This window comes from Salvelinus fontinalis, chromosome 25, assembly GCF_029448725.1.
Source record: "Salvelinus fontinalis isolate EN_2023a chromosome 25, ASM2944872v1, whole genome shotgun sequence".
NCBI classification, from domain to species: Eukaryota; Metazoa; Chordata; class Actinopteri; order Salmoniformes; family Salmonidae; genus Salvelinus; species Salvelinus fontinalis.
In genome coordinates this window covers 1,014,846-1,303,203 of record NC_074689.1, presented here as the reverse complement: position 1 = coordinate 1,303,203, position 288,358 = coordinate 1,014,846, and the positions used below count along the sequence as shown (strand labels likewise).

At 43.2% G+C, this 288,358-nt stretch overlaps 6 protein-coding genes, 3 long non-coding RNA genes and 1 pseudogene across 16 annotated transcripts in view; 5 read left to right on the top strand and 5 right to left on the bottom strand.

Annotated features, from left to right (window-relative positions):
• The window catches only part of LOC129822729 (zinc finger protein OZF-like), a 19,904-nt gene extending 14,285 nt beyond the window's left edge, over positions 1–5,619 (top strand). The window contains exon 2 of the mRNA XM_055881071.1: positions 1–5,619. This exon is cut by the window's left edge and continues 1,113 nt beyond it. Within this exon, the coding sequence (XP_055737046.1) occupies positions 1–176 (176 nt within the window). The 3' untranslated portion in view covers positions 177–5,619.
• Positions 5,620–8,741: 3,122 nt separating this feature from the next.
• On the top strand, positions 8,742–9,777 carry LOC129823357 (uncharacterized). The gene is made up of 3 exons (XR_008754621.1): positions 8,742–8,850; positions 9,389–9,451; positions 9,555–9,777. It is a non-coding gene; the product is annotated as an uncharacterized LOC129823357 (long non-coding RNA).
• Positions 9,778–32,032: 22,255 nt separating this feature from the next.
• Positions 32,033–44,443, bottom strand: LOC129822728 (protein CDV3 homolog). Of its 2 annotated transcripts, none has more exons than XM_055881068.1 (5): positions 43,994–44,443; positions 42,708–42,784; positions 42,451–42,581; positions 42,111–42,273; positions 32,033–35,416 (listed from the first exon to the last, which is right to left on the bottom strand). In XM_055881068.1, exons 1-5 carry the CDS (start codon positions 44,198–44,200, stop codon positions 35,287–35,289), a joined length of 708 nt encoding a protein of 235 aa, XP_055737043.1. In that variant the 5' UTR covers positions 44,201–44,443; the 3' UTR covers positions 32,033–35,286. The 2 variants fall into 2 exon arrangements, with proteins under 2 accessions (XP_055737043.1, XP_055737045.1); XM_055881070.1 differs by lacking the exon at positions 32,033–35,416 and adding an exon at positions 40,905–41,052.
• A 17,347-nt stretch (positions 44,444–61,790) lies between these two features.
• On the bottom strand, positions 61,791–152,211 carry LOC129822726 (transmembrane protein 108-like). Of its 5 annotated transcripts, none has more exons than XM_055881066.1 (6): positions 151,815–152,211; positions 147,265–147,365; positions 100,913–100,996; positions 67,447–68,661; positions 66,937–67,091; positions 61,791–63,529 (listed from the first exon to the last, which is right to left on the bottom strand). In XM_055881066.1, exons 3-6 carry the CDS (start codon positions 100,950–100,952, stop codon positions 63,413–63,415), a joined length of 1,527 nt encoding a protein of 508 aa, XP_055737041.1. In that variant the 5' UTR covers positions 100,953–100,996; positions 147,265–147,365; positions 151,815–152,211; the 3' UTR covers positions 61,791–63,412. The 5 variants fall into 5 exon arrangements, with proteins under 5 accessions (XP_055737041.1, XP_055737039.1, XP_055737040.1 ...); XM_055881067.1 differs by lacking the exons at positions 147,265–147,365; positions 151,815–152,211 and adding exons at positions 64,343–64,393; positions 121,243–121,422 and having other exon boundaries at positions 63,452–63,529; XM_055881064.1 differs by lacking the exon at positions 147,265–147,365 and having other exon boundaries at positions 151,815–152,210.
• LOC129822727 (uncharacterized) lies at positions 79,945–86,322 on the top strand. The gene is made up of 3 exons (XR_008754521.1): positions 79,945–84,333; positions 84,445–84,550; positions 84,690–86,322. It is a non-coding gene; the product is annotated as an uncharacterized LOC129822727 (long non-coding RNA).
• Positions 152,212–154,181: 1,970 nt separating the features above from the next.
• Positions 154,182–196,564, bottom strand: LOC129822724 (DNA topoisomerase 2-binding protein 1-A-like). Its single transcript, XM_055881062.1, has 27 exons — positions 196,086–196,564; positions 195,674–195,764; positions 187,215–187,349; positions 186,933–187,076; positions 186,488–186,669; positions 176,953–177,146; positions 176,359–176,499; positions 176,027–176,187; positions 175,520–175,683; positions 174,933–175,177; positions 174,304–174,650; positions 173,968–174,140; positions 171,731–171,942; positions 171,197–171,519; positions 170,873–171,055; positions 170,396–170,511; positions 170,152–170,275; positions 169,777–169,941; positions 167,916–168,012; positions 164,171–164,378; positions 163,647–163,876; positions 156,638–156,780; positions 156,445–156,547; positions 155,870–156,033; positions 155,443–155,661; positions 155,060–155,221; positions 154,182–154,462 (listed from the first exon to the last, which is right to left on the bottom strand). The coding sequence occupies exons 2-27, from the start codon at positions 195,755–195,757 to the stop codon at positions 154,316–154,318; spliced, it is 4,566 nt and encodes a 1,521-aa protein (XP_055737037.1). The 5' UTR covers positions 195,758–195,764; positions 196,086–196,564; the 3' UTR covers positions 154,182–154,315.
• On the top strand, positions 194,724–211,412 carry LOC129822725 (uncharacterized). Its single transcript, XR_008754520.1, has 3 exons — positions 194,724–194,931; positions 197,921–198,078; positions 209,356–211,412. It is a non-coding gene; the product is annotated as an uncharacterized LOC129822725 (long non-coding RNA).
• Positions 196,798–259,469, bottom strand: LOC129822723 (dnaJ homolog subfamily C member 13-like). Its single transcript, XM_055881060.1, is given in 57 exon segments — positions 196,798–197,986; positions 198,797–198,896; positions 199,070–199,213; positions 199,491–199,631; positions 199,947–200,126; positions 200,340–200,513; positions 200,711–200,753; positions 200,842–201,011; positions 201,169–201,281; positions 203,151–203,225; positions 203,315–203,414; positions 203,509–203,600; positions 203,698–203,875; positions 211,069–211,095; positions 211,098–211,121; positions 211,646–211,762; positions 211,950–212,063; positions 212,235–212,627; positions 212,810–212,929; positions 213,309–213,383; positions 213,639–213,823; positions 214,138–214,273; positions 215,553–215,631; positions 215,769–215,884; positions 216,083–216,284; positions 216,493–216,693; positions 219,132–219,286; positions 219,655–219,739; positions 219,949–220,151; positions 220,366–220,470; positions 220,678–220,842; positions 224,614–224,773; positions 224,954–225,057; positions 225,166–225,319; positions 225,545–225,627; positions 228,801–228,818; positions 229,600–229,740; positions 229,870–229,965; positions 230,055–230,130; positions 230,290–230,411; positions 230,502–230,558; positions 230,833–230,988; positions 231,133–231,240; positions 231,409–231,508; positions 232,137–232,169; positions 232,448–232,617; positions 232,698–232,777; positions 235,497–235,663; positions 235,889–235,980; positions 236,630–236,725; positions 236,917–237,123; positions 237,376–237,576; positions 238,611–238,652; positions 239,713–239,862; positions 240,057–240,132; positions 254,460–254,540; positions 259,315–259,469. Coding segments are annotated over 56 exon segments (6,867 nt in total). The 5' UTR covers positions 254,528–254,540; positions 259,315–259,469; the 3' UTR covers positions 196,798–197,888.
• Positions 259,470–262,463: 2,994 nt separating this feature from the next.
• On the bottom strand, positions 262,464–267,614 carry LOC129823297 (cytochrome P450 2F3-like; annotated as a pseudogene).
• Positions 267,615–275,538: 7,924 nt separating this feature from the next.
• Positions 275,539–283,337, top strand: LOC129822722 (leucine zipper transcription factor-like protein 1). 3 transcript variants are annotated; one of them, XR_008754519.1, is made up of 10 exons: positions 275,539–275,750; positions 276,715–276,839; positions 277,011–277,205; positions 278,299–278,356; positions 278,621–278,692; positions 278,807–278,872; positions 279,606–279,683; positions 280,139–280,315; positions 281,918–282,035; positions 282,178–283,337. XR_008754519.1 is itself a non-coding variant. In XM_055881059.1 (10 exons), the coding sequence occupies exons 1-10, from the start codon at positions 275,748–275,750 to the stop codon at positions 282,194–282,196; spliced, it is 879 nt and encodes a 292-aa protein (XP_055737034.1). In that variant the 5' UTR covers positions 275,541–275,747; the 3' UTR covers positions 282,197–283,337. The 3 variants fall into 3 exon arrangements, 2 of the variants coding, with proteins under 2 accessions (XP_055737034.1, XP_055737033.1); XM_055881059.1 differs by having other exon boundaries at positions 275,541–275,750; positions 280,157–280,315; positions 281,932–282,035; XM_055881058.1 differs by having other exon boundaries at positions 275,541–275,750; positions 281,932–282,035.
• The last annotated feature ends 5,021 nt before the right edge of the window (positions 283,338–288,358 follow it).

Sequence of the window (288,358 nt, the reverse complement as noted above, 5' to 3'; positions counted from 1 at the left end):
CACATCGCTGCAACGAATGTGGCAAATGCTTCAGTCTGAAGGGAAGCCTGACTGCGCATATGAAGGTTCATACAGGGGAGGGAGTTCAATGTCATTTGTGTGGAACTCACTTGAAGTTAGCATCAAGTCTGAAAAGACATCTGCGAACTCACAGAATAAATATTCACAATGACTAAGAACAAGAAACAATGCCCCTTGTGTAAAATGTGTTAGATGGAAGAGACTACTAAGAGGACATACCACTCAGGTATGCTCTTGGTAAAAAGTACACTCCGCTATCTTGGAATCTGTTCAATGGTCATTTTAATTCATATAACTTACTCATTGATTGTTGAAGATTTTTATTTTGGGGGAAAATGTATTTATTTAAATGTACTGTATTTAGGTACATTTTCCCATTCTATATACACTAATATGGCAGCTTAATTACTTTAAATCATTTTGATAATTAAGTGTGCCACCAGCAGGAGTAGTAACACCAATGATACATTTTAGGTCAATGAGGAGTTTCTGAAATTGAGGCCACAGATTCGAAATTCTAAGATCATTAACCCTTTAAAAATAATACATGTGATATGATTAATCATTTTTCTCACAATGTAATTTCCTTTAAATTAAATTGAGTTACACCAAGTGACACTGGATTTAGACACCAAATGATCAATGGAATCCTCAAAATATATTAAATTCTAAAAGGATGTGATTGGCTAATAATTTTGTTTAATATAGACCCCTCCCCCGATAACAATGGAGGGAATGCTCAAAGTCCTTGTATATACTAGTATTGAGTGATTTCCAAGATGTTCACACCAATTACAAAAACCTGAGGGACACATGTTATATTGGTAAAAAAATATATTATTGATCTACAGTGCCTTGTGGTGATTAATTTCTGTATTATCAAATGAGGAGAGACAGACTTATCACACAAGTCAGAGTTATACTTAAACTACATCTTTATTGGTGAGAGCTCTGCAATAGCGGTGGCTTGTCGACGAACCACCCTCAGCTGATTCGTTGAGAGCCACGACACAAAGGCTACTGAAATCTTTTATAGCAAAGATCCACCCCCTAGTCTACATATCAAACAACAGATGTGTGGAACGGGTCATAAGGTGAGACTTGATAAATGAGAATGGAGTATCCCACAGCCAGATAGCATTTGCTATAAATTCTGTTCTTATCGTTCAGTTTGGCCCCTAAGACGAGGCTCCGATCTCATTCTTGGTACTTCATAGCACAAAAACACCAACTCATTCTATGGCATAAATCAATTGTCAACTCCAGATACCCGCATCTCAAGTAAAACCTCTTCTTGACCACACGCCTGGACAAGCTCACTGAGAGAACTGAGCCTCTAGGTCATACACTATCCCAGGATAGGTGCAACATCAGAGATGTCATACAATGGTTCCAGACACTACCCCACAACACTACCCCACACATCTGTTGTCTCAAACCTTATCTCCCCCAAGGCCAAAGGAGGGAGTGACTGGCACACAGACATTGTGGAGACAAGTAATTGGTTCCCCATTAGTCACGCCATCCCTTCACATGGTTTAAGAATAGGTAAAGACACATTCACATATGAAGACAATGTTCCCTCCTGTCCTCTTTCTGATATTCTGCATAGCACCAGGGACATGTGAAAGACAAGTCTGACTTTTCCTCTCTCTGGGTACCAGGTGACTGAGCCCCAGTTGAGGGAAGAAGTGCAACTACCAACACCAGAGTCCAAAGGGATACATTCTAATAACAAGTATATCACATAAGCATATTATGCAGATAAGACAGCTTAATTATCTATGTTACCTAACTAATTCTGATTCTTCCGCCACAGCCTTCAGAAAGTATTCATACCCCTTGACTTTTTCCACATTTTGTTGTGTTACAGCTTGAATAAAAAAAAAAATTAAATGTAACTTTTTTTGTCACACAATACCCCATAATGTCAAAGTGGATTTAAAAGCTGCAAATGTCTTGAGTCAATAAGTATTCAGCCTCTTTGTTATGGCAAGCCTAAATTAAATTCAGGAGTAAAAATGGAAGCCTGTACAAAACAAAAGTATTCCAAAACATGTATCTTGTTTGCAACAAGGCATTAAAGTAATACTGCAAAAAAAATGGCAAGCAATTCACTTTTTGTACTGAATACTCATTTTTATGTTTGGACACATCCAATACAACACAGCACATTACTACCACTCTCCATATTTGCAAACATAGTGGTGGATGCATCATGTTATGGGTATAAATAAAGATATTTAGTATAAAAAATAAACTGAATGGAGCTAAGCACAGGCAAAAACGTAGAGGAAAACCTGGTTCAGTCTGCTTTCCACCTGACACTGGGAAATGAATTCACATTTCAGCAGGACAATAACCTAAAACACAAGGTCAAATCTAACCTGGAGTTGCTTGCCAAGAAGATAGTGAATGTTCCCGCGTGGATAATTTCCAGTTTTGACAAATCTGCTTGAAAATCTATGGCAAGACCTGAAAATGATTGTCAAGCAATGATCCACAACCAATTTGACAGAGGTTTAAGAATAATTTTTGAAAGAATATTGGGCAAACAAACGGTGCACAATCCAGGTGTGGAAGCTCTTAGAGACTTACCCAGAAAAACTGACAGCTGTAATCACTGCCAAAGGTGACTCTAACATGTATTGACTCAGGGGGTTGAATACTTATCTAATGAAGATATATTAGTGTTTTATTTGTCATACTTTCTTCCACTTTGACATTGGAGTATTTTGTGTTGTTATTTAACAAACAATGACAATTAAATCAATTTTAATCCCACTTTGTAACACAACAAAATGTGGATAAAGTCAATGGGTGTGAATACTTTCTGAAGGCACTATATAAATATATGAAATACTTTTGTTTACTTTCTAGCATTCAAAATAATAGATATCTCTAAATCCCCAAAACATGTTACTACTGAGACAAGCCAAGTACTTTAAACAATGCATAATCCTATAGTGTTGCAGTATAAATGACTTGCATTGTGTTTTATCATTGATAAACAGTTCAATATAAACAAAAACATGTATGATGTGTGACTATTTGTCATTTTATATTATTTTTCATGGTTACAAAGGTGAGGGGTGCAAATGCCCAGGAATTCATTAATGACCCAACTTATGAATGCACAACTATCTTACGCTATCATATTCCAAAATATAAGGTATTATTACTCAGGTGTATAGAAACAACAAAAATGAAAACAAACACTGAATAGCTTCAAAATATGTTAAAAATTATCATGTGGATGTCAGTCTTTGTATCTATAGTGCTGCCTAGGTATTTGAGAGGAGCTAGCCAACATTTTTCTAGCCCCATCACTCAGCTGTTTACTAAAACATGGAACGGGAACCACATTTTGTCGTTTTTCGAATTGCAGTCTAAAGCTTTAAGGTGGGTATTAATATATTCCTAAACCTGCTGAACCAGGTAGTAAATCAAAGTTTGTCTGACATTTGAAGACCTTTTAAGTAAGTGTAGTGTCAAGATGAAACCACGTCCCGCAACATTGCTTGTGTAGTTCCAGCTACATTTGTCCATCTCAAACGCATGGAAAAGAAAGCGCTGAGTAAAACCATTACAACTTTATAGAAGGGTCTCAAAGCGCTTCAAAAGCAATGTCATTTTGATGATATGGTTTGATGACTGGCTAGGTTATTTTCTTTTCGCAACATATACAATAAGGAGAATTATGACAATGGTTATGATATGATAATGATTATCATGATGTTTAGTAATGTTATGATAATATGCAGTATGCAATGATCAATGAAAATGATGTTAAACTATGTACTGTACCTGGAACCCTGACTGAATATGAAATAATAGGGTCATTCTATATGAATTCAAACACCTTTTTTACCACGTCCCTTTTGATTTGAACAAAAGCCCTATGGCACTATAAAGGCAGCATCACTCCTGTAAACGTTTTTTGTTTTGTTCTACTCAGTGACCAGTTTATTAGGTACACCACCCCGTTCACGAAAATGCTACGCTCCTACAGACAGTGAGTCACGTGGACGTGGCTTGCTATATAAAGCAGGCAGACAGGCATCAAGGCATTCAGTTACCGTTCGATTGAATGCTAGAATGGGAAAAACTAGTGACCTAAGGGACTTTGAGCGTGGTATGATCGTCGGTGCCAGGCGCGCCGGTTCCAGTTTTTCAGAAACAGCCAGCCTCCTAGGCTTTTCACGTACAACAGTGCCTAGGGATTACTGAGAATGGTGCGACAAACATACAATCCTGTGGGTGAAAACAGCTCGTTGATGAGAGAGGTCGAAGGAGAATGGCAAGAATCGTGCAAGCGAGGCGGGCCACAAACAGGAAATTAACGGCGCAGTACAACAGTGGTGTGCAGAAGGGCATCTCAGAACGTACAACTTGTCGGTCCCTGTCACGGATTGGCTATTGCAGCAGATGACCACACCAGTTTCCACTCCTATCAGCTAAAAGAAGAAGCGGTTCCAGTGAGTACGCGATCAACAACACTGGGAAATTGAGGAGTGGAGAAACATTGCCTGTTCCATCGAATCCCGGTTCTTGTTGTGTAATGCTGATGGCAGAGTCAGGCTTTGGCATAAGCAGCATGAGTCCATGGCCCCATTCTGCCTGATGTCAACAGTACAGGCTGGTGGTGGTGTTGTAATGGTGTGGGGAGTAATTTCCCTGGCACATGTTCACTCCCTTGGTACCAATTGAGCAACGTGTATCTGAACATTGTTGCTGACCAGGTGCATCCCTTCATGGTTACGGGGGTCTCATCCGGTACTAGATGTGTACCTAAAAAACTGGCCACTGACTGTATATAATTATAAAATATTAAAGCCACCATGGCATATTAAAGCTGTCAAGCAAGTCAGATGGATGGTTGGTTTGGCAAGCTAGCTAACTGGCTAGCATGTTATGTTTTGATTTGAATGTTGGAGGTTGAGCGGACAAGGCCAAAGCAAGGGTACAAGCAGAGATGGCAGAGGTATGCGCAAATGCTCGGGAAGGCTACTTTGGACTAGCGCCAACATGCGGTGAGCCTTCCGCTGCCAGGGCATCACCCACGTGTGTGCTAAGTGATCAGTGGTGGTCGAGGAGTAGCTGGCTAGCTACCGGCTACAGAGACCAGACTTTGCACTGTTTAACGGCTCTGGATAACAGTCATCATTGCTTCGAGACCGAACCCGTCTGACCGAGGCTTACCCCTGCCTATGACTGTGATGCATCCACTCTCTCCCTCCTCACATGTACATTTCCCTTACAAAAAAACTCACCTGAATTTCATGTGATAACATGTGTTTCAAATGTGATCTCACATGATCGCATGTGATCTTATGTGAAGTTAATGTAATAACGTGACATGTAAATGCAACATGTGATAACATGAAACTACACATGTGAAAACATGATCTCATGCTAAATAAATGTGACAACATGGGATGCAAAATTACAACCATCTGAGTTCGTTTTTCACATGTGGAAGTGCAAATTCGATTTTCACAGACATTCCACATCCCACTGGGCACACCACGTCACTTAAATGTGCATAATTGGGTCATATTTGGTTAAGATGATGATCAAAGCACAACCAAATTCCAATGGAAAAACAATGTGTGATTTTTGGTTTATACAACAGATTAATGTATTATGACTGTGCTTCACCTAATAGCAGAACCAAATGACCTGGATTGCAGTTGAGATTACATTAAAGGTATCCTTGAATATGCACACTTTATATAATTGCATAAGAAGACATATATAGTTACAGTCACCTCAAAATGTGGTCATGGATGTGTTACTCATTTGAAGGTTGAATGTTACATTCGTTTGTAAGACAGCCTTAACTGTATGCTATTTAATGTATTACAAAAGTAATATTGAATTGTGTTTGGTTGTCAACACAACCAAATATCAACAATTAGTAAACGAGATGTATCTTCTGCTTGGATAGATCCATCTGTGCCACTGACTCAGTCTGGCTTTAATTCCAGTTTGTCTACAAATTAATAATTGATATGTTGGATTCACATCTCCATCTCAACCAGACATCTAAGTTAAAGAATAGCACTACATCAAATCTAATTGTAAGGCCCGACGCCGGAGATGAGAAGCAGGTACGTGGGGTCAACGTTTAATCAGGAACAAACAGGTAACAAGACAGGCACAGCTTCGGCACACAGGTAAATAAGGACATACGACAATCAATGCTGAAGCAGGGAACAGAGCGGGGAAACAGACATATAGGGAAGGTAATGACAGAGGTGATAGAGTCCACGTGAGTCCAATAATCACTGATGCGCGGGACGGGGGAAAGGCAGGTGTGCGTAATGATGGTGGCAGGAGTGCGCAATGCTGGGGAGCCTGGTGCCCTCGAGCGCCAGGGGGGAAGAGCGGGAGCAGGCGTGACATTAATCAAATTTTAATTAAAGTTTGATTTGATTTAGTCCTATTTAACTTAGATTTTTGGTTGAGATTGAGACGAAACCAACATATTAATGATTAACTTGAATCCCAGCGGAGAGAGGGGAGCCGGCCAGGCAAAGACAGCAAGGGTGCCGTTCACCTTTGCACCACTGAGCCAGACTACACTCAATCATAGGACCTACTGAAGAGATGAGTCTTCAGTAAAGACTTAAAGGTCGAGTCTGCGTCTGTCACATGGATAGGCAGACCATTCCATAAAAATGGAGCTCTATAAGAGAAAGCCCTGCCTCCAGCTGTTTGCTTAGAAACTCAGGGACAATAAGGAGCCCTGAGTCTTGTGACCGTAGAGTACGTGTAGGTATGTACGGCAGGACCAAATGGGAGAGATAGGTAGGAGCAAGCCCATGTAATTCTTTGTAGGTTAGCAGTAAAACATTGAAATCAGCCCTAGCCTTATTAACAGGAAGCCAGTGTAGAGTCTAGCACTGGAGTGATATGATCACATTTGTGGGTTCTAGTCAAGATTCTAAGAGTTATAGATCTTTCATTCTCATTGAAAGTAAGTCTAAGAAGCGCTAGTTCTATGTTCTATGTGCGCTATTTCTATGCTTCCCGATTTTAAGTTTTGTTTGTGGATCTTTTAATTTCGGTTCTGTACACGAACCTCAAACAGCTGAAAATACAATGTTTTTGGTTATGGAAAATATATTTCCCAGCAGTTTAGATGGTACAATAATTCTCAACACAATGACTACTTGTTTTGTTACATAAACCTAAATTAGGCTAACCATTATGATTATAGCAACCAGGAATTGGCAGAGCGATTTTGGCATAGTGCATCTTTAATACACTGAACAAAAATATAAACGCAACATGTAAAGTGTTGGTCCCATGTTTCATGAGCTGAAATAAAAGACCTCAGAAGTTTTCCATACGCACAAAAAACGTATTTTTCTAAAATGTTGTGCACAAATTCGTTTACATCCCTGTTAGTGAGCACTTCTCCTTAGCCAAAATAATCCATCCACCTGACAGGTGTGGCATATCAAGAAGCTGATATGCATGAATATTTGGGGCCTCCCGAGTGGCACAGCGGTCTTAGGCACTGCATCACTACAGATCCGGGTTCGATCCCGGGCCGTGTCGCAGCCGGCCTCGACCGGGAGACGCATGAGGCGGCGCACAATTTGCCCAGCGTCGTCCAGGTTAGGGGAGGGCTTGGCCAGCAGGGATGTCCTTGTCCCATCGTGCTCTAGCGACTCCTGTGGCGGTCCAGGCGCAGTGCACACTGACACGGTGGCCAGTTGTACAGTGTTTACTCCGACACATTGGTGCGGTTGGCTTCCGGCTTAAGCAAGCAGTGTGTCAAGAAGCAGTCCGGCTTGGCAGGGTCGTGTTTCGGAGGATTCATTGCTCTGAACCTTCGCATCTCCCGAGTCCTTGCGGGGATTGCAGTGATGGAACAAGACTGTAACTACCAATTGGATATCACGAAGTTGGGGAGAAAAAAGGGGGTAAAAAGTACCAACAAAAAAAAGACAGCATGATCATTACACAGGTGCACCTTGTGCAGGGGACAATAAAAGGCCACTCTAAAATGTGCAATTTTGTCACACAACACAATGCCACAGATGTCTCATGTTTTGAGGGAGCGTGCAATTGGCATGCTGACTGCAGGAATGTCCACCAGAACTATTGCCAGAGAATATTATGCTAATTTCTCTACCATAAACCGCCTTTGTCGTTTTAGAGAATTTGTCAGCACGTCCAACCGGCCTCACAACCACAGACTGCGTGTGTGGACGAATACCCAATGGTGGCGGTGGGGTTATGGTATGGGCAGGCATAAACTACGGACAACGAACACAATTGCATTTTATCGATGGCAATTTGAATGCACAGAGATACCGTGACGATATCCTGAGGCACACTTTACATGTTGCGTTTTATATTTTTGTTCAGTGTAATTTTTCCTCTGTGCAGAATAAAGTGAACATCTGCACTGTCATTTGTGATAAATGCTAAAATACATGTATTCATTTTTGGGGGGACATTACACTCTCAGAACTATGGCATGGGGCAGTGATTCAATTAACTGAGATTAATTTGTGACAAAGCCAAAATATAGGAAGACGGCAGTGTATACCAATGCGCTTATGCTATGTCCAATGGAACTATTGGACTTGGAAGTCACTTTCGCCATCATTGATGTAAAGGTTTAAAAATTGACAGCCCATTTTGAACACGCCCTCTATGAGGCATGTGACATCCCCATCGCCATAAAACTGAAAAGTGCTGTGGTCTCTCTGAATAAAGCACAAAGTGAAGATGAGAGGAATAATACTACTCAGTCTCCTGGGTGTTGTCCTGGCTCTGCCTAAACCTCAACCACAAACTAAACAGCGGGTAAGAAATAATTTTCTTTGAGTGAATACTAATATAGGCTGAAAGAACTCATATAGGAACTCTACATAGAACTTTGATTTTCGACTGTTTTGAATAAACTTGGGGGTGAAATGGAGTCAAAAAAATTTGAACAGCGAATTCCTATGTTTAGTTGCTTCAACAAGATACTTCCGTAAAGATCATAATGGACACTGCAAAAATGGAAACGTCATAAATTAATTAATTTGGAATTGGGATTATGGAGAGGATAAAGGCATAATTTCATATCATAGAATGTTCAACGGGTTTTGTTAGAGAACACAGCAAAGTGTATTTGGAGTCATTTGATATTTGCTTTGGTGTCAATGGCCTTCCTGAAACAGGGTAAACACACAGTTACGGGAATTCATACTCTTATACAAATAAAAATCTGCGGTTTACGGGTGTTGATTAACCCGAGTCAAAGGAGCTATGTTTACCACGTTGTGTTAGTTAAAATACAAAGACACTGAGAAGAGATGAATGGGCTAATATTAACATTTATAATGCGTTATTTCAGTGGCCAAAAGGTTCCAGGTTTCCCCTTGAAAATGTAGAGGGGTTTGGAGAACAGGAACCACAAGTGAGTAACTTTTTTGCGTGTGTGAGTGTAACTGTGCGTTGTAGATTAAAGGACTTGACATTTGTGTTTTTATATTTACGACTGTCACGTCTTTTACTCCCAGGAGACGTCCCATGGTTTGGTATACACAGGTACTCAGCCCATTATGGAGCCCACTCCTAGACCCTTTGCAAACACGGAGAAGACAACCCTATCAGCAGCTGTAAACGCTTTAATAGCAGCAGTTGTAAACGCTATTCAGAGTTTGGGAGAATTTTAAAGGACTGTATTGCTGGTTTGAGTTGGGGCTATCGTGGTGGTGTGTCCAATAAACCAGTGGTGTTCAACTTGTGGTCTGCAAATGATTTTTAAAATTGTTTCTCTTCCAAAAATAGTATATTATGATTATTGGTTGAACACATTCATTTATGGTAAAGGGTGATTAACTAGGAAACATGGGGGAAAAAATACACGGCAGTGATTTTATATAAAATGTGAAACCAAATGCATATAAATCAAATGTGCTCATGAATCGCAATACAACATATCAATATTACATTTCAAAGGAATAAATACTATGGGGTCAATAGATTCAAACAAGAGTAAAACAAATGCATCTAAATATGACACAATAAATGTTCACATCAAAAAGGAACAACATAAAAGGGATACAAACTAACATTGTCATCAATGCGTTCAAAACACACAGAAAAAGTTTACAAGAACAAAACGTCTTGCAACAAACACTCATGTAACTGAAAGGTGTATATAGACCGCATTCCTCTGCCCAGGCGTTGCTGACACATGCCAGCTCTTACAACGCCTGGATAGGTGTTTTACGTATCAGCTAACCAAATCATTTTGTTATAGCAATCTGGTGCCCGACGGCACAGTCGATAACGTGGCATGCAACGCAACCATTGGTTGAAGCATGCAACGCCTGAGCAGGGGAATGCTGCCACATTGATTAGCTGCAAGTGTGTGCATTTATGGTTAGTGAGCTGAAGTCCCGCTTCTGCTGGAGGGGGAATGGACAGGAGAATTTATTATTTTATTTTTTTACCGTTATTTTACCAGGTAAGTTGACTGAGAACACGTTCTCATTTGCAGCAACGACCTGGGGAATAGTTACAGGGGAGAGGAGGGGGATGAATGAGCCAATTGTGAACTGGGGATTATTAGGTGACCATGATGGTTTGAGGGCCAGATTGGGAATTTAGCCAGGACACCGGGGTTAACACCCCTACTCTTACGATAAGTGCCATGGGATCTTTAATGACCTCAGAGAGTCAGGACACCCGTTTAACGTCCCATCCGAAAGACGGCACCCTACACAGGGCAGTGTCCCCAATCACTGCCCTGGGGCATTGGGAACTAGTTTTTAGACCAGAGGAAAGAGTGCCTCCTACTGGCCCTCCAACACCACTTCCAGCAGCATCTGGTCTCCCATCCAGGGCCTGACCAGGACCAACCCTGCTTAGCTTCAGAAGCAAGCCAGTAGTGGTATGCAGGGTGGTATGCGGATTGGGGTTAGTTAGATGAATAGCGGATTGGGGTTAGTTAGATGAAGTGACTGTCAGTTTTGGGTAGGGAAAATGTGACAGCAATAGTCACTAAGGGCTCGATTAAATCTGTAGCGCTGAAGATCTGCGCTATACCGCGGTTGAAATGTAAAGGTCCTTTCCAATAGAGCGTTTACCTATGCATTGTTTACTGTGAATGCAGTGTCCGCGAACCGGGAACATTGCTTTTACATTTCAATCTCTCTGTAACACGGAGCTTCAGCGCTACGGATTGAATCGAGCACTAAGTTTTGCACAGAGTCAGATTCTCAAATGGGCAAAAGTCTGTCCTCCACAACTGTTGCGTGTTTCTGTGCACATTCTCTTCGCTACGAGCTATAAACGGGACACACAAAAGCAGTTCACGGATGGGAGTGCATCAGGCTGTAAAGTAGATGACTCAACTGTTGACTCATTTATACTTGCGTGTGTCCCAGTGTCCTTTAGCAGTAATTTATACTTGCATGTGAATCCTTTATCTTATCACTTTTTTACAACGAAGATGACATTTTTAGTAAAGCAATGACCCGTTGGAACCGAAACATGGGATCGACATTTAGCCTACAAAAGGTTTAAACTTTCGGTCCAGTAGAATATTCGATCAGTGCAATTAGTGATAATATAATACAGTGCACTGGCTGGCTCGTGTGTGTAGGTGTGTATGGGTCTGGGAGGAGGGGTGTGTGTGTGGCAATGCACTGCCATTTGGGACGCACTATGTTGGCAGTGCTTGCTAGGACCTGTAGTGCTGCGCGTCGCAGGCATTATGGAAGCGGGCCAAAATTAATTGATAACACAAATCACTGCACGGGGAAGATTTAAATGTGTCACTGGATGGATTTGGACCGCGGGCCTTGTGTTTGACACGTGAACTACATCCTCTGTCAATTCATGATAAGGGGACAATGGCTCCTGACAGACAGAGCAGTCCCGTTAGTTCTCTTATATACTGCTTACACAGACAAGTTATATTTGCATGATTCAGCTTATTCATTATTTATAATGAATTCATCATTAACGTTTGGTTCATGCATGTGACCGACTAATACTGGTTCATGCATGTGACAGACCAATACCTTACGAGGCTTCTCCTCTCTAAGCTGAGACCTTGGAACTGAGATATCCTTTTGTTCTCAAAAGAAGGTTCTGAGTGTACTGCCAAATTGCAGATACTGATAGGGAGGATTCGTTCAATCAGTCACTTGCATGAACACAGACATTGGTTATTAGAAAAGCACAAACATAGAACACAGACATTGGTTATTAGAAAAGCACAAACATAAAATGTTCCATCACAAGATCTTTGGCAGGTGTGTCAAACTGAAAAAACACAATGAATTCACGGGCCAGACATTGACTACTATGTTTGTTTTTAGGGGAAAAAACTGCATACAACTGTGACCCGTTTTTATGTTGTACTTTTGTACATAGGATGCTGTATATAGCATTTTAACATATTAAAAGAAAAAAGAGATTGGGTTAATAACGTTTGTCCAGCTCTAATGCCAGCGCACCAGGCTGTCATTTCTTAAAGTAGATGACTCAACTCCCTTGTGTATCCTATTGTCCCTTAGTTGTAATTTATAATTTAATCCTTTACCTTATAACTTTTTGACAACCAGGATGACATTTTCTGTAGGCTTCAGCAATGACCAGTTGGAACCGTAACTTGGCATGGTCATTTAGGCTACAACACATTTAAACTTTCGGTCTGGTAGAAGATCCGGTCACTGCCATTAGTGATGATATGATACAGTACACTAGCTTGCATGTGCGTGGGTGTGCGTGTGGTTCTGGGAGGAGGGATGTGTGTATGGCAATATGCACTGCCATTTGGCATGCAGCACATTTGAAACGCTTGCTGTAACTTGATGTGCAGCGCATCCCGTGCACATCTATGGGGTTGATCACAAGGTCAGCAATCAGTCAGCTTTACATCAGACCAAAAATAATTATCACCACTTCTACATTATAAGACAAATCATTTGATCTCAGCCACCAGGGTGGTGAAAGTGCATGGTATTGAGCTTGATGCTCCTTTCCAATAAATATTGAGGGTCTTATGCTTGTGACATGACGATCGATGCTTGGCTGCCGTTTGACAAATAAAAATTATCTCGCTCTTTTGTCCATAATAATCTCATCCTGTAGGCTATACCCACACGGTACCTGTAAGCTGTTGGCTAGAGCAAATTTGCCAATCAAGTGTGCACATTTACTATATAACGCAACACTTTTAGTGTCAAAACCATCAGCGGAGTTGAAAATCAAATGGAAACCCATTTTTTATTCAGTACATGGAAATGTAATATGCAAAAGTTATTTTTATGTACATCTACGTCATTACGCACAGCCTTTTATCCGCAACAAGTCAACTTAACGGAAACACATCTCGGGTGGGAAAACACTCATATAGTTTTTAGAATATTTTCATAAAAAACATCTGTTGACAAGTGGATGGAAACCTAGCTATTGTAAGGACTTGTAATTCAGGTATGAGATCAGTCTATGGCAGCGTTTCCTAAACTCAGTCCTCAGCACCCCAAGGGGTGCACGTTTTGGTTTTGCCCTAACACTAAACAGCTGATTCAAATAATCAAATATTCATCAAGCTTTGACAATTTGAATCAGCTGTGTAGTGTTTGGGAAACTCTGGTCAATGGGGTTGATCAGAAGGTCAGCAATCAGTCAGCTTTACATCAGACCAAAAATCATTTCCACATTATAAGACACATCATTTTATCTCTGCCACCAAACTTCTATCATTCACACCCTTGACGGCATTCACCATCACAGCAAACGTTGCATGAACCTTCAAGGCCAGTCTGGTAGAAAAGTTAATACCTGGAAAGAGAAAATGTGATTTTCATATACATATTAGGTGTCAGTCCAATATTTATATTTCTAGGCAGACAATGGAATGGTAGCATTGCAATGGTAACATTTTCACATAAATAATTTACTAAATTGTAGTGCATTAAGGTAACTCTGATTTTTTGTAATGATCAGGTGGACATGAGATATATGAGACTGGTTTATAGAAACAGGGATGGGCAAAATGGCCTAAAAATTATATCTAGATTTTTTTTAAATTTATGGGCGATTCACGTTATACAGTACCAGTCAAAAGTTTGGACACACCTATTAATTCAAGGGTTTATCTTTATGTTTACTATATTCTACATTGTAGAATAATAGTGAAGATATCAGAATTATGAAATTACACATATGGAATCATGTAGTAACCAAAAAAGTGTTAAACAAATCAAAAACAAATTAAATTTGACATTCTTCAAATATATGTTTTGATGACAACTTTGCACACTCTTGGCATTCTCTCATCCAGCTTCACCTGGAATGCTTTTCCAACAGTCTTGAAGGAGTTCCCAAATATGATGATTATGGAGGCCAGGTCATCTGATGCAGCACTCCATCACTCTCCTTCTTGGTCAAGTAGCCCTTACACAGCCTGGAGGTGTGTTGGGTCGTTGTCCTGTTGAAAAACAAATGATAGTCCCACTAAGTGCAAACCAGATGGGATGGCGTATCACTGCAGAATGCTGTGGTAGCCATGCTGGTTAAGTGTGCCTTGAATTCTAAATAAATCACTGACAGTGTCACTAGCAAAGCACCCCCACCCAATCACACCTCCTCCTCCATGCTTCACGGTGGGAACTACACATGGAGATCATCCGTTCACCTACTCTGCGTCTCACAAAGACACGTCAGTTGGAACCAAAAATCTAAAATTTGGACTCATCAGACCAAAGGACCGATTTCCACCAGTCTAATGACCATTGCTCGTGTTTCTTGGCCAAAGCAAGTCTCTTCTTCTTATCGGTGTCCTTTAGTGGTGGTTTCTTTGCAGCAATTCGACCATGAAGGCCTGATTCACGCAGTCTCCTCTGAACAGTTCATGTTGAGATGTGTCTGTTTCTTGAACTCTGTGAAGTATTTATTTTTACCCCCAATTTTGTGGTATCCAATTGGTAGTTACAGTCTTATCTCATCGCTGCCACTCCCATACGGACTCGGTAGAGGCGAAGGTCGAGAGCCGTACGTCCTCCGAAACACTACCCAACAAAGCCGCACTGCTTCTTTTGACACAATGCCCACTTAACCCGGAAGCCAGCCGCACCAATGTGTCGGAGGAAACACCGTACACCTGGCGACCGAGTCAGCGTGCACTGCGCCCAGACCGCCACAGGAGTCGCTAGTGTGCCTTGGGACAAGGACATCCCTGCTGGCCAAGCCCTCTCCTAACCTGGACGACGCTGGGCCAATTGTGCGCCGCCCAATGGGTCTCCCAGTCGCGGCTGGCTGCGACAGAGCCTGGACTCGAACCCAAAATCTCAAGTAGCACAGCTAGCACTGCGATTCAGTGCCTTAAACAACTGCGCCACTCGGGAGGCCTGGGCTGCAATTTCTGAGGCTGGTATCTCTAATGAACTTATCATCTGCAGCAGATGTAACTCTGGGTCTTCCTTTCCTGTGGCTTTCCTCATGAGAGCTTGATGGTTTTAGCGACTGCACTTGAAGAAACTTTCTTGAAATTGTCCCGATTGACTGACCTTCATGTCTTACAGTTTTTGACAATTGCTTATGTAACAGTATAACTTTACAGCGTCCCCTCGCCCCGACACGGGCGCGAACCAGGGAACCTCTGCACACATCAACAACGGTTGCCCACGAAGCATCGTTACCCATCGCTCCACAAAGGCCGCGGCCCTTGCAGAGCAAGGGGCAACCCTACTTAATGTCTCAGAGCAAGTGACGTAACTGATTGAAATGCTACTAGCGCGCACCCGCTAACTAGCTAGCCATTTCACATCCGTTACACATGATTTCTGAAACTATGGCTCTATGAAACTATGACTCTACACACAAAACCCCCAAATCAAACACATCTCTTGCAAAACCAAACACTTCATTCAAAACTATTTTAGCTCTTCTCAAAATTGTGTTTTTGCATCAAAACTCTACACACAAACCATCAATGATTAGCTCTTATACACGCCAAGTACACACGGATGTGACAAATGTAAAACACTACTATCCTGTGTCTTTTGCATGTTCAGTGTGCAGTGGAGTCCACGGCAGCTTGTCGTAGCACTCACACATACATGTATGTGCACAAATATATACAGTATGTATGCATATTCAGTATATATTTACACTATAAACAGAAATGCAAAGGGGAAAAAATAAAATGTCTTTCTTTCTCAAAAGATTGTATTTTCATCCAGATTTCGGGATGAACAGTAACAGACAAAACAAATACAGTAGAAGATAAACAAATAGGCTTGATACTATAAAGAAAAAAAACTATTAGGGTGCATCCTGTCACCTATTTGGGTCTGGCCACAGCACCTCACCAACATCACAAGCGATGTTCTCTCTGGCTAAACAGCAGGGGAAGTAGCGTCTGGAGTAGCGTATCCAGCCTTGTCATGCCCCCTCGTCTATGTCACCACAGGCCTCCTCCTTGTCCTCGTCCCCCTCTTACCCTCTCTACTCTTCCTCTCTCTAAAATTGTCCTCCAATGTTGTCCACTCCAAGAATGACAACCTGAATCCTATTTATAGTGCTCAAGCTCAGATTTCTAGGTGAAGAAATTAACTAGAAGTGTTTTCACACGTCAGCACTGGGTGTAGGTAATCGGTAAATGAGCGGGGCATTTTGAATGGCAGTGGTTTCCAAACGAAGCACAAGACCTGTTAGTTTTGAATGATGTGTCTAATGTAGAGAACTGTGTTTAGTGTTTTGAAAAAAGTGTGTTTTACAATTGCAAAACTGAGTGTAAAGCAGATAATGTGCTTGCAGTTATGCAGACTTGGTCTGAAGATTAGGCACATGAGTTAATGGTTTCACTGAGTGTGCCTCAACTACACCTTTTAGTGTGTAAGCGATTGTAAAAAACTGTAAAGTAATGATGGACTGTTGTTTCTCTTTGCTTATTTGAGCTGTTCTTGCCATAATATGGACTTGGTCTATTACCAAATAGGAGTATCTTCTGTATACCACCCCGACCTTGTCACAACACAACTGATTGGCTCAAACGCATTAAGAAGGAAAGAAATTCCACAAATTAACTTTTAACAAGGCACACCTGTTAATTGAAATGCCTTCCAGGTGAAGCTGGTTGAGAGAATGCCAAGAGCGTGCAAAGCTGTCATCAAGGCAAAGGGTGGCTACTTTGAAGAATCTCAATATATTTTGATTTGTTTAACACTTTTTTGGTTACTACAAGATTCCATATGTGTTATTTCATAGTTTTGATGTCTTCACTATTATTCTACAATGTAGAAAATAGTAAAAAAATAAAGAAAACCCCTTGAATGAGTAGGTGTGTCCAAACATTTGACTGGTACTGTATATCTACATTTTAAAAATACGTTTTCTCAAAATAAGCTTTGTTGCACAATTAAATGTCAATACACCGCATTTCAAAACTTCAGGAACAATCAAATGAATTACAAAACATGCTCTTTCCATGACATAGACTGAACAAGTGAATCCAGGTGAAAGCTATGATCCCTTACTGAAATCACCTGTTAAATCCACTTCAATCAGTGTACATGAAGGGGATACATGAAGGGGAGGAGACAGGTTATCTTGAAACAATTGAGACATGGATTGTGTATGTGCCATTCAGAGGGTGAATGAGCAAAACAAAATATGTAAGAGCCTTTGAACATGGTATGGTAGCAGGTGCCAGGCGCACCGGTTTGAGTGTGTCAAACTGAAATGGTCCACCCACACAGACAGTGTAGTGAAGAAGAACCTCAAGGGGCTGAAGAAATTTGGCTTGTCACCTAAAACCCTCACAAACTTTTACAGATGTGCAATTGAGAGCATCCTGTCGGGCTGTATCACCACCTGGTACAGCAACTGCACCGCCCACAACCGCAGGGCTCTCAAGAGGGTGGTGCGGTCTGCACAACGCATCACCGGGGTCAAACTAACCGCCCTCCAGGACATCTACAGCACCCGATGTCACAGGAAGGCCAAAAAGATAATCAAGGACAACAACCACCCGAGGTCAGTACAGGTGCATCAAAGCTGGGACCAAGAGACTGAAAAATAGCTTCTATCTCAAGGCCATCAGACTGTTAAACAGCCATCACTATCACAGAGAGGCTGCTGCCTACATGCAGACTTGAAATCATTGGCCACTTTAATAAATGGATCACTAGTCACTTTAATAATGCCACTTAATAATGATGTTTACATATCTTGCATTACTCATCCCATACATGTATGTATATACTGTATTTTATACCATCTATTGCATCTTGCCTATGCCGCTCGGTCATTGCTCATCCATATACTTATATGTACATATTCTTATTCCATCCCTTTACTTAGATTTGTGTGTATTAGCTGGTTGTTGTGGAATTGTTAGATTACTTGTGTTGGACATTTCTCATTCTTAAAATAAAGTGGTGGTCCTAACTGACCTAAGACAGGGAATGTTTACTAGGATTAAATGTCAGGAATTGTGAAAAACTGAGTTTTAATGTATTTGGCTAAAGTGTATGTGAACTTATGACTTCAACTGTATGTATACACGGGCGGAGAAGCACAGGGCAGTTATCTTTCCAAGGAAATGTACTTCCTAAATAGGCCTATGATTAGGTTATAGTTTACTACATTGCCTAGAAATAGGCCTAAATATTGATCACTCGTATTTCTCAGTCTGAAAATCTTCCCACTCCTAAAAGTTAGGCTATAAAAATCGCTCAAGAGAAAGTGCAAGTCCCTCCAACTCTGCTCTCCTCAAACTACATCTAGCATTTTGGTATACCCCAGTAATACAATGTAAGGGCAATGTGAGAATCTCTGGTAATTTAAGTTATTTTTGCGCATTTGATATTGCCTATAGGGCGCAAAATTGCTGCGACCATGGCTGGCAAGTGAGCTGCATCACATACACCTAAAATAACATTGCAGGACTGCGGTTTGGTTTGGGACCAGTTCTTTCGGTAGCTGGTGGTTGCCTGACCAGCAGGTGTGGGTGGGAGCGGGATGAAGAAATCCATCCTGCGCAGACCTCTACTGTGCACCACGACAGTGAAGCCTGTAACGTTAGAGCTGTTTATTACTGTAGGTGTGAAAGATATGGAATTAGCTAGCGAAACTGACAGATCAATAACATTACATTGCCATACTGACTAATACAACTCACAATGCACTGAAAAAACGTCAGAATATCAATCTTCAATCGTTTGGCCGATTGTTTCACCATTTGATTCAGGTCTAGTTTATTGAGGCAAAAATAATAGCTAATGTAAGCAAACTTTTGACCAGCTATCTCTTGCTTGCCAAGTTCACTTACTTCTGAAACTGGACAAAACAAAGGCTATAAACATTTCCATTCAAACAACTGCTGTTAGATAGTAATAATAGCCTCCTCATATCGCTATCTGACAGGTAACTAGAGGCTAGAGCTCACCTGGCTGTGGTAGCTACTCACTAGGGTAGCTTATTCATTCACCTCAGTCGAGAGGGGATGAAGCATTAGCCAATGTTATATGTCAGTTACAATACTAGCTCAGCACAGCGAATAAACACTAGTTTTTTTTCTTTCTGTTAAGTTAAACAGAAGTTACATTGCCAGCTACATCAGTCAACTAAAGAGTAGCCGTTTTCTGTTCTGCTTCCTTTTACATTTCATGAAAGAACTTAACGCGTACACATTGAACTATGCTCAACTCTCCCATGCTGATCCGGCCAGCCTTCCAGAAGCTTTGCCCTCACACAGCCTCCCGACCTCTCGGAGGCTAAAGCACACCGTTACTGTGTTTTGTATCACATTCCAATGATAAAACTGGGGGGGACAAAATGGAATTTCAGCAGTACATGTCCCTGTCCCCAAAGAAAGTTACGCCCCTTGACACAGCCATTTAATGCTACTCAACCACTAATAAAAGAGGTTATTTTGACTCTCCCATGTCAATTCACACCAGTTTGTAATCGAAAACCGTTATAGTGAGAGTGGTCAACCAGTTCACTGCTTCCAAGTGATGGTTCGTTTCCCTTCCGAATCTGTACTCCATAATGTCTGTTGATTGATAGAATAGAAAGGTTTAGCTGTAAAGTATGGCAATTCAACATCCTGCAGAAGGCTAGCTACAGGTTCATATCGTTTCTCATCGGCTCTAAATCCCAGATTCAATTCGTCATTTGGACTGTAGCTAGGTTGTATTAGTGGCCATTACAACTAGCTGGCTGTAATTTCAAGAAGCAATAACAGTAGTCAGACAAAAGTGTATTTTCTTTTACATCTTGACCAAACCTGATTTTCACCAGGTTTCCACCTACAGAAGGAAGCACAACACTTTAGTTGTAGTTTGGCTTAGAAGAGAGAATGAGTCCATGTTGTTTGATCAGCGCTTTGGTGACAAGTTCGCCATTTGGCAAAAAATCGCCACTAAGTTCCTCATTTGAAACAACGACTTAGCCAAAGGCTATGTCTGTACCTGTACTGTATAATGTTAGCTAGCACATTTGGTTCTGTTTTCAGTCACGTCAGTATATTCTATTCGCCTTTCACCCAAAGCATGGTAGAGCACAACTGGAAACTAATGTTAGCTTGAGGGGCTAACGTAATCTCCTAAAAAAAATCATAACTGACGTTAATCCAGTTTAGCTAGTTTTTGCTCGCTAACATTAGCTAGCTAACATTAGCTTGCTAACGTTAGCAATGAACGGTACTATAACGTTACATCCACCCAAATTGAGTCGAAACACTTTCTTTGATTCATTTATAGCTAATTATCCCACATCTGTATTTACAGTGGAATACAATATAACGGTATACATGCGCTACTACAATGTTATTATTAGCTATAATTTTATGAGCACTGTGAGTGAAGCGAACTAGCTAATTAGCCAACACAGCTAACGTTAGCTAGCATGACTCACAGGAAAATTCCACTCACCAATAGCTCGACAAAAACAAGTTAAAGAATGAACCCCCAGTGGACAAAATCCTCCTCGCCCCCGTCATATTTAAGTAAAAAGTTAACAGTGTAGACTTAAAAATAAATAAATAATGATCTATTTTCAGAGTTAAAATTCAAAGCTCAGCGATGGAGAAAGAGAAACTATTAATGTTATGCATGTGCGTAGGAATGTATTTATTTTATTTTATTTCACCTTTATTTAACCAGGTAGGCAAGTTGAGAACAAGTTCTCATTTACAATTGCAACTTGGCCAAGATAAAGCAAAGCAGTTCGACATATACAACAACACAGAGTTACACATGGAGTAAAACAAACATACAGTCAATAATACAGTAGAAAAATAAGTCTATATACAATGTGAGCAAATGAGGTGAGATAAGGGAGGTAAAGGCAAAAAAAGGCCATGGTGGCAAAGTAAATACAATATATTAAGTAAAACACTGGAATGGTAGATTTGCAGTGGAAGAAAGTGCAAAGTAGAGATAGAAATAATGGGGTGCAAAGGAGCAAAATAAATAAATAAGCTGGGAGGAGGTGTTCTTATTCTCCATGGACTTTACAGTGTCCCAGAACTTTTTTGAGTTTGTGTTGCAGGAAGCACATTTCTGCTTGAAAAAGCTAGCCTTGGCTTTTCTAACTGCCTGTGTATATTGGTTTCTAACTTCCCTGAAAAGTTGCATATCACGGGGGCTGTTCGATGCTAATGCAGAACGCCATAGGATGTTTTTGTGTTGGTTAAGGGCAGTCAGGTCTGGAGAGAACCAAGGGCTATATCTGTTCCTGGTTCTACATTTCTTGAATGGGGCCTAACAGGAAGGCCTTCGCTGAGAGGGGAAAACGGCTGAAACAAACGCAAACTGGAGACTTTAATCGGAGACACCGTGCTAAGGAGAGGCCAGAGCTGACCGAAGGTCAACGTGTGTGGATTACAAACTCAAAGACACCAGCAATAGTGCTGAGGAAAGCGGATGCCCCACGCTCCTATGTGGTGGACACAGGCTCAGAAGAGGTACGAAGGAACAAAACACACCTCAGAGCTCTTCCAGATCTACCAGCCGCACCGACTGAGGCCACAGAAAATGCACAAAAAGAGGGTGAAGGAGAGGGAATGCTCACAGAGCCACAAGCTCGTCCAAAAAGGGATGTGAAGCCACCAGAGTGGCTGAAAGACTATGTTACGTGAAGAGAAAACATACTGTTGGGGACCATACCCAGCAAAAAGAGACTGTACCTAAGTTAATGTTCCTACTGTGTGATTTAATGCTTTCATACTGTTTCAGGATGTGAAGTAGCATGTTAGAGAATAACACTGGTTTCCAAATTGCATCTCAGTTATGCTTCAGTGGTTATGCATGTTGAGTTCTTGTTCATGGGAGAGGGGAAGATGTAGTAGGATGTCCCTTGGGGGTATCCGTACCTATGTATGACATGCGAGGGTTAGGTTAATAAACCAAGCTGGAGCTAGAACCTCGTTGTCGCGCGTCCTTATTTTAGATCATACAATCGGGCTAGAAGGTCGAGGGTTCGAGACCTGCTCCCTGCTGTTTCATTACATTGGTGTCAGAAGTGATCGGACCTTGCATCCACGACACATTTGTGGCCTGCTGGAGGTCATTTTGCAGGGCTCTGGCAGTGCTCCTCCTTGCACAAAGGCGGAGGAAGCGGTCCTGCTGCTGGGTTGTTGCCCTCCTACGGCCTCCTCCACGTCTCCTGATGTACTGGCCTGTCTCCTGGTAGCGCCTCCATACTCTGGACACTACGCTGACAGACACAGCAAACCTTCTTGCCACAGCTCGCATTGATGTGCCATCCTGGATGAGCTGCACTACCTGAGCCACTTGTGTGGGTTGTAGACTCCGTCTCATGCTACCACTGGAGTGAAAGCACCGCCAGCATTCAAAAGTGACCAAAACATCAGCCAGGAAGCATTGGAACTGAGAAGTGGTCTGTGGTCACCACCTGCAGAACCACTCCTTTATTGGGGGTGTCTTGCTAATTGCCTATAATTTCCACCTTTTGTCTATTCCATTTGCACAACAGCATGTGAAATTTATTGTCAATCAGTGTTGCTTCCTAAGTGGACAGTGTGATTTCACAGAAGTGTGATTGACTTGGAGTTACATTGTGTTGTTTAAGTGTTCCCTTTATTTTTTTGAGCAGTGTATATTTTCTCAGAAAACTTGGGGGGCCAAATAAAACTACCCGCGGGCCAAATTCGGGCGGCGATCCGCCAGTTGAAGAAGCCTGATTAGGGTGTATTCACTTAGAATCACTACATCCAAAAGGTGGTAGCAACACACTTTTTTGGGGTTGTAGGCGCCATAACACCCCACCGAAGTAGACAAAGCGAAAACAAACAGGACTTACCAGTAAGTGAATCCATGCAATAGAAACTCTCGTTTTCGTTGCAAAAAAACCCCTATTATGATACCTACTGATTATGCCAGCAGCATACCACCCTGCATACCACTGCTGGCTTGCTTCTGAAGCTAAGCAGGGTTGGTCCTGGTCAGTCCCTGGATGGGAGACCAGATGCTGCTGGAAGGGGTATTGGAGGGCCAGTAGGAGGCACTCTTTCCTCTGGTCTAATAAAATATCCCAATGCCCCAGGGCAGTGATTGGGGACACTGCCCTGTGTGTAGGGTGCTGTCTTTCGGATGGGACGTTAAACGGGTGTCCTGACTCTCTGAGGTCATTAAAGATCCCATGGCACTTATCGTAAGAGTAGGGGTGTTAACCCCGGTGTCCTGGCTAAATTCCCAATCTGGCCCTCAAACCATTTATTTATTTAACCTTTATTTAACCAGGTAGGCAAATTGAGAACACGTTCTCATTTACAATTGCGACCTGGCCAAGATAAAGCAAAGCAGTTCGACACATACAACAACACAGAGTTACACATGGAGTAAAACAAACATACAGTCAATAATACAGTGAAAAATAAGTCTATATACAATATGAGCAAGTGAGGTGAGATAAGGGAGGTGAAGGCAAACAAAATATATATATAAATAAATAAAAATATAAAAAGGCTATGGTGGCGAAGTAAATACAATATAGCAAGTAAAAAAAACACTGGAATGGTTGGTTTGCAGTGGAAGAAGGTGCAAAGTAGAGATAGAAATAATGGGGTGCAAAGGAGCAAAATAAATAAATACAGTAGGTAAAGAGGTAGTTGTTTGGGCTAAATTATAGATGGGCTATGTACAGGTGCAGTAATCTATGAGCTGCTCTGACAGCTGGTGCTTAAAGCTAGTGAGGGAGATAAGTGTTTCCAGTTTCAGAGATTTTTGTAGTTCGTTCCAGTCATTGGCAGCAGAGAACTGGAAGGAGAGGCGGCCAAAGGAAGAATTGGTTTTGGGGGTGACCAGAGAGATATACCTGCTGGAGCGCGTGCTACGGTTGGGCGTTGCTATGGTGACCAGCGAGCTGAGATAAGGGGGGACTTTACCTAGCAGGGTCTTGTAGATGACCTGGAGCCAGTGGGTTTGGCGACGAGTGTGAAGCGAGGGCCAGCCAACGAGAGCGTGGTGGTGGTGGGTAGTATATGGGGCTTTGGTGACAAAACGGATGGCACTGTGATAGACTGCATCCAATTTATTGAGTAGGGTTTTGGAGTCTATTTTGTAAATGACATCACCGAAGTCGAGGATTGGTAGGATGGTCAGTTTTACAAGGGTATGTTTGGCAGCATGAGTGAAGGATGCTTTGTTGCGGAATAGGAAGCCGATTCTAGATTTAACTTTGGATTGGAGATGCTTGATGTGAGTCTGGAAGGAGAGTTTACAGTCTAACCAGACACCTAGGTATTTGTAGTTGTTCACATATTCTAAGTCAGAGCCGTCCAGAGTAGTGATGTTGGACAGGCGGGCAGGTGCAGGCAGCAAGCGGTTGAAGAGCATGCATTTAGTTTTACTTGTATTTAAGAGCAATTGGAGGCCACGGAAGGAGAGTTGTATGGCATTGAAGCTTGCCTGGAGGGTTGTTAACACAGTGTCAAAAGAAGGGCCAGAAGTATACAGAATAGTGCCGTCTGCGTAGAGGTGGATCAGAGACTCACCAGCAGCAAGAGCGACATCATTGATGTATACAGAGAAGAGAGTCGGTCCAAGAATTGAACCCTGTGGCACCCCCATAGAGACTGCCAGAGGTCCGGACAACAGACCCTCCGATTTGACACACTGAACTCGATCAGAGAAGTAGTTGGTGAACCAGGCGAGGCAATCATTAGAGAAACCAAGGCTGTCGAGTCTGCCGATGAGGATGTGGTGATTGACAGAGTCAAAAGCCTTGGCCAGGTCAATGAATATGGCTGCACAGTACTGTTTCCTATCGATAGCGGTTAAGATATCGTTTATGACCTTGAGCCTGGCTGAGGTGCACCCATGACCAGCTCTGAAACCAGATTGCATAGCGGAGAAGGTATGGTGGGATTCGAGATGGTCGGTAATCTGTTTGTTGACTTGGCTTTCGAAGACCTTAGAAAGGCAGGGTAGGATAGATATAGGTCTGTAGCTGTTTGGGTCAAGAGTGTCCCCCCCTTTGAAGAGGGGGATAACCGCAGCTGCTTTCCAATCTTTGGGAATCTCAGACGACACGAAAGAGAGGTTGAAAAGGCTGGTAATAGGGGTGGCAACAATTTCAGCAGATAGTTTTAGAAAGAAAGGGTCCAGATTATCTAGCCCGGCTGATTTGTAAGGGTCCAGATTTTGCAGCTCTTTCAGAACATCAGCTGACTGTATTTGGGAGAAAGAGAAATGGGGAAGGCGTGGGCGAGTAGCAGAGGGGAGGCCAGTGCTGTTGACCGGGGTAGGGGTAGCCAGGTGGAAAGCATGGCCAGCCGTAGAAAAATGCTTGTTGAAATTCTCAATTATAGTGGATTTGTCGGTGGTGACAGTGTTTCCTATCTTCAGTGCAGTTGGAAGCTGGGTGGAGGTGTTCTTATTCTCCATGGACTTTACAGTGTCCCAGAACTTTTTTTAGTTTGTGTTGCAGGAAGCAAATTTCTGCTTGAAAAAGCTAGCCTTGGCTTTTCTAACTGCCTGTGTATACTGGTTTCTAGCTTCCCTGAAAAGTTGCATATCACGGGGGCTGTTCGATGCTAATGCAGAACGCCATAGGATGTTTTTCTGTTGGTTAAGGGCAGTTAGGTCAGGAGAGAACCAAGGGCTATATCTGTTCCTGGTTCTAAATTTCTTGAATGGGGCATGCTTATTCAAGATGGTGAGGAAGGCATTTAAAAAAAATATCCAGGCATCCTCTACTGACGGGATGAGATCAATATCCTTCCAGGATACCTCGGCCAGGTCGATTAGAAAGGCCTGCTCGCTGAAGTGTTTCAGGGAGCGTTTGACAGTGATGAGGGGAGGTCGTTTGATTGCTGACCCATTACGGATACAGGCAATGAGGCAGTGATCGCTGAGATCTTGGTTGAAAACAGCAGAGGTGTATTTGGAGGGCAAGTTGGTTAGGATGATGTCTATGAGGGTACCCGTGTTTACGGAATTGGGGTGATACCTGGTAGGTTCATTGATAATTTGTGTGAGATTGAGGGCATCAAGCTTAGATTGTAGGATGGCTGGGGTGTTAAGCATGTTCCAATTTAGGTCGCCTAGCAGCACAAGCTCTGAAGATAGATGGGGGGCAATCAGTTCACATATGGTGTCCAGAGCACAGCTGGGGGCAGAGGGTGGTCTATAGCAGGCGGCAACAGTGAGAGACTTCTTTTTAGAGAGGTGGATTTTTAAAAGTAGAAGTTCAAATTGTTTCGGAACAGACCTGGATAGTAAAACAGAACTCTGCAGGCAATCCTTGCAGTAGATTGCAACACCGCCCCCTTTGGCCGTTCTATCTTGTCTGAAAATCTTGTAGTTAGGGATGAAAATGTCAGAATTTTTGGTGGTCTTCCTAAGCCAGGATTCAGACACGGCTAAAACATCTGGGTTGGCAGAGTGTGCTAAAGCAGTGAACAAAACAAACTTAGGGAGGAGGCTTCTAATGTTAACATGCATGAAACCAAGGCTATTACGGTTACAGAAGTCATCAAAAGAGAGCGCCTGGGGAATAGGAGTGGAGCTAGGTACTGCAGGGCCTGGATTCACCTCTACATCACCAGAGGAACAGAGGAAGAGTAGGATAAGGGTACGGCTAAAAGCTATGCGAATTGGTCGTTTAGAACGTCTAGAACAGAGAGTAAAAGGAAGTTTCTGGGGGCGATAAAATAGCTTCAAGGAATAATGTAACCATCATGGTCACCTAATAATCCCCAGTTTACAATTGGCTCATTCATCCCCCTCCTCTCCCCTGTAACTATTCCCCAGGTCGTTGCTGCAAATGAGAACGTGTTCTCAGTCAACTTACCTGGTAAAATAACGGTAAAATAAAAAAATAAAAAATTATAAATACATCCCAACACCTTACCCCATGTCGCCAATACAGCAAATGGAAGCCTAGTAATGTAAATTGGTGGGGCAGCTAACACGCTTGCTCTACACTGCTACTGGTGAGAAAGGACAATTTACCGAAAAATGAACATGCAGTCTCCGTCTTAGTTGAAAATGTTTAAAATCACTATTCAAAGGTAACGCGTACCACACATGTGGCGTGTGGGATACCACATTCACCATATGAATGGTGAGATTGGTAAGATTTTTCCACATTTTAATGGCTAATCGGGTGGATATGTACAAATGTGCCATGAATACTAAGCTAGTTTCTTTGCAGCAAAAAAGAAACTAGCCATCTAACGTTACCTAGATGATATTAGGAACATACCCTTCCTTATTTGACCAGATCCTCTTCTCCTTCAGCCAGTGGACTTCTACAGTATATTTAATCACTTATCATTTCTCCCAACTACATGAACACGGCGAAATCAATTTCAATTCATGGTGTCAGAATGCACTGCAATTCATAACTTAACTTGTTGACACAATTTCACATCCAGATTTACTCATTGCAGAATGTATCCATAATCATGAATGAATAAGCATATGTATTTGACAAGAATGCACCTAGTCACCAATCAAACACCTGAACTCCAACAATTTCATTGCTTTAATAAAGAAAGCACATTAGTAAACAATGCATACATACATTTTATACATAACATATATATTTATACATCTGACTTGAAGTAAACATTCAATTATTTATCAATGCTACAAACCTGGGACAGTGAATTATTTTATGTCACCTTTATTTAACTAGGCGAGTCAGTTAAGAACAAATTCTTATTTACAGTGACGGCCTACACCGGCCAAACCCGGACGACGCTTGGCAAATTGTGCACCGCCCTATGGGACTTCCGGTTGTAATACAGCCTGGATCTAGTGAAGAGCACTATATGAACTATTATTACTATCCGAGAGCGCAAGGTTTCTTCTGCTTTTCCTTTTTAAGAATTAGACTAGCACAAATAACACACAAATGTAAAAACAGCATATTGTGATCTTTGGTGGGTGAGTTACAATTGGAAAAACTGGATGCGTGAGGTAGGTTTAATATAAAAAATACTAGGCCATTTACCACTGCATTCAGTCTGAACCCCATCATATGCAGGAGGAGAGCATTACACAGGTGATCCCAAAGGGTAGCAACAACAGTAGTCTAGATGTTATCAAATCAGGAGAAGAACAAGTGAAGGAAGAAGCATAGGAAAAATGAGTGAAGGTAGGGTTGGGTATAGTGTGGAATAAGGGGTAGCTAGAGGGTTGGCCCTAGAATAAACATAACATTGGGTACTGGTGTGCTTCTGCATCCCTTTTAAGTCGTCACAAATATCCTTCCCATGTCCAGCACAGGAGGTTGGTGGTACCTTCATTGGTGAGGACGGGCTTGAGTTAATGGCTGGAGCGGCATTTGTGGAATGGTAATACAAACACACATTTTCCATGTTTTTGATGCCATTCCATTTGCCCCGTACCAGCCATTATTATGAACCGTCCTCCCTTCAGAAACCTCCACTGATGTCCAGTCATACTCGGAGTCTCATGCTGCGTTCAAAACAACTGGGAACTCGGAAATCGCAAACTTCTGTGCATTCAAGACAACTGGGAACAAAACCCCCCAGCTCAGACAGTGAAAAATCATCTTTGTAAAGTTCTGACTGTGACCTGAAGATCACCGACGTCATGTTTTGACTTGCCTTGACATCATTCCGCCTCAGTTGCAGCATTCAAATCGTGGTCATCATGTGTCTGTGAATCACAACATTAAAGACGATGAGTGATCACAGCATTTCCACAAATTGAGTCAGACACAATACAACATAAGCATTGAGGATAGCATTTTGTTGACAACATGGTGCTTTACACCATGTCTATCTCCTGTGTGTGAATGATGGAATCTTACCCAAGCTGTAGGTCCATTTGAGTGTGTGGTCACTTAGGCCTGCACATCAGATTTCAGCACCCCAAAAAAATCATGCTTTTACAAGACAAAAAAACAGTGCCTTAGGAAAGTATTCAGACACCTTGCCTTTTTTCACATTTTGTAATGTTACAGCCTTATTCTAAAATGTATTCAATTGTTTTCCACCCCGATTGTAGATCTACACCTAATACCCCATAATGACAAAGCAAAAACAGGATGTTAGAATGTTTTACTAGTTTATTTTTATTTTTAATAAATTAGCATCACATTTACATAAGTATTCAGACCCTTTACTCAGTACTTTGTTGAAGCACCTTTGGCAGCGATTACAGCCTCGAGTCTTCTTTGGTATGACGCTACAAGCTTGGCACAGCTGTATTTGGGGAGTTTCTCATTCTTCTCTGCAGATCTTCTCAAGCTCTGTCAGGTTGGATGGCAAGCGTCCCTCCAGAGATGTTCGATCTGGTTCAAGTTGAGCTCTGGCTGGGACACAAGGACATTGAGACTTGTCCTGAAAACACACCAGCATTGTCTTGGCTGTGTGCTTAGGGTCGTTGTCCTGTTGAAAGGTGAACATTCGCCCCAGTCTGAGGTCCTGAGCGCTCTGGAGGTTTTCATCAAGGATGTCTCTATTCTTTGCTCCGTTCATCTTTCCCTCAATCCTGATTAGTCTCCCAGTCCCTGCCACTGAAAAACAACCCCACAGCATGATGCTGCCTCCACAATGCTTCACCGTAGGGATGGTGCCAGATTTTCTCCAGGCGTGTCGCTTGGCATTCAGGCCAAACTGATCAATCTTGGTTTCATCAAACCAGAGAATCTTGTTTCTCATGGTCTGAGAGTCTTAAGGTGCCTTTTGGCAAACTCCAAGTGGACTGTCATGTACCTTTTACTGAGGAGTGGCTTCCATCTGGCCACTCTACCATAAAGGACTGATTGGTGGAGTTCTGCAGAGATGGTTGTCCTTCTGGAAGGTTCTCCCATCTCCACAGAGAAACTATGGCGCTCTGTCAGAGTGACCATCGGGTCCTTGGTCACCTCCCTGACAAAGGCCCTTCTCCCACGATTGCTCAGTTTGCCCGGGCGGCCAGCTCTAGGAAGAGTCCAGGTGGTTCCAAACTTCTTCCATTTAAGAATGATGGCCACTGTGTTCTTGGGGACCTTCAAGACCGCGGACAATTTTTGGTACCCTTCCCCCAGATCTGTGCCTCTACACCACAGGTGTCAAACTCATTCCACGGGGGGCCGAGTGTCTGCGGGTTTTCGCTCCTCCCTTGTACTTGATTGATGAATTAACATCACTAATTAGTTAGGAACTCCCCACACCTGGTTGTCTAGGGCTTTATTGAAAGGAAAAACCAAAAACCTGCAGACACTAGGCCCTCCGTGGAATGAGTTTGACACCCCTGCTCTACACAATACTGTCTCAGAGCTCTACGGACAATTCCTTCGATTTCACGGCTTGGTTTTTGCTCTGACATGCACCCACAACTGCGGTACCTTATATAGACAGGTGTGTGCCTTTCCAAATCATGTCCAATCAATTGAATTTACCACAGGTGGACTCCAATCAAGTTGTAGAAACATCAAGGATGATCAATGGAAACAGGATGCACCTGAGCTCAATTTCAAATGTCATAGCAAAAGGTCTGAATACTTATTTACACAAGGTATTTCTGTTTTTAATTTTAATACATTTGCAAAAATTTCCCTAAACTATTTTAGCTTTTGCGATTATGGGGTTGTGTGTGTAGATTGCTGAGGATTTATTTATTTAATCCATTTTAGAATAAGACTGTAAAGTAACAAAATGTGGGAAAGGTCAAGAGGTCTGAATACTTTCAGAAGGCACTGTACATGGAAAGCATTAATGAAATGGACATTTTGCCAAATATTTACTGACAGCGATTCAAAGTAGTCGGAAGTACAGTCGGTCCACACTCGTCACCACTCAACTCCATTGTATATTTTTTGGGCCATATACCACAAACCCCCGAGGTGCCTTATCACTATTATAAACTGCTTATCAAAGTAATTAGTAGAGTAGAAATAAGGGTTTTGTCATACCCGTGGTATATCACAGCTTTGATATATGTAAGTCTCTGACCCGAAACACCAAGTTTATAATGTGGAGTTGAGTAATGTCTGCTAATATTTAAAAAGCGTTTGCACCTGATGAAAGCCAGAGACTTACATATTGTTTGCACCTGTAGCAGTCTTTGGCTAAGTCCCGGTACTCCTGAGTCCAATTGGCTTCTTCTCTTTGCCTCTTCTTTATGACTACTGATGTTTATGACTAGTTCTTTGTGGTCAGTAGTCATGAAGTTGTGGCAACAGAGACAACGACAGGAAGCCAATGAAGTGTTGGGACAAAATAAAATCTGTGGTCTCTGACAGATGTCATAAAATGTGCCTAGTCCACTACCTACTTTACCAAAGATTTGTCCCAAAAAATAACTCCTGAGCATAAAGTGTTTGAACTTCATCCGATTTTAAATTATAATAACATGTAAGGCTCAACCCAAAATGGTGATCTAAAATATAATTTATTGGACCACGTGCATTATTGTGCTTTCTGAAATACTACTTACCAGCTGCCAATACTCATGCAGACTGGTTTCTCAGTGTGGCCTTTTATTTGAACACCTAGCTTACCTGTAAAACAGTTACTTTCAGGTTAAGAACTCACAGGACACCCTTCACAAGGATCACTGTTTATTTTTTGTTAAACTGTTCTTTGATTAAGAGTCCTCTGACATTTTCACTACTTCCACCCACATTGTTTTGGCAGAGGACCACAGGCTGCGTAACGTGTTACAGTGCCCTCCACAAATCTCTACATCTCAGTTCGATTGGCTTTGACAGAAATGAACACAACTCCAGCTCTTTTTAGTTCTAACCCTCTGTTCAACCTAAGGAAATGCAAGCATGCTTATTCTTATCTAAACCCCCTGACCTTTGAGATAACCTCATTGGTTCGTTAGAGGAGACAGATCAGGTGGTTTGGAGCCCAAAAATAAAAAGTCAGACAGCAGCCACTGACTCTCCAGGACCACAATTACATGTCATAGACCTGCTCTACAAACATTTCAATAAGTGCTGAAATAATATACTTCATATTTTTTTGGAACAACCTTTGAGGGCATCGATCTCTACAGGGAGGAGGGAGAAAGATGGGTGAGTTCCATGCTGCAGAACAAGGCAAACTTCAATGCCTTGGACTGAAGCAATGCAATGAGTATAAGAGAACGCAAATGGATGCAGTGCATTCAGCGGATATGGGGAGGGAGACTCCTTGACTTTTCCCACATTTTGTTACATTACAGCCTTATTCTAAAATGGATTCATTTGTTTTTTCCCATCAATCTACATACAATGCCCCATAATGACAAAGCAAATACAGATTATTTTTTTGTTGCAAAAAGAAATCACATTTACATAAGTATTCAGACCCTTTACTCAGTACTTTGTTGAAGCACCTTTGGCAGCGATTACAGCCTTGAGTCTTCTTGGTTATGACACTACAATCTTGGCACACCTGTATTTGGGGAGTTTCTCCCAGTATTCCCTGCAGATCCTCTCAAGCTCTGTCAGGTTGGATGGTGAGCGTCGCTGCACAGCTATTTTCAGGTCTCCCCAGAGACATTCGATGGGGTTCAAGTCCGGGCTCTGACTGGGCCACTCAAGGACATTCAGAGACTTGTCCCGAAGCCACTCCTGTATTGTCTTGGCTGTGTGCTTTGAGTCGTTGTCCTGTTGGAAGGTGAACCTTCGCTCCAGTCTGAGTGCTCTGGAGTAGGTGTTCATCAAGGATCTCTCTATACTTTGCTCCATTCATCTTTCGCTCGATCCTGACTAGTCTCCCAGTCCCCACCGCTGAAAAACATCATTTTACTGAGGAGTGGCTTCCGTCTGACCACTCTACCATAAAGGCCTGATTGGTGGAGGGCTGCAGAGATGGTTGTCCTTCTGGAAGGTTCTCCCATCTCCACAGATGAACTCTGAAGCTCTATCAGTGACCATCGGGTTCTTGGTTACCTCCCTGACCTTCTCCCCCAATTTTTCAGTTTGGCTGAACGGCCAGCTCTAAGAAGAGTCTTGGTGGTTCCAAACTTCTTCCTTTTAAGAATGATGGAGGCCACTGTGTTCTTGTACAGTCAGTGGTGCAGAAATGTTTTGGTACCCTTCGACACAATCCTGTCTCGGAGCTCCACAGACAATTTCTTCAACCTCCTTGGCTTGGTTTTTACTCTGACATGCACTGTCAACTGTGGGACCTTATATAGACAGGTGTGTGCACCTTTCCAAATCCTGTCCAATCAAGTGAATTTACTACAGGTGGACTCCAATCAAGTTGTAGAAACATCTCAAGGATGATCAATAGAAACAGGATGCACCTAAGCTCAATTTCAAATCTCATAGCAAAGGGTCTGAATATTTATGTAAATACATTTACTACAATTTCTAAAAACACGTTTTCGCTTTGCCATTATGGGGCATTGTGTGTAGACTGATGAGAATATTTAATCCATTTTAGAATATGGCTGTAACGTATCAAAATGTGGATAAAGTCAAAGGATCTGAACTCTCTCCAAATGAAATAAGTAATCAAAAATGGACAGCAGTATGACAAGCCATACTTACTAAGGTCAATTACAGGCATTGAGTACAGAAGGGTCATTTTTGGGACGCTGTAGCCAATGTCTTTGCACCTGTAACAATGTCAGTCTACTTCCCCTCTGTCCCACCTATACACAATGGTGTAAGTACATAAACACTATGGTGAAGAAACAGCCCTCCAAGTAAAACATAACAAAAAAACTCAAACTAATCCTCAGAATGCTTTAAAAAAAGTCATCTACCAAAGTAATGACTTCAGATTAGAAAAGAGCTTAAATAATGGTTTGCCAATGTTAATAATCAAAAAAAGGGTGAGCAAGTCTAACAGTAGATATGAAGGACAGTCGGTGTAATCTGACAAACTACAACTTAGCACTACATTTAACTTGGGAGGTTGGTTTCCTTTTAAGTGGTGCGATCCAGGAGGCAGGCAACAGCCCATGAGACAACCAGCAAGTTTCTCTCCAGAGGACGAGGCAGTTTCTCTCTTTACACTAAGGCCACTTTTAAATAGTCATTCTGAATGAGGACCATAACTTCTCTCCAGTGTTCACAGATCTTTGTAGGAGTCCCTTTTTTGAGGAAAACAAAGTTTAAGGTGGTTCTCTCTTCTGCAGGGCTGGTGTTTGCCCCACTTACCACCAATAAGAGCAAAGTCCCCGCTCAACATGGTCACCAGTCACGCGACCGAGTCTCCGCTCGTGTGCCCAAACCATAACTCACCCCAACAATTACAAACCATGTGCAGTTCAGGTTATAACGATCTCACAAAAAATATATCCATTCTCAACAGTCCATAAATTCATCTTGCCCAATTTTGTGTCTTCTTTGATCCTCTGTGGCTTTATCAAAGAAAGTTGAAGTCCAGAGAGAAGTTGTACCATACAACTACTACTCTGACTACAATCCACAAAAGACAACCTAAAGTTGCCTTTGCTGTTGTTGTTGCTGCTGCAGTGTCATATGGGTGTATCATATAGATTTGACATTTGTTTCAGTTGATCCCCGTTGCCACAGCCCTTTTTGGATGTAGTCCTTCAGTTTTGCCAACCAGGTGCTTTGTGTAAGTACTGTATATACACGTGAATGTATTGACATAGTGGGAGTGTCTGTGTAGATGTAAAGTGTGTGTCAGTGTATATGGTTGACTGTGTGAGGTGTTTGTATGTATACTGTATTTTTGTACTGTGGTGTGTAAGAAGGAGAGAAGGTCCAGTGTGGTGGTGGCAGCAACACCAGTGTTTGTTGTCAGGACTGCACTGTAGTTAGGTACACAGCTGTAGTTCAGCTCCCTCTGGCAGCTGGGTAAGACCACGCTGGCTGTGCAGGGCACTACTTGTCCCCCAGGATGGCGTACTGATTACCAAGCTCCAACTGCTGCAGGGAAGCGCCACTGCCGCCCTCCTCTCGGCCACGGTTTTTGTGCTTCACCACCTCAAAGGTCTTCTCCAGCTCTCTGTCCCTGAAACCCAAGCATTGGACATATTAAACAAAGTTCCTACACTGTGTGTCTAAAGGAGTTCGCATACATAGGTTCGGTTCGCTCCTAGCAGAACTCAGCTAGGCAAAACGACATCTGCGTGTATACCCCTTAAAGACCGTCGCTTGAAAAACAAGAAAATAATATTACTGTCGTTTGTCCCTCGAGCCACCGAAGCAACAGCCAGAAACACTTCCTCAATTGTCAGAACTAATCCAAGATAAATCAAGAAATGTGTCATTAAGTTAGATGTTTTGGCCAAGGAAGTCTTAGTCGCATAATTTTACATTTACCTAAGATGTTTGGTGCAGTGAACAACGTTGCATAAAAATTTGTCGTCGCTCGCTGAGACTACGCTTCATGTTCCCACTCATACTAAGAGTAGTACTGATGACCAATCACCAACGAAGGGGCGTTGACGTCGGCTATCGAACTTCAACTTACACCAAGAAAAATGTTGAGCGCACTAGGGTTGACCCCAGTTAGTCAACTGAATGATTGTTTGGTTGTTAGGCTGTTGGTCGACGGAGATTGTTTTAGTCGATCAGTAACATTCAGAAAGTATTCAGACCCCTTGACTTTATCCACTTATTTTTTTACGTTACAGCCTTATTCTAAAATTTATTAAATTGTTTCCCCCCCTGATCAATCTACACACAAACACCAAAATGACAAAGGAAAAACAGGTTTAGAAATATTTGCAAATGTGTATATATATATAAAGAAAAAAAAACTGAAACATGTACATACTTTGTTAAAGCACCGTTGGCAGCGATTATAGCCTCGAGTCTTTGGTACAAGCTTGGCACACCTGTATTTAGGAAGTTTCTCCCAGTCTTCTCTGCAGATCCTCTCAAGCTGTCAGGTTGTTTTCCAGAAATGTTAGATCGGGTTCAAGTCCTGGCTCTGGCTGGGACACTCAAGGATATTGAGACTTGGCCCAAAAACACACTTAAATTGTCTTGGCTGTGTGCTTAGGGTTGTTGTCCTGTTGGAAGGTGAACCTCGCCCCAGTCTAAGCGCTCTGGAGGAGGTTTTCACCAAAGTTCTCTCTATACTTTGCTCCGTTCATCTTTCCCTTGATCCTGACTAGTTTCCCAGTCCCTGCCGCTAAAAAACAACCCCACAGCATGATGCTGCCACCGCCAAGCTTCACCGTAGGGATGGTGCCAGATTTCCTCCAGACGTGTCGCTTGGCATTCAGGCCAAACTGTTCAATCTTGGTTGCATCAGACCAGAGAATCTTGTTTCTCATGGTCTGAGAGTCTTTAGGTGCCTTTTGGCAAACTCCAAGTGGACTGTCATGTACCTTTTACTGAGGAATGGCTTCCGTCTGGCCACTCTACCATAAAGGCATGATTGGCGGAGTTCTGCAGAGATGGTTGTCCTTCTGGAAGGTTCTTTACTCTCCAAAGAGGAACTCTGGAGCGCTGTCAGAGAGTACATCGAGTTCTTGGTCACCTCCCTGACCAAGGCCCTTCTCCCCCGACTGCTCAGTTTGGCCGGGAGGCCAGCTGTAGGAAGAGTCCTGGTGGTTCCAAACTTCTTCCATTTATGGAGGCCACTGTGTTCTTGGGGACCTTCAATTCTGCAAAAATGTTTTGGTACCCTTCCCCAGATGTGCCTCGACACAATCCTGTCTCAGAGCTCTACAGACAACTCCTACAACCTCACGGCTTGGTTTTTTGCTCTGACAGGCACTATCAACTGTGGGACCTTACAGTTGAAGTTGGAAGTCTACATACACCTTAGCCAAATACATTTAAACTCCTTTTCACAATTCCTGACAATTAATCCTAGTAAAAAGTCCCTGTCTTAGGTCAGTTAGGATCACCACTTTATTTTAATAATGTGAAATGTCAGAATAGTAAGGAGAATGATTTATTTCAGCTTTTATTTCTTTCATCACATTCCCAGTGAGTCAGAAGTTTACATACACTCAATTAGTATTTGGTAGCATTGCCTTTAAATTGTTTACCATGGGTCAAACGTTTCGGGTAGCCTTCCACAAGCTTCCCACAATAAGTTGGGTGAATTTTGGCCCATTCCTCCTGACAGAGCTGGTGGAACTGAGTCAGGTTTGTAGGCCTCCTTGCTCGCACACGCTTTTTCAGTTCTGCCCACAAATTTTTCTATAGGATTGAGGTCAGGGCTTTGTGATGACCACTCCAATACCTTGACTTTGTTGTCCTTAAGCTATTTTGCCACAACTTTGGAAGTATGCTTGGGGTCAATGTCCACTTGGAAGACCCATTTGTGACCAAGCTTTAACTTCCTGACTGATGTCTTGAGATGTGGATATATTGAAGCAACATCATTTCCCCCCCTCATGATGCCATCTATTTTGTGTGCACCAGTCCCTCCTGAAGCAAAGCACCCCCACAACATGATTCTGCCACCCCCATGCTTCACAGTTGGGATGGTGTTCTTCGGCTTGCAAGCATCCCCCTTTTTCCTCCAAGGATAACGATGGTCATTATGGCCAAAAAGATCTGTTTGTTTCATCAGACCAGAGGACATTTCTCCGAAAAGTACAATCTTTGTCCCCATGTACAGTTGCAAACGGTAGTCTGGATTTGTTATGGCGGCTTTGGAGCAGTGGCTTTTTCCTTGCTGAGCGGCATTTCAGGTTATGTTGATATAGGACTCGTTTTACTGTGGATATAGATATTTTTGTACCCGTTTCCTCCAGTATCTTCACAAGGTCCTTTGCTGTTGTTCTAGGATTGATTTGCCCTTTTTGCACCAAAGTACGTTCATGTCTAGGAGACAGAACGTGTCTCCTTCCTGAGCGGTATGACGGCTGTGTGGTCCCATGGTGTTTTTACTTGCGTACTATTGTTTGTACAGATGAACATGGTACCTCCAGGCGTTTGGAAATTGCTCCCAAGGATGAACCAGACTTGTGGAGGTCTACAATTTTTTTTTCTGAGGTCTTGGCTGATTTCTTTTGATTTTCTCATGATGTCAAGCAAAGAGGCACTGAGTTTGAAGGTTGGCCTTGAAATGCATCCACAGGTACACCTCCAATTGACTCAAATGATGTCAATTAGCCTATCAGAAGCTTCTAAAGCCATGACATCATTTTCTGGAATTTTCCAAGCGGTTTAAAGGCACAGTCAACTTAGTGCATGTAAACTTCTGACCCACTGGAATTGTGATAAAGTGGATTATACGTCATGCACAAAGTAGATGCCCTAACCGACTTGCCAAAACTATAGTTTGTTAACAAGAAATGTGTGGAGTGGTTGAAAAACGAGTTAATGACTCCAACCTAAAGTGTATGTAAACTTCCAACTTCAACTGGCACAACTGTGTGCCTTTCCAAATCATGTCCAATCAATTGAATTTACCACAGGTGGACTCCAATCAAGTTGTAGTAACATCTCAAGGATGATCAATGGAAACAGCTTGCATTTGAGCTCAATTTCAAGTGTCATAGCAAAGGTTCTGAATACTTAACTAAATAAGGCATGTGTTTTTTTATTCTAAAAACCTGTTTTCACTGTCATTATGAGGTACTGTGTGTAGATTGATGAGGAAAAACATGAATTTAATTCATTTTAGAATAAGGCTGCAATGTAAAAAAAAAAAAAAAAAAAAAAGTGGAAATAGTCAAGGTGTCTGAATACTTTCCGAATGCAGTGTACACACACACACACACACCTCATTGAACTAATCCATCGCGGAGACCTGGACTAAAAGCTAATTTATGCTTGATCTGAAAATGTGGTTGGAGACTCCATATGGAGGGTGTGAAGCAATTGCGTAGCCTCCAGAGGCATAGAGGCCAAATAAAGCTCCGTACTGCACTCCCATCCCAAACGTTGTAACAATGCAGAGGGCTCTGTACAGCTCCGCATTTACATGATTGGTTGACGGTAGGTGGGGTCGGTACATCCTGTAGGAAACACAAACTCACTTCCTTGACAACAGCTCTGCACTTTTCCACGAAGCGCAGGTATGAATGCCCTGACTTCTGCTGAGGCCGTATCACCACAAATTCTGCATGGCCAATGCAGACTTCCAATTGACTATGCACCCAGACGTACAATGCACTTCTCTCTACAGAATGCGCTCTCTCCCGCCAATTTGTGCACATTCATTGTTTGCGTTAGATTGTTAGTGTATATCAATTCCACATTACATATAACACCAGTAGTACATTTACCGTTAAGTCATAATCTACAATGTTTGTTACTTTGGTTACAGTAAATTACATTAATGCATCAAATATTATTATTCCATCTTCCTGTTATCATTGTCGGAGTGGACACATTGTAGCATAAGTTGTGCACTCTGCAAACACTTGTGAGAAACAAGTTGTCCTTCATTTACAAGTTGTCAATTTAGTCAGTCTTTTGTTTGGAGTGCTTCTGTCAATGTTGAGTAAGCCTATAGGCTACATGGCCTGCGCGCAAATGCAGGCATATAAAATGTGCACATTTGGGGATCTGATCGTATTTCTTATTGGCCTTAACGCACCACCACTAATGAGCTTCTCAAAGTAATGTTCTCACTTCAAACAGCAAGCAAATTAAGTCTTTTTCACATCCATTGAGAATTACAATAGTTCCTCAATGTATTTGAATATCTTTCCAGCTGTCTACCTTTTGATAAGCACTCAGTGTGAAAGGGAGAAATGTAATTCTCTGACCCAATGGAAAAGTTGTAAAATAGGCCTACCTGATTACTTCTTATTAGTGCTTGACTTGGACTGAAATGGGTTCCTGTACTAATTTTGGTATTGTTCATATTTAGGTGCAGGAGCTCCACAATACTTTGAGCTAATATTCTATAAAAGGAACAGGAGCTCAAGCAGTAGAAAATTTGAGGTGCCATTACTCTGCTCTGGTGAGCTCCTGCCCAAGTCAAGCACTGCTTCTTATCCCTTGCACAAATAGCCTACTGCTGTGTCTATCCTGAGCTCACTGGCAGAGGAAACTGAGGGCAGTCCGGACCCAAGTTAATACAATGTTTCAAGTTAGTTGCAGACAGGCCATGTGTAGCTAATGTGATTTATAGGATTTTTTATTATTATTATTATAATATCAGGAAATGTTCTACCTGCAGGCTGCAAAGTTTATTTGTTGGCTTTATGTAGGCTATTTTTACATAGTTGGCAACAGCAATAGGTGTTACGTTTGTATCTTTTTTATTTGGATTGAGTTTTTATTAAAACACATGACAATGATTGAGATGTGAAGAGGTTATTATAAATTAAATTAAACTGTCGCACAACTGCCACGCAGGTAAGATAAATTGGCATTCCACATGAGAAAGGTTGCCAACTCATCACGTAGCGTAGCCTATGACCAGCAACTTCAGGAGAGTAATGGCAGAACCTGCAAAAGCCAGCAGGAGCGGGAGGAGAAAAGTTTCTCTCTTCTGGATATCTAGGTCTCTGGCGCCCTCTTGAGGCATTTGTCTTATTTCATCAAACTGTAATCTTAAAAAGCATCAGACAAGCTCAATGCATATAGTTGATTTTATTAAAACACATAGGATGTGTCTATATGGAAAAATACACTTTTAAACATTTAGACCAATCGATAACAGACTACTTTCGGTCAACCAAGAATTGTTCAGTTGGGGACAGCCTTAGTGTGCACGAACAGCTGAAAAAACATGCCGAACAGCAAAATGAACAAAAACGTCACAAAATTGTCATAATACACTGCTCAAAAAAATAAAGGGAACACTTAAACAACACAATGTAACTCCAAGTCAATCACACTTCTGTGAAATCAAACTGTCCACTTAGGAAGCAACACTGATTGACAATAAATTTCACATGCTGTTGTGCAAATGGAATAGACAAAAGGTGGAAATTATAGGCAATTAGCAAGACACCCCCAATAAAGGAGTGCTTCTGCAGGTGGTGACCACAGACCACTTCTCAGTTCCTATGCTTCCTGGCTGATGTTTTGATCACTTTTGAATGCTGGCGGTGCTTTCACTCTAGTGGTAGCATGAGACGGAGTCTACAACCCACACAAGTGGCTCAGGTATGCCAGCAGCATACCACTGCTGGTTTGCTTCTGAAGCTAAGCAGGGTTGGTCCTGGTCAGTCCCTGGATGGGAGACCAGATGCTGCTGGAAGTGGTGTTGGAGGGCCAGTAGGAGGCACTCTTTCCTCTGGTCTAAAAAACATCCCAATGCCCCAGGGCAGTGATTGGGGACACTGCCCTGTGTAGGGTGCCGTCTTTCGGATGGGACGTTAAACGGGTGTCCTGACTCTCTGAGGTCATTAAAGATCCCATGGCACTTATCGTAAGAGTAGGGGTGTTAACCCCGGTGTCCTGGCTAAATTCCCAATCTGGCCCTCAAACCATCATGGTCACCTAATAATCCCCAGTTTACAATTGGCTCATTCATCCCCCTCCTCTCCCCTGTAACTATTCCCCAGGTCGTTGCTGCAAATGAGAACGTGTTCTCAGTCAACTTACCTGGTAAAATAACGGTAAAATAAAAATAAATGTGAAATTTATTGTCAATCAGTGTTGCTTCTTAAGTGGACAGTTTGATTTCACAGAAGTGTGATTGACTTGGAGTTACATTGTGTTGTTTAAGTGTTCCTTTTCTTTTTTTGAGCAGTGTATATGCGCAAACTTTTCACCTGGGAAGCATGCAACAGGCGTAAGATGAGTGAAATCTGAAGTTGAGGTTCGCTCACCTGCGTGTCTCCACATGTTTGGAGCCGGCCATGAGTGAGGGGAACTGTGTGTCGCTGAAGATCTCAGGGGGCCCCTGGTTGTGGCCACGCTTTGTGGTAGTCAGTCGGGCCCCTGGGGGGCGGTACACCCCAGAAGGCTTGGACTCAGGCACCTCTTCCACCTCTGTAGAGACAAAAGCAGAGATGAAGCAAACCAGTCAGTGAAAACAAAGGGCAAGGCTCATTATTAGTAAAATCGGCAAAATATCTATTGGAGTAACCCACATACATGTACACATACATACACACTACAATAAGACAATGTGGAAGTGATACATAGAGTGGAGAGAAGTATACCCACCAACAGGGGCAGCGGCTGGGGGCGGGGCACCAGATTTGTTCCAGGGTCCAGACATTTTGTCTCCACTGACCAGGATTATCTCTCCATCCTCACCGACCTCCTCCTCATACTCATCTTCCTCCTTCTCATCACTGCCACAATCGCCAGAGAAAACCCAATCAACAAAAAATGTGCCACTAGTACAGACATTTAACATGTCATTTGGGTAGTGCCTACTGAATGAATGTGACCCTGTCCCCCCTTATGTTCAGTTTTACCTTATCTGCAGAGCCTGCAGTCTGAGTCCACTGTAGTCCACCTCCTTTGCCTCAAACTCCTTCCACTCCTCGTCGTCCTGCAGACAGAGCACACAGTTTATCAGTTACACACCCCACTAACTGACGGTTTAGCAATCCAAGGCTTCATAGTTCATACATTTGCATTGTCATCATGTCAATCTCAATTTAGGATGTAAAATTTGACCATGCAAAGGAACGTATGTCAAAGGGCCAAATAACTAGAAACTAGGATCTGGATACAGGCCACGCCCTGACATGGGACAGTCATCACACCATGTCACACTGCCTCTGGAATAAGTGTCACAACCTCTGCACAGAACCACACCAGGGTGGCACCCTGATATCAATTAGCTAAGGTATCCCAGAGAGGGGACAGGTTGACAGTTAACGTTAGACCGGCACTATCGGCTGCCTAGGCTTGTTGTGCGGTTATCAGAATCATAATAAAATGTGCATTTAGTAACTAGCTAACGTTATCTGCTGCAAATGTCACTAATATTACCACCAGTAAGTTATGCTCTCAGTGCATTTTCCGCACAAAGGTTCTGAGTCGAACCGCAGCAGTCCCCATATCTCAGGCTAACCATCTGTAAATTCTGAGTAGATTAGAGGCCTAAGCATCTACCTTTGCGAATCGTGCCAACTAGCTAGCAACATTACTAATCTTCCAAATGAATTAAGTTAACGTTAACTGGCAAGCAAGTTATATTCACATAAGTCACGGGCCATAATATGTTGCTGGCTATATTCACCAATAATAGTATTACAAGTCGTCACGAGGTCATGATTACTAACTAACGTTAGTTAGCTAACGTTACGCCCTAGCCTAGACTCAATCCAATGGGTGACCGTTTTCACCTTTGAAAACATGCTAGCCACTTGTCAGTTAACTTAGTTATCTAGCTGATTAACGTTGATCAATCGAGAAAGTTGACACTGTCGCGGCCTAAAGTTATCTAGACATGTCTGCTCACCGTCTGGAATAAGTATTGAGTTTGCTGGCTTATCTAGCAGCGAACTACATTATTGTATTGCTGTTTGAGGCACTAGTTAACAAACGTAAGGTAGCTAACCTTAAATATGTATCTCCAGAAGTCCTGTGTTAGGCCAGTATAATAACTAGCCAGCCATGGTTAATTACTAAACAGCCACGAGTCATCCCTGTTAGCAGGCAAACTAGCTAGCTAGCAACAGATTGATTTGGCTAGTAGCAGCGGTATGTGCCAACCGCTAACAGTTACTGGCGCGGCGCTAGCCAACGTTACCTTCTCCGGCTGCGCATCTTGATTTTCATTTTTCGTGCCGAACTTCTCCTTTTCTTTCTTGTTCTTTTTCAATACAATTGGTGTGGGCCCAGATGGGACTTCCTTTCCCTTGCCTCCCTTTTCTTTCTTCTTTTTTTTATCCCTCTTGGCAAAGAAATCATCCAGGCTCTTCTCCGGTGCAGCACCACCAGTCTCTACATCCGCCATTTTCTTTCAGAAATTAATGCTATGCAATGACAAATGTCAAAACGTCTCTTTAAATCAGTTGATAGGGAGGGTTTAAATTCCTATTCGAGCAGAGCAATCAAACAACTCCCCTTCTATCGTGAGCAAGAAAATGTACCTACTGTCTGACTGCCTGTCTTTCAATGTGCCACAATATTATAGGGGTGTGCGACTCGCTCGCTGCTATTTGACAGGCGAACCGGATTTGCAGTCAATACTCTCCAAAATTCCCCGGATTAAGTTGAAGAGAAACATAATGAACATGCTGAAGAACCAATTATATTGAATGTCTTTTTTTGATCACCCTATCATATTAGCCCGGTAATAATAATGTACCACACCATGAGGTCTACTGTAGGTGTCTTCACGGATCAATTTATTGTGTTGATCATTGACTAGTTGATCATGGAACAATAGAGAATCACAAAAATATATATTTAATGTATTTATGAGTTTACTTGTTTTCTCAAAGCCAGCATTCGAAGTATTTACAGTACAGGCACTGTGGTAGTCTACACTCTGGATGTGACCTTAGATGAAAACATAGGTATTTCTGCTCCCCATTCAATGACAGTTCACACTTAAAAACATGTATATTGTGTGTTGCTGGTTTCCACTAAAGGAACACATGTGGGATGCCACCGTGTGAAACTATGGGCATAGCATGGGACTGGGCTGCCCATAAAGCGGTTTATTAGGCCTACTATTGGGCTGGGGTACACCAGCATATGTTGTGTGTTGAGGACCTACACGGTCACCTCACACAAAGTTATGGATATACTGACAAGACACTACATGTCTCTCCATCCTAACAAAGGGATGCTGTCAAAAAGTGACTGAATTCAAATGTATTTACCCTAAAGTAAATTTGATGACACCATAATGATGACAAAAAGTTGTCAATCTTTTTTCTCCTACTAATTATTTGCCTACGTTAGGAATTTCATCATATTTACATGCCACTATAGTGTAATTTAGACTGAACAATCATTAACCCTTGTTAAAATGACTGGACACCGCTCAACGTTTTGGAGCCACTATGGCTGAGGAATCAATAGAATGCTCATAACAACGGTGTGACACGAGACAGAGGTGACAGAGATGCAACCCATGTATTCAAGAATGCATTAGAATGAGGAAAATGACCTTGCTCTCCCAAGTGTTAAACCACTACTAGGCTATCCTTTTTCAATGTAACATTCAACAACAGAATATAGATATTATGGTTAAGTGTTTAAGATGATCATGTTATCATGTATTTAAAGCTTAAAAATTAAGAAGAAAAAAGAAGAAGAAGAAGAAGAAAAACTACAATCCATGGATGTCGGGTGATGAAAAGGCTTGAAATAAAGGTTGAAATCCTGGCTTGTCACATCATCATGCAAACAGGTGGTATGAACAGGTGGTTCAGAACACACATTGAAATCTGAGTTATATACACACATTCTCCATTTACAAATTCACCAGGAACACAGAACACAACCATAATGAATTAGTTTATAATCACAGTACTTTACTGTCTGTTTGGCCATATCGCTTAATTCTATCACGTGTGCAATGAGGTCAGAGGGGAAAAAAACAGCCTTTATGTCATATGAACTTCTTTGCTGTTGTATTACCCAAAACCACATGCGGCCAGTGGCACCTTAATTGGGGAGGACAAGCTGAATAAATGGGTTTCATGTGTTTGATACCATTCCAGTTCATTCATTCTATTCTAGACATTATTCTGAGCCGTCCTCCCCGCAGTAGCCTCCTGTGAGTCCAAAAGACGGATCATAGCTTTAATTCATATTGTTTGAATACATTAAATGGCATGAACCTATGTAGGAGTTAGCATAGCTAATATGAGTAAATGTTAAATAAATTGACAGTTATATTTTTAGCACCTTTGAGGGGTTTTTGCAAGGAACTGGCCCCATCCTTCTCCCTGTTACAGTTGAAGTCGGAAGTTTACATACACTTAGACTGGAGTCATTAAAACTATTTTTTCAACCACTCCACGAATTTATTGTTAACAAAGTATCATTTTGGCAAGTCGGTTAGGACATCTAATTTGTGCATGACACAAGTAATTTTTCCAACAATTGTTTACAGACAGCTTATTTCACTTATAATTCACTGTATCACAATTCCAGTGGGTCAGAAGTTTACATACACTAAGTTGACTGTGCCTTTAAACAGCTTGGAAAGTTCCAGAAAATGATGACATGGCTTTAGAAGCTTCTGATAGGCTAATTGACATAATTTGAGTCAATTGGAGGTGTACCTGTGGATGTATTTCAAGGCCTATCTTCAAACTCAGTGTCTCTTTGCTTGACATCATGGGAAAATCAAAATTTCCAAACGCCTGAAGGTACCACGTTCATCTGTACAAACAAAGCACCCAAGTATAAACACCATGGGACCACACAACCGTCATACCGCTCAGGAAGGAGACGCGTTCTGTCTCCTAGAGATTAACGTACTTTGGTGCGAAAAGTGAAAATCAATTCCAGAACAACAGCAAAGGACCTTGTGAAGATGCTGGAGGAAACAGGTACAAAAGTATCTATATCCACAGTAAAATGAGTCCTATATTGACAAAAACCGCCATAAAAAAGCCAGACTACGGTTTGCAACTGCACATGGGGACAAAGATCGTACTTTTTGGAGAAATGTCCTCTGGTCTGATGAAACAAAAATAGAACCGTTTGGCCGTAATGACCATTGTTATGTTGGAGGAAAAAGGGGGATGCTTGCAAGCCGAAGAACACCATCCCGACCGTGAAGCATGGGGGTGGCAGCATCATGTTGTGGGGGTGCTTTGCTGCAGGAGGGACTGGTGCACTTCACAAAATAGATGGCATCATGAGGTAGGAAAATTATGTGGATATATTGAAGCAACATCTCAAGACATCAGTCAGGAAGTTAAAGCTTGGTCGCAAATGGGTCTTCCAAATGGACAATGACCCCAAGCATAATTCCAAAGTTGTGGCAAAATAGCTTAAGGACAACAAAGTCAAGGTATTGGAGTAGCCATCACAAAGCCCTGACCTCATACCTATAGACAATTTCTGGGCAGAACTAAAAAAGTGTGTGCGAGTAAGGAGGCCTACAAACCTGACTCAGTTCCACCAGCTCTGTCAGGAGGAATGGGCCAAAATTCACCCAAATTATTGTGGGAAGCTTGTGGAAGGCTACCCGAAACGTTTGACCCAAGTTAAATGCTACCAAATACTAATTGAGTGTATGTAAACTTCTGACCCACTGGGAATGTGGTGAAAGTAATAAAATATGAAATAAATCATTCTCGCTACTATTATTCAGACATTTTACATTCTTGAAATAAAGTGGTGATCCTAACTGACCTAAAACAGGACATTTTTACTCGGATTAAATGTCAGGAATTGTGAAAAACGGAGTTTAAATGTATTTGGCTAAGGTGTATGTAAACTTCAAGTGTATATCCCTGTTATATTCCTCAACCTCATTTTGAAGCTGCTGATTCTCCGCCTCGACTCTTTGCAGTTTGCTTTTCAGCTGTTCAAATTTCTTTGGAGACTGAAGGTGGATACTTTTTTTAAGGACCTGCTTTCAATGTGCCTTTAAATGGTTTGATAGTGGAAAAAACACATTTTATACTTTTGTCTTAGCGCTGTCTTTTCCTTTTTGGGGGGGCTGAGAAGCTGTGCCACTATGCTCATCCCAGCTGCAGGCAGCTTCTCAGGCTTGTTTTTCTTGCTTTTGCTACACTCTAAATATTAGGGGTTCAACAAGGGTTATTCTCAGGCTTGTTTACTTGCTTTTGCTACACCCTAAATATTAGGGGTTCAACAAGGGTTCTTCTAAGATCCTTAAAGTTCTTAGAAGAACCTTAGGGTTCTTGGCACTGAAAATGGCCCACAAAAGATTCTTCCAAGAACCCCATAGGAGGTGGGGTTCATCGAGGAACCTCCTTAGTTGGTGGAAGCAGGAACCTAACTGCAGAACCTAACTGCAGGAACCTAACTGCCGAACTGAAAGGTGCAGGCACTTAACTGTCAAATGTAAAGATCTCAATTTAAGGTAAGGTTTGTCCCTTTTATATGATCTAAATTGATATCGTTTTATGATTACACTATCTATCTTTTCATATTTGTGCAAATCCTTCTAAAACAGAAAATGGACACAGTTCAATGGATATCAATCAACAAAAAGGTAACAATATGTAGGCTATAAGAATATGTTCATGGCTAGCTGTATTTGGGAGCAGATGACTGATCTGCTCACTTTTGTGTCTGTAGGTATACAGACAATGAGACATACAAAGGTATTTCAATTGGTATTGGTATGTTATGCAGATCTCATGTACCATCCTCCTTCCTTACATCTTCAATGAATAGCCCATAAGGCCTCTACATTATGGACAAGGTAAGTGTATGAAAACTATTATCAAAGCAGGTTCTTTTATTCACATTCACTACAAAGACCATGGTATGAATACTGTTGTGTGCATATTTTGTTAATCATCTGTATAATGACTATTTTGGGGATTTACAGACTTCACCCTCCCTACACCTCTGATGAATAAAACAGTAAACCTGTTCGATCACCATACACTGCAAAATTATTATGGCTATTGATACGGAGAACATTCAACACATTAACAAGCCATAGGATATACCTATTGGACTTTAGGCTCTGCTGGGAGTTTAACTCATATTTAGATTGTTTTATTCTGCTTTGCCACTAAAATCATAATAAACACTGAGAACTAAAATATTGTGTTATTGTTGTTATGCGTATTATTAATAATAACAGGGGTGGGGGGGTAGCTCAAAAAGGAACCCCAAAAGGTTCTTTGAGGATCCTTAAAAAAAGGTTATTTGAAGAACCCTTTTAAAGGGTTATTGGAAAAACTTATAGTGGTTCCCCCACAGTTTCAATATGAAGAACCCCTAAAGGATACTCCAGGAAGCTGAGTGTAGTGTGTATCACTTGCAAATGCTTCACAATTTATTTGTTTGTAGGCTATAACCTTGAAATAATTGAAATAATAGGCTAATAATAGGCTATAGCCTAAATAATACATTTTCCTTTCTTCTTAGGCTACCTGTCTGGCTCCTGACCTATTTACAGTGTTTATGTGCTGTTTAATACCACATGTAGCCTATTTGAAATGATGAGCACTTGGGAAACCCTGCTCTAAATCATGAGAGGAAAACAATATTTGCATCTCTGTAGGCATTCACCTGGACAAGCAAAAAATGACGTCCATACCCTAACCGTTTTAAATTTCAACGTCAAGGCACTGACATCAGAGCCGGGACGTCACAAGGACACCGTTTAGAAAATATCAGACTACAATCCACGAACAGAGGTGAGTTCACTAATGTTCCTAAAACCACTGGTTTGACTTTAGATTGGAATCGCACAGATTTTTGTTGATGATATATTGTATTATATCCTCTTAGGTATAATATGACCTGTACATAATTATTTAGTTAGCCAGAATTCAACAGGTGCTGTAGCCTAGACATCCATGCTTTAATTAACCTGCACATTTAATTTGAGTCTTCATGCCAGGGCCAGCGTTTTGGGCGGGCCTATGGAGCATGGCCCACCCTACCGCGCCTCATTGCCCGTCCAAATAAAATATTGATCATTTATTTGACCGAGACGCGCGCCGACAGAAAGACGCATCGATCTCATAAAGCATCCGAGGGAACGAAACATCACCCCTCTGTCTCTATGTATCTGATGCTGTCTGGAGTGGACAACGGAGTATGGCATGTCATACTTTTTGGGTTACATATAGTAAGACAGAGGAGCCCTGTTTCGCTCGCTAGTTTTAGCAGAGAGGAAGAGGCGAAGCGAGAGGGCTCACTCTTCTCCAAATATCAGTCCTGAATAAGCCAAATGCATTTCTATGGGCATAATATGTTGCCTGCATTCCCGCAACGACTCGCTTTGTTAGGGCAGAGACATGATCATCTCGTCATTATATGCTGGTTTCCCCTAAAGTACATCGATGTTTTGCCAAAATTATATAATTACTCCTGTCTAAATACAATAATTAAAATTACTTTATCAGAGAGCTTGACTTAGCCACAGAGGATCATTCGCGTCTTTGTGACAATAGGCCTAGCTGATTATTGAGCTGAGTATTGAGTTGCGGTTGTCAATGAAAAGCATCGAAAATGTGTGAAGATAATGTGTCTTGAATATAATTTAAAATGTTGACAGGAAAGGGGAGGGGTGTGTGGCGAAGATGTGGGCGTCTCTCTCCAGAATGCATGCACTCAGGTCTCCAGAATGTGCCCCGCTGTCTCCAGACACATCTTGCACATTCATTGTTTCATTGTGTGAATTGATTGCCCCATGATTGTTTATTTTTTAATAAATTTCCCATTACACATGTAACCAGTATGCCTAGTAAATGTACCGTTAATCGCCATCATTTGGTTATATTAATTTATGTAAATGCATGGATTACAGTAATTTACCGTTCTCATTCTCGGAGTGGAAACGTTGTTTGCAGAGTTCACAACCTGCTACACTTGTGAGAAACAAGTTTTGCTTTATTTTGTAACAATCATTAAGGAATTTTGTCATTTTTTTCATTGTCTTTTGTTTGGAGTGCTCAGTGTGAGCAATGAGCATGGTGTGGCTTCTCTGTCCATGGAGCGCAAGCACCAGAACATGCCAACCTGCTGAGTTGATACGTTGCTCTTCACTAGTGATAGTTCAAGTTGCGTGTTGGTGTCGCAAGTCAAGACAGATAGAAAGGGCGGCAGACAGGCGGAGTAGAGAGATCAATGCGATTGAAAGAACCAGTATTTTCATCATCATATTTTCTATTGTTTTTATGTATTGTTTTTATTTGTCGGCTTTAATGCTATGTGTTTTACTTAGTTGATGGAAGTTATAGGCCTAGGCTACTGCTGCATTAGCCTACAGGCTATCTTTGAGTTCCATACGCGAATTTCTTTAGCCGCCAACGTGTCCATATGGCAAAGGCTGGTGCTCTTGCATTAGTTAAATTTGAACTTTCAGTTATTTATCGTTTTAATTCCGATTTTTATGATTAAACACGTCTGTCATGTAAATGGGGATGTTGACCTTAGGATGTTTAAAGGGACTATAGTCCGGTGCCGACAGAGATGGCCGCCTCGCTTCGCGTTCCTAGGAAACTATGCAGTATTTTGTTTTTTTCATGTGTTATTTCTTACATTGTTACCTCGGGAAATCTTAGGTTTTATTACATACAGTCGAGAGGAACTATTGGATATAAGAGCAACGTCAACTCACCAACATTACGACTAGGAATACGACTTTCCCAAAGCGGATCCTCTGTTTGGCCCACCACCCAGGACAATGGATTGGATCCCAGCCGGCGACCCAAAACAGCGGCGCCGTAGAAGGGGCAGACGGAGCGGTCTTCTGGTCAGGCTCCGTAGACGGGCACATTGTGCACCGCTCCCGAGCAAACTACTCGCCAATGTCCAGTCTCTTGACAACAAGGTAGACTAAATCCGAGCAAGGGTTGCCTTCCAGAGAAACATCAGAGACTGTAACGTTCTTTTTTTCACTGAAACATGGCTCACTCGAGACACGATATCGGAGTCGGTACAGCCACCTGGTTTCTTCACGCATCGCGCCGACAGAAACAAGCATCTCTCTGGTAAGAAGAAGGGCGTGGGTGTATACCTTATGATTAACGAGACGTGGTGTGATCATAACAACATACAGGAACTCAAGTCCTTTTGTTCACCTGGCTTAGAATTCCTCACAATCAAATGCTGACCGCATTATCTACCAAGAGAATTCTCTTTGATCAAAATCACAGTTGTGTATATTCCACCCCAAGCAGACACATCGACAGCCCTGAAAGAACTTCATTCGACTCTATGTAAACTGGAAACCACATATCCTGAGGCTGAATTTATTGTAGCTGGGGATTTTAACAAGGCTAATCTGAAAACAAGGCTCCCTAAATTCTATCAGCATATCGATTGCGCAACCCGGGCTCGCAAAACCCTGGATCATTGTTATTCTAACTTCCGCGACGTATAGAGACAAAGTAGAGTCGCAATTCAACGGCTCAGACACGAGAGGTATGTGGCAGGGTCTACAGTCAATCACGGACTACAAAAGAAAAAACAGCCCTGTCGCGGACCACGATGTCTTGCTCCCAGACAGACTAAACAACTTCTTTGCTCGCTTTGAGGACAATACAGTGCCACAACCAAAACCTGCGGGCTCTCCTTCACTGCAGCCAACGTGAGTAAAACTTTAAACGTGTTAACCCTCGCAAGGCTGCCGGCCCAAACGGCATCCCTAGCCGCGTCCTCAGAGCGTGCACAGACCAGCTGGCTGGTGTGTTTACAGACATATTCAATCTCTCCCTATTCCCAGTCTGCTGTCCTCACATGCTTCAAGATGGCCACCATTGTTCCTGTATCCTAGAAGGCAAAGGTAACTGAACTAAATGACTATCGCCCCGTAGCACTCACTTCTGCCATCATGAAGTGCTTTGAGAGACTATATCACCTCGACCTTACCTGTCACCCTAGACCCACTTCAATTTGCGTACCGCCCCAATAGGTCCACAGACAATGCAAATTCCATCACACTGCACACTGCCCACTGCCATATCCCATCTGGACAAGAGAAATACCTATGTAAGAATGCTGTTCATTGACTACAGCTCAGCATTCAACACCATATTACCCTCCAAGCTCATCATTAAGCTTGATTCCCTGGGTCTCAACCTCGCCCTGTGCAACTGGGTCCTGGACTTCCTGACCGCCCCCAGGTGATGAAGGTAGGAAACAACATCTCTACTTCGCTGCTCCTCAACACTGGGGCCCCACAAGGGTGCGTGCTCAGCACCCTCCTGTGCTCCCTGTTCACCTATGACTGCCATGCACGCCTCCAACTCAATCATCAAGTTTGCAGATGATACAACAGTAGTAGGCTTGATTACCAACAACGACGAGACGGCCTATAGGGAGGAGGTGAGGGCACTCGGAGTGTGGTGTCAGGAAATCAACCTCTCACTCAATGTCAACAAAACAAAGGAGATGATCGTGGACTTCAGGATGGAGCAGAGGGAGCATCCCCCTATCCACATCGACGGGACAGCAGTGGAGAAGGTGGAAAGTTCCTCATCGCACACATCACGGACAAACTGAAATGGTCCACCCACACAGACAGCGTGGTGAAGAAGGCGCAATAGCGCCTCTTCAACCTCAGGAGGCTGAAAAATTTGGGCTTGTCACCTAAAACCATCACAAACCTTTACAGATGCACATATGAGAGCATCCTGTCGGGCTGTATCACTGCCTGGTACAGCAACTGCACCGCCCACAACAGCAAGGCTCTCCAGAGGGAGGTGCGGTCCGCACAACGCATCACCGGGGGCAAACTCCCCGCCCTCCAGGACACCTACAGCACCCGATGTCACAGGAAGGCCAAAAAGATCATCAAGGACAACAACCACCACAGCCACTGCCTGTTCACCCCGCTACCATCCAGAAGGCGAGGTCAGTACAGGTGCATCAAAGCTGGGACCGAGAGGCTGAAAAACAGCTTCTATCTCAAGGCCATCAGACTGTTAAAAAGCCATCACTAACACAGAGAGGCTGCTGCCTACATACAGACTTGAAATCATTGGCCACTTTAATAAATGGATCACTAGTCACTTTATTAATGTCACTTTAATAATGTTTACATGTCTTGCATTACTCATCTCATATGTATATACTGTATTTTATACCATCTGTTACATCTTGTCGATGCTGCTCCTCGGCCATTGCTCATCCATATATTTATATGTATATATTCTTATTCCATTCCTTTACTTAGATTTGTGTGTATTAGGTAGATGTTGTGGAATTGTTAGATTACTAGATATTGCCGCACTGTCGGAACTAGAAGCACAATAATTTTGCTATACTCACAATAACATCTGCCAACCATGTGTATGTGACCAATAAAATTTGATTTGAATTTTGAGGGTCTTATTCTGGTGACCCGATGATCGATGCTTGGCTGCCGTTTGACCAATAAAAATATTATCTTTCTTATCGATAATAATCTTGTCATGTAGACTAGCCAACAAGCACAGCCTATCCACACTGTATTTGTGAGCTGTTGGCTAGAGCGCATGTGCCAAAACCAGAATAGGCGCATTAGCTATTTAAAGCAACAGTTTTTGTGACAAAACTATCGAATGGGTTTTAAATGCAATGGAAACACATTGAACTTTAGATTTCTATTTGGTACATGACAATTTAAGCGAAAAAGTATATTTTGTGTGCCCTAGTCATCATGCACTGATTTTTATCCACAACAATTCAGTTTGGTGGAAACACACCACTGGTGGGAAAATCCGCATATTTTCTTTATGCGTATTTTAGAATATTTGCATGAAAATCTGTCGCCAATTGGATGGAAATGTAGATGTTGTAAATGTTATTTTTCTCTGCACTCTTCTGAATAGGAATTTAGAAAGTACATTGAAACTCATTATTGGCACAGAAACTATACACTCTGTGGCATACAGCAGGTTAGCCACCAGGGAAGACTCATCAAGGCCTGGTGACAGATGGAGTCTATATCACGCGGTGATGGCTCCCTCTGCTGAATGTGCCAGGTCTCGACAGGCTCTCCAGCCAGGACTAATTGGGGCTGATTGTTGTTTGTGAGTAATCTAGGGACTGATTGCTTACCAGCTGGATGAGTCCCATAAAGCTGCCAGAAGGGCAGCACACAGGGGTGGTGACTGGGGGAAGAGAGGTTACTACAGTATAGTCGTGCTCAGTACCAGAGATAACGGCGGGAGCTTGGTTTTGTTCCCCACAGGACACATCAAGACAGCGGAGCACAGAAGACGGTGTCCCGGAGGAGGCCTCCTGAAGGAGACCTATTATTTTCCCCTTGTTTGTAAACACCCTTGAAACCGAGCTAATACAATTCTGTCTAATCAGTCTAATCTGTGTAAATGTCTTGACCAGACCCCCTGATCTGCCACAACTCTTAGAAAATAAGGTGCTATCTAGAACCTAAAATGGTTCCTCGGCTGTTGAATAACCAATTTTGGTTCCATCTAGAACCCTTTTGGGTTCCATGACAAACCCACAGAGCATTCTACATGGAACCCAAAAAAGTTCTACCGGGAACCAAAAGGGGTCCTCCTATGGGGACAGCTGAAGAACCCTTTTGGAACCCTTTTTTCGAAGAGTGTACTTGTAGTGTAGTTGATCACTCAGAGTTTCATTCAAAAAAATCTATTTTGTATTTATTGCCAAGGCAGCAGCTACTCTTCCTGGTATCCAATTGTAATTTTCTTTTTTGTGGCACCTGACCACACAACTGAACAGTAGTCAAGGTGCGACAAAACTAGGGCCTGTAGGACCTGCCTTGTTGATAGTATTGTTAAGAAGGCAGAGCAGCGCTTTATAATGGACATACTTCTTCCAATCTTAGCTACTATAGTATCAATATGTTTTGACCATGACAGTTTACAATCTAGGGTAACTCCAAGAAGTTTAGTCATCTCAACTTGCTCAATTTCCACATTATTTATTACAAGATTTAGTTGAGGTTAAGGGTTTAGTGAATGTTTTGTCCCAAATACAATGCTTTTAGTTTTTGAAATATTTAGAACTAACTTATTCCTTGCCACCCATTCTGAAAATAACTGCAGATCTTTGTTAAGTCACGTGGACTGGGATATGTTCCGCATAGCGTTGGACAACAACATTGATGAATACGCTGATTCGGTGAGCGAGTATATTAGCAAGTGCATCGGTGATGTTGCACCCACAGCAACTATTAAAACCTTCCCCAACCAGAAACCGTGGATTGATGGCAGCATTCGTGCAAAACTGAAAGCGCGAACCCCTGCTTTTAATCAGTGGAGAGGGTGGAAAGTTTTAAGTTCCTCGGCGTACACATCACGGACAAACTCAATCTCTAGCTGCTTTAATAATAAAAAATTGGATGCAATAAATGTATCACTAGTCACTTTGAACTATGCCACTTTATTTAATGTTTACATACCCTACACTACTCATCTCAAATGTATATACTGTACTCTACCATCTACTGCATCTTGCCTATGCCGTTCGGCCATCGCTCATCCATACAGTGGGGCAAAAAAGTATTTAGTCAGCCACCAATTGTGCAAGTTCTCCCACTTAAAAAGATGAGAGAGGCCTGTAATTTTCATCATAGGTACACTTCAACTATGACAGACAAAATGAGAAAAAAAATCCAGAAAATCACATTTGTAGGATTTTTAATGAATTTATTTGCAAATTATGGTGGAAAATAAGTATTTGGTCAATAACAAAAATAGTTTTTTGTTATTGCACTAAATACTTTTTTGCCCCACTGTATATATTTTTTATGTACATATTCTTATTCATTCCTTTACACTTGTGTGTATAAGGTAGTTGTTGTGAAATTGTTAGATTACTTGTTAGATATTACTGCATGGTCGGAACTAGAAGCACGAGCATTTCGCTACACTCGCATTAACATCTGCTAACCATGTAACCAAAACCAAATAACATTTGATTTTAAGTTTTTCCGGGATTTCACTCCCTGTAGTAGATGACGTGTATAGTGTTGAGTCATCCGCATACATAAACACACTGGCTTTACTCAATCTTTACATATTGTTAGTAAAGATTGAAAAAGGTAAGGGCCCTAGACAGCTGCCCTGGGGACGCCCTGATTCTACCCGGATTATGTTGGAGAGGCTGGAGACCCTCTGGGTTCTGGTAGACAGGTAATTCTTTATCCACATTATAGCAGGGGGTGTAAAGCCAAAACACATACGTTTTTCCAGCAGCAGACTATGATCGATAATGTCAAAAGCTACACTGAAGTCTAACAAGATAGCCCCCACAATAATTTTATCATCAATTTCTCTCAGCCAAATCAAATCAAATTTGATCAGTCACATGCGCCGAATACAACAGGGTTAGACCTTAGTGAAATGCTTACTTACGAGCCCCTAACCAACAATGCAATTTAAAAAATACGGATAAGAATAAGAAATAAAAGTAACAAGTAATTAAAGAGCAGCAGTAAAATAACAATAGCGAGACTATATACAGGAGGGTACAGGTACAGAGTCAATGTGCGGGGGCACCGGTTAGTTGAGGTAATATGTACATGTAGGTAGAGTTATTAAAGTGACTATGCATAGATGATAACAACAGAGAGTAGCAGCGGTGTAAAAGAGGGGGGCAATGCAAGTATTCTGGGTAGCCATTTGATTAGATGTTCACGAGTCTTATGGCTTGGTGTTAGAAGCTGTTTAGAAGCCTTTTGGACCTAGACTTGGCGCTCCGGTACCGCTTGCCGTGCGGTAGCAGAGAGAACAGTCTATGACTAGGGTGGCTGTAGTCTTTGACAATTTTTAGGGCCTTCCTCTGACACCGCCTGGTATAGAGGTCCTGGATGGCAGGTAGCTTGGCCCCAGTGATGTACTGGGCCGTTCTCCCTACCCTCTGTAGTGCTTTGCGGTCGGAGGCCGAGCAGTTGCCATACCAGGCAGTGATGCAACCAGTCAGGATGCTCTCGATGTTGCAGCTGTAGAACCTTTTGAGGATCTGAGGACCCATAGCAAGTCTTTTCAGTCTCCTGATGGGGAATAGGTTTTGTTGTGCCCTCTTCATGACTGTCTTGGTGTGCTTGGACCATGTTAGTTTGTTGGTGATGTGGACACCAAGGAACTTGAAGCTCTCAACCTGCTCCACTACAGCCCCGTCGATGAGAATGGGTGTGTGCTCGGTCCTCTTTTTCCTGTAGTCCACAATCATCTCCTCAGTTATTTGTGTAAGTGCTGTGTTTGTTGAGTGTCCTTCCTTATAAGCGTGCTGAAAGTCTGTTGTCAATTTGTTTACTGTGAAATAACATTGTATCTGGTCAAACACTATTTTTTCCAGAAGTTACAAAGGGTTGGTAACAGGCTGATTGGTTGGCTGTTTGAGCCAGTAAAGGGGGCCTTCCTATTCTTGGGTAGCGGAATGACTTTAGCTTCCCTCCAGGCCTGAGGGCACACACTTTCTAGTAGGCTTAAATTGAAGATGTGGCAAATAGGAGTGGCAATATCGTCTGCTATTATTCTCAATAAATTTCCATCTAGATTGTCAGACCCTGGTGGCTTGTCATTGTTCATAGACAACAATACTTTCTTCACCTCTTCCACACTGACTTTACAGAATTCAAAAGTACAATTCTTGTCTTTCATAATTTGGTCCGATATACTTGGATGTGTAGTGTCAGCGTTTGTTGCTGGTATGTCATCCCTAAGTTTGCTTATCTTGCCAATGAAAAAGACATTCAAGTAGTTGGCAGTATCAGTGGGCTTTGTGATGAATAAGCCATCTGATTCAAATGTCATTTAAGGTGACACAAAGCTTTTTACTATCATTCTTTATATAATTTAACTTTGTTTCATAGCACAGTTTATTTTTATTGAGTTTAGTCACATTATTTCTTAATTTGCAGTACGTTTACCAATCAGTTGGGCTGCCAGACTTATTTGCCATACCTTCTGCCTCATCCCTATCAACCATACAATTTTTCAATTCCTCATCAATCCAAGGGGATTTACCAGTTTTTACAGTCATTTTCCTAATGAGTGCGTGCTTATTAGTAACTGGAATAAGCAATTTCATAAATGTGTCAAGTGCAGCGTCTGGTTGCTCCTCATTACACACCACAGATCAGCAAATATTCATCAACATATGAATCACTACAAAGCTTATTATATGACCTCTTATACACTATGTTAGGCCCAGCTTTTGGAACTTTGGTTTTCCTAGATATGGCTATTATATTGTGATCACTACATCCTATGGATTTGGATACTGCTTTAAAGCCAAGTTCTGCTGCATTAGTAAAAATGTGATCAATACATGTTGATTTAATTCCTGTGCTGTTTGTAATTACTCTGGTAGGTTGACTGACAGCCTGATCCAGGTTGCAGGCACTGGTTACAGTTTGAAGTTATTTCTTGAGTGGGCAGCTTGATGATAGCCAGTCAATATTTAAATCACCCAGAAAATATACTTCTCTGTTGATATCACATACATTATCAAGCATTTCACACATATTATCCAGATACTGACTGTTAGCACTTGGTCTATAGCAGCTTCCCACAAGAATGGGCTTTAGGTGAGGCAGATGAACCTGTAGCCATATTACTTCAACAGTATTTAACATTAGATTGTCTCTAAGCTTTACAGGAATGTGGTTCTGAACACCGCCCCTGTTGCATTTCCGTCTTTTCGGTAGATGTTATAACCATGTATTGCTACCACTGTATCATCAAAGGTATTATCTAAGTGAGTTTCAGAGATACGCATGTCATCTGTTACAAGCAAGTTATTGACTTCATGGACCTTATTTCTCAGGCTGCATATGTTAATATGGGCTATTTTTAGCACTTTTCTGGGTTGCTTGATTGTTTTAATGCTTTACTGGGAATGCCTCAACTTAAAAACAATTACAAGTGTATTTTGAATTAATATACTCTATTACAATTGAAGCATATGAAATTGAAGTACTCTTTTAATACGTGTGCTTAAGTGTTATGATAGTGAGCTCCAAAAGTATTGGGACAGTGACACATTTTTTGTTGTTTTGGCTCAGTACTCCAGAACTTTGAAAGTATACAATGACTTTGAGGTTAAAGTGCTGACTGTCAGCTTTAATTTGAGGGTATTTCAATCCATATTGGGTTTCAAAATTGCAGCACTTTTTGGGCATAGTAACACCGTTCTACTGGACTAAAAGTATTGGGACAAGTTCACTTATGTGTATTAAAGTGGTAAAAAGTTAAGTATTTGGTCCCTAGTGTTGTAAAGATACTTTAAAGTACTACTTACATATTGTAGTTTTTTGGGGTATCTGTACTTAACTATTTATCTTTTCTTTCACTTCACTACATTCCTAAAGAAAATAATGTACTTTTTACTCCATACATTTTTCCTGACACCACAAAGTACTCATTACATTTTGAATGCTTAGCAGGACAGGAACATGGTCCAATTCGCACACTTATCAAGAGAACATCCCTGGTCATCCCTACTACCTCTGATCTGGCAGACTCACTAAACACAAATGTGTGCCCCTGGCTATCTGTAAATAAAAATAAAGAAAGAAATGGTGCCGTTTGGATTGCTTAATATAAGGACTTTGAAATATTTATACTTTTACTTTTAATACCTAAGTATAGTTTAGAAATTACATTTACTTTGATACTTAAGTACATTTAAAACCAAATACTTTTAGACTTTTACTCAAGTAGTATTTTACTGGGTGACCTTCACTTTTACTTGAGTAATTTTCTATTAAGGTATCTTTACTTTTACTCAAGTATGACAGTTGGGTACTTTTTCCACCACTGTTGGTCCCATATTCATAGCACGCAATGACTACATCAAGCTTGTGACTATATATTTGTTGGATGCGTTTGCTGTTTGTTTTGGTTGTGTCCAGATTGTTATTGTAATGGTGAAAGGTTAGTATGTCTTGGGGGTATGATATTTGTGCGTCTGTAACTTTCTCACTCATCATTATTCACGATTCATTCAGGATTATCCGTAGTCATGGTAGCATCCACATTCATGTAAAAGTGTTAACAAACATATTATATTCTGATTTACAATAAAGGTGACTCCAACATATCACAATACATTATTTACCGTTCATTTCTATTGGGCACAAAATAATCTGAAAGAACCAAAACAAACAGCAAATGCATCCAACCTCATGGTCATTGCATCATTTCAAATCCAAAGTGCTGGAGTACAGAGCCGAAACAACAACACATTTATCACTGTCTCAATACTTTTGGAGCTCACTGTAGTATACTACAACATTGAAAAACAATTCATTTAAAGTACACATTTAATAAGTGTGTTTAAGTTAAATGATAGTATATGTATAGTGTACTGAAGCTGTACGTGCCGAACCAGTTCACATAGAAATGGGTTATCAATCTGTCTTCTCGTTGAAAGTCAGTCTGAGAAGCAGTATATCTGTTCTATGTGCACTATTTCTATGCTTCCCATTCTTATGTTTTAGTTTTTGCATCTTTTACTTTTAGTTTTGTACACCAGCTTCAAATAGCTGTAAATACAATATTGTTGGTTATGGAAAATATATTTCACAGCGGTTGAGATGGTACAATCTCCACACAATGACTGCTTGTTTTGTCACATGAATTGAAATTGTGAACTATAAAAATTTTAGTAACCAGAAAATGATGGAGAGATTTCTGCATATTGAACCTTTTAAGATATACTAGAAAAGTATATCTCGTATTTGAATTTGTAATATATTGAAGTGGTTTTTTGGAGCTTGGGAGGAGAAAGTGACAGCTCATTAATGGACTCCAAGTAGTGAAGCTCTCTAGATAAGCATTAGCAAAGTGTAGGCTTTTTCCATTGACAGTGAGACCATGTGTATAGAATGGCATAGATGAACTGTTAATATGCAACAAGTAACAAGCGTCATTACAGTCTTCATTGGTGAGTGGAAGGAGTAAAACACATGTATAGTCAGTAAAACACAGAGAACGTTAAAAGCTTTTGTCTTTTATTGCTCAGCTGTAAAAAGTACTGCGTTATGCTACGATACAAAAAAGACATGACGGTGGACCAAAGATACTGCCCCTCCTCTCCATTCTACATGTAGCAAAATACCCTTTGTCTGGTATGGCACCACATGCCCATTGCAGCGACATACATCCAGTAGTTTGACACCATATTCAACAAAAAGATAATTCAACAAAATCTTCAAACACAGGGAAGTATGATTTAACAGATCAGCGTTTCACAATGTGACAAACAGACGCCGTAACAGAGGCAGCATTTAGCAAATATAAATATGTGACAAAGCAAAAGTAAAGCATGACAAACTGAAATTGATTTGATAATGAAACAAAATACGTATGTTCGATTAAACTGCCACTGTATGAGCTCACAGTAAATATTCAGGATAAAATATTATCATTGGTCATGATTTCTACTGACTTTTTAATTTCTACAACCAGAAATTAAATAGAATATCATTCAATATCTATACATTACAGTAATAAACATAGTTTACGCTCCGGGACAAATACTGTACTTATGGAGGGAGGTTACAATACGGTTGGTCTCAAAATATTTAGTAAAGGTTAGACGTTAAACAAACCTCATTGAGTGCCAAAACCAGAATCTACTCCATAACACAAATAGAGAGAGAGAGGCAGAGAGAGAGAGAGAGGCAGAGAGAGAGAGAGAGAGGCAAAGAGAGAGAGAGAGAGACAAAGAGGCAGAGAGAGAGAGGCAAAGAGAGAGAGAGAGAGGCAGAGGCAGAGAGAGAGAGAGGCAGAGGCAGAGAGAGAGAGAGAGGCAAAGAGGCAAAGAGGCAGAGAGAGAGAGAGGCAAAGAGGCAGAGAGAGAGAGAGAGGCAGAGGCAGAGAGAGAGGCAAAGAGGCAGAGAGAGAGAGAGAGAGGCAAAGAGGCAGAGAGAGAGAGGCAAAGAGGCAGAGAGAGAGAGAGGCAAAGAGGCAGAGAGAGAGAGAGGCAAAGAGGCAGAGAGAGAGAGAGGCAAAGAGAGAGACACAGACAGACAGTCCCCTTACTACAGAGGCAGTTCAAATTATAACACCTCCATTGCCTCTACTAAAACCTGGTCTCACAAACATTGCCCTAAATCTCGTAGGTACAGAATTCAAGTTCAACAGGATTTTCAGTGATTATCTGGGGTTTGATTAAAAAGAAAATGAAACACAACGCTCTTACAGAATATCTTCTCTCTAAAGCAGAATTCAAGTGGCCACGTCCACAATGTTCTCACCATCAAGCCACTGTAACAAAATGGAAATCACACACACTCAGTGGTTTATAAAGACATAAAAACCCTTATCACAATTAAGCATTTGTAGAAAATGTACATCAGAAAAATATGCAGGCGCACCCTCATAGTAAATACTGTCTGTTATTAGCTCTTCTCTTAGTCTTGTCTATATATTCATAATGTACAGTATAAAGTGGGAGTCTCTGAAGATTTACCACATATATAAAAATGACAGTGGAGGGAGAATAGGGAGAAAGCAGTGGCGGGGGACTTTAATTTTGAAAGTCAAACTTTTATTTTTGACAGTCTTGTATTGGTGGTTTCAGGACATGGCCACAAGACCAGCGTCCCTCCTCTCTAGATGTAGCAGGACTTCTCTCTGTTGATGAACAAGGTCTCCTGGCAGAAAGGGTTAACCAGCACCACCCCGCTGTCGCTGTAGTCCCCGTTAGGGGGTAGACACGTCTCCTGCTCCTGGAACACACACAGGAGCACGCATGTACACACACACACACACACACACACACACACACACACACACACACACACACACACACACACACACACACACACACACACACACACACACACACATTAGCATGACACTACATCACATAAATGGGCATGATTCATGCCAGGTACACACTATAGAAGAAAAATACTTGCTGATTCTAAAGGCTAGTGAGATTCAGGGCAGAGTGTTTTGTGACTTGGCAGACACAAACCATTCCCATGAGGACAAAAGATGGCTGAATGATTACGCTAGCAGAGAGAACACACAGAGAGAAAAATAGAGGGAAGGAGAGACGGTAGATGAACAGGCGCCAATGACAGAGAAAAGAAAGAAAGAAGGGCAAAGGAGGGGTGACTCAGCAGAAAACGCAACACAGCAGAGGGAGAGAGAAAGAAGAGAGAGAAATAGTGACGGTTGCTCAGCTAAGACAGAACATGGGGTGGGGGGTGGCGGAGAAAAAGCTGAAAAACTCAACACAGGGATTCAGAGGTACGAGCCCTACAGAAAGAGAGGAGAAAAAGAGAGGTACATTCTAACTGGCCATACCCCAAACCCTAACAGAAACAAATGACTATATATAGTACAATATATAGATATTCTAGGTTGCACTGGAAAAACGGCCATAGAGATAAATCTATTCACAATTCATCCCTACGGTAACAGCACCAGACAAGCTAGAGGCACTTTAGGAAAGAACAATATGGATGGAAGGAGGAAGGGATGAGGCAAAGCTCCAGTGAGAGGAGGAATAAAACAGGGACGCCACACAACACCTGTGTGTCACCACGAGCATCCTAAACATGTTCCAACCTCGGCATCCACTCCTGCACCACCAGAGGAGAGATGGACGGAGAGAGAAAGCGATGGAGGGAACAAGAAAAGGAGGACAAACCAGAAATAGAGGTGTGGTCAGTATGCAGATGAGAAGATCGCCCGATAAGACTTACTGATTTCATAGCAACACAAATATGTCAATAGAGTGAACTGAAATGTGATGGACTAAATAAAGGATAAGCTAAAAAGGTCTAAAAATGACACCAAAATGATTCGTCGAAGTGGAACATTTTAGCTTTACCATTAATCTTACAGCAGATGGCACTATAGTCCACATATATACAGCACCAGTCAAAAGTTTGGACACATCTACTCATTCAAGGGTTTTTCTTTATTTGTACTATTTTCTACATTGCAGAATAATAGTGAAGAAATCAAAACTATGAAATAACACATATGGAATCATGTAGTAACCAAAAAAAGTGTTAAACAAATCAAAATCTATTTTATATTTGAGATTCTTCAAAGATATTATTTTCCAACAGTCTTGAAGGAGTTCCCACATATGCTGAGCACTTGTTGGCTGCTTTTCCATCACTCTGCGGCCCAACTCATCCCAAACCATCTCAATTGGGTTGAGGTCGGGTGATTGCGGAGGCCAGGTCATCTAATGCAGCACTCCATCACTCTCCTTGGTCAAATAGCCCTTACACAGCCTGGAGGTGTGTTTTGGGTCATTGTCCTGTTGAAAAACAAATGATAGTCCCACTAAGCGCAAACCAGATGGGCTGGCGTATTGCTGCAGAATGCTGTGGTAGACATGCTGGTTAAGTGTGCCTTGAATTCTAAATAAATCACAGTGTCACCAGCAAAGCACCCCACACCATCACACCTTCTCCTCCATGCTTCACGGTGGGAACCACACATGCGGAGATTATCCGTTCACCTACTCTGCGTCTCACAAAGATGTCCATTGCTCATGTTTCTTGGCCCAAGCAAGTCTCTTCTTCATATTGGTGTCCTTTAGTAGTGGTTTCTTTGCAGCAATTTGACCATGAAGGCCTGATTCACGCATTCTCCTCTGAACAGTTGATGTTGAGATGTGTTTGTTACTTGAACTCTGTGAAGCATTTCAAAGTTCTTGAAATTTTCCAGATTGATGGACTGTTGTTTCTCTTTGCTTATTTGAACTGTTCTTGCAATAATATGGACTTGTTCTTTTAATAAATAGGGCTATCTTCTGTATACCACCCCTACTTTGTCACAACACAACTGATTGGCTCAAACGCATTTTTATTTTTTTATTTTTTTATTTTTATTTTACCGTTATTTTACCAGGTAAGTTGACTGAGAACACGTTCTCATTTGCAGCAACGACCTGGGGAATAGTTACAGGGGAGAGGAGGGGGATGAATGAGCCAATTGTAAACTGGGGATTATTAGGTGACCATGATGGTTTGCGGGCCAGATTGGGAATTTAGCCAGGACACCGGGGTTAACACCCCTACTCTTACGATAAGTGCCATGGGATCTTTAATGACCTCAGAGAGTCAGGACACCCGTTTAACGTCCCATCCGAAAGACGGCACCCTACACAGGGCAGTGTCCCCAATCACTGCCCTGGGGCATTGGGATATTTTTTAGACCAGAGGAAAGAGTGCCTCCTACTGGCCCTCCAACACCACTTCCAGCAGCATCTGGTCTCCCATCCAGGGCCTGACCAGGACCAGCCCTGCTTAGCTTCAGAAGCAAGCCAGTAGTGATATGCAGGGTGGCATTAAGAAGGAAAGAAATTCCACAAATGAACTTTTAACAAGGCCCACCTGTTAATTGAAATGCATTCCAGGTGAATACCTCATGAAGCTGGTTGAGAGAATGCCAAGAGTGTGCAAAGCTATCATCAAGGCAAAGGGTGGCTACTTTGAAGAATCTCAAATATATTTTGATTTGTTTAACACTTTTTTGGTTACTACATGATTCTATTTAGCACTATATATGAGTGCTATTTTATAGATTTGATGTCCTAACTATTATTCTAAAATCTAGAACATAAAATAAAACCCTGGAATGAGTAGGTGTGTGCAAACTTTTGACTGATACTGTGTATATATATATATAAATATATATATATAGTCCACTGTAACCACATGTTGACCTAATGTCTACTAAAGTACTCTAGCTACTTGGCAACAACACTTGGTTCGCTGATTGACATTTTCTGTATCATCACTGATATCATGTCAAGTTGAACAAAGCCCAACATTGTGATGCCTGTATGAATATAGGTTCCATATTCATTAAATCCCTTGGTATTTCTAAACTCTAATCTATGCCATCACACAGCTTATATCAATTGGACTAAATATCCATTATACCATGCTGAATCAAGGCTTCACAACAACATTACATATAAGCCCTTTCACTTAAATAATAAGTCCTCTCTAAAGCAATTGAGTACCAGACTCGGGGCTGTAACTTAGCAATAACATTATATACAGGCCCTTCCCCTCAAGTGTAACATTTCTCATATCCTACAGGAAGTCCTCTTTGGTCTAATAATACAAGTGGCAGTCAGTCTCAGGACTGTGTGTACCTCAGCATTGTCAAGGGACGTGATTTCCCGGGGCAGCTCCACAGCGTGCCTGTTGAAGTAGTCCATGGTGATGGCATTGTTCCAGTAGCTCAGGTTGTTCTCCTGATTTGAAGACTTCTTCTTCCTCCTCATACAGCACATGGTCAGCAGCACAGCTGAAGGGGGGGAGGAAGGGAGGGAGGATGGAGGAAGGAGGGAGGCAAAGTCAGTACAGCCTCTAAAACGATAGAACCTCAGTCCAGCTCTTTCATTATGTATCACATTGTCTCAGTGGACAGGTTGGATGGTGTGAACGTGATCTCAGCCTCCTACTGACTCAAACACAATTTCTCTAACCTCTTTGCCTTTGATATGGTTCTCTAAGAGGCTTTGAGTTTATACTTAAATTGTACAATATATATTCATCCCATATAGAGGGAAATGGACATTTGATATAAAGGGCTTTGTTGTCAACAAAAAACAACATGTTTCAGCATCAAAGCATTCATCAGGTTCCTATTTGATACTCACAGCACGAGGACACAGGCACACTGATGGCCAACACGATCCACACAATGTCTATCTTGCTCAGGCAGATGGTGGCGCTGGACAGCGGTGAGTCCAGAGCGGGGCCGGAGCCATTACCAGGACCCCAGGGGTCTGCAGTGGTGGCGGGGACCAGTCGGTTCAGAAAGTTCCCACTGGCCGTGGAGGGGGGCTCCGTAGCGGACGAGCTGTTCCACTGGGAGGAGGGGTCCTCGCCATGGATGCCCTCCACACTGCCGCTATGAAAAGTGACATTGCCATCTGTTTTGAGCTCCAGGGTGGGGTCCTCGTTGACCAGTGGGTGCACCTCCCGTAGGGTGATGGTGTGGGGTCGGGAAAGCTCAGGCGTGGCTTCAACATGCTCCCTGAGGGTCTGATCTAGAGCAGCATCCTCTGAGGAGGAGGAGAGAGAGGAAGGCTGCAGCTCCGTGGTGAAGTCCTGCTGACTGGGGTCTGTGGGCTCCTTGACATTCCCCCCCTGAGGCTCCTGGGTGTGTGTGGGGGCCGGGGGACCACCAAGCTCCGGGCCCAGAGTATCCTCTCTCTCTGTGAGCGGGCTGGGCAAAGAAGGAGCCAGGGCAGACCCAGAGTCTGGAGCCCCCTCCACTGCAGCTGGAGCTACCTCACTCTGTTGGCCCCCAGAGCTTGGAGGTCTAGGACGGCTGTTGCCCTGGTTAACATTAGCATTATCTGGGCTATGGGCTTGATTGACTGAGTTGGGCAAGAGGCCCTGGTCTGCACTGGGAGAATTGGAGCTGTGGCCTGGGTTGAGAGCACCAGAGCTGGGGGAATGGGCCTGCTTGACTGGACTGGGGCTGACAGAGCTAGGGCCAGGGTCTTGGTTGACTCTCACAGAGTTCACAGTGTTAGGACTGAAAGTAGCTGCAGCATGAATGAGGCTGTCTTTACTGGGTGGTGTCACAGTGTGTGCCAGGCTGGTGTGGTGGGTTAGATGCCAGCCCCAGGAGCTGAGGGCTGTGGTGGGCTTGATGATGCCTGTGGGCAACGCCCCTCCCTGGGGGGACCAAGGGTCCCCGCTGCTGGAGTCCTCCTGCTGCCAGTCTGGGAGAGGCAGGAGCGGGTTAGGGGGGCTGCTGTGGGGCGCTGACATGGAGACAGGGTCCTCGGGGGTCCAGCTGGGGTACAGCTCCTGGGTAGAGAACACCACTCCCACTGGCACAGCTAGGATCGCTAGAACACCTACAGAGAGAGAGAGAATTATTATAAAGAATGTGTGTGTGTACTTGCGTGCAGGTGTGCGCGTGCGTGCGTGCATGTGTAGGTCAGTCTACCCTTTCTCCTGAGGTTCCCTGCTTGGAATATTGAGGCACCAACACTGATCCCCAGAAGCGGCAAAAAGGCTGTTTATGAGTCCTGGAGGAACCTTACAACCGTGGGCTGGATTCAATCGAGCAGAAAGACGATGGCCAGAGCTTACCCATGATGTTGCACAACAATTTAAGTCAATAAGTCATCGTTTTAGTCAAAGTATAATATACAGTATTTGGGCTTGAAGTGACAAGTCAGAAGTACCCACTTAGTGCAAATCCGTGTGATCCAGGTTTTATTAGTTTTTTTCCTTTGATATGATGTACAACTTATTTTCAGCCTAGGTTTCATTTCAGAGCTGGGTTATATTTGAATGTTACCACCCACCAGCATGGCATTATTTATTCATCAGAAACAGCTGCAAAGTTATTGCTTTTTGCCACTGAGATGAGCCAACCAGCCTTGTGTCCACTTGGTCGCCTGAGCCAAGGAGCACATTAAAATAGGGGGTGCAAACTTATGCTTTTGCACCTCCGCTATAAATAAATCATAATCCAGTGGATAATTTGTGAATTTTCACTTATTTTTTGAGATAGTCTGTATTAAACACACACACACACACGGCCAAAAGTATGTGGACACATGCTCGTCGAACATCTCATTCCAAAATCATGGGAATCTTCCGGGAAGGAAGGCCAAAAAGATCATCAAGGACAACAACCACACGAGCCACTGCCTGTTCACCCCGCTATCATCCAGAGGACGAGGTCCGTTCAGGTGCATCAAAGCTGGGACCGAGAGACTGAAAAACAGCTTCTATCTCAAGGCCATCAGACTTTTAAACAGCCATCACTAACATAGAGTGGCTGCTGCCAACATACAGACTCAACTCTCTTGTCACTTATAAATGTAATAAATGGATTTAATAAAAAAGGTATCACTAGTCACTTTAAAGAACACCACTTTAATAATGTCTAGATATCCTACATTACTCATCTCATATGTATATACTGTATTCTATACCATCTACTGCATCTTGCCAATGCCGCACGGCCATCGCTCATCAATATATTTACAGTTGAAGTCGGAAGTTTACATACACTTAGGTCATTAAAACTTGTTTTTCAACCACTCCACAAATTTCTTGTTAACAAACTATAGTTTTGGCAAGTCGGTTAGGACATCTACTTTGTGCATGACACAAGTAATTTTCCCAACAATTGTTAACAGACAGATTATTTCACTTATAACTCACTGTATCATAATTTCAGTGGGTCAGAAGTTTACATACACTAAGTTTTAAACAGCTTGGAAAATTCCAGAAAATGATGTCATGGCTTTAGAAGCTTCTGATAGGCTAATTGACATAATTTGAGTCAATTGGAGGTGTACCTGTGGATGTATTTCAAGGCCTTTCTTCAAACTCAGTGCCTCTTTGCTTGACATCATGGGAAAATCAAAAGAAATCAGCCAAGACCTCAGAAAAAAAATCGTAGACCTCCACAAGTCTGGTTCATCCTTGGGAGCAATTTCCAACGTCTGAAGGTACCACGTTCATCTGTACAAACAATAGTACGCAAGTATAAACACCATGGGACCATCATACCGCTCAGGAAGGAGACACGTTCTGTCTTCTAGAGATGAACGTACTTTGGTGCGAAAAGTGCAAAACAATCCCAGAACAACAGCAAAGGCCCTTGTGAAGATGCTGGTGGAAACAGGTACAAAAGTATCTATATCCACAGTAAAACGAGTCCTATATCGACATAACCTGAAAGGCCGCTCAGCAAGGAAGAAGCCACTGCTCCAAAAGCCAGACTATGGTTTGCAACTGCACATGGGGACAAAAATCTTACTTTTTGGAGAAATGTCCTCTGGTCTGATGAAACAAAAATAGAACCGTTTGGCCATAATGACCATCGTTATGTTTGGAGGAAAAAGGGGGCCGCTTGCAAGCCGAAGAACACCATCCCAACCGTGAAGCACGGGGGTGGCAACATCATGTTGTGGGGGTGCTTTGCTGCAGGAGGGACTGTTGCACTTCACAAAATAGATGGCATCATGAGGGAGGAAAATTATGTGGATATATTGAAGCAACATCTCAAGACATCAGTCAGGAAGTTAAAGCTTGGTCACAAATGGGACTTCCAAATGGACAATGACTTCAAGCAAACTTCCAAAGTTGTGGCAAAATGGCTTAAGGACAACAAAGTCAAGGTATTGGAGTGGCCATCACAAAGCCCTGACCTCAATCATATAGAACATTTCTGGGCAGAACTGAAAAAGCGTGTGCGAGCAAGGAGGCCTACAAACATGACTCAGTAACACCAGCGCAGTCAGGAGGAATGGGCAAAAACTCGCCCAACTTATTGTGGGAAGGCTACCAGAAACATTTGACCCAAGTTAAGCAATTTAAAAGCAATGCTACCAAATACTAATTGAGTGCATGTAAACTTCTGACCTACTGGGAATGTGATGAAAGTAATAAAAGCTGAAATAAATCATTCTATCTACTATTATTCTGATATTTCACATTCTTAAAATAAAGTGGTGATCCTAATTGACTTAAAACTAGAAAACTAATTTTTACTCTGATTAAATGTCAGGAATTGTGAAAAACTGAGTTTAAATGTATTTGGCTAAGGTGTATATAAACTTCCGACTTCAAGTGTATTGGTACATATTCTTATTCATCCCTTTATATTTGTGTGTATAAGGTAGTCGTTGTGAATTTGTTAGATTACTAGTTAGATATTACTGCACTGTCGGAACTAGAAGCACAAGCATTTCGCTACACTCGCATTAACATCTGCTAACCATGTGTATGTGACCAATAAGATTTGATTTGGAAGGCTTTCCACTAGATGTTGGAACATTGCTGTGAGGACTTGCTTCCATTGAGCCACAAGAGCATTAGTGAGGTTAGGCACTGATGTTGGGCGTTTAGACCTGGCTCGCAGTCGGCGTTCCAATTCATCACAAAAGTGTTCGATGGGGTTGTGGTCAGGGCTCTGGGCAGGCCAGTCAAGTTCTTCCACACCGATCTCGACAAACTATTTCTGTATGGACCTCGCTTTGTGCATGGGGGAATTGTCATGCTGAAACAGGAAAGGGCCTACCCCAAAACGTTGCCACAAAGTTGGAAGCACAGAATCGTCTAGAATGTCATTGTATGCTGTAGCGTTAAGATTTCCCGTTACTGGAACTAAGGGGCCTGAACCATGTAAAACAGCCCCAGATCGTTATTCCTCCTCCATCAAACTTTACAGTTGGCACTATGCATTGGGGTAGGTAGCGTTCTACTGGCATCCCCCAAACCCAGATTAATCCATTGGATTGCTAGATTGGGAAGCGTGATTCATCACTCCAGAGAACTCCAGAGTTTCCACTGCTCCAAAGTCCATTGGCGGCAAGCTTTACACCACTCCAGCTGACGCTTGGCATTGCTCATTGGTGATCTTAGGCTTGTGTGCGGCTGCTCGGCCATGGAAACCCATTTAATGAAGCTCCCGAAGAACAGTTATTGTGCTGACGTTGCGTCCAGAGACAGTTTGGAACTCGGTAGTGAGTGTTGCAACCGAGGACAGATGATTCAACTTCACAATAACAGCATTACAGTTGACTGGGGCAGCATTAGCAGGGCATACATTTGACGATAAGAGCGTCTGCTAAATGACTAAAATGGAAAATGGAAATGGACCTGACTTTTTGGAAAATCCTATGATGGTGCCACGTTGAAAGTGACTGAGCTCTTCAGTATGGGCCATTCTACTGCCAATGTTTGTCTACGGAGATTGCACGGCTGTGTGCTCGATTTTATACACCTGTCAGCAACGGGTGTGGTTGAAATGGCCAAATCCACTAACTTGAATGGATCTCCACATACTTTCGGCCATGTAGTGTATATGTACAGATGGAGAAAATAAAATATATAAATAAATTAAATAAGATAAGAATGATAAAGAAAAGGAAAGAAAAGAGAGTATAAGGACAAAGAAGGGTAATAAAGAGGGTGAAATACCACAAAAAACAGTCACACCAGCACATGTCCACAATCTCAAACACTGTACTGATTACCCATCTTAACTCAGTCATCTACCAGTATTCAGCATCACACATTCCTATACACTCATTTCCCCCAGTCCAATAGGCGTTTAAACACAGCCTTCAACTCATAAATCATATTCCTCCCGATATGTGCGTGTCCTAAATTACATCCTATTCAAAAGTGGTGCACATGGGGAATAGGGTGCCATTTAGGACACAGGTGCTCTGGCTCGCTAGGTACTGTATGAGAGGGTCCTCTCTCCTCTGCTTTCCATTTACCAAGCCTGTCACATCCCTAATGCATAGAGGAGCCTACTCCAGACACTCCAGAGTGACCAATGACTGGGAGATAACACAGACAGGATAGTTTGATTTATGAATGGTGGTCTCAGAGAGATGGCCGTAAGGCAGGGAGACCATATGGTGTCACAGAAATAGTCTAACCCACCCCAGGAATATTTGCCTCATATTTTGGCCCATTGTTGATCTCTGGTGGTGGTACGTTCCACCCCGGTCTCCTCAACACATTATTACTGTATTGCATCCTCCAGCATGCACAAACATACTAATACATATATACATGTCTCTCAGTCACATATAGGCCATCTATGGTTCCATTCACACAGTAGAATTGATTACTATATTATGTTGTCCTTTGTGGGGGCTGTTAGTAAAACATAGCTACTATGTTGCTGCTATAGACTAACAGTAGCAGTTGTTCCGGAGCATTGTACTTCAGGAGTGTGATAGTGTGCAGCACTGTTTGTCATGCAGTAGTCTGGCCTCAATCAAACCCTCAATCAGGATCTAATCCCCGCTATCACAACACTACCTGGCAACCCGGCCCTCGGTCGGTCGGGAAAAGCCTGGAAAACACATGCGCTCCGGCTCGGCGGACAACAAAATGGCAACAGAGTTTACATCCGTCGTACATACTTACACATGCGCCAGCAATACACTCCGCAGACACACACAACTCTGCACACGCCCATACATGCACCCACGCTCGCTCGCACACTGGTCCTCCTCATCTGCAACAAACATACTTATTAATATTCATCTGGCAACCCGCTGATCATCATGTTTTATTGAGTAGCTCATAAAATCTTAAAGGAGGCAAAACACCTTTTAAGTTTGGTAGCATCAAAACATGTTGCATGATGTTCGTTGTCGGTCCGGCGAATAGTCAATATTTTGAAAAGTGTCTTCATTACTTGTGTGGTAGGCTATGTGTGGTTGAGTAAATCAGTTGAAAGTCATCTAATCTCTCTTGAGAAGCACATGCACACGCATGCACTCACACACAAACACAGATTATATGGTGTGATATAGATACGGATTCATGCAGATCCTCTACAATAGTCTCACGAATCTCAAACTCCCACTCTCCCTCCCTCCTCCTTTTCCTATAGCAGTGTGTTCAATTTTCCGTCCCAGACAATAAAGATCTATTGAATTGAATTGTGTGAGTGTTCCATACAGTAATGTGAATGTAAGTATGCCTACTGGTGACTACAAACAGTGCGGAGGGTTAGTGAATCCTAAGGACGACGAGGAGGCATCTCAAGCTACAGTATTTCTCCAGCTCAACTCGTCATTTTCATCAAAGGTTATGTTTCTTTTTTTCTGGCAGTGAGTCACCCACTCCTGGTCTGGCAGTGACATTAGATTAGAGCTACTGCTGTTGCTCATCGACTCCATTACCTCACTTATTACCTCCCCTATATCTGGCACTCTTAGGTTCCTTCCCCAGTCAGTATTGTTTATGTGTTTCATGTCTATACGCCACTCGTGTTTGTTATATTGTTCGATGGTCCGTTTATTATTAGACTCCCATTGTATACGTTACAATAAGACAGACACTCGCAATGACTCACAGGCTGTCCCAAATGGTACCCTATTCCCTACATAGCGCACTACTTTAAGTCAAAAGTACTGCACTATGTAGGGAATGGGATGCAGCCCCAGACACAGGATAGCTCCAGGGGTTCATTGGGGGGGAATGAGGGAGTCCTTCATCCCCTATAGGCAGTTTCCTGCCCCTAAGCCTCCCTGTAAAGACTCTGAGTAAGTGTCCTAACTAAGCAACACTCTTGGCCTCCAATGCCCTCTGAGATTGTACACAACACTATAATGTTGTTTATGTAATGCAAAGGAGGTACCATGAGGCATGAACCTAATACACACAATACACAGTAGTACAGAATGGAATAAAGTAGCTCCCCAGACGTGCCTGTGGGTGGGCAGGCGCATACATTGGAACTAGTGGATATGTGGAGGCTTAAATATCCTGACCGAGTGAGATACAGAGTGCATTCGGGAAGTATTCAGACCACGTGACTTTCTCCACATTTTGTTACATTACAGCCTTATTCTAAAATGTATTAAATTATTTTTTTACCCCCTCATCAATCTATACACATTCAGTGGTGTAAAGTAGTGAAGTAAAAATACTTTAAAACACTACTTAAGTCGTTTTTTGGAGGGTATCTGTATGTACTTTACTATTTATATTCATGGCAACTTAACCTTCAACTACATTCGTAAAGAAAATAATGTACTTTTTACTCCATACATTTTCCCTGACACCCAAAAGTACTCCCAAAAGGAAAATGGTCCAATTCACACACTTATCAAGAGAACATCCCTGATCATCCCTACTGCCTCTGATCTGGCGGACTCACTAAACACAAATGCTTCGTTTGTAAATGATGTCTGAGTGTTGGAGTACTCCTGGCTATCCGTTAAAAAAAAAATTAAGAAAATTGTGCGGTATGGTTTCCTTAATATAAGGAAGTTAAAATGATTTATACTTTGTTTTACTATTGATTCTTAAGTACATTTTAGCAATTCCATTTACTTTTGATAGTTACGTATTTAAAACCAAATACTTTTAGACATTTACTCGAGTAGTACTTGACTGGGTGACTTTCACTTTTACTTGAGTAATTTCCTACTAAAGGTATCTTTGCTTTTACTCAAATATGACAATTGAGTACTTTTTCCACCACTGCACACAATACCCCACTGCACACAATACCCCAACTGTGGGACCTTATATAGACAGGCAAATACCTGTCTATATAAGGTCCCACAGTTGGGGTTGACAGTGCATGTCAGAGCAAAAACCAAGCCACGAGGTCAAAGGAATTGTCCATAGAGCTCCGAGACAGGATTGTGTTAAGGCACAGATCTGGGGAAGGGTACCATAACATTTCTGCAGCATTGAAGGTCCCCAAGAACACAGTGGCCTCAATCATTCTTAAATGGAAGAAGTTTGGAACCACCAAGACCGCTATGCAAACTGAGCAATCGGGGGAGAAGGGCCTTCGTCACCGAGGTGACCAAGAACCTGATGATCACTCTGACAGAGCTCCAGAGTTCCTCTGTGGAGACGGGAGAACCTTCCAGAAGAACAACCATCTCTGCAGCACTCAATCAGGACTTTATGGTAGAGTGACCAGACGGAAGCCATTCCTCAGTAAAAAGGCACATGACAGCCCGCTTGGAGTTTGCCCCAAGGTCACCTAAAGGACTCTCAAAAGGACTCTGAAAGGGCTTGTAAACACCAAACCCACTGGGCACAGACGTCAGTTCAACATTTAGTTTTTATTTGCATTTGGTTGAGTTGTCAACTAACGTGAATTCAACAAAAAAAGGTCACCATGTCATTGGATTTAGGTTAAAAGTTGGGTTTTACAAATCCAATCAGTTTTCCCCGTTGATTCAACCTGTTAGCTTCGCTCACTATCTGACACCCACCTGATCATACCACTCACTATTCTGGGAGGGAGGAAAAACAAGGACGAGGTCACTATTACTGTTAAATTAGATCCTGATTTATTTCTGTTATATCAGCCAAAAACCTATTTCAATTAACCCAGCCAAGAGATTTATCATGGGGAAGGGCAATTTATGCAGTAAACTTACTGAATTCGAGGCTGTTTGGAATGCATAAGAAGCGAGTGACATTCATGTATAAGTGCTCTATTGATGCCATGGAGGGGAATGGGACATTAGTAGATCATAGGGCTGGCTGCTGTGTCTTGTGCACTTGATCCAATGACTTTTGCCCCATCTCTCTGTCCCTTTCACATCACTCAGTATTAAAGTCAATGTCAGGGCCATAGAAAGCCAAATTGGCCGCCCAGTGGCATTGAGTTTGAGACCTAGTGAAATTAAAGCATCATAATGGTGAAAATGATCAAATCCTCAACATTCAGCTATAACCTCATTGGTCAGTATTTACTTAAACTACCAATACTACCAACTACTGCAGTGGGGTAATAGTGTGAGATGGTAGCCTATACTACTACATCCTATATCCACCACACCAATCATAGCAGAGAATCAACTTAGTGTGTGTAGTAGAGAGCAGCTCTACAATATCCGTAGAGTAGGATCCTACCTCACACAGGAAGCGGGGCAAGTCCTAATCCAGGCACTTGTCCTCTACCTTCTGGACTACTGCGATTCACTGTTGGCTGGGCTACCCGCTTGTGCCATCAAACCCCTGCAACTTATCCAGAATGCTGCAGCCCGCCTGGTTTTCAACCTTCCCATGTTCTCTCATGTCACCCCGCTCCTCCGCTTCATGTCAGAGCTCGCATCCACTACAAGACCATGGTGCTTACCTACGGAACAGCAAGAGGAAAATAACCTCACACTCAACGTCAACAAAACAAAGGAGATGATTGTGTACTTCAGGAAACAGCAGAGGGAGCACCCCCCTATCCACATCGACGGGACAGTAGTGGAGAAGGTGGAAAGTTTTAAGTTCCTCGGTGTACACATCACGGACAAACTGAATTGGTCCACCCACACAGACAGCATTGTGAAGAAGGCGCAGCAGCGCCTCTTCAACCTCAGGAGGCTGAAGAAATTTGGCTTGTCACCAAAAGCACTCACAAACTTCTACAGATGCACAATCGAGAGCATCCTGTCGGGCTGTATCGCCGCCTGGTACGGCAACTGCTCCGCCCACAACCGTAAGGCTCTCCAGAGGGTAGTGAGGTCTGCACAACGCATCACCGGGGGAAAACTACCCGCCCTCCAGGACACCTACACTACCCGATGTCACAGGAAGGCCATAAAGATCATCAAGGACAACAACCACCCAAGCCACTGCCTGTTCACCCCGCTATCATCCAGAAGGCGAGGTCAGTACAGGTGCATCAAAGCAGGGACCGAGAGACTGAAAAACAGCTTCTATCTCAAGGCCATCAGACTGTTAAACAGCCACCACTAACATTTAGTGGCCGCTGCCAACATACTGACTCAACTCCAGCCACTTTAATAATGGGAATTTATGGAAATTATGTAAAAATGTACCACTAGCCACTTTAAACAATGCCACTTAATATAATGTTTACATACCCATCTCATATGTATATGTATATACTGTACTCTATATCATCTACTGCATCTTGCCATCTTTATGTAATACATGTATCACTAGCCACTTTAAACTATGCCACTTTATGTTAACATACCCTACATTACTCATCTCATATGTATATACTGTACTCTATACCATCTACTGCATCTTGCCTATGCCGTTCTGTACCATCACTCATTCATATATCTTTATGTACATATTCTTTATCCCTTTACACTTGTGTGTATAAGGTAGTAGTTGTGGAATTGTTAGGTTAGATTACTTGTTGGTTATTACTGCATTGTCGGAACTAGAAGCACAAGCATTTCGCTACACTCGCATTAACATCTGCTAACCATGTGTATGTGACAAATAAAATTTGATTTGAAATGCCCCTCCCTACCTTTAGGTTATGCTCAAACCCTACACCCCATACGGAAGTGCAGCTCACGCTCAGTCCAGTCCAAGCTCTTCTCTGTCCTGGCACCCCAATGGTGGAGCCAGCTTCCCCATGAAGCTAGGACAGTAGAGTCCCTGCCCATTTTCCATAAACATCTGAAACTCTACCTTCAAACAGTATCTTAAATAATCCTCCTACCTGCACCACTTGCACTTGCACTTGACCCTCCACCCCCCCCCCCCTTCTAGCTCGGACTCTACTGATGATAGATCCATTATTTGGGGAAAATATACTTTCTATGCCTGTGATGTGGTTGTCCCACCTAGGTATGCAGAACCCTCCTCTAGCTGCTCAGTCTGCATTTCAGGTACCTTCCAGCAAAACACACTCTCAGGGGGTAGAAGTTGCCCTTAGGCACAGATCACAGCACAGTTTATCCTCCCTAAATCATCACCTTCACCATTAGTAGGTAAAATCACCAAATTGACCTTAGATCAGTGTCTAAGGGGCAACTTCTCCAAGCTTAACACACACATCATTCACTGTGGTGCCACAGGGACAGATAATTATAGTATCACATCATTAGCGGTTAGCGTACAGGCTAAACATGCATGACTGTTACTGTATTGTTAGCAATGTGGGCACTGAAGCATACCAGTTTGCGATTAAGGAGGCCCTCACCGTGCAGTCCTCTATGGACTATGTTAAGGCAGGCAGATGCTAACTCAGTGGGATCGTCCACAAATCTACACGGGAGGTGGGAAGGCTGTTTACAGCATCGATCAGAATACCAATGGGCTTCTATCTCAAATTTCACAACACCCAAACAACACAGACACACAGACACACATGTGCATGCGGTACAGATGTGCTCTGAGATATGAGACAAAGAGAGAGTCTATGGTTGTGTCCCAAATCGTACCCTATTCCTTACATAGTTCACTAGTTTTGACCAGAGCCATATGGGTCCTAAAAGTCTTGCACTATGTAGGGCAGGGATTGGCAATTTTGCCACAAAAAAAATCTGAACTCATCATGACGCGTCATAGTGGATAGCGGGTCTGCGTACCCACATCCATATCCACAAATGCAGTCAGCATTTTGGAGGCCTGTCATGCCAAATAGTGTCCCCCTCTACGTCACAATGGGATTCGATGTGTTCTAGCTTCTTTTGCTAGGGCTGTTTCTAGAACTTGCAACATTCTGACCTGATTACGTAATGAACCCTAGACAGTTTTATTTAGTTAACGTTAGCTAGCTAGCAAGCAAGCTACTGTAACTTAATTTTAATTTTATTATGAACATACACAAAAATACAGAAATATACAAACAAGAGTACATAAACCTAACAGACAGGGGTATTACATATCAAGATTAATTTTAAATTTGCTAAATACTTTTATGGTGCGTATTGCTTTTTTGTTTTTACATTTACTGATCATTTAAAAATAATATTTCAATTCGATCTTAAATAAAGTGAAAAGGGGTTTGTTCTCTGCCCACATCATTTTATGGATAAATAATCTTCTATGAAAGATAAACAAATGAACAATGAAAGTTAAATCAGGGTCAATATCATTTGGATCAAAATAAAAAAATATCAGAGTCTCTCAGATTAACATTAATAGTCGTTTCTTTTCAAATAGAATCTTCTAACTCACTCCAAAATCTTCTGACATAAGAACAGTCCCAAAATAAATGGTCACGAGTTTCTGGGTCACAACCACAAAATACACATTTGTTATCAATATCTATTTTAAATCTGTGTATAATAAAAGGTCTTTACAGGGTAGATTCTATGAATGAGTTTGTATGATACTTCTTTCACCTTATTAGATATACAATATTTACCAGATAACAACGAAACTTTGTTCCAGTTCACTTGTCCTAGGGCTGCATTCCAGTACATTTTAGCAGAGGGAATAGTAACATATTGACATAGTTTCCTTATATAGATGTTATTACATGTATAGTTTAAAATGTCAATTCCTAGTTGTATTGAGGCTACAAAATCCTCAACAGTTGCACTTGGAGTACTGTTACATTCTCCTAAAAGAAGAATAGCACCTTTAGGGACAGCTCTAACAACATTTTACTCCTCAGGAGTGAATGTAACATTGTGTGTTCTCATAAATTCTGGATAATGATACAGTTGTCCATCATTATTCAATAATTGTTTAACCCAAATAAGGTTGTTGTCAAACCAGTTCTGGAAAAATAAAGACTTGTTTTTGTATTTTATGTCTTTAGGTTGTATACCTATGTGGGGACAAATTGTGTTTGTACATGAGGTTCCAAGTTAGAAGTACTTGTTTATGAAAGTTTGCAAGCTTAATAGGGATTTTACCCATATCAAAGTTGCATTTGAGTAAGAATTCTAGACCACCAATCTGTTGGAATATTAAATTAGGGATGATATTCCAAATGCAATCCTTATTTCTTAAATAGTTTTGCATCCATTTAATCTTAAATATTATATTAGAGGTTTTAAAATCCAGAGCGTTCAACCCTCCCTCACTTTGGGTTCTACATATTACCGCTTTTCTTAAATTATGAGGTTTATTCCTCCATATGAAGTTAAATCATTTAGTATCAACCATTTTAGTTACTGACAGAGGAACATCCAAGGCAAGGGAGGTATAAACTAATCTGGACAGACCTTCAGATTTTGACAAAAGTACACATCCAGATAAAGAAAGATCTCTCAATAACCATGAGTTAAGTCTCTTTCCAATTTTTTCTACAATAGGAGAGAAATTTAAGTTGGCCCTTTCTTTCTGATCTTTGCTAACTTTAATACCAAGATATGTGATCATATCTTTTACAGGGATATTACATTCTGAGTTTAAGTCACATCTTTTCAACGCAAATAATTCACATTTCCTAATATTCAGAGATAAACCTGATACACGTGAGAAGGCATTAAAACACTCAATAGCTTTCCTGACGTCATTATGATCTTTCTAAAAAATGGTGGTGTCGTCAGCCAATTGTGAACATTTTATCTCTTTGTCTTGTATCTGAATACCTCTAAAACTATCCTTATTTATATGAAGTGCCATAACTCGTGTGACCAATAAAAATAAGAAAGAAGAAATTGGGCATCCTTGTTAAATTCCACGTCTAATGTGGAATCTCTGTGAAGTTCCATGGGATAATTTAACAGAGCTTTTATTGTTATTGTAAAGTGTCTTAATTCCACTTTGAAAATATTGACCGAAACGAAAAAAATCGAAGAGTCTCAAAAACTGTATCAAAAGCCTTGTAAATGTCTACAAATAAAATAAAGCTATCTTCCATAATGTGCTCATTGTAGTCTATCAAGTTCAATACTAATCGAATATTATTACATATATGTATGCCCTTCATAAAACCAGACTGGGTATCATCAATGATTTGGTCAATACCTTTTTTAAGTCTTTCTATAAAGATGGATGCAAGTAGCTTTCCATCATTGTTCATTAATGTGATTGGTCTCCAATTTTCTAACATCATAGAATCTTTGTTTGGTTTGGGTATTACAGAAATGAGGCCTTGTGTCATAGAAACAGGCAGGACCCCTAAATCAATTGCCTCCTTATAAACATGAAATATAAATTCAATAATATCCTCCTGAAAATATTTATAGAATTCACTGATAATGCCATCATTCCCTGTAGATGTGTAACTTGCTGATAATTTTTAAAAATTTCATCACAAGACTTTTGGAAGTCTTCATCTTCATCATGAATTTTGCATAGTCTTTGACAGAGTCTAGAAAGGCAGATATGTCACTAGTAGGACAGGCATTACTGGTATAAAGGTTACCATAGAATTCTGAAACATATTTTGAAATATCTTTGGGGTTTTCATTTTTTTTGCCATCTATATTAAGCTTATGAATAGATGTAAATTCAGAATTTTTTCTTTCTAAATTGTAAAAGTATTTTGTATTTTTTTTCACCTTCCTCCAACCATCTCCTTCTTGATCTTACAAATGCCCCTTTCGCTCTCTCGTCATACATTCGGTCCATTTCTAGTTGTAAAGAGAATAACTGAGCCTTTCTTTCTTCGTCTCTAACCCTCCATAGAGATTAGAGCAAGTATTTCCTTAACAAGTTCATCTTCCCTCAATCTTTTAAGTTCAGCAATTTCTTTACCTCTCTTCATGACTGTTTGTCTTATTTCATACTTCATTCATTCCCAATATTTCCCATAAGACTTAAATAGTTGGGCGTTCCACAAATTGTCTTGTATAATATCTTTGGCATCCATCTTGAAATTATCATCTTCCAACAGTCTACTATTGAGTTTTCAATAACTCCGATTCGGTTTAATTTCAGATCCATTCACATTTAAAGATATGCTACTGTAACTGTTATTGCCGCTTTCTGTTTGTATGTAGCTTGCACTTCAATGGCATTCCTCGAGGACATTTTCTTTTATCTTTCCAACCAGGCAAAGTACTATGAAGACACCACTGATCTCGACAAGAGGCACAACATTCAGAGAAACGTATAGCAGTTAACTTCAACTAGATGGACGGATTTAGCTATGCACAACCACTTTTCAACAACCATTTTCCATCTAACAGTAGGCTAGTTGCTAACTATACATATAGTACAGCGGAGTGGCTGCTGACGGGAGGATGGCTCATAATAATGTCTGGAATGGAGTATATGGGATGGTATCAAACACGTGGTTTCCATGTGGTTGATACCATTCAATTGACTCCATTCCAGCCATTATTATGAGCCGTCCTCTCCTCAGCAGCGTCCACTGATATAGCTATATGTCTGTCATATTGAGGTGTCTAGCTATACGTTAAACCTGATCAATCAAATGGATATGTGTAAACTACAGCAGGTGTCTTTGCTAGAGAGACACAGAGGGGGGGGGAGAAAATGAGAAAGGATGAACGTGAGAGAGGGAGAGAGAGGTGGGAAGAGAGTGTAAGACAGACAGAGAGAGATGGAAAGCAAAAAACAGAGAGAGAAAGACAGCAGTGCAAATATACTTAGACTTGAGTATTTCAACAAGTTAGGCAATCATATCTACCTACGGGGGAAGGATGGCCAGCCACTCAGGAGGGTGATTTTTACTAAGGAGGAGGAGGCCGTGCTGACTGAGATGAATGCTGGCAATTTCGGAATGAAGCCTATGCTTCTTCTGACGGGAAATTGTCAAGGTGGACAGCTGGGTAAGTGAAACAACCTTTAGTTTATCAATCACATTCCATTATATCTGAAATGATTATGATTTCAATTAATGTCATATCAGAGAGCACACAATGTTTCAATTTGTCCCTTTTTGCTTAAAGGTCATTACACCCACGGTTCTCCTGAGGTCATCTTGAGTGACCGAGATTTACATTTACATTTAACATTTACATTTAAGTCTTTTAGCAGACGCTCTTATCCAGAGCGACTTACAAATTGGAAAGTTCATACATATTCATCCTGGTCCCCCCGTGGGTCATGAACGCTGGAACAAGGTACAGATGTTACAGGTTATATTCTGTCACCAATGGTTTGTTTTACTTATTTTTTACAATTTGTTTTTCTGTGCTACATAATTAGACATATTTCAAAATCTAACATTGTCAATAGATATCGCTTTCTTACCCCCTCCTCCAGGTTTGGTAAATGGACCAACCAGACCCCTCAAGACTGCCATGGGCAAGTCCCTTGATGGGTACCAGGAAGGTTGAGAGAACAACCTGAAGGTAATTCTCTTTACACACAACAGCAGCATCCAGGCCTCCACCGAGTACGGACGGGAGCCGCAGTTGTTGACTGAGGTAAACAATGCAATTGTATATACAATTATTGCATATACTGTAGTCTTTCAAATTTGCGATTGACTTAGTGTTGTTGTATGTCTATTGTTATTTTTGTATAAATACTTTCAGATCACTGAAACCCCACCTGATGTGGTGGAAGTTGTCGAACCAGATGAGAACGTCTTCGAGTACTACCTTCAGGCACGGACTGAGAAGGATGGAGGTTTTTGACCAGGTAAATATGATTGCCCGCTGTTCATTTATTTTAGAACACTGCACTAATCCATCAAATTGTCTCACAGTAAAGTGTAACCTGTGAGTTTGCTTGTTTACATCTCTGTCTCCTTCCCTTTAACTCTGCTCCTGTTCTCCAGGACCTAGGGGGTTCTGCCCAGCACCCAGACGTGGGTCCAGGACCTGCCCAACACACAGACGTGGGTCCAGGACCTGCCCAACACCCAGACGTGGGTCCAGGACCTGCCCAACACCCAGACGTGGGTCCAGGACCTGCCCAACACCCAGACGTGGGTCCAGGACCTGCCCAACAGCCAGACGTGGGTCCAGGACCTGCCCAACACCCAGACGTGGGTCCACCTGATGTCCTCCATTACCCACCACCCTCCAACTTTTCATTACATCATCTACAGCTACTGTTATTGTCATTATCTGCTAAGAAAGTGTTCTTGCTCTGTCACACATAATATGTGAGATACACAGATGAACTCAAAACACTCGCACTGCAAACACTCAGAACAAAGAAAGCAGCCGTGCCTGGACTTTCCAGTCTCCCTCTTCAAGTCCCCCTTCTGAGACTGGCTGCCTGTTGAGAACAAGTGACAGGCAGAATTCCACACACCAGAATTCCATATTTTAATCTACGATTGCCATGTGAGTGCACAAAAAATCTGTGAAAATAAATGAATGGCACAACTGCACCAAAAACGATCAACGTTGATGCATTCAAATCTTAAATATTGCCAGGTTGGTTTTCACAGCTGTTTCACAAGGTGTTCACAAGGTGTAAGTTGTAAGGTGTCCTTTGATGGTGTTTATTTCTTCCACATTATTCATTGTTGATCCTAGTACCTTCAATAGATACATATATGAGCCAAGCGAGATAGAAAAAAAATCATAATAGAGGACTACTGAAATGATATTATTTCAGTGTAGACAAGGGAAGGGCAGGTTAAAATAAAAACATGACAGCCAGACAAGCCGGTGTATGAATCAAACGGATTTGCAAATGAATGGAGTGGAAATTAGCTGACTTTGTGATCTGTAAGGTGAGTAACTTAAATGTGTCAAGCAGATTACACGTTTTCTTTGCCATTTCCGAAACGTAGCAATGTTTAAGACATGGACTTCATGTTCTAATGTTAACAAGGTACCCACAAGTAGTTCGAATGAATGTTTCCATTTTATTAGCTGAACAAAACTTGTTTAAACAGCGAAATTGTCGCAGAAATCAGCCTTGTTATAACGACACAGGGCGAGACCCACATGCATACACAGGAGGCAGATTGTTCGAGTCTGATATTTATTAAAATACAAGGGGCAAGCAATAGGTAGGTCGAGGACAGACCGAAGTTCATTAACCAGGTCAGAGTCCGAAAGGTACAGGGGGGCAGGCAGGCTCGAGGACAGGGCAGGATGAATGGTCAGGGCAGGCAGAACAGGTCGGAAACGGGAGGGCTAGAAAACAGACTTGGAAAAACAGGAGCAGGGAAAAACATGCTGGCAGGCTTGACAAGACAAGACGAACTGGCAACAGACAAACATAGCAATGACGAAAATAACGTAATTTAGGCTGTAACGATCTCCAAAATTCGAATACTTAGGTCATCACACCGTTGATATAGCAACGGAAGGTAATAGTTTATCGAATCCCATTGTGACCTATAGGGGGACACTAATTGGCCAGGGGATATTATTTAGCATGACAGGCCCTACGTGACATTTTGTTGCGAACAGAACATTTTAGTGGCCCCCCCCTCTTGACAACGCAGAGAGAAGAATAGGTAATTTCCTGCAATTCTGCACATTTTCCCATGAGACAGTTTTAAAGCAAGTTTGTTGCAATCAATTATTATATATTTATTTACTTTTTACCCCTTTTTCTTCCCAATTGGTAGTTATAGTCTTGTCTCAGCGCTGCAACTCCTGTATGGACTCGGGAGAGCCATGCGTCCTCCGAAACAAGATCCTGCCAAGCCGCACTGCTTCTTGACACGCTGCTCGCTTAACCCGGAAGGCAGCCGCACCAACGTGTCGGAGGAAAGACCGTGTAACTGGTGACCGTGTCAGCGTGCACTGCGCCCGGCCCGCCACAGGAGTCGCTAGAGCGCGATGGGACAAGGACATCCCGGACGGCCAAACCCTCCCCCTAACCCGGACAACGCTGGGCCAATTGTGCACCGCCTCATGGGTCTCCCGGTCGCGACACAGCCCAGGATCGAACCCGGGTCTGTAGTGACGCCTCAAGCACTGCGATGCAGTGCCTTAGACCACTGCACCACTTGGGAGGCCAAGTTGGCTGCAATTCTACACAATTTGCCAAAGGGCGGAGAGAAGATTTTGACATTTTACAAGGGATTGTAAATGATTTATAATGAGGGATCCCTGGAGAAAATGGATGGCTCTCACTTCAGTAAAATATATTTTTACAAGGCCCCTCCTGAATGCTTGAAAAATGCATATTTTAATACCACAACAGAGCATGACAACAAATGAACGCATGCTGCAGCACCGGAGAGGTTTTGATTTCTGTACAGACTATTGTTAAAAAATTGAATAGTCTAAGTTTGGAACAGTACTAAAAATGTCTATCAACTGTATCAAGAAAAATACATTTGTTTTTTTGAACACAGCAGCTGTATATCATCAGGTAGGCCTATATGCACTTATACACCTTTATTTAATTCAAGAAATTATAATTTTGTAATTTATTCTATTTTATTCCATGATATTGTTGTTAAATAGATTTGTGTTGACTGTGATTAGGGCATGGGAATATAAGAGCATCTGCTAGGCTAAATTAACAAACTAGGTATGCATAGCTCACCCCATGATCTTCAAACCACACTGACCAAACTTGTGTTTCTTAAAGTGAATTCAATGGCTGTTAGCCTAATAAGTCATTTTCCATTTCATTATTATTTAATTCTAAGTAATAATTGTTTTAAATTTCATTTTATTAAGCCTAAATGCAAAACGTATAGGCATGTTGTTGAAGTGCTGTTGTCGATGTGTTGTCGAAATGCTGAGCGCTCCTGCCAGCCTGTAGCGTGTCATGATTGCTTCACAATGTATTTCTTAAATCGAATACTATAGCCTTGAAATTATAATAATAATAATAATAATAATAATAATAATATAGCCTAAATAATTCATTTTCATTCCATCCTAGACTACCTGGCTTGCTCCTGGCTGATTTAGAGTTAGTATGTTGTTTAATAGCCTGTTGAAATGCTGAACGTCAATTGATAGTGACAGAATCACACATTAATTCCCAAGCAAAGTAGATGTTGTGTCTCCTTTGCTATAGAAGGCTGCAGAGCAGCCTCTGAATGTTATAGAGACAAACCAAAGATATCCCATATGCATCGGAGACACATCTTTCCCCGGCATTTTACAGGTTGTTTCTAGCATAAAGCATTTGCAGGACTAAAGTGTTGTTATAAATCATTTGAAATAACCATGTCCATCATAATTTTTTTTTTTAAATCTCAAGATAACAAGTGCTAGGCATATGCTTTTAGCCACTTTCCTTAACAAAAGCCACAATACCGTCACATATCCACTCAATTCGAGCACTGGTTTTAACTTAACACACCAAGCCCTTCACTCACTGACACGGAGACATTTAAAGGAGTGCATGGTGAGTGAAGGAATTGGCTGATAAAATCTATGGAAAGTAGACCAATTTCGTCTGTCAAACAGGTAGGCCTGCCTCTTTCTTGAATAGGAAGAAATAAACTCCAACACAAAGCCCTCTTGCTGTTAGTAGCCTAAAGTTACATTTAAATGAAGCCTGTTTAAATGAATCAGGACTTCTCGAAGTAGCCTACTTTCAGCACCCATACCATGTCCATATCCACGGCTGCCGCTTCATAGTAATATAACATACAGTTGAAGTCGGAAGATTACATACACTTAGGTTGGAGTCATTAAAACTTGTTTTTCAACCACTCCACACATTTCTTGTTAAACTATTGTTTTGGCAAGTCGGTTAGGACATCTACTTTTTACATGACACAAGTCATTTTTACAACAATTGTTTACAGATTATTTCACTAATAATTCACTGTATCACAAATCCAGTGGGTCAGAAGTTCACATACACTAAGTTGACGGTGCCTTTAAACAGCTTGGAAAATTCCAGAAAATGATGTCATGGGTTTAGAAGCTTCTGATAGGCTAATTGACATCATTTGAGTCAATTGGAGGTGTACCTGTGGATGTAAATACACAACTTGAAACAACCACATATTTAACCATGGACCACGTTCTATTTGGCCAGTGAGGGGCCAAGCCTTGACACACCAACAACTGGTTTATTCGTCAAAACCCAACCCTTTCTCGCCACCGCCAGTGTAACAGTTTTGTAACAGTCCCACTCCTTGACCCCGCCTGGGCTCGAACCAGGGACCCTCTGCACACATCAACAACTGACACCCACGAAGCATCGTTACCCATCGCTCCACAAAAGCCGCGGCAGAGCAAGGGAAACAACTACTTCAAGGTCTCAGAGCAAGTGACGTCACAGATTAAAACGTTACTAGGGCTCACCCCGCTAACTAGCTATCCGCTTCACACTGGTTACACCAGCACTGTGCCGATAATGTTTGGTTGTGAAAATAGCAACAAAAAAATCTGACACAACCCTAAAACTATAGCACTACTGCCAGTGCTTAGATTTACCATTACATTAGGTTTGTTAATTGATTACATGACCCTACCATGGGAAATTTTTTAAATACTAAACCCTCCCCCTGACTGAAATTGAAAAATCCTGACTCTCCCCCATTTTCCTACAGGTAACAATTGTGTAAATTTCTATCACTCCCTAACAAATATCATGCATTCTACTCATTATGCCATGGGCGGAGAGAAAAATGTGTAGCTTTCCAGCAATTCTACTCATATTTCCATTGGGTGGAGAGAAATGTTTACCGTATTAAATATGATATCTGAGTGAGTGAGAGTGACTAGCAAAATCAATGGGGGCCCCACGGTCAGTAATTTGACCATGATTACTATAAGCTTAGATAGATGGCTAGACTAACTTACCAATTAAAAAAATGTTAGCTGACATGGGCTAATTGAGTGATTGTCAGTTGTGCTGATGCACAACCAAATGTATAAACTGCACCTTGTATATTCTTCCTCTCAATATGAAGTTGAGACCGACTGTTTCTGTTGTTGTTGGAAATTGATCCGCGGGCCTATTTGGTACGCATCCTATCACACAGTGGGATGCATCCTATCACACAGTGATATACAGATATATATATAGATATACAATATCTTCCTGTTTGAATGCTCTGCAATGCTCGTCATATTAGGCTCCTGCCCCACTTTCAACACGGACATGTTTATCCCAGAACCCATATCCATGGTGTCAGAACTTAATATTGAGAGTTAGAATGAGGAATGAGAGACGAGGAGGAAAGAAAGGTCTTCTGGGATAATGATTTAGCGGGACACTCGTTGCCTGGTTGATTGGGGTTGTGACAACGACTGGGCCGCAGGGCTGGCTCCGGTCGGTTCAAACAGGAAGGGCCAGACATAAACTAGGAAGTTTTCCGAGCTCTGGGGAGAACACTGAGCCATGAAGGCTGTGAAAAACAATGCCATAAAGTAGACCGCCAGCTCTCTCACTAAATGAAATAAGTTATTCACAACATTACAGCGGTGTTATGACGGTCTTACAAGCATAATCATTTGCCATAATAGACCCCTACGGAGAGGCGAGAAGTGCGGCCCTGCAACTCAGATTAGGGTGATTTCTCATAGCGTGCAATCATTCCCACTTTCTACTAAACGCTCTCACAGATAAGCATTTTATGAGATGACTTTACAATGCAATTTGCACTTGAGGCATACTTGAAATGAATTGACTTATTTGGAAGGAATTGGTTTGAGGAAAAAGGGCAAAACAGCATTTTCTTAAAACAAACGAGGAGTCCTCCCTGTAGCGTCGGGTGGGTCTGTACAGACAACCATGTTGAGCCAGACAGACATGGAAGGTTAGAGAGAACAGAGAAGAAAAGAGACCATTAGAGAAAACCATAGGAAAGGAGGAGTGCGACCAAAGGTAATAATGGGAAGGGAAAAGAGAAACTTCCTGTGCTAACGAGTGTTTGATCATATCATGAGATGATATCATCCCTCTCTCTGTGCATTCTCACTGAAACCCCTCTCCACAGCCAAAGCTATAGATCTACATTAGAGTTGGGTCAACTCATCAGATTGATTGAAATTCATTCCAAGAATTTGTCACACCCTGATCTGTTTCACCCGTCTTTGTGCTCGTCTCCACCCCCTCCAGGTGTCGCCCATTATCCCCAGTGTATTTATACCTGTGTTCTCTATTTGTCTGTTGCCAGTTTGTTTTGTTTCATCAAGCCTACCAGCATTTTCCCCCATGCTCCTGTCTTTCTAGTTTTCCCGGTGTTGACCCTTCTGCGTGCCCTGACCCTGAGCCTGCCTGCCGTTCTGTACCTTTCAGACTCTGCTCTGGACTACTGACCTCCGCCTGCCCTTGACCTGTCGTTTGCCTGCCCCCCTGTTTTTGTAATACACTTTTGTTACTTCAAAACTGTCTGCATCTGGGTTTTCTCCTGAGCCTTGACAGAATTGAAACGTTGCCTGTAATCCAGAAACCATGGATTACAGCCAACATCCGCACTGAGCTAAAGGGTAGAGCTGCCACTTTCAAGGAGCGGGACTCCGACGATCCATCAAACAGGCAAAGCATCAATACAGGACTAAGATTGAATCGTACTACACCGGCTCAGATGCTCGTATTACAGACTATAAAGGGAAGCACAGCCGTGAGCTGCCCAGTGACATGAGCCTTCCAGACAAGCTAAATTACTTCTATGCTTGCTTCAAAGCAAGTAACACTGAAGCAAGCATGAGAGCATCAGCTGTTCCAGATGACTGTGTGATCACGCTCTCCGTAGCCGATGTGAGTAAGACCTTTAAACAGGTCAACATTCACAAGGCCGAAGGGCCAGACAGATTACCAGGACGTGCACTCCGAGCGCTGACCAACTGGCAAGTGTCTTCACTGACATTTTCAACCTGTCCCTGACTGAGTCTGTAATACCAACATGTTTCAAGCAAGAACACTAAGGTGACCTGCCTAAATGACTACTGACCCATAGCACTCACATCTGTAGCCATGAAGTGCTTTGAAAGGCTGGTCATGGCTCACATCAACACCATTATCCCAGAAAACCTAAACTCACTCCAATTTGCATACCACCCCAACAGATCCACAGATGATGCAATCTCTATTGCACTCAACACTGCCCTTTCCCAACTGGACAAAAGGAACACCTACAGTGACAAGAAAAATTATGTGAACCCTTTGGAATTACCTGGATTTCTGCATAAATTGGTCATCAAATTTGATCTGATCTTCATCAAGTCACAACAATAGACAGACATAGTGTGCTTAAACTAATAACACACAAATGATTGTATTTTTATTGTCTATATTGAATAGTCTATTGAATTGTCTATATTGAAACATTGAATTGTCTATATTGAAACATTCACAGTGTAAGTTGGAAAAAGTATGTGAACCCCTAGGCTAATGACTTCTCCTAAAGCTAATTGGAGTCAGGAGTCAGCTAACCTGGAGCACAATCAATGAGACAAGATTGGAGATGTTGGTTAGAGCGGCCCTGCCCTATAAAAAACTGTTTGCTATTCACAAGAAGCATTGCCTTATGTGAACCATGCCTCGAACAAAAGAGATATCAGAAGACCTAAGACTAAGAATTGTTGACTTGCATAAAGCTGGAATAGGTTACAAAAGTATCTCTAAATGCCTTGATGTTCATCATTCCACGGTAAGACAAATTGTCTATTAACGGAGAAAGTTCAGCACTGTTGCTACTCTTCCTAGGAGTGGCCGTCCTGCAAAGATGACTGCAAGAACACAACGCAGAATGCTCAATGAGGTTAAGAAGAATCCTAAAGTGTCAGCTACAGACTTACAGAAATCTCTGGAACATGTTAACATCTCTGTTGACGAGTCTACGATACGTAAAACACCAAACAAGAATGGTGTTCATGGGAGGACACCATGTAAGAAGCAACTGCTGTCCAAAAAAATACATTGCTGCATGTCTGAAGTTTGCATAAGTGCAACTGGAGGTTCCACAGCGCTACTGGCAAAATATTCTGTGGACAGATGAAACTACAATTGAGTTGTTTGGAAGGAACACACGACACTATGTGTGGAGAAAAAAAGGCAGAGCACACCAACATCAAAACCTCAGCCCAACTGTAAAGTATCGTGGAGGGAGCATCATAGTTTGGGGCTGCTTTGTTGCCTCAGGGCCTGGACAGCTTGCTGTCATCGACAGAAAAATTTATTTACAAGAGAATGTTAGGCTATCTGTCCGCCAATTGAAGCTCAAAAGAAGTTGCGTGATGCAACAGGACAACGACCCAAAACACAGAAGTAAATAAACAGAATGGCTTCAACAGAAGAAAATACGCCTTCTGGAGTGGCCCAGTCAGAGTCCTGACCTCAACCTGATTGAGATACTGTGGCATGACCTCGAGAGCAGTTCACACCAGACATCCCAAGAATATTGCTGAACTGAAACAGTTTTGTAAAGAGGAATGGTCCAAAATTCCTCCTGACCGTTGTACAGGTCTGATCCACAACTACAGAAAATGTTTGGTTGAAGTTATTGCTGCCAAAGTAAGGTCAACCAGTTATTAAATCCAAGGGTTCACATACTTTTCCCACCCTGCACTGTGAATGTTTACACGGTGTGTTCAATAAAGACATGAAAACTTATAATTGTTTGTGTGTTATTAGTTTAAGCAGACTGTGTTTGCCTTTTGTTATAACCAATTTATGCAGAAATCCAGGTATTTCCAAAGGGTTCACATACTTATTCTTGCCACTGTATGTGAGAATGCCATTCATTGACTACAGCTCAGCGTTCAACACCATAGTGCCCTCAATGCTCATCACTAAGCTAAGGACCCTGGGACTGAACACCTCCCTCTGCAACTGGATCCTGGACTTCCTGACGGACCGCCCCCAGGTGGTAAGGATAAGTACAGTGCCTTGCAAAAGTATTCACCCCCTTGGCGTTTTTCCTATTTTGTTAAATTACAACCTATAATTTAAATAGATTTTTATTTTGATGTAATGGAAATACACAAAATGGTCCAAATTCATCTAGTGAAATGTAAAAAAAATAGCTTGTTTCAAAAAATAAAATAAAAACGGAAATGTGGTGCGTGCATATGCATTCATAAGATCTGGTGCAACCAATTACCTTCAGAAGTCACATAATTTGTTAAATAAAGTCCACCTGTGTGCAAACTAAGTGTCACATGATCTAACCACTAGGCTACCTGGGGCGGCAGGTACCTTGGGCGGCAGGTAGCCTAGTGGTTAGAGTGTTGGACTAGTAACTGAAAGGTTGCAAGACCGAATCCCCGAGCTGACAAGGTAAAAATATGTTGTTCTGCCCCTGAACAAGGCAGTTAACCCAATGTTCCTAGGCCGTCATTGAAAATAAGAACTTGTTCTTAACTGACTTGTCAAGTTAAATAAAAGTATATATACACACATAGACCTGTTCTGAAAGGCCCCAGAGTCTGCAACACCACTAAGCAAGGGGCACCACCAAGTAAGCGGCACCGTGAAGACCAAGGAGCTCTCAAAAACAGGTCATGGACAAAGTTGTGGAGAAGGACAGATCAGGTTTGGGTTATAAAAAATTATCAGAAACTTTGAACATCCCAGGGAGCACCACTAAATCCATTATTAAAAAAATTGATAGAATATGGCACCACAACAAACCTGCCAAGAGAGGGCCGCCCACCAAAACTCACGGACCAGGCAAGGAGGGCATTAATCAGAGGCAACAAAGAGACCAAAGATAACCCTGCAAAGCTCCACAGCGGAGAGTGGAGTATCTGTCCATAGGACCACTTTAAGCCATTCAAACCACAGAGCTGGGCTTTATAGAAGTGGCCAGAAAAAAGGCATTACTTAAAGAAAAAAATAAGACATGTGGGAGACACCCCAAACATATGGAAGAAGGTACTCTGGACAGATGAGACTAAAATTGAGCTATTTGGCCATCAAGGAAAATGCTATGTCTACCGCAAACCCAACACCTCTCATCACCCCTCGAACACCAATGAAAAACATTGGCAGTGACTGGGAAACTGGTTAGAATTGAAGGAATGATGGATGGCGCTAAATACAGGGAAATTATTGTTTCAGTCTTCTAGAGATTTGAGACTGGGACGGAGGTTCACCTTCCAGCAAGACAATGACCCTAAGCATACTGCTAAAGCAACACTTGAGTGGTTTAAGAGGAACCATTTAAATGTCTTGGAATGGCCTAATCAAGGCACAGACCTCAATCCAATTGAGAATCTGTGGTATGACTTAAAATTGCTGTACACCAACGGAACCCATCCAAATTGAAGGAGCTGGAGCAGTTTGCATTAAAGAATGGGCAAAAATCCCAGTGGCTAGATGTGCCAAACTTAAAGAGACATACCCCAAGAGACCGGCAGCTGTAATTGCTGCAAAAGGTTGTAATTGCTACAAAGTATTGACTTTCCTTTTTTGGGGGGGGCACTGTGAATAGTTATGCATGCTCAAGTTTTCTTGTCTTAATTCTTGTTTGTTTCACAAAAAAAAATATGTTGCATCTTCAAAGTGGTAGGCATGTTGTGTAAATCAAATTATACAAACCCCCTCAAAAAGCTATTTTAATTCGAGGTTGTAAGGCAACAAAATAGGAAAAATACCAAGGGGATGAATACTTTCGCAAGCCACTGTAACAACACAGCTGATCTTCAACACGGTGGCCCCTCAGGGGTGTGTGCTAAGTCCCCTCCTGTACTCCCTGTTCACTCATGACTGCATGGCCAAGCACGACTCCAACACCGTCAAGTTTTCCGATGACACAACAGTGGTAGGCCTGATCACCAACAACGACGAGACAGCCTATAGGGAGGAGGTCAGAGACCTGGCCGTGTGGTGCCAGGACAACAACCTGTCGCTCAACATGATTAAGACTAAGGAGATGATTGTGGACTACAGGAAAAGGAGTACCGAGCACGCCCCCATTCTCATCGACAGGGCCGCAGTGGAGCAGGTTGAGAGCTTCAAGTTCCTTGGCATCCACATCAACATCAAACTATCATTTAAAAAAAATGTGTTTCACCTTTATTTAACCAGGTAGGCCAGATGAGGACACTGCAACCTGGCCAATATAAAGCAAAGCATTTCGACAAAAACAACAGAGTTACACATGGTCCAAACACACTAAGACAGTCATGAAGAGGGCACGACAAAGCCTATTTCCCCTCAGGAGACCGAAAAGATTTGGCATGCGTTCAGATCCTCAAAAGGTTCTACAGCTGCACCATCGAGAGCATCCTGACTGGTTGCATCACTGCTTGGTATGGCAACTGCTCGGCCTCCAACCGCAAGGCACTACAGAGTGTAGTGCATCCGGCCCAGTATATCACTGGGGCCAAGCTTCCTGCCATCCAAGACCTCTATACCAGGCGGTGTCAGAGGAAGGCCCATGGACTGTTCTCTCTGCTACCGCACAGCAAGTGGCTCCGGAGCGCCAAGTCTAGATCCAAAAGGCTTCTTAACAGCTTCTACCCCAAGCCATAAGACTCCTGAACAGGTAATGAAAGGGCTACCCAGACCCCTCTTTTACGCTGCTGCTACTCTGTTTATTATCTATGCATAGTCACTTTAACTCTACCTACATGTACATATTACCTCGACTAACCGGTGTTCCCCCACACATTGACTTTGTACCGGTACCCCCTGTATGTAGCCTCGCTATTGTTATTTTGCTGCTGCTGTTTAATTATTTGTTACTTTTATTTTCTATTTTTTACTTAACACTTTTCTTTCTTAAAACTTCTTAAAGCATTTTTGGTTTAGGGCTTGTAAGCATTTCACTGTCTACACCTGTTGTATTCGGCGCATGTGACAAATACAATTTGATTTGATTTTGTAAGTGTAATGTATTTTTTATGAGGATTGTTCAATTAACTAAATGAATTTCCATCCAGTAAAATTTTTATTGGGGATACGATGTCACATATCAAACATTTCTGAGCCACAGAATGATAAGAATTTCCTTTCTAAAGGTTCCATTATTTCAGTGGCTGTACCCTCTTCTCAGCTGTATTACAGTCAGTGGTTCAGCCTGACCCCATGTTCCACATTCTGTTCTGGACACCTGCCAGACACTCACACCAGCTCCCCCCTGGCCCCACTAATATGCTGAGAATGTTAAACACGCTAACAGCATACTGTATGATATGATTAAGGAACACAGAGGTAGATATGGACGAGTAACACACTGCAAATACAAAACTGTTCTCGCTCTACCTGGAATCGTCCGAGACTGTGCTTTGTAGCTGTTATCGTCACTGTTATGGTGCTCTCACTTTAGCTGTGTACTCTGTCTTACTGGACTGCGGAGCCCCACCTGTTTTGAGCCCCACCCTTTAAATCAAAACATTTTTATAAAATAAGAAAATTAAAATAAAATTGGGGGTTGCCTGTTTTTTATGTTATTTGGGCATTAATACGTCACACATATCAGTTTGCAAACAATGTAATTTAAAAATATATATTTTTGAATTTATAAAGCTGCATATACATTTGGTCACTTTTTTGCTTTCTTGAGTAAGGCAGTTCCAAAATGCAGGTGTTTCAGCCTAGCTCAGTGCATTCTGTGGTGGTGGGGCAGCCAGTGGAAATACAGAGCGTAGGGCTTGGTAATGTTCTCTAGTTGCGCTGTGATTGGCTCAGTGTTCTGTCACTCATGGGGACACTACGTCACTGCCAAATCTAAGGGTAGAGAGTCAAAGCCAGTTATATCTACAGTAGCTTTGATTGGACTGCTACTTTCAAAATCTTAGCTAGCAGTCATCATCATGAATCAACTCGACAATCTACTGGCAAATCCTTTTTAATACTTGTCATATGAAGAGAAATAATGAAGAGAAATTATAGATAAAACGTATGTGTTCATCGGCCATAAACATTACACAACAAGTTGGAAATCGCAAATTCAACAATGAGTGGTTTGGAAGGAATCAGTGGCTAACTGCAAGCATTGCAAAGCAATCACTAGCCTGCTATTCAGTGGAGTGGGTGTGTGATCCCAAGTCTGGGTTTAAGGGTCTCTTTTCCAAGCTTAAAAGGATACATATTTAACATTGGCCATGCTGTCAATCCAGCATGACTATTGCCATGCTCAAAACAACTGGATACTCGGAACTGGGAAATCGGACTTCAGTGAGTTCAAGACAACTGGAAACTTGGGGAAAAAACGAGCTCCGACTGGGAAAATATGTTTTGAACAGTCATCCAACTTGGAATTGTAAGTCGGGAACTCGGGCCTCTTTCTAGAGCTCCGACCTGAAGATCACTGACGTCATGATTCAACCTTGTTTTTTCCCCCAGAGTTCCCAGTCATGAAAGCACCATAAATCCAGAGAATGCCAGACTTTGATGACAAAATTTGCCCACGAAGGCACCTTCCTGTGGTGAGTCCAAACATGTCTTGTATGCTGCTGCATAAATTATGTAATATGCCAGGGAGATATGTATACTGTAGCTAAGAAAGTAATACTAAGTGTATGTAGTGTAGTAAGTTGTTAGTAGCCCATGTGCCTCACCCTAATAATTTGGTTCCTTTTCCCCTTTTAATTTCCCCTACTGTTTTGACTTGGTGGTGCACATGTAGCCTATAACCTGTTTAGAGAAATGTAATCATCAAATATTGTAAGAGCTTTCATTGTCTGCTTATATGCCCCCTTCACTTATCCTATGGTTCTGACTTGGTGTACAGGGAGAATACTGTAAGAACGGCCGATGTTCTGAATTCTGTCGCTGTACATTTAAAAAGTGCTGAACAAATAGTTATATTGACTACATCCGTCCTAGCTTGCTCATTAATGTCTTAATCAAAATTATGGATTGCTTCTTATCCACTTGTTGTCCCCTTATGCCACAGTTTGTACATCTCAATTGTCAGTAGAAACCACATTTGTTTAAGCAAGTCAGCCATATCAGCTATGTTTTTTTAAAAGGCAGTAAATGAGGCTGAATGTACTGTTTCGCTGCCAGACAAGGCTCCGCTGATAGACAGGTGTAGCAGTGGTACGTTGACTGTGCCTTTAAACAGCTTGGAAAATTCCAGAAAATTATGTCATGGCTTTAGAAGCTTCTGATAGCTAATTGACATCATTTGAGTCAATTGGAGGTGTACCTGTGGATCTAATTCAAGGGCTACCTTCAAACGCAGTGCCTCTTTGCATGACATCATGGGAAAATCAAAAGAAATCAGCCAAGACCTCAGAAAAAAAAAATTGTAGACCTCCACAAGTCTGGTTCATCCTTGGGAGCAATTTCTAAATGCCTGAAGGTACCACGTTCATCTGTACAAACAATATTACACAAGTATAAACCCCATCGGACCATACAGCTGTCATACCACTCAGGAAAGAGACGCGTTCTTTCTCCTAGAGATAAACGTACTTTGGTGCGAAAAGTGCAAATCAATCCCAGAACAACAGCAAATTACCTTGTGAAGATGCTGGAGGAAACAGATACAAAAGTATCTATATCCACAGTAAAACGAGTCCTATATCGACATAACCTGAAAGGCCGCTCAGCAAGGAAGAAGTCACTGCTCCAAAACCTCCATAAAAAAGCGAGACTACGGTTTGCAACTGCACATGGGGACAAAGATCGTACTTTTTGGAGAAATGTTTGGTCTGATGAAACAAAAATAGAACCGTTTGGCCGTAATGACCATCGTTGTGTTTGGAGGAAAAAGGGGGATGCTTGCAAGCCGAAGAACACCATCCCAACCGTGAAGCACGGGGGTGGCAGCATCATGTTGTGTAGGTTCTTTGCTGCAGGAGGGACTGGTGCACTTCACAAAATAGATGACATCATTAGGTAGGAAAATTATGTGGATATATTGAAGCAACATCTCAAGACATCAGTCAGGAAGTTAAAGCTTGGTCCCAAATGGGTCTTCAAAATGGACGACCTCAAGCATACTTCCAAAGTTGTGGCAAAATGGCTTAAGGACAACAAAGTCAAGGTATTGGAGTGGCCATCCCAAAGCCCTGACCTCAATCCTATAGAAAATTTGTGGGCAGAACTGAAAAAGCGTGTGCGAGCAAGGAGGCCTACAAACACTGACTCAGTTACACCAGCTCTGTCAGGAGAAATGGACCAAAATTCACCCAACATATTGTGGGAAGCTTGTGGAAGGCTACCCAAAATGCTTGACCCAAGGTAAACAATTTAAAGGCAATGCTACCAAATACTAGTTGAGTGTATGTAAACTTCTGACCCACTGGGAATGTGATGAAAGTAATAAAAGCTGAAATAAATAATTCTCTCTACTATTATTCTGACATTTCACATTCTTAAAATAAATTGGTGATCCTAACTGACCTAAGACAGGAAATTTGTACTAGGATTAAATGTCAGGAATTGTGAAAAACTGAGTTTAAATGTATTTGGCTAAGGTGTATGTAAACTTCCGACTTCAAATGTACATGCTAAAATTGCCACTGAACATATGGAATTGTTCTAAGATGGTCATACCATGGACCATTTAGCTATTTAATTTTGAATTTTAGGACCCTTTCAGCTATCAAATTATTATTATTTTTAAATTATTTGATAAAATATTGAATTTGGCCTTTACTACTATAGCCCATAGAAAAGCATTGAATAAAATATTCATAAATGGAAAAAAAGTTATCATAAGGAATAAGGTTTTGAAATGTCTGTCCTAGAACTAGGAGGTATAAGAAACCTCAGTGAATTTTTTAGTTTTTTTGGACACATTATCTTTGTTGGCACAAAACTACCTCCATACTTCCATTTGTTTGTATGGGTTACCTTCAGACGAGTCCTTTGACACTTCGTAGAGCAAAAATGCAGTCTCCCCTTTCCATAGTGGGGACATATTAGTTTGTAGCTCAAACGGTTCGGACACTACAGACAGAATATGGCACATCAGCGTTACCAACTTCAGACGAGTCCTGTGACACTTGTGGGGGTCGTAGAGCAAAACGGAGAACACCATCATGTTGATTTTTGGGATGTCCCATGGTCTGTCAAACACTGCTATAGTTCTGTCACCTTTCACCGCAGATGCGGAAGTGTTACATAGGCGGATGCGGTGGATTGAGACACTCGTATTGATCTGTATTTATCTCACTGTGCTATGAGTCTCACTAATGTACAGTATATTATTTGACTGTATTCTATCTCAGTTAGTATGAGGACCCAGTCTTGTCTACTCACTCAGCAGCTGGCGGCGCAGGACCTGCAGGCTTCTCTTCATGGTATCATGTGGTCCGAGTCCACTACCACAGTGCTCATGGTTCTCTGTGGAACACAACCACACCAGAGAGAGAGAGATTAAGATACTGCACTGTCAGGTAGCACGGTTAGCTCAGGTAACTCAGTCAGATACTGGTGTGATTAAGTGAGGACATAGCGGAAAAAGAGAGTGAGAGAGCGAGAGATTGAGATGGGAGATAGAGAGGATGGACAGAGAGACAGACAGAAAGAGACAGACAGATAGGAATAAAGATTAAAAAAAACTGTCAGATAAAGACCAGGGCAGACTAGTCTGTGTTTACAATTGCTAATCAGTTCAGCCAAAAACAGAAAGAACTCAAAATGTATTTAAAAATAAACGCCCTCTAACAATAAAGAAATATTCACTGCGACAGGCATTAATACTTATCCATGGAAAAGCAACTTAAATCAGGGTTGGGTTAGACCTTAAATGTAAAGACTTGGCTCCTTAACACTGGCTAGGCATTATTTTATATACAGTACCAGTCAAAAGTTTGGACACACAAACTCAAAGGTTTTTCTTTATTTTTACTATTTTCTACATTGTAGAATAATAGTGAAGACATCAAAACTATGAAATAACACATATGGAATTATGTAGTAACCAAAAAAGTGTTAAACAAATCAAAATATATTTTATATTTGAGATTCTTCAAAGTAGCCACCCTTTGCCTTGATGACAGCTTTGCACACTCTTGGCATTATCTCAACCAGCTTCACCTGGAATGCTTTTCCAACAGTCTTGAAGGAGTTCCCATATATCCTGAGCACTTGTTAGCTCTTTTCCTTTACTCTGCGATCCAACTCATCCCAAACCATCTCAATTGGGTTGAGGTTGGGAGAAAAACCCTTGAATGAGTAGGTGTGTCCAAACTTTTGACTGGTACTGTACATAGACTTGGAATCACTGGCCACTTTAATAAATGTTTAACTAATGTTTACATACTGCTTTACTAATCTCATATGTATATACTGTATTCTATTCTACTGTATTTTTGTCAATGCCACTACATTGCTCAATCTAATATTTATATATTTCTTAATTCCCTTCTTTTACTTTTAGATGTGTGTGTATTGTTGTTAATCGTTTTTAGACACTACTGCACTGTTAGATACTACTGCACTGTTGGAGCTAGGAACACAAGCATTTCGCTACACCCACAATAACATCTGCTAAATATGTGTATGTGACCATTACAATTTGATTTGAGCTTGGTGTGATGTCATGGTTGTACTTTGATTGCATTATAAGAGTTATGATTTTCTAAGAGTATTCCCTTCAGAGTAGAGAGTTGGTCATCTTGAACCTGCTTCTAGATATATCCTCCCACCACTTGGAATATTACTATTTGCAGCTCGTCTTCCCAATTGGTTACCGCTTTAAAATTCTCATCTTTTAATTCTTCGATAATTCTGTATAGGTACCCTATTACATTCTTGGCATACTTTGTTATATTTCTGAAGCTATACTGTATATCTAATGTACGTTGTTGAGAGTTTTATACGGTCCCACTGCTTCAGTAAGATAGCTTCTTTCTTGGGAATGCAGTACTTTGGGGCCAGCCTCCAAGTTCAATTAATAAACTACAGCTCATCCAAAACAGTGCTGACAAAAAGGTCTGCCACACATCACCCCCATCCTTGCTGATCTCCATTGGCTACTTGTTCCTCAAAGAATTGACTATACAATTCTCATCCTTGTCTACAAAGCCCTATATGGCATCGGACCCACCTACACTCCCCCTATGAACTTCCACGTACCCTATGTTCAAGCCACGCCAAACTCCTACATGCCCCCAGGACAAGGCTCCGCCCAATTGGGGGCCGTGCCTTTTCCTCCCACACACCACACCTATGGAACTCCCTTCCTGATAATCTCTGTGCTGTTCAGACTGTTGTGGTTTTTAAAGCAGGCCTGAAGACTCATCTCTCAGGTGACCTACCATTACGTCCCCCTTCCTAGACTTTGATTGTTGCTTTCATGATATGGTTAGATATTGTCTTGCCCTCTCCGTTGTGATTAATGAGCTAGCCTAGATTACCCCCACTTTAGGCCTATTACCTACGTGTGTTGCACGTCCAGCCCAGTCCCGATCCCAGCGACCCACTGATACCAACTGCGGTACTGGATTAGCAGTTGGCGGCCGACAGCTGAGGTGGGAGAAACCTTTTCCAAAAACCACCCATCGGGACATCCAGCTCAGGGGTAGGGCAACCCGTAGTTCATCAGGCTCTCTTAGTGCTATAATACCAGGGGAACTTGAGTGGTGAATACACTTCCTCCGCTTGGCAACTTGTTATTATTAAATAAATATTCGTTTTACACCCACAAGGGCCCGCCACAAACCCTTCACCTCAACCATAGACAATGGCATTCCACAGCAGGCCTATAGGGACAAATGACCATTGTTAGCACATCGACACACTTTCCCTGTTTGTGTATCCACTCAGTTGCTTTAAATACATTTAACCTCTCCCAAGGTCCAGAGCCTGAATGGATCCCAAGGGGTGTGGGTGGCTTCCACTTCTCTATCCCAGCCGGGTAGGTGGGTTAGGCCTAAATTCCCTTATTTTCCTACGGTAAACTATTTCCACCTCAAGGACCCATTGTGCCAGGTTCCTGACCAATAGCTTGTTCCCTTCCCTAATCACAGTTAAATAGATATACCCGCGTGTTTAAAAACACCTTACACAGACCCTGGCCACTTAATATCGGCCACTTTCCTGGCCGAAAACAGCATATACAACTGTTCCTAACGTCCCTGGGAGGGAAACCAGCGGAGATCTTCACCACACCTCCACGTTTCGTCCACATTACCTGTAATTTAAAAACGGCTAAATCCTCTCACTTTCTCCGGTTAGTTAGAATCACAGGAACCTATCCACATTCCTGCCCCCCAAGTACACATTAGCTAACAAAAACCTACTCAGACTTATGGCGCCCTCTCACACCCCTTGTCTTGTTCCCGGGGTCCTCTCTAAGGGACCAGCTCAGGTCCCATAATACAGTGCTCATCCTGTCTTTCCACCAGGCAACCTCCCTAGAAAGAGACCAAGAGGCCAGAGCCAATCCAGTGCCACTCCATTGGTATTCCATTGCCTGGTTCCCCCACTGGTCCCAATTGGGCGCCCTGCCTCATCAAGACCCGTACAACCTTCTTCCTGACAGGACCTCTAGATCAACCTTAGCAGTGCCCAATTTGCTCGATCGAGGGTGCTTTCAGAGAGGCCACGGACCTCTCCTTGAACCGCTCATCCAGACGGTCCTCTATATTGCCCCTGATCATACCTGTCATACCTCGTCGAGTTTCGGCAGACCAGACAACTATACCTGGTGTGCAGCCACTCTCGAAAGCATCCAATTTGGAACTCATGGTTACACCTCAACCTGGTAGCCATTACCCTGCCTCATGTCTCTCTAAACAGATAGCACATAATACATATGCATCTCCATGTTTCTGGTATCTGATACTCTCCATACCTTACCCCTGGAGAGGGGTTGACCTCCGGAGCGGTAGCTCGGGCTTCACACGGCTCCGGTATCTCTTGGTCATCACTATGACCCACTAGGTCTACCGGTTCCATTAGGCTCACCACCACTACTTCCACCATTTCACCCTCACTCGAACTACCAAATGATTACCCCTGAGGACGACCCTGAACGTCTGAGGAGCCTGGATCCCTTATCCATTCCGTAGGTTCTCCTTGTAGCACAACGGGCACCCTGTGACCCCTCACTAGCCATGGAGCCTGTATTATATCCTTATACCCCCCCACCAGGACCTCCACTCATTCTTTCGCTGGCTGACACATGCACCAGGTTCCACCCTTCTGGCCCCTAACGGGTGTTCAGGGTGGGATTAGGCGTATCGGACCCTGACCATACACGATATCCTTCCACCCATCAGCATATAACACCTTGCTCATCCTCCCTATCCTCAGGTCGTCCAAAGGCCCCTGTTACCCTCAACGGTAACACATTCCATGGCCCTAAGTGTCCCAAGTTCCACCCCTGCAGGTCCTCTACCCACCTAGTGGCATGTGCTGCAGATTGCTATTATGGCCCCTCTAATCACCCCTCCCTGTTCCTCATTCGTCACTCGTTTACACTTGTGACATGGCAAGGGCATCGAGGGACCCCAATTGGGGTACCCGAGGACCCATGGAACGCTGACTCGCTTGTTGTGTAAAGAGGATACCGTACATTATGAACCATCGGACAGCCAGGCCATTCTTTTAAACTATAATCTAGTCTAATGTGGTTGTAATGGGAATTTTAATGTTTGTGCTTAGAACTAATTCATGTGTTCTATTTATGCACTGTTCTATAAACCAATTTCTGTGTTCATGCAAGTGGCTGACTGTACAAATCACACCTATCAGTAGCTGCAATTTGGCAGTACGCCCAGACGTTGTTTTGAGAACAAACAAAAGATATCTCAGTTTCAAGGTCTGAGCTTAGAGAGGAGAAGCCTCGTGAGGTGTTGGTCTGTCACATGTTATGAAACAGTATTGGTCGTCACATGAATGAAACAAAATGGTAATGATGAATGAATTATGCTAAATCATGCAAATATAACTTGTCTGTGTATAGCCGTATATAAGACAATTGTTGGGACTGCCCCAGCAGAGCTCCTGATTGACATGTGTACTATGGTGCATTGAGTTGGTTGGAACCTCTCCAGCAGTGTCAATAAACAATGATTAATTTAAGATTGACTTTGAGTGTCCCTGTGTAAGAATCTTTCCACAACACGGTGAATACTCCCAAACAGCAGCAGCCACCCTGACATCTTACACGCGACACAGTAGTATCAGTCATCACAGATACACTCCACTCTGCAGCACTTCCCATCCTTGCGTGCTGCTCCCATGTTCATACACATCCCCAGATATAGTTCTAAGTATACTCCTATCAGTGCTTACCCATAACAGAGGCCTCTGGGTATCACACCATTCTACACATACATCCACTGCTTGCCACACCAAGACTCCCCATTTGCAGTACTTGGCCTTTCCTGGTTCTATTGGGCTTCTCCCCAATAGGTAGGCCACAAACCAACTACATGGGTACCTCCAGGATGCTCCCAACCAGATCTGCCATGCCAGCTTGATGGTTCCTCCTAGAAAAATAATTGCCCTAATCACCCAACCTTCCTTCCATGAGCCCTGTACACTGTATTCCAACCATACTAGTGTATGTAACGGTGTAATCTATTCCATTCACCCAGGACCCATTCAGGTGTGCTTCATTTTTGGTGAAATTGCCTGCAGTGTAGTTGGGGAGGTGGCTCGCCATCTTGTTCCTTGGTTCCTGTCCTCTCAAGTGGAGCCCCCACCCTCAAGACTTGGCTTATATCCCATCTTTAGCCTTCAACCGGAAGTGAAACTGCTCTGCCTCTACTTCCCCTTTTTGTTTGCACCTCTTAATGCTGACTTGGAGGGCTTCCCATCCTGCTGACACAGCGTCGGGCCAGTAACCGAAAGGTTTCTGGTTCGAATACCGGAGCCGGCAAGGTGCAGGAAAACATTTCTGTAGCTGTGCCCTTGAGTAGGGCACTTAACCTTAATTGATCCAGGGCACTGTACAATGGTGACCCTGGTCGTGACCCCACTCCCTGCAGGTGTCTCAGGTGGAGTTGGGATTTGCAAAAAAAAACACATTTCCATTACACACCTGTGTGCAACAGGACAAATATAAGCACCCCCTAAATTATAAACCCGCTGCGGCCCCTCCCAAGGCTATTAAAGGAAAAGTTAACCTATTTTAAATGTTATATTGAGCGGGCCGGTCCTGAGCACAAGCCAGGGGCGAGCTGAATTGCTTCGAACTAAAGAACGCTAGAGGGAAGCTTATAAAGGAATGGGCACCTGAAGAAACCGGGTGGAAGAAGTTACCAGGTGGAAGCTATCATGTCGAGGCTACGTGAGTGGCAGACTGATGGGTGAAAGGTTCACACAAGAATGGGTGAACGAGTGGTTAAATAGCTGGAGTTAAGCGTTGAGGCGGAAATGGAGATACCAACCCCCAGCTCTACACGTTGCAACCCCCCTGCTCTATGGCAACAGAGTCCAACAGTGGAAACAGGATGTGACCGTTACATCACGAGCAGGGCTGGTCTGGGCCATTCTGATGCCCTAGACGAGACAAAAAAAATTGCCGCCAGGGCCTCCTGAGTGGCACAGTGGTCTAAGGAACTGCATCGCAGTGCTTGATGCGTCACTACAGACCCGGGTTCAATCCCAGGCTGTGTCACTCAAGAGGCCCTGGCGGCAATTGTCTTGTCTCACCTAGGGCATCAGAATGGCACGGACCGGCCCTGCTCGTGATGTAACCGTAACGTCCTTCTCCTGGTTCATCACCCAGGGAGATGGTCCTACGATAGGAACATAGGTTGTCTTAATCACCTGGGTGTCCCATGTGTCATCTGTCAAATAAACTGTGGCCAGATACTGGTAACTTGTCCAGTTATTGTTGCTCCAGTCCAGTTTATTCAAGCAAGGTTTCACACAGTTCAACACCTCCCTAGTTTGCAGACCCCACCATACCCGGGCCTTAACAATGGTAAAAACCTTTGTATAGGATTTCAATGTACTTTTCACCGTGTCTGATCTCCGGAGTCCCATACAGTTGTACCACCAGTAGCCCTTCTCACTAACTCCCACCTGACGTATAGGGGGCATAGGGGTTCCCCAGGGATTCCTATCCTCATCCATGATGAAGTCCTGCTCGTCTAGGGCCTCCGCCATCGCCTTACTCACACACTTATCCAGTTCCGCAAAGTGAGATCGATTCACCCCTCCAAATCCCCAGGGGTGGGCTGACGTTGTACCCACATATCCACCTGCACTTTTTCCCACTTTACTATGGGGGTCGTTCACACCTAGTATAAACAGTGTGACTGGCCTGCTCCACACCCAAGGCAGTGTTTTATTGATCAATCTATGTACTCCGACCTCAGTTATACTGAGACAGGGCCATCGTGCACAGGAGCCACTGCCGGAGTCATAACTGGTCACCGTGACCAGGGCCCAACATCCCCGTCTTGGGCATGGCCTCCCGTCTATGTGCATACCCAGGACCATTTCTAGTATCTTTGTCACACACCGTTTATAAAACATTTAAAGCCCAAGGTCTTTCCCAACCTGCCTCTGGGCCCATGATCTCGGGTCTACCACAGGCCCCAGGCCCCAGGTTCTGAATGCACCATCCTCTCAAATCTCTAATCCAGTTCAACTGCATAGATCGGTCCTCAGTTCGGACCTTGACACCATAACGAAATACAAAAACTGAGGTCCCAGATCCTGTCCAAAACTAGAAAGCCAGGCTTATGATTCAGGTTGTCCTCAGCTACCCAATTAAACAGCCCTTGGGTGCAGTTGGCAACGGTGTCATTCAACTCCTTTCCCATCGCTTTATTGAACCCATTCAATATTTTGGTCATATTCCAGTGCCTGAATAACCTACTACAAGCTCTGGGGCCCCAGCATTTTCTCCATTCAAGTTGGAAGTTCACATACTGTCACGTTCCTGACCTGTTTTCTCTTGTTTTTGTATGTGTTTAGTTGGTCAGGGCGTGAGTTGGGGTGGGCATTCTATGTTATGTGTTTCTATGTTTAGGTTCATTGTCATTTAGCCTGATATGGTTCTCAATCAGGGACAGGTGTTTTACGTTTCCTCTGATTGAGAACCATATTAAGGTAGGTTGTTCACACTGTTTGTTTGTGGGTGATTGTCGTCCGTGTTTGTGTCTGTGCACCACACGGGACTGTTTCGTTTGTTCGTTCGTTTGTGTAGTCTGTACCTGTTCATGCGTTCTTCGTGTTTATGTAAGTTCTCTAGTTCAGGTCTGTCTACATCGTTTATTTGTTTTGTAGTTTGTTGAAGTATTTTCGTGTTTCGTTTTTACTTTAATAAATATCATTATGTCATATAACAACGCTGCGCTTTGGTCCAATCCCTACTCCTCTTCGGACGAAGAGGAGGAGGACAACCGTTACAGAACCACCCACCTAACAAGGATCAAGCAGCGTGAGAGGAACCAGCAGCAGCGGCCAAAAAAACAGGACTCGTGGACTTGGGAGGAAATATTGTCTGGAAAAGGACCCTGGGCTCAGACAGGGGAATATCGCCGCTCTTTTGAAGAGAGGGAGGCAGCTAAAGCCCAGGAGCGGTGGTATGAGGAGGCAGCAAGGAGACGTGGCTGGAAACCCGAGAAGAAACCCCAAAAATTTCTTGGGGCTAAAAGGGAGTGTGGCGAAGTCAGGTAGGAGACCTGCGCCTACTCCCTGTACTTACCGTGGAGAGCGAGAGTACGGGCAGACACCGTGTTACGCAGTAGAGCGCATGGTGTCTCCTGTACGTGTGCATAGCCCGGTGCGGTACATACCAGCTCCTCGTATCGGCCGGGCCAGATTGAGGATTGAGCCGGATGTCATGAAGCCGGCCCAACGCATCTGGCCACCAGTGCGTCTCCTCGGGCCGGCTTACATGGCACCAGCCTTACGCATGGTGTCCCCGGTTCGCCTACATAGCCCGGTGCGGGTTATTCCACCTCCCCGCACTGGTCGGGCGACAGGGAGCATACAACCAGGTAAGGTTGGGCAGGCTCAGTGCTCAAGGGAGCCAGTACGCCTGCACGGTCCGGTATTTCCGGCGCCAACTCCCCGCTCCAGTCCAGTACCACCAGTGCCTACACCACGCACCAGGCTTCCAGTGCGTCTCCAGAGCCCTGTTCCTCCTCCACGCACTCTCCCTGTGGTGCGTGTCTCCAGTCCAGTGCCTCCAGTTCCGGCACCACGCATCAAGCCTCCTGTGCGTCTCCAGAGCCCTGTACGCACTGTTCCTTCTCCCCGTACTCGCCCTGATGTGCATGCCCTCAGCCCGGTACCACCAGTGCCGGTACCACGCACCAGGCCTATAGTACGCCTTGAGAGTCCAGTGTGCCCTGTTGTTGTTCCCCGCACTAGCCTGAAGGTGCGTGTCCTTAGCCCGGTACCTCCAGTTCCGGCACCACGCACCAGGCCTACAGTGCGTCTCAGCCGGTCAGAGTCTGCCGTCTGCCCAGCGGCGCCTGAACTGCCCGTCTGCCCAGCGGCGCCTGAACTGCCCGTCTGCCCAACGCCGTCTGAACTGCCCGTCTGCCCAACGGCGCCTAAACTGCCCGTCTGCCCAACGGCGCCTAAACTGCCCGTCTGCCCAACGCCGTCTGAACTGTCCGTCTGCCAAGCGCCGCATGAACTGCCCGTCTGTACTGAGCCTTCAAAGCCACCCGTCTGTACTGAGCCTGCAAAGCCGCCCGTCTGCCATCAGCCTTCAGAGCCGTCCGCCAGACAGGAGCCGCCAGAGCCTTCCGCCAGACAGGAGCCGCCAAAGCCTTCCGCCAGACAGGATCAGCCAGAGCCTTCCGCCAGACAGGATCAGCCAGAGCCTTCCGCCAGACAGGATCAGCCAGAGCCTTCCGCCAGACAGGATCAGCCAGAGCCTTCCGCCAGACAGGATCAGCCAGAGCCTTCCGCCAGACAGGACCAGCCAGAGCCGTCAGCGAGCCAGGACCAGCCAGAGCCGTCAGCGAGCCATGACCAGCCAGAGCCGTCAGCCAGCCATGACCAGCCAGAGCCGTCAGCCAGCCATGACCAGCCAGAGCCGTCAGCCAGCCATGACCAGCCAGAGCCGTCAGCCAGCCATGACCAGCCAGAGCCGTCAGCCAGCCATGACCAGTCAGAGCCGTCAGCCAGCCATGACCAGCCAGAGCCGTCAGCCAGCCATGACCAGCCAGAGCCGTCAGCCAGCCAGAGCCGTCAGCCAGCCATGACCAGCCAGAGCCGTCAGCCAGCCATGACCAGCCAGAGCCGTCAGCCAGTCCGGAGCTGCCCCTCAGTCCGGAGCTGCCCCTCAGTCCGGAGCTGCCCCTCAGTCCGGAGCTGCCCCTCAGTCCGGTGTTGCCCCTCAGTCCGGTGTTGCCCCTCAGTCTGGTGCTGCCCCTCAGTCCGGTGCTGCCCCTCAGTCCGGTGCTGCCCCTTAGTCCATTGGGGTTAATTTGGAGGGTGGTCATTGGGAGGAGGCTACAAAAGCGGGGATTGACTATGGTGGGATGGGGACCACGCCCAGAGCCTGAGCCGCCACCGTGGACAGATGCCCACCCAGACCCTCCCCTAGACTTTTGGTGGTGCGTCCGGAGTTCGCACCTTGAGGGGGGGGGGGGGGGGGGGGGGGGTTATGTCACGTTCCTGACCTGTTTTCTCTTGTTTTTGTATGTGTTTAGTTGGTCAGGGCGTGAGTTGGGGTGGGCCTTCTATGTTATATGTTTCTATGTTTAGGTTCATTGTCATTTAGCCTGATATGGTTCTCAATCAGGGACAGGTGTTTTACGTTTCCTCTGATTGAGAACCATATTAAGGTAGGTTGTTCACACTGTTTGTTTGTGGGTGATTGTCTTCCGTGTCTGTATGTATGTTCGTACCACACGGGACTGTAGCGTTGGTTTGTAGTCTGTACCTGTTCGTGCGTTCTTCGTGTATTTGTAAGTTCTCATGTTTTAGGTCAGTCTACGTCGTTTTGTTGTTTTGTAATTTTCAAAGTGTTTTTCGTGTTCGTGTTCGTCTTTAAATAAATTCATTATGTATTCACAACCCGCTGCATTTTGGTCTGATCCCTACTCCTCCTCTTCAGACGAAGAGGAGGAGAGAAACCGTTACACATACACTTAGGTTGGAGTCATTAAAACTCGTTTTTCAACCACTCCACACATTTCTTATTAACAAACTATAGTTTTGGCAAGTCAGTTAAGACATCTACTTTGTGCATGACACAAGTAATTTTTCCATCAATTGTTTAAAGACAGATTATTTCACTGTATCACAATTCCAATGGGTCAGAAGTTTACTTTCACTAAATTGAGTGTGCCTTTAAACAGCTTGGAAAATTCCAGAAAATGATGTCATGGCTTTAGAAGCTTCTGATAGTCTAATTGACATAATTTGAGTCAATTGGAGGTGTACCTGTGGTTGTATTTCAAGGCCTATCTTCAAACTCGGTGCCTCTTTGCTTGACATCATGGGAAAATCAAAAGAAATCAGCCAAGACCTCAGAAGAAAATTTGTAGACCTCCACAAGTCTGGTTCATTTACATTTACATTTAAGGTTCATCCTTGGTTCATCCTTCGGAGCAATTTCCAAACGCCTGAAGGTGTGACTGTTTGAGGTTGTGGACAGGTGTCTTTTATACTGATAACAAGTTCAAACAGGTGCCATTAATACAGGTAACGAGTGGAGGACAGAGGAGCCTCTTAAAGAAGAAGTTACAGGTCTGTGAGAGCCAGAAATCTTGCTTGTTTGTAGGTGACCAAATACTTATTTTCCACCATAATTTGCAAATAAATTCATTAAAAATCGTACAATGTGATTTTCTGGATTTTCTTTTCTCATTTTGTCTGTCATAGTCGAAGTGTACCTATGATGAAAATTACAGGCCTCCCTAATCTTTTTAAGTGGGAGAACTTGCACAATTGGGGGGGGGGGGGGGGTTATGTCACGTTCCTGACCTGTTTTCTCTTGTTTTTGTATGTGTTTAGTTGGTCAGGGCGTGAGTTGGGGTGGGCCTTCTATGTTATATGTTTCTATGTTTAGGTTCATTGTCATTTAGCCTGATATGGTTCTCAATCAGGGACAGGTGTTTTACGTTTCCTCTGATTGAGAACCATATTAAGGTAGGTTGTTCACACTGTTTGTTTGTGGGTGATTGTCTTCCGTGTCTGTATGTATGTTCGTACCACACGGGACTGTAGCGTTGGTTTGTAGTCTGTACCTGTTCGTGCGTTCTTCGTGTATTTGTAAGTTCTCATGTTTTAGGTCAGTCTACGTCGTTTTGTTGTTTTGTAATTTTCAAAGTGTTTTTCGTGTTCGTGTTCGTCTTTAAATAAATTCATTATGTATTCACAACCCGCTGCATTTTGGTCTGATCCCTACTCCTCCTCTTCAGACGAAGAGGAGGAGAGAAACCGTTACACATACACTTAGGTTGGAGTCATTAAAACTCGTTTTTCAACCACTCCACACATTTCTTATTAACAAACTATAGTTTTGGAAAGTCAGTTAAGACATCTACTTTGTGCATGACACAAGTAATTTTTCCATCAATTGTTTAAAGACAGATTATTTCACTGTATCACAATTCCAATGGGTCAGAAGTTTACTTTCACTAAATTGAGTGTGCCTTTAAACAGCTTGGAAAATTCCAGAAAATGATGTCATGGCTTTAGAAGCTTCTGATAGTCTAATTGACATAATTTGAGTCAATTGGAGGTGTACCTGTGGATGTATTTCAAGGCCTATCTTCAAACTCGGTGCCTCTTTGCTTGACATCATGGGAAAATCAAAAGAAATCAGCCAAGACCTCAGAAGAAAATTTGTAGACCTCCACAAGTCTGGTTCATTTACATTTACATTTAAGGTTCATCCTTGGTTCATCCTTCGGAGCAATTTCCAAACGCCTGAAGGTGTGACTGTTTGAGGTTGTGGACAGGTGTCTTTTATACTGATAACAAGTTCAAACAGGTGCCATTAATACAGGTAACGAGTGGAGGACAGAGGAGCCTCTTAAAGAAGAAGTTACAGGTCTGTGAGAGCCAGAAATCTTGCTTGTTTGTAGGTGACCAAATACTTATTTTCCACCATAATTTGCAAATAAATTCATTAAAAATCGTACAATGTGATTTTCTGGATTTTCTTTTCTCATTTTGTCTGTCATAGTCGAAGTGTACCTATGATGAAAATTACAGGCCTCCCTCATCTTTTTAAGTGGGAGAACTTGCACAATTGGTGGCTGACTAAATACTTTTTTGCCCCACTGTAGGTTTCAAACAGGATTGTACGCCGTTCCCTTAAATCGTCTAGTCGGCCTTATTCCTACCATAACATGTGTCCGCTCCCAACCAAGCACCCCAATCGTGTACAGAGCTACCATGAGCAAAGCCCCGAACAACATGCTCATACCCACTTCGTACCATCGTTTACACCAATTCCTTCTTGGCTTTCCTTCGGGCCCAGATGGTGGGACGGCACCATCTCCTTTGCTTCCCTTTACCTCAATTTTTACCCTTTCTAGATGCTGGCTCGAGGGCGTCTTTTTACCAGGCCGGTTCCAGCTCCTACCACTCTCACAAATGTAGAAAGGGAGTAGAAACCCTTTAGCGGCACATAGACCGTCCTGAGTTTCACCCCGATCTGCACAGGCTCCTTCCCGCCAGTGGGCCGGGCGCTCTGACAGCCTGACCCCCAGAAACCTGTAGCACACCCTGTCTAACCGGGTCCTCTGCGACTGCTGTCAGAGTAGCTTCCTTGCAACATATCCGGGCTTCTTCCCTCCCCCAGCCATTTAATCTGGTCAGGACGTAGTGCAGCCTAGTACGATTCCCTTTTCCTCCTAAGGGATTTGGAAATCCATCAATTTCCTTTATTAACTGGTTCCAATGGTATAGTTTCCATAGGCCCGTCAAACCCTTAGCTATATCCTGATTACCCACGGGTAGCTGACTAAACTCCCCTCTGGCCCATAGACCCTTATCTAGCCTTACCTATCCCAAGGGGATCTGATTTACCTTAAACACATTTCTCACTGCTGGCCAGCAGCCATTTATGGCCTATATCCAGTCAGTCAATTGGGTGACCCCTCCCTTGGCACAGGGGTTCAAGCACTCCACTTTGACGACCCCTGGCCCACTAGGATACACTTCCCTTTGAGTTTCTCTCAAGCCTGTGCTCAAAAGGGGTCTTGTTAATTTTTCCTAACCTGGTAACCATAAACCACCACGGCTGAGATTAGCAGGGCTGCCCTTTTTAGATCACTGCACTCGTCACATCTCCCCAGTCCTGGGGCCCTTTCAACAGCCCCTCAGTGCCACCCTGTCCTACCCATTGGGTGTACACTCTAAGTCCTGGGAGAAACAGTGGTGACAGAATATGTGATCCATCACTTTTACCCGTCCTCGTGGAACCCCATCTAACCCCTAGGCCACATCGCGCTCCACAGGCATGACTGGAGGCCTCTTACTCCCTGGTCCTTCCCACACCTTGGGCAGGGTATATTCCAGGCAAACGGAACATTCCCCGACAGCCAAAGGACCCCACCTGATCACTTCCTTATCCCTGGATATCAATACATTCTATGCCCCAACCCTCTACCAAACCATGCTTGGGTATACCCTCGTCTCAACACTACGATTCACTGCACATTGGCCACCCCGGAGCAGGGAGGTAGTGCTCCAGTTTTCGCTGCCATAAGGTCTTCACCCAGATCTCCTGCCCTACAAACAGAGAGCATACCGGTTTAGAACTCTCGAGGGACGGGAACGGGCGAGAGTTGAGTTCCCTAGCCGGAGTGCCTCTAACACGTTCCCTGTCGTTTAGTACTCCTCCCATCCTTAGCAGCTGCTTACTCCAACAACAATTACACCACTAATTTGGGCCAACATGTCAACCTCTCTATTACCTACATAATACTTCCCTTCAGTGGTGTGACTTTTTGTTGAGCAACCTCAATTTCCATTTTTTGTAATGAGTATTGCAATTTTTTCACATGACCTTCTGTTGGCCACTTCTTCACCCTTACCACCTTCATTACAGTACTTTTATTTGGATCTCTTTTAGTCCCCATTTGGACTAATCTTCCAAGAGTCCTTAAACATTAAAATACAAGTTATAATATGAACACATTTTCACATATAACACACTATTACAAACATACATAATATACTAACATAATGACCCGATAAATACTAAATCTAAAAAATATTGATTCTTCATCTACTATAGTCCCACAACATTGTTATGTATTATATTTAAATCGTTTTAAAATAATGTTTACATTTATATATTGAAAGGTTTCTGGTCTGCTCAGTTAATTTATTCCATTTCTTTATTGCTCTAAATCGAAATGTTCTTTTGCCTATTTCTCTTTTCTGTCTGGACAACGCATAGATGGTGGACAATCTATTCCTAGTATTTACGGAATGTCTGTCTCTTACCAACTGAATACCGTTGTGAATAGAACTTGGCCGTTTTAAATGATGTATATTATGAAATAAAATAAGCATGTTTTTTTCAATTATCTTGTCGATTGATGACCAACCAAGAACACTGCGCATGACTGCAACAGAAGAACCATATCTCCACCTTAAAACAATCCTTGCTGCTTTGTTCTGTGCATTCTGCATCCTCCTAACTTCACTTGATGTATTTCCCCAGTAATCACTATCCATTATTACCGCAACCGCTTTATCCTACCCTTCTATGCCTCCAACAGTCCTTCCAGTATCGCTCCTACCTCGCGTGCCCTGGCTGAGCCAATGGTGGTACCTTGCCTTTGCGTCACCGCTTTCCCTTGACACTTTAATACGTAGGCCCAATAGGCCCATGTATCGGTTCCCCTTTAGGAGCCATCAGTGTACAGTTCCCACTCTCTCAGGCTCCTATGCCTTCTTAGCCTGCTTCCATCACCGTACACAAACTGTAACTGTGGGTTCAACAAGATATTTTCCCATCGACACCATCGCGCATTTGTGTCTCTGGTGCCCACCCACCCAAGGACACCAAAAATGTCTTGCCCAACTCGCGCCTCTCCCTTGAGATTAATGAGCTAGACTAGATTACCCCTGCTTTAAGACTATTACCAACGGGCGTTGCCCTTCCAGCGACCTGCTGATACCAACCGCGCCGCCGGCTTAGCACTCGGCGGCTGACAGCTGGGGTGGGAGAAAACTTTTCCAAAAACCACTCAGCAGGACGTCCAGCTCAGGGGTAGGGCGACCCGTAATCCATCAGGCTCACCTAGGGTTATAAGACCAGGGGAACTTCAGTGGTGAGTATACTTTCTTCGCTCTGCAACTGTTATTATTAAATAAGTATTTGTTTCACACCCCACGGGTGTGCGGCACAAACCCTTCACCTGTGGACCTGGAATTACTCACCGCAATAGGGCCTAGTCTCCCACGAGACGAGATGTATAGTCACCGTGTCAGCCTTAGCCTAACATTCTATAGACACCCCAAGCATGGACCCCACACGGAAATCCACTGCAAAAACCCTTTACAATGAGTCTACTATCCTATGAATACCCTAGCTCCCTAGCTCCCAACCTTGAAACCCAATACAATTATATGACCCTATGACCCCTGGGTGTAAAGAACCGAGGCTTACCTCTAACTGATGTCCAGAAGAATTCAGAAAAAGTAAAACTTCAACCATTACAAAAATGTTCCAAAAAGTGGAACTTAAAAACAGCAGTAAAAAAATTGTTAGATACCCCAAAAAGAGAACCCTCTTTAACCCGCAAACAATGACTCATATACTGTCAAGCCTCCATTACACACTACTCCCTTAAAACCGGTTACATCTGCTTAATTCCCCTTGTTCAACCACTCCTTAAGCGGTTATATCTGGTCCATATTGGACTCACCCCCCCTTATGGACCTCCAGCAGTAAGTCAAATGAGAGGGTTGAAGGAAGTTCATGTTGGATGGCCCATCCTTCGATCACTCCCTCTGGTACTTCCCATGGCCCCGTCTCTGGCTCTGCTGATGCTGTTCGGCGGTGAAGGTGCTGACGTTGGTAGTGTGTGGGGCTGGCATTATGATCGTCTGGTGGCTGTGGAGTAATTCAGATCTCCCCTTCTGTTCTTCTTCCCCTCATGTCAAATCTCAGCTTTTCTGGCTTTCTGCTCTCTCCCTCCCAGAATCAGTTGTAGCTCAGTAGGGGTGAGCGTTACATCCATCCCATGGTTCATAATTATTATAAAGTTTATGTTTCTATTTTATGCACTTCGAGATTATTCTTGTATAATGAAAAGTGCTTTACAAATGTAATTTATTATTATAATAAGTAATTGTAAAACTGAAAGTTCTGGAGGTTATATCTTTAATAGATTCTCAGATGCATCTATCACCTTGTCGGTGAACATCTGGTGGTACCTGGTCAGTCCTTTATCAGCCCATTTTTAAATGTATTATCAATTATACTGTACTTGGTTTAAGGTCGGCGTCCATTCCAATTTCTCGCAGGTGGATAATGTCTGTTTGGATAAGTTTTGTTTTGGTGACTTTTATGGTGTAATTTATACAGGTAAGTTCTATCTGCTTCTGATTTCCCAGTATTTAGTCTGTACCCAGATACAGCACTGTTTTGTTTTATTTCATCCATCGAGGCGGGAACTGACTGAGGTATGTTGTTAAATAGAGATTCACGTTGTTTGCTAATTTGTGTTCTTCCTATCCGATCTGCAGACCTTGTATTTTCAGAAGGTTTCTTAGAGGATCTCCCTGTCGTGTCCCCCTTAGAATGTCAAAAGAGCGCAATAATGTACCATTTACCATTATTCTGGCATTTGGTGTTACGTACATCATTTGCAACCTGTTCAAGAAAGTTTTACAAAAGTAAAAAAAAATGTTGACCATGACACAAAGGTTCTCTCTGCATCTAGAGCTACCATAAGCTGTTTATATTTTGTCAGGAGTCTGCTGGACATTATATTACTTAATATATTAGCAATAATTGATGTAAGCAAGTTTTGGTCATCGTTCAGTAACGATATTGGTCAATACGATGCACATTCTGCTGGATCTTTACCTTCTTTATGGATAACGGTAATAATAGATGAGTTGGTGCGTACTCTCTATTGTCGAGGGCCCAGTTGAGGGCTTCCAGCTTTACATAAGAAAGTTACTACTTCTTGTTTGAATTCCTTATAGAATTAATTTGTGCATCCGTCACTTCCTGGGCATTGCTCTCTTTTTTTTTTTTTAAAGTAGCTGTCAGTTCTTCAGTTATTGGTTTGATTAACTTAGCATTTTGTTTATCACTTTATCACTATTTTTTCTAAGTATGTTTGTATTTTCTCTATGTTAGATGATTGTGCCGCTGTAGTATAGAGTTAGAATTTGACAAATTCATTAGCTATTTCAGTTCTTTTTGGTGAGGATTCTGAGTTGTTATCTTCAATTCCTGGTAGGCAGCTATGAAATTCAGTCCACTGCACTCACTACCTGGGCTGGTCAGTAAAAACAATGATGGGTCACTAAACATTGAAGAGTAGGGCCTGTAGTGTACTGAGCTAGAACCCTATGGGCCCTGGTCAAAAGCAGTGCACTATAAAAGGGAATTGGGTGCAACTTGGGATGCAAACAGTGTTTCTTTGTGATCATGCAATGAGAGGGAGAGGATAAGCAACACAAGCACAGCAGCATTGACCATTTAATAATTTATTGTTCCTTGTAAATATAATCACTTTTATAATAGACTGGATGGAGATACGCACGCTGCAGGCTAGAGGTCTTCAAGGGTCCAAAAAGCTGGACCTGTTCCGAAAGGGACCAGGGGCTTTCCTACCTGGACCCGATATGCATAAAAACATTTTTTAAATATAGAAACCCGCTCCAAACGGACCCGTGGACAACTAGACCCGTTCCGTATAGACCTGATCAGATCCAGACCAGGTCTAATCCGAGTAAAGGAAGCAGCTTTATTAACTGGAGCTGGTAAAGCTCGAGAGGAGGGAGAGAGGTGACGCTCTAGCTGTGCGACTGACACAGGGAGACCGGCGCGAGAGACAGCATCCAGACAAGTTGACTTGCGCTCTAGTAGACTAATAGCTGTTATAGCTAGGTTATTTATCACCAAATATGATTACGTAGTACCTGTCTTGACTGCATCAAACCGGGAGAAGCTAGTTAAACTAGCTAGCTAGGCTAATTGAGGCTACAGTGCATGCACTTTCTAATCCTACAGTTACAACAATACTGAACAAAAAATGAAACGCAACATGCAACAATTTCAAAGATTTTATTGAGCTACAGTTCATATGAGGAAATCAGTGAATTTAAATAAATGAATTACGCCTTACTCTATGGATTTCACATGACTGGGAATACAGATACGCATCTGTTGGTCAAAGATACCTTACAAAAAATGGGCCTCACAATAGGCCTCAGGATCTCGTCACGGAATTTCTGTGCATTCAAGTTGCCATCGATAAAATGCAATTGTGTATGTTGTCCGTAGCTTATGCCTGCCCATACCATAACCCCATCACCACCATGGGGCACTCTGTTCACAACGTTGACATCAGCAAACCGTTTATACACACGGTCTATGGATGTGGGGCCAGTTGAACGTACTGCCAAATTCTCTAAAACGACATTGGAGGTGGCTTATGGTAAAGAAATTAACTTTCAATTCTCTGAAAGGAACATTAAATTATCTGGCAACAGCTCTGGTGGACATTCCTGCAGTCAGCCTGCCAAATTGCACACTACCTCAAAACTTGAGACATGGTGGCATTGTGTTGTGTGACAAAACTGCACATTTTATTAGAGTGGCCTTTTATTGAAGACCTCTACTGCAGGCTGCAACTCAACCAACCTACTACCAGTCATATTTGCATTTGGATGTATTTTCCAACCACCTGAAAAGATCAGCTAGCTGAGTGGCTGTGTTTTTGAGATGTACAATTGTGGCATTCCTTTCATTAGAGAAAAAACAGGTGCGTATCATGACTCTAGTCCATAGAGAGAGAAAGAGAGTGGAGAGGCTGTGGATTTAACTTGCGGAGACAGAAGAACGCATCAGGCTGTTCCTACATTGGGAGCTGTCATAGAAATAGAATTACTACCATGGGTAAAGCCACTCAGACCACTGCACAGATTACAGCTGGACACAGAGTCAGAGAGAGATAATGTGTTATGGCAGGCCGTGTCATGGTCCTTAAAGTCTAGGAGCTGGAAGGAACAATACTCCTAAAACAGAGCATTATGTCAGGGTATGTGTTTGAAATATGTTGCTTAGAAGAAGAATCAAAATACCCACTTCTATAGGATATAATAAGACAGAATATACATCCATCCAAAGATGCAAACATGGGGAATAATTCACAAATCCACACAGAGGTAGACCCACAAAGATCCTGTAAATCAGTTCTATATGAAACTGTATTGGAATACCCTCCATCTGTGTATTTTCTGGACAGCTAGCAGCTCCATGACATTCCAGCCTTTTACAGGAGAATAACAAATCAACAGCTACATGGCAACTGACACACACACACACACACACACACACACAGAGAGAGAGAGACTGTGGCCATTGCCATGGCAACTCTAATAGTAGGCCTACATTATATATTCAAATCTCCTTGGCGAGGACAAACGCGGGTCTCCATCAGAGACAAAAAAAAACACAGCCCCCAAATTTCTAAAAGAGAAAGACAAAATAAAGCACTCACCATTGGGAATGAGAGAATAAGACTTTTCAGAAACCATTCCCTTCCTAATAGCAGCTCAGCCTTTGTGTTTGGGCTCATGTTGACAGCCCTTTGGGTCCCCAAAATGCCTTTGCTGCTGCTACTTGGAGAACGCAGCTCTGAATAGTGAGTCTGGAGGGGGGCACAGAGTTTACGCCCCAGCCAAGGTCGCTCGAGATGGGGTTGTGAAATATAAACCTGTCAATCCGTCTCCCCCGGGGTACAAGCCCGCAAGGATAACAATGCCTTTTCATTTTGAACTTCTATTTTACTTTAGGGGTCTAGCGTCTAAGGGTCTGGCTATATGCTTACACGAAGCTGCACTTTCCATTACAAGAGAGTAAAGAGAGCGAGGTGGGAGGGAGTGAGGGAGTCACTGAAAGAGTGGACAGGGTTCTGCTCTGACAACAACCCACAGATGACCCAAAGCCCTAATCCCACACTTTTATGGAAGTTGAGCTGATATTTTCTTCACTCCAATACATGGTTCTCAAGACTAGGTTTATCGGCTTGTTCCAGGTGCATTGAATGAACACACTGCTTGTGTCTCAAATAGCAACCTATTCTATTCCCTATAAACTGTAGTCCACTACTTTTGACCATTGGGTTCGGTCAAAAGTAGTGCACTATGTAGGGGATAGGGTGCCACTTAGGACGCAGCGTTGTCTATCTGTGAGGGCGGTCGGTAAATAGAGACAGAGAAATTAGGAGAGACGTGCTTCTGAATTCATTACACAGATTTATGGAGTCAAACCTCAGTCAGAAAGTATTACGGAAACAAATCAGAGAAAATATGGCCGCCGGAGGTGTTACATGGACTTTTGTTTCCTTAACTTTCTATCAGATAATGTGCGCATGTTTGCTTTTCAGCTGTCACGATGTAGGTTGCCCCATATAGGCTGCCCACATTGTCACGATGTAGGTTGCCCCATATAGGCTGCCCACATTGTCACGATGTAGGTTGCCCCATATAGGCTGCCCACATTGTCACGATGTAGGTTGCCCCATATAGGCTGCCCACATTGTCACGATGTAGGTTGCCCCATATAGGCTGCCCACATTGTCACGATGTAGGTTGCCCCATATAGGCTGCCCACATTGTCACGATGTAGGTTGCCCCATGTAGGCTGCCCACATTGTCACGATGTAGGTTGCCCCATATAGGCTGCCCACATTGTCACGATGTAGGTTGCCCCATGTAGGCTGCCCACATTGTCACGATGTAGGTTGCCCCATATAGGCTGCCCACATTGTCACGATGTAGGTTGCCCCATATAGGCTGCCCACATTGTCACGATGTAGGTTGCCCCATGTAGGCTGCCCACATTGTCACGATGTAGGTTGCCCCATATAGGCTGCTCACATTGTCACGATGTAGGTTGCCCCATGTAGGCTGCCCACATTGTCACGATGTAGGTTGCCCCATATAGGCTGCCCACATTGTCACGATGTAGGTTGCCCCATATAGGCTGCCCACATTGTCACGATGTAGGTTGCCCCATATAGGCTGCTCACATTGTCACGATGTAGGTTGCCCCATATAGGCTGCCCACATTGTCACGATGTAGGTTGCCCCATATAGGCTGCCCACATTGTCACGATGTAGGTTGCCCCATATAGGCTGCCCACATTGTCACGATGTAGGTTGCCCCATATAGGCTGCCCACATTGTCACGATGTAGGTTGCCCCATGTAGGCTGCCCACATTGGCAGATGCGCATTTGCTATTTCATAGGAATTTATTTATTTATAATTTATGACATTTAAAATCGAATGCATTAATTGCATAATATTCTAAACATGTTACACTGTATCAGAAAGAACAAACCAAAAACTAAAACGCATATATTGGGCATCACACAACAGAACAGTTACACTCTCAATAACTGTTGTACGAAAAGAACTGGGTGCAAACCACACCACCAAATATTCTAATGTGCCCGCCACTAGCTGTGCTTGGTATGGCCTAGCCTGTGCTGGGCTTGTTGTCGGCTATCCCCTGTTGGGCTCGGTGTGGGCTGGCCCGTGCTGGGCTGTGGTGGGCTAGCTTGTGTTGGGCTGGAGTGGGATTGGTGTGGACTAGCCTGTGTTGGGCTTGTTGTGAGCTCGCCCGTGTCGGGCTGGTGTTGGCTTGGTGTGGGCTAGCCCGTGATGGTCTGATGTGGGATTGCTGGGAAAACCTGTGCTCGGCTAGCCCCTTTTTGGGCTGGTGTGGGCTTGGTGTGAACTTTCTGTGGGCTTTCCCATGCCCACCTTGGGCACCGCATACCCACATGGGGCCAATGGGTGTCATGTTTGCTAGGATAGATTTAGCAACTTTTTGCATAAACCACATATTTCTCCATCATTGTAAACATTTTAATATTCTAATTTGAAATGTAGAAATAGGTACATTTACAGTAAGGCCACCAAGGCAGCCCCAGAGGATAAACAATGTGTAAGTACCAAAAGGCATCCTATTCACTATATAGTGCGCTCTCTACATAGTGCACTACCCATAGGGTAGAAAATAAAATAGGTGCCATTTTGGAAAATAAAAGCAAATAGGTGCCATTTTGGAAACAGACCGGTTACATTAGATTAGAAAAGTGGATTTCCAGTGGACCTCATTGGCGTGGTCTCAAGGGGTTCCATGTGATTGCGACAAGACAATGATGCCCATCTCCACCCCATCCTCCCAGAGGACCAGCGAAAAGTGATGTTTCTTTCCCCCCTTCGATGGGAATCAGTAAACAGTTCCTGATAACATGGCCTCCCTCCTGACGCACAGGGCCTCGTTCTCTCCATGTGTTTCCTGTGCTGCTGTTTGTGGGGAGGATGAGTCTCAGAGGGCCATGACTCAGAGGTGCTGATGTCTCAAGACCCCTCCCCCTTGCGCTCTTAGTGACCTCACAGTAGACCCAGGGCTGGACTACTGCATTTGGGGCCATTTTGCCATGGAGCTGAGAGAAAAATCAATGAGTAGTTTGGCTATCCGGCCCTGAGCAGACCAAGGGTAGTTGGGCTTTCATAACAGGAATTCACGTAAAACCCTGCTGAGGCTGATCCCTCCCCCCTCCCCCCCGGCAATAGATGACGAGCCTGATTACAATGAACAATTCCATTATGAAACAAATAACACTTCTTCTTCAAGCATGTGCCACAGCAATAGCTAAGAGCCAGTAAGCGGTGTCTCAACCACAGAGTAGCCGATTGGTTGATGGTGCCACTGGAGTGCTGCTGTGATCACTTAATTGGCCGGCCAGCCAGCCAGCGAAAACAAATTGAATGTTTACTACAGTATCGATTTGCTCCAATAACGGTCCCTGATGAAATAGCACCAGGTATTTACCACAAGCTCTATAGAAAGGAATGCTTGGTTCTTCAGCATCCCATTCCTCCTCTCTACCACGCCAAATGTGTATCTGCAGGATGCTATGGTGCTGAGTCACTGGCAGTGCTGTGCTGTGATTGAGCGCTGTCGACGTCATCGGCCATGGCCCTGACGCCAGGATGAGTTGCGGTTGCTATGTCATGCAGGCTTGAGGCGGTTGGCGCTGGCTGCACGGGTCATCAATCAGCGCAGCCTGCCACCACTCCCCCCGCCAACCAGCTAGTAAATGCCAGGCCATTAAAAGGACATTAGACTCCCAGCATGCCATTCACCCCGATGCGGTATGAGGTGGGGACATATCATCACTTCCTATCAACCCTCACTGACTAACTGGTCTGGCTACCTGAGTCTCTTGCCACTTACATAATCATGGGGGATTCTCACATACTGTACTGCCTGCCTGACGCCCTGTCTGTCTGTACATCTCAACAACCAGTCTAAACCCTTTAGAGTAAATGGATAGAAATAGCTGATTTATAACGTTGCTATCGTCCCCTCGTAAGTGGCTCGTAAGTAGCAATTCTGTTCTATTTGTACAAGAAGAGTATCGTAACGGACACAGTAATTAGTTCACAAAATGCCTCTCCAAGAACATTAATCACCAAAAAGAGACACACCACTGGCATAAAATACAACCGTACTGTCTTGTCTACCCCCGCTCCCCCTCAACGTCGCCGGTCTACTAAACGCTGGTCCTGGCAACCCTTATTATGCACACCTGTGCCACATCATGCACACCTGGACCTTCCTGATTACTCCCCATATATATATATTGCAGTCTGTTGTTATTTCCCATCGGTCAAGATGCTAATCCTGTTGCTGTATTGCTTATTGTTCATCTTCTATTAAACTCTCCAACTGCACCTGCTTCCTGACTCCCAGAGTCTACGTTACACATACAACCCTCTTCCACGTTCACGGAGCTGTGGATGTCAATTCCTATTTCTCTCTGGTTTAGAAGCTAGGTTAACATCAGTAATGCAAGGCAGAACAGTGTAGTAGCAGGGATGATACAGTTGAAGTCGGACGTTTACATACACTTAGGTTGGAGTCATTAAAACTCGTTTTTCAACCACTCCACAAATTTCTTGTTCACAAACTGTAGTTTTGGCAAGTCGGTTAAGACATCTACTTTGTGCATGACACAAGTAATTTTTCCAACAATTGTTTACAGATAGATGATTTCACTTATAATTCAATGTATCACAATTCCAGTGGGTCAGGAATTTACATACACTAAGTTGTCTGTGCCTTTTAACAGCTTGGAAAATTCCAGAAAATTATGTCATGGCTTTAGAAGCTTCTGATAGGCTAATTGACATCATTTGAGTCAATTGGAGGTGTACCTGTGGATGTATTTCAAGGCCTACCTTCAAACTCAGTGCCTTTTTGCTTGACATCATGGGAAAATCAAAAGAAATCTGCCAAGACCTCCGAAAAAAATTGGAGACCTCCACAAGTCTGGTTCATCCTTGGGAGTAATTTCCAAACGCCTGAAGGTACCACGTACCACTGTACAAACAATAGTAAGCAAGTATAAACACCATGGGACGACACAGCCGTCATACCGCTCAGGAAGGAGACGCATTGTCTCCTAGAGATGAACGTACTTTGGTTCGAAAAGTGCAAATCAATCCCAGAACAACAGCAAAGGACCTTGTGAAGATGTTGGAGGAAACAGGTACAAAAGTATCTATAGCCACAGTAAAACGAGTCCTATATCGACATAACCTGAAAGGCCACAAGGAAGAAGCCACTGTCCCAAAATGCCACAAAAAAAGCCAGACTACGGTTTGCAACTGCACATGGGGACAAAGATCGTACTTTTTGGGGAAATGTCCTCTGGTCTGATGAAACAAAAACAGAACCACTTGGCCATAATGACCATCGTTATGTTTGGAGGAAAAAGGGGGAGGCCTGCAAGCCGAAGAACACCATCCCAACCGTGAAGCACGGGGGTGGCAGCATCATGCTGTTGTAACGGATGTGAAATGGCTAGCTAGTTAACGGGTACACGCTAGTAGCATTTCAATCAGTTACGTCACTTGCTCTGAGACTTAAGTAGTGTTGCCCCTTGCTTTGCAAGGGCCGCGGCTTTTGTGGAGCGATGGGTAACGACTGTGCTTCGTGGGCGACCGTTGTTGATGTGTGCAGAGGGTCCCTGGTTCGCGCCCGTGTCGGGGCGAGGGGACGGTTTAAAGTTATACTGTTACACTGTGTCGGGTGCTTTGCTGCAGGAGGGACTGGTGCACTTCACAAAATAGACGTCATCATAAGGGAGGAAAATTATGTGGATATATTGAAGCAACATCTCAAGACATCAGTCAGGAAGTTAAAGCTTGGTCACAAATGGGTCTTCCAAATGGACAATGACCCCAAGCATACTTCCAAAGTTGTGGCAAACTAGCTTAAGGACAACAAAGTCAAGGTATTGGAGTGGCCATCACAAAGCTCTGACCTCAATCCTATAGAAAATTTGTGGGCAGAACTGAAAAAGCGTGTGCAAGCAAGGAGGCCTACAAACCTGACTCAGTTACACCAGCGCTGTCAGGAGGAATGTTTCCCACTTATTGTGGGAAGCTTGTGGAAGGCTACCCGAAACATTTGACCCAAGTTAAACAATTTAAAGGCAATGCCTTTAAAATTGAGTGTATGTAAACTTCTGACCCACTGGGAATGCGATGAAAGAAATAAAAGCTGAAATAAATCATTCTCTCTATTATTATTCTGACATTTCACATTATTAAAATAAAGTGGTGATCCTAACTGACCCAAGAGAGGTAATTTTTACTAGGATTAAATTCAGGAATTGTGAAAAACTGAGTTTAAATGTATTTGGTAAACTTACGACTTCAACTGTACACCTGCCAATAGCAGTTTGTGTAGGAGTGACATGGAGCGCAGCAGCATAGTGAGTGGGCACCTGTTTAGTGTGTGTGTGCGTCACAGGCTGACTGCCAGTTCAGCGCGCACACACACACACACACACACACACACACACACACACACACACACACACACACACACACACACACACACACACACACACACACACACACCTCAACCGGAATGAGTATCTTACTCATTTACTTGAGTGCTTCCACTCAGTAAAAACCACAGCAGCACCTGCCTGCAGTAGAAAGGAGAGTTACGGGAAGTCCAACAACACCTCCATCGTCCCCATTACTCACTAGCCAAGCCTGCCCCCGGACGAAGACCATTCATCAGAGCAGCTGTGACCAAGGTCCTGTGTGTGCATGTGTTTGTGTATGTGTGTGTGTGAGCGCGCACATGGGTCTGATTCATCATTGACAAAAGGTACAGCTCGCATAGACTTCAAATAGTATTATGGTCAGCAACAAACAAAATAACAGACTAACTGACTGCATGCCACAGAATGGAAAACAATCCTATAACTGTCTGCAGGCAAACTGTCAACACAAATACTGGGACATATAGTTGACGTGGGTTGAAGACAGATCTGGTTGTCTGATGGATAGCTCAAGGGTGCACACACACACACACACGCATGCACAACAATCACACACACACACACTCAAAGTGCTAGCCCTTTATCAATCTGATATGCCTAACATCTAGCCATTGCATAGCTGTCACACATGCCTTATGTCCCTTTAGAGTTATTGGGACGAGCAGTGAAGACAGAGATATTGGGATGCAGCTCGTCTCTCTTTGGCAGCGTCCCTGTTGTAAACACTGTATATCTCTCCTCTCCCCCCCCCCCCCTCTCTATATCTATATCCTACCTTATCGGAGTTGCACAGCGGTCTAAGGCACTGCATCGCAGTGCTGGAGGCCTCACTACAGACCCGGGTTTGATCTCAGGCTGTATCACAACCGGCCGTGATTGCGAGTCCCATAGGGCGGCGCACATTTGGCCCAGCGTCGTCCGGGTTAGGGGAGGGTTTAAATAAAGTTTCAATATATAAAAATATCTCTGTCCTTGTGTGACCCTGCAGACAGTAATAATATGATTGACTGCTGCCGTGTTGTGTGGTGTTGCTGATTAACGGTCACGTCCTGCTACGCCTGTCACAATCACTAAGAAAATAATACAGCCGGAAAACAGAGAGCGTGGGTTGTGATTGACACCTAAATTCACCACACTTTACACAAAGCCTGATGATGATGCCTGTCAGAATTGCCTGGCAAGACAGGGTGCATCCCAAATCTTCCAGGAGAATGCTGTGCTGTGGTTACTGTAAGATCCTTTTTTACTGCGGTTTACTGCTTTTCCATTGATCATGCTGTATCTGTCTCCTACTGATGAAGTGGAAAAGTATTGTGTTGATAATTTAATATTGTAACGGCTTTCCTCTTCCTCTTCATCAGAAGAGGAGGAACATGGATTGAACCAAGGCGCAGCGGAGTTTGTCGACATGATTTATTAAAGAAAAAACACGAACTCGACTAATACACTAACAAAACAAATAAACGGTGTAGACAGACATAGATGACGAACTTACATAAAACATGAAGAACGCACGAATAGAGAAAATAGGCTACACAAAATGAACGATGAACAAACAAACCGAAAACAGTCCCGTGTGGCGCAACGACATACACAAACACAGGAGACAATCACCCACAACGAACACTGTGAAAACACCTACCTAAATATGACTCTTAATTAGAGGAACGCCAAACACCTGCCTCTAATTAAGAGCCATACCAGGCAACCCATAAACCAACATAGAAACAGAAAACATAGAATGCCCACCCAAACTCACGTCCTGACCAACTAACACATAACAAACTAACAGAAATAGGTCAGGAATGTGACATAACCCCCCCCATAAGGTGCAAACTCCGGGCGCACCAGCACAAAGTCTAGGGGAGGGTCTGGGTGGGCATCTAACCACGGTGGTGGCTCAGGCTCCGGGCGTGGTCCCCACCCCACCATAGTCAATCCCAGCTTCCATCTCCCCCTATGAATGTCCACCCTCATCTTACCCCCACAAAATCCTTTTGGTGACATCGACAATAGGGGCAGCACCGGGACAGAGGGATAGATCAAGACAGAGGGATAGATCAGGATAGAGAGGTAGCTCAGGATAGAGAGGTAAATCAGGATAGAGGGGCAACTCTGGACTGAAAGGCAGCTCCGGACAGAGAGACAGCTCTGGACTGAGGGGCAGTTCTGGGTAAATAGCCGCTCCGGGCTAAGGGACAGCTCATGACTGGCTGACGGCTCTGGACGCTCATGGCTGGCTGACGGCTCTCGACGCACATGGCTGGCTGACGGCTCTCGACGCACATGGCGCGCTGACGGCTCTCGACGCTCATGGCTCGCTGACGGCTCTCGACGCTCATGGCTCGCTGACGGCTCTGGCAGATCCTGTCTGGTTGGCGGCTCTGGCAGATCCTGTCTGGTTGGCGGCTCTGGCAGATCCTGTCTGGTTGGCGGCTCTGGCAGATCCTGACTGATGACTGGCTCTAGCGGCTCCTGACTGACTATCGGCTCTGACGGCTCGGGACAGACGGGCGGCTCTAATGGCTCAGGACAGACGTATGGCTCAGACGGCGCTGGGGAGACGGATGGCTCAGACGGCGCTGGGGAGACGGATGGCTCAGACGGCGCTGGGGAGACGGATGGCTCAGACGGCGCTGGGGAGACGGATGGCTCAGACGGCGCTGGGGAGACGGATGGCTCAGACGGCGCTGGGGAGACGGATGGCTCAGACGGCGCTGGGGAGACGGATGGCTCAGACGGCGCTGGGGAGACGGATGGCTCAGATGGCGCTGCGGAGACGGATGGCTCAGACTGCACCTGTCTGGCGGAAGGCTCTGGCTGCTCCTGTCTGGCAGAAGGCTCTGGCTGCTCCTGTCTGGCAGAAGGCTCTGTAGGCTCATGGCAGACGGGCAGCTTTGCAGGCTCATGGCAGACAGGCAGTTCATGCGCCGTTGGGCAGACGGCAGACTCTGGCCGACAGACGCACTGTAGGCTTGGTGCGTGGTGCCGGAACTGGAGGCACCTGACTGAGGACACGCACTTCAAGCCTAGTGCGGGGAGCAGGGACACACTGACCTCTCGAAGCGCACTATATTCCTGGTGCGTGGTACCGGCACTGGTGGCACCGGGCTGAGTGCACGCACATCAGGACGAGTACGGGGAGAAACAACAGTGTGCACAGGACTTAGGAGACGCACATGTGGCTTAGTGCGCGGTGCCGGAACTGGAGGCACTGGGGTTACTGGGCTGGGGCGGGGAGGTAGTGCCGGAAATACCGGACCGTGAAGGCGTACTGGCTCCCTTGAGCACCGAGCCTGCCCAACCTTACCTGGTTGAATGCTCCCCGTCGCCCGACCAGTGCGGGGAGGTGGAATAACCCGCACCGGGCTATGTAGGCGAACCGGGGACACCATGCGTAAGGCTGGTGCCATGTAAGCCGGCCCGAGGAGACGCACTGGAGACCAGAGCGTTGAGCCGGCCTCATGACACCTGGCTCAATGCCCAATCTAGCCCTACCAGTGCGGGGAGGTGGAATAACCCGCACTGGGCTATGCACTCGTACAGGAGACACCGTGCGCTCTACTGCGTAACACGGCGCCTGCCCGTACTCCCGCTCTCCACGGTAAGCCTGGGAAGTGGGCGCAGGTCTCCTACCTTTCCTTGGCCCACTACCTCTTAGCCCCCCCCCAAGAAATTTTTGGGGTCTCCTCTCGGACTTACAGCCACGTCTCCTAGCTGCCTCCTCATACCACCGCCTCTCTGCTTTCGCTGCCTCCAGCTCAGCTTTGGGACGGCGATATTCTCCCGGCTGTGCCCATGGACCTTTCCCGTCCAATATTTCCTCCCAAGTCCATGATACCTGTGTAGAATCCTGCTCGACTTCGCGCCGCTTGGTTCTGGATCGGTGGGTGATTCTGTAACGGCTTTCCTCTTCCTCTTCATCAGAAGAGGAGGAACATGGATTGAACCAAGGCGCTGCGGAGTTTGTCGACATGATTTATTAAAGAAAAAAACACGAACTCGACTAATACACTAACAAAACAAATAAACGGTGTAGACAGACCTAGACGACGAACTTACATAAAACATGAAGAACGCACGAATAGAGAAAATAGGCTACACAAAATGAACGATGAACAAGCAAACCGAAAACAGTCCCGTGTGGGGCAATGACATACACAAACACAGGAGACAATCACCCACAACGAACACTGTGAAAACACCTACCTAAATATGACTCTTAATTAGAGGAACGCCAAACACCTGCCTCTAATTAAGAGCCATACCAGGCAACCCATAAACCAACATAGAAACAGAAAACATAGAATGCCCACCCAAACTCACGTCCTGACCAACTAACACATAACAAACTAACAGAAATAGGTCAGGAACGTGACAAATATACTTCATTTCTCCAATCCAAGTGAAAGATGAGAAAGTTCCAGAGAGAAAAGAGGAGAGAAAATAATTCAAATATCTAGAAGAATAACTCAAGGATTAAAGATCTCTGTCATTTAACAAATGCATCAACATGAGATTAGAGCAGAGTCCCTTGTGCAAAAATCTGACGCAAAGGGCAGACGTTTCAGCTCTAGTCTAGTTCAAGACAAGCCCCCTTTACATCAACATCGTCTAATCGTTACAGTTTAAAAATTGTTGGCTGGATCTGCCAGATAGACACGTCAACTCAGCCACTCCTGAGTGAAGCACATTGATTATTGGACTAGGAGATCAATGAGACCTTAGTAGCAGATAACGAGCATGTAGCCTTTTACCCTTGATCCATCCAATGCCTTGCTGTCTAGTGGGCGGGGGCTACTCAGCTGTGAAAGCTGCTTGATTGGCACTTTGAATTCCTTGATAAAACATTAGTTTGGTTTTGTAGGTGTTGTACTTGGGTGACTTAGTATGCAACCGTTGGCTGACTGTGTCGGGTGCTCAGCTTGCGCTAGTGTTGATATTTGAGGCTTGGTTAACCACATGAGCAGGTAGTCAGTCGATATGGTGCCGTGTTTCTCAAGCTTGGCTCTTTGCGTAGTGGGTGGGCGGGGATGTGTGTGATGCAGTGGACTGCTTTAGTCTGTTGATTGCCCACTGTGGGAGTGGGAGAGGCTGCGATAGCTGTGCCCTCCGATCTCATCTCATAGCCTCATACACAACTTGACCCGCCCTACTCCCGTCGAACACTCCCTTATCTCCCATGTACCCTTGGTCTTCTCTCCTCATTTACTTGCGTCCCTCTCGCTCTTCTTTCCCTCTCTCATCTTTCCTTAGACGAGCTTGATCCCTTCCATGTCCTAACTCTCTGTTGCATTGACTTCAGAAACGACTTGTATTGATGCTCGGAAAGAATCATCAGCTGACATGTACAGTTGCAATGCTTAAAAATAATCATAGTAGGACATGCAACACTTCTGGGACATTAACATCACAGCACCAAAGCATCGAAGAAATATCCTCTTTGAAATGAGCAGTTGACACTGTCTGGCAATACCAGACGCATGGATTCACAGGAATGTTCTAAAGAGGGAACATATGTACTCTTCTGACCTTTTCAGGCTGATAGTGTCAGTGTGACTCACGTCAATAGGTGTGTGTGTGTGTGTGTGTGTGTTTGTGTGTGTGTACGTGCATGTGTGTGTGATGGAAAGGGGGATCCTGTAAGACCATGGACGTGTGTGTCTTCGACCGATCTGACAATCAATCTGCAGTGGGGCCTGACATCTGCCACTCCTCCCTGTCTCCGTCTGCGTGTGACGCTAACCCCTACGGTCACACTGTGTCTGTGCACCGTCTGACAGGCTCTGTGAACAGGCGTTAGTCGGGTAAAGTAATCTCCAACTGCAAGGGAACATTACGGAAGGTCCACACCACAAACAAGCATGCAGGAGGCTAGGAACTACTTTACTGTGCTCAATGTTTTAGTACAAGGTTCAATTGGGAGTTCCATATGGCGGCGCACAATTGGCCCAGCGTCGTCCGGGTTTGGCCGGAGTAGGCCGTCATTGTAAATAAGAATTTGTTCCTAACTGACTTGCCTAGTTATAAAGAAAAGGTTAAATAAAAAAATGTAAAGCATGGAATGAGTTTAGCACAATGAAAAGTAAGGAATGTATTATAAGTAATGGTAAAACTTGCTGGCTCACCATTCAAAATTGACTTTAAAGCAGACGAGGGGTTGAAAGAAAAACAAAATGTCAAACAAATGTTCTGGAGGTCGTATTAATGAGGGAATTAAAACTCTCAGATTCAGCTGTTCTAGATTCAGCTGAGCTCCCATTGTTCCATGCTGTGGGGACAGACAGTGGTTAGTCAGAGAGCGCCACGGGAGGGACAATGTCCTGTCCAACGAGACCTCACCGTTCAACCCTTTCTTAACTCTGATTGGTCAGACAACGCAGGGATATTTTTAGCCCCGGAGACACAGCAGTATCAGATGCGTCTCCTCACCAGTGATTTGAAATGGAGACAAACAGCCCAGCGTCCCACAGCCCATTCTGTAGTGTAGGATGACACAGCAGCGGCTAGAGCTGCAACGCCAGGGGAGCTGTCAACGACTATCAATCCTCCCCACAACCCAGCAGGCATTGCAGTTACCTGGTGAACCTCCTCCGGTGCACCTTGCCCTGTTGCTGCACACTGTTCTACAGAGCCTGACACAGCCGGCCGTGATACATGGGGAGAGGTAGTAGAAGGAAAAAGAACGCTTTCCCCCGACAAAATAAAATGAAAACTGATGCTCGAGAACCGCAGTACAGGCATCTGAAAGCATGTAATTGAGGAGGAAGGTTTGTCAAGGTGTTTGTCAATTGGATGTTTTTATGAGCTACCAATGGTAACCTTTAAGGAAAGTTAGTGCCATGTCGGTCCAATTAAGTCCCTGAGGTCCTTTTGCACATCCCTCAAGGAGTGGCGAGTCATGCAGCAGAGTACAGTGGTTAGGGAGTTGGAAAGATTAAAGTTTAAGTGGGACACACAATGAGAATTCCTCTAAGCTTGAGAGAGGACACACAGTCCTACTGCTTGTCTAAATCATTCACGTAATAATAAGGTATCATGCATAAAAATTAAAGCAATTTTAGTGGCCCTTAGGGCATCTACCTCTATGAGATATTAATCATGTAATGGTGTAATATCATACATTAGGGCTGTATCCTGCGGCCACAGAAGTGAGGTATGTCACGCCTTCTCCTTGGGTTGCGTTTGATGATTCTCCATAAAAGATCTAATGGACACCAATAGAGTGGGCGTAATAAGACAAACAGAATTAATCTCTCAGATAAACTGATGACAAAGTGCCACCGTTCCGAAAATATAGAGACCCGTTCCAAACGGACCCGAGGACAACTAGACCCTTTCCGAATAGACCTGGTCAGATCTGAGTGATGGAAACAGCTGAAAATATTTTAAGACACTTTATTAAATCGGCACTGATAAAGCACGAGAGGAGGGAAAGAGAGGTGCCACTCTTGCTGGTGGGGGAGGGGTTGTACTGTGAGCAAGGAGGGAGAGACATCAACCAACCAACAAGCCGACTTGCACTATAGTAGACTAACGTTGGGTAGCTAGGCTAATTGAGGCTGCAATGCAGCTCTTTCTCATCCTACAGTTACAAATAGTAACAACTCCATTCAGAATATTAAATAGCAGCCTACCTGTTGACTCTTGGTCGTTGTAGCCTATCCTTCTCCTTTAAATTTTAATTCCGTAATTTGAATTCCATCATCCATTGATTAGATATCTCCTAACTTTTGCCACACACGGAGCGAGGCTCTATGACTGTAGCCTATTGCCGCTTTGATGACTTATGATTGGCCAACAACAAGCTACATGCGCCACGCTCCATTTTCATGAAAAGCAAGAGCAGCAGCATAAAAAATGTAATGTCTCTCTCTCTACTGCAGCAGTCATGTTTGGATCTGTACGAGCTCTTCCAGACAAGTCAGTTAAAATAACACCAACTCAGACCCATGATAATCATATACGATCCGGCCCAGACTCGTGTCATTATTTTGAATATTGGATCCGGACCCGCTCATGTCCCAGATCGGGTCTCGGGTATTCCTGTATTGGTGGACCTGTGAAGACCTCTAGTTTAGACATTCACATGGCAATTGTCATTATCTCAAAGGGTGTGTCCTCTCAAAACCAGTCTCATGGACGAATGCCTTCTTTTACAAGGCATCAGGAGTGGCACACAGCACACAAAGATTCGGCTCAGTTAAACGCCTCTGTGAAGACATACAGCAACCATGTTTGTTACTAATGTTCTTATACGCCTACATTACTGGTATGAGTGAAAAAACATGGTATCCAAGAAGGTTGGAGAAACAAGAACGATAAGCTATGGTATTTACCTTTTTGGAGAGATTTGTTCTGGATATGATCTCTATTCTCTATTTATGTCTGAAACTTTGACTCACTCCAATGTCCGGTAAAGATAGAGTACAAAACCTTCTGAAAAGTCCAAGTATTTCCATGAGGTAGCCTTAGCAAGCCGGTCTATGGAGATACACAATAACCTGCATTGCGAGGAAATAACTTCTCTCCAATGCATCTACATTTCCTCTCTCCTCTTTTCTTTCATTAACGGCTGCACGCGCACAACGCACAGCTCAGTAACGCAAAAATGCAGTCCAGGAAGGTCCATACTCTACACACACACATCTAATTTTACCTCTTGACGCATTCCAGGCTTGTCACGGTGACAATGGCAGGAAGAGGGTAGTGAGGAAGGATGGTGAGGGGGGGGAATGTGCTGGGCTTCCTTGAGTGTCTACACAGGGAGCCCTCAGAAACAGCTGTGAGACGAGTGGGAGAACCAGCATCCTTGGGGAGATGCTGCATTGTTCTCCCTCTCCCACCCCCCCTCTCCCATCCCCCCGCTATTAGTGAGACGGATTAAATCCGAGAAAGCGGCTGGGACTGGAAGCGTGTCTGCCTTCAGCGCTGTGCTCAAACACACACATACACACCACAGGAGGTTGGTGGTACCTTAATTGGGGAGGACGGGCTTGTGGTAATGGCTGGAGCTAAATTAGTGGAATGGTATCAAATACATGGTTTCCATGCGTTTTATGCCCTTCCATTTTCTCCATTCCAGACATTATTATGAGCTGTCCTCCCCTCAGCAGCCTCATGTGATACACAAGGGTGCACTCCAACAAACTCCCACCCACATCCATGGGGAAGCGCAATATTTCAAACATGCACACAATCAGCCACTGTAAGCTTAGTTAATTACACCATCATTAGGACTGACAGTTAAAAGCAGACGCTCGATAGTCTGCGTATGAGAACAAGAGAGGATTTTAATGACTGACGATCCCTTACTCATGGAAGCAGTGTCATTGTCTGGTTGGTGGTTGCATTGTACTATATTTACATCCTACTGGTCCTTCATCCTTCTGAAACTCCCCACACAGAGGGGTATAGGTCAGAGTTCTGAGTGGAGTGCTTTGACCAACAGTGGGTGTTCATGATTGACACCCACTGAGAGTAATTCACTAACGCTGGAACTGGCAGGCCTACGAGTCTTATATCCCCCAAAGCCGTATCTACTGCTGGGTAACTAGAGGTGACCTTTTCCCACAGCCACTCAAGGATGCCCATGATTAAAGCAGTGACATTTTGTGGAGAACCCTGGGTGTACAAGTTGATGAAAAAGGAATTGGAACAGGACAGCCAAAGCCATAATGGAGCTAGTAAAAGAGCTAGTCCCTGTGGGTTGGTTTACCTGCCCTGACAGACAGCAGATATGAGGACATATAGGGTGTGGACTCTGTCTAGAGACGTTGGTTATTGGAAGAGATGTGGTTCTGACTGGGAGTTTAGTTTAGTATGAGAGTTGTTGGATGGGCTCAGGACAGACATATTAGAAGCTATAACCCAGCCCAGAGACAATCCAAGGGTGGAACATGATTATTGGAAAATGAATAATCCCAGAGTGTCACAGAGTGAAACCACACAGTGATTGCTCAATCAGAGCATGCCTAGTAGTGATGGGCCTCACCTGTCTGTCAGTGCCTGAAGCGACACAAAGCGTCTGCAGTGGTGTACTTTAGAAATTCATTTACGCCCTTTAGAGCGTATCAGCAGAGATGACTTGGCTGGATCCGACGAGCACTTCCTATCAATTGACATTGCAGATCGTATCTCAACCTCATCGTCCCTCATCTCAACTGCTCCCTGGCCATGTTAAAGAGATTCTCTGGTACTTTTGTATACTTTTTAGCCAGTAGTTCTGAAAGTAGCATTCACGAGTCAAAAGTGGCCCCTGAAAAGTGAGTAATATGACACGTGCAGATATGTGCACCACGTCTCGCTCTGCTGTGTGTGCATCTTGCAAGCTGTATTTCGAATGGCGAGGGGCCGAAGGTCATTGGCACAAACTCAAATTGCTAGGGGGCTGGCCCACGTGGGGGAAAATGTAGGCAAAATGGCGCAGCACAGCTTCCAGAAAAAAAGTTGTTTTCAAACTAGAGATTTCGTGGCTAATTGAGGTAAAACAGTAATTCTGCTCATAGATTATACACGCATGAACTACACATTGACACATCTTGCCCAAAGAGGGAGCTTTAGAAAATACCTGCTAGTCGCCAAAGTTCCGGAGCATCTCTTTAATGTGAGCATTGATGCCATGCTATTTCAGAAGTTTATTTGCGGCTTATTTGCACGCACATGTTGTTTACTGCTCATTAGTTCCATTATCCACCGTGGAAACTTTCATTTCAAAGTCAAGCAATTACAAGATGTTGTCCAGTGTGTATCATCCGGTTTAGCTAGCTATGGGCAAACACGCCAATTACTTTAGGTGAAGTCCTTTGAAGTGAACTGTCTTAACTAACCAATAGCGGGTCTGAGACATAATGCACCCTTCAAACCCTTTCCTTTCATGCCTCCCAACCAGGTTCCTATCTGAGAATTCTCCTATGCTGTAATGGGATTCCGGCTTTAAATGGGGATGTTATCGTCGCCATGACTGTCGGGTGATTACGCCAAAGCTCTTTGAGAGCCGGCTAATTGAGTTCAGCCATGGTGTAAGCAGACCAGATGGATATTTCATCAAAAGAGACAGGCTAAAGTCCTCGCTACTGTAGCCTAGCCTATTCGCGGTAAACAACTTTCCGCTAGGTGTTCACCAACCCCCTGTTCTCGACAGAGCTGTGTTAATAATAATAATAATAATAATAATAAGGGTCTTTAGCATGGATTACTGTCAAACCCAAAGCATCAATCAACTGCCTCACACAGATGCTTATCTGGGAAATAATGAAGCAATCAACGCAACCACTCCGCACGCTAATTACCAAACACCAGCCTGCTCTCCCGGGACAAGCCGTTTCTGCCGGCGCCGCGCTCAGCGAGTGCGTGTTCTTGGAGTGGTTTCAAGGCCAAAAAACGACTGACAGATGTTTCATTTACCAGAAGACGGAGAGCTGTCCCACTGAGCACACACTGGTTGAATCACCGTTGTTTCCACGCCATTTCAATCCGATTACATTCAACCAACGTGGAATAGACATTGAATTGACGTCTAAGCCCAGTGGGGTGGTTGGCCTGTGCCATCAGTCATGGCTGAATAAATGAATATGTAAACAGTGACGGAGGTAGCTAGCATAACAGCATGGTCAGGGAGGATCAGCGGCTCGGGAACAACATGAGCGATCACACACACACACACACACACACACACACAGTCAGCACCGTTTATTAACATGGAACGGTCCAGAGCTAGGCTGGAGGCGAAGCTGGGTTGAAGACCTGGAGCGCTTTGTGCAAAGTGTAGTATTCCCCATCTTTAGCTTATGATGAAGTGACAACATTACTTGTTTGGTGATAGGTGATAATACGCTTGCTGTTCTACTTGGAAGGCCGAGGGACTATTTTGAACAAATGACGATTGTGTCCCATCGGCGCAAGTTCACCTGTACACTTACGCCATAATATTCACAATGTTAACGAAAACCCTTAAATTGAGTGAAGAATTGGTGAATTTCCTCTAATACACCTTCTGTTGGTGAATGATGGGCCCCAACAATGTGTGCACTAGAATGTGTCCTAAGCCGTGATGGTTGATCTTGGTTGAGTAGGGTACGGAGACAAAACACACCCAGTGAGAGACCGTGCCAGACAGAATTAATGTCAATGACAATCCAGGGCCCTGTTTATGGCTTTGGTAGTTAAATGCCAAACGCTTGGCACAGGGAAGAGTTTGCGGCTGCAGCACACACACACACACACAGAGAGAAACTCGCAAGTCTCGCTCTCTTTTTTTTATTACTCTCTCATGCGAGGTGTTGTGCTGCTGACAATGAGGTGGGGTGATCAGCAGGATCTATTATTAGCGAAAGAGTGAAAAACGGAGTGAGTGGGGTAGGGGATGTTGGAGGAATGGAGCCAAGCCTCCTCAATATTATTTTAAGAGTTGCTGTGGTGACAGTTTCCCTAGGAGATGACTGCAGCACTGCGGACAACAGAGCAGTGTGTGTTTGCGTGTGTAAAAGATGGAAAGAGAAGAAGAGGGAGATAATACCTAATACCTTTAGTTTAAAAGTAGCATCACACACACACACACACACACACACACACACACACACACACACACACACACACACACACACACACACACACACACACACACACACACACACACACACACACACACACACACACACACACACACACACACACACACAATTGCATGTGTGTGTGTGTGTATACTGTACACACTCAGCCTATACCACACAAGCACACATACAGTGCCTTCGGAAAGTATTCAGACCCCTTGACTTTTCCCACTTTGTTAGGTTTCAGACTAAAATTTATGAGGGGAAAAAAAACATCTACACACAATACCCCATAATAACAATGCAAAAACAGGTTTAGACATTTCTGCTAATTTATATATATAAAAAAATCTCTCTCTATATATATATATATATATATATCACATTTACATAAGTTTCCAGACCCTTAAATTAGTACTTTGTTGAAGCACCTTTGGCAGGGAGTCTTCTTTGATATGACGCTACAAGCTTGTATTTGGGGTGTTTTTCCCATTATTCACAGCAGATCCTCTCAAGCTCTGTCAGGTTGGATGGGGAGCGTTGCTGCACAGATATTTTAAGGTCTCTCAGGAGATGTTCGATCGGGTTCAAGTCCAGGCTCTGGCTGGGCCACTCAAGGACATTCAGAGACTTGTCCCAAAACCACTCCTGCGCTGTCTTGGCTGTGAGCTTAGGGTCGTTGTCCTGTTGGAAGGCGAACCTTCGACCCAGTCTGAGGTCCTGAGCGCTCTGGAGCAGGTTTTCATCAAGTATCTCTCTGTACTTTGCTCCGTTCATCTTTACCTCGATCCCGACTAGTCTTCCAATCCCTGCCGCTGAAATACATGCCCACAGCATGATGCTGCCGCCACCATGCTTCACCGTAGGAATGGTGCCAGGTTTGCTCCAGATGTGACGCTTGCCGAAGAGTAAAATCTTGGTTTCATCAGACCAGGTCTGAGTCTTTAGGTGCCTTTTGGCAAACTCCAAGTGGGCTGTCATATGCCTTTTGCTGAGCAGTGGCTTCCGTCCAGCCACTCCACCATAAAGACCTGATTGGTGGAGTGCTGCAGAGATTGTTGTCCTTCTGGAACATTCTCCCATCTCCACAGATGAACTCTGGAGCTCTGTCAGAGTGACCATTGGGTTCTTGGTCTCCTCCCCGACCAAGGCCCTTCTCCCCCGATTGCTCAGTTTGGCCGGGCGGCCAGCTCTAGGAAGAGTCTTGGTGGTTCTAAACTTCTTCCATTTAAGAATGATGGAGGCCACTGTGTTCTTGGGGACTTTCAATGCTGCAGAAATGTTTTGGTACCCTTCCCCAGATCTGTGCCTCGACACAATCCTGTCTCGGAGCTCTACGGACAATTCCTTCGACCTCACGGCTTGGTTTTTGCTCTGACATGCACTGTCAACTGTGGGACCTTATATAGACAGGTGTGTGGTCATGATTTGGAAAGGCAATCTGAATACGTAAATAAGGTATCTGTTTTTTATTTTTAATAAATGTGCAAAAAAAAATCAAAAACCTGTTTTTACTTTGCTATTATGGGGTATCGTGTGTAGATTCCTGAAGATTTTCACACAGGGTAATTGGGTGTTGCATAACTTTAAATAAAATAAGTATATATATATTTTTTCAAACCATCACACTACCACCACCAAGCTTGACCGTTGGTATGAGGTTCTTACTGTGGAATGCGGTGTTTGGTTTTCACCAAACATAAATGGGACCCATCTCGTCCAAAAAGTTGACTCAAGTTTGCCAAAAAAGCCTCTGGAAGCACCTGGATGATCATCGAGACTCTTGTAAGAATGTTCTATGGACAGATGAGTCAAAAGTACACTGTAACTTTTTGGACTACATGGGTCCCATTATGCCTGTTGATAACCAAATACTGCATTCCACAGTAAGGACCTTATACCAACAGTCAAGCATTGTGGTGGTAGTGTGATGGTTTGGGGATGCTTTGCTGCCTCAGGACCTCCACGACTTGCCTTATTGGAAGGAACCATGAATTCTGCTCTGTATCAGAGAATTCTACAGGAGAATGTCAGGCCATCCGTCTGTGAGCTGAAGCGCAGCTGGATCATGCAGGAAGACAATGATCTAAAACACACACTTAGGTCTACATGAAAATGGCAAAAAAAGCAACAAATTTGACGTTTTGGAATGGCCTAATCAAAGTCCAGACCTAATCCCAATTGAGATGTTGTGGCAGGACTTGAAACGAGCAGTCCATGCTTGAAAACCCACAAATGTCGCTGAGTTATAGCAGTGCTGCATGCAAGAGTGGGCCAAAATTCCTCCACAGCGATGTGAGAGACTGATCAACAACTACAGGAAGCGTTTGGTTGCAGTCATTGCAGCTAAAGGTGGCACAACCAGTTATTGAGTGTAAGGGGGCAATTACTTTTTCACACAGAGGCATTGGGTGTTGCATAACTTTGTGATGAAATAAATGAAATAAGTATGTAATTATTGTGTTATTTGTTCACTCAGGTTCCCTTGATCTAATATTAGGTTGGTTGAAGATCTGATAACATTCTGTATAAAAAAAATATGCAAAAGCAGAGAACATTTGAAAGGGGGCAAATACTTTTTCACAGCACCTTCAGATGAACCTGAAACATCAAGTCATCTCTTCTCCCTCTGGCTCAAGGAGACGGCTAAAGAAGAGGGACTGTCCAGCAGCTACTGTAGGGCAATTTCATTTGGCTCAGGGCTGTCATCCAGAACAGAGTCTATCTACCCTAGAATTTGAACACTTAGCTAGGCAATCTGGGAGAAAACACAGAACGGGTGATGGAACCCAGTCCAGAATCGTATCCATAACTCATGTGTTGTTAACAACCCCCCTTAGCCAGAACATCAAAGCCAGCTGCCAGGCAAGCAGACACAGTGAAGGACAGTTTACTAAGCAGCCATTTCCCAGTACACTCAGTAGACACAGCCAATGGCTGCCCAGTTCTTCTCTGCCAAACATTCTACCAATGAATTACGGTGTAATTTGTGTTACTGGGAGTAGCTGTGTTTGTCTGACTGGGAGTTTGTTTGGTGTGTTACTGTGTTTATTATCTACCTGCCCCTCTTGTGTTGTTTCAAAGCTGTGTCCACTTCAGTGTCTTCCCAAAATCCCTTGAATCCACTGTCTCCATGGTGATACGGCTCGTACAGACGCATGTTGAAGCTTATTCATTATCGTCAGCAGCTCTGTATATGGATATTAATTTGTGGGGCTGACGCCTCTCTCCGTCTTATTCAATATTAATGCCGCCTCAGATTACCAGACAGCTCTACTCCGGCCCCCAGGGAGCAGGGATTTCTTTCAAGCAGAGAGGAGAGAGGGAGAGAGAACCATGTAAAGTACTCTAATTGACAAAGCCAAGCGCCAAAAGTCTCCTATTTGAACAGACATACTTGCAGAGGTGGCTAATTCAGTGATTAAAGTGAAATGTCAGCTACAGTCGTACAATTAGAGGAGAAACATGAGAACAGTTAATAATTCTTACTATTTAAACAGAAGACACTGGGTTTTATAAACAGCCTTCTGAAGACCTTCATCTCTCTCATCCTTTTCGGTCTCTACTGAAGAGCTTTTTGGCTGAGGACATTTAGGCTATACCTGCGAGCACTGTAAAATCTCAGTGCTTTCGTTCTCCGCTATCTTCTAATTTACCCCAAGTGACCCTGGCAAAGGGTTTGTCCTCCTAGCCAAACATATACAGTACCTTCGGAAATGATTCAGACCCCTTGACCTTTTCCACATTTTGTTCGGTTATAGCCTTATTCAAATTGATTAAATCGTTTTCCCCCCTTATCAATCTACACACAATACCACATAATGACAAAGCAAAAACCAATTTTTTGAAAATCTTGCTATATATATATATTTTTTATTAACATTAACATCACATTTACATAAGTATTCAGACCCTTTACTCAGTACTTTGTTGAAGCACCTTTGGCAGCGATTACAGCCTAGGGTCTTACAGCCTAGAGTCGTCTTGGGTATGATGCTACAAGCTTGGCACACCTGTATTTGGGGAGTTTCTCCCATTCTTCTCTGCAGATCCTCTCAAGCTTTGTCAGGTTGGATGGGGGAGCGTTACTGCACAGCTATTTTCAGATCATCGCCAGAGATGTTCTTCCATTTAAGAATGATGGAGGCCATTGTGTTCTTGGGGACCTTCAATGCTGCAGAAATGTTTTGGTACCCTTCCCCAGATCTGTGCCTTAACACAATCCTGTCTCAGAGCTCTATGGACAATTCCTTCGACCTCATGGCTATGTTTTTGCTCTGACAACTATGGGACCTTATATAGACAGGTGTTTGCCTTTACAAATCATGTTCAATCAATTTAATTTACCACAGGTGGACTCCAAATAAGTTGTAGAAACATCTCAAGGGTGATCAATGGAAACAGGATGCACCCGAGCTCAATTTCAAGTCACATAGCAAAGGGTCTGAATACTTTTTTTGGTAATACATTTGGCAAAAATGTCAAAAAAACAGTTTTGGCTTTGTCATTATGGGGTATTGTGTGTAGATTGCTCAGATTAGATTTATTTAATCAATTTTAGAATAAGGCTGTAACGTAACAAAATGTGGGAAAAGTCAAGGGGCCTGAATACTTTCCGAATGCCATGTTCTCAGAATATACTATATTAAATGTTCTAGACACGTTTCATGAGAACGTTGTAAGAACATTTCTGTGCATCAGTTGTCAGTACGTTGCCTGAGGGCCCCCCCTCTAGAGATCTTCACAGGTCCAAAAGTTTCCGAAATGGACCTGGGGCTTTCCCTCCCAGACCCGATATGCAATCTTTTAATATAGGAGACCTGTTCCGAACAGACCTGAGGAAAACTAGACCCATTCTGTATAGACCTGGTCAGATCCACACCTAGTCTGGTCCGAGTGAGGGAAGCAGCAGAAAAGTTAAGCTACTTTATTAACCCGAGCTGATACAGCACGAGAGGGAGAGATGCCACTCTAGCAGGCGGGGGAGGGGCTGTACTGTGAGCTAGTGACACAGGGAGCAGGAATGATGGAGGGAGAGACAGCAAACAACCACGCTGACTCACGCCATCGTAGACTAATAGCTGCCATATCTAGGTTATTTATCATCAAATATGAATGCGTAGTACCTGTCTTGACTACATCAAACCAGGAGAAGCTAGTTAAGCTAACATTAGCTAGCTAGGCTAATTGAGGCTGCAGTGCATTAACTTTCTCATCTTACAGTTACAAATAGCAACAACTCCATTCAGAATATTAAGTAGCAGCCTACCTGATGGTCATTGTAGCCTATCCTTCTCCTTGAACTGTTAACCCCGTCATTTGAATTCCATCTTCCAGATACAGTATCTCTTAACTTAATGACTGTAGCCTATAGCCTATTGCCACTTTGATGATTTATGATTGGCCGACAACAAGCTACACACGCCATTCTTGTGAAACGCAAGAGCAGCAGCATAAATTACAACATTTCTTTCTCTCTCTACTGTAGCAGTCAGGCTCGTATCTGTATATTGGCCCTTCCGGACAAGTCAGTTAAAATAACAATACCCCAGACCAGATCCGACCCAGACCCGTGACATTATTTAGAACACTGCATCCGAACCCACTCGGGTCCCGGATCGAGTCTTGGGTATTCGTGTACAGGTGAAGAACTATAGTTTAGACATACACATGTTATGCCACCATGTCTGTGTCAGTTTATCAGTTCATTTGACTATTGATTTGATTTATTTATGTCAACAATTTAAGGCAGGGTTTTCCAAACTCGGTCCTCGGGACCCCAAGGGGTGTACACTTTGGTTTTTATTAGAGGTTGACCGATTATGACTTTTCAACGCCGATACCGATAATTGGAGGACCAAAAAAAGCCGATACCGATTAAATTGGACGAAATCGGACGATATATATATATGTAATAATGACAATTACAACAATACTGAATGAACAATGAACAGTTTTATTTTAACTTAATATAATACAATATAATCAAAATTAATGTAGTCTCAAATAAATAATGAAACATGTTCAATTTGGTTTAAATACTGCAAAAACAGTGTAGAAAGTAAAAGTGCAATACGTGCCATGTAAAAGAGCTAACGTTTAAGGTCCTTGCACAGAAAACATGAGAACATATGAAAGCTGGTGGTTCAATATTATCAGTTCTTCAATTTTCCCAGTTAAGAAGTTTTAGGTTGTAGTTATTATAGGACTATTTCTCTCTAAACCATTTGTATTTCATAGACCTTTGACTATTGGATGTTCTTATAGACACTATAGTATTACCAGCCTAATCTCGGGAGTTGATAGGCTTGAAGTCATAAACAGCACTGTGCTTTGAGCATTGCGAAAAGCTGCTGGCAAACGGAGGAAAGTGCGGTTTGAATGAATGCTTACGAGCCTGCTGCTGCCTACCACCACTCAGTCAAACTGCTCTATAAAATATCAAATCATGGACTTAATTATAATATAATAAACACAGAAATACGAGCATTTGGACATTAATATGGTCAAATCCGGAAAGTATCATTTCGAAAACAAAACGTTTATTCTTTCAGTGAAATACGGAACCGTTCCGTATTTTATCGAACAGGTGGCAACCCTAAGTCTAAATATTGCTGTTACATTGCACAACTTTAAATGTTATGTCATAATTATGTAAAATTCTGGCAAATTAGTTTACAACGAGCCAGGCGGTCCAAACTGTTGCATATACCCTGACTCTGCTTGCACTGAACGCAAGAGAAGTGACACAATTTCCCTAGTTATATTGCCTGCTAACATGAATTACTTTTAACTAAATATGCAGGTTTAAAAAATATATACTTCTGTGTATTGATTTTAAGAAAGGTATTGATGTTCATGGTTAAGTACATTTGTGCAAAGATAGCCAAAAAAGCACAATGCGCTTTTGTTAAATCATCACCCGTTTGGCAAAGTTGAAGTAGGCTGTGATTCGATGATAAATTAACAGGCACCGCAGCAAAAGCTAGTTAACCTAGTAATATCATCAACCATGTGTAGTTAACTAATGATTATGTGAAGATTGATGGTTTTTTATAAGATACGTTTAATGCTAGCTAGCAACTTACCTTGGCTCCTTGCAGCCACAAGGTCCTTTTGACGCTGCACTCGCGTAACAGGTGGTCAGCCTGCCACGCAGTTTCCTCGTGGATTGCAATGTAATCGGCATCTAAAAAGGACGATTACCGATTGTTATGAAACCTTGAAATCGGCCCTAATTAATCAGTCATGACGATTAATCGGTCGACCTCTAGTTATAACATCTACCGAAAAGACAGAAATGCAATAGGGGCGATGTTGCGGTCTATATTCAGAACCATATTCCTGTAAAGCTTAGAGACGATCTAATGTTAAATAATGTTGAAGTAATATGGCTACAGGTTCATCTGCCTCACCTAAAGCCCATTCTTGTGGGAAGCTGCTATAGACCAAGTGCTAACAGTCAGTATCTGGATAACATGTGTGAAATGCTTGATAATGTATGTGATATCAACAGAGAAGTATATTTTCTGGGTGATTTAAACATTGACTGGCTATCATCAAGCTGCCCACTCAGGAAAAAACTTCAAACTGTAACCAGTGCCTGCAACCTGGATTAGGCTGTCAGTCAACCTACCAGAGCAATTACAAACAGCACAGGAATTAAATCAACAACATATATTGATCACATCTTTACTAACCATGCAGATATTTGCTTTAAAGCAGTATCCAAATCCATAGGATGTAGTGATCACAATATAATAGCCATATCTAGGAAAACCACAGTTCCAAAAGCTGGGCCTAACATAGTGTATAAGAGGTCATACAAGAAGTTTTGTAGTGATTCATATGTTGATGATGTAAAGAATATTTGCTGGTCTGTGGTGTGTAATGAGGAGCAACCAGACGCTGCACTTGACACATTTATGACACTACTTATTCCAGTTACTAATAAGCACACCCCCATTAAGAAAATGACCGTAAAAACTGTTAAATCCCCTTGGATTGATGAGGAATTGAAAAATTGTATGGTTGAGAGTGATTAGGCAAAAGGTATGGTAAATAAATCTGGTAGCCCAACTGATTGGTAAACGTACTGCAAATTAAGAAATCATGTGACTAAACTAAATAATAATAAACTAAACTATGAAACAAAGTTAAATTATATAAAGAATGATAGTAAAAAGCTTTGGGGCACTTTAAATTAAATTGTGGGAACAAAAGCCAACTCTGCTCCTTCATTTATTGAATCAGATGGCTCACTCATCACAAAGCCTACTGATATTGCAAACTACTTTAATGACTTTTTTATTGGCAAGATAAGCAAACTTAGGGATGACATACCAGCAACAAATGCTGACACTACACATCCATGTATATCGGACCAAATTATGAAAGACAAGAATTGTACTTTTGAATTCCGTAAAATCAGTGTGGAAGAGGTGAAAATTATTGTTGTCTATCAACAATGACAAGCCACCAGGGTCTGACAATCTAGATGGAAAATTACTGAGGATAATAGCAGACGATATTGCTACTCCTATGTGCCACATCTTCAATTTAAGCCTACTAGAAAGTGTGTGCCCTCAGGCCTGGAGGTAAGCTAAAGTCATTCCGCTACCCAAGAATAGTAAAGCCCCCTTTACTGGCTCAAACAGCCGACCAATCAGCCTGTTACCAACCCTTAGTAAACTTCTGGCGAAAATTGTGTTTGACCAGATACAATGCTATTTTACAGTAAACAAATTGACAACAGAATTTCAGCATGCTTATAGGGAAGGACCCTCAACAAGCACAGCACTTGATGATAAAATGATTGCGGGGGCTGTCTTGTTAGACTTCAGTGCAGCTTTTGACATTATCGATCATAGTCTGCTGCTGGAAAAACGTATGTGTTATGGCTTTACACCCCCTGCTATAATGTGGATAAAGAGTTACTTGTCTAACAGAACGCAGAGGATGTTCTTTAATGGAAGCCTATCAAATACAATCCAGTTAGAATCAGGAATTCCCCAGGGTAGCTGTTATGGCCCCTTGCTTTTTTCAATTTTTACTAACGACATGCCACTGACTTTGAGTGCAGCCAGAGATTCTATGTATGCGGATGACTCAACACTATACACGTCAGCTACTACAGCGACTGAAATGACTGCAGCACTCAACAAAAAGCTGCAGTTAGTTTCAGAGTGAGTGGCAGGGAATAAGTTAGCCCTAAATATTTCTAAAACTAAAAGCATTGTATTTGGAACAAAAGACTCACTAAACCCTAACCTCAACTAAATCTTGTTATAAATAATGTGGAACTTGAGCAAGTTGAGATGACTAAACTGCTTGGAGTAACACTAAATTGAACTGTCATGGTCAAAACATATTGATGCAGTAGTAGCTAAGATGGGGAGAAGTCTGTTTATATTAAAGTGATGCTCTGCCTTCTTATCAACACTATCAACAAGGTAGGTCCTACAGGCCCCAGTTTTGTCGCACCTTGACTACTGTTCAGTCGTGTGGTCAGGTGCCACAAAAAAAGGACTTAGGAAAATTGCAATTGGCACAGAACAGAACATGTACACAAGAGCTAATATTAATAATATGCATGTCAAGCTCTACTGGCTGAAAGTGGAGGAGAGATTGACTTCATAACTACTTTTATTTATGAGAGGTATTGACACACAGCTCGGACACCCATGCATACCCCACAAAACATGCCACAAGAGGTCTCTTCACAGTCCCCAAGTCCAGAACAGACTATGGGAGGCACACAGTACTACATAGAGCCATGACTACATCAAGTAACTGACGCAGAAGTAAAATTAGATTTTTTTAAAACATAAAAAACACCTTATGGAACAGCGGGGACTGTGAAGTAACACAAACATTGGCACAGACACATGCATACAAACACAACATACGCACTATACATACACATGGATTTAGTACTGTAGATATGTGGTAGTGGTAGGGGACTGAGGGCACACAGTGTGTTGTGAAATCTGTGAATGTATTGTAATGTTTTAAAATTGTAGAAACTGCCTTAATTTTGCTGGACCCCAGGAAGAGTAGCTGCTTTGGCAGCAGCTAATGGGGATCCATAATAAATACAAATACCCACCCACCCACATGCATGCATAGACGCCATACACTCACGACATACGCTTCTGCTACTCTCTATTATCTATCCTGTTGCCTAGTCACTTTACCCCTACCTATATGTACAGAACATAGCTACTTCAATTACCTCGTACCCCTGCACATCGACTCAGTACTGATACTCCCTATATATAGCCATGTTATTTGTACTTGTTATTTACTGTGTATTTATTCCTCGTGTTACTATTTCTATTTTTTATATCTTATCTTTAACTGTGCATTGTTGGAAAGGGTACCTGTAAGTAAGAATTTCACTGTTAGTCTACACCTGTTGTCTATGAAACGTGACAAATACAAAAAAAAATTGGGTTCAGATGTGTGGCAAACTCGTTATGGGTGACAATCTATGCTAGATTCGAAAGAGACTGCCATCATGCGTGTTATTTTGTTTACTTGGTCCCATGGATGTGAATGGTCTCCACATCTCTCATTCTTAGTGTTTCCTATGTTTCACTAACCAGTCTCTGAGCTTTACATACATCATGTCAATAGACCCCAAGGAAGCTGTCAGCTACAGATGCCAATGCCCCTTATTGACTCCGCCCCTCCCCCACCATTGTACACACAGCAGTGGATGATTGTCCCCAGAACAAAGAGAGTGGGGGGTTATGTGGAGAACTGAAGACCAACATTCCAATCACAATGCTAAGGGTGTCCAGCAGGTTCATTTAGGCCTGCTACACACTTACTCAACCTGGTCTCAGAGCATTCCGTGTTATTCTGTATGTTCAACACTACCTCAATGTAGCTGAGGAAACAAAGCTTCCAGTTGAAAAGAAGGTCTTCAGTGTGAGGGAGAACGAGACGGTCGCACTTTTTAATAGAGTGACCCTAATTATGCCCTCTGTTCCTGCGGGTCTCAAAAGAGAAAAAATATATACTTTAATGGACGCAAAACTTCGCTGTCTCTGGTTGGTTTCAATCGTTTCCCCGTCCCATCTTTGTTCAGTGTCAGTTTCACACACACAATAGTTCTCATCAATAACACATTCTATAACCAGTCAACTACAACAATGGATGTATTTTGACATGGAAAATAGCGGTCGTGTGGTAAAACAGTCTCTGTTTGATGAAGTGTTCATTGTTAGCGATGAATATGTTTCAGGGTTCAGTAAACATGACCTAGGTTGTCGACACTGTTTAAAAAAAAAAACGTGTCTCATGTTATTCCCCGGTCTCTCACATCAGTGAACTGTAATCAATAGCTGAGGAATGGGTTATTCATTGATTAGAGTTGCCCTACTGATAACATTATTAATTAAAAGAGGGACATGTGAACCTTCAAGGCTCGCAGACAATCGCACACACGGCGCGCGCGGAAATAAACTGTACGGTGGTAGTAAGACTGTGACATACGCCAAGTGTAGCTACATCTAAACGCTATCTTAGTGACCCAGTGATGCATAGGCAATTTTAAATCGGTATCGACTCACGAAAGATGCTACAATATGAGTACACAGAGCCTAGGTGCCACACAAATGAGTTTGCTTACCTATTACACAAGGTGCGTCGGTACTTCCGAGTACTCCGCGTATCCCAGTCAACTGAATCCAAAAAAGCCGCTGTCTCACCACTCCAGTCACGCAAGCCGCACGCACATATTGCCAGTTCCGAACCAGAATGTCACATGAACTACATGTTCAATCCGACCGTGCTCAACACTGCTGCCCCGGGGAGCTATACAGTTTGTTCAAGCGAAACACAATAGGAGGACGGCGTCCCCTCAAATCCTGGGACCACTGACAACCGTAGATGGTTAACCACACGGTGGAGGCAACAGGCTTGGCTAGCAGTACGAGCATCATATGTGATTTTAAGCTACCGCGCAGTCCAAGATATTCATGAGAGGCGGGCAGAGACTCTGTGCCACCCAAGCACGAAAGGACTTGGGTTTTCGTGGCGGGAGTATGGCGGTGGAATTTTAATGAGGACATATTGTTGCAACAGCAGGCACATCTTTTTGTTGTTGTTGTCCTTACTCAGATTAGGGGCTGTTTCATTGTATTCAGAGCATTCATTGTTCCGTTAAGAAAAGAAGTGCAGCCTGCCTGGAGGCCAGTGACAGGGGAGCACTAACAAGCTTACAAAGGTCATATTGACAAATGAAACAAGACCCTCTAACACCCGTATCTGGCCCGCCAGGCACTTCAATCCCGCCCGCGAGACATTAAAAAGTGTTTTTTGGTACCCCTTTTTCCCCCCCAATTTCGTGCTATCCAATTGTTAGTTACAGTCCTGTCCCATCGCTGCAACTCCCGTACGGACTCGGGAGAGGCGAAGGTCGAGAGCCGTGCATCCTCCGAAACACGACCCAGCCAAGCCGCTTCCCGCTTAACCTGGAAGCCAGCCGCACCAATGTGTCGGATGAAACACCGTACACCTGGCGACCGTGTCAGCGTGCATGCGCTAGAACGCGTTGGGACAAGGGCATCTAGGCCTGCCAAACCCTCTCCTAACCAGGACGATGCTGGGCCAATTGTGCGCCGCCTCATGGGTGACAAAGCCTGGGATCGAACCCGGGTCTGTAGTGACACCTCAAGCACTGCGATGCTGTGCCGAGGCTTTTTGAATTTCAAAATCCCGATGTGGCCCACGAAACAAAAGTTTGCCCACCCCTGCTCTAATAGATTAAAAAGATTAGGCTACCCCATTAAATACAAGTGTTGACAGAAAACATCCAAATTGACTCAATTTAATTACATTATTCTTGATCCTTTATGCAGACATTCCACTTTGGAAGGTTTTATCATAGGCCATTCAACTCTCTCTCTACCAATATTTGGATTAATTAAATTCACTATGAATGGAGGCTTCTCTTTTTGCAATGTTTATTGGGAAAGGAGATGGGCAGTACACATTTCCAATGCCTCAGGCTCCCATCTCCACCAAGGCAACATGGTATTGTTGTGGGAATGTTGTGCTCTCCCCTGGTCTGACTTTCTCATTAGGTTCCTCAGCCCCAGTAGCATCGGTCTTTTAGTATGATCTGGTCAAAAGTAGTGCACTATGTAGGGAATAGGGTGTCATTTGGGATCACACGTGGCTAGTGAGGTTGAGGAGGGGGAGAGAGCCCTTATCTGTGCCTCCAGAAACAGACCTGGGACAGAGGAATATAATTGGGCTTCCCATTGTGAAAAAAAAAGATTCTGATGTTTACAGAAAGGGAGAGACACAGCTGTTGCTAGAGCAGTACAATTGCTTGGATAAGTAGTCTAACACATGTAGTAGGTTCTGATTTGGGGATGTCTCATTTTGCCATTGGTTTTCTTTGTTCTCCATCCCAGTAAGTAGACCTCTGCCTTGGGTAACCTTTGTCAGCTTGTTTTGTGTATACACATTGAGATATATTTGGAATCTAGTATGCGTGAGACCAATGTTCTATCATGTTAAAATGAACAATGATAGCTTAGAGAGGCAATGGCAGCAGTAAGGTGGTAAGTGGATGCCATGAGTAACGAGGCTGGTGCCAGCAGTGATTGTGTCCTAATGACAGTGATAACTGATGTGTGACAGCATGGGTCAAAGAGACACTGGTGTGACACACCCTGAACCAATGCAATTATCACTGTAGGTAGAATTGATCTCAGAAATGACTCACGTTGCCAATGAGAAAAGGGAGAGAAAAAAAGAGTAGGAATGTTACTGCTTTTTCCATCAGTAAACTCAGAGGTGCAAAGCTGAATGGAACAGCATGCGATGCTGTGAAAGGACAATACACTCACTCCAGGTACTATGCTGGGGATTCAAGCCGAATGTAGAGTGCCCTCTACAGGACATAAATTGACAATGCATCTCTGTGTTGAGCGCTTGAGAACATTTGTCTCAGACGAAAGCACCAATCAATCACAACGACACGAACACTTGTCAAATACATTTTATTTTCATACAACTAACATTTTTATTTATTTACAGACATATCATAATGGCTTGCAGGGGCATTTCTAAAATGATGGAATTTACTAGTTGACACCAAAGCTCTAAATGACAATGTTTTTACTTGAGGCGAGTCTTCTTCAACTTTGAGGAATCTCCTGATGCTTTGCGCTTGTGGGAGGGTGTGGCGCGGCTGGCATCTGTGCCCGCTGGCAGACATTGGGCAGCTTCAGGCAGATAGTACATCTCTATTGGTGGAATAGGCTCCTGGACAAAATGAGAGACTCATATGAGAGAGGAGTTTTAGTTTCCATCATTTTATTTCTTCTTAAAGGAGCAACATGTTATATTTAAGCCATCATATCAATTCCTTCATGGTTTTTCAAGGACACCGCATAGAAACCGCTAAAATGGCTTAGTACTGGTTCTTACCTTATCATAATCCCCAAAAACATCTGTTGCAAGGACGTGAAAAACTTGTACACAAACAACCGGCCTGGCTAGTAACAAAAAAAAGCGTGCAGTGTCACGCAGCGTTCTAATAAGCATGTTTTACCTGGGTGGATTTCTATTACTTTGCTACTACTGGTATGTAATTGACATTTAGCACTATTTACATGTGGAAATGTTACATGGATAACCTTTAATTCACTGGCCAGGGTGGGTTTTATGGAGAAGGTTGAACACATTGTATTGTTAAATGAAGGAAAGTAACCACTTTATGGATCAAACATTAACCAAGGTTTCACTTTAGACTTTCCCAAAATTACTGATATAAACCGCCTTTAAAGTAGTCCGACAACAAAAAATGCCTTCCGCAGTCTCTTTGAGGCAGTTATGCATTTTAGTTACAGTCCCACTAACCTGGATGAGGTAGTCTGCAATGAACTCTGGCTTTAGGCATTTGACCCCCTGGGACATGGCCTCTGGCACGTCCACCCGGAAGTCTCCTGGCTTCAACCGACTGAACTCTGCAAACAGGTGGGTGGTTTCCTTGTACAGAGATGGAGAGGGACTGGGGAGAACCTGGAGAGAGGGTAAGGGAGAGGAAAGAAAGATTGGACGAAGAGAGATTAGGAGAGAGGGTGGATGGGATTGATATTCAGAAGTGTACACGTATCAATATCTACAAAGGCAAGTATGAAAGAGAAAAGCAGTAGTTTCTTAGTAGTTTTACCCATACTAAGACGCAGTAAGCGAAGAGAAGATCGAGGTACAGTATGACAGAGTAAGAGCTTTGTTTGAACCTTTGCTCCACCAGACTGCAGGAGTCGTCTGAACCCTGACTCTCTGGTCTGGTCGATGTTCAGCATGACGGTCCAACCGCTGAATGATCCCTCCTGGTCATTGCGGTCCTGCAGGTTCCTCCTCCAGCGCATGGCGGCCAACGCCAGCCTCTTCTGCTGGGAGCTGATGGACGGTAGCACATCCAGGATGGAGCTACTGCCCCACTCATACTCATCCTCCTGGAACACACAGTCAAGATATATAAACAATATGTTTTTTTACTGAGTTGTCCTTCTTGGCCAGGTATCCCTTGTGAAATATGTCTTCTGACCTCATCGGGACTTCCTGGTTAAATTAAGGTTTAATATAACAAGCTGGGCCTAGATGCATGTGGAAGAAATATTGGCATGTTGTGGTGGTCTGATGCACTGACGGCCAGATCGTGACCTGGATGAAGTGTCCTATGGAGCGACAGGCCTCCAGGTAGGAGCGGTGCAGGATCCACTTCCCCGCGGCCATGGCTGCCAGGTACTTCTCATTCCTCAGAGGGGTCCCCACAATGATGTGGGAGCAGCTGGGGTCAAAGCACTGCTTGTCCAGCACCACACCACCTATAGGGACCCCAGAGGAACAAAGACATGTAGAGTCAAAAAGACACACACAGACAAATGCAATAGGGGGACTCACATAGATACAGATGACAGACCGTCTCTGATGAGAAAGAAATAATCAAGTGTTTTCAGACCACTGCAGATAAACAAGTAGGGGTGTCCCCCAAATGGCACCATATTTAGTGCACTACTTTTGACCAGAATCCTATGGGCTGTGGTCAAAAGTAGCGCACTCTATAGGGCTTAGGGTGCCAATTTGAGACGCAACCAAGGCTTAGGGTGCCAATTTGAGACGCAACCAAGGAGTTAAGGCTACTTCCGACCACTGAGATGTAATACAGAGACAACAGGGCAAATACAGTCCAGTTAGGTGGTTACAGACAGGAAGGAGGGTGGAGGATTGAGACTCACCCAGCTCGTCTATGAGGGCGGTGTAGTCTATCCTCTCCTGGGGGATAAGGGAGGACAGCTGGAATCGAGGAGGCTTCTTCTCCGCCACACTCTCCTCTTCAGTCTGTGGAGAGAACAAAGAATCGATTCAACACATCAACATTTACTTATATTACCACCTTACAAGAGAGAAGGAGGCTGCGTGTGTGGTTACCTGTGGCTCTGGGGGCACGGGAGAGTTGGCGAGAGGGAAGGCGATGCTAGGGGATATAGGGGTGAGGCGGTCAGGCTCTGGCTCCTCCACTAGCAGGGTCATCACTCTCTGACCCATCTGCTGGTCAGTGACATCACACACCGCTGGATCGAAGGGGTCAAAGGTCAATGAAAGTTGAATATAACGTCTTCATATCTCAAAATCATTGTCATGTGGTTAATTAAAATTCTATCTAAATGAAAATGATACAAACCATTGCCAACTATGTAAAAATAGTCTACATAAAGCCAACAAATAAAACATTGCAGCCTGCAGGTCGAAAATATCCTGAAAGGATATTTATTTGATCAAATCACATTGGCTACACATGGCCTGTCTGAAACAACCTTGCAACATTGTATAAAATATTCTTGGCCCTCAGTTTCCCGCCAGTGAGCTCTGGACAGACACAGCTGTAGGCCATTTGCACAAGGGATAAGAAGCAGTGCTTGACTTGGGCAGGAGCTCACCAGAGCGGAGTACCGGAACCTCACATTTTCTAATGGATGAGCTCCCGTTCCTCTTATAGAATATTAGCTCAAACGTATTGTGGAGCTCCTACACCTAAATATAAACAGTACCAGCATCCAAAATGAGTACCTATTTCAGTCCAAGTCAAGCACCGATAAGGCTATTTTACGACGTTTCTACTGGATCAGAGCATGTCATTTTTCCCTTTCACGTCGAGTGGTTATCGAAAGGGAGAGCGCTGGAAAGATTTTTCAAATTCATTGAGGAACGATTGTAATTCTCAATGGATGTAAAAACCTGTTTGAGGTGAAGAAAACATTACTTTGAGAAGCTCCACAGGTCATTGGTGGTGGTGCATTAAGCCAATCAGAAATACTTTCAGATCCCCAAATGGGCACATTTATTTGCGCGCAGGCCAGGTAGCTTATAGGCCTACTTCTATGCACGTCCTTACTCAACATTGACAGAAGCGTTCCAAACAAAAGACAATGACTACATTGACTGAACTAGTAAATGGAATTAAATAAACCAAAACATGTTTCTCACAAATGTAGCATAGGTTGCGCACTCTGCCAACAATGTGGCCACTCCAACAATGAGAACAGGACGGACAACTGGAATAATAATATTAAATGCATTAAAAGAAATGACCGTAACCAAATTAACAAACATAGTAGATTAGAAATTATAGGAATTAACGGTAAATGTACTACTGGTGATATACAGTGCATTTGGAAAGTATTCAAACCCCTCAACTTTTTCCACATTTTGTTACGTTACAGCCTCATTCTAAAACTGATTAAATACCTTTTCCCCCCCTCAATCTACACACAATACCCCATAACGACAAAGCAAAAACAGTTTTACATTTTTTTTTTTAAGCAAATGTATTACAAATAAGTATTCAAACCCTTTGCTACGAGACTCGAAATTGAGCTCAGGTGCATCCTGTTTCCATTGATCATCCTTTAGATGTTTCTACAAATTGATTGGAATCTACCTATGATAAATTCAATTGATTGTAAAAGATTTGGAAAGACACACACCTGTCTATTGACTAAACTTTTGACTGGTACGTTATATTTGTTAATCAATCAAATGTATTTATAAAGCTTCTTACATCAGCTGATGTCACAAAGTGCTGTACAGAAACCCAGCCTAAAATCCCAAACAGCAAGCAATACAGGTGTAGAAGCACGGTGGCTAGGAAAAACTGCTCGACTAAAACAATCTAGGTTAACCAAGAGCCTAACAACCAAACAATCAACTAATTGGGGTCAGCCCTATTATGTCTCAGTGTGCAGTTTGATGTTAGTTGCTAACTACCGTTAGCGCAATTGATACCATAGACTTCCAGTCATTGCGCTACCGCTAGTTAGCAATGGCTGGTGAAACTACCTCTAACTTCCTTTATACTGGATGTGATACTTTTTTCTTCTTCTTTTGTTCATTCTTTTTAATTTTACCCCCTTTTTCTCCCCAATTCCCCATCCGGTGATTTTGCAGAGAGCCACATCAATTTACAGAAATACTCATAATAAACACTGATAAAAGATACAAGTATTATACATGGAACTTTAGATAAACCTCTCCTTAATGCAACCGCTGTATCAGATTTTTAAAAAACTGTATGGAAAAAGCACACCATGCTATAATCTGAGTACAGCGCTCAGAGACCAAAACAAGCCATACAGATATCCGCCATGTTGTGGAGTCAACAGAAGTCAGAAATAGCATTATAAATATTCACTTACCTTTGGAGATCTTCATCAGAATGCACTCCCAGGAATCCCAGTTCCACAATAAATGTTTATTTTGTTCGAGAATGTCCATAATTTATGTCCAAATAACTCCTTTTTGTTCGTGCTTTAAGTTCCAAAATCCAAATAGATGACGCGCAGGCCAGACAAAAAGTAAAAAGATTCCATTACAGTTCGTAGAAACATGTCAAACGATGTATAGAATCAATCTTTAGGATGTTTTTAACATAAATCTTCAATAATGTTTCAACCGGAGAATTCCTTTGTTTGTAGAAATGCTGACATCAGTGGTGCCATGTTCACGGTTTTCCTGCCAAATTGGGCAACTTTGAAAACTATTTCGCGGGTGAACAGTTATTGGTCGTTTTTGCAGGTTTTTGGGCTATTTCCTTGTTGCACCGCTGCCACCATGGCATTTCTTTTAAACTGCATTCTAATGTTGACTTTGCTTAAAGAAACAGTATCAAATGAAGTGTTTATTGCAGGTTCAGTTCTTGGGTCTCGGGGACTGCCCAAGTGGAAATTTGAAATGGAAGTGATGGATCTCGCACAGGTGGTTATTTTTAATGCGGAAAAGTCCTCAATGAAACTGACATTAAATGTGGAGAATGATACATTTGCCTCTGTTGGCCATCAAGTAGCCTATTATTTTATATGCCATTGTAGGCTACCATTTGATAGAATAAATATTTTGAAATGATATCACTGGAGTCATTGCAAATCAATGTACCACTTGTGTAGGCTACCTGGAACTGGCAAAATAATTTTATAAATAGCCTATAACTTCAGTTTGTTGTTGTAGCCTTATGTTAACATGCAATTATTATTCTTGGACATGTTAAGTTAATTAAATTGGAAGTTATCAAAGCTCTATCGCAGTTGCTGATCAGTTGATAGAACGCATTAGATTGACCGTAACAGTAGTCAGACTAGGCTACAGGTATTTATATATATATATATATATATATATATATATATATATATATATATATATATTTTAAACGAAAAAAAAATAACAGGCTGTTGTTGACAAGCATATTCAGTTCATATACATATTATTAATATTTAATTATGTGACTGAAATTACAACCCAATCCTCAGTAGCCTATTCCAGCAGGCTATTGGGAAACAAGCACTTATCTCAAAATCGCCTTGCTATTCATGTTGAATAAATGTGTCTGTTAATTTGAACTAAGCAAACTGCTAAATCGTTCAGTTTACATCTTGCCTACATCTTGTCTTGGCTACTGTAGACTATATGAAATGAGATGTAGGCTATCAGGGGCTATAGGCTACCTGATTTTAGTCTGTAGCCTATGCCTATTGAAATGACAAGTTCATCTCGCAAATAGGCCATTTATAACAGTTTGTAGTCTTAACATATGGCACATCACAGCACAATTACCAGAAAATAGTCTAACATTAGTTTGTTCATGTTCGTCTAAGTGTACAGAGATTTTGAGGTCCTCTGTCCAACTTTAATGACTCAAACTCTGTCGGATTTATTTGTAGTTTTGGACAAATGGGATTGGGATTTAATGGGATTTATTTACAATTATAAACCTGGTTCGAGCCCTGAATACTGATTGGCTGAAAGCCGTGGTATATCAGACAATATACCACTGGTATGACAAAAAAAATACTTTTTACTCTTCAAATTACGTTTGTGACCAGTTTATAATAGCAATAATGCACCCCGGGGGATTGTGGTCTAAGGCCAATATACCACGGCTGCGTCATCCATAATTACAGCCCTTAGCCGTGGTATATTGGCCATATACCATACCCTCTTGTGCCTTATTGCTTAATCATAGCAATCAAACAAGTTAAAATCAACATCCATTGATGGAAAATTATCTGCCGAGTTTAATAAGGGCAAATTATCTTTTCTCTTGCAACATATTCAAAGGGCGGGTTTTGAGTGGTAATTGGGCTTGACATTTTTTCTAGACCTGGTAACCCTGATTGACATGGCTACAGTAGGCTAGCCAATATGAATGCTAGGTGTCTTTTTGTAGCTTTCTTTATGCAGACTTGCATCAGCAGCCAGCATATTTGCATTGAGCATCCTATGGCATTGAGGAGTACACCACATGCGTCATTGGCTTCATCAATAAGTGCATCGATGACGTCGTCCCCACAGTGACTGTACGTACATACCCCAACCAGAAGCCATGGATTACAGGCAACATCCGCACTGAGCTAAAGGCTAGAGCTGTCGCTTTCAAGGAGCGGGACACTAACCCGGAAGCTTATAAGAAATCCCGCTGTGCCCTCCGATGAACCATCAAATAGGCAAAGCTTCAATACAGGACTAAGAAAAAGGCAGGGCTTGCAAACCATTTCAGACAACAAAGGGAAGCACAGCAGAGAGCTGCCCAGTGACACGAGCCTACCAGACGAGCTAAACTACTTATATGCTCGCTTCGAGGCAAATAACACTGAAACATGCATAAGAGCACCGGCTGTTCCGGAAGACTGTGTGATCACGCTCTCCGCAGCCAATGTGAGTAAGACCTTTAATAAACACGTCAACATTCACAAGGCCTCTCCCTGTCTGTAAGTCTGTAATACCAACATGTTTTAAGCAGAACACCATAGTCCTTGTGCCCAAGAACACTAAGGTAACCTGCTTAAATGACTACCGACCCGTAGCACTCACATCTGTAGCCATGAAGTGCTTTGAAAGGCTGGTCATGGCTCACAACACCATTATCCCAGAAACACTAGACCCACCCCAATTTGCATACTGCCGTAACAGATTCACAGAAGATGCAATCACTATTGCACTCCACACTGCCCTTTCCCACCTGGACAAAAGGAACACCTATGTGAGAATGCTATTCATTGACTACAACTCAGCGTTCAACACCATAGTGCCCTCAAAGCTCATCACTAAGCTAAGGTCCCTGGGACTAAATACTTCCCTTTTGCAACTTGATCCTGGACTTCATGGCGGGCTGCCCCCTGGTGGTAAGGGTAGGTAACAACACATCCGCCACGCTGATCAACACAGGGGCCCCTCAGGGGTGCGTGCTCAGTCCCCTCCTGTACTCCCTGTTCACTTATTCATATATTTTTTTAAACTGCATTGTTGGTTAGGGGCTTGTAAGTAAGCATTTCACTCTAAAGTCTACACCTGTTGTTTTTTGCGCATGTGACTAATAAAATGTGATATTGCTAGTATTTTCAGGTTTACATTTGTAAATCACTGTCCCTAAAATAAATTAGCTCATCGAGTAGATTGATAGGTGCTTCATTTTGCTCTGGGCAGCTGGCGTGTGCTGTGTGAAGCCATCAACTCATGTACTGCTTGAGAAGTTGTGACTCGCTGGAGCATGGTGGTCCTTGAATGAACAACCAAATATATTCTCCCAATACAAATAGCATGACATTTACGCATGTAATCCTCAATGGTTTTCAATGGTAGACTGCGACAGAGCAGGTAAATGTTGAACTGGAATAAAAAAAATGCATTGATTGAAAGATGAACTGAGGTCCACACTCCAGTCCAGTCGGTAGCACTAATGCACCTTAAAGTTGGTTGCCAACCGCCATATAAAGTCCAAAGAAGAAGAAGCCTGAGAGATTACTAGAAACAACCTCGGTTTACCCTTTTATGTGTGGACGAATTGTCGGAATAGAGGACCTTGTGCATTTCAGGTAAAATAACAACCCAATGTTTATATCCCAGGACAAATTAGCTAGCAACAGCAAGCTAGCTAGCTAAATTTCCATGAATTTTTCATGCGTTTCGACCTGTACCCAAGGTTCAGAGTTTGTTTTGATATTTCAACCTGCGTGTCCTGTCCGCGCGAGACGGTGCGCGCCTGGTCTAGTCAGCATGTAATTGGATTTCAACTCATCGTTACCACGTTATATGGGACATGCAACACACACCCAGTTACTGAGAGGCGGGACAGACAGCAGTTTTTCCCTGTCATCGCTCACTTTGTGACTGACAGGCACCTGTCCTATCAATAGATTGCTAGAAGATGTATGTCTTTCATTTTAGCTGGAGACGGCTCGGCAGACTTTTTTAGCGACTTGACAAGTATCCTAGTTCATTTAAGTGGAAAAAGTACCAGGCTGAAAATGTGTCTAATTGGCTGTATAACCGACAACTGGTGCTAGTGGAAAACATTGCATTCTCTACTGTCACCTCATATGAAACATTTGATCTCAATTCTGAAGTATATAGCCACTTTTTAAATGTTATTTGCATATTGCATTCTGATTAGCCATATGCTAATGAGGGCCTGTGGGAATGTAGGTGTTCATGAGGAAAGAATCTCTCTCTCTCTCATATGGCTTGTAATGTGTAGCAACATCATGTTAGCAATAAATGTGCCTTCATAAACATACACCGTTAGTAGTTATTTTACTCACGTACAGACAAGTTTGATTGCAAGACAATTTTCACTGTCCAAATACATATGGAGGGGAGTGTATATAGGGAATAGGGTGCCATTTGGAACACATGCATACAAACATGCATGTTTCTACCACCACACAGAGTGAGTAACAAAACACAGACAAATGTTTAGCGATAGAAAAGGTGAATGTTTTGCAACTCGAGTGAGAACTTTGAAAGGGATGCTTTTTTTATGCTGCACATAAATCTAGTCCCTTGCAAGCATGTTGTCATAACCCAATTCAAAGACATTCCATTGTAAAGTTTCACTTGAACTGAGTGTTGATGAAGACAGTTAAAAAAAGATATATATTCTCCTCCTCACCCATTTCCACCAGCTCAGAGTCGGTCATGGAGTCCCTGAGGGTGTGTCCAGCGTGGTCAGAGTGGGAGAGGGGTACAGCTAGGGGTTCAGAGTGCTGGGAGGAGCTGATGGGCCACTGCAGGTTGTCAGCCAGCTTGGCTCTCTCCTCCCGGGCTGTGGGATCGTCCCACACGATCTGCTCACTCTGAGACGGCTCTGTGTTCAGGTCCACGGCTGCCTGACGAGACATCCTGAGTAACACCAGAGGGAGATGCAGAGAGAGTTAAGCCCTATTTACACTCTAAAAGATACAATGTACATGGCCTTATTTCCATGGCAATGGCATTTACATTGTTAACATCTAACGAACTTACGAAATTCAACTCAAGTCTCAAGTAAAATCTGAACATTTGTAGTGAGGAGGAATTTCAAAACAAACAATGGGATGTTTCCCTGGATACAGATCTGGTCATCAGCATAGGGAGACTGAATAGTGAAGGTTATTTTGACCTTTCCCAGCCCTCTGGTCTGTCTGCGTCTCCTACCTCAGTGCCTCCAGGGTGTGTCGGCCGGTTGCGTTGCGGCCCATGCGGGCCTGCCTGTCGGGAGTATGGGGTTGAGAGTCAGACTCCCCGGAGCACTGGCGGGTGAGGCGTGCCGAGGAGAGCCGGCCAGTAGTCATCTTGGTGGCTGACATGATCTCCTGCAGTTGCCTCTGGAGTTTCTCCCTCATCTCCAGGGTTTCAGACAGGTCTGGGAGACAGAGATGGTCAGAGGATGAGAGGAATGAAAGAAAGTGGAATGTATGTGTGTTTTGGGGACCTGCACTCAAGGGATATTCAGTTGACTCCTGAGAAGCGCAAATGTACATTTTTAAATCGACCAACAGACTCAAATTCTGTATGAACCAGAAGGGTCAATACTTACGAACTCTTGCTTAGACCACAGGTTTAAACCCTTTAGAGCAATTATGCTAGCTGTTAGCTTTTCCCATTGGGAAACATGTCACAATTAGCCGCCTTGCTACCATGTCACTTATATTTACGTGAAACTTTTCACACTTTTTCATGAAAGTGTCCTTACATTTTTAAATTTTTTTTTAAACAAAATCTAAATGTTTTATGTAAATGGAATGTTATACAGTAGAAGTGTCCAGGCACTTTTTTTTAGATTTCACTTGGTTTTGAGAAACATACCTCACCAGCAATAGACTTCCTTATTGCTCGTTCTGTAGTACAGGGACCACGGATAAACATGAACAAAGGCTCCTTTTAGAAATGGCAAAGCATACATTTCCATGTGCGAGCATGGGCACGCTTTCTCCTATCACCACAATGGGAACGAGAAAGCACAAGCATGCATGCACACAGAAAAGTATCGCTCGAGTCCAACAAAATGGAATATAACCTTGCGGATAAAGTTCGGAATTACACAATTTCATACGTATAACATCTAGAGACCTGCGTCACTATACAGAGTGCATTGTCGTTTCTAAAAGGACGTATTTGGACATATTGCCAACATGCCTAGCTAAGTTATAAAATAGGATATTACCGTGTTAAGCTTTCACAATGCAATTCAGGGAAACAAATAATTTTGGTCCGCATAGAAAGGAGTCACGAGTGCATTCAGTTGCGTGTGCTGCGACAAATTTTCGTCACAAAAGACAACAAACAGGATCATTCTGTTCAGAACAACCCAGGGTATGACCACATTTCATCTTGTAATTGTACATCAAACATGGTGATCATAAACAATGATACTGTATATGACATGAGTTTTATCACATGGACATGTTTAGTGCACATTTAGACTTTGGCTTGTTTGTGTTTGGCTTGCTTGTATGACATCAACGCGGTATTTACTATAACCCTCAACGTCTCATCAGGAGGGATGGGGCAACTTCTTGTCGCGTGATGTGCTCAAGTTCAGAACGGCTGAAGCGCAGAGCTCTGACGTCATGTGTAGCATGTTACTGTACCGCCACAACCTTCCAATTTAGCCGCTTATCCGTGTCCAAATATCCAATTTTCAACCCGAGTATGAGTGTAAAGCACAGGTGTCAAACTCATTCCACGGGGGGCCGAGTGTCTGCGGGTTTTCGCTCCTCCCTTACACTTGATTGATGAATTAACATCACTAATTAGTTAGGAACTCCCCACACCTGGTTGTCTAGGGCTTTATTGAAAGGAAAAACCAAAAACCTGCAGACACTAGGCCCTCCGTGGAATGAGTTTGACACCCCTGGTGTAAAGGGTTAACAATCATATACACAGGTAACTCCTAAAATAATGGAAACACTTGAGTAAAACAGGGATACAAAGTATATTGAAAGCAGGTGCTTCCACACAGTTGTGGTTCCAGAGTTAATTAAGCAATTAACATCCCATTTTGCTTAGGGTATAGTCTAAGGTCCATCACAGTGTCCCTACAGAACAGCGGTTTTGACAATGCCCTAGCCAAATGGCCATTTCAAACACAGCCCACCAAACGCTACAGAGCTCGGACAGCAAGTTGCAAATGGCCTAAAGGAGTCACTCGCACAAAATGTCAAAACAAGATGGAATTCCACTCTGGAAATGGTAAACCGTGTCCACAGAAACCAACAACCACTGAGATGCTCTGGCACAACAGAAAACTAACATCACCATGCCAACCACAGCTAAACTGGAGAAGCTGCAGAAGCTGGAGGCACTACTGGAGCCTTTACACTAATACTCTCACTATTGGTGTTATAATAAGATTGTGTTTGTGTGTGTGTGTGTGTGTGAGAGAAAGAGCGAGTGTGTAAAGTGTGTGGGTGTGAGAGAGAGAGTAAAGTGTGAGAGAGAGAGTGTAAAGCGTGTGTGTGAGAGAGTGTAAAGCATATGAGAGATAGAGTGTGTATAACAAGTCTCAAAATTAACTGAAGTGATTTTGAACTATCTTTCACTGCAGGTACTTCTGAGAGGAGAGAAGTACATTTCCCTGCTCAGTGGTGTTGCCTGCTTTGTGTCATCTCCTTGGGGTGATGGAGAGCTCAGATGATAACCCTTCCTACATGGTAAGATTCAAGCTGACATTCACAACAGACCTGGAGAAACGCAAGGAAAACACCAACCTCACATGGATGAAAACCTAAAGATCCTTCCCAGACCTGAGAGGTGTGGGTTTCGGTCAGCAACTTTCTGAAGGAAAAGAGGCCTGCACAGCAACCTGATACAGCAACAGAGTCAGAGCCACCAAAGAAGGAAGCTGCCCTCTTGTTGAGTTCTTCTGAGTCTTACTCTGATGAAGAAGAAGAGCCCATTGAGAAATGTGTGGAGCATTACAAAGCAAAGCCCAGCATCAACATGGAGGACTGTCCACTACAGTGGTGGTCACAGCATGCAGGGGCACACACCAGACTGGCCTGCATTGCACGAAGGTACCTGGCAATGCCTGCTACATCAGTACCTTGTGAGAGGTTGTTTTCAATCTCTGTGCATATCGTACAAAAAAAAAAGAGCAGCTTTACCATCTGAAAATGTCAACAGGCTTGTTTGTCTTTGCAACTGACTCAGTGAAAATAAATAGGAGGACGACTGAAGTGTATGATCACAGGTTTATGTTCTGTGGAATTCATGACATTGCTGGACAAGTTTATGCTCTTTGCATCCATAGAGACAGTTATTTTTTTTCTTATAGCCAGCCATCTAATCAGTAATTGGGAGAACAATCATTTGGAATGGCTGAAGCTTGAACTGTGTGTGCGTGTGGGAGACAGAGAGAGAATGTATGAGGGAGCATGAATAAGTTCCAGGACTTGTTTATTGTATTAACTTGTTTATGGTGAATAAGCCATTAAAAACATTTCAGTCCCTACATGTCTATAACTCAACAGAATCCTTATTTTTTTTTAAATGGAAAAATCTTTATTTTGCACCAAATTTGAGCAAAAAAAAAACAAAAACTGATTGATCGTGATTTACTACAGAATTGAATGCGGTTAATCACAATTATTTCAATTGTTTTCAGAGCCCTAATTTTGTATAACGGTCCTAAATCTTTTTCCGTAAGAGCACATGGATGTGCGTGAAACAGATAAGCAAAGACTTTTGTTAAGCTGCAAAAAAACTTTCCCTTCCAATTTTGTCCATTAGCTAACAGCTAGCATGGCAAAAGCTAACAGCTAGCATTGTTTTCTAAAATACTTAAACCTGTGGTCTAAGCAAGAGTTTGTAAGTATGGACCTGGAATGTTTCAATACAATGCACTTGAGCTAAGGCACAGTAGGGCAGATCAGTGTTACATCAGTGTATAAGAGCTCACCTCTCCTCTCTGTATTGTCCTGGCCCTGCTCTGTGTCAGTCTCTCCTTCATTGATGCGGTGGGAAATAGTGGCGTCTTCCACTGCATTGTCTTCAGGCTGAGGGAAAGAGGGTGAGAGAGGTTGTTCGACCTACAGTTCAAGTCGGAAGTTAACATACACCTTAGTCAAATACATTTAAACTCAGTTTTTCACAATTCCTGACATTTAATCCCAGTAACAATTTCCTGTCTTAGGTCAGTTTGGATCACCACCTCATTTTAAGAATGTGAAATGTCAGAATAATTGAAGAGCGAATGACTGATTTCAGCTTTTATTTCTTTCATCACATTCCCAGTGCGTCAGAAGTTTACATACACTCAATTAGTATTTGGTAGCATTGCCTTTAAATTGATTAACCTGGGTCAAATGTTTCGGCTAGCCTTCCACAAGCTTCCCACAATACGTTGGGTGAATGTTGGCCCATTCCTCCTGACATAGCTGGTGTAACTGAGTCAGGTTTGTAGGCCTCCTTGCTCGCAAACACTTTTTCAGTTCTGCCCAGAAATTCTCTATAGGATTGAGGTCAGGGCTTTGTGATGGCCACTCCAATACCTTGACTTTGTTGTCCTTAAGCCATTTTGCCACAACTTTGGAAGTATGCTTGGGATCATTGTCCATTTGGAAGACCCATTTGCAAACAAGCTTTAACTTCCTGACTGATGTCTTGAGATGTTGCGTCAATATATCCACATAAAGTGCACCAGTCCCTGCTGCAGAAAAGCACCCCCACAACATGATGCTGCCACCCCTGTGCTTCATGGTTGGGATGGTGTTCTTTGGCTTGCAATCCTACCCCTTTTTCCTCCAAACATAACAATGGTCATTATGGCCAAACAGTTCTATTTTTGTTTCATCAGACAAGAGGACATTACTCCAAAAAGTACGATCTTTGTCCACATGTGCAGTTGCAAACCATAGTCTGGCTTTTGGAGCAGTGGCTTCTTCCTTTCTGAGCGGCCTTTCAGGTTATGTCGATATAGGACACGTTTTACTGTGGATATAGATACTTTGCACCTGTTTCCTCCAGCATCTTCATGTCTTTTGCTGTTGTTCTGGGATTGATTTGCACCTTTTGCACCAAAGTACGTTCATCTCTAGGAGACAGAACGCGTCTCCTTCCTGAGCAGTATGACGGTTGCGTGGTCCCATGGTGTTTATACTTGAGTACTATTGTTTGTACAGATGAACGTGGTACTATCAGGCGTTTGGAAATTGCTCCCAAGGATGAACCAGAGGTCTTCGCTGATTTCTTTTGATTTTCCCATGATGTCAAGCAAAGAGGCACCGAGTTTGAAGGTAGGCCTTGAAATGCATCCACAGGTACACCTCCAATTGACTCAAATGATTTCGGGAATTTTCCAAGCTGTTTAAAGGCACAATCAACTTAGTGTATGTAAACCTCTGACCCACTGGAATTGTTATACAGTGAATTATAAGTGAAATAATCTGTCTGTAAACAATTGTTGGAAAATGACTGGAAAATGCACAAAGTAGATGTCCTTACAGACTTGCCAAAACTATAGTTTGTTAACAAGAAATTTGTGAAGTGGTTGAAAAACAAGTTTTAATGACTCCAACCTAAGTGTATGTAAACTTCTGACTTCAACTGTATATCTTAAACAACCATTCTTGTACATAATAAATCATTTTTGGGCGATGGAGAACAACCAAGTGGGCCAATGCATGCTGAAGCAGTTTTCTTTACATAAAAAAGAAATTCTGGTTATAATGTGTGGCGTTTTAAGTGACAGTCCTCCTCAATGCACCATTTTCATTTGAGCAGGTCTAGGGATGAACTGTTTCTTCTCAGGACAAACATACCTTGTTCTTTTGGGCCTCAGTGAGCTCTCCAAGTTGTGAGGTACGGGTGGCAGGGGGAGACCTCTGGCTACTGTCAGGAGGCACCTGGCTGAGGTTCAGGCTCATTTTGGGGTTGTAGGTGAACGGGTAGAGCGACTCAGACACGTGCCTCTGAACCTCAGCACACTGGAGAGACAACAGAAAAGATTTTCAATATCGCACACACACACTTTTACACAAACAACCGCAACACTGTTGTGACTGTTTTCAGTCTGATAAGAACGGAGCCTGCCTGTCGTTTACTTTATGTAGTATGTGTGTGTACTGACACATGTACCCTTTTGTACATGTCCCATAACTATGTGTGTGTATGCGTGTACTGGAAACCATCCGTACCGCCTGCAGCCAGTGCTGGGACACCACATGCACCCCTCTCTCCTTCACAGCCCTGTACTCCCGCGTGTTGTCCCCCACACGACCCTGATAGATGTAGTGAGTCACCGTGTCGTCACACGACCACCTAGAACACACACGCATAGTATTGGATTATAGAGGGACATGCATCATTACATCGCAAGTGCTGTTACTGGCATTCGTAACATTCTAGACATAGTTGAGAGCTAGATGTATTGTTGAGTACCTGAAGTCAGCTCCTAGTGAGGCAGCGATGGCATTGAGCTCTCCCTGCTTCTTGCTCAGTTTCTTACTTACGCAGATCATCATGCCAGCCAGGGGAGCAGCCTCCTGCTCCTCCACCTACAAGCACGCACACAAAGATACACCACTGACAGATAAGAAACTGTTAATGGGCTAGTGAGTGCATGTACTTGGCTGTGAAGGCTGTAGTGTGTATTGTACTGTACTATACTCAAATTGGATTTGTCACATGATTTGTAAACAACAGGTGTAGACAAACAGTGAAATGCTTACTTAAGGGCCCTTCCCAACAATGCAGAGAGAAAAAAAATACTAATAATAACGAGGAATAAATACATAATGAGCAACGATATCTTGGCTATATACACGGGAGACCAGTACTGAATTGATGTGCAGGGTTACATATAGGTAGGGATAAAGTGACTATGCAACAGTAAGGAAAAGAACACGGTAACTGTACCTCTCTGTGTGTCTCCTTGCTAAGCTGGGGGCTAGCTGTGTGAGCCTGGAGGTCAGGGGTGTGTCTGTGGGTGCTGTTGGCCAGGGCCACCTTCAGGTTCCTCCTGATGACCTCTGACAGCGGGGTCGTGGCCTGACCCTGCTGAGTCCTGCCCCCTGGCGTGTCCAACGCCGCTAACGCATCCTGGAATGTCATATACAAACACATACTTTCAAAGTGTGTTATAATATAATGCTCAACACTATTCAGTCAATTAGCATTTCTGCACCCTATTTTCTATAAATTGCACTACATTCTCTCGAAATACAGACACGTGAGTTTAACCTTGACGTTGAAGGTGGGTCTGAAGAGCTGGTCTCGGCAAAGGAAGCGGGAGGGAGTGTCCAACTGCAGCGCCGGGGAGTCTTTCTGCCCCCCTGCTTTCCTGCCCCCCTCCTGGCCTCTCAGAGTGGTACAGTCCTTCTCTGGCAGGCCTTGTTCCAGCACGGAGCGGAACACCTTACTATGGAAGCGGCCCATGTCCAGGGGGGTGACTGCCGCCCCCCTCTGGGGGCCCAGCAAGGGGATCTCTGGGGACTTGATACGGGACAGGGGGGGGAGCATGGAATGCTTCTGGGGGCCCCCCACAAAACTCTCCTCTTCTCTCTCTAAGGAAATAAACTGATTCAGATGAAATCTATCACATACAATAGAGCATACTCTGTTTGTACAAAACTCATCCTCTATCAAACAAAATGTTAAGGTTGCAACAGCCTAACAAAAACTGTTGCTTAAATGTTATTCGTCCCCCACTGCTGTTGCAAGTTTTGAAAAATGGAAATATGGTTTTCAATTAAATTAATTGCAAGGCAGACTGACCTGGAGAAGGAGGCAAGTCCACCAGGAAGTGCCCCTCCTCTGCCCTCCGGCCCGTCCTGGCAGACTCCAGCACCCAGCGCAGGGTGACGGCAGGCAGCCCCCACTTCTGGGCCGCCTGGTACTTGGTGCCCTCGGGGCTCTGCAGCACTAGGTGGGTACTGGCCAGCATGCCGTTCCTTTGGTTGACCATGCGCACAAAGTAGTCCTGGACACTGTAGGGAGGATGGATAGATGGAAAGGAAAGGAGCAAAGCTGGTAAGATGAAAGTATGCACAAATATGCCACACAGTGCATTCAGAAAGTATTCAGACCCCTTGACTTTTGACATTTTGTTACGTTACAGCCTTATTCTAAAATGTATTAAATAAATATAAAAAAACACAGCAATCTACACACACAACCCCATAATGGCAAAGCAAAAACAGGTTTTTAGAAATGCATTATACATTTTTTGCAAATGTATTATAAATAAACTCAAATTCCTTATTTACAGTATTCAGACCCTTCGCTATGAGACTCGAAATTGAGCTCAGGTGAATCCTGTTTCCATTGATCATCCTTGAGATGTTTCTACAACTTGATTGGAGTCCACCTGTGGTAAATTCAATTGATTGGACATGATTTGGAAAGCCACACACCTGTCAATATAAGGTCCCACAGTTGACAGTGCATGTCAGAGCAATAACCAAGCCATGAGGTCGAAGGAATTGTCTGTAGAGGTCTGAGACAGGATTGTGTCAAGGCACAGATCTGGGGAAGGGTACCAAAACCTTTCTGCAGTATTGAAGGTCCCCAAGAACACAGTGGCCTCAATCATTCTAAATGGAAGAAGTTTAGAACCACCAAGACTCTTCCTAGAGCTGGCCACCTAGCCAAACTGAGTAACCTGGGGAGAAGGGCTTTGGTCAGGGAGGTGACCAAGAACCCGATGGTCACTCTGACAGAGCTCCGGAGTGCGTCTGTGGAGTTAGGAGAAACTTCCAGAAGGACAACCATCTCTGCAGCACTCCACCAATCAGGCCTTTATGGTAGAGTGGTCAGACGGAAGCCACTGCTCAGTAAAAGGCACATGACAGCCCGGTTGGGAGTTTGCAAAGCTGTCAAGGCAATCGGTGGCTACTTTGAAGAATCTCAATTTGTTTAACACTTTTTGGTTACTACATGATTCCATATGTGGTATTTCATAGTTTTGATGTCTTCACTATTATTCTACAATATAGAAAATAGTTCAAATTACGAAAAACCCTTGAATTAGGTGTGTCCAAACTTTTGACTGGTACTATCCATCTATCTATATTTGTGTGTGTGCTTCCCTCTGTCACAGCTAAGAAAGTAGCATCCAGCTGCCATGTTGAATATGGATTAATTGGTGGTTGCTGTTGCCATGGTGACAACAATGACCAAGGGCTGACCATTAGCTGGCTAGCTAATCATCTTGGCCAACAGTGGGTTGAAACACTCATCTTATTTACTGTTAATTAGCCACTGCAAACCACTTTGCTAGCTAACGCAATGCTGTCTCCAAAACTGCAAGGTGTCTCTAGCAATATTTACTTTTTGACGTTCTATGACCTCTCCACTTTCCAAGCGTATTGTGTCATCATGAGCCCCTTTTCTACAACAGGGCTTATTAATTTCCCCCAAAATCTAATGCCTGTACACAGTCACATAAAGTGACTGTGCATCTTGTTGCCTCTAAAGCTCATTTGACAGCTAGGTTATTGCGTTATTGAATATTAAGTGTGGAAGTGGTCTAGGAGTGTCTGGAAGTGGTCTGAGTTGGGAGAGTGGGGAAAGGAAAACGGAACATTTGCTGTTATTGGCAGAGAGGTTTGGAACGCTCTTATTGGTCTATTAACACATCTCCTGCATGGTGATGTCATCATGGAAGGTCAAAACCATCCCACACAACAGGCTGAAATGTTATTTTAGCTCTTACACTAAAAGGGCATTACCATCATTTTCAAAATATTATTCCAACCTTATAGTGTGGAAATATACTGTATATGAAACACAGGAAAATCACGTTTCACTGCACTGGGCCTTTAACAAACCATAGTTGAACATGCCTGATTTTTCATCAATTTCTGGGACTTCTGGAAAGTGGCATTCCTACAACGCATGTCCTTGACATGTCCCCATCAAGTCTTTTCTACAAGTAAGTGTGTGTGTGTGTGTGTGTGTGTGTGTGTGTGTGTGTGTGTGTGTGTGTGTGTGTGTGGTAGCAAGGTGGTTACCTGGCTCCCAGGTGTTTGGCTAGCTCTACCAGGGACTCCCTCTCTGCCCCAGTAAACTGGCTGACTGAGAGGACACAGTCTCTGAGCGGGGAGCAGCCCTCTATCACTGGCACAGGGCTGAAAAGGGCGTGGGAGCCCAGCTCTAACATACACTGCTGCTCCACACACATTGCCTACACAATAACACATTGATTAATGCTCACGCAATATGGCTTAATGAAGACTCGCACACACATTTGATACTCGCACACCTGGCCTAAAGAACCCACTAATACCACACCAGAAACAGACAACCAAAAACATGAAGCCATAATGTTCGTAAAAATCGCCTCTTACCAGCCAGGTATCAGTGACCACCTCATCCACAGTGGCCTCAACCTCACAGCCAAACAGGGGCACCACAGTGTAGTCAACCACCACCCGCGTGTGCCCCACCAGCACCTTCCCACAGTTCTCCGTCACCAGCATGGAATGCTGGGCCTCCACCTCAGCCCCGAAGCCCAACAGGAGGAAGCGTTTTCCCGCAAACAGGCCCGCCTCGCTGGCCTCCTGCAGGGTGGTGTCAGCACCGGCCCCATCCCCGTCTGCAGTAGTAGACTGGTCTGGGGCTGAGAACCAAGGCTCTGGCGCTGCAGCACTCTGCCTTCTGTGGCTGTTACTGTCAGCTGGAGGAGGCATCTCCACTGGGGTTGGAGGTGAAAAATGGCGTATAGAAAGAGGAAGTTACGAGGAGATTATGGTGGAATATGATACCTTCAGTCAAGATAATAATATGTAGTGTATGTCAACAAGAGAAATTATAGAGTGATGATACAATATTGGGCAATGTGAATATGTTAATATTCTTCGCAATTGGCTCTAAAACGCCATAAAAACGCCAATGAGGCTACACATGATTGTTATGTGACTTTTGAGTTGTCGTCTTGCTGCTACACTGAGTATACACAGAGGAGCCCCTCCCTTACCCACTCTCTGGTCATCATCCATGTACTGAGATAGCATGTCCTCCTCGGCCTTCTTGTGTCGGGGGGTAGCAGGGGGGGCGGCTGAGGAGGTGGAAGAGGGGTGGGAGGCGGAGGTGCGGGGGGCAGGCATGGCCATAGCTGCAGGGGCGGGAGGCAGACAGGCCAGGTGATGGTAGTCCCCCTCGGGGAGCAGGCTGCCTCTGGAGAAGCTGTCCAGCAGCCACTGCACAGTCACCACATGAGGCCTGGAGGAGAGATCAGAAAGATGGGATCACACAATACTCTTCATAAATTATTTTCTTGGTTTTCCGGATTTCCTAACTACAGGGTTTGGGTCCAATATTGCATTTCTGCATCAATATAAGTACTTGAATGAATAACGGTTTAATGACAAAGCCTAATGACAATTTGTTTAACCGACTTTAAGAGTCTACTTGTAATGAAAAGCGCTATATAAAATAAATATATCATCATCATTATTAACCTAAGCGTAATACACTATGGATATGGCAATGGCTGTATGTGTCTAATAGCAGCCAGTGGTCTTGTAGGTGCGCTGTTGTGACAGCTCTATGGTCCTGACTGACCTGTGTGTGGCTTTGGCCAGGAAGGTTTTGGTGTCTTCGTCTTGGTCTCCCATGACCACGTGGGTGAGGTCCTTGCTGGGCTGATTTAAGCGCAGGCCCCCGGCTATGTTGATCAGCCGACGCAGCTTCTCCAGCCGCTTCCCTGGCAGCCCACACAGGTACAGCTACAGGGGAAGACGGGAAATTCAACTTGTGTTGTTTTCTAAAACCCAAAGACGCTTCACAATAAGCAACCATAAGGAATAAGGAACCATAATGTATATGGCTCTATATGTCATGTTGTCTGTAAGTGAACTGAACTTCTGGTTAGCACATTTCTATAAGAGCAATCATGTGTCTCTTGCAACTGAAGGCCTCAGTGAGGAAAGTAGCCTGTAGTTATTCCGTAGAGTGGCTCAGAATAAATAGATTATTTAAGATAATTATTGTATCGTCTAATAGAAAATTATAGGATCTATATCGAGTGGCTCATATCAAGATGAAGCGTTAAGAGGAACTTCTACTGACCTTGCAGCCATCCAGCAGGTCGTCTGTGGGGCAAACTGTGATGTCCAGAGCATCAATGGGATCTGGAGTGTCCAGACGGCTGACCGTGGCATTGGTCATCGCCGTGTCATCCACTGTCATGCTGGTGTTCACAGAAATGTGACTCAACCCCAACAGAAACTCTGAAGGAAGACAACATAAACAACCTTGATATTTCAACCCGCGTGTCCTGATCGCTTCTGGTATGGGGGGGACAAAAATCAACATGCGTGCGATGGCGGACGCGTAAGAGTCATGAACTTCTGAATTAACGCTGAAAACTGTAACAATAAACCTTGAGCCTGGCGCCTCACCCTCTTTCTTCTTGCCGGTGACGGTGGGGGTGGAGGTGTAGCGGCTCTCGTCCTGGCAGAAGCCCTTCTCGATGCTGTCAAACAGCCAGTGCAGAGACACACAGAAGACATTCCACTTCTGTGCATACTCGTACTTTTGACCTGCAGACATAGAGAAGGATAAGTGAAAGTGATAGAAACTGGGTGGCAATAAGGGAGATCCAGAAACTCTTTAAGACCTAAATTTGTTACATGAAAGGGCATCAGAAGGACAGGGCTGAAGCATATTTTCATGAAAATGTAATACTGTCCTTAATCATTTTTGCATGTTTGATGCATGGCTAAAGCTGGATTTATCACTTCTTTTTTTTTTTTTTTGTATTTGCGGTGTGCGCCGACCTGATTCGGAAACCCTTATTTTACCAGGTAAGTTGACTGAAAACACATTCTCATTTACAGCAACAACCTGGGGAATAGTTTCAGGGCAGGGGCGGGGGTGAATGAGCCAATTGGAAGCTGGGGATGATTAGGTGGCCATGATGGTATGAGGGACAGATAACTAAGTTAAGTAGATAAGATAAGTTGGACAATAAAGGTATGGTAAGTTTGACCGACCAGAGGGTTTGCTGACAATGAGGTGGGTGCACTCGTTCATCTTGAGCTGTCCTGTGTAGCTGGCACCGTGCTGCTGGCAGAGCCTCTGTACCTCCTTACGCTCCACTGTGGAGAGGCCTGTGACACAGACGGTGCAGCCGCGGAGCACAGGGCACACATAGTCCTCTATGGGCAGGTCAGTGTGTCTGAACAGGCTGAGGGGGAAGGAGAAACAGGGATAGGGGGATGAAGAGATGGGTTTCATTTATGGCAGTTAACATGTCTAAAATACAAGTACAGCTACATGGAGCATCTACACAGAGCGTACAAAATAAGGAAATAAGGAACATGCTCTTTCCAGGACCAGGTGAAAGCTATGATTCCTTATTGATGTCACCAGTTAAATCCACTTCAATCAGTGTAGAACTTCTGCACAGGCACACTAATAACAGAGTGAGAGCACCGTAATAACAGAAGTATAGGAATAGTTCAAACATGAAGCTATGATCCCTTATGGATGTTAAATTCACTTCAATCAGTTTAGATGAAGGGGAGGAGACAGGGTAAAGAAGGATTTTTAATCATCGAGACAATTGAGACATGGATTGTGTATGGCTGCCATTCACAGGGTGAATGGGCAAGACAAAATATTTAAGTGCCTTTGAATGGGGTATGGTAGGAACCAGACGCACTGGTTTGAGTGTGTCAAGAACTGCAATGCTTCAGCATGGATTCAACAAGCGTTCCACAGAGATGCTGGCCCATGTTGACTCCAATGCTTGGCTGAATTGGCTGAATGTCCTTTGGGTGGTTGATCATTCATAATACTATGGTGGGGAAAATGACAAACTCTGTTATGAACATGCGCTGTATAAGCCTTAAACCTGTACATTTCCATCATGTAAGAAGAAGCTAGTGTTTTTTCATTCTGATCTTTGTGTAACTTAGTCACGTGGCCAAAGACAAAGGGCCGTCTCTTAAGAGCAGTCCAGAGCCTCCGGCGACGGTTCCCGGTCCGGAGCTTCCGGCGACGATCTACGGTCCGGCGACGATCTAAGGTCCAGCGTCCCCGGCGACGATCCACGGTTCGATTCCTCCGCCGATGATTCACGGTCCGGGGCTTCCGGCGACGATCTCCGCACCAGAGGTGCCACCGAAGTTGGCGGAGCCACGAGCGGAGCGGGGTCTGCATCCCGCACCGGAGCCTCCACCGAAGGTAGATGCCCACCCGGACCCTCCCCTATAGGTTCAGGTTTGCGGCCGGAGTCCGCACCTTTGGGGGGTGGGTACTGTCACGCCTTTACCTTAGAGATCCTTTTAATTCTCTATTTGGTTAGGTCAGGGTGTGACTAGGGTGGGCAATCTATGTTTTCTTTTTCTTTGTTGGCTGGGTATGGTTCCCAATCAGAGGCAGCTGTCTATCGTTGTCTCTGATTGGGGATCATACTTAGGCAGCCTTTTTTCCACCTTAGTTTGTGGGATTTTGTTTTTGTACTGTTGCTTTCCAGCCCTACAGAACTGTGCGTTTCGTATTTGTTGTTTTTTCGGTGTCATCAATAAAAGAAAGATGTACGCCTACCACGCTGCACCTTGGTCTACTCCTTCCAACGATGAGCGTAACACCTCCCCTTCATCTGATTGAAGTGGATTTAACATCCATAAGGGATCATAGCTTTCATTCAATGTTAAGTTCATGTTTTAAGTATCCCTATACTTCTGTTATTACAGTGCTCTCCCTGTGTTATTAGTGTGCCTGTGTAGAAGTTCCCCTCTGTTGGACCGGGCCCGAGTGTAGATTCAGTGAAGTAAACCGTGTCATACTGAAACCTAGTCGTTGTATCATTTGGAGTTAACATTGGTAGCAGAGGATGGCTAATAACTACAATGTGCCACCTCGCGTTGACGAGGTAGTATGAAAGTTGGAAAAATATACTTGAAATCTGGACACGGGTTACCAATCTGGACGAGAAAACGCAAGCACACTATTAATGTCGCTCGAAGAGAGGGTGATACAGCACTGTAAATATCTGCGGAAGATTTGAACAGGGATGACGGTATGGAAACTGATCAGAGCACTGGATTCTGTGTTTGTTAAAGAAGATTAACAAGGCATATTCAAACTTTGACAGAGTTACTAGAGACATTTTGGTTGCAATGATGGCCAACATAGTTGATTTTGAACAGAGGTACAATAGGATATGCAAGTAAGACATGGTTCTCCAGGATGCAGTGTTAGCTTTCAAGTTGTTAGATACTGCCCGTCTGGATGGTACGGTGAAACAGCTGGCAAAGACTGCTTGTACTGTGTTGACTTTTGCATCAATAAAGTGACGAGGTATACTACACTGAGCAGCAGAGAAAATGTGCCAACAAGTCACGTTCTCAAGACAACCAGAGAAGGGTGCCATTGCCTGGCACAAATCCACTGGCCAGGTATGAAAAGATCAAAATTTGTCAAAGCACTCACCATTGGGTTATTAAAGATTGTCATAATTAAAACAAACAAGTTAAACTGAGGAAAATGTAAGCACAGAGATAGAGCAGTGTACCATTACACTGTTTTCAAACTAATCTGCCTCTGAGATCTTTATAGTTGGATGCTTGAGATCTTTTCAAATCCAAAAACTAATCACATTTTATTTGTCACATGCCCCGAATTCAACCTTATCGTGATATTTACTAAATAAACCTAAGTTAAAAAAAAAACTACATAACAATAACGAGGCTATATACAGGGGGTACTGGTACCGAGCCAATGTGCTGGGGTACAGGTTAGTCGAGATAATTTGTAAACTGACTATGCATAGATAATAAAACAGCAGTGTAAAAACAAAGGGAGGGGGACGACGACATGGCGCTCCGGTACCGCTTGACATGCCGTAGCAGAGAGAACAGTCTATGACTTGAGTGACTGGAGTCTGACAATTTTTTGGGCCTTCCTCTGACACCGCCTAGTATATAGGTCCTGGATGTTAGGAAGCTTGGCCCAGTGATGTACTGGGCCGAATGCACTACCCTCTGTAGCGCCTTACGGTCAGATGCCGAGCAGTTGCCATACCAGGCGGTGATGCAATCGGTCAGGATGCTCTCGATGGTACAGCTTTAGAACTTTTTGAGGATCTGAGGACCAATGCAACATCTTTTCATTCTCCTGAGGGGGAGAAGGTGTTGTAGAGCCCTCTTCATAACTGTCTTGGTGTGATTGAACCATGATAGTTCGTTGGTGATGTGGACACCAAGAAACGTAAAACTCTCGACCCGCTCCACTTCAGCCCCGTCAATGTTAATGGGGGCGTGTTCGGCCTGCCCTTTCCTGTAGTCCACGATCATCTCCTTTGTCTTGCTCACATTGAGGGAGAGATTGCTGTCCTGGCACCACATGGCCAGGTCTCTGACCTCCTCCCTATAGGCTGTCTCATTGTTGTCGGTGATCAGGACCACCAGTGTTGTGTCATTAGCAAACAATGATGGTGTTGGAGTTGTGCTTGGCCACGCAGTCATGGGTGAACAGGAAGTAGAGGAGGGGACTGAGCACGCACCCCTGAGGCCCCCCCCCCGTGTTGAGAATCAGCGTGGCAGATATGTTGTTGCCTACCCTTACCACCTGGGGGCAGCCCGTCAGGAAGCCAAGGATCCAGTTGCAGAGGGAGGTGTTTAGTCCAAGGGTCCTTAGCTTAGTGATGAGCTTTGTGGGCACTATGATGTTGAACGCTGCGCCTTAGTGAATGAACAGCATTCTCACATAGGTGTTCCTTTTGTCCAGGTGGGAAAGGGCAGTGTGGAGTAGGATTGAGATTGCGTCATCTGTGGATCTGGTAAGATTGTGTATTTATGGATCTGATTGATGCTGCGTGTACACGCACAGTGTGTGTTGCAAAATGGCTTGATAGCTATGCCAGTGAACTAAATATGAAAGTAGTACAAAATATGATTGACACACCAAGCAACAGAGCTTTCAAATTTGGAGATGGGAGAGTCATCCATTCCACCGAGTCAAGATATGAGCAAAAATTGGTCAGACTAAGTGTCACAATGAAACAGAGGTGGTCCCTGTTTCAAGCAAGGCTTCCCTCAAGAAGGCAGGGGCTGTACTAGACATTGAAAATGACAAGGCAGTGATTAAACAACCAGTGACCCTTGAACTTAATACCTCATATCACGAGACATCACACAAAGTCCATGTGAAAATAAGATTCTGACAGACACAGACAACATGACCAAAGAGGAAAAACAAAGTATTGTTTAAATGTCAAACAGTTTGGACATGTTGGATGAAATCATGCCTTGAAGGCAGAACTCAGTGTGTCAGAGTGAGCAATGAGCTGTCGCCCACTCCTGTTCAGCCTGTACATTAATGATCTGCCTTCTGTCTGTACTGGGTCTGAAGTTCAAATGTATGCAGATGATACAGTGATATATGTGCACGCAAAGAGCAAACAACAAGCTGCACAAGAACTCACTACTGTAATGGTCCAGGTTACAAAGTGGCTCAGTGACTCGTGTTTGCATCTCAATGTGAAAAAAACTGTTTGCATGTTCTTCACAAACAGGGCAACAGATGCTACTGAGCCAGATGTCTATGTGTCAGGGGTGAAGCTCCAGGTGGTATCTGATTTCAAGTACCTTGGCATCATACTTGATTCCAACCTCTCTTTTAAAAAGCATGTGAAAAAGGTAATCAAAAAACCAAATTGAACCTAGCTAATTTCCGATTTATACGAAATTGTTTGACTACAGAGGTAGCAAAACTGTACTTCAAATCTATGATACTCCCCCACTTAACATACTGCTTGACTAGTTGGGCCCAAGCTTGCTGTACAACATTAAAACCTATTCAGTCGGTCTACAAACATGCTCTCAAAGTGCTTGATAGGAAGCCCAATAGCCATCATCACTGTTACATCCTCAGAAAGCATGAGCTCCTGAGTTGGGAAAATCTTGTGCAATACACCAACACATGTCTTGTATTCAAGATGCTAAATGGCCTGGCTCCCCCTCCACTCAGTATTTTTGTTAAACAGAAAACCCAAACATATGGCAGCAGATCCACAAGGTCTGCCATGAGAGGTGATTGTATAGTTCCCTTAAGGAAAAGCAACTTTAGTAAATCCGCTTTCTCTGTGAGAGCTTCCCATGTCTGAAATACACTGCCATCAGACACACATAACTGCACCACATATCACACTTTCACAAAATGCATGAAGACATGGCTAAAGTTCAATCAGATTTGTTAACATAATCCCTAGCTGTGTATTGCCGCTTTCCATGTTGTCTGTAGCTTGTGAGGTGTGGAAACACTGTTGCTTTTATGAATTTTGTCTTGCTGCTTTTTGTTCTATGTTGCTCTGTCTGTATGCTACGTCTTGCTTGTCCTATATTACTCTGTCTGTATGCTATGTCTTGCTTGTCCTATGTTGCTCTGCGTGTGCTCACTGCTCAATGATTGTTAATATTGTAATTGTTTTTAATAACCTGCCCAGGGACTACGGTTGAAAATTAGCAGGTTGGCTAAAACCAGCACTTTTACTGAAACGTTGATTAACTTCTCTAGGATAGGGGGCAGCATTTTCACTTTTGGATGAAAGCATACCCAAATTCAACTGCCAGCTACTCATCCCCAGAAGATAAGATATGCATATTATTATATTAGATTTGGATAGAAAACACTCTGAAGTTTCTAAAACTGTTTGAATCATGTCTGTGAGTATAACATAACTTATTTAGCAGGCGAAACCCCAAAGACAAACCATTCAGATATTATTTTTTCTTTGAGGTCACTCTCTTTCAATGGATTTTCATCGGGAATACAGATTTCTAATTGACCTTCTTGCAGTTCCTACCGCTTCCACTGGATGTCAACAGTCTTTAGAAATTGGTTGAGGGTTTATCCTTTGTGTAATGAAGAAGTACGGCCATCTTGAACGAGGGTCACTCGAAGTGTCCTGTTTGTCAGAGGCGCATGACCAGAAAGCTAGCTACAGTTTGTTTTAATCCTGTATTGAACACAGATCATCCCATCTTCAATTTTATCAATAATTTACGTAAAAAAATACCTAAAGTTGTATTACAAAAGAAGTTTGAATTGTTTTGGCAAAGTTTACAGGTAACTTTTGAGATATTTTGTAGTCACGTTTCACAACTTGGAACCAGTGTTTTTCTGGATCAAGCGCGACATTTTGGATATATATCGACGGAATTAAATCAAACAAAAGGACCATTTGTGATGTTTATGGGACATATTGGAGTGCCAACAACAGAAGCTCGTCAAAGGTAAGGCATGAATTATATTTTTATTTCTGCGTTTTGTGTCGCGCCTGCAGGGTTGAAATATGCTTCTCCCTTTGTTTACTATGGTGCTAACTCAGATAATAGCATCGTTTGCTTTCGCCAAAAAGGCTATTTGAAGTCTGACATGTTGGCTGGATTCACAACCAGTGTAGCTTTAATGAAAGTTTGATTTTTATAGTAATTTATTTGAATGTCGCTCTCCATTTTCTCTGGCTTTTGGCCAAGTGAGACAGTAGCGTCCCGCCAAAACTCAGATTTTTGGATATATATGAACTTTACCGAACAAAACATACATGTATTGTGTAACGTGAAGTCCTATGAGTGTCATCTGATGAAGATCATCAAAGGTTAGTGATTCATTTTATCTCTATTTCTGCTTTTTGTTACTCCTCTCTTTGTCTGGAAAAATGGCTGTGTTTTTCTGTGGCTATGTACTGACTTAACTTAATCGCAAGGTGTGCTTTCGCCGTAAATCCTTTTTGAAATCAGACATGTTGGCTGGATTCACAACAAGTGTAGCTTTAATTGTGTCTTTCATGTGTGATTTCATGAAAGTTTGATTTTTATAGTAATTTATTTGAATTTGGCGCTCTGCATTTTTACTGGCTTTTGGCCAAGTGGGACGTTAGCGTCCCACATATCGCAGAGAAGTTAATGTGCACTGTCCCTGTAAAAATGTAATCAACTCAACAGACTTCAGAAATTACTCGGCAGTTCTGGGAATAATGATGAGAGTATTTGCATTCTACGGCAAATAGTGAGCAGTTGTAAGACATGCCAGAAATACAGCAAACCTAAGCCCAGATCAGCTGTTGGTTTGCCACTGGCTTCCAAGTACTATGAAACAGTGGCTGTAGATCTACATGAGCTAGGATCATGTGTGTGGTATATTCACATAAATCAACCACTTCGCACACATCAGTGCTGGAAGCATTGTGAATACAAAGAAACCCAGTGACATCGTCAAGGACTTCATTCATTCCTGGATGAAGTTTTTCCTAGCCACCGTGCTTCTACACCTGCATTGCTTGCTGTTTGGGGTTTTAGGCTGGGTTTCTGTACAGCACTTCGAGATATTAGCTGATGTACGAAGGGCTATATAAAATAAACTTGATTTGGATAAGTGTGCATGGCCCGCCCCAGAAATTGTACAGTGACAATGGAGGAGAATTCAATAATAATTAAAGAAGAGAAATTCAACATGGAAGTAAAGGCCTGCTACGTACAATCCATGGAGCAATGGGCTTCTGGATAGACATAATCAAACACTCAAAAAGATCATGCTCAAAGTCAAGCCTGGAAAACAGCCCTAGATTGGGCGCTGATGGCAAAGAACTCAATGCACAATGTTCATGACTATAGCCCATACCAGCTTATGTTTGGGTAGAACTCTAATCTTTCCTCTGTACTAGTTGACAAGCCACCAGCACTAGAAGGGACCAGTGTGAGCGCATGGGTGGGACAGCACCTTTCAGCACTACATGCAGCGAGAAAGTCTTCACTGAAGCAGTGTTATGGGAGAATTCGCAGGGCTCTGCGTAAACCGCTTTGTCCCACAGATGAGAAGTACGAGACAGGAAACAAAGTGTACTACAAACGAGTTGACAGTCAAGAGTGGAAAGGACCGGGAGTCGTCATTGTCCACAATGATTTGGTGACATTTGTGAGGCACGATTGTCCGGGTGCATCACACAAGATTGCGGAAAGTAAATGATCAAAAAGTTGGGACGGGCTGTTGCTGAGAATCAGCCTCCTACCGAAAACGACAAAAAGGACACATTAACAGACACAAACCTACCAGATGTCGCATCCAATGATATGGACAGTGAAACTGACACAGGAAATGGAGCAGTGACCTTCAACCATGACACAGGTAATACTGTTGAGTGTTCAAATGAGAAAAATAACAGCCACTTGTTAAGATAAAATGGTTGTTACAATCTGTTAAATACATGGACAGAGGAAGTGGTCTTCTACACACCAGAACTGGTACAACTGGTACAACTTGGAGTACTCTGAACCAGCTGCCCTTTCTGGTACAAAAGGGTCAGCTGACCTGTCACTTGTAGATAATTGATGAATTGAACCAATGGACAATAGAGAAAAACAGAATGACATTCAAAAGATGATGTACTTGAAATGTACTTAAAAACAGTGGACAAAAATGCGTCTCAATAAAGGCTGACCGTGATCTGCCAGATTTTTTTAAACTTCATCAAATATGCATTTCTGCAGGTTACAGAGCTGTCAAGGGACATTCACATCCAACCTCTGCCTGAAGCTAAGGGCGAAGGAACACTGTAGAAACTAAGAAAGTGTGTGTATGGCCTCACAGATGCATCACTCTACTGGTACAACAAAGTCAAGGCAACAATGCTGAGTACAGTTGGCAAAATGTCACAAGTGGATCCTGCCGTCTTCTATTGGCTTGATCAAGACTGCAATGTGACTGGAGTACTTGCCTGTCATGTTGATGACTTCATCTTTCTGGTAACTCTGTTCTCAGAGCTTACCACTGTTGAGGCAAAACAGCAAATTGTACCTGTAATGTGTCACTGACAACTACTCCCTAGTTGATGCTGTCAAGTCAACCAAGACTGTCACAGAGAAAAGACTTCGTCTTGAGGTTAGCAGCATCAAGGAACTTATTCAGGCACAGAGAATCCAGCGGATTCTGTGGTCGGCCACAAAAGAACTGCAAGCTGACTGACAAAAGAAATTAGCATTCGCACTTGTGCTCCTAAAGGCTATCAGTAATGGTGCCATTGTCACATGACCCATTTGTAATGGGGACTTGAATAATACTTTGATATTTCATTATTTGTTGATGCTTTAATTGTCTTTAAAGAAAAGTGGGAGATTGTTAAGTTCATGTTTAAAGTATCCCTATACTTCTGTTATTACGGCGCTCTGTAGGGCCGATCCTGAGAGTAATGGAAACTTTGTACCGTGGAGATACGGTGAAGTAAACGTTGTTAAACTGGAACCTAGTCGTTGTGTCATTTGGAGGTAATATTCATCTGGTCAATCAATCAATCAATCAATTTTATTTTATATAGCCCTTCGTACATCAGCTAATATCTCGACGTGCTGTACAGAAACCCAGCCTAAAACCCCAAACAGCTAGTAATGCAGGTGTAGAAGCACGGTGGCTAGGAAAAACTCCCTAGAAGGTCAAACTATGTCATGTTCTTAATGTTTTGTATACTCAGTTGCTTTTCATTAAGTGTGTCTGGCAAAATGAGAAAGGCATAAAAAGCCCTATTACCTGTCCTGTGATTTCTCCCAGCAGGTTTTGACCCAGGTGGGCAGTACGATGGGCTTCCCCAGGCTGGCGGCCACCAGGTACTTCTTGCTGCCAACCTCCCCGGCGACCAGGTGAGTGACGGACACGTTGAGGTCCCGGTAGACCATCCCTCCCATCAGCTGCACCAGATCCATCACATCAGCCTGAAGGTAGACAGACAGTCACTAACAGACCTGCTACACTGGACAACTTTTGCCGGGCGTGAGAAGCTCCTGTTCATTTGAATGTAACCTGGGCTTAAGAAGCACGACTGCGAGAGACTCACACTGCTCAGCATAAAATTACACTCTGGTTCTATTTTCAAGAGTTCCCCTGTAAGGCTGTTGATGTGGATCATTGGTATGAAAAACACTTAGCATCATTGTTGCTGAGTCAAGTAGAGTAGAGTGGACAGCAATTGACTTACCCTAGCCTCCTTGCCCAGACTGGTGCAGGAGATAGTGATATCAGCCATGGCCATGTTGTAGACGGGTTGCTCTGCTTTGGGCACACAGCGCTGGTGCTGCAGGCAGAAGTGCACCACTAGTGGACTCACCACTCGACAGCCCAGCTACACAAAGAGACAAAGGGACACAAACCAGTTTTCAGTACACTTCATTGCGGAATGCTGACAGTACTGTTAACATGTTGCGACTTAATAGGATTAAGTAGAAGCCAGGTTTGGGAATGTGTGCGTCTTGAGACAGACCTTTTTACAGTGGTGGAAGGCTGGGGTGGAGAAGTTACTGAAGACGAACAGAGACTTGTCATTATGGTCCAGCTGTAACGCCGCCTCCTCATCAATGGTCTTCAAGTGCTTCTCTGACTGGAGCGCCATGATGGCCTGTTTCATAGTGAAGAGAAAAATAATGCATTTCAATAAGGGATGGATCGAAATGTACATAATGCTTTTTCAATTTCAGTCAAGGGGAGGGTTTAGTATTTTTTAAATCTCATCCAGGGGAAGGTGTCATTTGTACTCGATGACATTTCAATATTTCTCAGTGTTTTAGAATGAGTTGCTAATTAGGCTATATAATCGATGTGTGCCTGAATCCGCACCTCATCTCCGATTCTCCACTCAGCGCAATATCAAGTTCGCCTATAAGCTACTTAGTGTGTTCTCAATCAATAATCCATACCAGGGCTGACCCCATTTTTTCCACTGGTTGATTGTTTGGTAGATAGGCTGTTGGTAGCCTGAGATTGTTTTTAGTCAAGCAGAAGCAAATATATACTGTACCAGTCAAAAGTTTGGACACCTACTCATTCAACGGTTTTTCTTTAACTATTTTCTACATTGTAGAATAATAGTCAAGACATCAAAACTATGAAATAACAATGGAATCATTTAGCAACCCCCAAAAAGTGTTAAATCCAAATATATTTCAGATGTTTCTAAGTAGACACCCTTTGCACGCTCAACATTTTCTCAATCAGCTTCATGAGGAAAGCTTTTCCAACAGTCTTGAAGGAGTTCCCACATATGCTGAGCACTTGTTGGCTGCTCTTCCTTCACTCTGCACTCCAACTCATCCCACACCGTCTCAATTGGGTTGAGGTCAGGTGATTGTGGAGGCCAGGTCATCTGATGCTCCATCACTCTCCTTCTTGGTCAAATAGCCCTTACACAGACTGGAGGTGTGTTTTGGGTCATTGTCCTGTTGAAAAACAAATGATAGTGGGACTAAGCGCAAACCAGATGGGATGGTGTATCGCTGCAGAATGCTGTGGTATCCATGCTGGTTAAGTGTGCCTTGAATTCTAAATAAATCACAGTGTCACCAGCAAAGCACCCCCACACAATCACACCTCCTCCTCCATTCTTCATGGTGGGAACCACACATGCGGAGATAATCCGTTCACCTACTGCCTCTCGCAAATAAACTGTGGTTGGAACCAAAAATCTCAAATTTGGACTCATCAGACCAAAGGACAGTCTACCGTAATTGCTGGACTATTAAGCGCACCTGAATATAAGCCGCACCCACTGAATTAAAAAAAATATATGTATTTTGTACATAAATAAGCCGCACGTGTCTATAAGCCGCAGGTGCCTACCGGTACATTGAAACAAATAAACTTTACACAGCCTTTAAACGAAACACGGCTTGTAACAAGAATAAATAGGCTTTTAAATGAAACACGGCTTGTAACAAAAATAAATACCTAGGCTTTAGCGAAACACGGCTTGTAACAAAAATTAAAAAAATAGCAGTAAACAGTAGCCTACCAAGAAAGTCATTGGTCACTATCTTCCTCCTCCGGTGCACTGAAACCACTGAAGTCATCTCCTTCGGTGTCGGAGTTGAATAGCCTCAGAATTGCTTCATCCGATGTTGGATTGTTTTCATTGTCGCTCTCGTCACTTTCATCCGGAGGCAAATTCCCCGCTGAGCTCATGCTGCCCTCTTCAACACGCAGCAGTCCAGCCTTTCGAAACCCGTTGATGATAGTGGATCTTTTGACAATGCTCCACGCTGTCAGGACCCACTGGCAGACTTGACCATAAGTTGCTCTTCGCATGCGGCCCGTTTTAGTGAAGGATTTCTCCCCACTTGTCATCCAAGCCTCCCACTGAACACGGAGCGCCACCTTAAATGCACGATTTACACTGATGTCGAGTGGCTGCAAATACTTTGTTGTGCCCCCAGGAATCACAGCTGGAATTGAGTTTGTCCTCTTGATGGCTTCTTTCACAGAATCTGTTATGTGGGCCCTCATGCTGTCCAACACGAGCAATGCCTTGTTCTTGTGAAAGAATCCTCCCGGTCGCTTGCCGTAACACTCCGTATGCCATTCATGCATTAGGCTTTCCGTCATCCATCCTTTCTTGTTGACTTTCACAACAATTCCCGTCGGGAATTTTTCCTTTGGCATCGTCATGCGTTTGAAAATCAACATCGGTGGAAGCTTTTCTCCCGATGCCGTGCAGCTCAGGACACAGGTGAAGTGCGTTTTTTCATGCCCAGTTGTTTTCAGCGTGATGGATGATTCGCCTTTCCTGTTGACAGTCCGAGTGAGAGGCAGGTCAAACGTCAGAGGAACCTCGTCCATATTTATGATGTCGTGCGGGCCGATGGAATGCTCCGCTATCTTTGCATCAGTGAATTTACGGAAGTTTGAAACCTCGTGACAAAATGACTACCGTAATCAGAATGATGGCAAGTTTGAGCGCGCTCGATTTGCGTCACATTATGTGACGGTGCTCAGTTTTTTGGCGGAATGAATTTGTGAAAGCGGGAAAAATCCATAAATTAGCCGCGTCATTGTATAAAGCGCGAGGTTCATAGCGTGGGAAAAAAGTAGCGGCTTATAGTCCGGAAATTACGGTAATGTCCATTGCTTGTGTTTCTTGGCCCAAGCAAGTCTCTTCTTACTATTGGTGTCCTTTCAGTAGTAGTTTCTTTGCAGCAAATCGACTATGAAGGCCTGATTCACGCAGTCTCCTCTGAACAGTTGATGTTGAGATGTGTCTGTTACGGCAGCGTAGTCTAGTGGTTAGAGCGTTGGACTAGTAACCGAAAGGTTGCAAGATCGAATCCCTGAGCTGACAAGGTACAAATCTGTTCTGCCCCTGAACAAGGCAGGTACCCACTGCCTTGTCATTGAGGCCGTCATTGAAAATAAGAATTTGTTCTTAACTGACTTGCCTAGTTAAATAAAGGTAAAATAAAAAAAACTTGAACTTATTTGGGCTGGAAACTCTAATGAACGTAACTCTGGGTCTTCCTATCCTGTGGCGGTCCACATGATAGCCAGTTTCATCATAGCGCTTGATGGTTTTTGCGATTACACTTGAAGAACCTTTCAAAGATCTTGACATTTTCCAGACTGACTGGTCTTAAACCTTGTGTGGTGTTCAGGTCTGAGGGACCCATTTTCAATGTTTACTGAAAGAAAAATTATACAATTAATTATTTTTTCAACCTGAGACTCATTGGCTCAATTTCTGTGAAGATGTAAATTAACACATTTTCAAATGTTATTTGTCACATGCCCCGAATACAACAGGTGTAGACCTTACAGTGAAATGCTTACTTACAAGCCCTTAACCAACAATGCAGTTAAGAAAAACACCTACAAGAAATAAAAGTAACAAATAATTAAAGACCAGCAGTAAAATAACAATAGCGAGGCTATATACATGGGGTACCGGTACAGAGTCAATGTGCGGGGGCACCAGTTAGTAGAGGTACTATGTATATGCAGGTAGAGTTATTAAAGTGACTATGCATTGATAATAACAGAGTAGCAGCAGTGTAAATAGGGAGGCAATGCAAATAGTCTGGGTAGACAGTTGATTAGATGTTCAGGAGTTTTATGGCTTGGGAGTAAAAGCTGTTTAGAAGCCTCTTGGACCTAGACTTGGCGCTCCGATACCGCTTGCCGTGCGGTAGCAGAAAGAACAGTCTATGACTAAGGTGGCCGGAGACTTTGACAATTTTTAAGGTCTTCCTTCCACCGCCTGGTATAGAGGTCATGGATGACAGGAAGCTTGGCCCCAGTGATGTACTGGGCCGTACCCACTATCCTCTGTAGTGCCTTGCAGTCGGAGGCCAAGCAGTTGCCATACCAGGCAGTGATGCAACCCATCAGGATGCTCTCGATGGTGCAGCTGTAGAACCTTTTGAGGATCTGAGGACCAATGCCAAATCTTTTCAGTCTCCTGAGGGGGAATAGATTTTGTCGTGCCTTTTTCACAACGGTCTTGGTGTGCTTGGACCAGTTTGTTGGTGATGTGGATGCCAAGGAACCTTTTAAGGATCCACAATCATCTCCTTAGTCTTGAACATGTTGAGGGAGAGGTTGTTGTCCTTGCAACACACGGTCAGGTCTCTGACCTCCCTATAGAATGTCTCATCGTTGTCAGTGATCAGGACTACCACGGTTGTGTAACCGGCAAACTTAATGATGGGTGTTGGAGTCGTGCCTGGCCGTGCAGTCATGAGTTAACAGGGAGTACAGGAGGGAACTAAGCACGCTCCCCTGAGGGGCCCCCGTGTTGAGGATGAGTGTGGTGGATGTGTTGTTACCTACCCTTACCACCTGGGGGCGGCCCGTCAGGAAGTACAGGATCCAGTTGTAGATGGAGGTGTTTAGTCCCAGGGACCTTAGCTTAGTGATGAGATTTGAGGGCACTATAGTATTGAAAGCTGTAGTCAATGAAACGCACTCTCACATAGGTGTTCCTTTTGTCCAGATGTGAAAGGCAGTGTGGAGTGCAATAGAGATTGCATAATCTGTGGATCTGTTGTGCAGTATGCAAATTGGAGTGGGTCTAGGGTTTCTGGGATAATAGTGTTGTGAGCCATGACCAGCCTTTCAAAGCACTTCATGGCTACAGACGTGAGTGCTACGGGTCGGTAGTCATTTAGGCAGGTTACCTTAGTCTTTTTGGGCACAGGGACTATGGTGGTCTGCTTGAAACATGTTGGTATTAGGGAGAGGTTGAAAATGTCAGTGAATACACTTGCCAGTTGGTCAGCGCATGCTCGGAGAACACGTCCTGGTAATCCGTCTGGCCCTGCAGCCTTGTGAATGTTGACCTGTTTAAAGGTCTTACTCAGATCGGCTGTGGAGAGCGTGATCACACAGTCATCCAGAACAGCTGATGCTCTCATGCATGTTTCAGTGTTACTTGCCTCGAAGCGAGCATAGAAGTAATATAGCTTGTCTGGTAGGCTTGTGTCACTGGGCAGCTCTCAGCTGTGCGTCCCTTTGTTGTCTGTAATAGTTTGCAAGCCACATCTGACGAGCTTCGGAACCGGTGTAGTACGATTCAATCTTAGTCCTGTATTGATGCTTTGCCTGTTTGATGGTTCGTCGGAGGGCATAGTGGGATTCCTTATAAGCTTCCGAGTTAGAGTCCCGCTCCTTGAAAGCGGCAGCTCTATCCTTTAGCTCAGTGCGGATGTTGCCTGTAATCCATGGCTTCTGGTTGGGGTATGTACGTACAGTCACTGTGGGGAAGACGTCATCGATGCACTTATTGATGAAGCCAGCGACTGATGCGGCGTACTCCTCAATACCATCGGAAGAATCCCGGAACATATGTCTGTGCTAGCAAAACATTCCTGTAGCTTAGCATCTGCTTCATTTGACCACTTTTTTATTGACCAAGTCACTGGTGCATCCTGCTTTAATTTTTGCTTGTAAGCAGGAATCAGGATAGAGTTATGGCCAGATTTGCCAAATGGAGGGCAAGGGAGAGCTTTGTACGTGTCTCTGTGTGTGGAGTAAAGGTGGTCTACAGTTTTTTTCACTCTGGTTGCACATTTAACATGCTGGTAGAAATGAGGTAAAACAGATTTAAGTTTCCTCATTAAAGTTCCCGGCCAGTAGGAGTGTCTCCTCTGGATGAACGTTTTCCTGTTTGCTTATGGCCGTATACAGCTCATTGAGTGCAGTCTTAGTGCCAGCATCGGTTTGTGGCGGTAAAGACAGCTATGAAGAATATAGATGAAAACTCTCTAGGTAGATAGAGCTTATCATGAGATACTCTATACCACACTACCTCAGGTGAGCAAAACCTTGAGACTTCCTTAGATATTGTGCACCAGTTGTTGTTTACAAATGTACCCTGTCTTACCAGAGACTGCTGTTCTATCCTGCCGATATAGTGTATAACCCGCCAGCTGTATGTTATTCATGTCGTCGTTCATGTCGTCGAGAAATTAATCCACTGATTTTGTCTATTGTATATTTCTCCTACCATGTCCTTATTTCCCAAAACTGACTGTATGGGTATCTCTGTCAAAGTAGTCTCGATGTCTTTCCATTTGGATTCGTAATCTGAATTGCACCAACAAACCAGAGGTCTCAATTGGGCAGACACATAATAATCTTTTAGGTTTGGTAAGGCCATACCCCCACAGTTTTTTGGTAGTTGTAATGTTGTATATCTAGTTCTTGGTCTCTTACTGTTCCAGATAAACCTTGATATCAGTTTATCCCATTCCCTAAACTGTTTAGGTGGGATTTCTATGGGCAGTGATTGGAACAAATACACTAACCTCGGCAGGATGTTCATTTTGACTGTTTCAATTCTACTACTAAGATCTGAGGGAAGTGAGTTCCACCTGTCTAGGTCATCATATATTTTCTTGTTGATGTGATCGATATTCATGTCATAAAGTTTGGGTGTATCTTTTGGTAGGTATACTCCAAGATATTTAATGGATGAAGAGGTCCAGGTGAAGTTATACCTACTCTTCAGCTCTTCCTGTGGGGTATAATTATATACTAGGGATTGGGTCTTGTGTACGTTAAGCACATACCCTGAATATGTTCCAAATGTTTGTAGAACATCCATCAATCTAGGTACGCTTGAGCCTTTAAGGAATAACAGAACGTCATCAGCAAACATGCATATCTTATGTTCACTGTCTCTTATTGTTATTCCCTCTAAGGTTGGGTCCTGTCTTATTGCCTGTGCTAATGGTTCGAGGTACAAGGAGAAGAGCGTGGGTGAAAGATTACAGCCTTGTCTTGCCCCTCGCTTTAATTTTATCGTTCGTGTCAAATGTCCATTTATCTTTATTCTAGCGGTCGGACATGAATAGAGTGTTTTGATGCACTGTATCACTTCTTTGTTGAAACCAAATCTTTCCATAACTTGGAATAGGTAATCCCATCCCACTGAATCAAATGCTTTTTCTGCATCTAGACTGATTAATATTGCACTTGTCTTATTCTGAGTAATATGGTCCATGACATGTAGTGTTCTCCTTATATTGTCCTGTGTCTGCCTATTTTGAATGAAACCAGTTTGATCTCCGTCAATCAATTCTGGGATTATGTTCTCTGGGATTCTGGGATTATGTACTCCATCCTTTTGGCTAGTATTGATGCATATAGTTTATAATCTGTGTTAAGAATTGCGATAGGTCTATATGAACTGCATTCTTTCTTATCTTTACCCTCTTTTGGGATTACAGATATGATGGCCTCTCTCCATGACGGTGGGAGACCCCCCTCCCTCAGAGTCCAGTTAAAACAGGCCTTAAGTAGAGGTGCTAATTGTTCTCTGAAGGTCTTGAACCATTCTGAAGGGAAGCCATCAGTGCCTGGAGACTTTTTGTTGAGATATTGCTTTATTCATTTCTTCAGTGGATATTTCTAAAGTTAGTCTATCATTTTGCTCTGTCCCAATTGAGGGGAGATCAAGTGAGTTCAAAAAGTGCTCTATTGTCTGTGCATCTGCCTACTCTGGTTGCTTGTACAGATTTGTGTAATATGATTCAAATGCATTCTGTATTTCATCTAATTTGCATGTGATCTTTTTTGTTTTGGGGTCTTTTATTTTGAAAATGGTATTCTGTGCTTGTTGTTTCCTGAGTCTCCATGCTAGTAATTTGGTTGCCTTTGAGCCTGCTTCATAATATCGTTGTTTCAGGAACCTAAGCTTTTTCTCTACAAATCTGGTCAATTTCCTGTTTTACCTTTTGAATCTCTCGTAATATAAGAGGGTCTTTGTATTGATTATGAGAACATTCGAAGTTTCTTAGGGTTTCCTGTAATTTCAGCAGTTTCTGTGCTTTAATATTTTTCTTGAGAGATGATGTGGCTATGATCTTTCCTCTAATAACCACCTTAGCTGCATCCCACAATATAGCAGGATACACTTCCCCATTATCATTATTCTCCAGATAGATGTTCAATTCTGTCTTTATTGATTTCTTGAATGCTGGATCCTTCAGCATGCTTGTATTAAGTCTCCATATAGTATTTTTCATATAGTATTTTTCATATAGTATTATGATCTGATAAATCGCTCTGCCCGATCCTACAATCCTTAAGCCTGTGTCTATCTGCGCTGTACATAAAAAAGTAGTCTAACCTGGAGTATTCAGTGTGGCGGGACTGACTAAAAAGTATATTCCTTATCGGTCTTGTGGGTGTCACGCCATACATCGAGCAGTCCTAGATCCTGCAGTATCATATTGCCTTATCCTAAGGCTCATTTTCCTATTTTGATTTGTGCTGTCCAATTTTGAGTTTAGAATTGTGTTAAAATCCCCTCCACAGATAAGAGTGCCAGTGGTTTCTGTGGCAATTCAAGAAGCATGATCACTCACTGTAACGCTACTGTCAAATGTTAGTGGTTAGCTTAGTCATGGACACTACAGTAAGTGTCACTAGCCCTATAATAAACATGAAACTCACCTCATAGGCCTTGACAGCAAGGTCCGTCTTTCGTCCATTGACGTCTACAAACTTAACGAAGTTTTCTCCATCTCCTTTTGACATGATAAACCTGCAATGTGACAGAAGTGTAACTGCTAGCTATATGGATATAGGAACAGTCATATGGCTAGCAGGCTTTTTAATGCATGACATATAGCTAACGTTAGCTAACTACAGAGAATATAACAAGATGTTGACATATTAACGTTAGCTAGCTTATTTTGCTGTCAGTGACTATGGCGTTAGCTACAACATATTTAGCTACAGTAGTTAGCTAGCGAACTGATAAATCACGATAGCATTGACAGTCACTTTCTGCTCTGAAAACGTGCAGATTTGCGCTCAAAACGTCTGGGAAGGAGGAACAGTTCAGCTTAACCACTGTGCTTACCTTGTAATAAGACCTCCAACATTAGCTTAATCCTTTAGCCAGCAAATAAATAGTTTAGCTAGCTAGCGCGCGTTAGTTATCTAGAACAGGAGTAAAAGTCCTCGAGCTCGCGACCCAAATTAAGTGTGCCAGACTTCAATTACGAACTTGTCATTCACAGAGGTTGATGAACATCAAAATAAGATGTCTAAAACCTGAACAAACACTCATTGTTATCGTAATTAACAGGTAATTTGTCTCGATCACAGTGTACAACATCTCCGAAAAAGCAACAGTTCGGTCATCTTGAAGTTAGAAAGTCGCTAGCTGGTGCTTCGTCGTTATTCGCGCGAGGAAATCGTAATAAGATGTAGAAGGAAGTGAGATTTTGGGGGTCCTAAGAAAAGTGAATATGAATGCGCGTCCCCTGCTTGCAGGAATGGAAATACATTCAAAACCAACACGACTTTCCACTTATTTAAAATGTGTCTACAGTGTAGAAAATAGTTAAAGAAAAACCCTTGAATGAGTAGGTGTGTCCAAAACTTTTGAATGGTACTGTATGTGTACTTGAGCCCAAGATTCTGGACCTTTATGGCTCAAGGGTTTGCTTGCTCTGTCAATGTATGTACTGTTGCTATGCCCCACTCTGGTATAAAGTTGGACATTTCACTTATTGTACTGTACTTTATATTGTCATTCACTCTTCAGTTTAATTGGCAAGAGACACACATTCTGATGAAAAGAACAACATTGTGGGTTCCCTTTTATTCTTAAAATCTTATGTACAAGTGCAACTGTTTTATTTATGTACATTCAATATAGAAAGCTTATATACGTCGTAATACATCGAACATTTCCCAATTGCACTAGTCTTTCACAGATGTATAATCAGAGTCAGTTTCTTTCCAAATGTCTTAGCAGAAGCTCATTTCAGTTGGTAAAGGCCATTATTTACCTATAAATATTAGAGTGCTTTTTGCATTCTGGGGAAGGAAAATGACGTAGAAAAAGATTCTCAGCAGCCGCAGAAAGGACAACCTTCAAATAGATAGTGAGCAGAGCAAAGTATGGATTAAGATAATCATGGTGAGGGTAAGACAAACAGACAACGAACACATACATATGGCCACTTCAAAAGGGGCAGTCTTAATTCACCATAGTTCTGTGAGTTCCTTCTTACAATTATTTTTTCAACCTTTCCCATACGACACAAACATTATAAATTTAGGAAATGTTTTCGATGCATGACTGGATGCCTCCTGTAAACAGGTGAGTGGAGATTAAAGTGAATATTTTTTCAGTCAGTGACCACATGTCCAGGCCAGATAGAGTACCCTCCTTCAGGACTGGGGGGTGTGAGGATGTGTGAGACCAGGCAGGGTAGTGAGACCAGGCATGATGGAGGAAAGGAAGAGAATGGAGTGCGAGACAGGTCCAAATTTACATAGATCTTCAGTCTGTTTGTCTTTTACTCCACAAAAATTAAGAGTAAAAAATAAATTCATACAAAAGTAAACTATTTGTTGTCTCATTAGAAGACACAAAGGAGCACAAAAACAAAAATCGAAGGTTGACGACAAGTTTTATAATTTGCTTTAAGACAGTTTTACGAAGACTGAGTGCTGTTTGGAGGGGGCGGGGGAAGGAGAGTGACATTTTGAAGGTGTGGCGACGACAGACATTTTGGGGACAGTCTGTGATGGCCCCTCTCCTTCCTCCCTCTTTCGTGGAGCTGAGCAGTCTCTGAGCTGCAGCCTTGGAGCCGCAGATCAGTCTGGAGGGCTGAGCACTTCTCTCTCAGTCCGCCTGTCAGTCAGTCTTTCAGCCTGAGTCTCCAATGTCATTGTCCACAGGGGGCGGAATGCTGGGCAGCACTGTGGAGCCGGTTCCTGCTGTAAGGTAGCCCGCGTCTCCTGGACCTGAAGGAGACAGCCAAACAGAAAGAGACAGGGGATGAGAGACTGAGGAATGCTCAAGGCTGACCACTGGAATTGAATGCACAAGATGAGTGGTAAGGACTGAGGTCAACACTAGATTATCTGTTGAAAGTGTTACATTGTGTGGTTGTTATGTTACAGGGCTGGCGGTGTGAGAGGTGGTAGTGGAGATGGCATGGAGGTATATGAGTATATGAACTATTGCTACTTAGAGCGTCAGCAAGCATATTGCCACTTGATTTATCAAGGGCTTCTCCATCACTGGTTCAAAGGATTCCCTCATTGACTTGTGCTACAGTGATCCAGCCATTGTGTTTTTCCAATCCATGTACAAAGATGAAGATGAGATGAGATGGGGAAAGTGGAAATGGAAAAACTGAGCAGTGGCACAAGATGGAGGGCCACAGGAAAAGGAGTGGAGGTGGAAGTGGGAGGGTGTGGGAGCAAGGACAAAGTCTACCTGCAGTCAGAGCAAAGAGAGGAGTGCTGGGAGGGCCATGCATAAGAAACTACAGCCCGGTCCGCAGGGGGCTGCTGGCTGCCATGAGAGAGGGAGTGGACACACCTGAGGAGGAAGGAAACGTGGAGGAAGAGAAAGGGAAAGAACAGGAGGAAGAGAGGAGAACAGAGAGGAAAAGTAGGGAGGAGGGTAAAAGGCTGAGAGGCACTAAGCAAGGAGTCAGCAGCCACAAAGTGGAAGCATAGTAGAATGAAAGGATTCAGATTGGGCTTGTACAATGCCCCCTCTTTGTAGTGCTTAATATACTCTGTGTCTGTGGATTACATCCCCACCTGTGATGTACCCTGCAGTCTGGGACTCGGAGATGAACAGGTCATGCTTCTGGTCTTTGAAGGCACTCCACACAGTGGACCGATTCAGGATTTCATTCACCTGCAACACAGGACCTCTCAGACTGATAGAAGTGTACAGTACCATGCAGTGAGGATAGGATAAGATCAACTTTAATGTCCCGAGGGGAAATGGTCTTAGACACACAGTAAGTACTGCAATATATTGTTGAGATACGGATTGATATATTGATTGACATAGTCGTGGTGCCTAACCTGTTCTCCATAGTGCAGACTGCGTGTCATGGACTTGAGAGCCTTGACGATCTGAGCCTTGGTGGCCGAGGGGTTGTCTAAGGTCTCCAGTCCAATTCCTTCCAGTAGCCGCAGGAGGTACGGCACCAACTCCACTCGGAGGGCCTGTGTGTGCATGTAGGAACCCATAAAAACACTCAAATTACATGGAATAACAAGAAGTTAAAAAGGGGCGAACGCTAGCACAACCTGTGTTTTTCACTAAGGAATTAACAGAGGAAAAAATTTGAGAAAATGTAACTGTGTTAATCTCAATTGGTACCCCAATCCCTATATAGTGCACTACTTCTGATCAGAGAACTATGGGCCCTGGCCAAAAGTAGTGCACTGCATAGAGAATAGTGTCATTTGGGACTCAACAAATGATAGAGAGATGAGCTACCTGAGACACGAGGTCTGTCTGCTCTCTCTGGAACATGCGGTTGAGCGCCTCACAGGCCAGTCCTGCCATGTCCGCCCTCATCTTCATCCCACTCATCAGAGGACCGATGGTCTCCAGAGACGCCATAGAGCGCACACATTGCTGCGCGCGCACATACACGTGTACACAGACACACAAAAACACAGCATTAGCCTTGCTATACACTTCTAAGTGTGACAAAAATAAATATAAAACAGATTTAGTGTACATGGGAAGATTGTTGACCTCATTACAATCAAACCAAGACTATTGTAGACTCTATATGTAGTTAAAGTTGGCTTGGTCGTAGTTATACAGCTACATTAATACATCAGCCAATCATAGCTTGCTAAACTAGCTTATGGTCGATCTGGTCACCCTGTCTGTCATATAGAATATCATCTCATGTTGTGGAAAGCCACCATAGACTGATCTCACCTCATTATCTGAGAGCACGTGGATGAGGCGGATAGCGCTCTTGGGCACGGCGTTGTTCTTGTGGGTCAGTGCTGCCAGGATGCGGTGCAGGTGTCCCAGGGGAGGGACCTGATCACACAGCTGTGTCTGGGTGCTGAACAAACACACCGCCGCTGTGGTAACTGTTTCCAGGGCCTCACCCTGTTGGAAATGAGCAGCGATGGTTAGAAATTGAGATGTTTGCGTACAAGCATAGAAGTGAATATTCTGTACAGGGTCTTTTATGAGATGACAATAGATATTTTCCTGCTCAGTTACAGGAAATACGTGCGTGTGTGAGAAATGTGCTTTAATTCACTCAGTGAGATAATTTCATGGTGCCAAGGATATGAACGTGTGTGTGTGTGTCCTCACATTGGGATTGTTAGTCTCAAACAGCTCAGTAATGGTCTCCAGGAGGGACACTAGAAACTCCCGGGGTTTCCGAAGCACCCAGCCCGGCTGAGCGATGAAGATACGCAGGAAGACTCCGCCCACCGCCAGCTCACCCTGCCCGGCCCCGTACGCCACCGTGAACTCCTCTGGCAGCTGCAAACACAGTTAACATTGTATTATTAACACACCATGTAATTAATGTGATTACTGTTGTTTACACTGATTCCTTTGGGCATTTATCAGGCCACCTTATTCACTGTTTACTACACAGCGAAAAGTATTAGTAGGAAATAAGATATCCATCACATTTACATGAATATGGCTCAATTTATTGATTTGAATAAACTTACTCTCCAGCTAACATCAGGATTATCCTTTTGCTGCTTAAAGTGTCTGCAGAGTAAAAGGGAGAAAAACATGAGACAAAAGATACAAATCACATGGTCAATAAGAGAGAAGCCCAGAAAGAAAGTTTGCGTACTCGAGCATCATCTCCCGGACGGTGGTGGAGACGGTCTCCCGAGAGCCGTCGTTCCAGATGAGCTCGGGGTTCTCATGTGTCCCCTCGAAGATGTGCACCGCCGCCTCCGCGTTGTCCCGCATAGCGTCCATGAACACGCCGGGCAGGAAACGCATCAGAGTCAGACGCACCTGAGGGGGAGAGAGGGATAAGGACGAGGGAGAAAGAAAATAGGGCCCTAGCCAAATATATGGTGAATAAGGTGCCATTTGGGACGCAGAGCTAAAGTATACTCTACAGAGTGATCACTCTCTTCCTATGGCAAGCCACACAAGGATACTGACTGACCTTTGGCCCAACCAGCTTGTCTGAGGTCATCTTGGAGAAGAGCTCGGCCGTCTGGGAGCGCACCTGGGGGTGGGTGGAGTTACAGAAGAGGTCCAGTAGGTAGATCAACGCACCTGGAGGAAGAGGGAGGGAGGGTAGAGTTTGACATTTAAAAAAATCTGTCCTACTTGTCCAAAGGACAAGTGGCTAAAAATGTGAATATTTTTCCTGGGATGATAAAAATAAATGTGTCTATTGTTCAAAACGAACTCTGGGACAGTTCTGGGATGACAAATCCAAAATTCATACAACCACATAAAAAAATGTAAAAAAAAAATGTAAAAAAGCAATGAGGCTGATGAAACAGATCAGACCGGTTAGCTTAAAATGTTGATCAAGTTTTATTTCTTCATATTATAAGCACAACAATGTGCACATGGCTGTAGGCTACTCGCAAATGTTCCAAAATGCAATCGGAGGGAAAACACCATTCTCAAAAGCGCACCGCACGCATAAGCAGTTTCATCTGACAGATGAAAATATCTGTTAGAAATTAAGAAAGCGGGGCGATCTAAACATGAATCAACTAGCATTGGTTAGGCCTACTAATATGACTAGGATTTATGCATTTGGCTGCTGGACAATAAAATAACGAGAACATGAGAAAAATGCTGGTTTTAAGGGCATATTAAGTGTTTATAAATAATTCCCTCCACATTTCTATGGTTCTATTTTGGCTAGGCTAAGACATGCTTCATAATATGACATAACATTTCCAGGTTTTAAACAATCCGTTCATGGTTAAATCGTTTCAAAACGCTGACTGCCTCTTGCTCAGATTCAAGGTGGGTTATGCACTGTACGGTGCGCGACACCGTACATAACCGGTCTGTTGTGACCATTTTATCTGAACGAACCTCGCCTCGAATATGTCGACAGAATCAAGCCTTTAAGATTAAAGTTGAACTATCCTTCATTATATTTGTAAAACATGACTAGCGTTTAGCCTATATTTATGTAATTAAAGGTCTCAAAGTTTGGCTACATTTTCAGGCGCTTCCCTCCTGTCATTCTGACAACTTAAAATCTATATTCTACTTGGCCGACAATTTTTTAAAACTTGTCTTTGACAAGAGGAAAAGCGTTAATGTCAATCCCTCGAGAGTTACCCATGATAACAGATGATACAAGTAACTGCAAAATAGCAGAAACATTTGAGTAAATGAGGGATATAAAGTATAAAGCAGGGGCTTCAACACAGGTGGGGTTCCTGAGTTAATTAAGCAATTAACATCCAGTCATGTATAAAAATGCCCATTTGCCCATTATTTTGGCTACGATGGCTGACATTGAAAGAGGGGTCTCAAAGGAGCATAGGTTTAAAGTGTGTGTGCGTCTCTGTCACCAGATCTTAACCCAATTGAACACTTATGGAAGATTCTGGGGCAGAGCCGGAGACAGCGTTTTCCACCACCATCATGGAAGAATAGTGTTGCATTCCTCCAATAGATTTCCAGAGACTTGTGCTGCTTTTAGACTAACACCAGTGTTACACTAGTATATACACCCTTATTTTATAGTAGGGAAATTGTGTTTAAAAAAAACTAGGGCTGGCAGTGATGACTTTTAAAGTGCAGAATCAACAACCTCTGCATAACCAAAACAGCTGCTTTGTGAGAAGGTGTTACAGTTCGCCATTGTTATGTAAATGAGAGCTGAAAAGTACCAGTGGCCTGGCTTTGGCACCGAGTAAGAGCCCAGTGAGAGACGGGTGCCAGCCAGCATAGATGTAAACAGAAAAGTTTGAGCCTTTTGGGTAAAAAAAAAAAAAACTGGGGTAAATCCTGTATGAAAATGTGCCATTGTCGAATACAAGGCACATTGAAGCTGTTCTGGTGGCTCGTGGTGGACCAGCGCCCTACTAAGACACTTTATGCTGGTGTTTCCTATATTTTGGCAGTTACTATAATACTATATTCAAGAGCAATCTGCATAATACTGACCCTTAGCCATAGCTTCTTTGACTATCTTGGTGTTGGAGGTCAAGGCGTACAAGGTTTCCAGTACAAGCTGCCGGCCTGAAAGGAATACATAAAATCAGACAGGTTTTGAATAGTGTATATCGTAGAAAGGAGTAGTAGATGAAGTAGGTGTTCTGTGGTCTTACTGGAAGGCAAGGAGTGCAGCAGCACCAGTAGGTTGGACAGCACCAGGGACTCAGCGATGTTGGCCACACATTCCTGGTTGGAGGTGACTGTGTTCACAACCTTGGGGAGAAAAACAAAGAGTGAATGTGTGTGCGTGTGTGAGAGAGAGAGAGAGAGAGCGCGCGCATTTGAGTTGGAGAGAGCGTCACTGTACCTCCAAAGCTATTTGCTGTACCTTCCCAGCCCCGTGAACCCGTAACAAGGAGAAGAGCAGCTTGAAATTGCCGATGCACTCGGTCTCCGAACCTGGGGTCAACACAGGTCACAGAGCACACGGTCAGGTAATGAAAAAAGCAAAGCATTTTTTTGAAAGAATAAGCGGTGGTTGTATATTATACAGTACCTGGGTTGTTCTTAATGACGTTGCGCAAGGCCTCCAGGGCCATCTCAGCCCAGTGGAGCCTCTCTGCGTGCTGCTGGGACTCCACCTTGTTGCTCTGGGACATGGCCAGCAGGGTGGTGAGGTACTGGGCCTGGGAGCCCACATAGTCCAGCAGGCTAGCTGCAAATACCTTGGGGTACTGGACCATAATCAACAGGGAGACATTGTTATAGACTAATAACAAGGCCTATAACATCTGATCTTTAAACTAAATATTTGGATGGTTATAACCATAGAAATACATCAAATTACTAGTATTCTATTTAATTACATGTTTGTAGCTAAATACATACAATACCAGTCAAAAGTTGACAGACCTACTCATTCCAGAGTTTCTTTATTTTTACTATTTTCTACATTGTAGAATAATAGTGAAGACATCAGAACTATGAAATAACACATACTGTATTTAATCATGTAGTAACCAAAAAAGTATGAAACAAATTATATATTTGAGATTCTTCAAAGTAGCCACCCTTTGCCTTGATGACATCTTTGCACACTCTTGGCATTCTCTCATCCAGCTTCATGAGTTATTCACCAGGAATGCATTTCAATTAACAGGTGTGCCTCGCTAAAAGTTAACTTGTGGAATTTATTTCCTTCTTAATGCGTTTGAGCCAATCAGTTGTGTTGTGACAAGGTTGGGGTGGTATACAGAAGATATCCCTATTTGGTAAAATACCAAGTCCATATTATGACAAGAACAGCTCAAATAAGCAAAGAGAAACGACAGTCCGTCATTACTTTAAGACATGAAGGTCAGTCAATACGGAAAATGTCAAGAACTTTTAGGGTGTCGTCACTTCCTCTTGAATTTGCAGACGTGTTGCTGTGCGTTTTGTTGCAAACCTTACTTTACTAGCTGACAACTTTACGTTTTTTTTTTTACTTTTTAATTACCGTTTATATTTTTAGTTTTTCCATCACAACTTTTTTCCATCATTCAACTTTTTCACTCCGGACGCTTTATCTGGACATGGTTCGTCAGCACTTTCAACAGCCGAAGCTAAGTAGTAACATTAACATGATGTCTTCTAATTGCAGTCGCTGTACTCATAATATACAGGAGAACGATCGCCTTATGGCGAGGATAGCTGTGCTGCAAGCCCATCTTCAGACGCAATCGTTAGGCAAGGGTAATTTCAGTGTAGGAAAGGATGAAACAGCGTCTGTGCCACCAGTAAGTACAGATAGTAACGTTAGTATAAATCCCCCCGCACAGTCCCCGCAGCCGGACAACTTTCTCATGGCTTCTGGAGGGAAATGCTCTAGGAATGCTCAACTGGTGTCGCTCATTCAGCCGACAGAAACTTTCAACCGGTTTTCCCCATTAAGTACCGAGTCAGAGTCTGAGGCCGAGTCTTCTCTCGTCTCTACTCCTCCCGTTACGGGGTCTGAGACGCCGAAGGCTCCCACCATTAGCTCTGACAAATTGAAAACCCTAGTCATTGGCGACTCCATTACCCGCAGTATTAGACTTAAAACGAATCACCCAGCGATCATACACTGTTTACCAGGGGGCAGGGCTACCGACGTTAAGGCTAATCTGAAGATGGTGCTGGCTAAAGCTAAAACTGGCGAGTGTAGAGAGTATAGAGATATTGTTATCCACGTCGGCACCAACGATGTTAGGATGAAACAGTCAGAGGTCACCAAGCGCAACATAGCTTCAGCGTGTAAATCAGCTAGAAAGATGTGTCGGCATCGAGTAATTGTCTCTGGTCCCCTCCCAGTTAGGGGGAGTGACGAGCTCTACAGCAGAGTCTCACAACTCAATCGCTGGTTGAAAACTGTTTTCTGCCCCTCCCAAAAGATAGAGTTTGTAGAAAATTGGCCCTCTTTCTGGGACTCACCCACAAACAGGACCAAGCCTGACCTGCTGAGGAGTGACGGACTCCATCCTAGCTGGAGGGGTGCTTTCATCTTATCTACCAACATAAACAGGGCTCTAACTCCTCTAGCTTCACAATGAAATAGGTTGCAGGCCAGGCAGCAGGCTGTTAGCCAACCTGCCAGCTTAGTGGAGTCTGCCACTAGCATAGTCAGTGTAGTCAGCTCAGCCATCCCCATTGAGACTGTCTGTGCCTCGACCTAGGTTGGGCAAAACTAAACATGGCGGTGTTCGCCTTAGCAATCTCATTAGGATAAAGACCTCCTCCATTCCTGCCATTATTGAAAGAGATCGTGATACCTCACATCTCAAAATAGGGTTACTTAATGTTAGATCCCTCACTTCAAAGGCAGTTATAGTCAATGAACTAATCACTGATCATAATCTTGATGTGATTGGCCTGACAAACATGGCTTAAGCCTGATGAATTTACTGTGTTAAATGAGGCCTCACCTCCTGGTTACACTAGTGACCATATCCCCCGTGCATCCCGCAAAGGCGGAGGTGTTGCTAACATTTACGATAGCAAATTTCAATTGACAAAAATAAATAAATGACGTTTTCGTCTTTTGAGCTTCTAGTCATGAAATCTATGCAGCCTACTCAATCACTTTTTATAGCTACTGTTTACAGGCCTCCTGGGCCATATACAGCGTTCCTCTCTGAGTTCCCTGAATTCCTATCGGACCTTGTAGTCATAGCAGATCATATTCTAATTTTTGGTGATTTTAATATTCATATGGAGAAGTCCACAGACCCACTCCAAAAGGCTTTCGGAGCCATCATCGACTCAGTGGGTTTTGTCCAACATGTCTCTGGACCTACTCACTGCCACAGTCATACTCTGGACCTAGTTTTGTCCCATGGAATAAATGTTGTAGATCTTAATGTTTTTCCTCATAATCCTGGACTATCGGACCACCATTTTATTACGTTTGCAATCGCAACAAATAATCTGCTCAGACCCCAACCAAGGAGCATCAAAAGTCGTGCTATAAATTCTCAGACAACAAGGACGTAAGGAAAAGGACGTCAAAGGACGTCAATTTAACCTTACGCAATACCCTAGATGCAGTCGCACCCCTAAAAACGAAAAACATTTGTCATAAGAAACTAGCTCCCTGGTATACAGAAAATACCCGCGCTCTGAAGCAAGCTTCCAGAAAATTGGAACGGAAATGGCGCAACACCAAACTGGAAGTCTTCCGACTAGCTTGGAAAGACAGTACCATGCAGTATCAAAGAGCCCTCACTGCTGCTCGATCATCCTACTTTTCCAACTTAATTGAGGAAAATAAGAACAATCCAAAATTTATTTTTGATACTGTTACAAAGCTAACTAAAAAGCACCATTCCCCAAGAGAGGATGGCTTTCACTTCAGCAGTAATAAATTCATGAACTTCTTTGAGGAAAAGATCATGATCATTAGAAAGCAAATTACGGACTCCTCTTTAAATCTGCGTATTCCTCCAGGGCTTAGCTGTCCTGGATCTGCACAGCTCTGCCAGGGCCTGGGATCGGGAGAGACACTTAGGTGTTTTAGTACTATATCTCTTGACACAATGATGAAAATAATCATGGCCTCTAAACCTTCCAGCTGCATACTGGATCCTATTCCAACTAAACTACTGAAAGAGCTGCATCATGTGCTTGGCCCTCCTATGTTGAACATAATAAACGGCTCTCTATCCACCGGATGTGTACCAAATTCACTAAAAGTGGCAGTAATAAAGCCTCTCTTGAAAAAGCCAAACCTTGACCCGTAAAATATAAAAAAACTAAAAATCGGCCTAAATCGAATCTTCCATTCCTCTCAAAAAATTTTGAAAAAGCTGTTGCGCAGCAACTCACTGCCTTCCTGAAGACAAACAATGAATACGAAATGCTTCAGTCTGGTTTTAGACCCCATCATAGCACTGAGACTGCACTTGTGAAGGTGGTAAATTACCTTTTAATGGCGTCAGACCGAGGCTCTGCATCTGTCCTCGTGCTACTAGACCTTAGTGCTGCCTTTGACACCATCGATCAACACATTCTTTTGGAGAGACTGGAAACCCAAATTGGCCTACACGGACAAGTTCTGGCCTGGTTTAGATCTTATCTGTCGGAAAGATATCAGTTTGTCTCTGTGAATGGTTTGTCCTCTGACAAATCAACTGTACATTTCGGTGTTCCTCAAGGTTCCGTTTTAGGACCACTATTGTTTTCACTATATATTTTACCTCTTGGGGATGTTATTCGAAAACATAATGTTAACTTTCACTGCTATGCGGATGACACACAGCTGTACATTTCAATGAAACATGGTGAAGCCCCAAAATTGCCCTTGCTAGAAGCCTGTGTTTCAGACATGAGGAAGTGGATGGCTGAAAACGTTCTACTTTTAAACTCGGACAAAACAGAGATGCTTGTTCTAGGTCCCAAGAAACAAAGAGATCTTCTGTTAAATCTGACAATTAATCTTGATGGTTGTAAAGTCGTCTCAAATAAAACTGTGAAGGACTTTGGCGTTACTCTTGACCCTGATCTCTCTTTTGACGAACATATTAAGACTGTTTCAAGGACAGGTTTTTTCCATCTACGTAACATTGCAAAAATCAGAAATTTTCTGTCCAAAAATGCAGAAAAATTTATCCATGCATTTGTTACTTCTAGATTAGACTACTGCAATGCTCTACTTTCCGGCTACCCGGATAAAGCACTAAATCAACTTCAGTTAGTGCTAAATACGGCTGCTAGAATCCTGACTAGAACCAAGAAATTTGATCATATTACTCCAGTGCTAGCTTCCCTACACTGGCTTCCTGTTAAGGCAAGGGCTGATTTCACGGTTTTACTGTTAACCTATAAAGCGTTACATGGGCTTGCTCCTACCTATCTTTCCAAGTTGGTCCTGCCGTACATACCTACACGTACGCTACGGTCACAAGACGCAGGCCTCCTAATTGTCCCTAGAATTTCTAAGCAAACAGCTGGAGGCAGGGCTTTCTCCTATAGATCTCCATTTTTATGGAACGGTCTGCCTACCCATGTGAGAGACGCAGACTCGGTCTCAACCTTCAAGTCTTTACTGAAGACTTATCTCTTCAGTAGGTCATATGATTGAGTGTAGTCTGGCCCAGGAGTGTGAAGGTGAACGGAAAGGCTCTGGAGCAACGAACCGCCCTGGCTGTCTTTGCCTGGCCGGTTCCCCTTTCTCCACTGGGATTCTCTGCCTCTAACCCTATTACAGGGGCTGAGTCACTGGCTTACTGGTGTTCTTTCATGCCGTCCCTAGGAGGGGTGCGTCACTTGAGTGGGTTGAGTCACTGACGTGATCTTCCTGTCTGGGTTGGCGCGCCCCCCCCCCCCCCCCCCCCCCCCCCCCCTCCCTTGGTTTTTGCTGTGGTGGAGATCTTTGTGGGCTATACTCGGCCTTGTCTCAGGATTGTAAGTTGGTGGTTGAAGATATCCCTCTAGTGGTGCGGGGGCTGTGCTTTGGCAAAGTGGGTGGGGTTATATCCTTCCTGTTTGGCCCTGTCCGGGGGTATCATCGGATGGGGCCACAGTGTCTCCTGACCCCTCCTGTCTCAGCCTCCAGTATTTATGCTGCAGTAGTTTGTGACGGGGGGCTAGGGGCAGTTGGTTATATCTGGAGTACTTCTCCTGTCTTATCCAGTGGCCTGTGTGAATTTAAGTATGCTCTCTCTAAATCTCTCCTTCTCTCTCTCTCTCTCTCTCGGAGGACCTGAGCCCTAGGACCATACGTCAGGACTACCGGGCATGATGACTCCTTGCTGTCCCCAGTCCACCTGGCCTTGCTGCTATTCCAGTTTCAACTGTTCAGCCTGCGGTTATCGAACCCCTACCTGTCCCAGACCTGCTGTTTTCAACTCTTAATGATCGGCTATGAAAAGCCAACTGACATTTATTCCTGATTATTATTTGACCATGCTTGTCACTTATGAACATTTAACATCTTGGCCATGTTCTGTTATAATCTCCACCCGGCACAGCCAGAAGAGGACTGGCCACCCCTCATAGCCTGGTTCCTCTCTAGGTTTCTTCCTAGGTTTTGGCATTTCTAGGGAGTTTTTCCTAGCCACCGTGCTTCTACACCTGCATTGCTTGCTGTTTGGGGTTTTAGGCTGGGTTTCTGTACAGCACTTCGAGATATTAGCTGATGTACAAAGGGTTATATAAAATAAACTTGATTTGATTTAAGTTTCTTCAAGTGCAGTTGCAAAAACTATCAATTGTTATGATGAAACTGGCTCTCATGAGGACTGCCACAGGAAAGGAAGACCCAAAATTACTTCTGCTGCAGAGGATAAGTTTATTACAGTTACCAGCCTCAGAAATTGCAGCCCATATAAATGCTTCTGAGTTCAAGTAACAGACACATCTACATCGATTGTTCAGAGGAGACTGTGTGAATCGGGCCTTCATGGTCGAATTGCTGCAAAGAAACCACTAAAGGACACCAAAAAGAAGAAGAGACTTGTTTGGGCCAAGAAACACAAGCAATGGACATTAGACAGGTGGAAATCTGTTCTTTGGTCTGTTGAGTCCAAATTTGAGATTTTTGGTTGCAACCGCCGTGTCTTTGTGACACAGAGTAGGTGAACGGATGATCTCCGCATGAGCAATTCCCACAGTGAAGCATGGAGGTGGCGGCGTGATGTGGGGGTGCTTTTCTGATTACACTACACTGTCTGTGATTGATTTGGGCACACTTAACCAGCATGGCTACCACAGCATTCTGCAGCGATACGCCATCCTATCTGGTTTGCATTTAGTGGTACTATCGTTTGTTTTTCAACAGGACAATGACGCAACACACCTCCCAAGATCAAGAAGGAGACCAAGAAGGACCAATAAGGAGAGTGATGGAGCTCTGATGGAGTGCTGCATCAGATGACTTGGCCTTCACAATCACCCAAGCTCAACCCAACTGAGATGGTTTGGGATACGTTGGACTGCAGAGTGAAGGAAAAGCAGCCAACAAGTGATCAGCATATGTGGGTACTCCTTCAAGACTGTTGTAAAAGCATTCCAGGTGAAGCTGGTTGAGAGAATGCCAAGAGTGTGCAAAGCTGTCAAATGGTGGCTACTGTGGAAGGGCCACCAGAGGGCAGGCTGCTCCCACAGACAGTAGCCCAGCCCGGCATGTGAGTCAAGGTGATCAGAGGCAATTAAGCACAGCTGACGGTACTAATGAGCTATTCTCTTTCCCCTACAAGAGCGAGGAGGGAACTGGCAGAGTGGGGAGAAGAAAAAAAAGAGTGCTTGCTTCTACAAAGGAGAGGACGTACCTTTCGGAAGGGAGAAGGGGACACACCACCTCTAGGGAATGGTCACCACGGATCCGGACAACCACCCGAAGGGGACTCTCCACGGACGGATCGTGAAGGCAGTGACACACCCGTGATTTATGTTATAGTTTAACGATACTCACCTTGTGTTCCTTGTTCTTGTGAAGAAGATTTGTGTTTTCCTTGGGATATCATCCTTGATTGTGTTGGAGGGTTTGAGAAGGAAAAATACCTCAATTGAGAACTTTGTTCAATTAAGAAAACTTGCTCCTGACTCGTTCATTCCACCTTTCCGCTTTCGAGCAACCTCCAAGTACTTGGTCCACTCACACTACTTTGAAGAATCTCAAATATAAAATACATTTTGATTCGTTTAACACTTTGGTTACTACCTGATTCCATATATGTTATTTCATAGTTCTGATGTCTTCTTCATCAGTATTCGACAATGTAGAAAATAAAAAGTAAAAATAAAGAAAAACCATTGAATGAGGAGGTGTGTCTAAACTTTTGACTGGTACTGTACGCATTACCAGATAATTACCTGCAGGTTTTCAGATATTACTGTGAGCTGCGTGAAGCAAATGGAATACCGTGACTGTGTGCTACTTAATGACATGACAATGACTACAATGTTGTTAGTACCAATTTGATTGAACAATGGTTGACAGTGACGAGTATGGGGCTTGGTCTGACACTAAACTGAGTGTTGGGGCTCACCTCAAGAGGATAGGCAGGCTGCTCGTTGTAGACGCGGACAAAGACCTCGCCCACGATAAGCTCTTTACCATGGTCACTGAACACAAACTCTGAGCCAAAGCTCTCATCGTTATCCCCCTAAGACAGAGACACATTTCTATATACAGGCCTAATAATACACTTTTACAGTGATCATAACACAGATGTCCATTGCAGCACCCCAAATGGACCCTATAGACCCAGGTCAAAAGTAGGGCACTATACAGGGAATAAGGTGCCATTTGGGACATAGCCACATTCTAGTCAGTCCAAGTGCTCTGCTCACCCTCCTGATGTTGGCCTCCTGCTGGGCCTCTAGGAACTCCAGAAGCTCGGCCCGGGTCCCGTTGTTCCAGATCAGGTAAGGGTTCTCGGAGTTGCTGTTCAGCAGCTTCAATACCTAGTATGACACACAGGGGAAAAGACAAGGAACAGCTGCATGAGTGAGTGAGTGTGTGTGAGCATGGCATATGAGAGTATATCCTCAAGAGTGTTTTAACTAGTGGGTCTATGAGTATGTGTAATTGTGTCTAATCTAAATATCCCTTTCATCTTTTCCAATATCACTCACCTCTGCCGGTGCCCCCGACCCTAACCTCCTCGATATATAGGGTGTGAGCATGGCCGCCAGGCTCTTACGAATTGTAGGATTCTCCGGGGGTTGCCCCTCCACCCCGTTAGTCTCCACTACACCTCCCTCTCCAGGGGGTGGGGGTGTCGGGGCGTAGCCCCCCAGACGACTGAGGGCCACCAGGCTGAGCTTGGCCAGGCTGTTGGCCACCTCCTGCTGGTTGGTGTCCTGGCTGGTTGCCACGCCGCTCTCCTCCAGCGTGTAGTCGTAGTTGAACAGGTGCACCAGGAGGTGCCAGAGCACGCCGGCATGGTACAGGTGCGTCTGCAGGAAGTAGTCCACGGCGAAGGAGCTGACGCACTGCACAGCCAGTGCCGCTGTCCGCTGGAGAGCCTGAGAGAGAGAGAATAAGAGATGATTGCTATCAATTGAAGGTATGTGCTCACATTTAAAATGCCACTTTTTGGAAGTATAAGTTGGTGTACTTTCTGCATTGGATGACAGAGTGGTATGTCATTAGTATATACAGAGCCAGAGATATAAGGTGCTGTTACATGATTAAGTAGAGGTCTCACCTTCCCGTAGTAGAGCATGTGACACAGATCCCTGATGATGTTGGGCAGCTCGATGATCTTCTCCCGGCACTCCTCAAACTGAGCCGCTACACTGTAGCACTTACACACCTGGCCACACACCTAGGGACAGACAAAATAACACAGCCCATTAACGACACTGAACAGTAACACTCATTTCCCGCCTGACATGTATAGGTTAGAATACAGTGATAATAGTGTGACAGAGGGATGTTTGTGTATCTGGTGTATTGTTAAATATATATATATTGAGCAAATATATATATATATATATATATATATATATATATATTTCTTTTTTTATGTGATTTTACACTTTATTCAGACAGTAGGGAAATTAGAGGGGGAGACAGGCAAGTGGGATAAGAATAGAAAGGGTAGACACGGATTGAATCCTTGTCTCCGGTGGGGGAATCGTATACAAGACATGTGCCAGGGAGTGTTACCACTCCACCACAGCCTGGCACTGTGGCGGTCTTACTTGAACAGCCATGTCATCAGACTTGCTGGAAGCGGTTAAAACAGCGACACACCGGGATAGGGCGTCCAACAGAATCTGATGGAAAAGGGAGGGGGATAATGTTATACACCATAAAAGTATGAATGTAAGAATGTCGATCAGAAAAGGTGAAGATTGTTGCAATATCTGAATTGTATTTATTAGCGCACACTGTTTCAAAACGTAGCAAAATGTTTTGCAACGGAAAATGAAAAACAAATATTTCTTATTGGACACCTCCCTGTTATAGTCATTTACTTCCATTGAATATGACCCTGATATGTGAACAGCCAGTAGTGTTGTTAGTTTTACCTCAATGCCGCTTTCTCTGCGTAGTTCCTCAGCATTGAGGGCAGAGCAGTTGACCGTGTGGAAGGCCAGCTCGATTGCTGCTGGGAGCAGGGGGGAGGGCTTGGAGAACAGCTGCTCGTCACCCGTCTCCATGGTGATGGTCTTGATGAGCATTGGGTAGCCGGCGTACTTGTAAGGTTCCAGTTCTGTCGATAAGAGGATAACAAGAGCTTGCCTTAAAGGGATAGTTCCCCCAATTTACAAAACAACATATTGGTTTATTTGGCCTGTAAGCAGTCTATGGACAAGGTAAGACAGCGATCCATTCTTTGTTTTTATTTACATGGCCACTGTCTCCAAATGCTAACCTTTTAGCATTTGCGTCCAAAAACCAATGCAAGTTAATATGCCCTGACATTCTAATTGTTTTCTGTTTTTAAGTCCAATTCACCTTAATAACACAAACATTACAATACTACAGACAATGCAGAATAGTGCAGAGAGTATTAGAATGTCAGACCTTGTTTGTGTCTGTTGAAGAGGATGCTCTGGGCTTTGAGGATGAGGATAATGTTCTCAGGGTCGGGGCCATCAATAATGCGGCCCGACTTGGTGCACAGGAACTCATAGGCCTTGTTCACCTTCTCAAACATGTCCTGAACACACAAAAGAGACACAGTCATGAACACACACACACAACTCTGAACAATGAAAGTAATGCTCCGAGACAGGAGGGGAGAACTGTTCAAACTCCGATGATGAGAATAGCTACGCCCCAAATGGCATCCTAACCCCTATGTCAGTGGTCACTTTAAGTCAAAATGGACGCCGAGATCCACCGCTCAGATAAAAACACGACTTAAAAACATAAGCCTATGCAACACTAACCAATTAAAAACTGTTCTGTAGCAATGAGGTTTGTGCAGTAGGCTATAGGCCCAATAAATTATCACTGCATTTTGGCTATGCTTGAATTGCCCTACATTGTTGTTATTCTCAGACCATTTAAAAATGATATTTCATAACTTGTGGTATATGATCAAACTGGTAATAGAACAGTTGTGGGCCTAATTTAAAGTAAATTGCTTTGCTCAATGTCCCTCCGCTCTCCCTCCACTGAGACTGACCAAAAAGGGGACACCGTCTTCCAGCTGATGGGGAAACTCAAGTCACACCGCATTATTTCTGCCTCATGCACAAATTCATGTTGTAACTGCTATGACCAGAGAAAGTGAAACTTCCCTCCATATAAAAAAAGACCCAAGTCGCTAACATGAATAATGCAAGCCTATCGATACACTCATTCGCTGCAGTGCTGGTTGTAGCGCGAGTAGGCAGCAGCACATTTTATGGCTTATAAAAGTGTTGAATATAAAGTGTTGACGGTGCAGAGTAAAAACTTAAACATGAACTCACTCATAGAAACAGCTGCTCTTTACAATATTTGTTGACAGGCTCTGTCTAGTTTTTAAATCTCACAGTATCAACTTTGCTGTGCGCTCGAGGAAGCTTCCGACACGGTAATCTGAGCTATCCGATTGGCCGGCTGTAGGCTTATAGTAGGCTTGATTTGCTGTCCGTGCATACCGGAAAGGTGGAGTTTGTAGCTTCAGACACATTACATGATTAAAAATGGGAACAAGTGCACCTACCGCCAACAGTGTGAGACGAATAACAAAAAATAGGAATGTGAGGCTTTATCGTTGGGGTTTTTACAGAAATGTTTGGGGACCGATTAGGATGGTTGAAGATCGACCAACCACACAACACAGAAGGTCCAATAATATAGGGTCATGTTCATTAGGTCATGCGATGGAAAACATTATTTTTTTTTTAAAACACGTTTCAAGTTTTGTTTGTGACCACTGCCCTATATAGTGCACTACATAGGGAATAGGGTGCCATTTGGGAAGTAGCAATGGTGAGGTAACATACCCTGCCCTCTGGGTTCTTGTCCGGATGGTACTTCTGCGCCAGTCTGAAGTAGGCCTTCCTGATCATACTCTCCTCATGCCTGTGGAAAAACAATTGTATAACAATCAGAAAATCTAAAATATTCCATCTACAGAGTACCAAAAGACATCGTGTAGAGGAGAGATGACAGAGGGAAGGGAGAAGCGTATTTATCTTCATATATGAACGGCCACTTACTGTCCCTGACCCTTGGGCAGGATGAGGACTTCGTAGGCATCATCTACAGACATGGAGGGAGGCTTCTTCTCCACCTCCCTCTTCCAGGCCTCCAGGGCATCCTTCAGCAGCTTCACCTGCAGGGGGCAGAACACAATAGAGACCAATGATGATAGCACTATTAGGGTCTCCATCCCTTTCATATACACTTTTAGTATAGGTACTGCAGTCGGAAGCGCTTCCAAAACACACTTTAATTTGTCAATCAGCCTCTCACAAGCCCATTCTACCATCATATAGTAGCACGCACACACGCACAGTTAACATCAACATACGGGCTCTCGGATGGGCCAGTTCGGGAAGCGGTTGGCGTCACACAGGTGCCGGAGGTAATAGATGTTGCAGAAGAGCTCGTTGTCCAGCTGGGGGAAGCTGACTATGGGGATGGGGCAGTACTGGTAGAGGGCCCGCGTGTTGCTGTACAGCCGTGGGCTGAAGTCGGCCAGGTGGGCCGCAATCTTCTCTATCATCATCCGCCTGGGAGGGGGGGACGAGGAAGATGTGTAGACGACCAATAGAGAGAGAGCGAGAGAGAGAGAGAAAGTCTTGGTCCAAAAACATTCCTTCAACACCCATCTGGTCCTTTAAATCCGGTAAAAATAAATCATTGGGGATAGTGCCTGAGATTTGAATTCAGACTGGGCAAAAGACAGTCAAAGGACAATAACAGCAAGCTTGTGTCTACCTCATCTCGCTACTCCAGATAGCCTCTGGCGTGTCAAACTCTCCAAGGAAGATCTCGGAAAAGCGTTCTGCCTCGTAGTTTTCCAGGTAACACACCATGGCCTCGGGCAGGACCGGCCCCAGAACACTGCGCTGCACGATGTCTGTTCCTTTGGCCTCTTCTGACTTGAAGGCCTGCTTCAGGTGAGTGTACTTCAGGAACCTAAAGGAAACCACAAAACATAACATAGGCCAACAGAAAATCATTAAAACACATGGATGGATGGATAGATATATATACACACACATATACACAGTTGAAGAAGTCGGAAGTTTACATACACTTATGTTGGAGTCATTAAAACTCATTTTTCAACCACTCCACAAATTTCTTGTTAACAAACTATAGTTTTGGCAAGTCGGTTATGACATCTACTTTGTCCATGAAACAATTTTCCCAACAATTATTTACAGACAGATTATTTCACTTATAATACACTGTATCACAATTCCAGTGGGTCAGAAGTTTACATACACTAAGTTGACTGTGCCTTTAAACAGCTTGGAAAATTCCAGAAAATGATGTCATGGCTTTAGAAGCTTCTGATAGGCTAATTGACAACATTTGAGTCAATTGGAGGTGTACCTGTGGATGTATTTCAAGGCCTACCTTCAAACTCAGTGCCTCCTTGCTTGACATCATGAGATAATCAATAGAAATCAGCCAAGACATCAGAAAAAAATGTTTGTTGACCTCCACAAGTCTGGTTCATCCTTGGGAGCAATTTCCAAACGCCTGAAGGTAACACGTTCATCTGTACAAACAATAGTACGCAAGTATAAACACCATGGGACCACGCAGCCATCATACCGCTCAGGAAGGAGACGCGTTCTGTCTCCTAGAGATGAACGTATTTTGGTACGAAAAGTGCAAATCAATCCCAGAACAGCAGCAAAAGACCTTGTGAAGATTCTGGAGGAAACAGGTACAAAAGTATCTATAGTCCTATATCGACATAACCTGAAAAGTTGCTCAGCAAGGAAGAAGCCACTGCCTCAAATCCGCCATAAAAAAGCCAGACTACAGTTTGTCCCCATGTGCGGTTGCTAAGATTGTACTTTTTGGAGAAATGTCCTCTGGTCTGATGAAACAAAAATAGAACTGTTTGGCCAAAATGGCCATCGTTATGTTTGGAGGAAAAAGGGGAGGATTGCAAGCCAAAGAACACCATCCCAACCGTGAAGCACGGAGGTGACAGCATCATGTTGTGTAGGTGCTTTGCTGCAGGAGGGACTGGTGCACTTCACAAAATAGATGAGATCATGAGGGGGGGAAATTATGTGGATATATTGAAGCAACATCTCAAGACATCAGTCAGGAAGTTAAAGCTTGGTCGCAAATGGGTCTTCCAAATGGACAATGACCCCAAGCAAACTTCCAAAGTTGTGGCAAAATGGCTTAAGGACAACAAAGTCAAGGTATTGGAGTGGCCATCACAAAGCCTTGACCTCAATCCTCTAGAAAATTTGTGGGCAGAACTGAAAAAGCGTGTGCGAGCAAGGAGGCCTAAACTTCCGACTTCAACTGTATATATATACACACATACACACACACACACACACACACACACACACACACACACACACACACGCCTATACATGTATGCACGTGAATACATGAGTATACGTGGGTGGTTAGTATCAGAGGTGGGACCAAGTCATTGTTTTACAAGTAAGTCTCAAGTATTAGCACTCAAGTCCCAAGTCAAGACAGGCAAGTCAAGTCTCAAGCGCTCAACTTTGAGTTGAGTCCTAAACAAGTCATAAGGTGCTCTTCACCAAATGTAATATCATTTCATATTTTTAACAAGAGTAATAGATAGTATATTACATTTACACAAATCATGAATGCTTTAAAAATATATATTTTTATGACTTTCCAAATAAACTTTGGAAAGTCTCCCCCATAGCGATCACAATCAGGCGATGTAGGCTTGTACACAATCGCCCAACCTTAACACACAAACCATCTCTGTGTGTGGTTATAGTAGGCTAACGTATGTCAATAGTTTTAGGAACAGCAGTAACATCGAGCAGGATTTAGGCTACTAACTGCCTAGCCAGTTGTAGCTCAATCTTGGGTGCAATGATCACGTTCCCACACTGACTGACTGTGTGGAGGCTCATTGATTTATTGTTACGTTAGCCTACATGCTACACTAGCAAACATATATAGCTCTGGGCTATTTTAGCCACGACTTACCGTTATTTGTGCAGCTTCAAATGTCGAACAAAGTTGTAAGTTGTTGCGCCTCCGACTAATTTTCTTCCCGCACTGCCACACGCAACTTTTTCTCAGCTGGCACAATATGATTGGCTGCTGTGCGATTCAAACTGTAATCCGTTAAATGAAGAGTTGATGCGCTGCACACTTTTTAAAAATTGATAATTTTTTTATATTTGGGCTTGGGGAGGGTATCAAGTCAGTTGAGTCAAAAGGCTCGGGTCCAAGTTAAGTCACGAGTCATTGGTGTTAAAGTCAAAGTCGAGTTTCAAGTCATCATATTTGTGACTCGAGTCCACACCTCTGGTAAGTATGTGTGTGTGACATGAGTGTTTGACATGCGTGTGTGTCCGGTTGCATCTCTCCACCAGTCTGACCTGGCCACAGGCAGCACGTTGGAGCCGGTGTACATCATGATGAAGAAGAAGATGCCGGTGAGGTAGAGGCGCTGCAGGTTGGGGTTGTCCTGCATCACCAGGTACAGCACGTTGGCCACCTTCTCTACCAGGATGGGGTCAAAGGTCAGCAGCAGCTGATTGGAGATGGGAGGAAATAGTACATGTTTCATTACATTTTATTTAACCAGGAAGTGCCATTGAGGTCAGAAGAATCTTTCACAAGGGAGACCTGGGTCTACATTTACCTCAGTACATTTCAGGGCTCGTATTCATAAAGCGTTTCAGAGTAGGAGTACTGATCTAGGATAAGTTTAACCTTTTAGATTATAAACAATGGAGCGGGGGACCTGATCCTAGATCAGCACACCTTATCTGAGATCCTTTATGAATACCAGTCCAGCTGGCTAAAGTGGTAGGATAGTGATTTGAATGACAACCAAACATGTGAATGTTATTAACTATGGGAGGGAGATGGAGCTGATAATAGGTTGGTTTCACTCACTTGGACAATGTGAGGGAGGCAGGTGTTGTCACTGATCATTCTCTTGATCTTGGGTAAGGGACGAATAATGGCATTGTCCTGGTCCCTGGGGAAAGACGGAGACATACTCACACTTTAAACTGGGTTTCAGTGAGAGAGAAAATGAAAGAGGATAAAAGAGGGAGAAAATTAAAGTGAGAATGAAAGAGCAAGAGGGGGAATGAAAGAATAAGAGAGAGAGAAAATAAGAAAGTAAGAGACATTGAGAGAGAACAGAAGCAGGGGAAAGGAGATAACTGATGATCTTCTCCCTACCTGCTGGGGTAGTAGGAGCACATGGTGATGAACATGTTGAGGATGAGCGTGGCCAGGTCAGTCTCGTTCATCACTGCCTGCCCGCTGGCCAGCAGGCACCACTTGAGCTGGGGGATGGCTTGCAAGGGGCGCCAGCCGTCCATGCCCTGGGCCCAGCACCGCGTCTTGGCCGTCAGCACGCCTGTGTTCCAGAATTCCTGCATCTAGAGCGGGGATGGGGGGCACATGCATGTGTTCAGTCATAAAGATATCATACTTAGGGATAGTTCACCCATGTTACAAAATGTACCTTTTCATGGAGATACCAACAAAAATAAAATGAATTAATGCAACTGGATCCAGATAATCAGACCTAAGATCTTTCTTTTAAAGTAGAGCTAAGCATTAGTCTTGCTTTGGCATTCAATAGAAACATACCTCTTCGAAGCTAAAGGGGCCCCTCCTCTCTTTGTCTGCGTTCCCAAAGTACCACTCCTTCTCGCTCTCCCTCTTCATGTCCGCCCCGGCCTCGATCACATTGCTCTGACAGACACAAAGACATGTTAGTAGTATGAAACCAGACAGACTGGCCTGTTACTGAAGCATATAGCTGCCAAAATTCTATTTGAATTCCAACAGCTATACGCTTCCATCACCTGTAACTGTATCAAAACATACAACTTCAGATATGTGATGAGAAGAATATACTACCATTTGGGTGGTTCAGACAGGGCAGCGGTAAAGACCTACCTGTAGTGGGACGGTGGCTCGGCTGGTGTGTAGGTGGGCCAGGGTGAGCAGGTCCACTAGGATGCGAACTCCATTGGAGTCCATCACCTCCTTCACATTTTTCTTGTTGAGAATGAGTTTGTTAAGGAAAAGGATCAGTCTGTCTCTTTCCAGTTTGTCTGTAGACTGTAAATACAGAGGGGGAAGAGGGAGAAGTTACCATTTCAAAACTGTGCCAAAAGGAACCCTGACAGTGTGTGTGTGTGGCTAAGGTGGCTTTTTGGGCACAATGCTGCTTACAGAGCCGGCCGCGCATTCACCCTCCGCACACTGTACTGCAATATGTCGAGTTCCCCTGTATTTGGGAGGGGAAAAGCTGTGTAGCCTAGTGCTTGTTTGTGTATGTTTCCTGCTAAATCATCCATGGCTGATTTTTTACGCAATGGCCTAAATTAATTCATGGGCAGAACATTATAATGTATATAACCTAGTCTACAGGAATTTGATCAGTTAAGCCTACAGTTAATGCAAAAATATTCAGATCTGGTAAAAGGCCGACATTTGGTCGTTTCAATTAGGCAAAAAAATAAATAAAAAAAAGAGACTTTGGAACATGACTCTAGAAATTTGAAACATGATCATCTGCTGAAATGACAAACATCCATTTAGGGATATTGGATCCAAAAGCATAACTGTCTTCACTGGTGGTTAGTGCAACATAGTGCAGGTAATAAATTCAATGCAGTATTAGCCTTATATTTAGCTAATGAACGATGGGTTATTATGCATAGATAAAAAATAAAAATAAATGTATTCCTGACATACATATATATATATACATACATACATACATACATACATACACACACACTTGAAGTCGGAAGTTTATATACACCTTAGCCAAATATATTTAAACTCAGTTTCACAATTCCTGACATTTTATCCTAGTAAAAATTCCCTGTCTTAAGTCAGTTAGAATCACCACTTTATTTTAAGAATGTGAAATGTCAGAATAATAGTAGAGAGAATGATTTATTTCAGCTTTTATTTATTTCATCACTTTCCCAGTGGGTCAGATGTTTACAATATACTCAATTAGTATTTGGTAGCACTGCCTATAAATTGTTTAAAAATTGGGTCAAACTTTTCGGGTAGCCTTCCACAAGCTTCCCACAATAAGTTGGGTGAATTTTGGCCCATTCCTCCTGACAGAGCTGGTGTAACAGAGTCAGGTTTGTCGGCCTCCTAGCTCGCACATGCTTTTTCATTTCTGCCCACAAATTTTCTATAGGTTCTGATGGCCACTCCAATACCTTGACTTTGTTGGCAAAATGGCTTAAGGACACAACTTTGGAAGTTTGTTTGGGGTTCATTGTCAATTTGGAAGACCCATTTGCGACCAAGCATTTAACTTCCTGACTGATGTCTTGAGATGTTGCTTCAATATATCCACATAATTTTCCTCCCTCATGATGCCATCTATTTTGTGAAGTGCACCAGTCCCTCCTGCAGCAAAGCACCCCCACAAGATGATGCTGCCACCCCGTGCTTCACAGATGGGATAGTGTTCTTCGGCTTGCAAGCATCACCCTTTTTCCTCCAAACATAACGATGGTCATTATGGCCAAACAGTTCTATTTTTGTTTCATCAGACCAGAGGACATTTCTCCAAAAGGTACAATCTTTGTCCCATGTGCAGTTGCAAACCGTAGTCTGGCTTTTTTTAATGGCGGATTTGGAGCAGTGGCTTCTTCCTTGCTGAGGACTCGTTTTACTGTGGATATAGATACTTTTATACCGGTTTCCTCCAGCATCTTCACAAGGTCCTTTGCTGCTGTTCTGGGATTGATTTGCACTACTCGCACCCAAGTACGTTCATCTCTAGGAGACAGAACACGTCTCCTTCCTGAGCGGTATGACAGCTGTGTGGTCCCATGGTGTTTATACTTGCGTACTATTGTTTGTACAGATGAACCTGGTACCTTCAGGCATCTGGAAATTTCTCCCAAGGATGAACCAGACTTGTGGAGGTCTACAATTTATTTTCTGAGGTCTTGGCTGATTTCCCCATGATGTCAAGCAAAGGGTTGAGCTTGAAGGTAGGCCTTGAAATACATCCACAGGTACACCTCCAATTGACTCAAATTATGTTAATTAGCCTATCAGAAGCTTCTGAAGCCATGACATAATTTTCTGGAATTTTCCAAGCTGTTAAAAGGCACAGTCAACTTAGTGTATGTACACTTCTGACCCACTGGAATTGTGACACAGTGAACTATAAGTGAAAGAATCTGTCTGTAAACAATTGTTGGAAATTGACGTGTCATGCACAAAGTAGATGTCCTAACCGACTTGCCAAAACTATAGTTTGTTAACAAGAACTTTGTGGAGTGGTTGAAAAACAAGTTTTATTGACTACAGCCTAAGCGTATGTAAACTTCCGACTTCAACGGTACATGCATACATACATACCATATACACACACACACATCCGTTCAAAAATTTGGGGTCACTTAGAAATGTCCTTGTTTTTGAAAGAAAAGCAAATACATTTTTTGTCCATTAAAATAACATCAAATTGATCAGAAATGCAGTGTAGACATTGTTAATGTTGTAAATGACTATTGTGGCTGGAATCTGCAGATTTTATATGGAATATCTACATAGGCGTACAGAGGCCCATTATCAGCAACCATCACTCCTGTGTTCCAATGGCACGTTGTGTTAGCTAATCCAAGTTTATAATTTTAAAAGGCTAATTGATCATTAGAAAAGCCTTTTGCAATCATGTTAGCACAGCTGAAAACTGTTGTCCTAATTAAAAAAGCAATACAACTGGCCTTCTCTATACTAGTTTAGTATCTGGAACATCAGCATTTGTAGGTTTGATTACAGGCTCAAAGTGGCCAGAAACAAAGAACTTTCTTCTGAAACTCGTCAGTCTAATCTTGTTCTGCGAAATTAAGGATAGTCCATGCGAGAAATTGCAGATTTCGTACAACACTGTGTACTACTCCCTTCACAGAACAGAGCAAACTGTCTCTAACCAGAATAGAAAGAGCAGTGTGAAACTGAGCAAGAGGACAAGTACATTAGTGTCTAGTTTGAGAAAGACGCCTCAAGTCCTCAACTGGCAGCTTTATTAAATAGTACCCGCAAAACCCCAGTTTCAACGTCAACAGTGAAGAGACGACTCCGGGATGCTGGCTTTCTAGGCAGAGTTCCTCTGTGTTCTTTTGCCCATCTTAATATTTTATTTTTATTGGCCAGTCTGAGATCTGTCTTTTTCTTTGCAACCCTGCCTAGAAGGCCATGTCTGACAAATTCTCTAAAACAACATTGGAGAGAAATTAACATTCAATTCTCTGCCAACAGCTCTGGTGGACATTCCTGCAGTCAGTATGCCAATTGCATGCTCCCTCAAAACTTGGAGACATCGGTGGCATTGTTGTGACAAAACAGCACATTTTAGAGTGGCCTTTTACTGTCCCCAGCACAAGGTGCACCTGTGTTCTGATCATGTTTAATCAGCTTCTTGATATGCCACACCTGTCAGGTGGATGGACCATCTTAGCAAAGGAAAAATGCTCACCAACAGCTTTTTGTGCGTATGGAACATTTCTGGGATCTTTTATTTCAGCTCATGAAACATGAGACCAACACTTTACATGTTGTGTTTATAGTTTGGTTCAGTATATATTAATTACATTTAGTTATTATGCATTAGCCTACAAGGTATATATTTTAGATTGATATAAAATTGGTATTTTAAAGTTGGTATTTTATTAGATAGCCTTCAGCTTTCATAGTGAGTTTCCCAGCCAAGCCAACCCCCGCCGATGTGTTTGTGCGGGGCCAAGCGTGCACTGCAATTGAGTTCTCTTTGGCTGAACCATTCATGCAAAAATGTTGAGCTATGCGATACTGCTTCGTTTTGTCTGTGTCAGCACCACTGACCCGGTCCAGCATGCCCATGATGTACTTGGTGTCAGTGAAGGGGCCAATCTCATTGCAGCACTTCCCATAGACGACAGTGAGGGCCTGTAGGCACAGGCACTTCATGGTGACTTTGGGTGTGAGCAGGAAACGGTGGTAGAGCTCATTGAAGAACTCATACCTAAGAGAGAGAAAGAGAGAGAGAGCAAGAGAGCGAGAAAGAGAGCGATGTATGGATGGAGGAATATTGTGGATTGAAACGTTTTAAGTTATGCCTTTCGATTGGATGCCAGAGCAACATTGTCATTAGATGGCTTAGACATTAGATGGCTGATCTTGTTGTAGGTTGCGGATGTCTTACGATCTCTTGATGGACCCCGACTCGTCCGTCTGATCCGCTTCCAGCAGCAGACGCAGGTAATAATCACCAATCTTTATCTCATCCGAAAGGCACTCGTACTTGACCTGCAACACACACACACACGCAAAAGCACATAACCCACACGTTAGCTACCAATCCACATGCTGTGTTGATTAATGATCATATCATCGTAATTTGGTTTGAACCCTGACCTCAAACTCCTGGTGGTTCCAGGAAATGACGCTAGCGTTGCCCAGCTCGCGGTCTACACCAAAGGCCCTCATCTCACCCTCAAGAGCGTCCCGCAGTTCCTCCCGTGTCTTCAGGTTCCAGATGAGGTTGGGCCGCGCGTGGTCCAACTGGAACCTGCGACAAAGGAGAACCGGAGATGGGACTACTTATCCAAAACCAAGATAATCACTTTTCATGCATTGATTGAATTTATTTCATAATTTAAAGTAGAAGGCTGCTCCAGGTGGTGAAACATTTATATACATGAAAAATTATCGAGGACAAAACACAATTAAGCCTATACTAGTAAGAGAGACAGTAAGGAGGCCATTTTGCAAGTACGTGACCAAGTGTAGCTACCTGTAGTAGAAGAGCTCCCAGTTGGCTTCAATCTTGATCCTCTGTCTCCTCTTCCTCAGAATGACAGGCTTTTGGTTGGGGTTCTATAGAAGAGCAGCCAAGAACAATGTCAGTCAGTCACTACACATTCTCTCCGGGTTGTTGGACAACTGCTCTACATGAAAGGATAAGACAATGTGAGTGAATGAGTTCAGCTGCCATGATTATGACACCACTCACACCAGCGTTCATGGTAGCCTGAGTGCCAGTCTTTTTGTGCTATCATGCCAACTCCCTGTCACTCATTGTCATACCAAATTGTCATGTTTGGCTTGATAATGACAGTAATGGAGTTGGCAAGGGCACATACAGATCTGGGTCTAGACTACGTTCAAGGTACAACAATCAATACACAGATGATAGATAAAAACAAATACGAAGGTATGGCATGTATTGAATAGTGATGGGGGAAAAAATGTAGTTACATATCGGGATATTTTTTTGTTGTTGATTTTTGTGACTAAATCTTTATACCTTTTTCTTGTTGGGGGGGGCATGCACAATACACAAATTCATGTAATTGAATAGTTAGCTTGCATCAAAGAGCAAAGCTGTCATCAAGGCAAAGGGTGGCTACTTTGAAGAATCTCAAATATAAAATATATTTTGATTTATTTAACACTTTTTTGGTTACTTCAAGATTCCATATGTGTTATTTCATAGTTCTGTCTTCACTATTATTCTACAATGTAGAAAATAGTAAAAATAAAGAAAAACCCTTGAATGAGTAGATGTGTCCAATCCTTTGACTGGTACTGTATATCTATTCCCAAATATTTAAAATGGGAAACGATTGGGATTCCATATGTCTTGAGAGGCAGGAGGGCAGATTTACTTAAGATGGAGCTGAATTAGTCTATGATCTTCAAAGCGTTTGGGAGGGATTGAGGAACACCTTCCTAATATTGAGTTGCATACCCCGCTTTAACCTCAGAACAGCGTAAATTCGTCAGGGAAAGGACCCATGTTGATTCCAATGCTTCCCACAGTTGTGTCAAGTTGGCTGGATGTCCTTTGGGTGGTGGACCATTCCTGATACACACCGTAAACGGTTGAGCGTGAAACTCAGCAGCGTTGCAGTTCTTGACGCAAACCAGTACACCTGGCACCTACTACCATACCTCGTTCAAAGGCACTTAAATATTTTATCTAGCCCATTCACACTCTGAATGGCACATATACACAATCCATGTCTTAATTGTCAAGGCTTAAAAATCCTTCTTTAACCTGTCTCCTCCCCTTCATCTACACTGACTGAAGTGGATTTAACAAGTGACATCAATAAGGGATCATAGCTTTCACCTGGTCAGACCATGCATGAAAAGAGCAGGTGTCCTTAATATTTTGTATACTTAGTGTTTAAATGAGATGACGTGATCCGTAGAATTGAGAGATATTGGTGCAATTTCTTTCGATTGTCAAATTGCCTGGCCCAGGGACTCCATAGACAAAAATAGCAGAGGTGAGATGGGATCACCCTGCCTGCTACTTCTAGTTATTCTGAATGGAACAGAGCAGGCATTGCATGTTATTACTATGTCTGAGGGATTGGCATATAGTATTTATAATCATATTAATGAAATTGTAGCCAAGTCCCATATTATCCAACACAAAGATAATAATTTTCTAGTCTTTCAAAATATTTTTCTATGTCAAGAGATAGAACTGCCCATGGAGCTTTGGTTTCTGATGAAGAATGTAATGGAGGCTGTCTTTTTTAAACAAATACGCTTTGGGGACAGGAGGACAGAATTTTAGAAAATAGTTTCATATCTGTGTTTATCACAGATTGAGAGCGATAGTGAGCACGCTGGGTGGTGTCATTAACCTTTTTTAATTTAAAAAAAAATAAAAGCTAAATTAGTGCTGTATTTACATCCCTTCCAAATAAACCTTTGTGAACGGCTGTTGGTTCCAACATTTGAAATTGACCTCAGGCGGAATACCGTCACAACCAGGTGATTTGCCTTTATTCATGTTATCCAATGCCCCTTTGAGTTCAGAGAGAGAGAGAGATTTGGGGGCTCTCAAGCTGGCTTCCTCTGTTGAGAGAAGAGGAGTTCTTATATCTTAAAAAAAAAGACTTGATCTGACATGGTGTGAATTTACAAACAGAGGTGTACCATTTGTTATAGAAAAGGGAGAATCTTTGGTTGATTCATTTAGGTTCTGATAGTAATTCACCTGTGACAGATTCAATAGTTGCAATATCCACTAATTGATCATTACTGCAAAGCTTGTTTGCCAGTAGACAACATTATTTTTGAAGATATCATATCGACAATATCACAATATTATTTTTGAACTAGTTGGCTGTACCTGCCCCAAAACGCCAGTGTTTTTCCTTCATAGCTTGTTCCCCATCTTTTTTTCTTTAAATAGGGAGCCAATTTATTTTCAGCACTTTTATTTCCACGACTGATCAAAATTAGTTCTCTCATGGCTCTATCTTGTCCCTCTGCAGCAGACATATGGTGCAGACATGTTTGAACATCGAATCTCAATAAAATCACAGTATCAAATCGCAATACATATAGAATCGTGAGAATTGCAATACATTTACTGACCAGATCAGTCACTCAATATAGTCTTCGTTCACAGTCACTGCTGTCCTTGTCTGTTCCTAAGGCTAGAACTGAGATGGGGGAAACAATCTTTTTTTTAATGCCCATTCATCCTGGAACATGCTTCAGAAGATTTTAAAGTTATTGGAGTTAGTGTCTTTGCCTGTTTTTAAGACTCTGATCGACAACACTATTTGTGATAACTGCAGTTGTTTCTAATCTTCAATTGTATCTTTAACTTGTAACACTTTGTCTTTTGTGTGCATTTTGTATTTTTCTGTAACATTTTATGGACACGCTGCCATTTCCCCGTTTTGCCTTCTTGCCAGGTCACCCTCGCAAAATAGGTTTTTAACCTCAATAGGTTTTAACCTGGTTAAATAAATAAAATTCACAAAAATGTTTTACTGTATTGATGAATTCAAATGGATGGACAACGTTTTAATGTCAAGGACCACCAGGTGAAAAATAATGTCATGATAACAAACACCAACAAAAACACACAACCTTTGGCATAAACAGTGACAAAAATCAAAATACAGAGATGGGATCCTACAACATCATTTGTTGCATGAGGTCTAAATGACTGACAGGTAAGAGGGGGAGGGGTCAAGAGGGAGGAAGAGGGGTTCCTATTGGTCAGTTCTACTTACCAGGTTATTTCTGTCCTGCTGCATTTGATTGACAGCCGAGAACCACAACAGGCAAGAGAGGGAGGGTGGGGCAAGAGACAGAGAGAGATTATTGGTCCTCAGTCGGATCAAACAGAGATGCTTCTCAATTACGTTAGGTCAAAGGTCATCTGCATCATATTCCAAATCTTTATCGACAAACAGTACAACAGTCTCCAGTCCGGATTCACCCACCGTATGCAATTATATATTTTTTATCAAATTAATACAAATTAAATGCAAATCACAACAGTTGTGGTAGTGATTTGAGTGTTTGTGGTGATTGGTTGGCAAATTAGTCAATTAAATTATGGATTTGAGCTGGAATCACCTATACCCACATTAAGCCTTTAACAACTGTCTCATTCAGAATCTGCACTAATAAGTTCCTTTTAAATCTTAGTACTTAGATGAAAAAAAACTAGTGTGGTGAGAGAAAAAATAAAATATCTGCTCAGTGGCCTCAAAAACAGCAAAGAAAACGGTTTGTTAGAATGTGGTTCAAAACCCCACAGGTTGCCCGAGTGTCTCCCCCAAGCCAGGTAGTGGCAAAGCTGCTGGATGTTAGCCATGCTAACTGGTACTGCAGTACCTGGACCAGTCCAGCGGACAGCTATGGAAGCAGTAGTGTGCGTCTCAGGAGTCTGCAATACCGTTCAGCGCCAGCAGGAGGAGCAAGAGCCAGCGGAGCCAGAATGAGGGCATTACCATTAGAGCTACTGGCCCAGAATGAAGCCCCTGAATGGGGGGAGAAAAGCGAGCAGTGAGTCCCTCTCCTCACCTCCTTCTGGGCAATGCCCATCTTGTCCCTCCAGTGCATCAGCACAATGTCAGCTTTCTCCTTGGCAAACTTCTCCACCTCTTTGGCTGCTTTGCCCGCCACCCGCTGCCAGTCAGGCACCTTTTGCCAACCAAACTGGTCCTGTAAGTCAACAAACAGGGAAAAATATACAGTACTGTTAACATACAAGCACACATTCATTTCTAAAAAAAGGTACCACAATAGAGTGGGTACAGGGGAGTTTGGGCTAGTGTCTCTACAACAGGTTACCGTGGCGATCTTGACGTTGTCACGGATGTGCATCCTGTCCACGTCTTTCTCCGGGACGGGATCAAGGCTGTCCAGGTATGCCAGCAGCCCCGTCGGCTGAGGGGAGAGTGAGACGGAGAGAATGTAGACAATATCAAGTTCCCTGTACACAAGTGAATTGCCTGAACACCTGTCTGGAGCCTCACCAGTATTCTGTTGAGGAGGTTCATGGCAATGGGGTTCTCTGCAGTCCACAGGCCCACAAGGTGACGACTTAGCTGCCTGTGGGAAAACAGTTAAAAAACCATGAGTGAGTTTGTCAGAATCCAAAATTGAGATAAGGATACATAATTTGGACTTTTGAATAAATCATGCATGGATGTTATGGGAGGTTTGTGTTTAAATTTGAAGTAAACAGATTTCGCCCCCATTGTCCTTTACCTGTTGGTGAGCATCCTCTGGTCTGAGCTGATGGTGAACATGGAGGTGTGTAGGTGTCTGGGCAGTGCCCCCTCACTCAGAGCCAGCTCCTGCATCTTAGTGGCTATCTCCTTATCCCCCTCCTTATAAAAAAAACTAAATATTAATCATCACCAATATGATCATCAAAATTCTCCTCTTTTTCATATTAAGTCATGCTCCCCCAGCCTCACCTCAATGATGGCCTTCATGACCAGGCCTGCTCCCTTCACAATGGCCATAGAGGGGTGCTACAAAAATTACAAAAATTTAAAAGTCACACATACCTTATAGAAAGTACAAAGACACCGTTTGTAGACGCTCTTTCTTCTTTTCAACTTATCTTTTCGTTTTACCCACCTCCACCTTTCACCCCTCTTTCTTTAACTGTTTTTCCTTGTTTGGAAAAGTCATAAAATCAACAATCCTCCCATCATTTCCCCTTTCTCTTAGTCTGAAATCCAAACAAAAAATGTGCATATCTGTTGGATTCCATACTACCTTTCTCTCACCCCTCCTAGCTACCTGGAAGAGTTTGAAGAGGGTGCGTCCGTTGGAGGCCACCATCTCCAGCAGCATATCAAACTGCTGACCCTCGCTGGTCTCGCTGTAGGGGGCGCACAGGGCAAAGGTCAGGAAGTCTAGCAGCGAGCTGATCACCAGTGCCCCTGTGCCGTGTTCCTAGAGGGAGGGTAGAGAAGTCGAAAAAAGAAGAGTGTAAAGGAGACTAAAGGAAAGGAACCAAGATGGCTTCCTTTGGTTTACTGCCGGGTTTCGGGACGACCAACAAAAAAGGTTAGTGGAGGTTGAGGCTGACAAACGTACCACGTTGCTGACAAACTTCTCTAGAAGGTTCTCCAGGAATTTCTTGGAAGACATCAGTGAGGCCTTGTTCAGTTGCTCCTGACGCAGGTCGTAGTCATCGTGCATCGGCTGCAAATTAAAATTGCTATTCAATTGAAAATTCTCTATTTAAAATTGTGCATTACCAAAAGCAGTCACATTCTGTGTACGGTCATGTCGCCACACCAATATTGTGTGTAAGATGGTGTGTGTGTGTGCGCTTTCAGTACCTGCTCGGGGAATGCAAATGGAACTTACACACATAAGAGCACAGAGCATGTCTACGGCGGCGTGTGTCACTCCGTTGTTGTTCCTCTTCAGAGCTTTCACCGTTTTCACCCCCAACTTCTCCCGGAACCTGCAAAACACACACACAGATTCAACTAGACAGAAACTCACTCATTCATTTCATTGACATGATAGGGAGACAGTCATTGACACTGGAAATTCAAAAAGAGCCGCATATTTGATACACAAATATATTTTTCAAGGGGTCTGGGGGTTTATTCTCAATTCCACAGGAACCAAGAATAGAAATACACATCCTCTCATACATCTCAGTGACCCCAGAGGAGAAAGAGATAGTCCTGGATATATGAGAGAGAAAGAGAGACCCAGTTCAGAGGAGAGAAAGAGAGACCCAGTTCAGAGGAGAGAAAGAGAGAAGCACACAAACTGTACACAGGCAGACAGAGGTGAAGAAGAGATGGAAGGATGACATCACTTCTCTTTTGCTCTCCCAGTGTTTGAGACACATGAAAGGAGAGTAGTAGACAGATAGCAGGCTAGCCAGCCAGAGACTGACAGCAGGCCAGAGACAGCAGGCCAGAGAGACAGAAACAGAGCAAACGGGCAGAGGCAGACAGACAGACAAACAGACGTAGTCAGTCAGTGAGGCAGACAGAGGAGGTTAGACAGACAAGAGGCAGAGAGAGAGGGCTAAACAGACAGAGAGGGCAGACTGAGATGTATGGATTCATATTTACGTTCCATCTGTGAATCCAGACCCTTGACCAGACCTTGGAATGACAGAGTATGTCTGTTACCTACACGCTTACCACAACACTGCATAGCAATAACTATCAGTAGGAGAGAGGGGGGCGGAAAGAGAAGGATGGGGAGAATGTAGCAGAGGTGGGGAGAGATGAAGAGAACAATTAGACAGTCAGAGCTTTGAAGGAGGGAGAGAGGGGTAGCGAGAGGAGAAACGTAAAGTCAGGAAGAAATGTTAGCAGTGTGTGTGTGTGTGTGTGTGTGTGTGTGTGTGTGTGTGTGTGTGTGTGTTTTGATGCCTTACTTGGGCAGCTGTGTGAAGGCCTGGAAACCTGCCTTGGAGGCTACGAGGCGTCGGATGGCGTGAAAGTGGCTCTCCAGCTCGACGTTGAGGCCCGGCAGCTCACTCTCCTGGGACAGCAGGGCCAAGATGGCGTTGCTGATCAGCTTCTCCTTGTTCTCTGAAAACAGACCCTGAGAGACGGGCGGAGGAGTGTTAAGGTAGGCCTAACACACTTACAGACACACTCTCCTTGGTAGGCTTGAACACTCACGTCTTGGGTGACTGCATGCAGCACGCCGCTGTAGGAGACGTTAGCGTTGAATCTGAACACTGCGTCTGCAAAGTTTCCATCTGAGAAGGACAGACAGACACTTTGTCAAACTAGTTCTCATCAAGCCTGAAAGTTAAAGCCTGGTCCGACATTACATAAATTAAATGAGCCCGAGCGCGAAAAAGGCAGATTTCTAGAAAACAGTATATTGATTTAAACTGGTGTTGAGAACAATGCGGCGGAGGCGGGCTGAATCTGAGTGAGGAGACGAGGAAACAGCCCCTGGGCACTGGTTCTCAATCCTGGTCCTGGGGACCCAAAGGGGTGCACATTTTTGTTTTTGCCCTAGCACTACACAGCTGATTCAAATGATCAACTCATCATGAGGCTTTGAATCAGGTTTGTAGTGCTAGAGCAAAAATAAAAATGTGCACCCCTTTGGGTCCCCAGGACCAGGTTTAAGAACCCCTGCCCTTGGGCCTACAAAAAGAGCAGAGAGGAAATCTCACCTTAGTTATGATCCACTGAATGACGAAAATATTGAAATAAAGTAGGATAATGTAATTAAAAGGCATGTATCAAATTGTTCCTTAAACTGAAACCCCCAAAGTCATATCCAACTATTATACAAATTTAAATCAATAGTCATATGTGGTCACCTAGATCATTTCAGCACCATTTTGATTGGGACAGCACCATTGTGAATTTTTTTAATTTGTATTAACCCTTATTTTACCAGGTATGTTGACTGAGAACACATTCTCATTTACAGCAATGCCCTGGGGAATAGTTACAGGGAAGAGGGATAAATGAGCCAATTGGAAGCTGATTTTGATAAATCAATCCATGTCAGATTTTTGTTTTCACTGAATCTCCGTTTGGATATTTGGTAGGGATGTCACGATTCATCGCTAAGTATCCGTCCCCGATTCATACGTTTAAGATACTAGAGCATCGGTCTGCAGATCCCAAACCGATCCAAACGTAGCATGCATCGGTCAGAAAAATCGATTCAAATATGACAAATCGCCGTTTCACAATTATATATAATTTGTATATTACATTATTTCTACCTTCAGAAAATACCTCATCTTTTGTGACGACTGATGCGTACTCACCTTCAGTGTCGAAGTAAGCATGTAATGGTGTTGACAGTCATTGATCTACAAGTAATTTTCCATGCCAACCCCAGGCAATATTAGTAGTCTACTGTAGTCAAACTGCGCACTGTGCCCAGCTTCACGCACTGACCAATGCGAAGTACGCGGCCTGATCTTGCACATCAGCACGGTACCTTCAGCTTCAAAGGCAAAAATATATATATAAGATAGTCAGCTTTATAAGTTGAGTGACAACCTATGTATACTTAACACAATTATAAACTCAACATGTAACGTGTTGGTCCCATGTTTCATGAGCTGAAATAAAAGATCCTTGAAAATGTTCCATATGCACAAAAAGCTTGTTTCTCCTTTGCCAAGATAATCCATCCACCTGACAGCTGTGGCATATCAATAGGCTGATTAAACAGCATGATCCTTCCACAGGTGCACATCGCGCTGGGGACAATAAAAGGCCACTTTAAAATGTGCAGTTTTCTCACACAACACAATGCCACAGATGTCAAAAATGTTGAGGGAGCTTGCAATTGGCATGCTAAGTGCAGGAATGTCCACCAGAGCTGTTGCCAGAGAATTGAATGTTCATTTCTTTACCATAAGCTGCTTCCAATGTCGTTTTAAAGAATTTGGCAGTATGTCCAACAGACCTCACAACATGTGACCACGTCAGCCCAAGACCTCCACATCCTGCATCTTCACCAGCTGATGAAACTGATGAGTATTTCTGTCTGTAAATAAAGCCCCTTTGTTGGGAAAAACTCATCCTGATTGGCTGAGCCTGGCTCCCCAGTGGGAGGGTCTGGCTCCCAAATGGGTGGGCCTATGATCTCCCAAGCCCACCCATGGCTACACCCCTGCCCAGTCATGTGAAATCCTTAGATTAGGGCCTCATGAATTTTTTTCAATTGACTGATTTCATTATTTGAACTGTAACTCAGTAAAATCGTTGTAATTGTTGCGTTAATATTTTTGTTCAGTATAATTTGCTTGGTTATTGTTAACTATGCGCGGTTGAAAATATTGTTTTACCAGAATAAAAGTAAACGATCAAAACCATTCGTTTTTGAGATGGGGGTGAAATCCAAAATTATATTGATACATTACTAGCGCAAACACGTAATCTGCAAAAATGAATTAGTGGGCGATGGTGATTTCAGAACCCAAGTGGGGGAGATAAAAAAAATAAAAATAGGCCACATTGCTGCCCCTCCACTAATCTGATAGGGTGGTGCTAGATGCCGTGTCTACCTTATGGCTCAGCTCAGGTACATGTATCATGTACACACACTAAAAATGAGGCTGGGGAATAGTTAGCTAAATTGAGGTGAGTGCTCATGACCATCTTTATTCAAGTTTGCTCATGTATAAGCTGATCAGAACATTTTGCTAGCATGTTATGTAGCTTAAAAAAGTGGATTTTCCTCTTCACTCGCATAGCAGCCCGTCCTTCTCCCGTCCAAAAGCCTACAACTTGTCTGATAATCAATCGATGTGCTTCTCCTGATACTGAGATGCACTGCCTGTCGTGGTCTGTCATATTCATTTGGGCACACCTGAGCGATTGCTATTGGACAAGCTCAGGTAGTACCCCCCCAGTTTAAGTCAGTTTTCTTCCATTTAGTGAATACTGAACACACCCCAGGTCAAAAATCAAACCTGTGATAGGTGTGTCACTCACTAGGGGGTGCTGCCAGAAATTTGAGGTGCAGGCTCTCCACTTCCTCGTCCACGGGCATGCTCATTAGGCCCCAGCGCTGGCCCCGCTGGGTGGGGGCCATCTTCACACACACGTCCCTATTCCCCGACGCACGCACCCCATCCAGCAGGCTGGCCATTAGGGAGTCCCTAAACACACACACACGCATCACATTAAGTCATAAGAGAGAGACAAGGATATGCAGATATGACGCACACACAGACAATATATAAAAAGACAACGATGCAGGACAGGGAATACAGTACAAATGAGCAGGGTGTGAACGGGAACAGATTTAGTGAGCTTAGCCAACAGAAAAGGAAACGGGAGGGCAGATATGACATTTGCCATTATAGAGCTGTTTTGTGCTGTACCTGTCTGTAGAGCAGTACTTCCTGATCTGGCCTCTGATGAACTCTACGGCGAACACCTGGGGGTTCTCCGCATCGCAGATGAGAGCAAACACCTGCACACACACAGTTTACTGCAAATGACACTACCACAACGGTGCTTCGGTGCAATTCACTTGAAAAAGACATGGCATTTAACAGAGCCTGAGGCAGAAGCCAGGTCATAGAAATAGAATCAATAGAAACGACAGTTCTGAAACCCACATAACACATCAAGGAAAATTAGACGTCTACCAATTTGATGGGTCAGCCCCAGTGTTTGTGTGGGTCAGCCCCAGTGTTTGTGTGGGTCAGCCCCAGTGTTTGTGTGGGTCAGCCCCAGTGTTTGTGTGGGTCAGCCCCAGTGTTTGTGTGGGTCAGCCCCAGTGTTTGTGTGGGTCAGCCCCAGTGTTTGTGTGGGTCAGCCCCAGTGTTTGTGTGGGTCAGCCCCAGTGTTTGTGTGGGTCAGCCCCAGTGTTTGTGTGGGTCAGCCCCAGTGTTTGTGTGGGTCAGCCCCAGTGTTTGTGTGGGTCAGCCCCAGTGTTTGTGTGGGTCAGCCCCAGTGTTTGTGTGGGTCAGCCCCAGTGTTTGTGTGGGTCAGCCCCAGTGTTTGTGTGGGTCAGCCCCAGTGTTTGTGTGGGTCAGCCCCAGTGTTTGTGTGGGTCAGCCCCAGTTTTTGTGTGGGTCAGCCCCAGTGTTTGTGTTGGAATTGTAGCAGCCACTCACCTCTCCAAAGGGCTTGATGGTGGCTATGTTGTAGGAGGCTGGGTCTCTCTCCACCAGACATGTCTCTGTCAGGCACAGGATCCTCTTGACGGGCTCCTGCCAGGGACAAACAGCACGGGAGAAGTTAGTCTCAAGTTGATAAGGGCCAGTTGACTACAAAGCACATTTTAATCTCAATGTCCTAACAAAGTCAAAATCTCCTCATAAAAAAAGGTAAACAGGTCAAATAAAAAGGTCATTTATAAATGTCATGGAAGGAACGATGGTGATGGCAGTTAGATTCTGACCGAGTGGCGCGGGGAGACCTTCTGCACCACGAACTCTGCCAGGGAGGTGATGCACTCGTCCGAGCCGTACTTCCCAAGTCGGTCCGTCACAAAGTCCTCGAAGGTCAGCGGGTCCTTACGCAGCCGCAGAGTGATGCCGATGAAGTTTCCCGCGTGCTCAATGGCGCTTTTGATGATCTCGTCCCGATGCTCTGACGCAAACAGGTGCTGAGGGGGTTGGATGGGGCAGATAGAGAAAGGGATGGGGTGGTGGTGAGAGGCATGAGAGGGAAGAGAAAGAGGGATGGGAAGGTGGAAAGAGGGGGATGAGGGAGAGTGTGAGAGTGCAATTAAAACAGTACGTGCGCTAGTCAGTCCTGGACAGTGGAATTTCTCAAGGGAATAAACACATATTTGCACACAGACAATTAAACCTTTAGAGACTAAGAGGCACACACACCCTACCCCCCTGGTACGTACCAGTCGGCTGAAGCCCCCATAGAGGATGCAGAAGCCCCCCTGGTAGTCGTTGAGCTCAGCAAAGCACTCCAAGGAGCGGTAGTCGTAGGAGCACACGACCCGGTTGGTCTGGGAGTCAATCTGGTCGATTCCCCCCGGGGTCACCTCCAGGCTCACAGATTTCCGCGTGTCGCTCCAGTGGTGCTTGTAACAGTTGTAGCGCTGACGGGACACACAAAGTGGACAAAACTGGTCATGGCATCACGGCATAATATAGCTCTGGTTCAGGGTGTCACGTGCAGTTTGGGGAAGGCTCAGCGTCAGCAAGCCACATGTACAGTAACACCCCTGACCAGAGCTAGACATGATAACGCCTAGAGATCTATCAGACATTCAAACGCAAACCAATCAATCAAATTGACAATGTCCGTTTTTTACCCCTCACAACTAATGGATATCTAAAGTGAACCACTATAGAAGACCTTGGTTTAAAAAAAAATATGAAGATAATCCTTGTCTGTGCCTGGCTGCCCTTTTAAAAACATAGAATGTGTCCCAAAATGACACCCTATTCCCAATGTAGTGCACTACTTTTAACCAGGGCCTATAGGGAATAGGGTGCCATTTGAGACGTAACATAGTGCTCCTCTTTGATGAGATCACCAGGAAGTTGTATTGATCTGTGCTGTAGATGAAAGTCACCCTTAAGGGGAGCAGGGGAGTGGCTGCTCTATTCCAACCTCTCTCTCCCAAGGAAATGGGATTGTGCTGATGGAGAACACACAGAGGTTACGTCCCAAATGGTACCCTATTCTCGATTATAGTGCACTACTTTTAAACCAGCGCAAATGGCACTACATTGGGAATAGGGTGCCATTTTGGACGCGGTGTGAGACACTAAATAAAATCCTCGGGGTTCCTGACTGAGTCTGCTAGACCAGCTCAGTGCGGGAGAAAGAGAGAGAGAGGAGACATCCTATTATTATCATCAACTCAGGAAGAACAACAACTAGAGGCTACTCCACTCTGCCCTTCTTCCTCCTCTTTGCTCTACTCAACATGGCCCTGGGGTGTGTGTTTTACTCGTCCCCACGCCCCCCCCCCCCCTCCTTTGATTTGTTCTTATCGCCATTCATTTCTATAGTGTGGTCCTGCATTCTGTAAAGGAGCACTTCATTATTTCGGTTCTCCTTTCACTCGTTTGTTCAGGTCTTCATTCCCTCCCTCTTTTCGCCATTCCCTCAGTCAAGACTTACCCTGCCAGTTATCTTTCCCTCTGAGAAGTCTGTTCTGAATCTCTGCAGAGAGAAAGAGAGACCAGATTAAACATGTATCCACTGTAATCTGGGCCCGTATTCATTATACTTCTCAGTGCTGAATTTAGACCCGTTTTGTCCTCTACATCATAATGAAGAAGACTACGTGACAGGGGCGCTGATCCTACATCAGCACTATTAATGCATCCTGGATAGGTAGAGGATAGAGATATCACCATTTGAATAAGTGTAATTACACATCAGAGATGAGTCAAGTCACTATGCTGGTCTCAAGCTTATGGAAATATCAAACGCAGAGAGAGTCTCTTACACCTTTTCAGAACAATGATTTCATGACAACACATTTTATTTAATGCATGGTGTGTGAGAACCAGCTGTGTCAAGGGACACGAGTGCGAGAATCTTAAGATTTTTGGGGGGGGGACAATGAGCGATTTTGCAGCAATTAATTTGCGCCTTCCCTGCGATTTAGATCTGTTCGTATGTGTGTGTGTGTGTGTGCGCGCGCATTCTTGATAACTTAATTGTGTTTAATGTATATGATGGTGTTTCTAAAGCAACCTACAGTCAGCCACTGTTGCTAATGTGTTGTGAGCATTCTCATGCAAAAATAATGGCTGATACTATACATACTGGTGGTGATTAAAGGGGCAATCTGTGATTCAAACAATGACAAAGCAGTCATCCCAGGTAGCCTAGTGGTTAAGAGTGCTGGGTCAGTAACAAAAAGGTCACTGGTTCAAATCCCGGAGCCGACTAGGTGGATAATCTGTTGATGTGCCCTTCAGCAAGACACTCAACCCTAATTGCTCTGGATAAGAGTGTCTGCTAAACGAGTAAAATGTAATCCCACCACTTTTTGGGGTAAACAGCTGAGGGGTGGGGCTTAAGAAATGTAACCACTCAAATGTATAGATGGGGCTATGGACTGAAGTTATACATTGTTTACAATTAAATGGTTTACAAACAATTGGCTAAAACAAGCTCATATTTTGGGTTCTGATGAGCTAAGGCATCTGAACTAAGCTCCTGTGGTATTTATAAATTATATTCTTCCAGAACCAATCGTGTGTTTTCTCACCAGTGCCTCTGTGAGTAGCTCTGTCCTGTGCTCTGTGGAGAACTTGAGCGTTTCAGACTTCTTGCCGCTGCCCTTGCGGAATGTAAGGTTGAACTCGGTGCCCTGGCCCTTTCCCACCGGGGTGATGCCGCAGATGTCCCCATACGGCCACTGCAGGGCACCACAAAGGAGACAGAGAAAGAGACAAACATGTCACTGAGGCATGTCACATTAACTAAAGCTAAAAATGACAGATCATAGATTAGCATCCAAACGGTGAAAAAGGATATATCGATCACAAGGATAATGGTCACATGACTCAGACGTAGAGACCTAATTAAGGGTTTTAAAATGAGCCCACTGACCTGGTTTGTGACTTCGAGCGTGGCGGGGTTGTACGTGGTAATGCCATGAGTGCCCACAGAGAAGACTCGTTTGTACCTGGAATAGAGAGGAGAGCTCAGTCAGATACCTACCTACACAACATCTGTTATACAGACCTACAGGACATTGAGGGGACTGGGTGGTAGCCTAGCGGTTAAGAGGTTGGGCCAGTAACCGAAAGGTTGCTAGTTCGAATCCCCGAGCTGACTAGGTGAAATCTGTTGATGTGCTCTTGAGCAAGGCACTTAATCCTAACTGCTCCTGTAAGTAGCTCTGGATAAGAGCGTCTGCTAAATGACAAAAAAATGTTTTACACACAATTGAGTTAAGGCATGGACACGTCAGTAGCATTTGCCGGCCAAGAGTACTTAGCACCTCTGAACAGAGTGCCTGATGTACAGTGAGTTCCAAAAGATGTTTTGGCTCTGTACTCCAGCTCTGAGGTTAAAGTGCAGACTGTCAGTTTTGAGTATATTTTCATCCATATCGGGTGAACCATTTAGAAATGAAAGAACTTTTTGTACATAGTTCCCCCCCATTTTAGGGGACCAAAATTCACTTATGTGTTTTAAAGTAGTGTGAAGTATATGGTCTCACATTCATAGCACACAATGACTACATCAAGCTTGTGCTCCACACATTTGTTGGATGCATTTGCTGTTTGTTTTGATTCAGATTATTTTCTGGCCAATAAAAATTAATGGTAAATAATGTATTGTGTCAGTTAAGAACAATTTCTTATTTACAATAACAGCCTACCAAAAGGCCTCCTGCGGGGACTGAGATGAAAAATGAAATAAAAATACTATACTAACTTCTCACCATTACAATAACAGGGGAGGTGGGTATTTTTTGGGGGGTATGATATCTGTGCGTCTAACTTTCTCACTCATCATTATTCACGATTATCCCTAATCATGGTAGCATCCACATTTGTATTTATTATGGATCCCAAGGCAGCAGCTACACTTCCTGAGGTCCAGCTAAATTAAGGCAGTAATACATTTGAAAAACATTACAATACAGTCATAATAGATTTCACTACATACTAAGTGTGTGTGTGCCCTCAGGCCTCTATTCTAGTACCACAGGTCTATGTGTACATGTGCGTATGCTATTGTGTGTTTGTATAGATGTGTCTATGTTTGTGTTGCTTCACAGTCCCAGCTGTTCCATAAGGTGTATTTGATCTGTTTTTTAAATCTAAATTTTACTGCTGGCATGAGTTACATGATGTGGAATAGAGTTCCATATAGTCATGGCTCTATGTCGAACTGTGCGCCTCCCACAGTCTGTTCTGGACTGTGAAGAGACCTCTGGTGGCATGTTTTTTGGGGTATGCATGGGTGTCCGAACTATGTGCAAGTAGTTTAGACAGACAGCTCGGTGCATTCAACATGTCAATACCTCTCACAAATACAAGTAGTGATGCAGTCAATCTCTCCTCCACTTTGAGCCAAGAAAGATTGACATGTATATCATTAATGTTAGCTCTTCGTGTCAATCCAAGGGCCAGCCGTGCTGCCCTGTTCTGAGCCAATTCCAATGTCCCTCTGTGGCACCTGACCACCCAACTGAATTGGCCTGTAGGACCTACTTTGTTTATAGTGCTGTTAAGAATGCAGAGCAGCGCTTTAGACAGACTCCTCCCCACCCTAGCTACTGTTGTATTAATATGTTTTGACTATGACAGTTTACAGTCCAGGGTTACTCCAAGCAGTTTAGTCTCCTCAACTTGCTCAATTTCCACATTATTCATTACAATATTTAGTTGAGGATTAGGGTTAAGTGAATGATTTGTCCTAAAGCATTGTATTTGGGACTTATTTATTCCTTGTCACCCATTCTGAAACTAACTGCAGCTCTTTAAGTGTTGCTGTCATTTCAGTCGCTGTGGTAGCTGACGTGTATAGTGTTGAGGCATCCGCATACATAGACACACTGGCTTTACTCAAAGGCATGTTGTTAGTAAAGATGGAAAAAAGGGGCCTAGACAGCTGCCCTGGGGAATTCCTGATTCTAACTGGATTTTGATGTAGAGGCTTCCATTAAAGAATACCCTCTGTGTTCTGTTAGACAGGTAACTCTATCCATAATATAGCAGGGGGTGTACAGCCATAACAGACTCACAGGCTCATCAATAATGTCAAACGCCGCACTAAAGTCTAACAAAATCAGCCCCCACAACCTTTTCATCCTCGATTTCTCTCAGCCAATCAGCACAGTAAGTGCTGTGCTTTTTGAATTTATGTAGAAGTGTTTAGAAACATATTCTATTGTTATTTACAATAGAAGTGACTCCAAAATACATTATTTATCATTCATTTCTATTGGGCACATAATCTGAAACACAACCAAAACAAACAGCAAATGCATCCAACAAATGTGTAGTGTTCCAAGCTTGATGTTGCCGGGTCATTGTGTGCTATGAATATATGACCAGATACTTTTATACACATAAGTGAATGTCACAATACTTTTGGTCCCCTAAAATGGGGGAACTATGTACAAAAAGTGCCGTCTAAACTATTCACCCGATATGGATGAAAATACCCTAAACTTGAACCCCATATTCATTCTACAGCCAAAACAACAACAAGTTAGCTCACTGTAATTTGCTAACCGAGTGCAAACCAATTTAGAAACAGCAGAAAATGTTGGCAGTCCGATGCCTACCAGCAGGTGTTCCCTAAAAACAAACTGCGTCAAACAAACTCTGAACGAATGTCAAAGGCAGACCATCATTCAGTGCGATGCGGTTTCTCCTGTAGGGGCAATCTATTCCATACACAGCGCCATAATTTACAGTAAATGACCTGGTCAAAAGTAGTGCACTATATAGAGAATAGGGTTCCATTTGCAACTTAGGGTAGCTCAACATTCAGTAAAGAAATTGAGTGTGGACTGTGGAGTACTGCAGTGAGGGTGGTGGACCTGAATTGCTTTGCTGCTGTATCCTAAGTGGTGGCATATCTGAAGTGAGAGGTTAGCCAAGCATTGGCTCGGCTGGTGGACCCTGGTCAAAAGTACTGCACTATAAACGGAATACGCCGTTATTTGAGAAGCTGCCCAAGTATCAAGCCACAACAAGACCTCTAAGCAAAACCTAGGATGTAGCCTACATGCACCTTAACCTAAATGCTACGCTACAGCTCTTGGGCACCGAAACTGAAGGAATAAGAGCAGAGAGCTCTGAAATAAAAAATTGAGCCAAGATTCTATAACAACATCCTGTCCACAACTTTGCATCTGAACTAAACATGCATAAAACTAAACCAAGCTGATGTCAGGTGCCAGGCTCAGATGTTGTTAAGCTAACCCCCAAAAGGACTTATTTCCTGGGATGTTCCATTGGACAAAGTGAATGATTGGGATTATTTTTCGGCCACCTTCCAACATGCTGCTAACCACGCTGATGCCTTTAAAAATGTGCTGAATGTGTGATTGGCAATGAGGCAACCGATTCAGTAACTGACTTGATGATGGGAATGAAAAGATGGAGTCAACACAGGAAGGGCGGACCGGCGTTATGACAACATTCGTGCAACATTCCTTATTCTGCGTATCAAAGTGACTACGATCACGTAGGCCCTACATTTTCAAATACTGAAATATTAGGCTATTTCGTCGTATTATAATCTCTACCTACACACATTTATCAACATTTAGGCCCTGGGATATTCTCATAAGAAGAGTGGGTCACACTTGAAGACCCTGGCGTCTGATCAATAGATGACGGGAGAGTGGGAGCTGTGTTTGTGAGCTGAAAGGAGCACTTTCGGCACCTCCCAGTCACTGTTCTCTTCAACACAAAACATTGGCGCACGCACACACAGAGACAAATACACATATAAAAGACACAGATCTTCACTACGTTCAGACAAACAGAAAGTGGCTTAAATAGACAATCACAGTCGTTGGCCATTCGCTCCAAAACACCTTGAAAGACCTTTGATCCACGCCTGAGTGTGTCCAGATATCAGTGATAGAAATACAGGGGTAGAAGGGACATTGAGAGTAATCAGTCAACGTTTGGGTGGAATCTACAGTCTCTGCATCCCAGTAGCAGAGTCTACCTCCCTCTCCTCCTCCATCCTTATGCAAGCACATAGTTTCCCTTTCATCCTACCCCGAGCCAACTCCACCCTCCCTCACTCGCTCTCCCCCCCTCTCAGCTCTAAGTGCAGGGCCCCTGCTCTGCTATGAGGGCACCCCTCTACATGCAGCCTTTGTCCTTGCTGCTCAGTGGCTGGGCCTAGTCACACGACTGGTTAATTATTCATCCTCTGTGACCTGTACTCTCCAGACAGATAAAGGCACTCACCCAGACCAGTCTAAGCACGGAACAGCCCAGCACATACTGTCGTAGCTAGGGCCAGCAGTTTTTCCTGACCATATGACCTGACAGTCTATAATCCGGGCCCAGAGTAACTAGGCCCCCCCCCCCAAGTTTTTTTCTGGGCAGGTCACATGGTCAGGAAAAACTCTACATAACCTCTGACCCATGTAGGCTATGGCTATGAAAAGTAGAGGGCAGGGCTGGCTATGCTACTCCTCACAACAATAACAGTCATTATAAATCAAATGAAATTTTATTTGTCACATACACATGGTTAGCAGATGTTAATGCGAGTGTAGCCAAATGCTTCTAGTTCCGACAATGCAGTAATAACCAACGAGTAAGCTAACCTAACAATTCCACAACTACTACCGTATACACACACGTGTAAAGGGATAAAGAATATGTACATAAAGATATATGAATGAGTGATGGTACAGAACGGCATAGGCAAGATGCAGTAGATGGTACCGAGTACAGTATATACATATGATATGAGTAATGTAGGGTATGTAAACATAAAAGCTCATAGTTTAAAGTGGCTAGTGATACATGTATTACATAAAGATGGCAAGAAGCAGTAGATGATATAGAATACTGTATATACATATACATTATATTAAGTGGCATTGTTTAAAGTGGCTAGTGACACATTTTTGATAAATGTCCATCAATTTCCATTATTAAAGTGAGCTGGAGTTGAGTCAGTATGTTGGCATACAGGCAATCCCTCCATGACCTCAGAGAGTGCTTTACATCATCATAAAGACACTGCTATCACATTTCATACGAGTGTTATTGGAAGCAGTGGAACATCTAATTGGCAGGGGGTGATTTCCATGTAAAAAGCCCCATGAGCACCAACATGTGAAATTCATAGGAGCATATGAAAATTGGGTGTCAAATGAAAGCCAAGAGTCAATATTTTTGAGAAATTAATACATATTTTGAAACCATTTTCCATCCTAAAAATGTGGAATAAGCAAAGGCTTTGATTTCTGGTCAAACAGGAAAGGGGTCTTAGAAAACAATCAATCAGGAAAAGTCTTAAGGTATTAGAAATACATCAAAAAACAATAATGTTGAAGTAAAGACCCCTGCCAACTAATATCTCTTATATTTAGTGTGAGAAATGTAATGCCTTGAAATTCCATTACCAAAAACCCACATATCTTTAAAATATTTTCACATTTCTCAGAAGTAACAAGGTAGACATATACACACACTCACACATATTAGTGTTTTTAGAGATAATAATTCATCAACATAATTGGTAAGTGATTAAAACTCGAAATCCTGTCACCAAATCAGTAACGGGATTTCTGCAATTGAATTGACTACAATGGGAAATCGCAAACCACAGTTGGGTTCACAAGTTTGGACAACACAGTACACAGAAAAGTAGAGTACAGTACACACTAGATTTGAGTACACCAACTCTACGTTCCAAACTTGTGAAACAGACGTTTATGATTGATTCAGATTTGGTCCCGTTTTGGGGGCAGAGTACATTAAAATAAAAAGTCAGTGAGTAGAATAATATCCAAATAAACAAAAAGGAGGATATTGCATATTTCTACCTTTGTGTATCTATTTTAGGATACATCACCATGAAGAGAATGATGTTCATATTTCATAATTATGCATTTCTGTGTAGTATAGACCAGGGACACGACTAAATTATGTTACTGGGTGCAAATCCACTTTACTTCCTGTAGTTCAATAACCAAAATAGATTTTTTCAAAGGCAACGTGTCATGTCATAGCTGACACCCCATTCTTTCTGCAGACATCATTGAATCTTAATTCGGAGCAGATATTTATTTAAAAAATAAAAAATAAAAAAAAGAAACACTTGGACACAAACTGCAGGAGATTTTTCCAAAATTCTGTTACCAAATTTAGCATCTGCACAGTTCGTCCATTAAATGTGTTTTTGTGAAATGTTGTGTGTAAATTGTTAAAAGTAGTCCTTGTGCATGGAGTAATGTTCGTTAAACTTTGAAATCAGTGGTTTTTGTTTGGCATACATTTTAGATTAGGCACAGAGGCCTAATGCAAAGCAAGGCAGTGATAAGCACTAAGGCACTTGGGTATTTTGTCTACAGCTGGAAAATCTATTGTCTACAGACAGCTAGACTTTGGTACATGATGTACACACAAGCACACAGTGAAAGAGTCTTTCCATTGACTGAATCAAATTGTCTCTTCCCTCAACAATTCCTCAGTATTGTCTGGGACAGAGGAGGTAGGCAGTACTGTGGGGGGGGGGGGGGGTATTTGGTAGATGATGTTACCAGGGTGTAATAGAGATGAAGGTTAAAAGGGAGTTTATGTGGAGAGAAAGCACAAGACGCAGTGTTAGCGATGCATACTACAGCCCTAACCACAGGACACCGCAGGGTAAATCCATTTGAATTCTATCACTTCTTGAAAGCATCACTTTTGATTTAAACAAAACTTTTCATACATGTTTGCCCAAAGAAGAAGTGGTCAGAAAGTGACATCAGGAGATAAAAGGTGCTCAAAGTTGACCCATTTCGCATAATCTACCATACGACGCGACATCCATGTCTTCATCACTGGAAAAGATAAATGGTCGAGTTTGATATGATTTTAAAGCTTACAAACAGGGATGTCAAAATATGTTATTTCCAGGAAAAAAACGTGACGAAAATGTTACATTTTTAAACTACAGTCAATCTAAAAACGGTCAACTCCGATTCAATTGGAATGTCTATTCTATCATCTATATTTCTATGGAGGATTGACAGTTTAAATTTTAAACAGATATTCCCAGTCAAGTCAACATTCTCTGATGTGACGTGTGGACCCCGAACCATCTTTGTGGTACCATTTGAAAGTTGAAATGTTTTACATGACAGAATTAAAAAGTAATTTTGGACTGATAGTTTCAACAACAAAAAAGTTATGTCTAAAAGATCAGAGCAACCTTGAGGGAATCTTATTTGAGTCAGAAAAGGATGTTCATATGATCGGTAAGATATACAAAACCTTGCCCAGAGCATATCCAACTGACAATCTCTTAGAAAAAAAGATAAACTATTGGAACTAAGAATTAAAAATAACTGATACAAGGGGGAAGTTGGAGTGTAACTGATGAAATTACAGTTAACGAAAATGTACACTTAATCCAGTATAAATGAATGTATAAAATGTATTATACAAGAGACAAAATTCGCAAATTCTACAGCACAACGGCAGAGTCATGTCTCAAGTGTAAAACTAATAATGACTAAATAATTCATGCTTTCTGGGAATGCTATGAAGTCCGGAAGTTGTGGGCAGAGCTAGAAAGTCAGAAGTATTACAATGTCAAATTACTTTTAATCCGTCGGTCTGCATAATTCAAGATAGGGCTGGGCGATATGAAGATATGTCATGTGACGATAGACAATCTTTTTTTTTTTTTTTTTTTTTTTTAAACATAGCCCATCTATAATTTAGCCCAAACAACTACCTTTTTCCCTACTGCATTTATTTAGCTCCTTTTGACCCCATTATTTCTCTCTACTTTGCACATTCTTCCACTGCAAATCATTCCAGTGTTTTACTTGCTATATTGTATTTACTTCGCCACCATGGCCTTTTTTTTTGCCTTCACCTCCCTTATCTCACATTGTATATAGACTTATTTTTCTACTGTATTATTGACTGTATGTTTGTTTTACTCCATGTGTAACTCTGTGTTGTTGTATGTGTCGAACTGCTTTGCTTTATCTTGGCCAGGCCGCAACTGTAAATGAGAACTTGTTCTAAACTTGCCTACCTGGTTAAATAAAGGTTAAATAAATAAATAAATAAATAAAACATCACCGGCAACAACATCGCCTATGGGCACAAACCCACCGTCGCTGGACTAAACAGGACTGGCAAAAAGTACTCTTCTCTGACGAGTCGCGGTTGTCTCACCATGGGGTGATGGTCGGATTCATGTTTATTGTCGAAGGAATGGTGGAATACACCCTAGGCCTGTACTCTGGAGCAGGATCGATTTGGAGGTGGAGGGTCCGTCATGGTCTGGGGCGGTGTGTCACAGCATCATCGGACTGAGCTTGTTGTCAGGGCAGGCAATCTCAACGCTGTGCGTTACATGGAAGACATCCTCCTCCCTCATGTGGTACCCTTCCTGCAGGCTCATCCTGGAATCCAGCATGACAATGCCACCAGCCATACTGCTCGTTCTGTGCGTGATTTCCTGCAAGACAGGAATGTCAGTGTTCTGCCATGGCCAGCGAAGAGCCCAGATCTCAATCCCATTGAGCACGTCTGGAACCTGTTGGATCGGAGGGTGAGGGCTAAGGCTATTCCCGCCAGAAATGTCAGAGAACTTGCAGGTGCCTTGGTGGAAGAGTGGGTTAACATCTCACAGCAAGAACTGACAAATCTGGTGCAGTCCATGAGGAGATGCACTTCAGTACTTAATGCAGCTGGTGGCCACACCAGATACTGACTGTTACTTTTGATTTTGAACCCCCCCTTTGTTCAGGGACACATATTTCTGTTAGTCACATGCCTGTGGCACTTGTTCAGTTTATGTCTCAGTTGTTGAATCTCATGTTAATACAAATATTTACACATGTTAAGTTTGCTGAAAATAAACACAGTTGACAGTGAGAGGACGTTTCTTTTTTTTGCTGAGTTCGGTTTATATTAGGCCTATATTTATTTTGTTTGCAACTATATTTGAAGAGTTCTCTATTTACCTTTTTAGATGTTATACATTATTTTATATTTTGCTAAATGCTTTATTGAAAATGTGCAAAAATATTCTAAATAAAAGGAGAAAAAATCAAATATGAGTAAGTACCTTTCATTTGTTGAGTATAATTCAAAATGTTATAAATACATTTTTTTTTTTTTTTTTTTTTTAAATAGGGCTTCGCATGTGGTCATCGTGCTATATCGTGATATGTATCGTTATCGGGATATGAGATTTTGGCCATATCGCCCAGCCCTAATTCAAGACATGGCATATGGGAGTGTAGTGAGATACCCAATGGGCTGGACGATTCTCTTCTCATCTCTCATCTTGAAAAACCTAAAATCAAGCAATCCGCCATCATTAACACAATGTAAAAATCGAATGATTTATTATTGAAATAGCATGGGCGACCGAGAAAAATGTATTGATACAAGTGGCAAACAATAATGCAGGCACTAGGGATGGGGGAGTGAGCATGCGGATCTGGGCAGGTGAGGTGTAGACATTGTTTGTGTGTATCTGTAAGATGTATACATTTTATATAGAGTAAAACAAAACAAAAAAATACAGCTAAAACCTGACACCCACCCTGTACTCAAGAGCATGTTGTGTCAGATGGCAGGCACAAAATAAAAACCTTAGATGATGTAAAATAGGGTCTAAGCTACAGCATATGTGAATATGAAAAAGATTTGAGTTAGCGTGTGCTTTTGATAATTGACATTAAAGCTGAAAAGTAAGCTTTTAAATTATATCAAATTTTAAACATTTATCTTTTCAAGTGAGAAAAACGTGGATGTCTCATGTTATGGTGGGGTATCTCTTGAATATTTAGGTATTTGGGTCAAAAAAAGACACTTATACAAATGGGCAAATATGTATCGAAGGTTTCGTTCAAATCTAAAGCGATGCTGTCAAAAAGTGATTGAATTCAAATGAATTTACCCAGCAGAAAAGCCTGTGAGAAACTGACTACATCTTCATTGATCTATAGGCTACCTGTCATAGTCATCACTCCACCGCACTGTGCAAACTTTGGGGTTTTGCTTTCCTTTACCAGTCTCAGATTTCAGACTAACGCATCACATTACGTAACTTCCTTCTTGAGTCTACTGGACAGCTTGGTACAACTGCCTCTCTTGCGCAGCTCAAACATCTCTAATGGTAAAAATCAAGCCTAAACTAATCCAAATCATTAGGCTTGATGTAACAATGTGCAACACGCCAAACATTTAGTCAACATGCTAGCGCTAGGCAAATCCAATAGCCCTCAAAACTGAAACGGACAAAATCACAGCTCGACATTCAGGGCTGCCGAGCTCACCCAGCAATATCTGCCGAGCTCACCCGGCCAGTTAATCAAGCCTTCATATGGGTGGCCCGCTTTGGTCAGTACATTTTCAAACTCCAAAACAGAAGGGGGGGAAAATCTATTTTTTTTATTTATTTTAAGTATGTGAAATGTCTGAATAATAGTTGAGAGAATTATTTATTTCAGCTTTGATTACTTTCATCCCATTCCCAGTGGGTCAGAAGTTAACATACACTCAATTAGTATTTGGTAGCAATGCCTTTAAATTGTTTACCTTGGGTCAAATGTTTCAGGTAGCCTTCCACAAGCTTCCCACAACAAGTTGGGTGAATTTTGGCCCATTCCTCCTGACAGAGCTGGTGTAACTGAGTCAGGTTTGTATGCCTCCTTGCTCACACACGCTTTTTCAGTTCTGCCCAGAAATGTTCTATAGGATTTGGGTCAGGGCTTTGTGATGGCCACTCCAATACCTTGACTTTGTTGTCCTTAAGCCATTTTGCCACAACTTTGAAAGTCTGCTTGGGGTCATTGTCCATTTGGAAGCCTCATTTGCAACCAAGCTTTAACTTCCTGACTGATGTCTTGAGATGTTGCTTCAATATATCCACAATTTTCCTCCCTCATGATGCCATCTATTTTGTGAAGTGCACCAGTCCCTCCTGCAGCAAAGCACCCCCATAACATGATGCTGCCACCCCCATGCTTCACGGTTGGGATGGTGTTCTTTGGCTTACAAGCCTCACCCTTTTTCCTCCAAACATATCGATGGTCATTATGTCCAAACAGTTCTATTTTTGTTTCATCAGACCAGAGGACATTTCTCCAAAAAGTACAATTTTTGTCCCCATGTGCAGTTGCTAACCGTAGTCTGTTTTTTTTTTGTTTTTTTAAATGGAGATTTTAGAGCAGTGGCTTCTTCCTTGCTGAGCGGCCTTTCAGGTTGTGTCGATATAGGACTTGTTTTACTTTTGTACCCATCTCCTACCAGCATCTTCACAAGGTCCTTTGCTGTTCTGGGATTGATTTGCACTTTTCGCAAAGTAGATTAATCTCTAGGAGACAGAACGAGTCTCCTTTCTGAGCGGTATGACGGCTGCGTGGTCCCGTGGTGTTTATACTTGCGTACTATTGTTTGTACAGATGAAATTGCTCCCAAGTATGAACCAGACTTGTGGAGGGCTACATTTTTTTTTTCTTAGGTCTTGGCTGATTTCTTTTGATTTTCTCTTGATGTCAAGCAAAGAGGCACTGAGTTTGACGGTAGGCCTTGAAATACGTCCACAGGTACACCTATTGACTCAAATTATTTATTCGATTTATTGCCTACCTCATGCCTTTTGCACACATTGTATATAGATTCTCTTTTTTCTACCATGTTATTGACTTGTCTATTGTTTACTCCATGTGTAACTGTGTTGTTGTCTGTTCACACTGCTATGCTTTATCTTGGCCAGGTCGCAGTTGCAAATGAGAACTTGTTCTCAACTAGCCTACCTGGTTAAATAAAGGTGAAATAAAAAAAATAAAAAATGATGTCAAGTAGCCTATCAGAAGCTTCTAAAGCCATGACAACATTTTCTGGAATTTTCCAAGCTGTTTAAAGGCACAGTCAACTTAGTGTATGTAAACAATTAACCAGCATGGCTACCACAGCATTCTGCAGCGACACGCCATCCCATCTGGTTTGGGCTTAGTAGGACTATCATTTGTTTTTCAACAGGACAATGACCCACGCACCATCAGGCTGTGTAATCAGCCAACAAGTGCTCAGCACATGTTGGAACTCCTTCAAGACTGTTGGAAAATAATTCCAGGTGAAGCTGGTTGAGAGAAAGCTTTGCACACTCTTGGCAGTCTTCAAGGCAAAGGGTGGCTATGTGAAGAATCTCAAATATAAACACGTTTGGCTACTACATGATTCCATGTGTGTTATTTCATAGTTTTGATGTCTTCACTATTATTCTACAATGTACAAAATAGTATAAATAAAGAAAAGCCCTTGAATGAGTAGGTGTTTGGAAACTTTTGACTGGTAGTAGGGTGCAGCTGAGAAAGCTGCAAGGGACCTTGTTTCGGCCATATGCTCCAAAGGGAGCAAAGAGGAGAAACATTAGGTAATAAACCAAACCCTTCTTTCTTGGCCTCCCACTCCAAACACGTCACCCCAGGTCCCTGCAGGACACATCGAGGCATTAGCAGGAAGCAGCCCTCAACCCTCCCCTTCCTGTGGCCATAGCTAATCTACTCTTTAGCACGGCTGCTATAGTTACCTCAGTCAATGGCTGGCTTAATAGGACAAAGCCATTTAGGAAGAATGTATCGGTAACGTGATCCTGTTGTCTAATGCCCAATGCCTCAGGTATCACTTCTATTGAAGCCTACCAGAGAAACAGGAAGGGAACAGTTTGTTTAGTAACATTTGTTTGCCCTTTCTAAGGTATAAAAGAAGCCATTGATTCATGAACTCATTGCTACCATTCAGCTGTATTCAGCTGCAGTGTGAAAATTATAACAAATGAGTGCAGGAAATGCAGAAATTGACAAATGCTGCATTTTTTTAGGGGGTTAGATTGAAAAGCATAAAACAAATCAGAATGGAGAAAGCCTCATTGAAATCACTTATAATTAATTTGTTGCCACCCTAGGGTCATGAACTACTCAAAGCATATTTAGAACTTTTATTATTCAAAATCACAAAATATTGTAAAAAAAATTGTAAAATATTGTGATATGATATTTTGGTCATATCGTCCAGCCCTACTTAGAGTTAAAAAGGTGATGTCATAGATCACGAGTAATCTGTCTAACCAGCACTATATATGTATTGCGATTTCAGTGGCATGTATTCCAGATAGCAAGAATCTGACAGTAGTGATTTACTTACACCTTGTCTCCCCCCATTGAAGATAAAGAAACGCAAACACAATGGAAGAACCGAGTCAGGGATTTCAGTGCTTTCCCTTTGCTCTGGTGTTGATAGTGTGTCTGTTCTGCTGCTGCCTGATAGCTAGGCCTACAACTAGGCTCAGTGTGGAATGGTAGAGTGTACCTGGCTTAGCCTAGGTCTTCATGTTCAGGTCATCTTTCACAGCATGATAATGCCATTCACAGAGCAGATATGCATATATACTGAACAGAAAAATAAACGCAACATGTAAAGTGTTGGTCCCATGTTTCATGAGGCAAAATATAAACATTTGAAAATGTTTGTACCGGGCAGTATGGCGTTGTGGGGGCGAGCGGTTTGCTGATGTGAACGTTGTGAACAGAATGCCCCATGGTGGCGTTGGGGTTATAGGCAGGCATAAGCTATGGACAACGAGCATGATTGCATTTTATCAATGGCAATTTGAATGCACAGAGATACCGTGACGAGATCCTGAGGCCCATTGTCGTGCCATTTATCCGCCGCCATCACATCACGTTTCAGCATGATAATACATGGCCCCATGTCGCAAGGATCTGTACACAGTTCATGGAAGCTGAAAATGTCCCAGTTCTTCCATGGCCTGCATACTCACCAGACATGTCACCCATTGAGCATTTTTGGGATGCTCTAGATCGACAGCATGTTCCAGTTCCCGCCAATATCCAGCCACTGAAGAGGAGTGGGACAACATTCCACAGGCCACAATCAACAGCCTGATCAAATCTATGTGAAGGAGATGAGTGGTCACACCAGATACTGACTGGTTTTCTGATCCACGCCCATACATTTTTAAGGTATCTGTGACCAACATATCTGTATTCTCAGTCATGTGAAATCCATAGATTAGGGCCTAATGAATTTTTTGCAATTGTCTGGTTTCCTTATATGAACTGTAAAATGTTTGAAATTGTTACATTTATAGTTGTGGTGCTAGACTAGTGCAGTAGTAGTTACAGCACATGGAGTAAGTACCTAACTCAGCCTAGCAGACCAGCGCCAAGGACAGAGAAAACTATCATTCAACCAATTAAATCCTATCATGGAAAGGAGCGTTAGAATATGAGGTGGCGCCTCTTACTTTCCCCTCCAGGAGTGTTTGGTGGTGTAGAAACAGGCCAAGTCTTTGTTGTCTTTGATGACATTCATCTTCTGGCAAGACCTGCAATAACAGGAGAACAAGGTCAAGGGAGACAGACACAAAAAGATGATGAAATAGGCTTTTTACAGTCTTGCTTTAGTGTCACTTCAATGAGTACATAGAGGTCAGAGCAGTGGCAATGGACGCCAGGCAACGTTCATTTAAGCAAATGGCAGAAAGCATAGACTGGCCTACGGTCTGCAAATTTAATTACGCGTGAAGAGCACAGGTCAATGGGAGGGAGGGATTCCCGTCCTATTGCTATCTAAAGTAGTCATGTGAGTTGGGGGTGGAGAAGAGTCAGCTGGATAACCAAAAGCTAGTTCCATTTGAGGAGAAGTTACACAGGACCCACCCTGACCTTAAAGACAGTAATGCACATTATGTCACACACGGTCCAAAAACACTGCCACACACAATTCACACTGTTGGATCATATTCTACACCTCACATCGAAATCCTTGTTGTCACTCCCTGTGCTGGCTGGGAGAGTCCCGTGACCGTTGCGTCACTGGCAAACTCTGTGGCACTAAACAGTGTTGAACAGAAAATGAGTCAAATTGAAACAACAGACAGAGGTGATACTCTCTGACTGATAGATAGTGTCTCAACAGCAGTCACAGCAACAAACAAACAAAAAGCAGCCTTTGAGCCAATCAGATCAGCATACAAACAGAATGTGTTGGTCATCGCAAAACAATGAAGCCTGACACCATGACCAGAATGGCCACGTTGCATGCACGAGTGTTGCAAAAATAAATGTACACATGCATGTTACTCAATAATTTCATCCTAACTGCTCGTGCACGTCAACGGACTTCTGCGCAGTCAGGCTCTAAAAAAGAACTTGGTTCTATTTGAGACGCTTGACGCGCTGAAAGTGCCGCTAATTGGTTCTCAAGCATACTAACCGACGTGGGTGATTGAAAAATGAGCGAGGAGAGATTAATCAAAGAAAACTAACTAGGTTTCCCATGTTATCTGTGGATTAATTGTTGGAGTAGAGAACATACGATTTTGTATGACTAAAAATGGGTGAAAATTCTACAAAAGATCCAGCTAAAAATATTTACTTCAGTACTTGTGTTGAGAATACTAGACCTATGTGGATTGTAACTAAGTTATCATGCGCACACCACCAAAATCACAGAAAGTCACTAGATAAAAACCAGCAACTAGTAGTAACTAGCAAACAGACAGACAGAGACAAACAAATAGTACAGTGAGACGGTAGCAGTAGACTAGTAGTAAATTGTGCCGAGAGAGCAGTAGTAACCTCTCTCTCTTGGCTGCTGCGCTGTCAGTATTAGAGGGAACCTGTGTCAGCCATCTGCCCAGATCATCCTGGAAATAAATTACTGCTCTTTTTCTTCCTCTCCATGTCGGCCTGCAGCAAGGGGCAGCGAAATAAGTCCAGTTTGTCCCCAAGAGATAAGTTGAATTCTTTTTCAATGGTAAGATTAAATCACAGAGGACAAGTGTATCATACAAAATTCCAAGGCAACGTATATGATGGGTGCTCTTCACTCTGAATCCCCACTAACACATACTGTAACAAATCAGACAGGAGCTAGCTGACTAATCCTGAAGTCAGTCATCAATCTTCCTCTGAAAGAGAACCAGAGTTAAAACCATCTAAGCTAAAAGGAACATTTCTGAATCTGAGCACATCATTTTTATATGCATCAAACCCTTCCCCCTAATGAATTTAATCAAGCGCACACAGGTGGAATTTAACAATAGGGACCGACATTTGCAATGGGCATAGAGGTTACCACGTGCTCTGCACTCCTCTCAAAGGCCATGCAGTTTAACCCCGTGATGAGGGGTATAAAAAGCCAGCACAGATTCCTGGATGTGGTCATGGGACAGCCCTTCCCAGCTTTTCCTGTGGATTAAGCTTGGGCGATATACCATTTACACCATATACCCTCACAGGGACTGCGGGCTACGCCACTGCTTAGAACTATAAGAAATCTAAGATGTGTCAAATAAATGATATCCAGCTCAGGGCTCCATCTATGAATTTGGTTTACTAACTTACTAGCTAAGTGGCTAGATGTCAAGATCAAGCTTCATGGTTACAGCAGACATTCAATCCCCTCCGAGAGAGAGAGCGAGAAAGTATGTGTCAAAAGTATATGGACAACTGCTCATCGAACATCTCATTCCAAAATCATGGGAATTAATATGAAGTTGGTCCCCACTTTGCTGCTATAACAGCCTTCTCTCCTCTGGGAAGGCTTTCCATTAGATGTTGGAACATTGCTGCGGGGACTTGCTTCCATTCAGCCACAAGAGCATTAGTGAAGTTAGGCACTGATGTTGGGCGATTAGGCCTGGCTCGTAGTCGCCGTTCCTATTCATCCCAAACCATTTCTGTATGGACCTCCCTTTCAGCACGGGGGCATTGTCATGCTGAAACAGGATAGGTCCTTCCCCAAACTGTTGCCACAAAGTTGGAAGCACAGAATCGTCTAGAATGTCATTGTATCCTGTAGCGTTAAGATTTCCCTTCACTGGAACTAAGGGGCCTAGCCCAAACCATGAAAAACAGCCCCAGACCATTATTTCTCCTGCACCAAACTTTACAGTTGGCACTACGCATTGGGGCAGGTAGCGTTCTACTAGAATCCACCAAACCCAGATTTGTCCGTCAGATTGCCAGATGGTGAAGCGTGATTTATCACTCCAGAGAATGCGTTTCCACTGATCCAGAGTCCAATGGCAGCGAGCTTTACACCACTCAAGCCGATTCTTGGCATTGCGCATGGTGATCTTAGGCTTGTGTGCGGCTGCTCTGCCATGGAAACCTATTTCATGAAGCTCCCGACGAACAGTTCCTATGCTGACGTTGCTTCCAGAGGGAGTTTGGAACTCTGTTTTGAGTGTTGCAACCGAGGACAGACGCTTTTTACACGCTACGTGCTTCAGCACTTGACGGTCCCATTCTGTGATCTTGTGTGGCCTACCACTTCGTGGCTGAGCCATTGTTGCTCCTAGACATTAACACTTCACAATAACAACACTTACAGTTGACCGGTGCAGCTCAAGCAGAAAGACTTATTGGCAAGGTGGCATCCTATGACGGTGCCACGTTAAAAGTTACAAGCTCTTCAGTAAGGCCATTCTACTGTCGATGCTTGTCTATGGAGATTGCATGGCTGTGTGCTCGATTTTATACACCTGTCAGCAACTGTGTGGCTGAAATAGCCGAATCTACAAATTTGAAGGGGTGTTCACATACTTGTGTGTGATAGATATAGCGCCCCCTTGTGTGCACATTCGGTAATACCATATTTTTCTGGATCAAAAAGGGGCTTTGGTGGTGGGTGTTGCAATGAATATATTTTCAACATACTTTATATCTGATCAGTCGTTTATGTTTACATTGAAAGTGTTTTTTTCCATCCCAAAAGAAAATAGTACTTCAATTTACCAAGGGAGGATACAAACAAAAATCAACAAGGCAGAGCAGCAAATGGATCGTACGCTGCCTCATACGACCTGTGAGGCAGTGTATGGTTTTTCCAAGCAATGAGTGCACAGTGCTGACTCCGCAGAGCCTCTCTGAACGCTGGGTGACTGTGGAACCTGCCTTCATGTGACATTTGAATGTGCAATAACACAAAATTATTGGAGTTCTGCACAAGATTGAATGCAAATGCTGCAGATTTAACAAATGATGTAACAGTTATGGGAATAAAGAGTAAAATCTTACAACTTTGAATTGTTTTTGTCTGAGAGGAACACAGTCAGCAAGCCAGGAGCCTGGTGTGACAACAAACTTCTCCCCATGTATTGATCATCACTTGCTAGATGTATCGTACAAACAGAGCTTCTCTGGATGGCACATGAAACAGTTAGAAACAAAACTTGAACTTTGGGGGGAATTCTCAGATAAGTCCAGATCATCAAAAGGGGGAAATACATGCATATAAATAACTGATGATAGCTAACATAATAACACTGTTACTGAGGAAGAAAAGCCTGGCTTTACACACTTGAGGTTTGAGAACTATGTGCCTCAACATTTCCACTGGGGCCCTTTCAATACTATCAGTTGGGAATGATGCTGCAACTGTTAACTTTAGGGAAAAGGGTATTGTGATCCTTGTTCACCACAGTTGCATAGCATCCATGCAATCAATGACTAGGCCTAATGGATCTCAGCCTTTGTTGTGGATATAGGCTTATGTGTCTGATTTACTGAAAATGGTGCAAGTGAGAATCACGACAAGGCTACCTTTAAAACGTGACTTTAATTTTGGATAAAGGGTGGATGGAGCTAACCTTTTTTTGGTCTACAACAAATTTGATATTGACAAATATTGTTCCCCACATTCATTGTTGCCACTAACTTACTAGGACGCAAAATCCCCTACACATAACGTTACTGATAACGCAGTAGCAAAATAATGTAGTAGCTAGAAGTACAAAAAAACAGTGCATGACAGCCACAACCAAGTGAGGTCAGCCTGAGAATGTAGACGCTGCTATCAAATTCAATGTTTGATTACTACATGATTTCATAGTACATATCACACAGGTCACGACCAAAAGGCTCAACAAACACCTTGCTAGACGTAGCTGAGTTCTCTCAACTCTACGATATAACGTTACATCTCGATGTAAGATATCCAAAGTACATGGATCTAAGTTAAACTAACGTAGAGATATGCTAAACGTTGACACAACTAACTTCCGTTAGAAAAACTAGTTAGATGCTTTCGTAGACACAGTGAAAGATAATCTATATATGGGTGTCAGATTTGATAAATAACTGCAGACTCACTTTAACCACACCCCGTTTGCCAGCCGCGGTGTATTTGTCTTTGCTTTGGTAACGTTAGCAAGCTAAAGGCTAGTAGGGCCACATTCAAGTGCAGCTCTAGCTGGCCAAGTTGAGAGGATACAGATAGAGACAAGACCGAGGAAAGACGGAAGCCGAAATGGCCAATTCAGTGATGCACATTGTAAATATCTCATGACAAGCGACGCCTACAACTGTCGCAGTGTTATTATTTTTATCAACACACACTTCAACTGGATGTGCTTTTCACCAAAGAGGGAAGCTAGCAGGCTGCATACAGTAGGTTAGCCATGCTAGCTAGCTTAGCAAGGGTGCTGTGTAATTTACATGGAGGTGCAGTCGCAGATTCATTTACCTGTTTGTTCGCGACCAGATTTGATTATTTTCCGAACCTCAACCCCCGACCCTCTAAGTTGCGTGGCTGTTGTGTTTCTGCTTTGCCAAGCCGATGATGTTGCTGTTAAATTGCGCTCCCAATGCTTAGGATGCTGCCATATTCCTGACAGGCGAAAGCGCACGCGCGAAACCTAGGTTTTGATTAATGCCGCTAATGTCAGAAGTGACTATTCATAGCAGTTTAGGTCAATTAACGTAGCAGGTTAGGATAATTAGGTTAAGGCTTGGAAAATAGTTAGGGTTATATGCACATTTTGACGTCACGTTGACATTCGCGGCATCCCTTCTAGACATGTCTGTCATGAGTGTGTCAGCTGATTGGTTTGTCAGGAAGTAGCGCTTTCTAAGCGAAGTTGTCTATAAGCCCAGATCTAGGATCAGCATCATACCAGAGAGTGTAATATCACGTTCAAACAATTGGGAACTCGGAAATCTCCGACTTCAGTGGGTTCAACGCAACTGGGAACTCGAAAAACGGTCGTCCAACTCCGGCTTTCCGGCCTGCCGCCTGAAGCTCACCAACGTCATGATTTGACGTCGTTTTTTCCGAGTTCCCGTTTGTCTTGAAAGCACCATCCTTCTAGAGCTCCGACTTTCAGGCCTGAAGATCACTATCGTCATGATTTGACCTCGTATATTTGGGGAGTTCACAGTTGTCGTGATCGCACCATAATCCGTGTGTATTGAGAGCAATACATATACTGAACAAAAATATAAACGCAACATGCAACAATTTCAAGATGTTACTGAGTTACAGGTCATTGATGAATTCAGTCATTTGAAATAAATTCATTAGGTCTTAATATATGGATTTCACATGACTGGGAATACAGATATGCATCTGTTGGTTACAGACACCATAAAAAGAAATGATGGTTCTCAGGGTCTCATGAGGCTGGTTGGATGTACTTCCAAATTCTCTAAAATGACGGAGGCGGTAGAGAAATTAACATTAAATTATCTGGCAACAGCTCTGGTGGACATCCCTGCAGTCAGTATGCCAATTACACGCTCCCTCAACTTGAGACATCTGTGGCAAAGTCTTGTGTGATAAAGCTGCATATTTTAGAGTGGTGTTTTATTTTTCCAGCACAAGGTGCACCTGTGTAATGATCATGCTGTTTAATCAGCTTCTTGATATGCCACACCTGTCAGGTGGATGGATTATCTTGGCAAAGGAGAAAAGCTCACTAACAGGGATGTAACCAAATTTGTGCACAGAATTTGAGATAAATCTTTTTTTTGTGCATATGGAACATTTCTGGATATTTTATTTCAGCTCATGAAACATGGGACCAACACTTTACATGTTGCATTTATATTTTTGTTCACTGTATAACTGATCTGCAAATAATCAGTAAACCCAAAGAATTAGCAGAAAGACGCCTTCCAAATTAAAACGGTGCATCACTTTTCCTCTCTACCCGACCACCATATAATGTTATCTACAAGTTACTTTTAATTAAATAATTTTAAACATACTGTACATTTTGGTACATTCACTTCCTGTCATAGTTTTCTCACAATTTCTGAGAATCAGTATAGTAATCACATGCAGGCAGTGGTTTCATCTGTTATTTCTAAAGGGGAATAAAACACAGAATAGGCAAATACATGAAAAGAGACAGAATGGGACTGTATACTTTAATGCAAACAAAGTCAGCTTCATAATTGTTTTGCGTTTGCTGTTGTCCTCTGACAAAAAAAAATCTCCAAACTTTGAACTGGTGCAAAATAAATGAAGTCATGCCCACTACTGTTTTCATTCCTGAAACGGTAAAATGTATTTAATCAAGAGTGTTGTAGCGCCCTCTATAGAAAGCATCTTGACCCTTCCACTCAAAGTAGTAACGGCAGGATCCACTCTATGTTGTCACAGGTAAAAGTCTAACACACATACAGGCTAGGATTGATGCCATCTATATACAAATGAGTGTGCTATTTAAGATGCAATTGTATTGACTACCTGAAAATGTAATACAGATATTAAATAAGTTGAACCCTCCATCACCTCCCTACTCTATTACAGTACACTCTGGTAGAGACCTAATTTGACTTACATATGGCGCAACAAATCTATGTCTAGATCACAAGAACGTCCTCCTCAAATGTGCACTCCCAGAGCATAGATAAAGATGACAAAAACAGCTAAGTATCATGAAACAATAAAATAACAGTTTGTAGAACTCAGGTCAGTCACACTAACAGGCTCGTCAAACCAAATACCTAGAGATAGCAAACCAAAAGTTTCTAGAATTGTGTCATGTGACAGACTCAGTGTAGTCAATCAAAGTACAGTTGGTCTGTAGTTCTCCAAATGTAGTTCTCTAAACAATACAACACAATTCAGCAGTGACCTGCCAGCCAGCTCCTCAAACCGAGACTATTGATTTTAGTGGCACCTGGGTCCCATACCATAAAGTGTGATAACTCACCGGGCTTGAATGTAGATGGGAAACATCTTGGCTTCTGTGACTGAGTGGCAGAGTGATGTTGAGAGTGGGACAGGGACACTGAGTGGTCACGTTATGAAGCATCTGATTCAGGGGCCTACCAGTAACCTTGCGCTGCTCATTAGCTAAATTGAATTATAGATAGACACAAGAGGAAAGGGGAGCATTTGGCTTCTATAGGATCCTGCAGAAACAAAATGTACATTGATATCTACAGGTTTCAGAGAAAAGAGGTAAGGAGGAAGGCCGAATTAACTTTTACAAACTTTTTATTTGGTTCACATGAAGTCAAATGGGAATGAAAGAACACACATGTTGCTCTATTTATATAACATAAAAACAATTATCATCAGATAAACAACAGATAAGGATTTTCCAATCTGCAACAAAAAGTGAATCTCAGGGGCCTGTAAAAGGGTCACAGATCACAGAATTAGCTGTGGTTGTTAAAATACCTTCAATGTGCTTCTCTGAGCCATTTAGAATAATAGGGCAGCACAATATGCGTACACACATCATGAGGTCAACATGTCATGTAATAGGCCTAATGTACACTATCTTTATGTACCCTAATGTATTGTCATGAACATGTCATCCTTAAACAATTAATTACACAAATTCAATGACAAAGTTTTATAAAGACCCTCAGTGAAGATAAAGGAGGTCATGTTATTTTGTTTTAAGTTAATGTTTTTTTTTATTGGTAATGAAAATATATCGTATAAAGCGGTATATATTGCTGGCAAATTGCTCATACTGTATATACAGAAACATAGTGTAGTATTTCTTTCTGATTAAAAAAGAAGAAAGCCAGAGAAAGAGTAGAAAAATAATAACATCGGAGATTAAATCTGAGTGAATGTGATGCATCCTCTAACTAAGTAACATGTAGCATCATCACCTAGCTCAACCCCCATACACATTGACTTAGTTGCTGAGACATAAAGACACTGATTACACTGGTTCATGGACCCTCTGATGGACAGTTGACCTGACCAATCTGTCTTCAACTCTCATTAAATTGCACTGGCATGAATACTCAGCATACACTACAATACTGTCTGGTCCACTCAGCATACCTGCTCCCCAATCCTCACTCCCAGAGCCCTGAGTTTCTCCTGACCCACCTGAACTGACCAGGAAAAACTCCAGGCCTTCATTATTAAAGGAGATACACTTCACAGAGCTCAAAAGGTAAGGAATACAGTTAAGGGCTTACTTGGTACATCTATTTCATCATGCCCATCTAGTGTGGTGGTTGACAGGAAAACTTTATTTTTTTAAACAGCTGATGTTGCCAATACTTTTTCAGATTTATTTACAAAGAAAATATATTTACTGAGCGATAATGTAAACACCCATTCTTCCAAACAAGCTATTGTCCCATGGATTGATGATCATATTATGAGCAAAAAAAATGATATTTTAGTCTCCAAATGGTGTCAGTAGAGGAGGTGTTAAACCTATTGAAGTCATACCCGATGGTAAATCTACAGGGTATGATCTTATGGACAATATTTTACTTCGCTATGCTGCTCCCCAGATTGCAGCTCCAATGAAATACATATTTAATTGGTCACTGGAAAAGGGGATTTACAAATGTATGGAAGCATGCTAAATTGTCCAATCCCAAAAGACAGCAAAAAAAAACATTACTCCTGCCAATAATCGACCAAATAGTCTACTCCCTTCACTCAGTCAGATATTGGAGGGTATTGTGAGTAGACGAATATAGGAGTACATGGGAAAGAATGATCTGATTACAACCAATCGGCATGCTTATCGCAAAAAGCATTCCATTACCACTGCATTGGTTGACATGACTGACCAGTGGCTTAATGCTATGGATAATGACATGTTTGTGGATGTACTATTTTTTTTATTTTAGTGCAGCATTTGATTTAGTGGATCATGAAATAATTTTGACAAAATTATTGCATTATGGGTTTAAGGAGGCAGCATTGAGTTGGGTACAGTCATATCAAACAGACAGGAAACAGTCCACCTTATCAATGGGTCATTTTCTTGCCCTCCTGCTTTAATCTGTGGAATACCGCAAGGCAGCTGCCTTGGGCCACTTCTTTACATAATATATACCAACGACCTTCCTTATGCCTTATCTGAAACTCAAGATACTATATTTGCAGATGATTCTACAATTTATACAGCAAGACAATCGGTTCAATAGGTACAGCAAGCTCTACAAGTAGATCTGGGAAATATCAGGGAGTGAGTTTGCCGGAAGAAATTAGTTTTGAACACCAAGAAAACCAGGGTTATGTTGGTCTGTTCCACCAGGAAAAGGCCAACACAGCATAGGATACAATTAGGTATGTGGGAAGTACACATTGAGGAAGTGGCAGAAACCAAACTACTAGGAGTGCAGCTAGACAACTGCTTATCAATTGGCTCATTCATCCCCCTCCTCTCCCCTGTAACTATTCCCCAGGTCGTTGCTGCAAATGAGAACGTGTTCTCAGTCAACTTACCTGGTAAAATAACGGTAAAATAAAATAAAATAAAAATCATGGTCGTCTCAAATTACTCATCTATGTAAAAAAAAAAAAAAAAAAAAAATGCATGCATTTTCAGAAGGATAGCTGAATATTTCCCGGGAAAGATTCTTAAGCAAACAACCCAAGCATTAATTGGGAGTCAGGTGAACTACTGTTCTGTGGTCTGGAGAACTGCATCAGAAAGTTAAATTAGGAGGCTACAGATTGCACAGAACAAAGCAGCAAGGATTGTTTTAAGGTGGAGATATGGTTCTTCTGTTGTAGTCATGCTCAATACTCTTGGTTGGTCATCGATCAACAAGATAATTGAAAAAAACATATGAATATTATTCAATCATAAAGTATCTGTTATGAATAATTAATGTTATTTAAGCATAAACAGTGGTGGAAAAAGTACTCAATTGTCATACTTGAGTAAAAGTAAAGATGCCTTAATAGAAAAAGACTCAAAGAAAAGTGAAAGTCACCTAGTAAAATATTACTTGAGTAAAAGTATTTATATTAAACAATCCAGATGGCACATTTTTCTTGTTTTTTTTTTATTGACAGATAGCCAGGGGCACACTCCAATACTCAGACATAATTTACAAACGAAGCATTTGTGTTTAGTGAGTCGGCCAGATCAGAGCCAGTAGGGATGACCAGAGATGTTCTCTAGATAAGTGTGTGAATTGGGCCATTTTCCTGTCAAAATGTAACAAGTACTTTTGGGTATCAGGGAAAATGTATGGAGTAAAAAGTACATTATTTTCTTTAGGAATGTAGTGAAGTAAAAGTAAAAGTTGGCAAAAAATATAAAGAGTAAAGTAAAATACAGATACCCCCAAAAAACTATTTAAGTAGTACATTAAAGTATTTTTACTTAAGTACTTTACACCACTGCAAACTCTATTCACAACAGAATTCAAACAATACTTTAGAACCGTGAACCATGGGAATTATCACGGTGCCTTGAGGGATATTGTACCCTCTGAATGAGATATTCTTGGTGGCGTAGCGCGGGATGTGGAACGGAACGATGTCCAAGAAGCGCTGCACCTCATGGATGACAGCGTCTGTGAAGGGAAGGGACTTCTTGTCCTCCATCTGGGGAATGCGTTGTGGTCCAATGACTGTGTCAATCTCCTGCTGCATGTGCTGAATGCTCCCCGTAGCCAGGCCATTGCGGCGAGGTGGAATAGCCCGCACTGGGCTGTGCTGGCGAACCGGGGACACCATGCGTGGGGCTGGTGCCATGTACCCCGGCCCGAGGAGACGCACTGGAGACCAGATGCGCTGAGCCGGCTTCATGGCACCTGGCTCGATGCCCACTCTAGCCCGGCCGATACGAGGCGCTGCTATGTACCGCACCGGGGACACCGTGCGCCTCACGGCATAACACGGTGCCTGCCCGGTCCCTCTCTCTCCACGGTAAGCACGGGGAATTGGCTCAGGTCTCCTACCTGACTTAACCACACTCCCCGTGTGTCTCCCCCCCAATACATTTTTGGGGCTGCCTCTCGGGCTTCCAACCGCGCTGCCGTGCTGCCTCCTCATACCACCGCCTCTCAGCGTTCGCTGCCTCCAGCTCTGCTTTGGGGCGGCGATATTCACCAGCCTGAGCCCACGGTCCTTCTCCGTTTAAAATCTCCTCCCATGTCCAGGAGTCCTGAGATTTCGGCCGCTGCTGCTGCTGCTGCCCGTTACCACGCTGCTTGGTCCGGTTGTGGTGGGTGATTCTGTAACGTTCATCGTGAGGAGAAAGAGAGGAACCCCAAGATGCAGCGTGGTGAGTATTCATATTCCTTTTAATGAAAACCGAATACTCGAACAAAACAACAAAATAACTATAACCGAGAATAACACAAAACAATCCTGTCTGGTGACATACACAAAGACACAGGAAACAGGAACAATCACCCACAACCCACAATATAAAACAGGCTACCTAAATATGGTTCCCAATCAGAGACAACGACTAACACCTGCCTCTGATTGAGAACCATATCAGGCCAAACACATAGAAACAGACAAACTAGACATACAACATAGAATGCCCACTCAGATCACACCCTGACCAAACAAAACATAGAAACATACAACGCAAACTATGGTCAGGGCGTGACAACCTGTCCCCAAGGGGTGCTTCCAAAGCGCAGTATGGCTGAGAGGATGTTGAGCAAATGCAGGAAGTTGTCATCCTCGTAGCCGAAGCGCTGGCCGAACACCAGGGAGCAGATGACGTTGGACACGGTGCGACTCAGGAAGGGCTGGGGGTCAAAGGGCACAGCTTTAGTGCCGTCCAGACTCTCTATGAGATGTTGGCTCTCCTCCTGTATCCACTCTTCCATTCTCTTACGGCCCATCCCAAAGTCTCTCAGTGTGGTCAGGGTGAAACGACGCAGCTTGCGCCAACGCTCCCCGTTACTGATGGCCAGGCTGTATCCCTTGGTAGCTCGGACCAGAAAGGGGACGGGAGCTCGTCCTATGAAGTCCTCAGCCTGGTCCACCAGAGCCTCCTTGACCGCCTCGTACCCCACCAGCACCACAGATACACTGTCATCACTGGCCCATACACACCACTCCAATTGGTGAGGGTCTTGAAGGGGGCCTGTTTGTCCATCTGAAGCAGGTTGCCTAGCAGCGGCAGAGCGCGGGGTCCGGGGGTTAGACGGATATGTCTCTGTCTCCTCAGCAACCACAGTAGAACCAACACCAGGCCGCCCAACACCATGCTACTACAGATCTCCATTACTCCGGCAGGCAAAACAACAATGTGGCTTGTTCTTGTTCTCTTCTTCTTCCTCTGTATTCTTTTTCAACCCACCTCTCTTTATCTACACCTCTCTTTAGTGTTTTCTTTCTCTCAGTGCAGCAGTGGCTGTCTGTCACTGTTGCATGCCTGACTGTGTGTGTGAGTGTCTGTGTGTGTGTGTGTGTGTGTTGAAGATCTATGCAGAGATAAGTGGGTGTGTTGAAACTTGTCTGGGACAGAGGTAAACAACAGATCATTTGATTGGCTGCTGACATCACAATCACGTGACTGCACCTTGCATAAATTGTTTGGTGGTCTTCTCAGGCCAATGTAAACAAGGCAGATGACAGTGCAGAAAACCCAAAGAGTGGAAAGGACTGATATCTAATACTGTGTCTGTCTAGGTTTTAAAGCATATTATTTTTAAACGGAATACAACAAGGATAATAACAAGACAACCATAAAAAACTGAGGACAATGTACATGACAATATTCTGTGGCGTACAGCAGGTCAGCCACCAGGGGGAGACTTGTCGAAGCCTGGTGACAGACGGAGTGTATATCACGAGGCGATGGCTCCATCTGCTGGACATGCCAGGTCTCGACGGGCTCTCCGGCCAGGACTAATTGGGGCTGATTGGGAGTTGGTGAGTAATCAAGGGCTGATTGCTCACCAGCTGTGCAAGTCCCATAAAGCTGCCTGAAGGGCAGCACACAGGGGTGAGTAAGAAAGGACTCCTGCATAGTTGGGGACGGTTGCAGAGGTATGAGGAGGGAGTTGAGTTTTTGTGCCCGACAGGATACAGCAAGACCCGAAGCCCAGAAGACATTATCCCGGAGAGGGTCTCATGGGGGAGACCTATCCTTTTCTTTTTGATGTATTATTTAAATAAACACCCTTGAAACTGAGCTAATCCTACTCTGTCTGTGTCTGATCTGGGTAAACGTCTTGACCAATTGCGGGCATTCTGAGAACGTGGTCAGATCAGGGTTGACGTTTACACAGCATCAGCATGGACGAGTTGATAGCTCAGTTCGTCTGGGCCCAACAAGCACAACAGGCGGTTCAGGAACGAACGCTGGAGGAACAGCGACTACGAAACGTCCGCCTCGTTGAGGAAATCAGGAAGCTGTAAGGATCGTCTCCTGAATCACATCCCAAACAGTTTTTAATCAAGCTAACGGAATACGATGACATCGAAACATACCTCTGTACGTTTGAACAGACAGCACTACGGGAAGGATGGCCAATGCGGAAGTGGGCTAGTCTGTGGACCCGTTCCTCTCTGGGAATGCCCAAAAGGCGTATTGGGACCTGAACGACGAAACAGGCGGCTAACTACGACGGACTCAAACGGGAGATACTCAGCCGCTACAGCCTGGCCCATCGGGCTCAACGGTTCCACGACTGGAGGTTCGTACCCGACACATCCCCCCGAGCCCCGATGAGCGACCTACTGCGCGTCACCAGGGCATGGCTCCTAACCGACGTATCCACCCTCTCCATCCATCGACATAATGGTCCTGGATCGCTTCTTACGGGTGCTACCCCACGACATGAAGAGGGCAGCAAGTCTATGTGTGCTCCAGACCTTGGAAGACCTCCTGGAAGCAGTGGAGATGCATCAGAACACTCAGGCCCTGCTGAGTGGTAGCCTGGACGAGTCGGCAACCCGTTCGAGGGGACAGAAGGACAGCCCCACCACTGTATCCCCCGAACCGACAGTCGGCAGGGCCAAAGGACCGCAAACCCATGGAGAGATGGCTGGGGTAGGGCCGACCCGCCACCGACGACCCCAGGTAGATGGAGACCAAAGGAGGTGTTTTGAGTGTGGCGCCCGGGGGCACATTGCCTGGAATTACCCGGCTCGAGAGGAGTCGATGCCATCAGCTAGCCCCGGAGGCGAGGTGGGTCATGCCGTGAACTGTCACCTCCTGTTGGGCGCCCCACAAATCAACTGCACCCATGGTCCCGGTGAAGGTTGACGGACACGACACGGAAGCGCTATTAGACTCCGGAAGTATGGTTACGCTTGTAACCATGAGCCTGCTGAACCAGGAGACCGAACGGGGTAGGGGGATGTCCATTTCCTGTGTTCATGGTGACAAAGCAGTATCCAACCATATGGACCAACATCGTGACGCCGCAAGGGAGCTGCCAGATGATGGTGGGTGCAGTACCAGAGTTGCCGGTACCTCTCCTATTGGGACGGGATTGTCCGCTGTTCGCGGCCCTATGGGGGCACGAGTTGACGAAAAAGATACGAACCGGCCGAAGAAGAGAGCGGGGACGACCCATCGCCTGTACGGCCCGGAAGCAACCAGCAACCTGTTAACCAACCTGTATCTACCGGGCCGGAGTCGGAGGGGGCACCGGAACCCCCCCCCCCCCCCCTGGGAACCACTGGAGGAGGAGCCCAGCCTCCCCCTCCTCGACTTCGAGGTGCCAGTCGAGACACCCGCTGGGGGCCAACTGAGGGGACAATTCAGGACGGCCCAGTGGGAGGATCCGAACTTGAAAGCCCCCACAGCCCAAGTGGTAGCGGTGGATGGACAGCTACTTCCGGGGGTGAGTGACTGGCGATACCCCCATTTCCAAATCAAGAATAACCTTTTGTATCAGGTGTCGCGCCAACAGGGGGAACTTCGAGAGGTATTGTTGCTGCCCCGACAGTATGTGAGAACTGTTCTTCAGCTGGCCCACACCCACGTGTTGCAGTACCTGGGAATGGAGAAGACCCAGGAACGGATCGCCGCACGGTTCCACTGGCCCGGGATGAGGAGGACCGGAGTGTCAACTCACTGCCTCGAAAGCCCACTTCCGAAACCCATTGGTCCCCCTACCGATCATCGGGGTGCCCTTTGAACGCATCGCCATGGACATAGTGGGACCCCTGGTAAAAACAGCACGAGGACACCGGTACATCCTGGTGATAGTAGATTATGCCACCCGGTATCCCGATGCCATTCCCCTACAGGCGGCGGTATCCAAGGGAATCACCCGGCAGCTGTTCCACCTTTTTAGCCGGGTGGGCATCCCGAACGAGATCCTGACAGACCAAGGTACTGAGTTTATGTCCCACCTAATGAAAGAGTTGTGTGCTCTCCTGAAGATCAAGCAGATCCTGACCTCCGTCTTTCGCCCGCAGACGGATGGGCTCGTCGAGCGCTTCAATAAAAAGCTCAAACAAATGCTGCGGAAGGTCATCGAGCAGGACGGGAAGAACTGGGACCAGCTACTACCCCACCTAATGTTCTCAATCCGAGAAGTACCCCAGTCCTCCACTGGGTTTTCCCCTTTCGAACTCCTCTACGGGAGGAGACCACGCGGCCTACTGGACGTCACCAAGGAGGTGTGGGAAGCCCAACCGACCCCTTTACGCAGCGTGGTAGAGCACGTGGAGACGATGAGGGAGCGGGTGACAGCCATATGGCTAGTCGTGAGGGAACATATGGAAAAGGCCCAACGCGCCCAAGCCCAGGTTTACAATCGGGGAACCCAGCTCCGAGAATTCCAGGTAGGAGACAGGGTGTTGGTCTTAATCCCCACGGCCGAAAGTAAGTTCCTGGCAACATGGCACTGGCCATATGAGGTGATCGAGAAGTTGGGACCTGTCAATTACCGCGTACGGGAACCGGGGAGACAGATTTACCATGTGAACCTGTTGAAGAAGTGGCACGAGAGGACAGCCTCGGCGATGTTATGGTTGGGACCCAGGACGCCAACGGTACCAGTGGTGGACCCGAGCAATGAGGACCTCGACCCGGCCCAGAAGCAAGAGCTCAGGAAGCTCGTCGATCGGAACACGGCGGTGTTCTCGGAGAAGCCGGGCCGCACGACCCTCATTGAACACCACATCCGTACCCGGCCTAGGGAAACAGTACGAAAGAGGCCATATCGGATTCCGGAGGCCTGAAGGAAGGCTGTGAAACAAGAAGTGGAGGCTATGCTGAGGATGAGGGTCATTGAAGAGTCCCACAGTGCATGGTGCAGCCCCATCGTGTTGGTGCCCAAACCGGACGGTAGCCTCCGCTTCTGTAATGATTTCCGGGGTGTGAACGACATAAGCTTATTCGACGCCTACCCCATGCCGAGGGTGGATGAGCTCATCGAGGTCATCGTTGGCAGCCTCCTCCCGGGAGAAGACGGCGTTCTCGACACCAGACGGTTTGTATCAGTACCGGGTGCCTCCGTTCGGTCTCCAAGGAGCCCCGCCCTGATAATGACTGATGAACAGAGTGCTTCGATCCCACCAGCAGTACGCAGCGGCCTATCTGGATGATATCATTGTCAAGTTGTCTAGGTGTTATAATTATTTCAGCTCTGCCCAAACTTGAAAACGGCTTGCTCAACCCGTGAAGGATGCAAAGGGACAACTCAATTCCTTTCCAGTGTTTTATTATGGTTTTGATGCCATTTGTTGAATATGTTGAAACAGTTGATTTGTTGAATAGAGTAGTTGAATGACAGAGGAATAAGGAATAGGAATAGCAATAGGTTGATAACCTTAAACAGAGAATAAACATGCATTATTTTACACTAAACAATGCATGACACAGCAACAAAGCATGGCTTTGAATAAAGTAAACGTTTAAACAATTTAATCTAGCACTTCTAGCAATTACTTCTGCAGTCAGAAAATATCCACAACAAAAGTCAACACTCCTACCAGAGTTAAACATGTAAATTGTGCTAAGCACTGGATGCAACATAATAAATAATTCCAAACATTACATACCAGTTGCGTCTTTAGGGTTGAACAATGAGCTGTGTATGTGTTGAGGACCAAACATTTTATACCCATGCTTATCTGCCAGGTGCGCATGTAAAAGTAGTCCCTCCAGAAATCCTGGCTCAATTTTTTAGTTCCACCCGTGTTTTTGGGTTATCTGCCCTCTTGAGGCCTGGAGGTCTTTAAAGGAAGAGCTGCCATTGTGCTCATGTTTTGAGTGTTCTGTTTTGACGCAACAATCATCATCCACAGCCAAGGTTGGGAAGAGCACTTGACGCCCCTCCAGGCGGTGCTGGACGCGCTCAGACATGCCGGCTTGACCGCAAACCCCAAGAAATGCAAACTAGGGTTCGAGGAGGTGGAGTACCTGGGGTATTTGATCGGACGGGGGAACGTCAAGCCCCAGGAGAGGAAGGTTCACGCAGTACGTGACTGGCCCATTCCACGCACCATGACACAGGTCAAGTCCTTCCTGGGACTGGCAGGATACTATAGCCGGTTTATCCCCAACTTTGTGGCTATAGCTTCCCCCCTCACTGATCTAACCAGGGCCCGCCTCCCGAAAACAGTGAAATGAATGGACGAGACTGAAGCAGCGTTCAGCCGTCTGAAGGAAACGCTGTGCTCCCATCCGATTCTTGTAACGCCTGATTTCCAGGTGCCGATGGTGGTCCAGACGGATGTATGCGATACGGGATTAGGGGCCGTTCTGTCCCAGATACACGATGGGGAGGAGCACCCCATCATGTACATCAGGCTCCAGACGTGACGTTGGGCATTCAGGCCAAAGAGTTCAATCTTTGTTTCATCAGACCAGAGAATCTTGTTTTTCATGGTCTGAGATACCTTTAGGTGCCTTTTGGCAAACTCCAAGCGGGCTGTCATGTGCCTTTTACTGAGGAGTGGCTTCTGTCTGGCCACGCTACCACAAAGGCCTGATTGGTGAAGACCTGCAGAGATGGTTGTACTTCTGGAAGATTCTCACAGAGGAACTCTGGAGCTCTGTCAGAGTGACCATCGGGTTCTTTGTCACCTGCCTTATCAAGACCCTTCTCCCCTGATAGCTCAGTACGGCCGGACGACCAGCTCTAGGAAGAGTCTTGGTGGTTCCAAACTTTTTCCATTTAAGAATGATGGAGGCCACTGTGTTCTTGGGGACTTTCAATGCTGCAGAAATGTTTTGGTACCCTTCCCCAGATCTGTGTCTCTACACAATCCTGTCTCGGCGCTATATGGACATTTCCTTCGACCTCATGGCTGGGTTTTTTCTCTACATGCACTGTCAACTGTGGGACCTTATATAGACAGGTGTGTGCCTTTCCAAATCATGTCCAATAAATTGAATTTATCACAGGTGGACTCCAATGAAGTTGTAAAAACATCTCAAGGATGATCACTGGAAACAGGATGCACCTGAGCTCAATGTCGAGTCTTATAGCAAAGGGTCTGAATATTTATGTAAAGAAGATATTTATGTTTTTCTTTTTATAAATTTGCAAACATTTATAAAAACTGTTTTCGCTTTTTCATTATATATTGTGTGTAGATTGACGAGGAAAACAATTAATGAATACTTTTTAGAATATGGCTGTAACGTAACAAAATGTGGAAAAAGTGAAGTGGTCTGAATACTTTCCGAATGTACTGTATAGCCCCTCAAGTAATTTAATAGAATGCATAGAACTAGAAATGTTAACCCAACAAGGAACTTGTTCAATGGCTGAAATTTTTTTTCTATTGATTAATTTATTAATTTTTTTAATTATTCAAAATACAGATCAACAATTTACATTCTTACATCATACAAAACAGAACGCAGGTATTAACGAGAAAATACTGGAACAAACAAAAATAAATAAAAAAATTAACAATTCTAGTACAATTGTAATCACTCTGAAAAAATCTTCTTGTGATGATTTAGGAAAATGTTATTCTTATTATTCACTGGGGTTAATGTTTTAATAAAATAGATCAATTCAAAAAAATGTAAAGTGTAATTTTGGTATAGAATTTTGGAATTTTTGTTTGTGTATGAAGTATTTGGCAACAAGAATTTAAAAAAAAATCACAATAATTTCAGTGGTCTTGTTATCATTGCAATTGTAACGTATTATATCTTTCATGTCAAAAACATAGGTAGTGTTCATAATGGTAAATAAGTATTTTGCAAGGTTTCCCCAAAATGCATACATAAATTTACATTCAAGGAACAAGTGAGACAGATTCTCACCTTCTTTTTCACAGAAAATGTAGATATCATCAATAGCCACAAATTTGGATATCATTGAATTACATGGATATATCTTATGTAAAATATTGAAGTGCACTTCCTTATCCATGCATTTTTCCAGACAATGTCAGGAATAAGCATGTTCCAGAAAAACGTTCCTCTCGGTGTAAGTTGGTTTTGTGAATGAAGAATTTGTCTTATAATATTTATTACAACAAGATTTCTCAAGTAAGCCCACACCTTCCAATCTGAGTTCTGGATAAACTTTGTTATCATTCCCAAAATTAAGAGGACTTTTCATAAGTGTAGTTAGACCACTGGGAACGGCTTTGATCACAGAAATAAACTCTCTGAAAGGTATTGGAAAGTCTTTCAATGTTATAAATTGTTCATATGAGAATATTACCCTTGTTGTTGAAAACATCAAGAACAAAGTCAATATTCCTCTCGTGCCAGCTGGGGTAGAACAATGACTTATTCCTTACAGTTATGTCTGAATTATTCCACAAAAGAACTTGATTTGGGGAAAAATTCTGCAGGAAACATATTTTCCAGGCCATTAAAGCTTGTTGGTGAAACCGAGCCAATTTAGCAGGTAATCTTTCAGGAATATAATTACATTTCAGTAAAAATGTAAGACCTCCCAATTTATTAAACACATTATTTGGAATGAAATACCATATTGAATCAGTCTTGATCAAACATATTTTCAACCAGTTTATCTTGAAAGTGTTATTTATGTCAACAAAATCCAACACTTCTAGACCGCCTTCAGCTCTTTTGTTAGAAAGGACTGACTTTTTTAGTTTGTGAGACCTATTTTTCCAAATGAAGTCAAGAAAGCTCTTATTGATCTCTTTACAAGTAGCAGGATTTACACATAACGACAATGAGGGGTACACAAAACGAGACAGTCCCTCTGCCTTGGACAGAAGTACTCTCCCAAGTATAGAAAGATCTCTTTGTAGCCAATTATTGAATATATTTGAGGTTTTCTTAATTTTAGGACAGAAATTCAAATGTTGTCTGACATTGTTTTTTTGACAGATGTATTCCTAAATATTTAACACAGTCCTTTACAGGAATATTTTCTATTTCTTTATCATCAGAGTCAAATAAACATAAGATTTCACATTTAGTGTTCTATGGTTGAACGTGCTCCATGGTTACCAACGCAATGACGCTTTTCCGTATCCAAGACATCTCTAGAGCTGAAGAGGCGAGCTAGCTGATATTTTTTCAGATATCACCATCAATAAACATAGCTAGTTTAAAGCGTAGTGTAACTGCTCGTTTGTCTAGCCAGTTAACATAATACTTAGCAGTAAAAGAGTAGGGTGTTTGGCGTCAACAATGGTGAGTAACATTAGCAAGCTTTAGCCCAGCTAACGTTAGCTAGTTAGCTTATGTAGCCAGCAACATGATATGGCCAGCTTGCTGGTGTGGATTTAGCAAGGGATCAAATCAAATTGTATTCATCACATGCGCCGAATACAACGGTTGTAATGTTAGACTTAGCCGTGAAATTCTTGCTTACGAGCCCTTCCCAACGATGCAGAGTTAAAAAATAATAATACAAAGAAAAATAGTAGCTAACACAAAAGGAATACAATACCCAAGAATTGAGCTATATACCACGAGTACCAATACCAAATCAATGTGCAGGGGTATGAGGTATTTGAGGTAGATATGTACATGAGTCATGTCACGAAGGCAGGGTAAAGTGACTAACGATGTTAACGTTAGGCATCAGGATACAGTAGCCCTGACTCGAGTAAAATAAAGAACAGAGTAGTAGTAGCAGCAGCAGGATTATGCTTTGTCACGTCTGGTGCGCGAACAATCTCTGTAATCGATGCGGTCGACTGCACGGATAGTTAGCTTGCTGACGTTAGTTTAGTGAGTGAGTAGCGAAATTGTAAACATTAGCTAGCTAGCCAAGTGACTGCTACTAGGCTAGCCCTCTAGAACATACTATAACGTTTCCATGACGACACAGAGCTGCCTGCTGATTAGCTAGGGTTTCCACTAATTGCCACAGTCAAAATTGACTATATCGTAAAAATGCATGAAAACTAAAATGAGCTATTTGGTCTTAATTTAAGGTTAGCAGCGTGGTTAAGAATGGGGTTAGGTTTAATCCAACTTGAAGAGAAATTGTTCGATATTGTGCTTGAAACAGTAACTTAACCTGCTAGCTAAACAACTAACTATGATTAATGAAGAGGGCCACAACCACAGATCCGTCTTCTAGTTTATGTTACTTAGCTGTGAATTGACATCCAACCCTGTCCCTCTTTCTCCTTCTCTCTCCTTGAAGGCTGAGTTTGGTTTCAATGAACACCATCAGAATGAGGCCATCAACTACATGCGCTTTGCACGCTCCAAGAGGATCATCAGACTCAAGACCATTGACTCCTGCTTCGAGGACCTTAAAGACAGCAGGTGTTGTATCACACTATTTTTATGTTTTTTTTTATCACAGCTAGACAACAATGCTTGTCGGAGGAATGCAAGTCTGTCTTTTTAGGACAGCTTTGAAGGGTATTTGTGTATCTCCAAAGAAGAAGTTCCCCCACAGGGAAAAATAGTTATTCTATTTATATTCTATTATAGGCTAGTGGAGGAGACATTCACAGTGGACGAGGTGCGGGACATGCTGGACGGGCTGCAGCTGGTTGTGCGAGGGGAGGTCGAGACAGAGCTCATCAACACGGCCCACACCAACGTGCTGCTGCTTCGGCAGCTCTTCTCCCAGGCTGAAAAGTTCTACCTCCGTCTGCAGACTGACATATCGGAGCTGGAGAACAGGTGGGTTGTGGGGAGGGGTGGGATGGCGCGGAGGTGGACTGTGGGGATGGGGGGGGGGGCTTCAAGGACAGACTGACTCCCATTTTGCGGCTCAGTTGGTAGAGCATGGTGCTTGCAACGCCAGGGTTGTGGGTTCGATTCCCACGGGGGACCAGTACAAAAATGTATGCACTCCTAACTGTAATTTGCTCTGGATAAGAGCGTCTGCTTAGTGACTAAAATGTAAAATAGTAGGTAGTACTGAGAATTAGGGAGTGTATGTGAAGGTATATTTCAGTTTAACATTGGAAACTAGCTGGTGGCTCAATGAATCTCAATAGCGCACATCCTAAATCTAAACTCGGACTGAAGGCTATTGAAGCAATTACGCAATGGGTTAATAGCAGATAATGGTTTCTCACACTTCACTACCCTTTTCCCCCAACAATACAATGAAATGGGAGGGTGAGGCTAAGGACCCTTCCCTCACACTCACTGCCTCACTCTGAGGATGGATCTGAACTTGTTACTGGGGCACAGGAACATGCCACTTTGAAATGTATAAAATGGCTCTGTGATGTGGAGTACATTTCCAGGCCGAGGGACTGTGTTAATGGGTCTTTTAGAGAGAGGGGGTGGGAAGCCATTCCTTTTACAGTCCCAACTTTTTGATGTTGAAAAACTGACAGGCCATCAGCAATGTAGAATGGTAGAATGGAGACAGTGATTACATGGCAAATGGTATTAGAGAGACCATTTTCGTACTTTACGAACAAGACTTTGATTTGCCTCTCTGGATATTGTGAGGTCGTTGTGAGATTGGGACATGAGTGTGAGGGAATGAGAGATATTGGTTTATTAAAAATGTTCTAGCAATTTGGGTCTTTGTTTGTATTTGACATCTAACATCTGCTGAATGGAGAATATTAACAGCTGTGTTTAAACTACATTTGACCTTTATTACACTCAATGAAACTCACTTTATGGTATCAAACATTCTGTCATTACTCTGGTTCGTTGATGAGCTATAAATGTTCCTAAAAGTGTAAAATGTTCAAATTTTTCGTCCATCTCTCTTTTTCTCATCCCCTTTGCTCTTGTTCATTTTCTACAGAGAGTTGTTAGAGCAAGTGGCTGAGTTTGAGAATACTGAGTTTAAAACCCCAAATAAGGTGAGTGCCCAACCACTTTGAACTATTTCCCCTTTATAAAATAAGAAGTGTGCATATATTACATGTTTAGGGTTAAGGCTGAAATGTTGCACTTTCATGAAATACACAGCACTTGAATCGTATCACAATTGGAAATGGCCGACCTTTTTAAGTGAATGTTTTAAGTCCAAGTTATCAAGGTAATGGACAGCTGACAACATATATTGATGCCATTTATTGATGGGAGAGTATGTGCTCACGTACATGCCTTACTTCCTTACCCAGACTAACCAAGAAATTAGCAAGCCCAAGTTAGCACCGCTGAATGAAGGTGGGGTATCTGAACTTCTCAACAAGGTACGGTACTCAAACCTCATCTGGTAGTACAGATGTATATTGTAAGAGCACCAGCTCAGCAGCTATATCACCAGCCATCTCATCAACTGTTTCTTCACTTTGGTTTTTCATCAGGAGATATCAAGGCTACAAGAGGAAAATAATAAGCTCAAAGGCAGGCTCCGGACTTTGGAAACCCAGGTACCTCACACATCTGATTCCGTAAAGTGTGTTTCTGATTGACATGTTCTTACTTAGTTATGATGTTGATTATCAATGGTGTGGTACTGTAGATTTGGACATCATTTTGTCAAGTTCTGTACCTGATCACATCCATGATCATGATTAGTTTATAATGGCACGACAATATTCACTTGAATGACTCCTGATTTCCTAGTAGCCACAGAACAATCATGGGCTGCTTGTCTGCTAGAATGGAATGGATGGCCGAACTGCCTGGTTGGTTATTTGGGTAGCTATTTCCTCAGAGAGGGGTTTGGAAGTTGCTCTTTTTCATTTTGAAGTGCATTTTGAAGTCGTCATTAATGTACATAAGTTTAAAAAATCTGAATAGTCTGGAATACGTGTGTGTGTGTATTGCTGCGTATTGAGGGTTAACATATTCAGGATTTCCATTAAAATGTTGGCGGTGTCATACTCCTAAAATAAAGAAATGAAAGACATTGTACTGTAGCAAGCTAGCTATCTGGCTAGAATAGCCTGCTATGTTACTAAGTAAGTAAGTTATGTTATAGTACTCTAGCTATTGTTGCATTCCAGAGCAGAGCATCCAGAGTGAATTTACGAACACTTAAATGCACTCTACTTATTGGAACTTTTAACTATTGTAACCTACACCTGACCTTGCTAATTGAATGATCGTATCACTTATATGTTGGTATCACTTATATGCAGTATACTGATTGTTTTTCAGGCCATGGGTGCGTTGGATGAGAAGACCAGGGCGGAGAGGGCTCTCAAAGACTTGCAGAAGGTCAAGGGGGAACAGCAAGTACTGTAGCACCATAAGGGCCATGGGTTCAAGGTCATGGGTTAACAATATAACAAACAAACCTGGTTCAAAAGACCATAGAATGACAACTGCACTTGATTTTTCAGTAGTATTTCCTGTTTACTTCCTGGTTTTTGTGCATTGTATAATTGTTTTCCTTTTAGTGAAATTGTCCACATGCTGGACTTGTGTTTATGATGTGTTGAAGCTTTTGTCCTGCTTTTTTTCTGAACGATTACTATTATTTAATTTGCTTTCATGGAAATCAACTGGTATGTATCAATCTGTCACTATGCTTTGTGTGTTGAATATATGTCAATCTGAGTGTGCATCCTAAATGGCACCCGATTCCCATAGGGCTCTGGTCAAAAGTACTGCACTGTATAGGGAAAAGGGGGCCATTTGGAACGCACATCAAAGTTCACCCACTGACATGCCTTGTCTCTCTCCCCAAGATGACCACCCGTTCTCAGGAGATCACTAGTCTGGAGGACACGGTGGCAGCACTGCAGGAAGACTACCAGAAGTCCCTGAGTGTCAACGCTGCCTCCCAAAGAGACCTGCAGGACAACCTGGTGTCTGCCAAACATGACCTGCTCAGGGTACAGGAACAACTGTCCCTGGCAGAGAAGGTACGTGCTTGGCCCGTACCCTATACTGGTACCTACCTGATGCCTTTCACATAAATCATGCATTGATTTCAACCAATAGACAATTGTGTGAACTTCAGTCTCAAAATACAGTGTTTTCGGAAAGTATTCAGACCGCTTGACTTTTTCCACATTTATTACGTTACAACCTTATTCTCAAATTGATTAAATATTTATTTTCCTCATCAATCTACACACACTACCCCATAATGACAGTGAAAACAGGTTTTTAGAAATGTTTGCAAATTAAAATAAAAAAAACAGAAATACCTTTATTTACATAAGTATTCACACCCTTTGCTATGAGACTCAAAATTGAGCTCAGGTGCTCTGTTTCCATTGAAAGGCACACACCTGTCTATATAAAGTCCCACAGATGGCAGTACATCTTAGAGCAAAAACCAAGCCATGAGGTCAAAGGAATTGTCCGTAGAACTCCAAGACAGGATTGTGTCGAGGCACAGATCTGGAGAAGGGTACCAAAACATTTCTGCAGCATTGAAGGTTCCCAAGAACACAGTGGCCTCCATCATTCTTAAATGGAGAACCACCAAGACTCTTCCTAGAGCTGGCTTCCTGGCCAAACTGAGCAATCGGGGGAGAAGGGAGCTCCAGAGTTCCTCTGTGGAGATGGGAGTACCTTCCAGAAGGACAACCATTTCTGCAGCACTCCACCAATCAGGCCTTTGTGGTGGAGTGGCCAAATGGAAGCCACTCCTCAGTAAAAGGCACATGACAGCCCGCTTGGAGTTTGCCAAAAGGCACCTAAAGACTCTCAGACCATAAGAAACCATAAGATTCTCTGGTCTGATGAAACCAAGATTGAAACCAAGATGGAACTCTTTGACCTGTCTGGAAGAAACCTGGCACCATCCCTACGGCGAAGCATGTTGGTGGCATCATGCTGTGGGGATGTTTTTCAGGGACTGGGAGACTAGTCAGGATCGAGGGAAAGATGAACGGAGCAAAGTACAGAGAGATCCTTGATAACCTGCTCCAGAGTGCTCAGGACCTCAGACTGGGGCGAAGGTTCACCTTCCAACAGAACAACGACCCTAAGCAGACAACTAAAACAACGCAGGAGTGGCTTTGAGACAAGTCTGTATGTCCTTGAGTGGCCCAGCCAGAGCCCGGACTTGAACCAGATCAAACATCTCTGGAGAAACCTGAAAATAGCTGTGCAGTGACGCTCCCCATCCAACCTGACAGATCTTGAGAGGATCTGCAGAGAAGAATGGGAGAAACTCTCCAAATTCAAGTGCCAAGAAGACTCGAGGCTGTAATCCCTGCCAAAGGTGCTTCAACAAAGTACTGAGTAAAGGGTCTGAATTCTTATGGAAATGTTTTTTATTTTTAATACATTTGCAATAATTTCTAAAAACCTGTTTTTGCTTTGTCATTATGGGGTATTGTGTGTAAATTAGTGAGGAGGAAAAACAATTTAATCCATTTTAGAATAAGGCTGTAACATAAACAAAAAGTTAAAGGATCTGAATACTTTCCTAATGCACTGCATCTGAAGTTATCATTTGAGCTATGGACCCAATTGTATATCTGCCATTTTGAGGTTATCATGCAATCCAGTTTTGTGTGTGTAGGAGCTGGACCGGAAGTTCCAACAGACTTCTGCCTACCGCAACATGAAGGAGATCCTCACCAAGAAAAATGAGCAGATCAAGGACATCAGGAAACGGCTTTCAAAGTGAGTCGGTTGATTATTATACAAATTTGTTATGTATGATATATAGACTGGTTAATTGAGATTCTTCTCCTGAAAGATGATTATGTTTGCAGTTCCTGTCTAACAACCTTCTCTGCTAACAGTTCCAATGTATCAATTCTAGATACGAGTCTGATGAATGAACCCTTTGCATCACACAACAAGACACAAAATGGAGGTTAAAATACACGACGAGGGTAGAAATGGCCCAAAACCTGGGACTGTCACTCTGGAGAAGGTTTTTGCCCATTTATCATTTATTCTACCCCACTGCAGGAGGAGGTGCTTTGAACAAAAAATGTAATTGAGAATATCACCTGTAGTTCAAAACCTTTCAGAAGAATCGTATCATCTCGCTGATCCAGCAGATTTTGTAGTCATTGGCTTTAGGAGATGATTGCGGGGTATTAAGGGTTGGGGGCTAATCGACAGAGCCTCCTATGGTCAGTCTCACTGGGAGAAGAACCTTGAATGTCTCTGTCCCTCTGCTACTCCGCGCTGTCCCATATCTAGGAGCTGGAGCTTTGTGTGTTTAGTAGTAGGTTTTCCTCATTGCACTATGCAAGTACTTTCACGTCCTTGACTTGCTGTCTAAAAAAGGAGGCCTTCTGAATAGGAGAGATATGCTTGAAGCTTTGGTGCTGTCTATATCTGATGGTGATGGGTACATTTTCCCATGACACCAATATAAACTATTGTGTCTCCTCGACTGTATAATCTTTTTCACCTATTTCTATGTAGCTGGGGTATCATGCAACATCTGTTTATATGTATTCAGCCGGCGGAATTCGGAGCTCCAAGTTTTAATGATAGTGAATAGTCATGGCTAATGGTACATATTATGAATCGCAGCATAGCATAACATTCCAAAATATCTTGAGGGGAAGGTTTTGAGGGAAACGTTTACATACAGTAGTATGATTTGACATGTTTTCTTATTTTTCTTACAATTTTTATCCTGTTTAGCATATAAATAATGCTTGGAAAGATCAGAGGTTGGACCTAAGCAAATGTATAAATACGTCTCTACACATATAGAATATTTTTATGGGAACAGTGAACTTTTTTGTCCTTAACCCTGATAATAGCCTGGTATCAAGGCATATATTGTAATCCGTCTGGTACCAGGCCAGAGGCAAATGTGTGTAATATGACAAAAATTCTATGTTGCTGTCTTTGACGTAATGCTCTTGTAGAGTACGATACACGACCACCTATGTCATATTAGACGTGTATGTGTGATATGTTTGAATTGTTGTGCGGTAATAAAAGCTGTTACCAAAATGTCAGCTTCTTTCACATTTGTTCAAAGTGCACCCTGGGACAGAATATAAAAGATGTGGGCCTGCAAGCAGCTATCTAAAGTTAATCCTCACACTACAATGAATGGGATGGGCCTGGATATGGGTGGTGGCAGTGCTGCCTTCTCTATGGGCCGCAGCAGGGGGCTGGGAACGTGTGTAGCTCTGGCTGCAGCAGTAGCTTCTGCGGGGCCCATGCTGGCTCGGGTCCGATCATGGGCTGCAGAGAAACACACCCTCTCTAGGCTTAACAAGAGCTTATCAGGCTACATGGCGCAGATATGACCAACAAGCCCAATTGGAGCCACCACGGCTGAGTACGAGACCCAGGTGATGGAGTACCGCGGTTAACACGGTTAAACTGAAGATCGGGCTGGACGGCATCCGGGGAACCCATGAGATTTAGGCCAGGGTAAGAGACTAACTGCATCTCATCTCTCTGCGAGAAGTGCATGATTGCTTCCCAAATGGTACCCTATTCCCTATATAGTACCCTACTTTGAACAAGGCTGGAAGCATGAAGAGGGTACTGCAGAATCTATGCTTATAAATATCAGATTTTGTTATCAGCTCTCATTCAGCCGTGTTTATCTCCATATCAAATTATTTCTTGATACCTGTACTATGATTTTTTTTCAATTAAAATGGCGTCTTAGCTAAGAGCAATTTCTCATCAACAATTTTGCTAGGACTGTCTAGGAGTGGTCTGAGTGGGGAGGGCAAACCTGAAAACTGGCTGTTATTGGCAGAGATGTTTGGAACTCCCTTTCTTATTGGTCTATTAACTAATTTACCTCATGGTGATGTCACCAGGCAGGCCAAAACTCCATCCCAACAAAACAGGCTGAAATTTCAGGTGGTCTTTTCAAACAGCTCTTACACTAAAAGAGCGTTATCATTTAAAAAATATATATATATAAAACAGTAAAAAAAAAAAAGTGTTTTACTGCATTGGCCCTGAATTTTCTGTTCAATGGGACAACAATACCCGATACAATACACTATAACTATCCATTGTGTAGGGTGTTGACATACGTGGAGGTTGGTGTGAAGAGCTATAGGAGGACTGAGTTATTGTATTGGCTGGAATGGAGTAAATGGAACGGTATCATACACATCAAAGATATGGAAACCACATGTTTGACTCCGTTCCAATTATTACATTCCAGCCATTACAATGACCCCCGTCCTCCTATAGCTCCTCCCACCAGCCTCCACTGGTTGACATGGCCCACGAGATGCCAAACACTCAAGCCTTAAAGGACAACTGCACTTCCTGATTTGGCCTTGTTTTAGATGTGGTTCATTAAGAAATGTTAGCTGCTATGATTGAATTCAAACTTGAGTTGGTTTCAGGTGTGGTTTGATGTGGGTGTCTCATGTATGTGTTGGCAGGTGGGATAAATTTGCCAAATTATTTAGTCAATTAGCTTCACGCCTCATGCCCACCAGAGGCATCAAACTCTGCGTTCCGGTGGAAGTCATTCATTGTCAATGGCGCAACTCTTATGTTGGGGAATGCCGCACTAGACAGCGATGTGTTCTGTGTACTGCATATGTTCAACTCGTTCGTTGCTTTAACGTGCGGTGGTACAAATGGAAGTACCCACACATATTCCAACTAGCTAGCTTTTATCTAGTTGAAAAGTGAAACATGTAAGTACGGAAAAGACATCCATCAAAAAGTATATGCATCTGATGGACATAAGGCATCAGCTGGCTGGCTGCATACCAAATAATAGCCAATCAGAGTTGAGTTTAACTGGGTAAGCTGTGAATGGTCCTGGTGCATAAGGACAAAAAAAGTGTCAATGGAAGCCAGTTTTTGGATTTGGCTTCACACCAATCACATCAAAAGCAACATGTCGTTGACAGAAAACCTAAATGGTTGCATCTCGTTGTGTCATCCTCTGATGGCTATCTAGCTAAAATGGGCCCTTTCTTAAATGATCCATGGATGGAGATAGGGATTTGGACATGTGGTTTTACTTAATTCTCCGTACTGGCCAATGAGTATAACGGTGATTCTGATTCAACCATAAATGCATACATTGTGCCTCCTGAGAGGATGGAAGTTCAATATGTAGCTAGAAGCATGTCCTGTACCGAATGACCGAGTCATAGACTGTTTGTCAACATGAAAGAGAGGAGGATGGCATTGGCATTTCTCTACAAGTAGGGCGAGTCAACATGTTTTTTCCACACACACACACACACACACACACACACACACACACACACACACACACACACACACACACACACACACACACACACACACACACACACACACACACACACACACACACACACACACACACAGCGAGAGAGAGAAATCAGAACAATGGACAGCCACATCATATTTAGCTTACGTTTACTCGACTAAATAGTTTTTGGTATCTTTTAGTTGTCACTGTATTAGACATAGGTGATTTGATAATGTTGAAATGGTGCTGGAATAGTGGATGCAGCTCCTGTTATCTTTGTGACTTGCGGTAACTCTCTGTGGTTCTAAATCGTTCGTTGTTTAAGTAGTCCGAAAATGCCGGAAACATTAACTTGCTTGACCATGCTGTAGGTCATGTAACTGTTTGTTACATGCTATATGCTTTGTGGACTTCACCGGACAGAGGTTGCTCTCTGGTTTTATGATGAAACAAAGGTGTGGTTGTTGTCTTGGCGTTAGGGCTATATATCACGGTGGCAAGACGTATGAACCGAACTGGGCAATTATCACAACACAGGTTATAGTATGGCTTTTTGTTTCTGGCTTGGCTTCCACAGGGATTTTACCCATGTACCACTACTGCTGGGGGGTGATTTTACAGGAGCTTTTCAGGCAAACTCGGGATCTCGTCCACGGACACGTACATCGCTTCTGCCCTCAACAAGATAACCTACTACAAAATCAAGGCAGAGCTCAATCAAACTCGAAATGACATACAATAATTATTTCTAAACGATTTCTTAACGATGTGAATGATATGATATTTGGTACCATAGAGTGACTTTCGAAGCCACTGGAATTGTTTGCTGTGAAATACACGCTCTGTCCACTGGGGGTCAGTAAATATATTCCTGGGCCCGTAGCCGCGAAGCATCTGAGTAGGAGTGCTGATGTAGGATCTGTCCATATAATCTGATTCATTCTAGTCTAAATGCTAAAACTGATCATAGCTCAGTACTCCTACTCTGAGATGCTTTGTGGATACGGGTGCTGGCTACAGGTTTAGCACCATAGTCAAACTATCTTGACAGGAAGATGAGACATTTTTGGGCACCAGAGCATTATTCAGCCTTTGAAATCTGAGTAATGAAACTATGGTTACCAAATTTTGAAAAGCAGACCAGGATGACTAGTTACTGAATGAGGATGAATTGCACTTTCTTTTTATAGAAAATAAATACAACTAAGGGATTCTTGGAAGACAGGACAATCTCTCCTTTTTCCCATATTTTTTTAAATATTAACAACATTTGAAATATACACTGAGTACACCAAACATTAAGAGCACCTGCTCTCTACATGACAGACCAGGTGAAAGCTATGATCCCTTATTGATGTCACTTGTTAAATCCACTTTATCAAATCAAATTGTATTTGTCACATGCGCCGAGTACAACAGGTGAAACGCTTACTTACAAGCCCTTAACCAACAATGCAGTTTTGATGAAAATGCAAATATATATATATATATCATATTTTTTTTAAGCATTTAAACAATTGAGACATGGATTGTGTATGTCTGCCATTTAGAGGGTGAATGGGCATTACAAAAGATTTGTGCCTTTGAACAGGGTATGGTAGTTCTGGTTTGTGTCAAGAACTGCAACGCTGCTGGGTTCCTGTGGAATGCTTTCGACACCTTGTAGTTTCCAGAGTTTCCAATTTGACATGTTTTTCTAGATTCAGAACGTAAAACAACATTTAGAAAGCAAACATCCCTTGGATCTAACACAGCAAATATGTCAATATGTTGCAGAACAGTGATTACATTTTTTTTCACAATATGGACAAAAAGATTAAGGGGGTTAGCCATCAGTGACAGAGTTGACAAGCCAGTGCCGGAGTTAACAGCAAATACTAAAAACAGACATACTTTTGCCTCTAAAAATACAAGTTCAATACAAACATTTAGTAAAATATAGAAAATTATTATTTTGAAAATCCCAAATAAAAATAAAACCATTCCAGCAGTTCTTTCAGCACTCTGACAGAGTTGACGATACACAAAAATCTGACAGAGTTGATGTTTTTACGGCGTTTAATTTTTTTGAATTGTCTTTTTCATTCAAGTGATACACAAAGTAACAATTTGTTTTTCCTCAGTTGCTATGACTCTAAAATCGAATAAAAATAGACGGTAACCAAATTAATCAATTAACCAAAATGAATATCCTATCAGGCAGATGGAGTTGACCGTTTATGGTTGTGACAAAGGTGATTTCAATATTGTTTGATTTAAATCTATCAAAAGTAGAGAGCTTTCCAGACCATGAGTGGTCTGGAAATTTTCTATAAAAAAAATCTAAAAATCCCCCCCCCCCCCCCAAAAATGGTCTTGTTGCACTACATGTAATGAAGACATGAAGAAGGGTTCCTTATGGTGTAATCAAACCATGTACGTAAGTCAGACAGTGATTCTATGACAGTTTCGGGATGTAGCTGGCAAGCTGATGAGTATCAACGTGGGAAATAAATCCGTGCTAACAGTCACACAGGAAGTGGTGCTATTGTGTGTCAGCGTGCCAAACTCCCTTGCCGCTGAGGGCACAAACAGCGACTTTCTAGGAAACACTGGAGCAACTGTCTGCTTATACACACATCACAGAGATTCACAGCAGCTTCCTGGCCAATTTAAAGACCGGGGACTAGGGGGGTTTACCAAGGGACTTTTCTCAATTCTAACTCAAAATCGGTGTCAACTGTAAAGTGTTTTTCTTCAGAAATTTGAAGTGAGGTCCTGTTTATGGGAAATAGGGTGCATTGACTGGCTCTTTGAT

Bases quoted from the DNA above. Each gene is read 5' to 3' on its own strand.
- LOC129822726 (XM_055881063.1), bottom strand. From the start codon at position 121,279: ATGGTTTCTGAAAAGTCTTATTCTCTCATTCCCAATG. The intron at 100,997-121,242 runs GTGAGTGCTTTA...TGTGTTCCACAG, and splicing joins TTATTCTCTCATTCCCAATG to AGAACCATGAGCACTGTGGT. The intron at 67,092-67,446 runs GTGAGTATCAAA...CCCCCCCTTCAG, and splicing joins TGTGCCTGTGTCCTCGTGCT to CTGTGCTGCTGACCATGTGC.
- LOC129822724 (XM_055881062.1), bottom strand. From the start codon at position 195,757: ATGTCAAAAGGAGATGGAGAAAACTTCGTTAAGTTTGTAGACGTCAAT. The intron at 175,178-175,519 runs GTCAGTCAGGAC...TCTCTCCTCCAG, and splicing joins CTGGCCAAAGCCACACACAG to GCCTCATGTGGTGACTGTGC. The intron at 168,013-169,776 runs GTATGTTTGTCC...TCTTTCCCTCAG, and splicing joins CTGAGGCCCAAAAGAACAAG to CCTGAAGACAATGCAGTGGA.
- LOC129822722 (XM_055881058.1), top strand. The intron at 278,357-278,620 runs GTGAGTGCCCAA...TTCCTTACCCAG, and splicing joins AGTTTAAAACCCCAAATAAG to ACTAACCAAGAAATTAGCAA. The intron at 278,873-279,605 runs GTACCTCACACA...ATTGTTTTTCAG, and splicing joins TCCGGACTTTGGAAACCCAG to GCCATGGGTGCGTTGGATGA.
- LOC129822728 (XM_055881068.1), bottom strand. From the start codon at position 44,200: ATGGCGGATGTAGAGACTGGTGGTGCTGCACCGGAGAAGAGCCTGGAT. The intron at 42,582-42,707 runs GTAAAACTGAAC...CGATTGTGGCAG, and splicing joins CTGCAGGCTCTGCAGATAAG to TGATGAGAAGGAGGAAGATG. The intron at 42,274-42,450 runs GTGGGTATACTT...TTGTCTCTACAG, and splicing joins CCCAGCCGCTGCCCCTGTTG to AGGTGGAAGAGGTGCCTGAG.